This window comes from Lacerta agilis, chromosome 3, assembly GCF_009819535.1.
Source record: "Lacerta agilis isolate rLacAgi1 chromosome 3, rLacAgi1.pri, whole genome shotgun sequence".
Classification (NCBI taxonomy): domain Eukaryota; kingdom Metazoa; phylum Chordata; class Lepidosauria; order Squamata; family Lacertidae; genus Lacerta; species Lacerta agilis.
The window spans coordinates 89,588,236-89,876,593 of NC_046314.1; the positions used below are offsets into that span (position 1 = coordinate 89,588,236).

General features: G+C 42.3%; 7 protein-coding genes and 1 non-coding gene across 19 annotated transcripts; 3 read left to right on the forward strand and 5 right to left on the reverse strand.

The window, feature by feature from the left end:
* Positions 1-13,449: 13,449 nt before the first annotated feature.
* Positions 13,450-59,603, reverse strand: DISP1 (dispatched RND transporter family member 1). Its single transcript, XM_033144708.1, has 8 exons — positions 59,334-59,603; positions 51,334-51,875; positions 30,881-30,910; positions 28,503-28,626; positions 25,568-25,695; positions 24,620-24,717; positions 23,256-23,353; positions 13,450-16,778 (listed from the first exon to the last, which is right to left on the reverse strand). The coding sequence occupies exons 2-8, from the start codon at positions 51,843-51,845 to the stop codon at positions 13,869-13,871; spliced, it is 3,900 nt and encodes a 1,299-aa protein (XP_033000599.1). The 5' UTR covers positions 51,846-51,875; positions 59,334-59,603; the 3' UTR covers positions 13,450-13,868.
* Positions 59,604-105,139: 45,536 nt separating this feature from the next.
* Positions 105,140-110,949, reverse strand: FAM177B (family with sequence similarity 177 member B). 2 transcript variants are annotated; one of them, XM_033144710.1, is made up of 6 exons: positions 110,756-110,949; positions 110,462-110,515; positions 109,117-109,275; positions 108,102-108,168; positions 107,412-107,509; positions 105,140-105,414 (listed from the first exon to the last, which is right to left on the reverse strand). In XM_033144710.1, the coding sequence occupies exons 2-6, from the start codon at positions 110,486-110,488 to the stop codon at positions 105,217-105,219; spliced, it is 549 nt and encodes a 182-aa protein (XP_033000601.1). In that variant the 5' UTR covers positions 110,489-110,515; positions 110,756-110,949; the 3' UTR covers positions 105,140-105,216. The 2 variants fall into 2 exon arrangements, with proteins under 2 accessions (XP_033000601.1, XP_033000600.1); XM_033144709.1 differs by lacking the exon at positions 110,756-110,949 and having other exon boundaries at positions 110,462-110,720.
* A 5,172-nt stretch (positions 110,950-116,121) lies between these two features.
* Positions 116,122-138,646, reverse strand: BROX (BRO1 domain and CAAX motif containing). Of its 2 annotated transcripts, none has more exons than XM_033144712.1 (13): positions 138,427-138,646; positions 132,985-133,123; positions 132,742-132,848; positions 132,128-132,224; positions 130,821-130,916; positions 130,244-130,316; positions 128,467-128,572; positions 126,175-126,264; positions 125,682-125,767; positions 124,327-124,408; positions 119,668-119,818; positions 118,260-118,419; positions 116,122-117,128 (listed from the first exon to the last, which is right to left on the reverse strand). In XM_033144712.1, exons 2-13 carry the CDS (start codon positions 133,083-133,085, stop codon positions 117,042-117,044), a joined length of 1,236 nt encoding a protein of 411 aa, XP_033000603.1. In that variant the 5' UTR covers positions 133,086-133,123; positions 138,427-138,646; the 3' UTR covers positions 116,122-117,041. The 2 variants fall into 2 exon arrangements, with proteins under 2 accessions (XP_033000603.1, XP_033000602.1); XM_033144711.1 differs by lacking the exon at positions 138,427-138,646 and adding an exon at positions 135,977-136,143.
* A 13,688-nt stretch (positions 138,647-152,334) lies between these two features.
* Positions 152,335-174,297, forward strand: AIDA (axin interactor, dorsalization associated). 6 transcript variants are annotated; one of them, XM_033144713.1, is made up of 12 exons: positions 152,335-152,589; positions 159,602-159,671; positions 163,244-163,297; positions 165,894-165,914; positions 166,011-166,065; positions 168,673-168,736; positions 168,973-169,079; positions 169,871-169,930; positions 171,010-171,132; positions 172,829-172,951; positions 173,411-173,528; positions 173,845-174,297. In XM_033144713.1, exons 1-12 carry the CDS (start codon positions 152,480-152,482, stop codon positions 173,939-173,941), a joined length of 1,002 nt encoding a protein of 333 aa, XP_033000604.1. In that variant the 5' UTR covers positions 152,335-152,479; the 3' UTR covers positions 173,942-174,297. The 6 variants fall into 6 exon arrangements, with proteins under 6 accessions (XP_033000604.1, XP_033000606.1, XP_033000607.1 ...); XM_033144716.1 differs by having other exon boundaries at positions 152,336-152,589; positions 169,919-169,930; XM_033144715.1 differs by lacking the exon at positions 165,894-165,914.
* Positions 174,298-177,084: 2,787 nt separating this feature from the next.
* MIA3 (MIA SH3 domain ER export factor 3) lies at positions 177,085-214,531 on the reverse strand. Of its 5 annotated transcripts, XM_033144721.1 has the most exons (30): positions 214,409-214,531; positions 212,008-212,141; positions 211,408-211,419; positions 210,702-210,713; positions 206,318-206,404; positions 202,812-205,575; positions 200,584-200,859; positions 198,900-199,039; positions 195,543-195,674; positions 194,783-194,804; positions 193,808-193,896; positions 193,579-193,656; positions 193,385-193,495; positions 190,289-190,360; positions 189,617-189,721; positions 185,794-185,916; positions 185,578-185,680; positions 185,048-185,103; positions 184,491-184,581; positions 183,534-183,672; positions 182,604-182,705; positions 182,464-182,524; positions 182,333-182,368; positions 182,121-182,188; positions 181,156-181,253; positions 180,932-181,054; positions 179,846-179,922; positions 179,616-179,687; positions 178,562-178,703; positions 177,085-177,958 (listed from the first exon to the last, which is right to left on the reverse strand). In XM_033144721.1, coding segments are annotated over exons 1-30 (5,646 nt in total). In that variant the 5' UTR covers positions 214,410-214,531; the 3' UTR covers positions 177,085-177,638. The 5 variants fall into 5 exon arrangements, with proteins under 5 accessions (XP_033000612.1, XP_033000611.1, XP_033000613.1 ...); XM_033144720.1 differs by lacking the exon at positions 179,616-179,687 and having other exon boundaries at positions 214,409-214,508; XM_033144722.1 differs by lacking the exons at positions 210,702-210,713; positions 211,408-211,419 and having other exon boundaries at positions 214,409-214,530.
* Positions 214,532-218,336: 3,805 nt separating this feature from the next.
* TAF1A (TATA-box binding protein associated factor, RNA polymerase I subunit A) lies at positions 218,337-236,350 on the forward strand. The gene is made up of 11 exons (XM_033144725.1): positions 218,337-218,512; positions 220,676-220,825; positions 222,428-222,600; positions 223,926-224,039; positions 225,347-225,545; positions 227,334-227,464; positions 229,231-229,389; positions 231,663-231,729; positions 231,831-231,954; positions 234,367-234,527; positions 236,048-236,350. The coding sequence occupies exons 2-11, from the start codon at positions 220,678-220,680 to the stop codon at positions 236,161-236,163; spliced, it is 1,392 nt and encodes a 463-aa protein (XP_033000616.1). The 5' UTR covers positions 218,337-218,512; positions 220,676-220,677; the 3' UTR covers positions 236,164-236,350.
* Positions 236,351-241,117: 4,767 nt separating this feature from the next.
* On the forward strand, positions 241,118-258,428 carry HHIPL2 (HHIP like 2). Its single transcript, XM_033144726.1, has 9 exons — positions 241,118-241,597; positions 247,000-247,652; positions 250,167-250,310; positions 250,619-250,950; positions 252,229-252,355; positions 252,616-252,761; positions 253,058-253,139; positions 256,199-256,281; positions 257,301-258,428. The coding sequence occupies exons 1-9, from the start codon at positions 241,217-241,219 to the stop codon at positions 257,702-257,704; spliced, it is 2,352 nt and encodes a 783-aa protein (XP_033000617.1). The 5' UTR covers positions 241,118-241,216; the 3' UTR covers positions 257,705-258,428.
* Positions 258,429-260,351: 1,923 nt separating this feature from the next.
* Positions 260,352-260,424, reverse strand: TRNAT-UGU. Its single transcript has one exon. It is a non-coding gene; the product is annotated as a tRNA-Thr (tRNA).
* Between the last annotated feature and the right edge of the window lie 27,934 nt (positions 260,425-288,358).

A 288,358-nucleotide genomic window follows, 5' to 3' on the forward strand; every position in this document is an offset into this window, starting at 1 on the left:
GTTCCTCTGTGCCCAACCAGTTCTTGACACCTGGCGGTGCCAGGGATAGAACCTGGGACCGTCTGCATGCAAAGCTGATGGTCTGCCGCTGAACTATGATCTTTCCCCAAAGACCAAGGACGAGAATGGGAAAAGCTGCCTGTATATGGTAATCCCAGAACCATATGGACACAGTGTTATTCCTCTGTCCAATATTACATTTCATTGCAATTGTATTGCGATAACATTTTGTAAGCTGCTTGGAGAGCATCTAGGAGCTATATAGTGGGGATAGATAGTTGGATAGTTAACAACCCAATAGAAAGTCTTCAATGCCAATGTGTTCACTGGGACTGCTGACATTCATGTTGAGAGCTTCCCTCCACACAGTCAGAGCGAAGCATGGGTGAAGAGTTTTAAATGTTCTGGGCCCTGAACAGAAGCATTACTATGACAAAACCTCAAGCAAATTGGCAAGATATGATTCGTAAATTTTAGTGCCACACCAAAAAGGCATCTCCTGTATTAGGTACAAATTCTGTGCACACCAATCAAATTCTAGGACACTTGGACAATGCGTACATTGGAAAGTAAGCAGTATATGTTCTCACAAGATCTTCAGAACATCCATAATTTCCCAGGCAACAGTTTTTCACTGGCATATCCTAACACAATTCTTAAAGGGAGAAGGGTCAGTTCAAATACAGGTCACAGCACTCATCCTGTTACAGGCCAGCAAAAACAACACAGGCTTCCTTAAACTAGCCTACAAGTAACCCTTTCACCTTGGAGTTACCTATAGGTGATCAACAGTTCAGGACATCCTGTGTCCTGAACTTTGACAATCGTTCTCTTTTGGATTGAGGTTTTGTTCTTGACATCACTCCTTTCAAAGAATATTCTTGGATTTTAGACTAATGAACCAAAGTTGGCTGTTTCTGCCAAAGATGATTTAGAATTAATACTTAAAAACACATTTTCATTTGGAATGCAATGCTTGGGAATGCTGATAATGGGCCCCATTTTATTCTTTTTGTAAATTACTCCATTATTTTTGTAAAACATTTTGAGATTTTATTATAATCAAGTGGTATATAAATGTTGTGAAACAAATACATTAAAAAATTAAGCAAGTTTACTTTCTAGGCAATGCCTGTTTTGCCTTCAAAATTACAGATGCATCACTTGTGAGAATGACTTTAGTCAACATGACTGTTTTTTTAAATTTTCAGTTGATTCAGAATATGATTCTCTGTTTTCCCCACAGCCTGTATTCATTGCCTTCACTCAGACTAAACAGAGCTTAGCATTTTAATCACAGCCTTAATGTACTCAAAGAGTCGCCATCTACCTGTATATTAAGATCTTCATGGTAAGAGCTCCTGCAGGTGCCTTTGCCTTCTGAGGTCAAAAAGGTGGCTTCCAGAAAGAGGGCCTTTTCTGTGGTGGCATCCAAACTGCACATCCAAACTACATTTTCAGCACCAAAAAACCCCCACCCTTTTAGTTCATGATATTTTGCTTGTGTTTACATTTTAAGTAGTTTATTCTTTCTTTTAAACCATCCTAAGGTGCAAAAGCCTGCTACTGTTCTTTACCTCTGGATAAAAATTGCACATCATGAATGACCCTATTTAAGCCCCAAACTTCAAGTAAATATGTGTTACTTTAGAAAACATCATAAAACAATTTGGCAGTTATGTAGCAATTTAGAACATGCTGATGTTTCAAAAACAGTGAAGCCAAAGACACAAAGCACACACACTTGGCCAGTTTCCACCACTTCCAAGGCCACTTCCCATTTTGTAGGGGCAGCAGTGGAGAGGAGAACTCGCACACAGTACATGGCTTTTGGATTTCAACCATCACCTCAGTAATCCTCACAAGAGCATTGGTCAGCTGAAGTTAGTTTCAACTGAAACCAGTGGGTCTTCTCTTAGCTGTGACTACCTTTCCTCATTCATTTCAATGGGACCTAAACACAATCAACTTACATCTTAAAGGCAGGCAGCTGTTTTTCCCATATTGCAAAGGGGTGTGGGCTGAAGTAAAATGGCTGGCCTAAGGCTCAGAGCTCATATCTTGAGATGCTTTTTAAGAAAACTGGAATTGGAGGAATTAAAAAAAAGAATAGTGTTAAACTTCTCCAGTATATTTTGACAAGCACTTGGGCTCTGGGGCACAGCTCTTTTGCTTTTTATTGGTCTAATAATTGAAGGCTGTAGATCCGAGCTGTCCAGGTTTCCCACTGCGCTGTCTCAAATTCTGGCTTCGGGGCTTATATATCTTGCCATTAAAACATCCTACTTCAAACCCCATACCTCGATTTTTCTCTGCAAACAATGAGATCAACCAAGTAACACTTGAGAGATTGTCTTCATTAAGACGTTTTCCCCCTTCGGCAAGATACGCTTGTTCAAAACGACTGAATTTACCCCAAATCTTTCCTGATAACTTTTATGGATGCCAACGCTCGGCTTTTTGAATTTTCCAACTTTTATAGAGGATTTGTGATCTGTGCCTACACAGCTATTCCTAGAGTCAAGTCTCTTAAAATATAAATAATTAGTTCCCTCCCAAGAAAGGATAAGGAAACTGTTTATTATGTGCAGATGGCTTCCCTTCACCCAGAGGAGAAAGAAAGAAAGGAAAAAAAGGAGGGAGGAAAAAGAGAAGGGGGGGGGGAAGGTAAGGAGAAAAGCCACTCATTCGCTTTACCATCATTATTTGATTTAATGAAAAGCAGGTGATTGTAATGGCATGAATGGGCTACACTACACAGAAGAGGAATTGAAAGGAATCTTGGACTCCTTGGCAAGGCATCAGGAAAAGAGAGTAGGCAGGGACATCTGCTCACCAGCAGATGTGGGACCCTTGTAAGCCATTTCTGCAGTTCTTTGGCCTACTTTCACTGTGCACATGATTAATTATTATCACTATTTAATTGCCTTTGCTTTCCAGAAAGGAAAAATGACAGTGGATCATCATTCCCAATGTACAAAGGAAGTCATCTTGAGAGCATGCACAGGAAAGAAATTAGATTTTGCCTACAGCTGCTCGAGGCCAGCCCAGGACATTTTGCTCCCTGAGACAAAGGATACCCTTCCGCATACAAAAATCAGGCTATTTATTTTATTTTATTTACTTAGCATTGTATAATGGTTTTGGTTTTACAAATATTAGTTTTTAGCAATCCAAATTGCATATCCACATTTCGAGATTTCTCCAAATCTCAGGATTTCCCACCTTTCCCCTTCATGGTTCCTATTGTACAATATTTTATTTACTTAGAAAACGTACAAACCATTTGTTAAGAAAATGACAATAACTCTCCAAGCGGTTTACAGATAAAAACTATAGATAAAACATGGCTTAAAGCCATAAATCAATTCAAAGCAACTATACCCACAACCATCATCTTTAAAAACTAAAGATATAAGCAATAAAACTTAAAACAAAAGCAAGTAACTAAATCATGTGTCTGGATAGGCTTGATAATTTAGCAGCAGGTGTCTAAAATAATATATTGAGGGTACCTGCCTAATGTCAATAATGGCAAGATTAGGCTGGCTGTTGAATCTTACTTAGGGACCCCATCCTCCAGTCCAGCAGGCTATTTGAGAGGTGCAGGACAAGACTACATGGGACACAGTCTTCCAACAGAGGGGAAGAGCTGGAAGTCTCAGGAGTGGCGAGTGGAGTGCCACCATTGCCCTTCACATTTTCCAGCATCTACCACCTGAGCCAGCTGGTAGGGACGACCCGACAGTTGGTTTTCTACAACTCTCAGTCATGGTGACACGTGAAATGAGAACTTGAATGCTTGTTCCTGTATGCTAATGTAAAAGAAGATGCCACACGACCAACGTGGGGTGCAGTAAAGTGCCTGGGCAATGTTACTGCAGATCCCAGGATCAGGTCGATTTCTAAGCAAAAGGATAGAGCTACATAAGATCGAAGGTCTGAAGGGGGTAAAGCTCATCATCACAGAGATAAGTTATTAAATAGGTTCAGAAAGCACTTGCGTGGCACTATAAACCGACCATAAAAGAATACTTTTTGTATCCACTCTGCAATAAAATAGCAAGTGATATTTACAGTGACTGTTGAAATGCAGAGTATATTTGAAAGTAAGCAGATGTGAATAACAATCATAAGTCCTGTCCAAAACTGCCTAAACACATAAGATTCTCATTGTTTAAAGCAGCTGTCTTCAGACCCATGAGTCATTTTATGGTAAAAAAAAGAAGAGGAAGAGGAAGAAGTTAATGCATTTCTCTCCACCCGGTTTCAGGTTTTTTTTCTATGTATTTTCACCTCTGAATTTAAAATAAAGTGACATAAATTGTCACAGTGTGGCTAGTGATTCAGCAAGTGATTTCAGCTCTCTGACATAGGCAGGAGATAGCTTCTTCATGAAACACTCTTTATTCAGGCAAACAAGACTAGGGAACTGAGGAGAGGGATGCTACATTTATAGGGACAGAAAGACTGGCTAAAAAGGATACATTTTGGAGGGAACAATCTCAAGCAATCACAAAGCTGCCTTTTGGTGGGAACCAATAAGACTGAGGATCCAAATGCAGCAACTTGAATAAACCAATAGTAGCTGTTCCTTCTGGAACAGGAAGGCAGTTACTTTCCCCTAATCTGAATACAGACAATAGTAATACAGATATGATAACCCTTGAATCAATACACAACAGCTAGGTTGTAGGTCATGATCTGTCCAGTGAAAACATAAAATTACAATATTTATTCTAACACCAACTCAGAACCGACTTAATTTTGCGTTCATAGCAGGTAATTATCTTCTTGACAGTATTGTAGATAGGGAGGAATGTAACTTTCCAATTTTGAGCAAATAACATCAAGTTCCTTGTGGGTCCCTGTTCCCCATTGATAGGCAACATATGGTCCGCCAAATTAATAATGGATCTAAGGGTACTTCATATTTTATTACTATATGTTATTATGATGCTATTACCTTCCAGTACTTTTCGCATAACTACCGGGTACACGTCCACCAAATATGGTAATATTTTCCATTCTCCTTTTTGCATCTCCAGCACATTTTTTGACTGTGATGTATTTATTGCTCCAATAATTTATAGGAGTCAGATGCCACTATACCATAATGTTTAAGCAATTTTCTCTTTTATATTCAGATAAATTGGATGATCTTTTCACCACAATTTCTCCCACACCTTCAGGTTTACCGTGTTATTTTCTATGTCCTGAGCTCACCTTATCATATACTCTTTTATGTTTTCCTGTTCACAATAATACTTTAAGAGATATATTAGATCAGTGGCTCCCAATTAGCTAAAGGACGCCCTATTTTTCAAAAGGCAAGCCACGGACCCCCTACTTTTGAAAATTTTTATAACTCTATGGTAGTTACCTGTGCAAAGCATTTTTTTGAAGAAAATGTGAGGTAACCCCTAATAAGCGAAGGGTTTTAGGATCATGAAATTTGTGGTATTACTACGCAAAATGCAAAGAGGGGACAAATTAAATGTTATTAATGCATAGTACAAGTGAACAAATTATGACATGTCCAGCAGCTACTAAACCTAAATATATGCCACTCATCTGGCTGGGAGCCACTCTGGGCGGCTCACAACAAAATGTTAAAAGCACACTCAACCTAAATGTGATGGGAGAAACCATGCCTTTTTTTGTCCCTTCCACATCCGGTCCAATATTTCCTACTTTTATTCTCCAGTCTGGTTCAACAGTAAGTCATTTTCTATGCTTGTTCTTCATATAACAAAATGTTTAAAATGTTTGTTCACAATATTTGGAACAAAAGGGAACTAGGCGTTTCAAAGCTTTTTCAGCAAAAACCTTCGTGCAGAATTGGTCCAGTCTACATTCTTTGAAAAATGATTTCAATGAACCCTCACAAGTCACGTCAACAGGTACATCTTGCTTTTTCGCAGATAGTTGTTAGTTGTACATCACCACATTCAAAGGGATTCCTTACCCATGAGTTTTCAGGATTTGGTACAGGGAAGTAATCTCTGAAGCTAGTCGCTAAATCACACAGGTACTCAGTGATGTAATGTATTACTTCTGGTATCAATTCTTTGTCGGTGGCCCCCAGAAATGTCTGCAGTGTTGGGATGTTAGTGAGGCTGCCACCTTCTACTCAGTTTGCCCATAACCACCATTTTTTAAATCGCTGCCTCAATCTTATCTTCAACATAAAAAATATTCACATCACAGGCTTGTGTTGAGAGAGCTCAAGTATGTGAAAACGTCTGCTAAGTAGGTTACCATACACAACCATGCAAAGTTGTTCAACTGATCACATGAAATTTTGAATCTGTCAGAAAAAAATATTGAGTCAGACCACTGATCCATTTGGCTCAGCGTTGTCTCTACAGTGACTGGCAGTAAATAGTTCTCCAGGATTTCAGATAGGGATGCCAGGGCATGTGCAAAACAGATGCTCTACTGCTGAGCTCTACTTATCCCCAGACAGCAGGAAAAACTTGTCTTCATTGCTCCTCTACAACTGAATAAAAGAGGATGCTGTGTCCCTAGCTTGCAAGTGTTCTATGTGCAGAAGGCTTTTTATATGAGAGAGTATTCAAACATGTTATTCCTTACTTGTAATCTGAGATGGTACATTTTAGCAAAGCTTTGCAGCATATGGTTTTGCTAACTGAGGGATCTTGCACCTTCAAGATATAGGTGAAGGCTTGGTCAGGACTTGATAAAGTATTGGTAAAGACTGAATAGAAAACAGCTGGAATTATATAATTTTGGTAATAGTAGTAGCAACAGCAGCAGCAGCAGTAATTATTTATAATAATATAGTCCTTCTGTGCCCAAGTTTCATTCCTGGCTTAAATAGATTAATTAGTTAAATACAGTACTTATTTGGAGTGAGGTTTTTATTCTTGCTGATTACCCAATAGGAACTACAGTGGTACCTCTGGTTACGTACTTAATTCGTTCCGGAGGTCCGTTCTTAACCTGAAACTGTTCTTAACCTGAAGCACCACTTTTGCTAATGGGACCTCCTGCTGCCGATGCGCCACCAGAGCACGATTTCTGTTCTTATCCTGAAGCAAAGTTCTTAACCTGAAGCGTTATTTCTGGGTTAGCGGAGTCTGTAACCTGAAGCGTATGTAACCTGAAGTGTATGTAACCCGAGGTACCACTGTACCAACTTTTTAATTTATTAGGATTCTGCCGTACTTGTGTTTCCTCCCACCCCCAAATGCTTCACACAGAAAACAAGAAAACAAAATCTACACAGGCTGCCTTTTGCACTAAACTAAATCATCAGAGGGTGGCCATTTGCTTAGCTGTTTTCCCTGTTGGACTTCCAAGAAGACACATGAATCCCAGACTCATAAGGCAAACAAACAAACAAACAAAAAACAAACTCGTAAGGCAAGATTCACTGAAAAGCCTACTCACAAGCAGTGGGAGAGTACTCTAAACCTGGCAGTCCTTGGAAGCAATTAGAACTTCTTTGCAGTTAAGAAGTAGAGAGCAAGGGGAAGGGAACCCTTACTTTTTTAAAATATAGGCATGTGAACCCACCCTGTGGAGCAAGCCATTTGCTCCCCACCCCAAACGCAAGAGCCCTAAGAAACTGTGTCATATGTTTTTGCTCAATCCCAGCTCACTTGCCATCCAGCAACTCTTTCACAAGTTTTTTCCCTGGCCAGCAAGCAGGCGCTGGTCACAAGCAGAGGCTGGGTGATCCGTCAAAAGCTTTCACCGTACAATTAACAAGATAAGTGAGTCCCCTGGCAGGAGATGGTGCTGCAGACACCCAGAGTGTGTTGTGCACACCCCCAGACCCCCATTTGGGAACCACTGTCTTAAATCATTGAAATTTGCCTTTAAGTTTTCTGATTCAGTTTTCTCATTGCCACATTCTCAATTATAAATGTTAATATTATATTTCAGACTCATACCAGTGTATTTTAACATTTCGTACTGTTTCCTTGACCACTGAAAACGGAATCATTGTTCCATCTTTAATCAGCTCTCTGTAACTAAATAAATCCCTTCTCCCCCTCCAAATATTAAAGCCATAGTCCTGTTCAATTTCACACACAGATTTTTCTTGGACTAACTGCTCCATTTCCATCTGGCAGAAAGTGATGTGCTCCAAATGTATTTTCAAGGGAACATCCTCGTTCTAATTTAATCAAGTGCAAGTTAGAGTCTCTGCCAGATGTCCTGTGATGAGTTCAGAACTGGACTGGGGATGGAGAATACTGGAAAGAGAAGAAAGTAAACAAACATTTGGCTACAACCCCCCCTTTGTTTTATTTTAAGTTCTACATAGAATCACAGAACTAAATTTAGAATGCTTTTCTTTCAGCTGTGACAGGGTAATGAAGTGTTTAATAACGGGAGTGCAACTGACAGTTTTCTGTAGTTTGATGTCCATAAACTAAATGTTCTAGGTGGTGTATTAAGTCACTGGGATATGCTGAATATTTAATCGAAGGTGCTTAGTAGCTGGTACTATGAAACAAGTGTAAACCCCCCCCCCCATCAAGTACTGTGAACTTCATCCTATATACTGTCACCAGACTTAACTGTACTGGGTTCTCCTCTGAGCAGAACAAAAATCCTAATTCCTTTGTCATTTTGTTGTTGTTTTTAGCTCACACAATTCACTTTCTAGCCTGATCAGATTGGTCTGGAACTGGAGAGCCCCCATGTTAGTGCTCTCTGCAGTACTAGCTATAGGAGCTCAAATGGAAACACTCGAGATGGATTTTGGCTGCTACTTCACTTCTCTGTTCTGGTTTCAATCCTGAATGTGTTTAAATGGATATAAAAAGTTAATAAATTAAACTTTTCTTACTATTTTGATTATAGGTAGTAAATAGTGTTCTCCATAATCCTTTCTACCTTCTCATGCAGTTGTCTTTTATTTTAATTGATCAGCATTTAATTTTGTTCAGGTGTTTTTTTGTTTTGTTTTTTAAATCGCTGTTATCAGCTCTACTCAGTATGGCTGCTCACTACTAAAATGTTTTGTCTGTCAAAGGTTTGGCTATTTTATATTGCAAAATAGTGAAATCTGAACTCCAAAGGTGAGAAGGCCAGGCATGGTATGCCCATGAATAAGCTGGCTGCATTTTCAGTTTCTTTCTGTTTCAAAATAAATTAATAAAATGTGGCATTGCTTGCCTTACTTTATTTTGGAATAGGCAGAAACTATATGAAAAGGTAAGACGTAAGTGCTTCTATATAAGACACACTTTTGATGTTAATAAGATTGTGTCCATGTACTGTGCTTATTTATGATGGTGAATGGGTTTTGGTTTCCATATATTTTTCAAGAGTCATTTAAATAATCTTATGTAAGAAGTTTGAAAAACATTCTAGAGAAACATTCTGGCAGGAACACTATAAAGATTTCAACTTGCATATATATTGCTAAATTTCATAGAAGTAGATGCTTCTACTTCAATTAGCTGTGACCAAGAACACAGCTAATTGAATTTTTAACATATGCATTACAATCCCTTATCAAAATCCAGTGATTTTCTTTTTTTCTCTCCACTAAGAACATTATTGTAAAATAATCTATCAATCTTACAGTGCTTATACTTAACATTTAACTGGCATTAAGTGACTGAGAGGACACGGTCCGGAGTAAAGAGTACTTTGGGGGTAAAAAGCACTTTTCAGTGAAAAACAATAACAGTTTGAGATCAGTCGTGGATTGGGCCCTGAGGTTGCTTTTTCTCTGAAAGGTTAAGTTGTTACTAGAAAGAATTTTCGATTCTGAAAGGTTAAGTACACTTGTTTAAACACATGACTAATAACACATGTAATTTGGCCCTAACACAGCTACTCTTCTAAACTCTTCACTTACATTGCTTGGGGCTAGTCTTTAAAAGAAAAGAAAAAATAAACACTAGTGAGATATAAACCAGCAATGTGTGACTTGCCTTTTCCTTTGCAGAAAATGATTGTCAGTCACTTCACTAAGTGAGTTAAATTTGTGGCTATATGTGAGTCATATAGGACCCACTCAGTGCTTAAAAGTACCTGCTCTCTCTCTCTCTCTCTCTCTCTCTCTCTCTCTCTCTCTCTCTCACACACACACACACACACACACACACACACACACTGATCCAAGGCTGAAAAACACATTTTGTACTTCGAAGATAGATAAAAGGTAAAGGACAACTGGATGGTTAAGTCCGGTCAAAGGCTGGAGATAACTTCGGAGATAACTGGTTTACCACCATGTTGAATTAGGCAAATTTCATGCAACATGTTCAGTTAAGAGAAAGTTGTTCTTGAACACTGTGACACATGTCCAGGTGATCATTTAATTGCACTAATGTGCTCTATAGGGGGCTGCCCTAGAAGGTTGTTCATAAATTGCAATTAGTTCAGAATACAGCGGCAAAAGTAGTTTTTTTTTTTCGTGAGCCAAAGGAACGATGCGCACAGACTTCACTTGTCGCTGATTTGTTTCTGGGCTGTGGTGATGCTTACCTTTAAAGACCTTCATGGTCTGGGCCAGCGATGCCGTCCCACTCTTGAGAACCTTTCACTGGTCCCAGGCTGGAGAATACTGTTGAACCATCTTTTTCAGGACTGGCTCTAAGATTCTGGAACCACAAGTCTGCCCTTTTTAAACAGGTGGCCAAAAATGTTATTTAGGCAGCCTCTCCATGTTTTAGCATTTGTTTTTATTTGTGTCAACTCTCGTGGCTTTGATTTGGCCCTGATTTACTGTAGCATTTTAGCGCTTTCAGAATTACATCCCAAGAGAGTTATAAACCTATTAAATAAAGACTCCCTGGGCATTAAAGCAAGCAACAACAGGAAAGTCACATTTTTTTTTTTTTTTTAGGATGGCTATGGGTGATAAGGATCTCAAACAAGTGACAGGATTTAGTTTCCAATTGTGCCCGTCTACCTTGCTGACATACTGGAAGCAATCTGTATAACGGGAGAGTTGTATTTACGGCAACACATTAACAATTGTAATGGCATTCTATTTCAGGAACAATTCAATATATTGGTAGTCCTCTTTAAAGCCTTAAATGCTGTTGCGTGGAGTGCTCCTGTTCAGGGTACCTGCCAGTGGACCATGTCCCTTTCCAGGATACTCCATTCCATCCCATTCCAGTGAGTATGCTGTCATTATTGAGATATCTTTTGGGTGGAGGGTACCCCACTTAGGCTCCCCACACAATAACATATTTCTACAAATATTGGTTTCCCAGAGCCTGCTGATACCTCCCTCCTGTGTGTAGATTGATGCCAGTTTAACCACATAAAATAGTCAGATGGCCTGGGGGTTGGCGTGGGCAGGAGGAAGGTGAAAAAGAAGCAGCAGCACTTATCCTGTTTGGGATGTAGCCAAGTGGGACAAACATCCTACTCCTTGTCTTCCTTCCCCTTCCCCTATGGGAAAGCAGATATGGACTGTCATTGTGCTGGTGATGAAGCAGTATTGGAGGCACGCATGCGCTGTGCTCTCCACAAGAGAGCCATGATAATTATGAATTTAAATCCAATTTTGCATGGGAAAATAGCAAGACTGGAATGTAGCAAGTAATGAATTCTTCCCAAATTCTCCAGAAAAGAGTATAGGATATTTGCAACCTGGTAATTTCTCTATAATGTTTGGTATCATCTTGATTTTATGGAATAACTGGCCACAATATAGATTTGCACTATATGCTCAAAGCATCCAGCCCCAGAGAGCAACCTGGCCACTGAATTCTGCACCAGTTGGAGTTTCTGAACGGTCTTCAGAGGCAGCCCTACATATGTGTTGCAGTAATCTAACCTAGAGGTTACCAGAGCATAGACGACAGAACTTAGGCTACCTCTGTTCAGATAGGGGTGTAGCTGGGACATGAGCCGAAGCTGATACGAGGCACTTTGTGTCACACCAAAGCCACCTTAGCCTCAAGCAACAGCAATGAGTCCAGAAGTACCCTCAAGTTGCATACCTGCTCCTACAGAGGGAGTGTAACTCATGAAGAGCGGGCTATTTTTAATTGCTATTCAAATAGGTGCCCATGGCATTCATTTATGCCAAAAGAGCAGGAGGAAAGTGCTTTTTCTGTTGGAACTCTTGGGGAATGTAAAGTGAGAAGCACATAAAAATTCAAGCATTTGTTTGAACTAATTTACCCAACGGTACTATTCCATGAGTTGTGAAACAGATTGGTAACATTTAGAGTCCGTACAATTTGTGCTTCTGATTAGGTTCAGCCGTCTTTGTGAATGTTATACAAGCAATAAATTTAGACAGATTTCATTTATGACATCATGCCAATAGCTAATGTGTGTTGGTGCCATTTTAAACCTGTACAGTAATCTCTTTAGATCCAAGTCAACGTGCAACATGATACATATGGTAGAAGCAGATTATTTTTACAATGTTAAAAGCAGATGAGAGAATCTGTGTGAAGGGATTTTTGTTTTTGTTTTATTAGCCTCCCTGATCCTTTAATAGATGTCTCTAGCTGACCCAATGTAAATAGATAAGATAATAGAAGAGAATAGTAAGTGTAATGGCAGAATAATACAGCACATTGGCTCACAAACTCCACACCTACACCCACACCGCTTGCAAATTGCTGAGTCTTGGCAGACTAGGAAATGTTTTTTTTTCCACCTGTTGTTTAGGAACCATAATGCATTCTCTTAGCTTCTTCCCCTTTTTCTTGCGGCTTCCTTCATTCCCACACATTGATTATCTGCTCATTTCAAGTACCTTGTCTGTCTCTTTCCTCTGCTTAGGATCTTTCTGTTTCCCTGCCAGCTGCGACTTTATTCCTCTGGGGAAGGCGGAGCCTCCATCACTTAGGCAGACCACACTGCAAGAACCCCTCAGCAGCATAATTATAACCTCAATGACTAATCTTCTCTTGCCAAAAGGTGATTAGTAATGTTTTATTTTTCAGCTTGTGTGGATGCACTGCTGTTTTCCCACCAAGACGTAAATTAAACATAGCTTCATATTATTGAGAACAATACCTAATTAACTTGTATGAGTTAAGAGAACTAACACACATACACCTTTCTTTTTAAGTAAGCATTTAATTCGAGAGTGTTAACTTTAATGTCTTTTTGTTTGACAGCTTGGGCAGGTTGGAATATTCTAACTTTAAAAAAGAGAAAAGACCCCCCCCCCCAAAAAAAAAGACAGAACCAACAAGTTTAAGATTTATTATAGTTTTTTTATTAGCAAACTTTCATTGGAAAGTTCTGGGTGTGCTAACAACAGCAGGCACATGGGCTTCACTGTTTGGCATATGACACTCAACAGAATTGCACTTTATTGTTATGGTTCTGTTACAATACCAGGAATTTTCAGGTCCCGACTCAAAACCAACCTTTGTTGATTTACTGCTTTCTATATATTTCCATTTATTCCGGTTAGCCCTCACACCTGAAGCAGTTTGTCACAAGTTCTGGAGGCACGCAGTTTCAGTTTGAGCTTTGTTTTCGTTCCCATTTACTTCAGTGACTCTTACAACTCATTTGTCTCTGCAGTTATCACAAGAGTCCCTCCTGAATATTAGATACGTTTTTCTCCATTTCACAACAAGAGTGAACCAACACCCTTGAAGATAAACAGAGAAGAACTTGCTTCCTTTGGAGGAGTTCTCAAGTTCTCCTTGGCATTTGGAAGACTTCGGGATTGAAACCGTTGCTGTAAGTGGAGAAAAAAATATTTCGGGGGAGCAAATTCTTAACTGGGGGCTATTTTAACCTGCTTTGTAGACAGTTACAGTGCAGAACTCGCTGGGACGGTATTCACATAACTATTGAAAGAATGATGCAAAGCAGTTGCGCAAACTACAGAACTCTGGCTATGCACATTCCCAGACAAAGGAGAAGAGAGGTAGCATGAAGTTTCATTTGACCCCAAATTTTAACTGCTGACATGAGTGGGGGCTCCATTTCATGCTCACATGCTTATAATCAACTGAGCAACTACACTGCTGGTTTTGACATAAGAGCTGGCAAGTGGTGTCCTGCTCACCAGAAGACAACATGCCTATCCTGAATTCATTTCTACTGCTTACGTTCAGTTCGCTGTTATATGCTGACTGGGGAAGGACGTGCTCATTTGCAAGCCTACCATCTAAGAGCTCCGAGCACATGTGCGTTTCTTCATAGGTTCTCTTCTCTAATGCGCTGCAGTTGTTGGCATGGCATGCCAAAGGCTCTAATTCGTAATGCTCATGTTCCATGCCCGTTTTTTGACCTCTAGAGTCCAACTGATACTTACTGACAGGCTGAGCTTTGTTTTGTTCCCCGTCTCCTTTGTTCCCCGACAACGCCTGGGAAAAGGCACTGCACTGCAGCCTTTTCGGCAGAGGAATCTGACCAAAAGTACCTTGGGGCCCAAGGCAACGGCACATGCACTGGAAGAAGAAGGTCGCAAAGCCCCAACTAATGCACATTATAAGCATCATGAAGGTCCCGAGCTGAGTGTATGCCAGAACGGTGGAAGGCATCATCATGGCGCCGGCTACAAATGTGGTCAGCGCAGCCATAGCAATTGCCGAACCCATGCGGCTGAGGGAGAAGACTACTTTCCCTTCTCGGTCAGGATCGGGAGCTAAGCGATAAGCAACGCCATAATGGACCGCGAAGTCTACCGATAAGCCGACAGCAACAGAAATGGTGACAGACTCCAAAACGTTTAGCTCCCAACCAAGAAGGACCAACGATCCAACTGTGACAAAAATGGTTCCTGCTATCGAAACTATTGCATAAAGGCTTAGTATGATATTCCATGTTGTGAGCAGCATGACGCTGAACGCAACAGCCACTGAAAGACCCATGGCAATCAAAGTGCCATCAGAGAGACTGTCCTGGAGATCATAGAACTCTAGATTGCTCACAAACCAACCACTGCTTAGACCCTCAGGGGCAGTGCTCAGCTCATCCGCAATCCAGGTATCTACCTCTTTGTAGAACTGATGCATCTTCTCGTAAGCCAAGGTGAAGAGGTAGGTGCTCTGGAACTCCAGTACTACTGCTCTGATGGTATCGTTTATGTCAAAGCGAGGCCCCGGGGTTTTGCTGTCTAAATGGTACCCTGTGCTTCTTTCAAGTTCCATGATGGCCCTCTTGATGCATAACTCAAAAACCTCCTGTTTATAGGGGAAGCTCCAGTGACTGCAGCACGGATAGAGAGCTGGCTCGTCGCAGTCCTGATTTTCCATCCACTGCTTAAACGTCTCAATGAAGCAGCTCGTGAAGTCCTGCTCTTCTGTTTGGTAGAAAAAGGTCTGATTCCTCAGCCTCTGGCAAAACTTCAGAATCCAGAGCTGCGAATCTGGGCTTGCAATATTGAAAGTGCTGTCCAGTTTCAACTTCCCTTTGCTTTTGGGATTTAGGGGGTCCCCGTTATCCTCAGGAGAGACCCCCCAGATAATAGTGATTGGCATATGAAGCTCCTCTCCATGATGGACACGTTCAAACATGAACAGCTTTTTGTACTCGGCGTCATAGCGTTCAAAAGGATGAGAAGACCTGAACACTTGAAACTCGGAGAGCTCCAGGGACGGCAGCTTCATCTTTGGATTCACACAGACGATATATGCTCCCCCAACAGTTAAGGCCAGGAACCAGACCAACCAGATGTAGCGAAACCTGATAACTATGTGTGGCAACACTTTCTCGAAAAATATCCGGGATGCTTCCGAGGCTGCGAAAGCAACCTTGCGGAACATTTGGCACAGCACTGTCCAGCAGTTTTTGTTATTGTACACACTTGCCTGAGGCTTTCTGAAGCAACTAAATATATTGAGTAGATACCGTTCGTGTAACACGACAACTGCAGGTAACCACGTTACCATTAGTACATAGTTCACCAATATGGCGGTGCCAGCATAAACACCAAAACATCTGATTGCTGTAATATTGCTGACATAATTGGCATAGAAGGCAGCGGCGGTGGTAAAACTGGTGACAAACATGGAAAGGGCAGCATGTTGCAGGGTGATGCTCACCGTCTCCGAAGTGGCAGCATGAGACTTGTCAAATTTTGTGTAGTTCCACACATCGCACAATACGAAAGCATCATCCGCCCCAATACCGACAAGAATGATCAGTGCAGTGAGGTTCATAAAGGGGAAAAATTCAAAATTAAATACTACCCGATAAAGAAAATAAGAAACGATCAAGGAGCTAATTATTGCAAACATAGTCATCAGTGTGATAAACATGGACTTGGTATATATGCACATGACTAAGAGAACAATCACAATGGCTATAGCAGGATACACAGTATCCATTAAAAGGTAATCTTGGAATAAACTATGCTTTATTCCAAATTCAATCCCTGTGACGGTGGTTATTCCATCTGAAGAGTTCCAGTTCTCAAAGTTATCCAGATAGATATTCATCATGCTCTCCCCTTTCTCAGTAGGTGAAAAGAGCATGCTGTACTTTAAAGCTGGTAAGACATAGTCTGTAGTCTTTGGGCTTAGAAAATCTTTGTCTACTAGGTAGTGGAGAATCTGGTAAACAGCATTGTACTTTGTACATTTACGAGGCACATTTGTACACTTGAGTTGGTCCTTCCTTCTGGCTGCCATATCCCAGCAATCTGGTCCCAGGGTCCCATTATAGTAGTATTTGGCACATGTACGGAGCTGCTTCAGAGTGTGAGAAACATCTTTCTCCACAAGCTTTTGACAGGATGATCTGTTGTTTAAAATGGCAATGTAATTGCCTAGCGTCCAGCTGGGGCAGCACGAAGCAGCAGTGGTCCTCTGGCAGAGATCACCAAACTGAGCATGGGATCGTATCTGCGTCAAGAAAGACAGAAAGAATTATAATAAGAAGCAGAAGTTCAAAGCTCAAACACCATTTTAACATTTTCGTTGCCCACACACACAAAAAAAAAATCTTCTTACCATCTCTTAAAAAATTAGTTCCAACTGTGGGATTTCTCAAGAAGCATTTGAGTGATTTGGAACCAGTTCTTTATGATCACTAATTGCACACACTTTTGAGCTCTGTCCTTCCCTTATGCACATTTAGCAAGAGCAATTTAAATTAAGCAATCAGTGGTTTTGATGGCAAATGATGAGCAAATGTGATGTAATTTTAAAGGTAACGTACTTTGGAGACTAAATTTACTGCTCGTAGATTCATTTGAACACATACCAAAAAACTCAATATACTCCATCAGAAATATTTTTTTTTCTGTATACTGAAGGCAAAGGAAAATACAGGCACCAGGAATTCTCAACTGAGCACACTGCTGTAGCTCCATTTATACAAATGTGAGTGCAAATTGGTTAAAAGTGGTCACCTGGAAGTCTTGAGTGTATCTTTAACTACAGCCAAGAACAGAAAAAATCAACTGATATAAAACAGACTGACTTGTGTGGACAAAACTATAATTAAATTTTGCTTCTTTCCTCGGTTCTCAGTCAGGACTATGAATCCTTTCTTCACCAGATCAAGAAAAGGCAACAATGCAGGCAGGCAGGTAAGAGGCTTGGTTAAGCATTTATGTGGTACTTCAATTTCTCAATCACTTGACAAGGCTGCCATTTCAGAATGTTTCTAGGGTTATCACACATCTATTAAAGCTGCTGATGACCGCAGGAAAGTCATTTTCCTAGACACATTTAGAAGTTAACTGGCACAAACTGTAGCAAGGCTTCAATACGCATGTAAAAACCTTTTCAGAATAGTCTTTTGAACTGGTTCCCATGCTATCTTTTTGCATAGGGAATGTTGGAAGATACCTGAGAGAGTTCCTTGGACAAGTTTAACAACTGCAACATGATGTGACAAAGAGGGTATGTACATACTATATCCCACAAGAGCGACAAACTTGTAACGCCCCTCCCTGCACAACCCCCCCCCCCGTGTTACCTTTTTCTAACTGGTCAATGCTTTCAGAGAATATACTGCTATGTAGACTCCTTCCATCACTCCCAGAAAACAGAATATATATATTTATGGAAATACAGGAGGGATAGGCTCCTTAATTTGTGTTGGCACACCTACTGAGGTGTGGGGATCTTTGTGGCACTGCTATTCAGAGGGCCAGGATACTCATTAGTTAGGCCTGCAAAGCTTCAGAATTAAGTTGTGCCTAATGTACATCTGGACTCACTAGTCAAATTTCCTACTTGGAATGCATAACAAAGGACCAATCCTGGATACACTTATGTACTTTCCCAATATTATCAGAGGATTAGTCTTACTAAGTCACTTACACATGTGCTTAAGCTTTTTGAAAGCCAGGCACATTTCTGACATCCAAACATTCTGGTTTTGAGTCATATTGAAATTGCTTTGGCTGATTATGTGCAATTCTTTTATAGCAGAGGCAAAAAAAGAGCAGGATTTAGGAATTCTCCCGATTCCCGTTATAAAAGATTTAATATGGCCTTAATTTTGTCAAACAATTTCAGAACAATAATGACCTAGCATTCCATAAAAACAGGATAATTCACATTTGATTGTTTCCAGATAAAAACACTCACACATGCAAGTTCAGGAAAAAACGAACAACCTAATAAATAAAAAGAAGCACTGGAATGCCATCTCTTTATTTTTCATGGCCCATGTCCAGTTTTATCAGGGAGGATACAACATGAAAGCCCTTCAGGTCAGCCAGACAAGGCTGGGAGGAAAAAACTATCATCCACTTTACTTATTCAAGTTCAATCTGAAACTTTTGAGTTTGCTTGCTATTCCTCAACACATTGCAGACCTTACATATTTGCTGTTAAAGTAAGCCTCACAAAAGATAAAGATAAATTGGCTGTTGGAACTTGGAAAGAGAGACTTAGCCTGGAACTTATCAAAATACCTCATGAAAACATTGTTTTAGAAATACTGCTAACACATGCAAGGGTTAGGGTCTGTTTTGTTGCTACATCAAAAGGTGTTGCCAAGGCCACTTTGTGTATGCGAGATTAGATGTATCGTTGTGATGTTTTCCACTTGTTCTGCAACGTCTAAAGAAAATATTGTGCTTAAATTTTCTCTCCGTGGTTTTCAGATTTCTTACACTTCCAGTGTGACCATGTGCTCTAGAACCCATGCATTTCTTAGTAATACTATATTGTACAGCAGGAGGAACTTACTGTATTTTTCTGTGTATAAGACTAGGTTTTTTTCTAAAAACAATGTCCAAAATTAGAGGGGGTCTTATACATAGATAGATCTCCCCCTCATTTTCTTAAATCGGAGTTCCCCAAAATGTTGTTGTTGTTGTCGTGTCCGACTCTTCGTGACCCCATGGACCAGAGCACGCCCATGGGGTCATGAAGAGTCGGACACGACTAAATAATCTTATACATGGAAAAATACGGTACTACTTCTCCTCCAGATGTTGCTGAACTGCAACGTCCATCATCTTCAATTACTTATGGTGGCTAGGGCCGGTGGGAGTTGAAGCCCAATAACATCAGAAGCATAGCAGTTTACCCATCTCTGTTTTAAGGGAAGACTGGTAATGGCAGACGACCTGTCTCTTAGGGGGTTTTATCTACGTTCCACACTGGAGAATGAGGACACGTTTCCAAAAAAGCCCAGGTTCCTCAGAAAACAGTTTGAAAGCAGCTGCTACGTGTTTGTTTATTAATCTATGACTTGGCTTTCACATAAATTTCAAGGTGATTAACAATCATATAATAGAAAGATGCTGTGGGCAGTGGCAGTAAAAGCCCTGCTGTGGATGGGAGCTTCTGATATTTTCGAGACTTCACAGAGGGGTTCTTTTGCAGAACAAAGTGACTTCCTGGGTATATAAGAGGTAAGACCTCAAGCCACCTGGTCCCCAAACTGTTTCAAGCCATCTCCGTTAGTACCAAAACCCTGAACTTGACCTAGCAGCAATTAGCAAGCATTGTAGATCCTGCAGACAAGGTGTTGTGTGCTGGCTGCAGTTTGCCCCCAACAGGCAGCCTAGCTGCCATATTCTGCACCAGCTACAGCTTCCAGAACAATGTCAAGGGTTGCCCCCTCAGAGAGAACACTGCAGCAATTCAAACTTGAGGCTACCACTGCATGGTCAAGCTGTCCTAATTGAGAAACAACTTTGGTCGGCCCTCACACATGGTCACTTCATCAAATCTGGCCCTCTTTGAAAAAAGTTTGGGCACCCCTGATCTAGGTGAACCCCCAGACTGCACACCTGCTTCTTCAAGGATAGTGAAACATCATACAGGGCAGGCAACTGTCTGACTTCCCTAACCAGGGAACTGCACACTCACAGAGCTTCCAGCTTGCCAGGATTCACACGCAGGTTACTGGCCCTCACCCAGCCCACCAATGCATCCAGACATTGATTCAGCACCTGCTTAGCCAGTCCCAATTCTGTTATAGTGTCACAGAGTTGGGTATCAGCAATGAATGGATGACACCTCACTCCAAATCTCCCAATGACCAGTCCCAATAACTTCATATAGATGTTTAATAGCATTGGAAGCTAATACATTGCCCTGCAGCACTCTGTAACTCAAAAGCCAGGAAACCAAGAAGCACTCATCCAATACTATCTTCTAGAACCTTTCCTGGAGATAAGACCAGAACCATGGCAGAACAGTGCCCCCAGTGCCAATCTCCCAAGGTTGGCCCAAGAGAATACCAAAAGCCAATGAGAGATCAACCAGAAGCAGCAGGGTCACACTCCCCCTCTTCCTCTCCAGGCCAATTTAGTCCAAAACCCTGTTCTAAACCCAGACTGAAATCGTTCTAGACAAATCTATACATCTACTTGCAGCAGGATTTTCCTATACTGGAATCTCACTTTTGTGTCTGTTTTTAGGAAGCACCCTAGAGAAGATTTCTAGGTCAGTTAAAATCTAAAAGCATATGATCCATTTTAAAAAGGGCTTAAACGTTAGCAAAATACAAACTGCGGTCTGAATCTTGTAGCCATTCTGCATATGGCATTAACATTAAGATTATGTGGGTGCAATGTGTGAAGAATTATAGGATCTTTCCCCAAGCATAAGTAAACCAGATGGCTAAAGCTGATACAGCATGCCCAAGACAATTTGTGTATGACTGGTACACAGCTGGCAATACAATTTATAATATCCCGCCCCTTCTTATGGAAATGCTGGGAATTTAATCAAAGTTTCCATTAAAACACATAATGGCACAGAAAGGAAATATGGCAAACCTTAAACTTTCAAAACACCAAACCAGTTGGATTTGCTTCCACATGAGTTAATGGCATTGACTTGAGTACAGAAGGAGTCAGGCCTTTAAAGGAACATGAACTGGAAAGAGATACGGATAGCAGGCAACAAGAGAGAGACATTAATAAAGATGAAAGACCACAGAAGACATCAATGCCTCATTACTGGGCAAGACAGCCTCAGTTCAAAGATCCAGAGGTTTGCAATAGGGTAGAGCTGTTTTCTAAATACAACACACACTTAAACACGCCACCTATTTCCATATGGCTTGAACAGCCAATGAATCTTTAAAAAAATGATTCTGTTAGAATAACTAATGCATTTCCCATTCCCTTAGCTCATTCAGTATTGAAAGCTTTTCTAACAGGAAGCCATCATTTTAATATCTGGGTAATATTGCTACTTCTCCAAGTACTCATGATAAGAGTCTACAAAGATAGCAAAAAACTTGAGAAGCTATCATCTGGTTTAAAAGAAGCCCACGATTTCAACTCAGCCCCAGTTGGGATTATGCTGGACATTGTCCTCGTCATCATGATGATAATAAAAAGTAAACATCCATGAAAGTGTGCTGCAAAGCTGTCACGCTGCTTGAATAAAATTATGTTATAAAATAAATGGATCATTTGCTTTATTATAATCACCTAGAACGGGAAGGTTTTTAAAAGCACTATTTACAATCTCTTCGTCTTGAATTCAGTTTTCTTTTGTAATTTTGTGGCGCTTCAAAAGCAGGTTTTTCTTTCATTCTTTTTACAAAAGCAGATATTAGTATTAAGCCGTAACTAAACATTTCCCATTATATCTAGCGTGCGGGTTGAGTTGTGAAAGCCTTGCAACAATGAATGATTACGTGAACCAGTCCCTGAAGAAGTTATTACCCATTCATTCCTGCACACACATCCCACAACTGAGTGCTCATACTTCCACCTGCATGGTTTCTTGCATTGTTGGGCATAACAATCCGATAACCAACAAAAATCTAGTTTTCCATTTCCCCACCAGCCAGCTAAACAGCACTGCAAGGGGCAAACTACACGTGACACCAATCATGTGGTTTGTCTGTGGCTTTTCTTTTGGAAATAGCCAGCACAGGACACCAGGCCCTGATTGGGACCATGGTGTGAGGAGCAGGGGGACAACAGCCCTTTTTTTCTCCTGCTACAGTCCCAATCTGGACTGGACTGGACCCCAGCACACATGCAGTTTGCATGGTGACCCAATCAGGGCCAGGACAATGAACCAACTATATTTTGAGGCTCCAGCACCTGTCAGAGTATACCAACTACTGTAGATTCAGAGAGTGACAAGCTCACATATCATAGATATACAATATGAACATACTCTCTTCACTTTACCAAAGACCCTGCATCAGTTAAGGTCCATTAGTTAAAACCAGACTTCATTCTCAACTATATGCAATGTTAACTTCTAACACATGCAGGAGGAACTCACGAAGTCCCTGAGGCTGCCTGTTACTTTTTACATTTTGGTTCCTTGGGGGAATAAAAAAAGGCCCTAACTATTTTGATGATGGAAAACATTCTCTCCTGATCAGAGCAGTCAAGACCAAAGTGTCTTCTTTCATCCCCCTGTGTTCTGAAGAGGAAGCAAACTTTGCTTTCTCAGAACACCACGATCTGGATTGAATTATTTTGGGGGGCTGCAGGGGGGTATTTACACAAGTTAATGTATATATGTCTGAGTTCCCTATTGCCAACCTATTCCCTTTTGGACTTACAAACCTAAGCAACTCACAGAATCACACACAAGAAAAGTACTTTAAGGAGTATTGTAAATGGGCAAAAAAATGCTTCCTCCCCAAGATGACAAAACAACCAATGAGAAAAACAATGTCTTATTCTGAAAAAATGCATCCTAAATCCTGCTCCTCTCCTCAAAGTATTCAGAACAGGAATGTTAAGCTTGAGAAGCGGTCATAAAGAAATGTTGGGCAGCATTATCATCACTGTAAAAGGCAACGTTTCTTTTGTCCTAATGGTTGCCTGCCAATAAGTACCCTGTGACAAGCAAGACTATAGTAATTATCAAAGACAAGAACACGAAGTTTCACATTTAGTCATATGAAAATTTGATATCTGTACTTACTCTCATATTATCCACACTGCACATTGATTTTATTGCAGGTAAATTCCACAAGTTATTTCCATCTGCCGATGTAAATACCACTCGGGAATAGCGATCACCTGAAATAAGATTGACATATCAAGAAGGTTTCTGATGTTACAGACCTTGAGAGTTAAAGTGTAGGGTATATCCTCAGTTCAGTAGCACCCCGGGACACTCTGTCTTAGTCTAACCTACCTCAAAAGGTTGTTGTGGGAATAGAATGGGTGTGGAGAAGCATTTACGCAGTCTTGAACTTCATGGAGGAAAGGCGGAATTATAATGTAATGAATAAAATGTAGTTATACAACCTAGCTAAATTGGTGTGCCTAAAACATCTTCTGCACTATATTAACATATAGAAACTAATTGCCAAGAAAAGCAGCACATATAAACTGTGTTTTACAAAGTTAGCATTCATTTTCAGAACTGTTGAGTTTGTAATAATCAGTTGCTAGAGTCAAGTGTCTTATTTTAGTGCATACACGTTCAGTATCAATATACTTTGAAAAATAGCGCCAAAGTGACCAGTGTGTTATTGGTGTGAGTGGGTTGGGCTGAAAGGAGGAGGAGGAGGATTTACACCTCTCCCATTTGTTCTAGCAGCAAGGGGAAGCAAGCATTCAGCTATCCATTTACTTCCAGTGGTGAGAAAGGAGGACATGCAAAATGCCATTTCTTCCCACACCACAAACTTCACAAAGCTGCAGCTAGTAAGCAAGTAAAAAGTTGATTTCCTGGAAATATCGTGCAGGATTCATCTAATGAACCCCGATAGCAGAAGCCGTGTGCAGGACTTCTGTTTGTGTGACGTCTCCTTCCCCTTGTGCCCCCCACAATGGGCTTTGGGGGGGTGTATCTGGAGACTCCCCAGAAAGTGACCGCAGAGGGGAGAGAGGATTGTTCTGTCTGATATGCTTGTGTAGACCCACTGTTTCTAGTACCAGGACACTGAATTCCACCCATGCACATTTTCGTATCACTAGTGTGTGGGTGGGTGGGGGGGCCAAGTGCATGTTAAATGCCACTACTATGGTGACCATCTCTAAATGTAGTAAGAACTTGTAGCTTGGTAATCATCCCTTGCTTTTCACAAACTGAAAATAACATTTTCTAGGAAATTGAAAGGGTCAATAGATAGCACCAATTGAAGTAATTCTTCCTCACATGCTTTAGATCAGGCATAGGCAAACTCGGCCCTCCAGATGTTTTTGGACTACAACTCCCATCATCCCTAGCTAACAGCACCAGCTGTAATCCCAAAACATCTGGAGGGCCGAGTTTGCCTATGCCTGCTTTAGATTCATTTCCTAACATTTTTGCACACTTAACACTTATCAACTCACTTGGAATGTCGCAGAAAAAGCTGTCCTTGTGGAAATTCCAGTCTGCTTCCCTCTTCTCTCTTTCATAGTGATCATCTGAATATCGGTTATCTCGATGGCTAAGAGAGAACAATTTTTCATCTTAAAGAATATAGCATTCAAACAGCTTACACTTTTAATAGTTATCTTTGTTTCAATAGTAACTGCACAAAAAGGTGGCGGCGGGGGGGGGGGGGGAAGTGCCATGAAGATACATGTACTCCAGTTTTGTTGGGTGCTAAAGACATACCTCTTTACTCAGATGTCTGGGACTTCTTGAGGGGGTCACTGGTTAGGGCCAGGAAAATCTGGTTGGCAGAACAGTTTTTGGCAGCGGTGGGAAACTTATATCTCCCACTACCTGCAGGATAAATCTGACAGGTGGATGGAGCAACCCACCCATGAATCACTTAAAAATAAATAAATTAAAAGGGGGGGGGGTGAATACCTACCCACAACCAAACAAAGAACAAGCTGCTACCACCATAATTTTCAAGAACAGTTCTATCCTTAAAAGAACACTAACATAAAACAGGGTCAACAACATCATTACTCTGTGTTCTCTGCTTTTTATACTAATATGGGCATACTGCCCCATTACACATTTTCGGCTGTGACTGCTGGATAAAGTAAGAATTCCCTAAGAAAATAAATCAAGTTTCATATGACTTCCAGGGTTTAAGAATTCAAATATTCAAAATAGTTTTTTATATCACTGTAAATGTTTGTTCGCATGCCACCTTGTTATTAACACTGAACAGGGCTTATGATTAAGAAAGCCAAATGTTAAAAGTGCGCAGTGCTATTTTTGTTGTATGGTGTGTGGGGGGCGGGGGGAGGAGAGTTTTAAAATAAGTCCTCACATTTCGTTTCATACGATATGTAAGTGGAAAACAACAACAGAAGAGAACATGGTTGAAAAGCTCTTACCTCTTAGCCTGCTCATCTGCGTATTTGAAAGGATAGTTTGCTAAGGTTGCTTTGTAGCCTGTGTTTTTCACCATATTATTCCAGGTAACCAGCCGCTGTCCTATTGCAGTTCCTCTTGGCTCAAAACCCTATGGCCAATTGATGAGAAACCTTGATTAGAAAGCAGTCCTATGCAACAAATTCACTACCACCAAGTCTTGCTCTTCCATAGGCCAAGGTAGACACAGATAGAGCATTCTGGGGAACAGTGGATAGAAATGTTTAATTATCCTCCCCTCTTCCCCCTCCATCCCCACCATGGGCCTTGCAAAGGTCACCTTTGGGAAGCTGCTATTTGCATTGAAAGGGAAGCTCCCATAGGTGACAATGGAGATTTCACTTGAAACTACAGAGGGATTATTTTTGTTGGGATTGTGGCAGAGAGAGAGAGAGAGAGAGAGAGAGAGAGAGAGAGAGAGAGAGAGAGAGAGAGAGAATGAATATGAGAGTGAAACTTCTCCAGTCCAAGGTCCCTAGGCTGCTCGTTAACACCATTCATGCAATTAATGGTGTGCCTAGCGCGGTTCTTAGTTGTTTGAGTGTTTTCCTACAATGTATTCAATCCCTATGGTAGTCCAAGAGGGAAAATATAGCTGCTTAAGTAATAAGCCTACAAACTGTGATGTCTAGACCCTGACTGAAATATAGCTTTAGGTGTGCCTGCAATAAAATGAAACGGTCTAAAGCTTGCCAAATGTTGTTTCTTTAAAAAATAGATAAAATTAGAGGGCTTGGACTCATATCCTTGCCTTGCTTAACCATTTATGGATTCTTATGTCTATGCCAACAGTGGCACATTTAATGTCTAATGAGGAGCATGCTGCAGCCGACTTCACCTAAATAGTTGAAACAGATGGTTCCGCGACAACTTTTAATAGTGTAGTTATTCTCTCCCCCTGCCCCCAGCCCAGAAGACTCTCAGTATCTTTGATGGCTTGTTTTTTTATTGTTAGCAAAGCCGATTAAAAACCAAATATTCCTCTTTCATCTTCACGCTGCCATTGTTTGCATGCTCTGTTGTCTCTGTCTTGAGAGACCACACAATTCCCATATTGCTCACACTGGACTTTGAAATGTATGAAGCTGTTCTCCAATAACCTAAGCATGTGTAGATGTGCTCCACATGAAAAACAACAACCCCGAGACTGTGCAAATCCACCTCCATAATAGTTACTACATGCATAGATCCATCCGTAGGAAGTGCCCCACTACTGGCTGCCATCATCTGGTTTGTCTCCATGTGACTGTAAAAAGACCCTATCAAGAGTTTCATTGCAGTACAGAGAGAAACTGACAGCATTCAATACATGTGCAAAAATCTGCACGCAGTAGTTTGCTGCATGAGCAGCTAAGTGATACAGTCATGGCGGGGTGGGGTGAGGATTGTGTTAAGCAGGCTGTGATTTCCACAACCCCTTGATCATTGTTGTATTGCCGCTGTTGTCCCCTTTACTGTCTCCGATTACCAAAATGCCTGACCACTGAGGCTAAATGCTAGGCAAGAACGGAAGACTGCAACAATTTCTTCTTGCGTTTTTAAGATAGACTGAGAGTCTGTTCAGTGTGGTGTAGTAGTAGTAGAGGGTGTTGGACTTGGACCTGAGAGACACAGGGATCAAATCCCCACCCAGCCATGAAGCTCACTGGGTGATCTTGGGCCAGTTAGGCTGACCTACCTCACAGTGTTGTTGTGAAGAGAAAATGTGGGGGAAGAGACATTCTTGGAGGAAAAGTGTGATATAAATGTAACATAAAAAACTCCCACTGGGTGAAGACCCCAAGGGTCATGTAGTTCACCCCACTGCAATACAGGAATCTAAACTAAAGATGTTATTGGCCCAGAGTTGGAAAGATGACAAAGTCCCTACCAGAGAAGAATGGCAAGCCAAGTTGATGGACTATGCCGAGATGGCAAAGCTGACTGGAAAACTCAGAAACCAAGAGGATTAAAACTTTATAAAAGAATGGGAAAAATTTACAAGTTACTTAGGAGACCATTGCAAGCTGATGGAAACAAGAGCAGGATTTTGACACACTTGCAGTGTAAAAAAACATTGTGGATAATGTGGTTTGATATAAAAACTGGAGTACAGATTAACAAGCAGTTGTAGATGTTCAAAATAAGACTCCATGGACGGGATTGGGGGAAGTCGCAAGATTCAGAGAATCTCCACATACAGTATTGATGTGAGTTTGTTTGTACTTTTTATTTGTAAAATTAATAAATTGTCTTAAAAAAACCAAAAACTAAAGAAAGTCAGAAGTTCTTCACAAAGGCTCCCCACCCCCCGCTTAAACTGCATCCTCCCAAAATTGCCTCAGGAGTGGTCAGCAAGCAGGAGGAGGAGAAGAGGATAGTTCCATTGGGTGAGCTGTTATGCTTACACAGACAGAATGTTTCTAATAGTGTAATGTTGAACTCCAACCATTGACTTCAATGCGTCTACTCCAAATATGGTTACACAGTACTTTTGGTAAACTCATTTTAAAATTTAACAGGATAGATATTCCATGTACATTTCACAACACTGATGGTGTTATACTCTATAATCTAATCATTACCATTTAATAAACCCATAATCTTCCTTTTACTGGAGTTGCCTTCTTATACAGCACATTCAAAACTGAAATTATTTTCAGAGGTGCTGCTGGAAGAAATCTTTTCAATTTGTGTGTTATTGATTAAAAGGTTCAGCAGCTGCGCAGGCATATTTGAAGACATCTGGGCTCAACTACCAAACTTCATAAATATTCAGATTTGGCGTTTTGATTTGCGCACATCTGTATTTGAAAGCAATATAATACACTCGCTGAGAATTCTTACAGCTCTCTGCTTACCATTACTGCTGGAAATAACACAACGATTTGACAGCACAAGATGATAATGTTTACTTACCAATAATGGATCAGAGAAGTCTGGAAGATCTGGGACTAGTATTCCAACCAATGCACACACCACAATTAACACAGTACACATGCCTAAAACCACCACCGGCCAGTCAGCTATCAGAGCTGCATAGCTAGAAGAAAATGGAAAATAACTATTTAAAAGGGGAAGGTTCATGTGTGTGTGGGGGGGGGGGGACCAAAGAGAAGATAAATTTTACTTTAAATCTGCTTTTAATTCATGATGCTATTTAAAAAGTAAAACAATTACCACAATGTTTGTGGCAGTTTAGAAGTGGCACTTCCAAAATACATCAGGCTGATAACCAACGTTGCACGAATGCAACAGGACTACTGCTTCCTCTCATTCTACCTGCAGTTTCCCCTGTGTCCCCTAAATCTGCTCCAGGAGATCGTGAGATTTTTTAAAATTTCTTCCTCAAGTTCATGTTTTTGGTCTGGTCAGAATTATTTCCAAATTCAATACCAAAAGTAAACCCCATACAGTGTTAGAACATGGGCTAGGCTCCAGCTCCTCTGTAAAGGGTTTCAGGGATTTAAGGTAATTATATTGCAAAACATGGAAATGTAATTTTGGGCCCAGCTAACTCAAACATGGTGGCTCGGACATAAAAGAAAACAGTACTGTATTACTCTGTGCTTGAAGAGTTATATCCAGTTTTAAGGCTAGCACCAACAAACTGAAGAAGATTTATCTGGTATGCAAGAAACAATTAAAAGGTAGAAGACTGGCCATATTTACTTAAAGGAAAGAAGACTGAAGAGGGCCAAATAAGTAGACCATTGCCATGACAAAGAGGTCACATGCTTACCAGATGTACCAAGAAAAGGATGAAAAACATAAGATTCAAATTGCAGCAAAGCAAATTTAAGCTGGATATCAGAAAGGATTTTCCAACTGTAAGAATTTTAGGGCAGTTACCCAGAGACGTCGCAGCGAGTTCTTCCATAAAGATTATTGGAATACCGATCAGATGTTGGTCCTGTCTAAGGAATCTTGCATTTATTGGGACTGGTGTGGGTCCATGCTGAGAGTTAATTCCAACAATATGTTCTGACAATATTGGGTTGATGTGAGATTTCAACTGCTCTTTTGTAAACTGGAACATTCCAGCTTGCAAGGGGCAATCTTAGAAGAATTATCTGCTCTGTTGCACTGCTCACAAAAGTAGGCAACTCAGATGAACACAAAAAAATATGTCAACAGTGTATTGCTGGGCATCAATGTTTAGGAACGCCTACTCTGGTAAGTTTCTCTTTTCACTTAACAGATTTCTCTTTAACATAAGCTGTAAGGCAGAATGCTTTAACTGTCTTTGCAGGCAGTTATCCTCAACTAAGGAAATGTGAATTCAGCAAAAGGGGAAGAGATGCCAACTGCTACTACTCTCAGCAAAAGTTTGCTGCCTAAGGACATAAGCATGTGTTGTTTTGTGTCTGCTAGCAACTCTTATGGCTTCTTGTTTTTGTTTTTCTTATTAACAAACTGGGAACAAAAAGCGAATGTTTTGAACGGTCTTCATTAGTGAATGACTACAAAGATGCACAATCAATTTCACCAGAAAAAAGGAGATAAACTAGGAAGGATTAGAAACAGGGACATTACCCCCCCCCTTACAAATGAGCTGAATCTATTCAGCTTCTGATAATGTTTGCTACAAAAAATAAATATATAATAAAACAACATTTAAACAAAAACTGATAAAAGGTGGTGAAGTCAACCTTTCCCTAGCATGTGTGTGAGATGAGATTTGAGAAAATTAACAGTGTGAAAGGTAACAACAATAAAACACTCTTGTCAGAGGTCCCTACCTACACTGTTTGATACAAACTTTGTTTTAGATATATATATATATATATATGTATATATTTTAAAAAAGAACACTTTATTCAAAAGTTACAATATAGCTTTGTCCACTGCCATAATATCACAGAATAATCACTCCAAACTTTGTTTAGATGAGCATTGTAGGTTGAGAGATTGTTTGATAGAAATTTAGTCTTCAGCTTAATACAATGAAAGTGTTACTCCCCTCCCCACCCTCTGTCTCTTGGTTGTGGCTTGTTTTAGATTAATTTTGTATTCTTATGATCATTAGTCACCCTGCACACCAAATTTATATATAAATTAGTCACATCAGGTGGTGATGTGGTCAAGTCTACGAAGGTATCCTCTGGGATGCCCCTCAGCCCCTGCTGCCCGCAGGATTCTTGCCACACCAGATCACAGTTCTTAGATATATTTGGCTTCCTCACTACTTGAGTCCTGAGCTGGATTGGACTAGTACACAAAAGATGTTTCCATGAATAAAAACCACAGAAGAGAATATAAAGCATAGAAATAATTCACAGGAAACTCCATCTTACCTTTTTGGCCACGTTAATGTTCTGGCTGGCCTGAAAATCGAAAGAAAAATAATCTTAGATAGATAACATAAATACCAATGCCCAATAATTTCCCTCCCCTCAACATGTTTATGGAGATCAGCAAGAGATTAAACTAGTAAGTTTGCTTTTCAAGGATCTATACTGTGCTAGTATTTTGATGCAGATATATCAGATGTACCGTATATACCCGAATATAAGCCGACCCGAATATAAACCGAGGCACCTAATTTTCCCACAAAAACCTGGGAAAGCTTATTGACTCGAGTATAAGCCGGTTCACCTTTGCCGCTGTGGAGGAGGAGGAGGAACGAGCAGCCCGAAAGCAGCCCTTTGAGCTGCTCCTTCCTCTTCCTCCTTTGGCAAGTTTGCATTTATGCGAGCAGTTCAGGAATGGAACAAGCTGCCTGGGGAGAGTAAAGAACCGCTGTTCTTGTACGCTTCTTAAGGAATGGTTGACTGGGGAGAGTGGGTGGCAGCACAAGCGGAGAGAAAGGGCTTCTTTCTCGCCGCCCCCACCGCCCACCTCACTCAAGTATAAGCCGAGGGCAGCTTTTTCAGCACAAAAAATGTGCTGAAAAACTAGGCTTATACTCAAGTATATATGGTACTTTGTCATTAAGAGCTTGCAAAATCAAGGCAATTTTTACAAGTTAAATAGAAAATGGGGTTGGGGATGGATAATCCACAGCACTTCCTTTCCTTTCTACAGAATGTATTCTGGAAACATTTCCCAAGTCAATTTCCAAAGTCAAGATCATACCTAAGAGACTCTATACAACACTGATTTTCTTGGCTAACAGGAAAGAAAAAGATAGGAAATTAAAAACCTCTATTCTTAGATGTTTAAAAGCAAACTGCTATGCATTAAATATGAAAATATCTCACGTACACACCAAAATACAATACACATTATCTTTACTTGGATGCCTAAGTACAAATATGCTAATATTATTGTTGTAAGAGAACGTGGCCAAGAGTTCTGAGCTGCTTGCTCCCTTCAAAGAAACAAACAAGAGGTCATGTTCTGATTTAGAAAAAGCAAATCAAGTTTTGGTTTCCAAACTCTAATCAGATGACTAAAAAAGGGTCTCCTGGGAAAACTGAAAATCCTCTGAAAAATGCCAGATATATGGACATGACAAACATAACAAACAGATGTTCAGAAGTAACTTAAGCCATGGCTTCAGGTAAAAAAACGTTACTTCAAATTGAAGGTCAACTCCAAAAGGTGCTTCTGTTTGCTCCTAAGCTACTGAGTTGGTGGATAGTTTTTTTCAAGAAATGTTCATTTGAAGGAAGGTATTACGTTTCTAGTTTTGAAAGAAGACAGATTTCAAAATTGCTATATAATAATGCTATTTATGAAACCAAGAAAAGCAACTATGAATTCAGTTATGAATTCATAGCCGCATCTGTTCCAACTCTATAGACAGAGACTCTCACTTAAGAGATCTGCAGCAAACCTTTTTAGAACTAAAATATCCGCCTGATGAAGTTAAACAACAGATCAACAGAGCCAGACTGATACCCAGAGAGAACTTGCTGCATGACAGACCCAAAAAAGAAAACAACAAACCACTAGTAATCACATACAGCTCACAAGTTAAAACAGTACAACGCATCATCAGAGATCTACAACCTCTCCTAGACAATGACAGTTCTCTTTCTCAAGCTCTAGGAGGAAGACCTTTCATGGCCTACAGACAGCCACCCAATCTTAGACAACTCCTCACCCACAATAATACAACAACAGGGCTCAACATGGACACTGGTACCAGAGCCTGCAATAAACCCAGATGCCAACTTTGCTGCCACATATACCCGGACAACACCATTACTGGCCCCAACAACATCAAACATACCATCTCAGGACTATTTAATTGCTCATCTTTTAACATTGTGTATGCAATCAAATGCCAACAGTGCCCTTCAGCTCTCTATATTGGACAAACAGGCCAAACCCTACGCCAAAGGATAAATGGACATAGATCTGATATCAGGAATCACAAGACAGAGAAACCAGTAGAACACTTCAATCCCCCAGACATTCTATACAAGATCTCAAAGTAGCTGTCTTAATACAAAGGAATTTCAGAAATAGCCTGGAAAGAGAAGTTGCTGAATTGCAACTCATTACCAAAGACATTGGATTCTTATCTCATTATACATGACAAAGCTATCTTTAGCCATCTCACCCCTTTAGGACTAACTGCAGTCATTAACAGTCATCAACAGGTTTTCCACACCCATCAGCCAATCACCCATTCCCACCACCCTTCTGAGTAATACCCCTCCTCACTCTCTCACTATATATAAGGGTCTGGTGACTTCTATTTCAGTGTATCTTAAGAAGTGTGCATGCACACGAAAACTCATACCAAGAACAAACTTAGTTGGTCTCTAAGGTGCTACTGGAAGGGATTTTTTTTATTTTTTATGAATTCAAAGACCATCACAATAGACATAGTGGCCCACTTTTGACAATGCAACTAACAGCAGTGTGTTCTTAAACACATGAGCCTCAGTCCTATGCACTCTATCTTATCCAGTCCTTAATATACACATTTCTCCAATATGTAACAGAAAATGCCTACACTTGGATCTAGGGCAAAGCATGTGGGGACCTAGTCGTACTTTATCACTGCTTTAATTAGACATTCTATAGAATTAATTATACTGCTATGTTGTACCAAGCCCTGCTTGGAATGCACTTTTTGATAACATTTGGATAATGTGTGGATAAATTACATTAATCCACAATTCTCTCATAAGGAGTCAGGAGTGTTTCCCCTTCTTCACAAAGCAGTTTGGGTAAGATGTTCTGACAAACCAAACTGGAGCATAAAAAAACCTTTTAGAACTGTGCATATCATCCATTAACGCAGCGGGAAAATTCTATTTTGCTATGCCTTTCTACGTTTTAGCATAACAGAAAAGACTGTTGAAGTCAAAGATGGATAATGTTCCTAACCAACATAATAAAGTCGTCATAAAACAGCTGCAACGTATTGGTTACAGTGCAGGGCTCCATTTTGGTGCACAGCTTTTTTAATGCATACTTTTGCAAACAAAACAGTTTGATAGCAGGTGTGACCTTTAACATTTCAGACTTGAAGGACTTAATCATCGCTTTTGTGCAGCTCAAATATGCTTAAAGCTACTGAGTTGGTAGAAAAGGGAACATAGATGCAAGCTGGGATCTCTCCAGAACAATTTTGGGCATATCCATGGGCCTTTACAGTGTGTGTGTGTGTGTGTGTGTGTGTGTGTTAAACACTTTCAGCATGTCATGTCACCAAAAGCTTTTCAAACTCCTTAGACTTTTTTTTTTTAAAAAAAAGAGTGGCTTGCTTTGAAGTATTGCTGGGGAAGGTAAGGATGGTTCCTGTTTTTTGAAAACAAAATGCAGTGCTGCAATTATTAGGATTCATGTCTTTGTTTCCCAGAAAGATGTTGTGTGAATTACTTTTAAATGCTGTATCAAATAAAGTCATACTCAGCGTAGGCCCATTGAAATCAGTGGACTTAAGTCCATTCATTTCAGAGGGTCTCCTTCAAGTATGACATAAGAAATAAATACAGGGCATAGATATTCACCGATAGCTTATGGTCTCTGAAGAAATTCATTTAATTTGCTCAAGAACAGAATTAGTGTCTCTGGCTCTGCTTAATAAATTCATTCTCTAAATCATATGCTATGAAGAGAGTTCAAGGTTAAGTTAGTAAACCAACCCAACATTCAGAATGATGACAGAGAAGACTGCTTTGGCAAAACTACTGCCATCGTTTTCAAGATGAAGTAGAAAGGGAAATTGTATTATTTGCAGAGCAGCCATTTCCTGACCAACTTAGATGTTGGTGAAAATGAATTCAGGGTTTGTTTGTTTTTTGGGGGGGAAGAGAGAGGATTCATATTTAAACACTTGTACAGTATTCAGACAAATCTGCCCTGTAGCAGATGTAAGCAAACTGACTGATAAAAAACTCTTGGAAAAGGAAAGCAGGGCATGCCAACATAGAAAGGCACCATATCACAGATCTGAAAAGGATACAGAAAGAGATCACCCCCATAGAAGCATCAATCTGGGAGAACAATCCGCCAGAACAGATGCTAAAACTTCCCTTTCTACGGGAGCTTTACGCTTTTGACGTTGAACAGGAAGACACTCATCCTGGACGGTAAGCAACACAGCATTTTACAGAGAGTACTGTATTACTATTTTCAATTATTTACCATGTTGTATTCATCCTTTATAAATAACCTTACAGGGCATTTATGAAAACAGGAACAATCAGTATTTACTGTTCATATTTCCATTTGCAGATACTGAACTGACTTGCCCAGGACAGTTGGGGTTAAAAAAAAAAAGGTTGATGCCATTTTGGTACCACGCAAGATCCCAGGCTTTAAAATCCTGTTACATTGCTTTTGTACTGCTTGGTGTTTGCTTTTAATCTCGACTGCCTTTATACTGCTCTTTTGTATCATGGTGTTTTTAATCACGCTTTTGTTTTAAAATTGTTTTGTTGCAATGTTAACTTATTGAAAGCTGCTAAGAGAAGCTCATCAAATTTAATACACAAGAAAAAAAGTAAGATAAAGGTCTTTGTTGCAAACTGATGAACATTGCATTACTTTTTACTGTTGCATTACATTTTTTAAAATAATAACCCGCCACCACTCTGAGAACAATTATGGTTGAAAAGCAGTATACATATATTATAAATAAAGTGGACATGAAAGTGACTATACCTGGGATAGTATAAACATGATAATGTTTAATGAGCTTTCTTCCCTACAAACCCTTACCTTCCAACTTTTGAGAGTACACATTCACAGGTTCAAGTGTTATTTTATATGCCTCCACTACTATATATATATAATTTAAGTCATGAGTGCATATGAGAGCTGATCCATGAACTTTAAGTGCTTACAGTTCAATGCAGATGATGATTTCAGGATGCTGGCATTCTGACAAATGCAGAACAAATGTTCTCTCTAAATGTATACAGTGCCACAGTTAAAGCTTCATATGCCTGGCTAGTAGTTCTGAGAAAAAGCACCCAATTTTATTTCGTGCCTCGGCTCTGCCTAAAAGATGGACATGACTTTTCTTCTCACATTGTGTCTTGTCTTGTCACTCATAAATAGGTCTGTATTTCTTCAAGGTTCTACTGCTTGGGTTCAAGTATACATAGAGCACAAAATTGGTACAGGATGCTGTAGATAGCGAATAATGTAATGTAATGTAATGTAATGTAATGTAATGTAATGTAATGGGTGATTTGGGGTGCATATTAACAGAAGCTTTCCTGACAGTTATGTTGGCTTCAAATGATTTCTAACTTTGTCTTTTGCTCCAGTATGTTAAAGTCAGTTAAAGTAATGGAAATCCAAAATAAATTGTTAAAATTGAAGCTTTATATTTAGATGGGGAGCGGGGGATTTTCAGCCTATTTACGGTCTCATGTTGAAAAGACGTGGTTTGGGGAGTGCCATTCTGCAATAGCTTCAAGCTATTTTACATTTCCCTAAGCACAACACTGTGACTCACATTGCACCAGTGTTCATCAATATGATTAATTGGTTCAAAATGAGTTTCTAGCTAAGAGACAGCATATCTAGACAAACCCTTGAGTTCATGGAAGGTGAACAGGTAGCCTTCAAGATGTTATTGGGCTCCAACTCCCCATAAGACCCAGACAGCATGGCCAATGGAGAGGGAAAATGGGAGTTGTAGCCCAATAATATGCGGGGAGGGGGGAGGTACTTCATCCTTGTTTGAACAGAATGTGAAAAATCCCAGTATTTGCAGGTCCTTGGATATACACAGCATGGAAGAGGGAAATCTTGCTGTAATTAAAGAAAAGTAGCTCTCATTATGACAAACTTCTGGAGCAGAGGGAGCCTGACTCGCACCAAGTGGGCACTATAGAAAGTCAACTGCAGGAAAGTTACAGGGAAAAGCAATCTCATTTTCATTTTCACCCAATAAAAACAATCGAAAAACTCAAGACAAACGTGTGTCAAAGTTGTCATGCCACCACCAAGTGCCTTTCATTGTCAATTTGATCCTGCCACTCTGTCTTTCAATATCATTGCAAAGTCCCTGATTTTCATGTTATTTCTTAAATTTGCCTGCCACGCGGGTGGCGCAGTGGTTTCGCTTGGACTTGCTGATTGGAAGGTTGGCAGTTCGAGACCCCGTGATGGGGTGAGCTCCCGTTGTTCGTTCCCAGCTCCTGCCAACCTAGCAGTTCGAAAGCATGCAGTGCAAGTAGATAAATAGGTACCGCTCCGGCGGGAAGGTAAACGGCATTTCCATGTGCTGCTCTGGTTTTGCCAGAAGTGGCTTAGTCATGCTGGCTACGTGACCTGGAAAAACTGTCTGTGGACAAATGGCGGCTCCCTCGGCCTGTAAAGCGAGATGAGAGCCGCAACCCCAGAGTTGTTCGTGACTGGACTTAACAGTCAGGGGTACCTTTACCTTTGCTTATGCTAATAGAAAACCACCAAAGCAGTCAAATATATAGTGAAACATGTCTACAGTAGCCTAATCTAGAAACTGGTACATTGGTTGTGCTAGTAAAAATGCTGTACGCATATGCTGGCATTTGTATCTTAGACCAGCTTGCATTGCTTCTAGCCTTACCTAAGATTTTACTAATGTTCCCTTCCCTGTATCATATTTTGGTAATGGATCTGCATTCTTTACTCTCTTAGAGACTGATGGTTAAACCAGATCCCCTTTCCCTACCCCTTTCCCTAGCACTGAAGCTAAATGTTAGAGATCTATGCATTACTATATCATCCAAACAGACTGTTACAAAGTCCTGGCAGCCTTTGAACACTAGGGCTATTTGTCTCTGGCATGAAAATCAAAGGAACTGACTATAAATGGATGAGGTCTTGCTGGGATCCAAAATGGTGCTTAAGCTTTGGATTTTGGAACAAATGGAATTTACTAGAAATGATTTACAGATCGTCGTTTTTCCAGCTGTCACTACCTCTCATTTAAAAAAAGAGAGGAAAAAAATCAGATACTGCAACTGAAAGGATTGTGCATCTTTATTTTTCCTTGAGCACCACCCATTGCAATTATTTTTTATGACATTCTGGGTCTTCAGTTTTGGAACCAGCAGGACCATTTCAAACATTACATTTTCCTACACAAAGTGCATTACTTTGGCATGGATGCATAATGCCATGAATGCACAAGTCTATTTTATTTTTATTTATAAAAAATATATATGGTATTTCAAAATAGGTAACAACTATTTAAAATAATGTAAGGCAAGATAAAAGCAATTAGCATTTTTTGCTCCATAAGACGCATCTGACCATAAGAAAGCCCCCCTTTTTGAGGATCAGTTCAAAGTTGTGCATCTTCTTTTGGAAGAAGAAAAGCCCCATTTGCAAAAGGAGCAGCTCAAAGCCCTTTCTACAGTTTCCAGACAGATAATCTAATCAGCCAGTCACATGTCGCTGGGGAAACCAACAGCCTCCTCTGCAGAAAGGGAGCCAGCGACCATATCTCTCTCCCCAATCTCTTGCTGATCAGATGTAAAGCGGCAGCCTTTCAACACCCCCTTCTCTCTTTGTAAAAGAAAAAGCTCGATCTTCTTTTGGTCCCTGGGCAATCCAGCTCCAGGGACCATGCATTCGCTCCATAAGACGCACAGACATTTCCCCTTACTTTTTAGGAGGAAAAGGGTGCGTCTTATGGAGCGAAAAATACGGTAGAAGATAGATCTGCCAATATCCCTCACATCTATCCCAGCACAGGACTTAAATTTCAAATTCTTGGCAGAAGAGGAAAGTGTTCATCTTTTTACTTGCAACTTTTCCACCTCCTCAACAGCTTTTCCCTCTAGCAACTACAGGTGCACATTTGTGAGAGTAAATGCACACATCTGGAAGTCTGCAGGAGGGAAGCAGCCAGAGTAGAAAGAAAGGGCCCTCTTGGCTCTTCTCTCCTCCAAATCAACCCTGCCCAAATCTGCTTTACCCTAACAGACATGGCAGTAACACTTTTTGGTGCACACATTTCTGCATATAATGTTCTCCCCCAACCCCACTTTCAGGCCTCTCATGAAAAGATACAGTTTGCTGGGTTAGCTAAATAAAAGGTTCTGAAATATTCAAAGACAATAAAAGTTTAATATCACTGTGAGTCACAATTTGAGAACAGGCCAACATCTAATTTGGAGCAGGCATTTTACTACTAAATACTTCATAAGATGAAATTCTTTTGTGCTGCCTTCTCCACATCCCTTCCATAACCGAAATGAAATTGAATAATAGCCTAAATGATGACCAAGTGGCTTTCAGCAGCGTTTTTGGCACATAGTTGCTTCCATAACACACTTTATTTGTATACTTTCATTTTGTATACTATTTCAAGCAGCATCACAAGGTCAAGGTCACTAATATCTTTGAGAGGAAACTGAAACGATTCAGCAAAAATCACACTAGACATAAGACTCCTCCAAAACTGCACAAGAAGAGAGACATGAAGGGTGAATATTGACAGTTATATGCATGATTATAGTTGCTCGTTAAAAATACTAATTCTCTCTTTACTGTATCCAAACTACAGTTTTGAAAACTCAACGCAAGCTGCGTGTTTCCTAGTATCCCTTAAAAGTTTTCCTACGATGCAGAGACCTTCCAGAAGATAACACGTGCACTTACACAGAGACCCTCAAGGTATTTGTGAAAACATGCCAAATATTACAAATGTTTGTCATAGCATCTAAGGCTTTCAAAAGGCCACTCATGCATTATGGATCAGCCGGGGTGGTGGTGGTGATGTATTTATACACATATTTTTATCCCATTTTTTTTAGTGCTCATGCACCTAACAATTAAAAACACAATATAAAAACCGAGGCAATATAACAAAGCAGATAGGTACACAGCAGACAAACCAAAAGCATCAGATAAAAAAGGCACCGGGGGTGGGGGGGGGGAAAGCCTGCCTAAACAGAAAGATTTTGACCATACACTACCACAGAGGAGACTAACCGAGCCTTGCGGAGCAAAGAGTTCACATATTTTAGATGCAGCCACAAAGAAGGTCTTTCTTCCATCCCCACCAGTTAAGGTTCCATGGTTGGAACATATAGAAGGGAATGGAAAGGGTAGTGTTGGATGTGGTGATTTGCAAGGTCACCTGGATCTACGCCAGGGGTCGCCAGCCTTTTTGGATCATTTCAAGTTCTGAGAGAGTGCTTGGGGCACCAGTCACATAACAGCTGTTGGTGTGTGTGAGACAGAGTGTGTGTTATGTGCGTGGTACAACACAAAATCAGAGGGGCAGCCACCCCTGGCAACCTTATGTGAAACCATAGGAAGTCAGCTATGCCCTACTGGTCCCAGTTGTGGAGATCACGATCACACTCACTCACTGTTGTTATTCCTTTCTAATAGCAACAGGCCACATTCCTAAGTACCACTACTCACTCATTTCACAGAAATCGGTTAAATGATACCTGCACTTTTTGCCCTACAACTTTCTTTCTCCAAGGGCTAGAAAATTTTTCAAAAATAAAATTTAAAGCTTAAGAGTTTGCGGCATCTGCCCAGGGGCACCAGTAAAAGTCTTTGCAGCTGTCTATGGCACCAGGCTTGCAACCCCTGACATAAGCCATTTTATAGCTTGCTGTTTTGGTTCAGCTTTGGAACATTGCTATTTAAGAGATGGAATTTAGAAACAGCCTGAAGGGTGTTAGCTAAATCTGTAACTTGTACAAAGCAACTCCCCTACAAACACACACACACACATCTTCAAAAGAGTTTGCAATCCTAATTTTGGACGTTTTACTCTTCAGCCTAAGTCAACAAAATCATCGTAAATTAGTATTCCTGCTCTCCAAACTTCTTTGAATGACTTAGATGTCACCTAGGTCATTTGGAAAATTTGGGCTGTGCTGTATTTGCTCATATAATTATACATTCCTCCCTCTTTTTCTACTGCTAATTCTCTCTCAGTTTTCATAGGAACTGGGAGCCCAGCATCAACATTAAGGAGATCAAGATTCTACTAGTAGTTTTTACCAAGCAATGCTTAGCCACAAGCAGTTTAAAAAAGTCTGTTGCTTATAAATCCAGTAATGGGGGTTGACTCACTCCTGACACACCTAGTTATTTAGCTAGTTTAGACACCTACTTTCTTTGCTTAGGGGAAAAAACCCTCTATTTCCTTTAATCTGGTGTCTTCATTAAGAGAAAAATGAAAGAAAGATGTGAGGCTACGTCCAAAGAAAATGCCAATTAGTTCAGCATTTGATTTTATGTGTGGGGAAAGAACCAAAATAAAATAAAATAAAAATACAGAGAGTAACTGAACAGAATTGGAATAAAATTTAATAGCATTAGGAGCATTAAAGTGCATACAGTACTGAGCAGTGAAATGGAAGGGAGATTTGCGTACAGAATTGTTTTTAATCTTTTAAAGCAAAAGTTGAAGATTTAGAGAATTTAACTACCAGATACAAACACAGTAGTATTTATTTACATTTCTGTGCCATTCCAAAAGGCTTGGGACAAAGAGAACTAGAGTAGATTGGCATTATCATGTCATATAGCGCATATACTCTTGTGGGAAAGGAGTACCATGTTTTGGGGGTAGATACTAAGAACACTTCTCCACATGTACTTACAACCAAAATGTCGGCCTGCTTCTCAGATGATAAATCTGTCTAGACTGAATCACTTGAAAATAGAGGTGGGGGCACACATGACAGATAGATGTGACAAGTTCTTGCACACAGATGTCAGGGGAAATGGCGCTAGCCTGCCTCCCCACCTCCAATATGATTTCTACGTATAGCAAACTCAAGGTGGCACTGTGCAAATCTAACAACTGCTGCAGTGTGAGCAACAACCCAACCGCATGTTTGAGTAGCAAACACTAACATTTCAAACTGTGATGCTGCTGTAAAGTTTGTACTTGCTTGGTGCAATATACAGATTTGTCCACCTTATAGTACTCAAATGCTGTTGGCATCCATCTGTCTCGGGAGACAATGGAGGTGTGTCCCTTTGGGAGTGAGGTCAAGGTGTTGGAAGGTTGCAGCTGAGAAATTATTCTGTGACTCATAATGTCAGATAAGGCTGCACATATGTATAAGGTGTTCTTTTAGTAGAGTTGTTTATTTTCCTCCACAGAAAAGAACTAAGAAAATGCCCCCAAAGGACTTTTTAAAACTACTATAGGGACATGCTAGGGAAGCCCCCAAGTCAATAGGGCTGGGCGATATCAGTTTTTGAACATTGTGGTATATCACCAGCCAAACATCGTGGTCTGGCGATATACCATGAAGTTGCATTGGCCTCAGCTTGCGAGGCGCCAGGAGAAATTGCCGTAGCCGTAGTTTTGCCCCAACACCTAGTGGGAGCCTGAGACAAGGCAACTTGTTTGTACTGTTCAGCTGGGGCACGGGAGGGTGGAAAGAAAACAAGGCCATGTTGGACATGATAGAAAGGGAGTGAATGAGTTATGTTACAGATAAGAACGCATATTGGAGCCATCAGGAGATGGGAGAATCCAACAAATTGAAGCTACAGAAGCTTCAAAGAGAATTGGAAGATTGAGCACTTATGCAAAGCTGATGGTGTAAAACAGGGTAGTAACAAAGGGGACTAACAGCATATCTAATTAAGTCAGCATGGCTGAAATAATGCTTTAATTAGTCAGTGTTGCTGAAATGATGCTTTGAGACTGTGCTGAACTAACAGTAATGAAGGGGTGGTAGGTTTGGTGATTTTAGGTTGCTGTTACCTATGCTTGCATTGCGTTTGAATCCTTTGCAGCGGCTTCTGCATTGGAGCTGCCACCTTGCACGTGCAAAATGAATGTTTTTAATTTACTACTCTGTTATTATTGACCTCCAGTAAGGAAACCTAGTTATTTCCTTACAGTGGAACATTTGAATCATGTCAAATCCCTATAAAGTAGGGACTGTGGCTTAATGTGCAGTAGGGAGGGATGGAAAAGGTTCCTGAACCTTTCCCCACCAATGTTCCTTTGTCTCCCAACATCACTTCTCCCCAGTCATTTTTCTCCTGGTAGGAGTCCCAGAAGAGGAACAGTAGTTAGCGACTTGTGGAGTGAAATGTGGAGAGGAGTGGAGTGTTCAGCTTTCAACTCAACTGTCCCCCACAAACTTCAAATCTCCTACATACATATACATTTTATTTATTACATGTATATCCCACCTTTCGTCCAAGAATGCCTTCATTTTATCCTTGGAGTAACCCTTTGAGGTAGGTTAGTCTGGGAGACTGCAAATGGCGCAAAGTTGTCCCACAAGCTTCACAGATGAGTTGGGATTCAAACTCTGGCCTGCTGCCACCATGTCTATTGTCCTGAAGGCAGACCCTTGTATTTTTTTTAAACTACAAAAAGCCAACAACAGTGGCTGGGTCCTTGCATGTTCTACTCAAATTTATAGTGGAACATGATTATTTCAAGCATCATAGGAACAAATTTCATAGCGCCACTATGTTAGAAGTTCATTTGGTAAAATGCAATTGATTTATGATTAGTTGAGAAATTAACATGTAAACTTCTAAAATTATTTGCGGTCATACTAAGAGCCTTTAAGTAAAGGAGGGCAATCAGAGGAAGCTATAGTCTTGGAAGACTTGTAGCTAATCCATTAGAGACACAGAAATCCTAGATCTATAGTAAAGTAATGCCTCTATTAGAACCAACCAAAATGTCATGAAGTCATGAGTAACCTTTCTAATTCCAAATATACATCTGAAACTATGCAAATATTTGACATTCACATTCCATAAATAAACTTCAGAAAAATGAAAAGTCCAGCACTTGCACACATTCAAGAATGTTGAAAAGCAGACACCCTTGTTGAGTCTGGACTCCCCCTAATTATCCTGATTCTTTTAAAGAATCAGGGTCTTGCTGCTTAAGTGTTTTGAAAGCTATTCATCTATCGTCCCAAAATAACTCAGCCTTTTTGTCCATGAATTAAGATGCTCACAGTTCATTCAGTGTACATTTTGAGCACTATCAAGCATAGCTTGTTCATAACTTGCTACAAGCTTTAAAATGGACTGAAATAGTACTGTTCATAATTAACAGTGGGACTGCGGTAAATTCTTGTTACATTAATTATCTCATTTGCACGCTACAGTTCAAAGGACTAACAGATCACTAGGTTAAGTACTGAATATTCTTCTGTTTCTTAGAAGGTGAGGGATGAAGGGCATGGGAAATGAGTTTTCAAACACTTTGTTGCTACCATTTGCAAATGCCAGATTCTAAAGGTCAAAAGACGTAACTACTCTGGGATTGCGGAGCAGAGGCCAAAGCAAGAATTTACAAAACCCTTTTGGAAACTGCAAAGAACTCTGGTTCTAAAAAGACAGTAATTACAACAAGGCCCTAGGTTGACTATGTAATGTGCTATCTTATTAAACTAAGAAAATTTAGCATCTACAGACTGTATGTAGACATTAACTTGAAATGGTTTTCAATACAGTGTGTTTTATGTGCATAGAACCTAAGGCAATGGGGAATGCTTTAATGAAACTACAGCATATTGCTTTCATATGCACACTGAATAAGCAAAATGGGATCTGTGGAAAGATATTAATAAAGCCTGAACAAACTTTCTAAATTAATGTTGACTGCGACTAATTTATTTGAGCAAAGAGCTAGGCAGACCTAGCAAGTGTCGCTGATGCGCTGACATTCCAGAGAACCCATAGATCAGAAGTTTCTGGAGTATAAAATGTGTCATTTTGAAGGCATCTGAGATACTGGAAAACCTTTTCCAATTTTGTGTGGACAAGGGGAAACATAGGATTGTATCTAGCGTTGCCATTGCACCTGTGCAACGGAACTTCCCTCTCATCTCTCTGCTGAAACTCCTTGTGCAGCCTCAAAATCTGCTGCAGAGGGTTGAAGGATTCTCTGGAGTGGTTTTGGGGCACATGTGGAGAGGAGAGAGGAGGAGAAGTCCTCTTGTACAAGCAAAAACACTGCTTGCAGAGCACTGCATACAAACAACCCACAGCTTTTATGGGCCTTAGTTTCTTGGGCGGTCCTCTTTTTACTTTGTCGGTAGAGGGGGAGGGGATGGCAAGACAATGTTAAATGAGAGTGGGTGTAGAAACAAATTCTATTTTGCAGAACACTATGCTTCCATTCCAAAACAAGCAACTTTTGCACTTCTTTGAATAGCACTCATGCAGTGATGTACATACTACAACAGTGGTCAGGCTACCGCAGCCCTGAAACTGCCATAGCTGTCTCACCAGCCAAATATGGTAAAAGACACTCCTGGAAACGGAGGTCACCTGGGCCTCTAGCAACATAGATGCATCCAGGAGCCTCCCAGACTATCACCAGAAGGCAATGGACCAACTGAGTGGCCTTGAGAACCACTCACATACTCCAACTTGTCAGGATTCAGAATCTGTTTGGGTTTCTACAGCCTTTCCCTCTTCAAATGTTAGAATCATAGAGCTGGAAGAGACCACAAGGGCCATCCAGTCCAACCCCCTGCCAAGCAGGAAACACCATCAAAGCATTCCTGACAGATGGCTGTCAAGCCTCTGCTTAAAGACCTCCAAAGAAGGAGACTCCACCACACTCCTTGGCAGCAAATTCCACTGTCGAACAGCTCTTACTGTCAGGAAGTTCTTCCTAATGTTTACCGGTAGGTGGAATCTTCTTTCTTGTCGTTTGAATCCATTGCCCCCGTGTCCGTTTCTCTGGAGCAGCAGAAAACAACATTTCTCCCTCCTCTATATGACATCCTTTTATATATTTGAACATGGCTACTATATCACCCCTTAACCTTCTCTTCTCCAGGCTAAACATACCCAGCTCCCTAAGCCGTTCCTCATAAGGCATCGTTACAGAGAAATAGAAGTTCTGTTGATTACATCTCACCAGTATCTCCGAATGACCATTCCCAACACCTTCCCAACACTGCAAGCTGCGTGTCCAGTTAGTACAATTCTTTTATGACCAGAGTAGAAGCTGAGGCTATTTGGGAGTGTAGATGTGAGCTTTGAAATTTCGTTTGTTCCCGTTTGGGGGCCATTGTACCAAAGGGATTATAAGCAGACTTTTGGTAAAAAAAAATATGGCCAGCTTCAATGTCTTGCCAACAGATACAAAGGGACTCCCTTACCCCAATTCCCCTTGTGCCTCCCCACTCTGCTCTGGAGGGTCCTCCAACTATCTAGAGCAGTTTTGCGGGGCATGAGGGGAGGAGAGGAAGGAAAAGTTCCCTTGTGCAAGTGGAAGTCTGTTGCAGAAGTAGAATGCCACAATTGTTGCTAGAGCCATTGTTTTATTACAGGAACAAATAAATACAATTTAAAAGGGTCCCAAATCCATTACATCAATTGTTTAGCCCTTTTGTGAACTTATCAAGTTTGAGCTTCTGGTTAAACACAACTAAATTACATGGGGAGAACATATCCTCGGAGATGGCCTCGAGCAGTTGTGCTGGAAGTTCTGCAGCTGAGGCGAGAACCCTCAGGAACCTAAGACCCAATGTGGTGTGTGTGTGTGTGTGTTTTGCACACATGGGTAAGAAGCGGCTGCTTGAAGCAGAACGGCAGTCCCTTCTCCTTCCTTAAAAAAAAAACTCATCTGGGGGACTGGTTGGAAAGCCTGAAGTGCCTATAGGATGGAGAACAAAATCCCTGCGCTTCTCTCCTCTGAAGGCTAGCTTAACATCTCACTTTCTCCCCCCTCTCCTTCAGCTTCTCTGTGTTTGTTTGTTTTGAAAGCGTGGTGTTTTAATAAGGTATATTCCCAGCCCTGATCTGCCAGAACCTGAAGGATAAGTAACATGCAATAACCAACAACAACAACACGATCATTGAAAGCAAGATGAAGCAAAAGAGAGGAAGGGGGGTATTTTTATTTTTATATGTGGGGAAAAAATCCACCCTTCCACCAGGGGTTGCCTTTTTTCAAAAAACAAAGCAAAGTCAAAGTTTTTTTTTCTTTTGGCAAGCTGCTAGAACCTGGTAAATCAAGCTGGCATGGGAAATGTGACCTCTGGCTGGCGGGCTGTAGAAGCGACAGTAGATGCTTCACATGTTGGGAAGTCTGCCCCTCTCCGATCGGCCGCAGCTCTGGGAGCCCCTCTCCGCTGCTGAGATTGGCTGCAGGTTGTCCAGGGGCAGAGCTGCAGGTGATCGCAGCATCAGAGAGGGGTAACGCTGCCTCTCCAATGCTTCTGTCCCAGAACTGCGGTTAATCACAGCATCATCCACAGCATCACTGGAGAGGGGCACCGGCACCTTGGCTCCAGTGGGTGAGCCCACCCCACCCCATTCCCTGGCGCACATGCCCACCCAGAGCAGCAAACAGGGACACAAGTCCCTGCTGTCTACTACTCCATAATTTGTTGTTGTTCAGTCGTTCAGTCATGTCCGACTCTTCGTGACCCCATGGACCAGAGCATGCCAGGCACGCCTATCTTTCACTGCCTCCCGCAATTTGGTCAAACTCATGCTAGGCGCTTCGAGAACACTGTCCAACCATCTCATCCTCTGTCATCCCCTTCTCCTTGTGCCCTCCATCTTTCCCAACATCAGGGTCTTTTCTAGGGAGTCTTCTCTTCTCATGAGGTGGCCAAAGTACTGGAGCCTCAACTTCAGCATCTGTCCTTCCAGTGAGCACTCAGGGCTGATTTCTTTAAGGATGGATAAGTTTGATCTTTTTGCCGTCCATGGGACTCTCAAGAGTCTCCTCCAGCACCATAGTTCAAAAGCATCAATTCTTCGGCAATCAGTCTTCTTTATGGCCCAGCTCTCACTTCCATACATTACTACTGGGGAAAACATAGCTTTAACTATATGGACCTTTGTCGGCAAGGTGATGTCTTTGCTTTTTAAGATGCTGTCTAGGTTTTTCATTGCTTTCCTCCCAAGAAGCAGGCGTCTTCTAATTTCGTGACTGCTGTCACCATCTGCAGAGATCATGGAGCCCAAGAAAGTAAAATCTCTCACTGCCTCCATTTCTTCCCCTTCTATTTGCCAGGAGGTGATGGGACCAGTGGCCATGATCTTAGTTTTTTTGATGTTGAGCTTCAGACCATATTTTGCGCTCTCCTCTTTCATCCTCATTAAAAGGTTCTTTAATTCCTCCTCACTTTCTGCCATCAAGGTTGTGTCATCAGCATATCTGAGGTTGTTGATATTTCTTCCGGCAATCTTAATTCCGGTTTGGGATTCATCCAGTCCAGCCTTTTGCATGATGAATTCTGCATATAAGTTAAATAAGCAGGGAGACAATATACAGCCTTGTCGTACTCCTTTCCCAATTTTGAACCAATCCGTTGTTCCATATCCAGTTCTAACTGTAGCTTCTTGTCCCACAAAGAGATTTCTCAGGAGACAATCCATAATATAACAAAGCAAAAAAGTTAGCGAGTTATTGATATTAAGCTCTGTAGTGTCAGCTTTACTTTTAAAAACAAACCTGACTACATTTATTTGAAATGTTGAAACCAATCTGAGTGTACAGTTATTTCAAATTCATTACAGTTTCTGTAGTTCAAAGGTAAATACTATGCCAAATTCAATTCAGCTGAAAAACAGCAAAAGCAATTCTTCACTTTTTAAAAACTGACTTAGAACACGAAGAATCAACACTTCATTCTTTTAATGTTAGGTCACTGACAAATGCTGAGCTCTAGAAGGCTTGAAAAACCTGCTATGACCTGCTGTGCCAAACTGGTTACTTGCCAAGTCTCAATTTTTTTGTTAAATTTATAGAGAGATCTTTCCTCTGTAATCATATTGGTCGTCCCCCCTTTTCAATTCCCAATTAAAGTTAACAATGTGGAGATATACAGTAATGAAAGCTGCTTTCATTATACACTAAATTTAATTAATGTGTCATACAAAAATGGAAGGACACCTGCATTTAATATTACACTGTCAGAACATGCACACTGTAGTGCTGGATGAATTCCAACTAGGGCTGTTTTACACACATTTTTTTTTAAAATTGCCTTCTCAGCTTTTGTACCCAGGACAAAACCGAGGTCCGTATGCTCCGTGCAGGGCAATGTGCACATTTAAAAATAGCAATAAACAAAAAACCCGTAGATTATTACTATGTAAGAATATCATTGTTGTTTGTGGAATAGATCTAATGCAATGGGGGAAAGTCAATTTCATGTCCATTTTTGAAATATAGCACCATTTAATAAATTTGAGGTTTAAAAATAAGAGAAGATAAGGATATTTATAGAACAACACACAATGTTCAACTTCCAAACCAATGATGCTTAATTTAACTATAACTTACATGGGGGGGGGGGGACGACTACTAGAAAAGTAGATTTGATTCCATCTGCGTACTAAAAGAAAGCCAAGCAGGTTGGGTATAGAGTAGAAGAACAGAAATTGAGATATAGGAGAGCTTGCCAAAGTACCAGAGAAAGTTTGAAAAGGCTATGCCAGCACCCAATTATGAAATACCTAAGCAGGTGGCAGAGCCAGATGCCACAGTGTAATGTTGATTTGGGCTGGACCACTAAAAGAATTGGGCAGATGGGTCAGAGCCTGCTGCTCAGTCCTGATGCAACGTCTAAAGAGGAATCAAGTATTCTGCTCAAAGAACTTTCCAGTAATGTCCGCAATGGAGATAAAATTTTGACATCACGTATTTCGTGTGTATTTTCTTACAGAGTTCATTCCAAAAACACCCTATACCTAATGTATGTGGGGATCAATGTGCTGTCCATTTTGGTTATGAAAATGCCATTTCCTACCAATACCAAGTGTTTGGTTTGGGTTTTTTAAAACCTCTTTAGGATCGTCATACTGAAGACTACAAAGAATAAAAAAAGCCCAAGTTAAAATCCACAGATCACAATCCTTGTAAACACTGATCTAACTGCATTTAGTTTAGCTCAACTGTTGGGATTCGAAAAGGGTTTGACATGAAAGATGTTGCTGAAGAACAACAATTCTCATTACAATTTTATATTCTGTGTATTTTAACCAACACCAAGAGATTGTATGAGGCAACTGTCAACTAGTCAAGAGAAAAACCTCCACCTTGCAGTAATCTGAAAGATATATATATGCAGAGAGACACAGCTCGTCTACTGTCCTGGTCAGATGTTCAACTTGATTTCTCTTCAGACACACTGTAAGATATTACCTATATATGATTAACAATGAAATACTGTGTGTCTACTCAGAAGCAAGTCCCACTGAATTACCTAAATTGGTACAGAACTGCATCCTACCACTGTTTTTCTACCAAATAATGTACCCCCTGGGAAATGTGTGATAAAGATGAGTGCTTTCCAAGAACCAAGGTTTCGGGTACCTTGGTTCCCGAACGGCTTGTCTCCTGAACGAATTGGCTCCCGAACATCGCAAACCTGGAAGTAATTGTTCCAGTTTGTGAATGTTTTTTGGAAGCCGAACATCTATTTTGGCTGTTGGCATTGTTTCCAGGGCCAATCAGAAGCCGCGCCTTGATTTGCAAACGTTTTGGAATGGCATGTCTTAATGTGAAAATATTTAAGATGGAAATAGTTTTAGATCATGTGTAGCAGATGTTGGGGGGGGGGTAAGTAATAAAATACTATTTTGTAGTGAAAGAATACACTGTGTTGTCTTTATTACTACAAAATTTAGTATCTTCAGAATTGATGCACATTTTAAAACTGAAAATGGATTGCACTTGGATTATTCCAAGATGATTAAACTTGCCTTACTGCCACAAAATAAGGTTTCATACATAAATGAGAGACTGCACTTCACCCAGACAATTATGTAGTCTGTAGGGTTAAATAGTCTGATGGTTTTATTCTTTATTGTAAAATGCTTTGTTTTACTACAATCAAGAGTTGTGAGATAAACAAATAGTGATCCTTATTATCCCTGTTCAAGGGGGCACCAACAATCCCAACCAACTTGGGTCAATTTGGAATTCTGCTACCCCTAACATCCTGCTAATCAATCATTAAGACTTACAATTTTTGGATATGCCATGACTTATGTAAGGTATCTAAAATAACCAAACCTCCTTCATCTATCTTTAATTCAACATGGGCTATTGGAGCATAAGTTTGCACATACTTCTAGATGAAACATGTCTGATGCACTAGAGCTATAGTGGGAAGGATTTAGCTCACTATAGGCTTGCTTTAAAACCTCTTATCTACATTGTGAAACAAGTAAAGTAGAAAGCATATAAAAATAACAATTCAGACACTATAGGAAAGAACCACTGTCCTCCTAGTGGTGCAGCAATAAAACTGCTAGCACATTTGTAAAGCTTAAGTAGGGTGCAGTATGGTTTCAAATTGGATGGGGGACCATATGCTGAGATTCCTGCATTGCAGGGGGTTGGACTAGACAACCCTTGTAATCCCTTCCAACTCTACAATTCGAATATACTTACCGTATATTGGCTATATGTTGTTGCACAGGCTGATGCTGAAAATGTTCAGGCCACTGATGATGTAGGCAGAATGAGGGCGAGGACTGAAGACAGCAGGCAGTCTGATACAAGGGTGTATGTTTTTGGCAAGCAGATGCTGAATATTCTGTATGAAGGTTTGGGCAGCAGGAAGTTAATGGAGATGGCGCCGAATTGCCAGACAGTGAAAGGCATTCTTGCTGATTACAATGGTGATTTAGAGGCTGGTGATGGTATGGGCAAGGGCGACAACACTGTGATAATACCTGTGGAGTTCTTTGGTCATCTACAGGCAGAAACGAGGGTTTTAGCATGCCATTAAGTTGAAGGCACCCATTTGCACTCACTTTTCTTCTTGTGGTTTCCTTAGAGGGGAGGTTTTGGACGGCAACATTGCCATCACTGGTTGCAAGGAGATCAGGACTAGTTGCATTGGTCGGGATGTTACCATTGCTCAGAACTACAAAGTCATTGCTCCCATTGCTTGTAGCCATGCTCCAAAGTTCTGGTGGTCTGCAATGCTTCTAGAAGGGAGGAAAAGAAAGAAAAAGTTAAAAATGAAAACGGCACAATTCTATCAATGATATACTGGTCTCAGTGTTCTACATGATTTGCCAAATAAAAAGAAACCTGGATTAAGGATGCACCAAGTATCTGTACAGTTACAATTAGGGCTGGGCAATAGCTGGTTTTCACCATCACGATATATCGCCAGCTAAACATCGCGGTATACCGATATATCACAATGTCTAAAATAAGGATGGAGCTAAGTACGGCATAGGAACGTGGGTGGCGCTGTGGTCTAAACCACTGAGCCTAGGACTTGTCGATCCGAAGGTCGGCGGTTCGAATCCCCGCGACGGAGTGAGCTCCCGTTATTCGGTCCCAGCTCCTGCCAACCTAGCAGTTTGAAAGCACGTCAAAGTGCAAGTAGATAAATAGGTACCACTCTGGTGGGAAGGTAAACGGTGTTTCTGTGCGCTGCTCTGGTTTGCCAGAAGCTGTACACCGGTTCCCTCGGCCAGTAAAGCGAGATGAGCGCCACAACCCCAGAGTCGTCTGCGACTGGACCTAATGGTCAGGGGTCCTTTAACTTTTTAAATACAGTATAGACATTGTTTGGCTTCACGTTTCCCCCCTGCATCATGACTTCTGCATTGTCCTTGACCACTGACCAAGCTAACTACAAATGAATTTGAGTCCAACAACACTGGGGTGAGCGTGGGAGTAAAGGTTAGTTACCCTGATCTAGAAGAAGAGACTGCTATCACTGATTTAACATCTTTAGAATGTGCGTAACATTAAAGCTTTGTGATTGTTAATAGCTTGCTAAGATTCTGCTTGCTCTACAGGGACCCATAAACATTAATTTTCTCTTTCTTCTCTACTACTGAGCTGTTAAGAGTGCCTGAAACTGTACAGCCAGCCAAGCTATTTAATTGGCTCATCACTAATATCGAACAGAAGGTGCTATGCACAATGGAATGCTGCCCATAGCAACCCTGGGTGCTGATTCTCAGAGCCATTTGGGTTTGGAATCCTCAATGCCTAAAGCTAAAGGGGGGGGGAGGAGAGAAAGAGTCCTGAATAATGTAACTTAAAACTATTTGTTCTGTTATACTCAGACACTCTGCAAAGTTAATACCAAACAGCAACCAGTCAAAACTTGACAGCATTTTCTAGACAGGAATATTTTCTTTCAGAATCCAATTCCTTGCATTCCTATGTTTAATATTCTTTCCCGACCCACTGTCCCTAAACCAGTAGACCCCATTAAAAAGTTACTGAACACACACTGCCAAGTTTAAATTTAAGCAGCTGAATGAAGTTGGTTTCTGTCTGAAAACATTTAATTTTTAAAATACTGTATGGCTGAAGTAGAGTAGTTTTCTCATGGATTGCATGGCAATTTCAGAATGCCTAGAAAAAGGGATGTAACAATAAGCACACAATTAAAAAGATTTTTCCCCCTCTTAAAGAGACATCTGTACACTTTTCCTTTTGTGCAATAGATTCAGAAGCATGTTGACATGCTGGAGAATCACTATCTTCTGAACAGGAAATTCAAGCACCCAAAGTCAACCAACAGCTTCTTCCATATTTTCATTAGGATTTCTAAAGCAGTAGGTATAAACATTTATTGATCTGAACTCTGGGCAACCCAAAAAGGTCATGACTGGGACAAGACAGACCAATTCCTTTCCTGTTAGGATGCAAATACACAAAAAGGCAGCTGAAAAATGACTTTATGACCTACCAAGTCTACAGAGAACATTTTGTGGTTTCTTTGTTCTCTATGATGAGAGGGCAAAGATGAGCAGGTTCCCGGCTGCTCATGATAAGAGACAAGAGCCACAGCAGACACACACAAATCAGCAATAAAAGAGCAGCAAGCACAGGGAAACAAAAAGCACAGGGAAACCCATGTGTTTTAACCTGCTTGCAAAATGCTGAAAGGGAAGGTGCCAAACTGTGGAATGCTATTCCATAGAACCTGGTGGCAAAAGAGATCCTGCTTCTCATGGGGCTCCTTCAGCAAGGTGTTGTCCCAAAGAGAAGTACAGACAGCAGGGAAGGTTGAAAACTGTAGTTCTGATGTTAAGAATGGAGAGGGGGCTGCCAGGGTATCATTTGGAGAACTGGTTTACCAGGCTTCAGCAGGCTTGTCTGAATTTGTTCTGAGTCTGGCACTATGACCAAAATAAAAGAAGCAAAGGTGTATAGAAAGCTAAGTGTAAAGCTAAGGTAGCAGTTTATTACAGAACTCCAGAAGGAAAAAGCTCTGTTCCTTCTCTTTTTAATCCTACAACCAATCCTCCATTCTGGGGGGTTCTCTTTCTGCTAAGACAACCACTCAAGTTCAGAATTTACCTTGGTACGGGATGGTTAGCACATCAGCCATGGCAATATCTTTCTCTTTTCTCCCCCCCTTTTGGGTTTTCCTTTGGTGTCCTCTGCTCAGGGTCAATTTTGGGGTCCAAGGATAACACACATATGAAAGCGGTAGATGAATGGAAGGACCCTGTGTGAGTGGTAGGGAAAGGAAGACCTCCCAGGATGAGAGATTGGGAGAAGAAAGGAAAGTTCCCAGTTGAGAGCTGGGAGGGTCCACCACTTTCTTTGGGAGACAAGGGTTACCTTTGAGACAGGACTCTAGTTTTCTTCTCTCTGTGTTTTTATTTATACCAATTTTTATTATCTTATTGTATTATGAAAAAGCTTTAATAATTTTTAAAAAAGAATTTTTTGTCTGAAAAAATGATTCTGATATTATGTCAAGGTACAAGAATATCTTTCATCTGAGTTTTGAGACTACAGACAGAAAACCATCAGGTTTGATTTCAAAGGCACCAGTAATGTACTTTGGACTCAGTATTAAATATAAAACTGCAAAAAACAAACAACTCCAATCTCTATCCACAGTTGCATTGAAGGCAAGGCTACTCCCAAAAGTTCCTCCAGATAAAGTCAGAACCCATGCCCATATCCTCAGGCCGAACCAACTGAAAGCGATCCTGCAAACCTGGACCAGACAGTACTTGAGGAGCCTCCCTGAGATCTGCTTCAAAAGTAGCATCAAATTAGGAATGGAAATGAATGACTTTGCCCTCAAAGTGCTTCACAAAACTAGTACAGTGGGCTACTCAGTGATCTGCTGCTACATCTGCTGGGCTGATACTAACCAGACCCTTCAGCTTTAGGAAAAGGTCCCCTAGGTAGTTCACAGAGTATGCAATTGTGGCTATAAAGTGAGCCGTCTCTGATGCCATCACCTCCACATAGGCTCTCACGTGTGTTTGGTCCAAGACTTTGAGGGAGAACTGTAATGCTGTACTGCACTCAGACATGTGTGCAGGATTTTGTGTTCACTCAAGTAAATATTAATTTTAGATGTGGGTAAACCTCTCCCACTCCTTCAGGCAAAGATGACGTATTTCATTACTCTGAAGAGGTTTTTTAATGTTATTATTAAGAAAGGGTGCAGGGGTGGGAGAAGGAGGTTTAAAAAAAACATCGGTTCAAGAAAAGCCATCTGGACTAACACCACTTACTATTGAAAAAGACAAGTGCAAAATCAGGTGGGAATGAAGTACTGGAAATGTGGTTTCATTTGCTATTTAATGCAGAGCATTATAAATCTTTAGATGGCCTTAGGAACCAGCTAATTAGCTCTACTGAACCATTCCTCCCCAGCCTCTCCTAAATCCAACAAAAACTCAACTTAAAAAAACGACGACAACAGTTCTGTAACATTTAGCCTAGATTCAACTTGCACATGAAATTATTCCATATATAAGCTGAAAAAGAAAGCTCCCAAGCAATCAATCCTGGTTTAGGGGGGGGGTTGTGCTGTTTAAATCAGGCATAGGCAAACTCAGCCCTCCAGATGTTTTGGGACTACAACTCCCATCATGCCTGACCACTAGCTAGGGATGATGGGAGTTGTAGTCCCAAAACATCTAGAGGGCCGAGTTTGCCTATGCCTGGTTTAAATCACTGAATTCCTGCCAGATAAAGAGATTGCAGTATGCTAGTTGATGAAAATATGTCTTCTCATTCTAAAGTTTTCATTAAGGTGTTTTCCTTAAATAGTGCAAGACAAACTGAGCAATATGCAACAGAGTGATATGCAAGAACCTGTATAATTATTAAAATAAATCCTATGATTTTCTACAGAATGTTTATACAGCAAGCCTGCACCTTTCTCAGTCATGACACATTCACATCCAATATCATACCAAGAGTTTCTTTTGTAAAAAAAAGAATCGGTAGGAGATGAGCCTTTCCAACATGAGATAAAAGTGAGCTGTGGAAGCTACTTTCGTTTTACAACAAAATTATGTGGGGTGTGTGTGTGTGTGTGTGTGTGTGTGTGTGAGAGAGAGAGAGAGAGAGAGAGAGAGAGAGAGAGAGAGAGAGAGAGAAGTGACAGGTGGCACTTGATATTTGGATTTTCCATCTATCTCTCAACCCAGTGTTCCTAAGGCAATTAAGGAGATTTTAAAATGCTTAATGTCATTCATCTTAGCCAGTGCTTTTTTTCTTTAAAAAATGTTTAAGTGTACTCTCCTTTTCCTACTCATATTGAAATACAGCCCCTCAACGAGGTCAAACTTAGATTCACAAAATGTTTAGGGGTATGTGTCCCCCTGCGTCCCCCCAGAAAAAAAGCACTGATCTTAGCTTCCGGCTCTCAGCTAGACATTTTTGAAATTCCCTAGTACCTTTGCTATGCACAGGCCAAGGGAGTCTCCCACAGTTTCCTGGCACTTGCTTTTTATTTTGTTTATAGGCCGCTAGCTATACACTGAACATTCGTCTTTAACTATGATAACTTACTCCTCGAGGAAGCTCTGTTTTTGCAGAACGCCATGCCCTAAGCAAAGTAGTTTAGGTCTACTTTAATGTGTACAAAGAAAATGTGTGTGTTTGTGTTAAATCCATCAAGCTTGCTGTAATGGTATTCATAAGTAAAGTTCAACGTATTTTAACTCCTTTCCTTCAAACAAGGATGGAGGCATATGCTTGTAAAGCCCTTTTCCCTCAGATCGCCACCTGAGCAGAGCCCTTTTCTGTCTCCCCCTAATAGGAGCTTGGGGCTGAGAGCACTCATTATGTGTTAAGTAGGATGCCCATTATCTGATTCTTCACTCCTGAAGCTTGGATGGGGATGCTGCCTTTCATCATTCTTGACCCCAGGGTGTGTTATAAACATATAAAGCAGATAAAACCAATTCTCAAATCAATTAATTTTTATTTATTTATTTTGAAAAATGCTATGGATGTCTTATATAATCTCAACACCTATGAAGGCTGGGGAAGTATGTAATCCACCCAAAGAATGGCTGGGGAAACCCAGCCAGCCAGATGGCGGGGTATAAATATTATTTATTATTATTATTACTACTACTACTACTACTACTATTATTACTATTACTACTACTACTACACTGTAGGTGCCACTAGCCAAACATCCAAGGGAAGGGTGTTTCACATTTGGACCTCTACTGTCCTATTCTTCTTTGGCGATCACTTGTAGCAGAGTAAGATTGTCTTCCATGAACACAGTCTTAAAGAGAAAGCTGGTTCTTGTGTCACAATATAATCTGCTAAATTGATCCATCACATTATTCAACACCTTCCAAGTCACGAAACATTTTAAAGATTAATCTTCTTCTCTCGTATTTAAGTGTTTTGTTGCATTACTGCCAATCCACATCCCAAAAGACATGATGTGTCTGCCCTGTCCTTGAGAAATTATTTCATTTCCTGGGCTGAAGGCTGGGCTAGGAATTGCAATTCCACTGACAGGGATTTTCCAGATATCACCACGCCAAGGTAATAAAAACTGCTTTACAGATAGGCACAATGAATGCACATTAATTCAGCACTGGCAGCAATGGAATGAAGGAATGACTGCCGGGAATAGCAGTAAGGATGGAGAGATGAAATTAAAAGCCTTATTTTTTAAAATCTACCAACAGGTTAACTTACCTAGAAGGAACTAAAGGTAAAGATTAAATGCAAGTGTAAGAACAATCCACGTAATGGGTTCTCGCCTTCATTGGGATGATGCCAAACAAACTAGAAGGGACTTTAATATACAATTGTAGTTTCTTTTTAGATTACAACATATTGTACAACTTAAAGTAAATTGGGATGAAATAATTACCGGTAAATGCATTGGGTAACTTGAGGAACTGGCAGAACTCTTAGTTAAATATGTCAATAGCTTCTTCGCCTCACCAAACAGCAAAAGAGCCATTTTAAAGAGTTAGGGAAATTTACAAATAACATTTTAGACTAGAAATTATATGCTTGCAAGACATCTCTGTTATCAAGCAAAGAAAGCTGTGCACACTTAGCACAATGCAAAAGGATTCTAAGAATCATAATGCAAGAAGTTTAAATCATACACCCTACAATTTTAAGCACCGTCATTACACTAAATCTTATATACACAGCTTAACGACTTTTCATTGCTATGTAAAGGCTAGTTTTCATTCTGATAAATCCTTTATGCTTACAATAATGCTACACACACACACACACACACAAACACAAACACACACAGCGTGATATGCTATTTTTCAGCTGAAAAAGGAAGTAACTTGAACTGAAAGTTGTACAGGAACTCACAATAAATTATGTAAACAGGGAATGTCAATATTTATAGTAACCCACAGCAGTAGAAAATCTTGTTAAGATAACGCACAACTGTAAAAGAATTGTTCTGCTACATGCATTTGAAAGGCACATAATACAGTAAGTTTGAAACCATCTAGAACCATCCAGTGTGCTGTGCTAACAAAAGTTGCAAAGCTGAATTAAATTAAACTGGCCTTGACACACAGGAATCATTAAGAACAGCTGAGTATAATTTTAGCATATAACAGGTTAAAAGTTTTTATCTAAACATGCGCACACTTTTCAAAGTGACAATATATTTAGAATACAGTACCTTTAGACTTCTGCACTTAATAGCTGTGTTTTGTCTTTAAAAAGTCATAAAGCCATACAATATTTTGGTATGCTAAATAGACAAGTGATGAACATGTTTTAAATGAGTTCAGTGCAGGTTTCCTAATCTCAGTTTATCAGATGAGAAAATTGCTTGTTGTACATGCATTCCCCCAAGTATATTTAAGATACCAATCAAGTTTAATTGTTAAATGCCTTCTGCCAGTTTTGCAGGCACATTCTGCTTCCTTAAAAACAATACCTACTTGCATTTGTTCTCTTCAATCACTATAAAAGCATTTTGCCTCCTGTTGGGTCAGAACAAAACCAGGAAATCTCTTACTTTAGACACGTTCCCTGGCAGCCCCTTAAGTTTTGCCACACTTATTTTCAGGCTTCTTAAATCTCCCTCTTCACTGTAGTCTCATTGTAAGTCAACAATCATATGCATACTTAACACAGCTTTGCAAAAACAAACAAACAAACAAACCCATAAGTTCTTAATACTTGCATTAACTCACCCAATTATTCTGAAATTCCTGGCTTAAGCTGCATCAAAAAATGTAGTGCAGAAACTAAGAGATAAATATTTGGGGGGGGGGAATCTCTCCTTGATTGCCAAATAAAAACAGTGTTGATGAATTAAAATCGCTATCTTGAAATGAACTAAAGAAAACTCAAAGCTATATGCACAATCTTTTATGAAGTCTTCACGGCAAAAGCTGTTGGTTAACTGCTCAGAACAGCAGAGACAAAATAGCTGGTTGAAGCTGCTCTGCAATACAAGTACTGCAGAGAGGAGTCTATATGACACGCACATGCAAATTGCCTTAAATCAGGCTTGTTGGGGGCTGGAATTTCTAGCTCTCTTTCTCCTATTGGACAGTCAAATTTCTCTTCTAATGAGCCTCAAGGGGCAAGGGCTCAGTGGTAACAGCTGGTATGGCAAAGGCTTGATTTCCATGCAAGGTTAGAAAGGCAAGATATTACCATTAACATGGCTCCCCCCCCCCCGTTTCTGCAGGAGACGCTCAAATATTGCTGCTAAACATATCTGTGTTTTTGCTTTTAAAGTGAACTAGTTGCTAGATTAAGACCCTTTCAGATGGCCTTATTTGGTTTGCTATTTTAGAGAAACTTTAAACTCCAGCATCCAGGTACTGTACCTCATTTGTAAGATCTATCACATATATGGAGTTTTCACTACACTTTGCAAACATAGGCCCACTCTACACTAAGAACAGCAGAGAAGCATGGCTCGGTCAGTCCAAAAAAGTCTACCAACTCCAACATTCAGCTACCAACAGAGGCCAGGCCAGTCAAATGCATCTGGGAAGTTCACAAGCAGGGAATAAAGGCAATAATCCTCTCCCATTGTTCTCCAGATCCTGGCAACTGGTATGCAGAGACATTCCGTCTCTGAACCTGGAAAGTTCTATTTAGGTATCATGTCGAATCTATCCTCCACAAACTTGTCTACCCTTTTAAAAGGCATTTAAGTCTGGAGATGCCACTGCAGTGGGTTTAATAAATGAATCACCTTCTTTTATGTCTCCTGAATTTGTGGTCAAACAATTTATGTGTTCGGAATATGAGGTCAAAAGGTGTGCAAAAGGAGGAAATCATAGAATTGTAGTGTTGGAATGGATCCGTAGGATCATCTAGTCCACACCCCTGCAACGCAGGAATATGCAGCTGTCCCATACGGGGATCGAACCTGCAACCTTGGTGTTATCAGCACTAAGCTGAGGTACCAACAAAAGCTGAATGAATTTGTTGCATCTTTACTGGAGAAGATGCAGGTCAGATCCCAGTCCCTGAACTAACTTTCTCAGGAAGGAAGTCTGAGAAACTGAGGTAAACAGTTGTGACAAGAGATGAAAATCTAGGCCTCGCTAACAAAATAAAAAACAATACATCATCAGATCCAGATGGCATCCACCCAAGAGATTTCAAATGTGAAATTGCTTATCTTCAAACAAAAATTTGTAACTTGTAAGATCAGCCTCCATTACGGAAGGCTGAAAATTGGACAGTGTAACAGCTATTTTTATAAAGGGATAGAGGGCAGGAAGATCTAGAAAATCACATGTCCGTTCTGGGAAAACTGAAAGAAAGCAATACTGATGATAAAGCTAGAATTACCAAGCACTTAGAAGAATAAGTCTTTGCGAAAAGAAACCCTGCCTGTATGACCTTTTTAGAGTTTATTTATTTGGATTATTTTTATAGACCACTTATATTTAAACAAATCCACTTGAAGCTATTTTGTTCTTCAAGTGTCAAAAAGCATGTGGATGGGGCAATCTAGATGACACTGCATACTCTGATTTCAAAAAGCTCTGGGAGAAGTCCCACATCAAAGAGGAAGCTAAGCCAAGCCTTCTCATGAGGTAAGAGGGCAGGCCCTCTTATGGATCAGTAGAGCAATGTTTTTCAACCTTTTTTGGGCAAGGGCACACTTGTTTTATGAAAAAAATCACGAGGCACACCACCATTAGAAAATGTTAAAAAATTTAACTCTGTGCCTATATTGACTATATATAAAGTAATTCTCTTGAATAGGAATCAAATAAACACAATTTTTCCCACGGCACACCAGGCAACATCTCGCGGCACACTAGTGTGCCGCGGAACAGTGGTTGAAAAACACTGCAGTAGAGGGTTAAAGAAGAGGAAGCAAACGGTAAAAAATGAAACAAAGACAGTTCTCACAATGTTAAGGATGTAAGAAGTAGGGTCTCTCAGGATCTATATTGGGACCCAAGCTTTTAAACTTGTTCATAAGTGATCTAGAGTTAGGAGTGAATAGTGAGAGAGCAAAGTTTGCTGGTGACAACAAAGGCACTGAGAGGAGTTTGAAAAGGATCTACCCAAACCTGGTAAATGGGCAGTAAAATTGCAAAGGCAAAACAAAAAAGCGGAAAGTGATGCACATTGGGGCAAAAATTAAAAATAAATAAAAATCTATCCTCACATATATGGTGCCTGAACTGGCAGTGACTGTGGTTGTAGTGGATGGTTGGTTGAAGATGCTGACCCAGCTTTGGCAAAAGCACATTGCATGTCAGGGAGCACAAATAGGGAGAATCATAGGATTGCAGAGTTGGAAGGGACCCTGACGATCATCTAGTATTCTAGTCCAATCCCTCGCAATGCAGAAATATGCAGCTGTCCCATATGGGGATCGAACCTGCAACCTGCAACCTTGGTGCTATCAGCACCATGCTCTGATCAACTATCAACTGAGCTATCCATCTGCATGTTGTGCTAATGCAGACTTCCAATAGCATCACTGTGAGAACATGATGCTAGACTAGATGGCCAGTTGGTCTGATCCAGAAGGCTCTTCTTATGTCCTTAAATCAGCCTTTTAACTTGTTGATTTAAACCACTGAAATAAAATATCTCTCCACTGCAATTCAGAGCACTGCAGTAATTAATCCAGAAAGGAACATACCACAGTGCCCAAATCACTGTGAAGGCATTTTACATATTACAGTACTTTACTTTTTATTACACTATATCAGAAGAGGTGAATGACACTTCTGGGTACAACTGTCAACTAAGCGTCTGGGAGCAAAGGTGAGACAGGATAATAAATAATAATAATAATAATAATAATAATAATAATAATAATAATAATAATAATAATATCCTTCCCATCTGGCTGGGTTTCCCCAGCCACTCTGGGTGGCTTCCAACAAAAGATTAAAAATACATTAAAACATCCGTCATTAAAAACTTCCCTAAACAGGGAAGCAAGAATTCCCAAGTTATGCAATTGCTCCTTTAAAGGTAACTGGAACCATACTCTTCCACAAATGACATGCACCACTGTCCTGGGAAAGCTACAATCAGGGCCGTCTCATCCATTGGGACTGGTGGCGCGGCGCACCAGGGCGCCGGGCCCCCCAGGGGCGCCCCCGCCGGCATACCGGGCTCCCCCTCCCCAACCCGCCCCCGCCCCCACAGGCGGGAGGGCAGGCACTCGCGCGCCGGCGGGCGGGCAGGCTGCAAGCCAGCTGCCCTCGCTTCCCGGAGCCCCAGCTGGAGCGCTGGAGCGGCGCGGGGCTTTGCGCGCCCTTCCAGCACTCCAGCTGAGGCTCCGGGAGGCGAGGGCGGCCGGCTTGCAGCCCGCCCGCCCGCCGGCTTGCAGCCCGTCCGCCCACCGGTGTGCGAGCGCCCGTCCGCCCCTCATCCCCCGCCTGCCCCCCCTCCCGAGGAGCGGCCAGCGCGGGAGGAAGGTGGGCGGAGAGGCGGCAGGCCGGGGGCGCCGAGGGATCGCTGCACCACGGCGGCCGATCCCTCTAAGACGGCCCTGGCTACAATAGTCAAGGGTTGCAAAAAAGATTCTATGCACCTCAGTGGAACATCATTCCTTACGTTTTATATGTAATACTCTGGCCTTGGAGGCGTTATTAGTGAGCAAGAGCTCATGCAAAAGTATAATTCTAGCCCTAGGACTACTGTCTGGAGACTAGAGCGGCCCTTGACAATACAGACCCAGACATGAATTACTGTCATATCAGAGACTTGCACATATTACTCAGCTTAGCATTATGCAGCATCCTAGTAGCCATAGAAATGTTGAAGAAAGACGTAGCCGAACTCTCAAAAATAAGAACAAGCATTTTGTTAACACGTGAAGGCAGGCTGAAAGCCAATGGAAGATTACAGAAATGCAACTGGCCTCTATGGCAGCCACTTCTTATTAAACACGTATGAAAAGCAGTAAGATGCCTAGTTCAGCTGTGAAGTCACAATTCATGAACAGTAGAAATCTGTCTGTTTTGTTTCTATGGCTAGTGATGACCATTTCCACAAGCATGATTTTACTGGCCAATGTTTTGCCACCTACTGCTTTTCAGACACAAGAATCTTCTCTTTCTATAAATAAATAGGCATGGTTGTGATAGAGACATGTAGTGAAGACAGGCATTTAAGTAAAGAAACCAAAAGGGTTTCATACAATAGAGGCCGACTAATAACCTCAGCAGGCATGCTTTAATTTCAATTCTTTATGGATAAGCTAACCAACAATATAAGCTCTTGAGTTCAAAAGGAACACTACACACACCTGTGGAGTTTCAATCAAACCACAAAATCGGTTAAACAGGCTGATCTCTGCTACACACAGTCAGCTGGTTATAAGCAAAGGAATGTGTGACATTGGTGGAGTTGGGTCATATGTATCTTACCTTAGCAGCTTTAAAGCTCTGGTGGCGTATTATGAGGTATGATAGCTGGCCCTATGCCAACCTTAATAGCACTTATGGACCTATAAACATAAGAATGCATACATGCATATTATATTCTGCAAATATGCAGGAATAAGTCCAAAGAAATTAAATAAGTACAGTCTGACTTGCTTTTCCCCTGCTGGCTAATTCAATAATTTGTTTCGTAATGTACCCCAAGGTAAGGTTCCCAGACGTCCCCGTTTACCAGGGACAGTCCTCGGATTCACAAATCAGTCCCCATACAAAATCCATTGAAGTTGAAAAGTGTCCCCAGATTCATTGGAAAAAAAATCTGGTAACCTTACCCCAAGGTCCAGTTATTCTGACAACTAAGAGACAACCTCATCTGATCTTGGAATAACAGCATGCACTATGGTGTGTACTATTACTTAAGTTGTTGCTTTGAGACAGCTGACGGTATGGTATCTTTCAAGACCACATTGTCCTATGTACGGTGAAAAATTACTACTAGCAACTACTATTACTACATCACTGTGCCCATTTTCCTTCCCCCAGATGAGGAAACCCTTGGACAGACATGGACACACACGCACACACTCCTTTCTGCTAGCTGCTCCCATGCACACATCCAGAAGTGTGCCACTGCCACATGATCCTGTACCACGTCATTTTTTACACCAAGCAAGATCCACGAGAGGAGGGAGATGGCTGGGGGATTGCATTATTCTGTTAAAAATAAGAAAACATCTATGGTACCCAGACATTAAGCAGGTAGTGGACACTATGCTTATCCCTTCTCACATGTGCAGCAGTGCACACATGGCGAGGAATAATGCCTTCAACCATTTCTAGTTGTTTGTGAATATGTTCTTATTTTGACACATTTCCTGTGTATTTGGCTACTCATAACAGCAACTTGCCATGCATTTGCAGTTCCACATAGGGTAACTGCAAGTGATCTCAGAATAATTATAAAAATGTAAATATTAAAATTTATGTTACGATTTTAAAAGTCACAACACAAACAAATCATGCAGATCAGTTCAGTTCCCCCCGCCCCCATCATACATAATAAAGGCTTGTTCAACAACTGGTGTAAACCAAAATTGTTGAAAGAAATCAAACAAGTACAGCGTATGGTTTAAAATACAAAACGGTGCAAAAATTTGCATGTTTCAAACAACATTCAAAATGTGTACCTTTCTCAAAATGTATAAAATTGGATGAGGAAATTAAATTATTTCAACAGTCATAGAAGCTTGACTTTCTAAAGTAGAGTTTAACGCGCCTGTTTGTAACTTCAAGTAAGTTTCCTGATCTGACAAACATGCACCAATAATAAATGACTTACACTGGAGTGCAGCTGTACTAACATTTATACAAAGTTACACAGTCATATGCATTCCATTATCACAGGTGTTGGCTTTCCACTATGAGTTACAACTAATAGGAAACTTGAACAAGTATACGCAAACCCCCAGACTGGGCTATTTTTACAAGCAGCCAAGGCGGGAGATGATATGAGTCCATCACCCGTAAACATAATAAATGATGCAAAAAGCCACATGCAGCACTTCATAAATTGGACAAGGTTGGTACTTCAGAAATCCCACCATCTTGATGTTATACACTGATTACATTGCTTGGCAGGCATCTAGAGAAGACACACCACCTGTCCATTTATGTACAATGCTGTTAGAACAAAAGTATTCTCAATTCTACCTTGTGAGAATTGAGACAAGGTGAAAAGCACAACCACCATATTGGAGCTAGCTGTCTAACTGTTTGGAAGCTGCACTGTATTCAAGGGAAACCATTCAAGGGAAACCCAGCCAGATGGGTGGGGTATGTATTCATCATCATCATCATCATCATCATCATGAAGAGTCCTGGCAATCTCTATTCTTACTAGTTTCAGGAGATCTAGTAACAAAAGATCTCTCAGCAGCTTTCAGTATCATCAGTCATGGAATTCTGGAGCAGTGGTCCAAGCTGGGTGGAGACAACACTGGATTGTAATGGTTCTGCTTACATGTGGGTAGCTGGTTCCAGGTGACGCTGAAGCACATAGCATTTACGTCTCAGGGTCTTGCAGCAGTGTTCAAAATTCCCCCAGTGCCAGGCGTGTTTTGCTACTGGTGCGGGTCCAGTTATTGTTATTATTCATTTCATGTCTATAACGCTTTACATTTTAAAGGAAAAAAACCCTCAAAAGCGGTTTACAACACATTTAAACATCAAATACCGGTACATCAAATACAACAACGCAGAATAAAACAAATTCAAGCTTCAAGGAAAATATTTCAGATCCTTCTCTAAGTGACATTTTGCTTTCCTCATATTTATTTACCAACTTAATTTATATGGCTGCCCCATAGCAGAAGTACTCTAGGAAGCCAGAGTGGTGTAGTGGTTAGACTAGGCTCTGGGAAGTCAGGGTTCAAATCCCCACTCAGTCATGAAGCTCACTGGGTGACCTTGTGCCAGTCGCTGCCTCTCAACCTAGCCTACCTCACAAGGGTGTTATGTGGATTAACTGAGGAGTGGAAGAACCATCTACTCCTTGTAGAAAAAGGTGGGATGTAAATACAGTAAATAAGCTCTTCTGCTTGCCTGCTTAAGAAAGCTAGAGGGGCCAGCTAGATGGAGACCCCCATTGCCAACCTGGCATCCAGAGATTTCCACATGGTTGCCAGTCGCAAAACTCACCCGGCTAATTTAGAACACTACCTTTCATTATTAACTAGCATTATGCAAGACTGTTATTGATATTTTATGTCTGTTTTCATCATGGCTATGTTTTTATGAGATGATATCAACTCTTCACATGGCTAGATGAATCGGAGTGGAGACAATAATTTTTTTAAAAAAAAATCTGTGCTGATTTGCATCTTATGATGGCTCGTTTGGTTTACTTGATTTGTGTTTTTTTGGCATTTAACAAATGAATATTCTATAACACTGCATTACATTCTCTGCAGGCTTCTGGAATCTGCCTGTGCTAAAGTTTTTCCATACACAAAGGGGGAGGCTGTGAATGTTCAATTAGGGACCACTTAAGCAATGTATATGGTTCTCATAAATGTTTCTTTTATCAAATGAACAGTTATGGCATCAACCTGGGAGGTTGATGCTTAAGTCAGAGAACTGTAACACCATGGACTCTAATAGCGGCCTTTATGCAGCACCTACACTTTTTCCTGCTTAGGGTAATGAAATAAGTATTAGACTGCAGGGGTTTTTTCTTTACAAAAGAGGTCCAAGTGATTTGAGTAAACGGACAATGCAACAGCTCATACAGAAGGTTTTATCTGATCTGAGATTTGCTGACACACTAATGAAGGCTGAAGCAGACAAGGCAAGAGAAAATGTTGTTTGAGCACAAATTTAAATGTTTATTCACCAGGCTGCTTGGGTTTGAGAGCACTGCCCAAACACAGCTCTTCCAATGCGGAGACAATATTTTCTAGTTGTCTCTTGGCAAAGAGATGGGAGCCTGGGAATTCCTCTTGCATGCAGATAAATCAATGGCCGGGCTTTGAGAGAGAGCTAACCTTCAGTGCCTTCAGAAGCATGTGTTAAATGCCTCTGGGATGCTCCAGTTTTGCATAGCTCACACTAAATGAAAACCACCAGCTCTAATTATAAGCTGGTAACTTTTAAAAATGGATTAGTTCAACAAATATATGAGATACTTTTTATTATTGTTTGAAAACAATGCATAAATTCAACTATTTTCTTCAAACCAGAGGCCGAAATTCAACATTTTTTTGACTGTCAGTGCAAGGGCTGTTGCAGTAGCATTAAGCACAAGAATAATGGCTGCACAGTAAGAAATCCATTGCAACACTAGTGGAAACTTGTAATGTAACAAGTATCAGGGATACCATAATCTGTTGTACAACCAGCAACAATAACTGTGCTGCCTTCCTGCCCGTCTGCTGTGCAAGCCATTCCACTAGCACAGGGGTCAGCAAACGTCTTCAGCAGGGGGCCGGTCCACTGTCCCTCAGACCTTGTGGGGGGCCGGACTATATTTTGAAAAAAAATATGAACGAATTCCTATGCCCCACAAATAACCCAGAGATGCATTTTAAATAAAAGGACACATCCTACTCATGTAAAAACATGCTGATGGATAGTCCGTGGGCCGGACTGAGAAGGTGTTTGGGCCGCATCCAGCCCCCGGGCCTTAGTTTGGGGACCCCTGCACTAGCACAACCACTTTAACGTACTGTGACTTATTTAATAAAGTCCTCGGTTAGTTGCTCATGAGTAAGCAGGCAAAACTCCAAGTTTCCTTTAATAGTTTTATTGTGCAAACTATGTACAGTGCGGAGCTAATAAGTTTGTGTCTGTATCAAGCGTCATCAGAATCCGGGAATAGCCCCTTCCGGTTCTGACCCCAACAAAAGAGTTTCGGTATACGGAAACCCTGCCTCCCATCCTTTCGTTTCACCCTCAACGCCTTTGGGGCACCAGAAGCTGCGTGTCTCCTACATCGCCCCTTGAGCTAGGGGAGTGCCGGGTCTCTCCAGCATCCTCAGAGCCTCTTCCCTCCATACCTTGAAATGCATGCCCCTCCCCGCGGGAAGCCTCGCTGCTTCCTCTGCTGCCAGAGGAGGTGCTGCTGGTCAGGTGGGGCCTGGGCTCTCTGTAGCATCCCGATAGTCCTTCCACCACCTTGCGCTGCACTGGGGACAGTTCCCTGACAGTTATTAATTTCAGGGCAATAAGTCATAGAAATCACTAATCATCATGTGCATTTAAGATTATTTGCACATGTGTTGGCTCACTCTCGCAAGTACACCATTTTGGGTGTAGTGGGAAACCCAGCCAGATGGGTGGGGTATGTATATATGTATGTATGTATGTATAAATAAATAATATTTAAATAAGTACTCTCATGCCTTCTTTTTATAAAGAAGTACTGACATTACATCGATTTGACAGTTACTGAAGAGACAGAAGGAAATAATCCATTGTGCCTCCTTGCCACAAATTTATCAGGGCTCCTTTCCAAAAACACCAAGGCTATGGGAAAGGTTCAACCCACTTACACAGTTGCACCAGCTTAACATTCAAAAAACCTAAACCTTGAGCAATGAAGGAGGTATTTGCTCCCACTGCAAAGCTTTCTGTAGCCATTAAACTAATGCTCTCAGTTTCCTTTCAAAAACTTTTTCAGCATCTGTAATACCAGTGAAAAGGGAAGCTGCCCCCCAAAAATACTGGTGATGGGGACAAATTCCACACAACATATGAGCCTGCCAATTAATTCCATGCCAACCACAGCACAGAGACAGACAGACATACAGTGCAAGCCTCAGACTCCGTCTTCAACAGTCTAAAACAACCTTCTTTCTTCTCACATTCCCAAGTCCCTAAAACCTGTAGCCAGGCCAGAAAGTTATGAGGACAGAGCCCACAAGTTTGGGCAAGTTGGAACTGTTGTAAAACTTTGAAAGTACACTGATATTCCAATAGTGCTCGTATTAATTTGTGTATAGTTTCATGGTAAGGAACAGAAAGTTAAGAAGCAAAGGTTATTATATAACTGATTTATACCAAGAGTCTTCTTAAAAAGAGAACACTTTTAGAGCTTAGAGAAAGCTTAACTCCTCTTCAAAGTACAAAATCTCCTAACCCCTGTTTAAATACACTACACATGTACCATGACCCTTCAAAAATGGTTTTTTTTTAAATCTTCCCTGGGGGGAAAGAGGCCTAGCTCATAATTTCTGTATTAAACTCTGTATTATTAGCTAAGGAATGGAATTATTAGTGACAGGTTCACTGAATTACTTGAGAGGTCACTAGAGCTTCCTCAAAATCTAAAACTGCCACCATAAATTTAACTAATGACAAATGATTTTGTAAGCTACCAGAAGGAGATGTACACAGGATAAGAACTCTTCCAAACACCAAGTTAGGGACTGCACAACAGTCTTCTACAGCAATGACAGAGGCATACGAACTGACATGCATCAATGCTAGTTTAGATGCTGCTTTCACAATTGTGCTATAAGTATAACTTTTACAATCCACACAGTAAAAATGGGAAGCCAAGGAGGAAAATATAATTGATGATGGCAATCCCATGCACTTAAACATGAACTTCCCCAATCAATCAAGAACATTTGCGGGGAAGGGTCTGATTTTGAAGCAAAAAAGAGTTCACAGATGCAAAGTACAAAACTATCCCATCACCTACAGCTTTTCTCCCCAAAGTGTTTTGCCAATGCACAGCAGAAGAGTGGGGGCCGCAGGGAAGGAGGCTTTGAATTTCATCTGTATGAAATTTTATAAAACTTATGCCCCTTTTTGTCTTAAAACTTGGACCTTGCTCTAAGTTCCTGGGGCAATTCTTGTTTAAGCACATGGAAGTGCCATAATCAAATCTAGTTTGGAATCAAATCAGAAGCTGATTCCTGATCAATACACTTGAGGGCAATTTCATTTTCCCATAAGTCAACCTGTGTAAAGTAATTGACCATGAAACAGTCATAAATTTTGAGAAAACAGAAAGCCCATTCTCCTCGTGTTGATAAACAACATATCAAAGATGAAATGAAGGTGCTGCTCTCAAACAGAAAGTTTTGTCATGAACTAAACATTTGTTTAGCACCAATTAGGTGCTGGTCTGATCTCACACACAAAGAAAATTAGCCTACTAGGGGCACCTCTGCCTTGAAGTGAAAATTATCTGAAAGCTACAGGGATGAGCGTGCATTACAAAGAAGCAGCCAACTTCTAAAGTGGGTAAGAGATCCATCCCAATTTTGAAACAACCCATCTGCAAAACCAAACTTCTCCCCTGAGCCTTCCCCAATGGTAGAGAAACACAGGCCGATATAATGATTCTACAGTTGTTGTTGCTGTTGTTCAGTCGTTTAGTCGTGTCCGACTCTTCGTGACCCCATGGACCAGAGCACGCCAGGCATGCCTACAGTAGGACCCTGAAAACTGATTCTACAGTAGGACCCTGAAAACTGTCAAAATGAAAAAACCCAGAGTGTAATCCTACAATATCTGGAAGGGCATTCCAGGGGCTGCAAGTTAGGTCAAATCTACCCCTCCAATGTCAGAGATCTGATGTCACAGACTCCCTCCCTATGGCTGGTTCCATCGAAGCCAACAGATGTTAAGAGTTCCATAATCTGAAGAAGCAGAAGGGTGCTATCTTGAGATGTGGCTTGGGTCCAAAGTCCTCCTGGCACTCTGACAGGCCACAAACCAGAGAGAAATTTAAATAAACATCTGAGCATGTCTAAATCTCTCCTTCCCCTTTCCTCTATCTCATGGTAGACCACATGTTTTGTATGGAAAAGGTCCCAGGATCAATCTTTGGTATCTCCAGGTATGAGAAAGACTCCTGTCTGAAAAGCCACTGCCAGTCAAAGGGCAAGGGAAAGCGTTAAGAGTACAGTTGTTGTTGGAAGATTGCATATAGGCCCAGCCAGGTGCAGGTTAAAGCAGTTCAAATGCCTTCAGTTCCCCTCCCTTGCAACCTTAGGAATGCAGCCTTAATATTAAAATAAATGCATGTTTGATTTGTATGATCTTAATCAAAGTGATCTCAAATAACCTTAGTAAAATTGGAGTAACTATATATAAAAAGTAACCAACCAACGGTACATAAAATGCAAAATAACAAGTTTCACATTTTCCTTTAGACAGACCCTTCCTTTTCCCTCTCTCCAAGATATACTTGTTAAAGTGTCATCATGTCCACTCTCAGGGCTGAATTGCACAAGGCTTTTTTTGTACATTTGCCCCCCTTGTAAAAGGAACATGTGCAATGATCATGACATCACTCTCCAAAACCAAAGGTTTCTGACAAGCATTCTCAGTAATCTGAAGGCTAATGAAAACAGTGTTTGGATTGGCTCCACCCCTATAATTTCTCAGAAGGGTTGATGTGCTGTATCACACTTCTACCCAACAATACAGGCTACAGTTCAGGTCAGGGAAAATTATGCACAATACACTGAGAGTACCATCAATGCTCGTTCACTCTCCGCTCATCATCAGTTGCTTGTGAAGACCAGAAACAAAAGCACTTTAAAGTAGGAAAGTGCAGAAAAAGATAAAGAAGGCAAGCAGATACTGACATTGCTAGCTACCAAATTGTTCTGACAAAAACCAACAACTTTCATTTGGTCTAATTGAATGAAAGGATTTAAGCAATTTAGAATGTGACAAACCAATGGACCAGTAATTTTAATGTGATTTTTAATGTGATTGTTCTTTTAACATTCACAGGTATGTTAAATAAGCAGCCAGCCATACAACAGGCTCTGCTAAAATCTACTAAGAGCAGAACCATGATTTTGTACTGCTTCTCATCATTAAATAATCTGGCTAAACCCTATAGCAAATTTGTGCTTTTCCAAGTACAGTAATGAGAAGGAAATAAAATATAAAACTAGCCAGCTCAAAACTAAACAAATCAAAACTAAACAAAACAGTGGGTCTTCATAGAGCTATAGTAGAAACAAAATATTTTTGTTATGGCAGAGAAATTGTGTGGCTGCTTGCCTGGCTGGAAGGTAGGAGTTGAAAGAGATTTAGTATATGAGGACTGACTTGGACTTCAAACTATTTGCTCAAGAGGCATTTTCCTAAATTCAAGTACTGTACATAAAAGATCTCAGGCTTCCTATTTCCGGCGGTGAGAAATGGCTGACTCCCACACGATCAGACCTCAGCCGTGCCAGTAATTCAGAGTTGATATGGGGGTAATTAGCCCTGGCAGACTCCCCAGGGTTGGGGAGGACTGTCTCATGGACCGTCCGAGATTGTCAGCTTGCATCAAGGTGCAAGCGGCAGGACACTGGGTCCCAGAGCACGACACGGCTGGCACTCTCCAAATTCACTCTCATAAGCTGGAAATATCTCTTTGATAAAATAATTAGATTTGGACAATAAACAGACATAGTCTGGACCGAAGAAGACTGAGAAAAAACCTGAAGAACTGCACAGTCCCTGGTGTTTAAGCTCGGACTTCAAAGAGATTCTCATCATGGTGTTTGGACTATGGAGGTGATTGGTACGTTCTTTTTTCTTCTTCTTAATACCTACAACTGTTTTTCTATGCCAAGCCTCATTAAGAAACCTTTTTTTTAAATGTACAGATGGACTTCTATTTATAATTAAGTATTCAATTGTGCAGCTTTATTTAGACTTGAAAGACTTGATAAAGATAAAAAAAGAAACAAGATGGCGCTTGTTAATATGACGCAGCATATTTTCGAGGGAAGTGGGAAATACTTGCTAGCTGACTTTATAATGACTTGAGACAACAATTTGACTTTATAATGACTTGAGACAACAATTTGGGATAACATACACACAGTGCATCTGTTTGCAGAATTTCTTCATTATGAACGAGAGATCCTAAAAGATCTCAGGTTCAATCCCTTGCACTTAACCGATTTTGTGTGTTTAACGTGTCCCAACCACCATTATCAGAGTGACAAGAATAAAGCAGAATCGAGTCCAGAGAGAAAATGAAATGTTGATAATACTTTAATGCTAACCAACTGAACAAGAACAGTATATAGTATGATGAGAAATGAACAGGGGAGAGGGTGTCTTCGTTACATCAAGCCTACGAAGGGAGGGAACTGCCTTCAGGACCACTTTTCCCTCCAACTCCTCCATTACTCAAATCTCAATCTTCCTCCTCACTCACAGCAGAAACCCAACAGACTAAAACCTCCAGCCAATTAAGTCTGCTGTCAGCTGCATCAATAACAGAATTAAACTCTTAAGATCCAGATAGCTTGGTTGGTCAAGCACAGGGGTCAGCAAACGTTTTCAGCAGGGGGCCGGTCCACTGTCCCTCAGACCTTGTGGGGGGCCCGGACTATAATTTCAAGGGGGTTGGGGAGAACAAATTCCTATGCCCCACAACTAACCCAGAAGTGCATTTTAAATAAAAGCACACATTCTGCTCATGTAAAAACATGCTGATTCTCAGACCGCCCGCGGGCCAGATTTAGAAGGCAATTGGGCCAGATCCAGCACCTGGGCCTTAGTTTGCCTACCCATGGTCAAGCATGAGACTCTTAATCTCAGGGTTGTGGGTTTGAGCCCCGTGTTGGGCAAAAAGATTCCTGCATTGCAAGGGGTTGGACCAGATGACCCTTGTAATCCCTTCTAACTCTACAATTCTATGATTCTATAATTCACACACTGAATGTTCTCTGCAGCTGTAGTTCCAACAAAGACTACTAAACAAAAATCAGTTTTTCGCTTGCTACAGCTGGAGATTTGAGCTACAAGGAACTAGAAATATTTGGATGCTGGAGCCTAAAATCAGCAGGCAGAAGGTCCTGCTGTATTTCCTCTGCTTGATCAAAAGGTCAGGCTCTTAGTATTTAAACCAGGCATGGCAAATCTAGTTGTTTCACTTTCCACTTGTTGGCATCCATCTGTCTCAGGATCCACTGACTTCATAAAGTCTGCCTTTTACAAAGAACAATCTTTCACAACTCCATTTTTCTTTTGTGCCTGAAGTAGGCTCTAAAACCTTCAGAGAACCAAGTGAGGTCACTCACTATTTAATAATTTTATATCACCCCTCTCAACAACAACTATAAACCAGCTGGGCAGCCTCAAGCCTCAGAGTCCCCAGTTCAGATACTGGGCGGAACGACAGGGCCTCAGAGTTTTCACTTCATTATGGTGTGTTTTTTACTGCACTTTTAATTATTTTATTCTGAAGCATATTTACCAGTATGTCAGGTGGAGCAGGCTTCTGATCATGTGCAGAATATACACAAATACTCCACAATATTCCACTGCTGTAATATTATACTGAGAGTTTTATTTGCTAATTCCTAATTTTACATGTTCACCGTGATCTCTAAAGCTCAACAGAGGATAAATGTTCTGAGTACATTAAATAAAGGTGCAACAGCCAAGACAAATAAAACCATTTCTCAACTGATCTGAATTATAAAATAAAGCTTGTGCTACACCTATTTTTAAAAAATTCAATTAAAAAGTTGAGACACTATTTTAAAAACAACAAAGCAAATGCTTATTTTTTTATTTATTGGGATGCTCTAGTTCCTCCTCCCATTTCAAAAGCTAAACCAAAGAAGGCATTTTTCTCCTTCCTGAACTTCAAGTGAAATACAATTTAGGACAAGATCCCAGCACACTTTAATTTACTTCTCCTTTTGCTATTGTTACACAGCGCTTTCTAAATATTTGTCCTTCCCAGATTACCAAAATGGACTGAGATGTGATTCCTTTGTAGTGCAGATGATTTGCACAGACCTCAAGCAGTAGAGAAATTCTCACGCCTTCAAGGCACAAACCGGATTTAGGAGGTGCTCTGCTCACATGGCAGGGTAAACTAATAATTAAAGCCAAAGAGAGCTTTCTAACTAACTTGCCCAAAGAAAAGGGTCGTAATATTGTTGTTACTGCACCAGGGCTCTGGTTTCTATTTCCCCCCCCCCCACAAAAGCCAGAGGCCATTGCAAAACAGAGCTATCGCAAGTCAGTGTCTCATAATGAATCTCTAGTTTTACAACAGGATCTCCATGAGAAGTGAAGCTTACATATTCTCTGACACCCCTACACAAAACCAGAATTAATTATAACCTTCCTTGAATATTATGCATAACTTAAAAAGGTAAAGGGACTCTCTGCCTGTGTGCGTGTATGCAAAATGCAGGTAAGGTAAAGGTAAAGGGACCCCTGACCATCAGGTCCAGTCGTGTCCGACTCTGGGGTTGCGGCGCTCATCTCGCGTTACTGGCCGAGGGAGCCAGCGTACAGTTTCCGGGTCATGTGGCCAGCATGACTAAACCGCTTCTGGCGAACCAGAGCAGCGCACGGAAACGCCGTTTACCTTTCCACCAGAGTGGTACCTATTTATCTACTTGCACTTTGACGTGCTTTTGAACTGCTAGGTTGGCAGGAGCTGGGACCGAACAATGGGAGCTCACCCCAGCGCCACCCATGTCTTACTAACTTACTAAAAGAGATACATGCATATAATACAAGCAGGGGCAAAACTAGCCTTTCTTTCACCAGGGTCAAAGATCCAGTTTGGCACCTTCTACCTGCATTTGCATGGGATGTGGATGGCACTGTGGGTTAAACACAGAGCCTAGGGCTTGCTGATCAGAAGGTTGGCGGTTCGAATCCCCGCAACGGGGTGAGCTCCTGTTGCTCAGTCCCAGCTCCTGCCAACCTAGCAGTTCAAAAGCACGTCAAAGTGCAAGTAGATAAATAGGTACTGCTCCAACGGGAAGGTAAACGGCATTTCCGTGCACTGCTCTGGTTCGCCAGAAGTGGCTTTGTCATGCTGGCCACATGACCCGGAAGCTGTACGCCAGCTCCTTTGGCCATTAACGCAAGATGAGCGTTGCAACCCCAGAGTTGGACACAACTGGACCTAATGGTCAGGGGTCCCTTTACCTTTACCTTACCTGCATTTTGCATACACGCACACAGGCAGAGAGCCTCAAGCAAAGAAATGCCACCACACAAGGGAAGTTCAGCAGGGTCCACTGACAAGCACACAGGTGGGCTCTCCCTCCTCCAAGGCAGACTACCCATTGCCACCAGAGGTGGCACCTCAAAAATCACTGGTGCAACCAGCCTTGCTACTCTTGTCATCACCATTTGGGGGCGACCACCTATGGGAACCCCAATTGAAGGAAGCAGGGCAGGGAGAGGGAGGGGACAGGTGGATAGCTGCAAATGTTTTATCTTTATTTAGCACTTTTAAACATGGTTCCCTCCCTCATAAGGGGCGGGGGAGTGGTGGGGTCTTGGTTACAGGGCTTTCTTTCCACTAGATCCTAACCTCCTCACCCTGGAAGATCTTGCTGCAGGATTTGTGCCTAGGACTTTCCCGCCCAAAATTAAACATAGTTTGTACTGGCTAATCAGTATCAAGTTTAAAGCATGCATTAAAATTCCTTTAGAAGATGTTACAACAATGTGAAAAATATATTTAAGGGAGATGACAGGGTATGCCATAAATCCTTCATGACGCTTAATTAGTTTCAGACTAACCACTTAATAACTGCCAAAAGACCAAAGTTGCTGTATATACATGCATTAATTTCCAAAGTTACTGTCTGTTTATGCAACTAAAATAGTTCAGATCCATGTGCAAATCTCTGTATATTCCTGATTCAGCAAAGCCCCCGTGATGCAAATAACTGGATGCTCAAAGTTTAGCATACCCTTCACTCTTCACATGTGCAGTGTTTTTAAGTGATGAGCACAATTATCACCTGAAGTATGGAGCCACACCAGTTATAACATGTGATTTTTGTGCAAAAGAGAGTAATACATTGTTACTCAACATTTATGGCAAAGTCTTTCCTAGAGAAGGGCCAACTGCAACATTATTTTTTCCTAGGTAAAGGAACCCCTGACCATTAGGTCCAGTCGTGAATGACTCTGGGGTTGCAGCGCTCATCTCGCGTTATTGGCCGAGGGAGCCGGCATACAGCTTCCGGGTCATGTGGCCAGCATGACTAAGCCGCTTCTAGTGAACCAGAGCAGCGCACGGAAATGCCGTTTACCTTCCCGCCGGAGCAGTACCTATTTATCTACTTGCACTTTGATGTGCTTTCGAACTGCTAGGTGGGCAGGAGCAGGGACCGAGCAACGGGAGCTCACCCCGCCGCAGGGATTCGAACCGCCGACCTTCTGATCGACAAGTCCTAGGCTCTGTGGTTTAACCCACAGCGCTACTCAGTCTTAAAGCAGATAGAAAAGGCTCAAGGAGACATCATCATCATCATCATCATTTATTTATTTATACCCTGCCCATCTAGCTGGGTTTCCCCAGCCACTCTGGGTGGCTCCCAACAGAACGCCAATAACAATAATAAAAAGCAACAACATCAAACATTAAAAACTTCCCTAAACATATATTTCAAAGAGGTTGGATATAACTAATACTAAATGAGCAGATCAGTTATAAGGTGTAGGTGAAGCTGCCCAAAAGTGTAACAACATACCCCAACAAAGGTCCAGGAAAATATAAATAAAAGTTAACTTCTACATCAACTGGGGAAAGGCGATAAGCAGAGTATGGCTATCATATTCAAGTGCAAAACATCTATAAAGACCTGTGTGCATCCTCCTCGGAAGACTGGACCAATCAGGGGTTCCAGTTCCACATATGTGGGCATTTTAAGTTATGTACATGTATGCATACTGCTTTTGAAAGAGACTTGTGTAACACCACACTAAAAAAAATCACGTTTGCCATGTCCTTTGATTATTAATCTGCCAAAACAGGAAATCTCTTACCACCCTGTTCATTATCATAATACAGCTATGTCAAGAAAGTAAATATCCACACAGGAATATAGTTAAACATGATAAAATCCTACACCTGCCCTGCCCCACACAGTCTGTAGCATAGTAATAGTTGGTAAAAACAAAAACATTGATTTAATCCCGTTAAAGAATGAACTCTCATGTAATCTTTTTACAAAGCCATCTCTAGAGATGATGACCAGAACTTCAAAGCATTTTTTAAAAAATTACTACCTCAAAAAATAAACACTGCTTTAAAGTCAAGTAGCTACGTGTACATACTATTGTGGTTCTTCAAAGTTCTTCAGCTGCTGCATTTTACAATGGAAATTGATGAAAGGGAAACATTAACTGAACCTCTATTTTACTAGCACACATCAATCTGTTTGATGCAACAGTTAACCCAGCTGTTAACTTGATGTAGAACATTAAAAATAGGGTTTAAACAAAAATATTCTAAACAAAGAAACACAAAAATCTAAGATGCATTTTACTGTGTCTTTATGACATAATAAATAGCCAACATTTCTTACTGGAAGTGAAAACTGATTCAGCCTTCCACAAAACGTTTGATCTACCTGAAGACAAGATCTGCTTGTCAGAACTTCAAACTTAGTGCTTCAGCAGCTAGCAGATCTGAGGCAAACATTGTGAATTAAAGCAGCACACTGAAATACATTTACAATATAAAATGGCAGGTTTATGAAAATACAATCCATATCTACCAAGCACTGCTTGCTTTTGTAGGGATCAATCAACATTACCAAAGATAGTCATGATGTTATTTTTTCTGTATGACTGCTTACTGAAAGCACTGAAATTTCTGAATCAGAACGAGTACACCCACCCTATCGTCTTTAAGATACAATTATTCCAATATCTCCAAATACTGCACCAACATACATGCATGTATGGCAATTATGTCCTTGGCTTACAATGGCTAAGATGGTCAAGGATCGCTTTAACTCAGTGTCTATAATTTATCATCACTACTATCAGTTTTATGGAAGATGGTTTTGGCAAGTAACAAACACATCTAAGTTGCACTGGAGAAAACTCCCTTAGGTATCCCATGTATTCAAAAGTAGGCCCTAGAAAAGTGATCCATAATGTGATGGTTTCACAAACTGTGCTGAGATGTGAGGCTGTTGCCGATTTGATCATACTGGACCACCTTGTTTGCTGGGTATATCTGGTTTATAGAAGAACTTGCCAATGTTCAGTGCACTATTTGAATATATAACAACTGTAAAATTGAGTTTCATTTATCTAAAATATCTGGAACTGACATTATTTAGGCATTATGTATGCATCATTCTTCATGATTCCTGGACTAGAGTGGAGGTGGATTTTCTACTATCTCCTTTCTTAGGGTTATTTCCAATGCTATGCAAGCAGTGATTCATTTCTCGTCCCCAGCTCTGGAGGGTCCCCCAATGCCCTCCCTATAGTGTCCATGGTTGGCAAAGCAGTCTAGATTGCTGCAACACGACCCTTGCTACTTGGGGGAAAGTGTCTCAATTCTGCCCACTGCTGGTCTACCCTCTAGATCAGGCTTCTTCAAACTCAGCCCTCCAGATGTTTTTGGCCTACAACCCCCATGATCCCTAGCTAACAGGACCAGTGGTCAGGGATGATAGGAATTGTAGTCCCAAAACAGCTGGAGGGCCAAGTTTAGCCATCACTGCTCTAGATGGAATGTGTCTCCCACCAGGCATGTTCTACTCAGGGAGCCCACTTAGTTTGAGAACCACTGATCCAAAATCAAAATATGGCTAAAGTTAAAGATGGTCATGAAGAAAGAATATGGGTCTGACACCAAGGTGGACACGCATGACAAGGGAAGGCTAGAAGCAAAGCTGATCAGGGGTTGCAGGACCACAGCTAGGTCTGAGTGAGCAACTTGAACCAACAAAGACTGAGAGCATACCAAACCTTTTTAAGCTCCTGCTCTCAAGACTACCTCTCTCATGCTCCATTCCCTTGCAACCAGATGTAGATTCTTAAAGAGCCAGCCTCCTGAACTGGAGTCAGGCACTCCATTTCCTTAATATTCTGGCTGGTGGACAGGCGAGGTCCTCTTAAAGAGCCATGCTGCTGGGTTGAAGACAGGCACTCCATTCCCTGGTCTCCTGACTGGTGCATTCCTTGCACTGGTGAGGTCCTGGAAAGGCATTTATTTTGCATCTCAGACTCAAAGGATGGTATCCAGAAGGTTTCAGGTTCTGGCCCCACATATATAGGAGGCTCTTCTGGGGCTCATGGCCAACGATTCTTAATTCACATCAGAAATATTCCATCCTTCCCATTCATGGCCCGGTACCACCCCAAAGACCAACTATTTAAGCAGTGGCAACTAGTTGATTTGTGGGAAACAATTCATTGCATGCACAGCAAATTTCTCCCAGAATTTCCTCCACATGTGCTATAGTGGAACCTCAGTTGTCAAACGTAATCCATGCTGGAAGACCGTTTGACTTTCAAAATTTACGACAACCGAGGAGCAATTGCCGGTCGGCAAAATCAATTGAAAAAATGGAGAAACGCGCCTCGGAAGCCGTTCGACTTCCGAAGTGATCGACAACAGAGTTTCCACTGTATATACAATGCACTTTGAGTAAATGAGAAAACAAAACTTCTTTACTGCATACCTGACACTTTTCTAGCAAAAAGGACACAGTGAATCTGGGTAATACTGAGAGAGTTGTGCTTTCTGATGCAGTGAAAGCTAACAGGAAGCACTTCCTTGGGTTTTAAAAAAATGCATTTCAAGAGCTATTACAACAATAACAATTCCTGGTTGTAAAAATATGTGGAGTGTAAGAGCAAAGAAACTCCACTGCTCCCCCCCCCCCCCCCCCGTGGATTATGCATAGTTTTAATAGGATCAATTGGACTAAGCCATGAGGTTATCAGAAATTTCTAGCCATATGCCAATAACTTTCTCTGCAACAGCTTAACAATCTGGAACAGTGAAGCAGAAATAATTCTGCCCGCTAATAGGAAAGTTGAGACAGAAGGCAGTAACAGCCCACTTTAATCTTTTCAGATAAAAAATAACATTAACAGGCTCTTGGAAACTTTATTTGAATTCAAAATGTACACAATATCCCTAGTCCAAAAGATTATTTCTTATCAAAACTGAATATTCGACTACAGTAGAATTAAATTCTGTGTCCTTAAATGTGTTCTTTGGCTAAACCACTTCCTTCTATAGAGACATGGAAAGGGAATCCAGTTTCAAGAAAAATACCATCTATTAGGATTTAGTCACAAGACTGTAGATGCTTGCAGAAGGATTTAACTCACTATGAGTACTGTATTCCGTCCTACTGTGCTGAGGTTTAAACCATGCAAGTATAATGTGGTCTCCATAGTATTTTCCATTCTGCCTGATACAGAGTTCAAACTACCATTTAGTAGCCCAAACTGGACCAGAAAGTATTTATTGCACCAAACAAAATCAGCAATAAGAAAAAAGAAAATACACCACCTGAACAATTCACTCATATTGCAGTCCATAGATTTACATTCAGGTAGGTAGCCGTGTTGGTTTGATGCAGTCGAAATAAATAAAAAAAATTAAAAAATTGTCCAGTAGCATCTTAGAGACCAACTAAGTTTGTTCTGGGTATAAGCTTTGCTGTGCATGCACACTTCCTTCAGATACACTGAAGCAGAAGTCACCAGACCCTTATGTATAGGTGGGTTGGGGTTTTTCTCAAAAGAGTAGTAGGAGATGGGTGATTGATTCAATGGGTATGGTAAACCTGTTGATGACTGTTAACAACTGCAGTTAGTCCTACTATCACAGGGGTCAGCAACCTTTTTCAGCCATGTGCTGGTCCACTGTCCCTCAGACCATGTGGTGGGCCTGACTATATTGGGGGGGGGGGGATGAACAAATTCCTATGCCCCACAAATAGCCCTGAGATGCATTTTAAATAAAAGCACACATTCTACTCATGTAAAAACACGCTGACTCCCGGACTGTCCGTGGGCCGGATTTAGAAGGCGAATGGGCCGCATCCGGCCCACGGGCCTTAGGTTGCCTACTCCTGTACTATCCCTTGCTTTTTCCTGTAGGACTAATTGCAGTCATTAACAGTTGTCAACAGGTTTACCATACAAAAGGAAATATATAACTGTACACTATATTAATATAATAATATAAAATACAGTGAGAATAATTGGAAGTTGTTATTAAGTACCGTATTTTTTGCTCCATAAGACACACTTTTTTCCTCCTAAAAAGCAAGGGGAAATGTCTGTGCGTCTTATGGAGCGACTGCATGGTCCCTGGAGCCAAATTGCCCAGGGGGGAAAGGCAGATCCTGCTTTTTCTGTTTTAGAAAGAGCTAAAGGCTAACAAGAGGGAAAGAGAGTGTTGAAAGGAACCCCCTCAACAGCTGATTGCAGGAGATCGGGGAGGGAGATAAGGGAGCTAGCTCCCTTCCTGCCCCGCCCAGGCCCCTTGCACAGTAGGATCCTGGGAAAATGAGGATCCTGGGAAATTGAGTTTTTCAGCCATTTGGGGCTGTTACTTTTCCTCTTGCTTTCTATTACTTGCTGGTGCTTACTGGTTTGCTTTCTTCTTGCTTCCTATTACCTACTGGTGCTTACTGGTTTGCTTTCCTTTTGCTTTCTATTACTTGCTGGTGCTTACTGGTCTGTACTGGTGCTTACTGGTTTGTACTGGTTCGCTTTCCTCTTGCTTCCTATTACTTGCTGGTGTGTACTGGTTTGTACTGGTGCTTACTGGTCTGTACTGGTTTGTACTGGTGCTTACTGGTTTGTACTGGTTCGCTTTCCTCTTGCTTCCTATTACTTGCTGGTGCGTACTGGTTTGTACTGGTGCTTACTGGTCTGTACTGGTTTGTACTGGTGCTTACTGGTTTGTACTGGTTTGCTTTCCTCTTGCTTCCTATTATCTGCTGGTGCGTACTGGTCTGTACTGGTTTGTACTGGTGCTTGCTGGTCTGTACTGGTTTGTACTGGTGCTTACTGGTTTGTACTGGTTTGCTTTCCTCTTGCTTCCTATTACCTGCTGGTGCTTACTGGTCTGTACTGGTTTGTACTGGTGCTTACTGGTTTGTAAGCAATGCTTTTCCCCCTTTACAAAAGCTGCACAAATCTGAACTGATCCTCAAAAAGCAGGGCTTTTCCCTTTGCAAAAAAAGCTGCAAAACTTTGAGCTGATTCTCAAAAACAAAAAAACAAAAAACAACAACAACCATGGGTTTTAGAGGAGGAAAACCAGAAAAATATTTTTTTTCTGGTTTCCTCCTCTAAAAACGAGGTGTGCCCTATGGTCCAGAGCGTCCTATGGAGCGAAAAATATGGTAAATTGAAATGTTTTCATTTATTTAATTTATTAGTTTTGCATGTATTAATTTCTATTATAAGTAGTATAATGTATGTGATGTATATGTTTTTGTATTTTTTAAATAATAAAGAATTTAAGGGGGGGAGAGAAGGCGATTGGGCCACATCCGGCCCATGGGCCTTAGGTTGCCTACTCCTGTACCTGTACTATCCCTTGCTTTTTCCTGTAGGACTAATTGCAGTCATTAACAGTTGTCAACAGGTTTACCATACAAAAGGAAGTGCAAATAAGGTGCATAACAGAAAGAGCCACAAGAAATTCAGAAATGTATATGAACAAATCAAAAGATCTGCAATGTACTGAACTATCAAATGACCCCCCAAAAAGAGGAATGGTGCATTGACATCAGAAGTCTTTCCTGCAGTAAAAGAGAACAGTATCAGAAGCAGAGCCTGAGGGACTTGAAAGTGTGAAGATTTTCATAGGCAGCTCTTCAGCAAAGGTACTCTGACCACTTTTACATTAGGTTTGGAAGCACATTTGCCCTATTTTAGCTGGCAAACTCGCATTAGAAGCAAAACTGGATTATTTCCATCTTGAGCATCCTTAATCTGACTTCTTAAAAGAAAAAGAAAAAGCTTCAAGTTAATATTACAACCTTTTAAAGGTTGTCAGTTCCAATTTGCTACCTTAAAGAGACACCAATATACATCTTTTAAATTCTTCAGGCTTTCACATTCCTAAAAATTATTAAGCACATTACAGTTCAAAGGAAATGGAGTAAGCAAGTGGAAATCAAAGGATGGTTCAAGCATGCATGAAAATAATGAAACGACATGGAGAACAGATGGCTGTTTCTGCCGAGCAGTTACGGTCAGAACTTTGCCATTAAGGCCCAATTATTTGAAGACATTTTGACATATATTGTACTTTTAAACATCAAACTGGTATGTTCACCATGAACTTTCCAATCCTAACCTTAAATTTACAAACAGTTTTGAAAGGATCTTGGCCCTTTTCCTGAATGTTAAAGAAACACCTCCACCGCACCCCCCCCCCAACATAACTCTTGTTCAAGTCAAGATAGCCAATGAGCCGCTATAAAGAACAGGGGGTAGCTGATGCTTTGCCCTTTGCGGATAGAAGGCATTAGTCAGGTGAAAGAGGATGGAGATTTTCTCTCTTCTCTGAAATTTGTTCTGGGCTCCACAACCCTCCAGAGCAAATTTAGGGAAGTTCAGGGACTGCTGGGGGGCAGTCACTAAAAATTGCATCCCTCTCTGTTCTGCTCACAGCTTCATCAGCAAAGCGACAGCACTGGATACTACACAATATATAAGACAGGTCCGTGTTAAAATTATCCTCCTCCTCCACCTCTTTTAAAAATCAGGATAAACTATTCCCTCCAAGGCATAAAAGACAATTCTGTAAGCATCCACTTACATAGCAGTTCATGTGACACCAAAATAACTTAGGGTATGTGATTTGAAGAGAAGAATTTGAAACCTTTGCAACAAAGCAAAGGGGTCTCTGACTCTTAAGATGTTTAAAAAATGTGCTGTGTTTCTTGCCTTCAGGCAGGAGGGGGGATTTTACTGTTTTATCTCCTATTGCAGTATTTTAGTTTCATTGTTTGTACACACACACACACACACACACAAACTATATTCTTTTTGTAAACTGCTTAGACTGTTGTCCTGGTATTAAGCGATATATAAATTTATTCAATTAAACAAACAAACAAACAAATAATCAGGGTAAGGAAATATGAATAATTCAATTAGGATAGTACCTCAAAAATCAGTTATGTAAAACTGCACATTGTGCAGTCACTCTATACTTTTCTATCAGTAACATATACTATCCCTTAAGCAAAATAAGAAACTGGGTAGAAAACATTAATACAGTATATTCTGGCGTATAAGACTACTTTTTAATCCAGGAAAATGTTCTCAAAAGTCGGGGGTCGTCTTATACGCCGGGTGGAAAATCTGTGGTTGAGTATATCTCAAACTCTATATTTTAACTGGAAAAGTTGGGGGTCGTCTTATATGCCCAGTCGTCTTATACGCCGCAATATACGGTAATAATGCCGAGGTTGCAGGTTTGATCCTCGTATGGGACAAATGCATATTCCTCCATTCCAGGGGATTGGGTGAGATGTTTCCCAGGGCCCCTTTCAGCTCTAACATTTTACGATTCGATAATGATGATGATGATGATGTCATAATTTACACTGAGAGCAGTTCTCAGATGAATAGTTGGCAGGCTCTATAAGCTCTTAGAAACCATTTTGGCATATAAGAAGTATATAAATGAGTAACAATAAATAGTATTTTACATGATAATTGCCCACAACAGCATGCTCCTTCAATCCAAACATCCTGTATCAGCACATTGTGTTCTCCTGTCTATACATTTTTCCATTTCTTTGGTCATATGTCGCATCCTGTCCTGGGATCTCTCATCCTCATCACTTCTCCATTATGCCCTCTTTTCCTGTTGCTGTTCCACAACTAAGTCCCATCACCCCCAACCATTCCATGTGCAGCTTTGTCCACAATGGTTCTTTGTAGATCTGCAGGGCTGGGTAGATTGGTTGTCAAGGTCCTTTTTTGGAATTTTAAGAACGTTTCCCAGATTTTTTCAAAAGAAAAAATTATCTTTAACACAGGTATTTATGAAAATTGCAGGAGGCGGGCACCATCTTGGAAAATGCATTATCTTTCCCTCCCCCTGACACTGTTATATAGGAGGCCTCTTCTAAGAGGCTGCCTGCTATAACACACAAATCCATCGCCTTAACAAAAAACCCTTCCCCCACAAATAAGGTATATTTTCCCTTCAAACTATTATTTTTAATTCATTTGCCAATTCTTGCAGATTTAATTAAAACCTTTTATTTAATTAAAACCTTTAGTGAGATGACAGTCCTAGTTCCTTTCATTTCAAACTAAATACTCCAAGTCGAATAGCAAGGACAAATTTGTCCTGAGCACATCCAGTCATCGTCATCGTCGTCGTCCCCACCAAGGAGGACATGCAATTGGAAGTTTAGTTCTTTATTGGCAAAGCACTTGAATACATCAGCTCCCAAGTGCATGAATCTCAAGCACCACTACTGCTAAATAGCTAGCTGGACATCTCCTGCCTCTGACCTGTGCTCCATCCCAGCAGTTGGAACAACAGCGCACCACACCTCCTCCAAACCATTTAAACCAGTGATGGCCAAACTTGGCCCTCCAGCTGTTTTGGGACTACAGCTAGATAACAGGACCAGTGGTCAGGGCTGATGGGAATTGTAGTCCCAAAACAGCTGGAGGGCCAAGTTTGGCCATCACTGATTTAAACCCTTCCCCTGTGAGGCATCTCCACCTGCTCCTGTCGCTTTAAGCCCCTCCTTGACCTTGGAGACCGTGGGGAGGGGATGGAGGAGATTCTAAGGATCCAACTCTCTCCCTGAAAATGTCTCTGCAAGGTCACCCAGCAGCTGCATGTAGAGGAGCCAGTGTGGTGTAGTGGTTAAGAGCGGTGGACTCGTAATCTGGTGAACCGGGTTCGCGTCTCCGCTCCTCCACATGCAGCTGCTGGGTGACCTTGGGCTAGTCACACTTCTTTGAAGTCTCTCAGCCCCACTCACCTCACAGAGTGTTTGTTGTGGGGGAGGAAGGGAAAGGAGAATGTTAGCCGCTTTGAGACTCCTTCAGGTAGTGATAAAGCGGGATATCAAATCCAAACTCTTCTTCTTCTTCTCTTCCACCTCTGCGCCTCCCTGCAGCTCTCCCTCTGCCTGCTTTTCTTCTGTCTCTGTCTGCCCAGCTTCTTTCTCTCCCCCTGCCTCACAGGTAGCACTGAACCCCACAAATCACCAGCTCCTTCCCCTGGGTTATCCTCCTGCCCTCCTCTGCCCACCCTTCAGACTCCTGCCTGTCTCTGACAAAATTGCACAATGGCCACAAAAAAGTCATCATTGCAGAAACAACTGCAAGGGTTGGTTTTGCATTTCAATATCAGTTGCTTTTTTTCACCAGTTGCTTTTGTTCTCAAGCCTCCCTTGCACCTCACCCAAATCTCTTCATACCACTACACCACACAAATGTAATCTTGTGCACGTTAAAAGTAATTTAACATCTTGCTCAGTGACAGTTTTGAGACATTGGCATGTGGCCGACTTGCAACTGATACCATGGTTTAAATACCTTCCCAGCAAAGTTGCACATTAACTTCAAAATACTCTGGGATTAAATATGTTTTTGTTTCAGTTACAAAGCTAATGAAAACCAAATGTCTGAATTTGTTTTAGCTCATGTAATGCACCAGGGATTTCACTTAAAAGAGAAAGGTTTGAATAAACTTCCATTTGCTCAGATGAACACATAGAGCCAGCACTACACTATGCACAGATACGGGTCATTATCGACCAAGTTTAACACAGGGAGAAATATTTGATGTTTAAGTTCCTGACTGAAATTGCTTCAGACACACAATATTTGAATATAAGATTTACTGAATTGTACATGTATTTCAAAACTGCAAGTTACACACTGCAAAAAGATTCACAGTGCAATCCTATATACATGTATCATCCGAGGCGAAACCCACTGAGTTCATTGGGTCTTACTCCAGTGTAAATATGTACAGTATAGACAAGTCAGTCTATTAACATCCTAGAGAAAACACTCCTCATCATGCTGAGACAACTTTATTAATTCCGGTTTTAAGATGTTTAATTTTAAAATGTTTTGAGTGCGTTCCACTTGTTTTTAAGAAGTCAGCAAGAGCTGTTGAGAACCATAAAATCAAAGTACATGCAACTGGACATTTCAAAAGTCTTGTTCAAAGGAAGATACGTGAGGAATCTTTTATTTCAACATTTGTATCCCACTTTTCCACATCAAAGGATCTACAAAGCAGCCTATAACAAAATTGAAACATACCATTAGAGAGAGAAAATCAAATACAGCAGCATAACCAGTGAAACTCAAACAAAATTAAACCATTTAGTCAGAAACAGTAAGGAAGCAGAGCTGTTAAGACAGCAAATCCTGAAGTAACCACATATTGATCAAAGTAAGTTTTAACTCTGTGCCGAACAGTAAAATCCTATACATCATTCTACTAAAAAAAAAAAAAAAGTTTTCAATGGGGTTTACTCTTAAGTAAGTAGGTACAGTCACTGTTACCTTAGTCAATGATAAGTGCCCTCCCCTCTTGTCTAAGGAAGGCATTTCACAGACATGATGCTATGAATGAAGAGGCCTTCACTGGCTATGTACTACCGGTACTTCCAGAAACAGAGGCTGCATACTTCTCAATATCAGTTGCTGGGAAACACATGTTCTCTCTCAGGTACCTAGAGAAGTACCTCTGCTGTCTAAGATTTTTTTATTTAAAAAAAACCTCATCACATATTCATATGGGAAACAGCAGTCCTTCAAATAACCAGGTCTCAAATGATTTGGGGTTTTAACATCAGAACTTTGAAATGTGTCCAGGAACAATTTGGTGCATTGCAGATCTTTCAAGAGTGACAAGATATGCTCAAACTGGCAAATTTAAACTCAGGAACCCCGGCAGAATATCATAATATATAGCACAATGGCTCGGCAGGGGAGGAAATCAATAAAAAATCTTTAGCTAGCCAAATAACTTGCTCTGAAGTTCGCTTGGAATCTCAAGGCTGAAATAGATTAACTATAGGACATGTCACTGAAAAACTCACGCAAAACAGTTTTGCCAGGTTTAGTTCCTGCAATAAAATTCTGCCTTCTACAACGTTTTAGGATTGGCACAGCATTCCAGGCAGCTGTTGAAGATATGGAGCAGTACATATTTGGCTCATGATCTAAGGTGATGAAGAAACACATTACGGGTTTTATCCAATTCTGATGTGTTTCCAGCCTAAGTTTCTTTCAGAGCTATGGCCAACATTGGTTGTGAAGGATGATTTATAATTTTACACATGCTCTTCCACAGCAATGCTTTTATCAGTTTATACAGCATTTCACAATTAACCACTTGTTGTCTTGAGGTTTTGGAGCTAAGCAGCGCTCCGATGACTGAAGCAGATGGGATTTTCATCTGCTGCTTGAAATATTTACATGCATAAAAGTAATCTGTGCAGACTTGACTTTACCTCTGAGTAGACAGATTGTTCTAATTTTCTTCCTGTACATTAAAGATATATATATATCCACCCCCATCATTCAGCCCGGACACTGAGATCCAGCGCCGAGGGCCTTCTGGCGGTTCCCTCACTGCGAGAAGCAAAGCTACAGGGAACCAGGCAGAGGGCCTTCTCGGTAGTGGCGCCCGCCCTGTGGAACGCCCTCCCATCACAGGTCAAGAAAATAAACAACTACCTGACATTCAGAAAATACCTGAAGGCAGCCCTTTTTAGGGAAGTTTTTAATGTATGATATTTTTGTATTTGATTTCTGTTGGAAGCCGCCCAGAGTGGCTGGGGAAATCCAGCCAGATGGGAGGGGTACAAATAATAAATATTATTATTATAATATATATATATGTGTGTGTGTGTGTGTGTGTGTGTGTGTAATACTGAACAACAGCAAGCACTGGTTTTCAAATGGGTAAAAAGCAGCAGAATACAAGTACCTTATTAAGATCAGTATTGATGAAATTTCAAAATATTTTTTAAAAAAATTGGGGATATTTTATTATTGACTTTTAGCTGGTACGGGTAGAGAGGCTGAGACACCATCCCACAGTTAACCACTGAAGAAATAAAGCTTGTAGCTCTATTCTGGAGTGCATGAAAACAGGTATGACTTTCCAACTTTCGATAAGAAGCCACCACCTCCAGAGCCAACACAAAACTGAAATAAAGAAGACTGGGGTAAGGGTGAATACTGCTGAAAAGGGAAAGGGAAATGCAAGCACCACATGTGTTTTCTTCAGAACTGATCCGAAATAGTTTTCTTTACATCTTGCTAGTCACTTTCTAGAAGGACATAAATAAATCACAGACATTTTTAAAGTAGTGCTTGAAGCCAGCTATTGGAAGGGGGGGCAGCTTTCAAGCCATAAAAAGCACTAGAGGCAAAACAATATTCAGATGTGAATGTATGCCAAAATGAAAACCTATATTTTAAGAACCCTTTTGGACAAAGAAGCATGCATGATGTGCAGGCATGTCTGAAGCCAATGTGACACATTAGAAAGCAAGCAGGAACAAGTTTTTCAGACACAGCAGTCTACTTCATCAGTGGCTGCTTCCAAAAACTGTAAAGCTGCACTCTTAGGGATATTTACTAGCAAGCAACCCCCACTGAACTTGGGGAGGCTTACTTCCAAGTAGTGCAAGGCTCTAAACACCCACATAAAACTATAAATGGGACATTACATTCAATTGCAACAGAATACAGTGGTACCTCAGGTTAAGAACTTACCGGTTATTCGTTCTGGAGGTCCGTTCTTAACCTGAAACTGTTCTTAACCTGAGGTACCACTTTAGCTAATGGGGCCTCCCGCTGCCGCACGATTTCTGTTCTCATCCTGAAGCAAAGTTCTTAACCCAAGGTACTATTTCTGGGTTAGCAGAGTTTGTAACCTGAAGCGTCTGTAACCTGAGGTACAACTGTATTTGCATTCATTTTGTTGCATTCAGTCTTTTAGTTAACAATACTAAAATTTCAGAAGACCATTGTTTATGATAATGACAAACCTTGGGACAAATCTTCTTATGTAATTAAAGCATTGCGTAATCTAGCTAAATCTTTACCCCTGCAATTAAACTCCAACAATAGGAATTTTTAAATTCCGGGCGGTCTCGAGCAAAGCTTACCTAGCTAGTCATTAAGATACTATGGTGATGCTGAGCTTTAGATGTGTAGATATTAATTCAACCTTTCCATCTCCTAGGCTGCAATCCTAGATGTACACTTATCTGAATATATATACATGCTTCCAAATAAACTAACCTGCTGACGATGGTGTGTGTGTGTGTGTGTGTGTGTGTGTGTGTGTGTGTTTACTCTCTTTTTCTTCTCATTTCCTCTGAAAGAAGCTACAAATTATGAGAACTTATTATACCATACCATATCATGAAAAAATGGGCTGTTGCTATGTTGCTTGCTAATACCACAATTCTTGATTAAATATGCAGCTATCTGAAGTCACACATAAAAGGTAAAGGTAAAGGTAAAGGACCCCTGACAGTTACCAGTAAGTCCAGTCACGAATGACTCTGGGGTTGCGGCGCTCATCTTGCTTTGCTGGCCGAGGGAGCCGGCGTTTGTCCGCAGACAGTTTTTCCGGGTCATGTGACCAGCTTGACTAAGCCGCTTCTGGTGAAACCAGAGCAGTGCATGGAAACGCCGTTTTCCTTCTCACCGGAGCTGTACCTATTAATCTACTTGCACTTTGATGTGCTTTCGAACTGCTAGGTTGGCAGAAGAAGAGTTGGGATTTGATATCCCGCTTTTCACTACCCGAAGGCGTCTCAAAGCGGCTAACATTCTCCTTTCGCTTCCTCCCCCACAACAAACACTCTGTGAGGTGAGTGGGGCTGAGAGACTTCAAAGAAATGTGACTAGCCCAAGGTCACCCAGCAGCTGCATGTGGAGGAGCGGAGACACAAACCCGGCTCCCCAGATTACAAGTCTACCACTCTTAACCACTACACCACACTGGCTCTCACTGGAGCTGGGACCAAACAACGGGAGCTCACCCCGTCGCAGGGATTCGAACGATCGACCTTCCGATCGGCAAGCCCAAGGCTCAGTGGTTTAGACCACAGCACCACCCGCATCCCACATAAAACCCACTAAATGAGGTGTGGGGTAAAAGATGTGGCTGGCTGCTGGGCTCCCCCACCCTGTGTGTCGTTTTGACAGGTGAGCAGGCCCACCCATCACTCAACCACCTCATCTCACCTTTTAACAAAACAACAACCCAACCCTCTTATAATTCTAGTATAGTTAGCAAAAAAGGAACCCAGAATAATCCCTCACCGGAGCAAGCTCACTCATACTGTATATACCAGGCGTCGGCAAGGTTATCCAGTCATGGGCCGGATCAAGCCCATGGAGAACGCCCGTGGGCCGGACATGCGCAGTGCAATGCTGTAAATCGTGCGCCGCGCTGGTTTAGCACAGCGCACGGGGGGCTTGCTCAGCAGGCAGCTCATGGGCTGGTAAAACGGTACGGGCCGGAGGTTGCCGACCTCTGGTATATACTCTAACCTAGATAGACAAATTTGTATGGTATTATTTTTAGGCCACTTTTCCAAAAAATAAACCCTAAAAAACCCTGAATGTCCCAACATAATTTCTTCCTCTCTCCCATCTATAATTGATTATGCTGTTTTGCCACAGGAGTAGAAGGAACACACAGTTCAGTCCTGAGAGTCACAGAATTTCTTTAAAATCCATTACCCAATTAATATGGGGCACTCTTTAAAAATTGATTGACCTAACCCATCAATCAATACACTGCAGGATATAACTGATAGTGGTGAAGAAGACGAAGAAATGGCAAGATTTTTGTAAAGATGTTTACCAGTAAATGGCCTTTTTGATGTATGGAACGGCACACAGAGAACAAACAAGGATTAAGAAGTGCTGTATTTTAATTTTGAGACAGTAGAGAGTTCTGAGACAATGTAGGCCACAGTGAGGAGCATCTTCTGCCAGAAGAATGGGATATCTAACATGCGATTTTGCAGCCTATGGCAAAGTCTTAACTAGCAACTTTGTTTGAATAGACTAGTAAGCATTTTCTCTGTTCATACTTAAAGACACACACCCATGGAGTGAACAGTAATTTATGGTTTAGAAATAAAAGGCTTCCAATGAAGCATTCTTAGTTCACACCTTTAAATCAGCCATTAACCCTGAAGCACAACTGTAATGTGAGAAATATCATTCTTTAGCATTCCAGCTAAAACGGAGGTATGTGAATTGTTCCCACAGTTAATCCTTTTTATTTTTTTAGCCCCCAACAGAGCCTTGAATTTTAAAGTAAGTTTACTCTAGAACTAAATACACCTAACTTAAAAAGGAACACTTCTCCTGTTTCTCAAGGCACAAATATTTTACCATTTTAAGTGGTTACGGTTTTAAAATTGTGGATTTGTAACTACAATGTGCAATGCAATACAGTAAGCTTACAACTTGCATGCATTTAACTTGTGCGCATTTACACATGTGGCAAAAAATAATAAATAAATAAAAAGGGGGCGGAAAGAGGATGAGGTTCTGGGAAAAATTACCAGTACTTTGGCAATCCCACCCGCCATTGAACCCAATGTGTTTTGACTATGCACAATTTTGGCTTTAGGTGTGTAAGTTGCAGGCTAACTGTACTGCTTAACATTTTCACAATGTTCAAACAGTTTTCTATATTTCTTTTATTTAAAGCAATTTATGTCCCATTCTTCACCCCGTGGTCACAAAACAGGTTGTAATTTGTACAAATATACATACAATACAAAGCCAAATTACACAAAAACAGAATCTTAGTTAAAATTAGGAGTACAGAATTCAATCAGAATTCAATCCTAAGTCACTAATGTTGTTCAAAGTCAGCGTGAAACAGAAATGCCTTAACCTGTCAGAATCCACCCAATGTAGGAGTCTGCCTGTTATTGGGAGAGAGAGAGCAGGGAAGAAGAATGTTTCAGAGCCAGGGTGCCACAGTCAAGAAGACCCTGTTCCAGGTTCCCGCCAAGTGTAATGATAGTACAACAAACTGGGTCTTCTCAGCAGATCTCAACTCACAATATCAGGAGAGGCAGTCTTTCAGCTAGCTGGTCCCAAACAGCCCAGAGCTTAACATCAAAGTTAACACCTTGAATTGGACTCAGTGATGAACAGGTAGCCGGTGCAAATGTTTCCAAATTGTGTATGTCACTGAATATGTCAGTACCCACACAGCATTCTGCTCAAGCTGCAGCCTCCAAACCACCTTCAAGGGCATCTCCACAAAGAGCATCTTACAAGCTGGGAAGCTACTAGGGCATGGATTACTGTGACTAAGCCAGGGGTCAGCAACCTTTTTCAGCCTTGGGCCAGTCCACTGTCCCTCAGACCATGTGGTGGGCCGGACTATACTTTTTTTGGGGGGGGGGGAATGAACGAACTCCTATGCCCCACAAATAACCCAGAGATGCATTTTAAATAAAAGCACACATTCTACTCATGTAAAAACATGCTGATTCCAGGACCGTCCGTGGGCTGGATTGAGAAGGCGATTGGGCCGAATCCGGCCCACGGGCCTTAGGTTGTCTACCCCTGGACTAAGCTATCTCTGTCCAGGAACCCAGAGCATGACAATTCCCATCGGCCCCAGCCACAATAACCTATGGTCAGGGATGATGAAAGGTGTAGTCCAACAGCATCTGGAGGGCCACACATTCCCTATTCGTGCTTTAGGGAGAGTGCAACCTCACCCAAAACAACCTGTGAACCCAATTCCTAAACCCGGGAACTCCAGTCGCAGCAATTCCATCTTGTCAAGGTTTAACTTCAGCTTATATAGAAATACTAAATGTTTGCAACACATTTTCAGAGGGGGGAAAATTCTGTACTATAGTGAAAAAAATTACATTGATTTAAAGCAGGCATAGGCAAACTCGGCCCTCCAGATGTTTTGGGACTACAACTCCCATCATCCCTAGCTAACAGGACCAGTGGTCAGGGATGATGGGAATTGTAGTCCCAAAACATCTGGAGGGCCAAGTTTGCCTATGCCTAATTTAAAGGATCTCATAACAACAGTCGTAGGTTTTTCAGACACAAAATTTTAAATAAGCCTTCATCTGATGAAAGTAACTTATTCTGTGTAGGAAGGCCTTACTGGGCAAGACACTAGCAAGTTTAAAATGTAAATGCAGCTCAACTACATACGCTTACTATGGTCCACTTTCAATACTGATTTCAGATACAGAACAGATTCAAGCCACTAGTTCTGAGAAGTAATACAAACTTGGGTGAAATAACTTCTAAAAAGAAGCTCAGCAGTCAGTCAGCACAAAAAGAAAAGAAGTCACAGTCAGAAAATGTGAGAGAAGCTTCTTCAATACTGTACAATACATGCAAATAAGTGCTTAGCATTAATTAAAAACACATACACATAATGGAGAAGGGAGAATTTCTAATACTACTTATATTGCAAAAAGTAACTAACCCACTTTTAAGAGCACAAGAGCACATTAAGTCACTGTCCATCAGTTCTGCTCCTCAATTTCTCCCTCTCCAGGGATTCCTCCAAAGTACCATGTGAGCATCTTCTGGAAATGCTATTAAGGCTTTAAAAAAATTAGTCTGGCTTTTGGTGTCTGGTATGGTGGAAGAGTTTTAATAGTAGGTTTTATTTTCACTGATTATGCTTTTTAATTCTTTTAAAACACTGTTAAGCTGCCACAAATCTTCAGGATAGAGTTTCATGTACAAACCATTAAAATCTGAAGAGGATTCCAGAGAGATGAAAAATGTTTATTGAAATTTTATGAACTGAGCAGTTGGGGAGGGGGCGGTTCAAAACTTAGTTGTGCTTAGGCTTTTTTCTCATTGATTTTACAACTCTAGCCCTATTTGGGTGGTTGCTGATAAAAAATGAACAGTCAGATGATCCCAGTCATGCGGGCTTGACAACAGATTTGAAATATTCCAAGATGTTGTCACCTGACATCTCTCTCTCTCTTATACACACACAAACACACACATGTTCATTCATACACTGCTTGGCTAACACCTAGTGGAATTATCTGAAATGTTCCAAAATGTGGCTAAAAATTCAGTGAAACTCATTAGACATTGCATGTGAGTGACAAACGGTATCCTTCCATAATACCTACCTCCACCTGTTTCCCATCACTTTGTGACTTTAGGATTTAAGCTACCAGCAAAAAGAACAAAAAACCTTAACTCTAGTCTGTTAGCCAACTTTAAGAGGGTGACTAATGTCAAAGAAGAATACTGTACATAGTGTTTGAAAAGAGATGCTTTATGTGGGAAACTGACACATACTGCTGTAAAATATGAAGATTTAGGAGTCAGCATTGTAAGAATTCTTATTTCTTTCCTGGAAAACCCTTTAAAACATATTCCAAGTTCCAACGTTTGACACAGTCTACATCTCCAGTGCAGAAGCAGGGGGTGTGGGGGGAAGAAGAAATGTTCATACTTATTCTGGGATGATCACCGCCTGTCTTTTGCCACAGATAACCCAATATCTGAAATAGTAACAGGACAATACTATGGCTGAAGGCCACTTCCATTTCACTAACAAAAAATCCATGGGGCACAACAGGAAAGTTAAAGCATCTTTCTCCAAGCTTGTGCTTTCCAAATATTTTTGGACTACAACTCAACTAATGGTCAGTAATGATGGGACCTGCAGTTCAAAGCATCTGAAAGGTACTAGGCTGTGGAAGGCTGAGTTTAAAGAGTTGATTCTTTCACCTCTTCCTCCACCAGATGCGCTGGAAAGTATCCAGAATTCTACATCCCATTCCAAACAGGAAACCTAAGCAACTACTAAAATCAGCTGGGTAGCTGATGAGGTGCAAAGGTTTACATTACTACTGAATAATTGTTTTGTTTCTAAATTTAGGCATGCTGTACCTTAAAAATTCATCAACTCAGGAAATTCACATGATTGTAGGTTTGCTGAGGAGCACGGATGTGTAAAAAGGTTCACCTTACAACATTTTTATGATGGTCCTACTACACTGTTGACATACATGTAATGAAATCCTATACAAGTTTACTCAGACCTAAATCCCTCTTACGTTCAGTGGGACTTACTCCCAAGTAAGTGTGCAAAGGATTGCAACTCTAGGTTCACCTCCGTTTAAGGGAAGACCAGCCAAGGTTCTTCTGACATGTGGAACAATGTTTTATTCATGTAATTAAGTGACCTTTATTTATTTCTCTTGTATTCATTTGTATCAATGGGCTATGTCTGAGTTCTTTTATGGTGGGTGGGGAGTGAAAGGGGAAATTAAGGGGGAAATGAAATGTTGTCAATGTATTTTTTAAAAAAAAAACCTACACACACACACAAACATGTTCTAACCCACCTCAATGATAAAAAAAATACTGTCAAGCCTTGATATATTTGGAAGAGGGGAGATGAACATAAGCCTTAGCTTCCAGTACTTTAAAAAAGCAATCCCTGTTGCAAACCCCAACTAAATTCTGCCCCATCTGTAGCCTCTATTCAGAATAATAAAACAACCAGAGCCTTTATTAATTCTGAACAATCCAAGACAAGCTGCAGTCGTTTTATAAATGTTATGGCTAAAGTTAAAAGAGCTTTCTTTGCTTTGAATATGTGCTTAGCACAGGAATGTAAATATTCTGATGTAGCAGATTCTTGTACACCAGATAATTAACCAAAGGATTATTGGGACTGTGGCTCACTGAACCGGCACTGAAGGTCCCATGTACACTCTCAGACACCTCCAATTAAAGGCTCTCAGATGCCAGGGTTGAGAAATACATGAGACCTTGAGTCTACTGCTAGGTGAAGTAAACAATACTTAACTAAATGGATGAATGGTCTGAGCCAGCATACAGAAACTTTATATGATAATGCATTCAAATATAATTTCAATTAACCCGAAAAGGCGGTGAAATTCCCTACTGTCTCTGACTTAAGTGTCAGAGATGGCTTTGGAATAGGATCCAATTTTAGGGCAGGCAGGCAACACAAGGTTAAAATGGCCAACTGTCATAACTGAAGTCCAACAAGAACTGGAGAGCACCATATTGTCTATCCTTGGACTAGACAAACCATGTGGTCCTTTCCCTCAAATTCCACCTTCCATGCTGGCCAGTCGGTCAACATGTATCTTTTATCAGTAAAAGCCCCTTTAGAAAGATACTGTATGTGTGTATAAACATCCTCTTAATACCCAATTCAAACATGTAAGAATAAAAATCCTGCATCACAGAAAATAACTAATTAAAGGAGTCTTGTTTGAATCAAAGAATGAGCCATCAGTGGAACATTTCCCATCTCCCTGCGAAGTAGAACAGGGTTCTAATAATGACATGACCAGACAGCTCTTTTTGTGGAGATCACGAAGCACCTTCTCAGCAATTCTGATCCCCAGAGTCCAGAACACAAACAGCAACATAGGAAGTGGCCTTATGCTGAGACCATTGGTCCATTTAGCTCTATGATGACTGGCAACATCTCTGCAGGCTCACAAGACAGTGGCCTTTTCCAATCCTTCCTACAGATGCAAGGGAGAGAACCTTGGACCTTTTCTGTGCAAGGTATGTGTGCTTTACAACTGAGCTATATGAAAATCCCCATACAGTTGACACAAATGGAGAACAGCACAGACCGTGTTGCCTTCCTAGCTCTTTTCACATATTTAGCTAAATAAAATATTTCTAAAATTCCCCACGTCACCTCCAGTGTTCCTTGTTGTGCAATTCACAATCCAAATGGGAGCACATCATACTCAACACAGGGATAGCCAGGGTAGTGCCTTCCAGATGTTCCAGATGTTCCCATCAGCCTCAACCAGAAAGTGATCAAGTGTGATAGCTAAATCAATATCACCACCTTGACGTGGGTGGCGCTGTGGGTTAAACCACAGAGACTAGGGCTTGCTGATCAGAAGGTTGGTGGTTCGAATCCCCGCAGCGGGGTGAGCTCCCGTTGCTTGGTCCCTGCTCCTGCTAACCTAGCAACTCAAAAGCACATCAAAGTGCAAGTAGATAAATAGGTACCGCTCTGGCGGGAAGGTAAACCGTGTTTCCGTGCGCTGCTCTGGTTCGCCATAAGTGGCTTAGTCATGCTAGTCACATGACCTGGAAGCTGTATGTCGCTCCCTCAGCTAGTAAAGCGAGATGAGCGCCGCAACCCCAGAGTCGTCCGGACTGGACCTAATGGTCAGGGGTCCCTTTACTATGCTTGCCAGAACATGAGTCAAGTTTCCTCCCCAAAATATGCAGAACAACACATACATAGGGCATGTTTGCATGTGAAGAATGCAGGAAAACAAAGCCGTTCTGTTGATGAAACCTACCGGTAAATGTGGGGTGAAAACTGAGGAAAGCTACAGTATACCTAAGGAAATACCCCTCCGTTCCAGAAGATGGATACTAACAAAGAGTCGGATGTAAAGCTAAAACACAGTTCATTTTGGGTATGCTGGACCTTATGCACCATTGCATTGTTAAAGGGTTTGTGAGGAGGGTAAGAGACAGGAAAATTCTACACACTTTGCAAACGACTGCATACACAGAGTTGTCACTAAGACCCGAGAGAGAAGATGCTTAAGCTCTGCAAGAGGGAGGCGATTGCAAGTAAAAACCGCAACTCTTCACTTTTAGCGTTATTCAGGAGGAAGGGTACTGCAGCCAACCGTAGAACCAGGCTTGGAGAGATTGAAGCCCTTCGTTCGTCCCACAGTTTGCTGGGCCAAATGCGGCTTCACGAGCAGCGGGGTGGGGGGGGGCTCCTCCTTTCATCAGCGGGACCTCGCGGCTCCCCCCGCAGTCGCGCGCTCACCTACCCAGTCCGCCCAGGGCAACACTGGGCCTCCTCTGCAACCGAGGCGCTCGCTACCTGCGCAAATCCCCGGGGCAGAAGCCCCCTGCCCGTCCCCCACCCCGCCGCTTCCCCGCGGAGCGCAGGACCAATTCCTACCTGGGTCCCTGCGAGGGAGGCGGGCGGGCGAGGGGGCGGTCCCTGCCCGGCTTGCTGCTGAGGGGGCGCGTGTGCAGCTTGTCGCCCTCGTCCTCCTCGTCCTCGTCCTCTCCCTTTCTCTCCGCGCCGCGTCTCTCTGCGGGGCAGGAAGTGAGCAGCCCCTCTGGCGTCCCCCGCCGTGGCCCTGTTACCATGGGACGGAATCCCTCTCGCTCCGGAAATCACTGCCGGGAAGAGGTCTGGGCCAGGGAGAGGGGGGGGGGGAGCAGCCGCCCATCTTGAGCGTTGCGCGCAGGCGGCCCCGCCATGTTGAGCGTGGCGCCTCCCCGATGCGGTCTAGTCTCGCTGCAGCCGCGGCTGGTCATAGGGCAGCTCCGAAGCGGCTTTTCCAGGAGCAGGGAAAGGTGGAAAAGCTTGGAGGGTGGTATGCGTGCCCTTGCTCCTTTCTAATACGTTTACCCCTTTGAGGAGGGGAGGGATATACAGTACTACCATTTTTTGACTCAGGGTCTCATAAAAACCTAGATCGAACAGCGAAATGCAGCTTGGGACTGTTAGATTATATACTGTACTTGAAATGCATGCTTTGAATGTGGTTTGAATGAATGCTGGATTCCGGGGGTGGGATAGGCATTTAGTCTTGCCTCCGTTTCTCTTTCTCCTGTCGTCGCCCATGTGTTGAATTTTAGATTGGAAGCCCCTCGGGGCAGGGATCTGCTCCTTTTGTACCCTGTAAAGCGCCATGTAAACTGATGGTGTCGTATGAATAACAGCGCAGGGAGCTCTCGCCCTTCTTGTAATCTTCCCAGCGCCTCTCCCCATGTGAACCAACCCTGGACCCTGCAGTCACCAGGTGAAGCCCTTTTCTGGGTGTCCTCTCCACAGGAGATCCACCAGAAGATGGAAACAAAAGAAGGGGTCTCTTCAGTGGGGGCTCCCCGCTTGTGGAATGCTCTCCCCAGGGAGGCTCCCTGCTGGTGCCAACTTTTTTCCATTTCAAGCACCAGGCAAAAGAAATTCCTTATCACATGGGGTTTTTGAATGGCTTAAAGTACTTGTTGCCTCTCTTGTGCTGCAGGATCTGCAAGTCCTGTCTTTTATTGGTATAGATGTGTTGTTTAAATTTTTTTGGGTGGTTTGCTATAATTTGTTCTAGACTAGAGTTTATATTGTGTTTGCTTTGAGTCACTGTGAAGAAAGTGAATGATGATGATGTACAGCAAAGACAACAAATAATGGGGTGGTGGTGGGACAAAATGGAATATGGATGAAAGGAAAGAAGGAAGGAAACACACACACACACACACACACACACACACACATAATTTTTAAAGTTGACCATAGGGAGTATGCTTGATGCTACTGCAAATGAATTTCTCCTAACTCCTAGCATCTAATTGGAGTCTGGGAGAAGTTCCATGAAAATATGGATTCACATGCCTGTGGAAGAATGATAAAGCAGCATTGCCATTTGGATTACATACTGTTCACATGTCTGTCATGCTAGGAGGTGATCCTGCTTGTAGAAAGGGATAGGGGGAATAAGGGTCAAATGCCTTTGTTTCATGCAGTACTCTGCAATTTAAGCACTTCTTGTTTTTTAAAGTCTGCTTCCCATATTGGAGTCACATTAACAAAAGTGTCCCCCCCCATTGATTAGCCTTATCGGTTGGTTAATGAATTAAGGATTTAAGCCCTAATTTTCATCCATTACATAAATGCTGAAAAGGTGAAATGCTCAAGGAAAGAATATAGCTGGGGCACCTGCATGTACTTGAAGAAAAGCATGCTGTTTTCAACCACAGGCAGTCAGACCTGGGGAGCAATTTGGTATATAATTGCTACCACCTCCTAAGGCACAGGACGTCTAACTTTGTTCCCTTTAGCAATGAATTATGGAAAAAAAGATACTGAAGTATTTTCAATTGTGTAACTTTTAAATTATGAAACTTCTGAATGGTTTTTTATAATAAAAAATAGGAAGGTGCCATTAATAACAATGTACTGTTGATATACATTATTTTCATGCTGCGCTGTGAATCTCTCTGAGTATCCAGAGATGAGATATGCCCACGAAGCGATTATGACTAATAGCTGAGGACTGTAAAACTGAAGTATAAACAAAGCAGGAAATAAACACAGCTAGACTGCTTTTTCACCATTTAAGTGAAGTATTCAAGAGTGGGGCTTAGACCTTGCTGGCTCTGGAAATCTGAAACGGTGGCCCTGACATAAAGCTCTTTTCATGGTACAGATAATCCTTCCCATGGACACCAGGTTGTTTCTGTACTCTCACGCCTTCTCAGAGAAGGGGAAAGAGTTGAAAGGGATGATAAGAATATTTCTGACTCAATCCTTAACACTGTTAAAAATTCACCCTCTTGCTCTGCATAACAAACATAATCCCCTCAGGAACTGGATAACCTGTCAGTTGCCAGATTCACATACTTACGTAAATATATTCTTATCTATCGGGTTTTATGCTCAGGGAGGCTCCAATCCCCTATAACCTTTGAGTCCCAAAAACATTTTCTTTGCAGACAGCTGTGCCTTACACTAGAGCTGACATCTTTTTCTCTCTCTTTTTGGCAAGGTTCCTATGGGTTTGGTGGGGAGGGGGCTAACACGTGAGCTTCCAAATGGTATTGGAAATACAATTCCCATCACCCCTGACCATAGCCCTTGCTGCCTTGGGCTGCCAGAAGTTTGAATCCAACATCCGGGGGGGGGGGCGCACATATTAGCTACCCCTGCTTTCATAACTGCTGTAATAGGAGAAAGCTGCACCCGTTGAATTTAAATTAGCAGGCAGCTTTTAAGGCCATAGAGTCTCCAGCACAAAGGCAGCAGTCTAATTGGAGACCTTTATTCCATCTGAAATAGCAAATGTTTTCCCTGTGATAATATTCAGCTATGTTCGATCACACATCATACTTAGCTGAATAAAAAAGGCTCTGGCAACTGATGCTTTTCTCACCTTTACAGTGGGAACTTGGGCAATAAACTGGTGTTCATCTCTGTAGGATGCATTCAAACTTATTGCCTCTGAGCATTTGTGAAGTCTGCTCCTTTAGTATTGTATCTCCAGATGGAGATTATGGGAAGATTTGAGGCCCAGTGTGTAACTTTTTAAAAAAAACAGCAACAACTTTTTCATCCTAGCGTCAAATATATCTGAAAGTGACCTTAAGAGAATCGCACTAATTCTGGTTGATCAAATAATCTCCTGAGACAACCAGGAAATTGTGTAGAATGTACGATATATATTGAATGATGCAAGCAAGAGTCATACAGTGAGATCAATTTCATGTAAGTGTAACTTTAAATATGCTATCCGATTCTGTTTGACTGGTTTAGCATGATGACCTCATCTTTGATTGGAGATGGAAGAAGGCACTGGTGTCTCATTTTGTCCAGTTGATAAAAACACTTGGCCTGGAAACCAACTATAGCAGTGGTGGAATACCTATGGTCCTCTAGATATTGCTGGACTGCAACCCAGCATTCGTACTGCTTATGCTGGCTGGGGCAGATGAAAGCTGGAGTCCACATCTGCAGGGCTAAGAGTTGTCCCACCACTATTTTAGAGCCTCCCCACTTCTCTCTTTGCCACCTATTCCCATAGAAAATGATATGACTACAGTTCAAGACTAGGTGCAATTTTATTTTGGACGTCTGGTCGTTTTGGGGAGACCTGGAGGTGCTTTGAAAAGCCACCATTGTACTTTGCATGCTGTGCCACAATCTTTGGTAAAACAAGGTGTACAAGTTTCATAGCTGCACACTGAAAAAAACAGAAATAGGCGATGGAACCAAAACCAACACAGCTGCACAACAAAACTGTGCATGGTTTGGGGTAAGTGTTGTAGGCACTTAGGAAAGAATGACCAGTAACACATTTTGCTCTCCTACCCTCAGGATAGTTTTGACCCCCCCCCCCCAACTGTTTTTGGTATATGAAAAGGATAGCTACTCATCACTGCCAGAGAGCATCCCTAAACAAGCTGGTCCAAAAAACCTTTGGACCAGATGGCAGCGGTAGGGACCAAGGCATTTCCCTTTTAAGGGGTATACTCCCTCTTTCTCCCAATTTCCCCCTTATACTTTCTCTTGAATAAACTTAATTGAATTCTTCGGCTGTCCTGGATTCTTGTAACATTCAAAGGGCAGATTGTCCCTCCATGCTGCTTAATTAAAACCCCTCACCAAAAGCATCCAAATGCAGGCCTTCCCCTTGGGAACAGTCATGCTGAGTTGGGCAGTGATATTCTCAGAGCCATCAAAATGGATGCAGGTTGGAACCATCATGCCAAAACCAGGTGAACTCACACCAAAGTCATGTTTTGCTCTGCCACCTTGATTCAAAATGATGCCCAGCAGCTGCGTGATGAAGATGACTGCCTCCACCTTGGGAACCCTTGAGTCACATTTGGCAATGATACCTCACGGGGCATCCCATAGAGAACAGACAGACAGCCAAACAAACAAACACAAGCCACTTTCCAAAATATATAGTAGGTTCTTCCCTGAATAAAACATTTTGTGTAAATAAACCAAATAATTACTCCCCAACAAGGTGGGCTGCTAAAGTGCCAATTCAAACCCAGATTAGAACCACCAAATTAACAGGAACCATTTTCAAGCTGAATGAATTTGTTGTGAAAACAAAAGCAGCCAAGTCTCTTTTTACTAGCAGTCTGTTGTCTTGGGACAACTTGAAAAGTCAACCTCAAAATTGGAGATTGTCGTGCAGTGCCACCTTGTGGTGAAATATAACGAGACTACCTCCCAATTAAAATTGACGAGTTTATATTCTGGGCATGAAGTTCCAGTAACAGAAGGCAAAGCTGTGTGTGTGTTTTTTTTATTCAAAGCATTCCATCTTTAGATGTGCATCAAGTGCTTATTTACAAACTTTACAGTGGCTAAAGTTCATTTTTTTGGACTGGGGAGGCTACCTTCAAGTTCATTGACCATTGCAACAGTGTTTTCCGGAGAATAGGCAGGTGTCTCTTTAGAATCAATGGACCCATATCCAAAGCTCTGCCTCTCCAGGTGCTCTTTTTCATTTGATGCAACCGTCCTCTCCATCTCCTGCATCTCTTCACCATCTTCATCACTTTCACTTTCCTGAAACAAACCCCCAGACAATAGCAAATTCAGGGCACAAAACCAAAACAATTTGGATGTCTCAAGGGAGGCATGTGACAACAGCTAGACAAATGTTTTCTTATTTTACATAAGAAGAGCCTACTGGATCAGGACAGTGGTCCACAATGTCCACAGGAATCTCACATTCTCCTGTCCTGCAGTTTCCAGCTGACAAGCCAAGTGTCCCCATCTTATATTGGTGCAGCTTGTACTTCCTGCCCAAATTTATAACCTTACATTTGTCCCTACTGAAATTCATTTTGTTAGCTTGCGCCCAGTTCTCCAATCTGTCCTTAACTTTAGCTACCCCTCCCAGTTTGGTGTCATCTGCAAATTTGAAGAGCATCCCGTCAATTCATTCATCCTAGTCATTTATAAAGATGTTGAACAACAACAGGCCCAGGACAGAACCCTGAGGCACCCCACTTTTCATTTTATTTTCCAGGATGATGAGGAACCTTTACTGACCACTCTGGGTTCAGTCACAACCAGCGTTCAACAGTGGAACAGACTCTGAAGATGATTGACCCTCCTTCACTGGAGATTTCAAAGCAGGTTGGATGGCCATCTGTCATGGATGCTTTAGCTGAGAATTGTGCATGACAGGAGTTTGGACTAGATGACCCCAGGGTCTCTTCCAGCTCTACAGTTCTATGATTCTATGACCATGGAGGCAGAGCACGGCCATCATGGCTAATAGCCATTAACAGCCTTTACCATTTTTTTATAATCAAGTGGTACATAAGTACTAGTGGAAGCTGAAACGTAGCAGAATGGAAACAGCACTGATTGTGATAAACGCAGAACAGGACAGCCTGCCCATATTCCTAAGCCACAGCCCACCCTATTCAGCCAAAGGAAAAGCTTTTGGGAGCCCTCAGGAAGACACCAAGGGGGAGAAGGAAAGAGTGAAAAAGTCACCTTTCCTCTCATCTCCTTTGCTGGTGTTTCTCTGGATCCAACAACATTAGAATTTATTTTAGGTATATCATCAGATGTAAAAGCAGACCTGACATTTTGAAGAAAAATAAGTGTTGTTGCTTCCAGCCTCAGCACAGTTGGAAACCACTTTTAGGTTTCTACATCACAGGCCAACTTCTCACAAAACAGCAGGTGAAATGGTAAATCTGTACCTAGTTCACATGCTGTTTTGAGGAAAAAATGGCCTATGATGCAAAGTCTATAAGCAGTTTCCAGCTGTGCTGTGGCTGACCCTTGCGGGGGCAGGGGAAGAATAAGTCTTCCATATCACTCAAAATTGCATAAATTCAGGCTGGAGCTGTGAGAGAGTGCTATCTTAAGAAATGCCCCCCATCCCATCCCCCCATCCCACACTAAACTAGGTGTCAGGGGAAAGGAATGCAAGTTTTCTAGAAAAAGATGAAAGTCTTGTGGAATCCCACCTGCTACAAGTAATTCTTCCCTTATCAGCTGTTTTGGAGACTTGCTTGCAGAAACACTTAAAAGGGACCAGCAGGAACACAAGGTGTTTGTTTTGGGAAGCAAGTGCTAACATGCCTTTTATATTCCCATGTAACCCAATTTCAAAAGGACCCTCCTTTGTTATTTCCTGCCAAACTTCACAGCCAGGCCCATTTCTCTTTGCTTTTCAGAGATCCCCACATCCAAAGCTGATTGCATTCCAGCCTCATCCTTATTGTCGCTCAGCAGACTCACAAGAAAACAGGAGGGCTTATCCCTGAGCAGCTTCTTAGCCTCCAATGAAACAGCCAGATAACCGGGCAATCGGTAAACAGATTTGCTCTGAATTCTCTGAAGAGTTGCCAGAGAAAAGGAAGTCATTCCCTGGAGATAAATTCAATAGGATCGGTGCTGTAGGCCTGAGCCATAATCGTTCGAAGATTGAGTAGAATTGCAAACAGTCTGCAAAGCAACCCTAATTAACCAAACATAAACAATCCCAATGATATTAATTCCTGTTGCTTTTGCTCCACTTGGAGCTATACTACACTTACCTTGCTCTGTGTCCTGTAGTATTCGTCTATTGCATATTGATATTTGGATTCATTGAGTCCAAACAGCGCGGCAAACTTCCCACCAAGGAATTCGCAAGCTGTAAGGATATTGAAGAAAAACAGCAATTGGGACCTTCATCTTAAAGAGAGAGAATAGGAAATGGATAGAAGAGAAGTGGGAATCACCAGTGGATCCTAACAGGTACAATAAGCCACATCCTACCTGAGTTGAGCTCATGTCGATCTCTAGCTTGTGAGCAGAGTATATGGAGATCAAAAGATGGGCCATAGTGCAACTTGGTTTATGCGGACTATGGATGCACATTAATCCTCCCACACCACATGCACATTTTAAGTTACATTAAAATGGCCTTCTCCAACCTGGTGCCCCTCCAGATGTCGTTGGACTACAACTCCCATCAACCTCAGTCAGCATGGTTACTGGTCAGGGAAGATGGGAGTTGTAGTCCAATAACATCTGGAGGGCCCTAAGCTGGCGGTGGCTATAGTAAGGCTTTGTTCCTGGTTTGCTGGATGAAGATGAAGATAGACAGACCTTCGCACCCAGGAGCAGAAGACTTAACCAATGTCCACCCAACACGGGCATTTTTTTAAAGCAATTGTGAATTGATATGGTGACTGTTCTCACCCCATCAATTTGACAACCATATTGTAAAGAAAAACGCTTACTAAAAAAAGTTGTCGCTGCTATTCGAAGGACCCAAAATCGCAGGTAACTAGCCCAGGAGAGGCCAACCTATGAAACAAAAGCAACGTTTTACCAATGATAGTACAGAAACTCATTTACCACTCCATTAACAGCAGGATTATATATTTGAGATTGGGGCTGTGGATGTCTCTTTTGACCTCAGAAGACAAAATGTCTTCCTTACAACTCAAAAACCTCTTTCTTGCCCTTATAAGTGAAACTATAGAGAGCTTTCTTTTTTCATGGGTGTTTAAAATTTGGTAGGGCCTTCACATCCAATTATATGTCTCCTCCAATATTTGTAATTTCTTGTAGAAAACACCTCCTCTCATTCAAAAAATAAAGATGCAGATTTGGCAGGAGTTGAGATGCAGATTTGGCAGGAGGTTGGACTGGATGGCCCTTGTGGTTTCTTCCAACTCTATGATTCTATGAGATGGGGAGAGGAACACTTGGACCTCTGCTGTTTAGGTGACTCTCCATGACTAGAATGAAATAATCTTGTCCTTGTTCCTCCCCCTCATTATAAACTACTATAATCCAAACCAAATGAAGTGGCAGGAGTTGAGATGGGGAGAGGAACACTTAGACCTCTGCTGTTTAGGTGACTCTCCATGACTAGAATTAAATAATACAGCCAGGCCTCCGGAATGGATCCTGTCCATAACTAGAGGTAGCACTGTACTGAGATTTTAAATTACCTGATTTATGCTGTGCAGGCATATTGCTTTTCAAGCACATTCAAAGCACATTATTTTTGTCAAAGAATTCTGGGCACTGTCATTACAATTCCCAGCCACCTTGAACAAACTACAGTGCCCAGAATTCTTTGTGGGGTGTGTGTGGATTGTGCTTTAAAGGTATAGTGTGTATGCAGTGGGAAATTAGATACATTTACTGTAATTGCTTTTTGTTTTGTGTTATTAGCTGCCCTGGGAGTATATTTTTTAAATTTAAGGTTATATACAAATTTGCTGTTTTTAAAAATATTCTCACAGTGTTGGGAAGTGGATTATGGTCGCTTTCCTCCACATCTTCTTCCTCTGTGCTGTATTCTTCCATCGTTTCACCACTTGTAAAATGAATAATCCTCCTTGGAAGTTTCCCCCCCTTTGAACCTTCATCTCCTGGCTGTTTGCCACCATTTTCTTCATCCTGCTCATCAGAAAGATGGTGATCAGCTGAGACAATTTTAGGAAAATTGTGGGAGCATCCATATGCATCAATATTTTTATTTCACTCATGGTGTGTTGGTAATAAGGTTGTGCGCTGAACATATCCTCTATGTATATATCACATATGCATATGGAAGCTACTTAACATTCCATTGCACTCTTTGCTACTTTTGGCCACACTTTTAAGAGTGACCAAGAAACTAAAAACCAAGCAGAGCTATGAAGACAAGAGCAGGCTTGATTCTAGCGTATGAGTCCTCCAGTTGTTGAAGTACAGCTGCCATCATCCCTGACTACCAGCTATACTGGGTGAGGATGATGGGAGTTGGGGACCAACAATATCTAGAGGACACTCATGTTGGCTACCCCTATTCTAGGATAACAGGGAAGAGGTTCAGGACACACAAACACACCCCATGACATGCCCAAATTGTTTTAAATTTGTGCTTAGCTAGAGAGAAAGTGTTTGTCTTCTCAGGCCGATAAAGTATAAAATATTAGAGTCTATATGTGTTGATTGGGATGCGGGTGGCGCTGTGGGTTAAACCACAGAGCCTAGGGCTTGCTGATCAGAAGGTCGGCGGTTCGAATCCCCACGATGGGGTGAGCTCCCGTTGTTCAGTCCCAGCTCCTGCCCACCTAGCAGTTCGAAAGCACATCAAAGTGCAAGTAGATCAATAGGTACCGCTCTGGTGGGAAGGTAAATGGCATTTCCGTGCGCTGCTCTGGTTCGCCAGAAGTGGCTTTGTCATGCTGGCCACATGACCCGGAAGCTGTACACCAGCTCCCTCGGCCAGTAACGCGAGATGAGCGCCACAACCCCAGAGTCGGACACGACTGGACCTAATGGTCAGGGGTCCCTTTACCTTTACGTGTTGATTATGGATCGCTCAGGGCTTCAGCACAGTACATAGAATCGTATTGTGCACTTAAAATATTTTGCACACATACTTTACAATGCATTGGGGGATCCTGCTGAAAACACATCTAGCTCTGGAGCAGAAAATTTTGTTTACTGCTCCATTATCTCCCAGCTACTGTGACAAACAGCAGGGGAGTTAAAAGCGTTCAAAAGGTTCAAAGGATTTTCTCCTCCGCAGTGTGTGAGGAATTATAATAGGCAGCTATTCCTAAAGATCTATTAAAAACCCACAGTAGTCACTCACCTTCAGAATCCCTTGGCTATCTTCCATCACAGAAATGAAAATCTGACTAAATTGCTGAAGAAGTTGGGAGGAAAACAAGAAAACATAACTGGACCTCCTCCTCTTTTGAGGAAATTAGCAGCTCCTAACTGAAGACACTAGCCAGGAAAAGCAGAACTGTTTCAGGAGGGTATTGTGCTCATAAAAAGGGCTGGCTGTATTTGAATTGTGGGCTGGGCTTTTTTCTTCTTTTTTTCTGTTATGCAGATCTAAATGATTGCAACAGAGAGGTGGAGAGCCAAGAGGAACAAGTACCTGCAAAAATGATAGTTTAGGAGGCTGCAAAATGTGTAATTTCTTTTTTCCAAATCTAGTTTTAGGGATTCATTTTCAGCACCTCCTTTTTAAAAAATGTTTAACAAGGTTAAAAGTCACAGTCGTATTTGCTCTTTCCCAGCAGCTAACCAGCCAGAATCAACGCCACACCTTTGTTGAATTGAGAGAAGCTGCTTGTGACCAGGGATGCCGCGCCACCTACTGCTTATTTTGTGAAAGTGCCACGTGTTAGGAAGTTACACGTAGCAATCGCAGGTCTTCTAGCTATGCTGCAGATTCCCGACAGAACCGACTTGAACAAGCCATTATCTCATTTTTTAATCAGAAGCTTTTGTCGTATGCATAGCAAAGAATAAGGCATAATCTGACCTGGTATGGGGATATTTATTTTGAGTTTAACTGCTCCAAAGCTTGAATGATTCTTTTCGGATCTGATTCAGTCTGGTAATAGGTTTAAATTTATAGTGTATCAAAGTATTCAAAATTATTCATAGTCTCTCACTGTCAGGAGTCCAAACAACAGTCCTATAAGGTAGGCCAGCCTTTCTAAACTTTGGGTACCCAAATGCTATTGGACTACAACTCCCATCATCCCTAGAGAGAAGGCTCAGCAGTCAGGGATGATGGTCCATCAAAATCTGGTTGGGGCAAGGCTGAGAAAAGCAGAGCTAGGCGATTCTTTGCATATCGCAAAGGGGCAGAGGTTAAGAGATGGGGCAGCCGTGAAGGCACATTATGGGATGTGGGGGGGGGGGGACAAGTTGCTGCTGCTGATATTCCAGTTTCCACACAATTGCTTTGCCTCTGACCCACCCTACTGAAATATACTGGCTTGCCTAAGTCATGTAGGGAGTTCATAGGTGAGACGAATTTAACCTGGGAGATGTCCCCAGCTCATGACATCACGACACCCCGCCCCCAGAGGGTGCCTCCGTTCGCCACCCCGGGTAGCGAGGAGGCTTCCTCCGCGCCTGGTCAAACTTCTCTTTATAGTATCTTGTCCACTACAAGTAGCATGTGATAATTCACAAAATTATCAGCAGCATCACAATTCTTAAGTGCAGAGTTGTCTTTGCAACAATATATTAATATCCAGCTGTGTGTAAGGCTGTATCACAGGACTCATCAGGACACAAGCAGATTTATTTGAATTAAAGGAATCAAGTACCTTTGGCCTCAGTACAGGTTCTCACATGCTTAGACAAAGATGCTTAGCTATGATACATACTAATCTTTTGAGCTCGAGCACTGCATGCTCAGTGAAAACTTGGGTGTAACACATGCTGCTTTAGTGTTTCTTCGTTGAAAACCAATAATCCTACTGATTTGTCCAAGATATCCAAAGGGGAAATTAAGCTTTTAGGGTGGAGTGTCTCTAACAAAGCTAGCTATTTCCTGTGTGCTAAAATAAAACATAAAACAGCCCAGAGAGATTTCAGGCATACTGTTTATCATAGCATATTGTTTGCTGAAACTGCAGCTTATGAAGTTCTTTTTTTATTAAAGGCCATATCATGCCGACAAATTTATATATCTGGTTTAATAAAAATTGTTTAACACTAGTATCCCAAGCTCTGTTAAGTCTCTTAAACCTTGCATTACTCTCAGTTCATGTAAATATATATTATTATTTATATATTATTTATATATAATAAATATGTATATATATTTATTTATTATTTATATATATTTATTATTATTATATATTATTTATATATATAAATAATTTGTACAGTCCACTTTAACGTGTGGTTTACAAGAAAATAGTGTCACTTTCAAAATCTGGTACAGCAAGAGAAGTTACACAGCGTAGTGGATAGTGTTGGACTAAGACATGGAAGACTGCGGTACAATTCCCACTCACCTGGGTCACATTGGGCCGCTTACTGACTCTCAGCCTATCCTACCTCACAGGGATGTTGCAAGGATAAAATGGGGAGGGGAGAGCTACGTACACCACCTTAAACTCCCTGGAGGAAAGGTGGGATGGAAATGTCAGAACAATAAGGAAAACCAATTATCCAGGCTGTATTTCCTGCCATAATAATAATAATTTATTACTTATACCCCACCCATCTGACCGGGTTGCCCCAACCGCTCTGGGTGGCTTCCAAGAAAATATAAAATATCAAACATTAAAAGCTTCTCCATACAGGGCTGCCTTCAGAAGGTTGTAAAGTTGTTTATCTGTTTGTCATCTGCAGGGCGGGTGCCACTACTAAGAAGGCCCTCTGCCTGGTTCCCTGTAACTTCGCTTCTCATAGTGAGGGAACTGACAGAAGGCCCTTGGAGCTGGACCTGAACGATGGGGGTGGAGAAGCTTCTTCAGCTATAGTGGGTCCCTGTTGTCATACCAGGCAGCAGTTCCCACCAAAATTTCCTTGAGGCTGGGGAGCCTTCCCAGTGCATCAGCAACATCAGAGCAGCTAAGCCAAGAGGTATTCAGAGGGGTTACATCATGGGTAGGCAAACTTAAGGCCTTCTAAATCCGGCCTGTGGACAGTCTGGGAATCAGCGTGTTTTCACTTGAGTAGAGTGTATCCTTTTATTTAAAATGCATCTATGGGTTATTTGTGGGGCATAGGAATTCATTCATCCCCCCTCCAAATATAGTCTGGCCCCCCACAAGGTCTGAACTGGCCCCCTGCTGAAAAGGTTTGCTGACCTCTGGGGGTTACATGGTCCCACTGCGACATCAGGGATCTGCTGAAGAATTAACACTCGCAGCCTACAAGCTGTCAACATGCTAGGCATTTTATTATTCATACAGCTCCATCAACATACATGGTGCTTTACAGAGCAGTGTTTTAAAATCAATTGCTACATTTCCCATCAGATACATTTTAATTATGAGTGCATAAGGAAAAGCAGCCCAACAATCAAAAAATAATATGAAAATGTTCAGCTTGCATGTTAAGCAATTCATTCGTCCATAAAGTCCCAACCAGCTTCTCTTAAGAATGTTATGGCAAGCAGGTGAGCAAACCAAAGAGGCAAATCAGAAGTATTAAATGTAGGGAATGCATACTCATACCGAATAGCTTATCCTTCATGAGAAAAATGTCACAATTACAAAAGAGAAATCTATATACACTGGAGTGTAAAAAGATCATGCCCTGTCTTCATTAATTATATACATAATTATATATACTACATGACATCCGAGTCAAAATAATGGTAAAAGGCAAACTGAGAAATCCAAGAGTATGCTGATTCATTTCCATTCATAGCATATTCTTGATATGCAGGTCAAAGACAACCCAAGCTTGGGAAAGGAACCAGGAAGATCTGTTAATTCCCTCTTGATACAGATCTCAACCAGCATTCCAGTAATGGCAAGGCTTAAAGAGTAAGCAATCAGGAACTTTCAGTATGTGTTTTTGTATGCGAATGTGCAAACATGTACACTAGGAAACCTTAAATACATAAACACAGCTGTTCTAAAAATAAACGGAATTTTTTTTTACTGCCAAGGATAATTTTGGAATCCCAAATCTGCAAATACGCTCGCTAACATTCTGCCTCATTAGTGACCAGTACAAAAATCAGTACATTCTTCAAAGCATCTTGCAGTGCCAGCTAACATTTCCATAGATTTGATGCAGTGCCTTTTCACCATCAGAAAGGCACCAACAAGTCAAAGGGTTTAACCAACCTTACCTTCGGCTCTGCTCTTTCCAAGCAGGAATGCACTTAAAAGCCCCATGTCTAAGCATTGGTTGTTGGGAGCTTTTTGCCCTGGGGATTTCCCCACCAGAACATCAGTTCAGGTTTTCTGTGGATTGCTGTTTGCTCCAACTGAGCTTTAAAGAACAGATTTTCACAGAGGAAACCCTGGAGGCACAAGAAAGGATGCTCAGACACAGAGCCTTAAAGCGTGGGCTGTGCCTGGAAAGAGCAAAAGAAAGGGAAGTGCCGATAAGCCCACTGGAACCATACATTTATATTTAATGTAAAACTGGCTTGTGTACTGAAGACTTTTAACCCGTCATGTCACACCTATTCCTCCAATAGCTTCAGGAAGATCTTACCAGTTGGGAATGTGCGATCAGAAAGGGAGCGAGGGCAGCAGGAAAGAAGCGGAGTTGAAAGAAAAACTCAAGAGATGAAAAAGTGGTGTACATACTAATGGATGTAACATACAAGGGCATCCACTACAAGCTGGAGTACTGGGCTGGGAATCACAACCCTGACCACACAAAGCGCTTTGTGCAGTAGTTAGTGGCAGCTTCAGAGCAACCAAAGATAAGGGGCTGAACAAGAATAAGAACATGCAGCCAAAACTTCTTACACTGCTGGTTGAGAACTACCGGTACAGGTGACTGAACCTTCAGGCATGTGGTGGTGGTGGGGAGACCCACCTGATGCAACAGAGAGGAAAAGAAGGTTATGGAATAAATAAGAGCATGAGAAGTATGGATGGTAAGTGAAAGCACGCAAAGGCAGCACTTATATGTGAGTTAAGCTCCATTGAAATAACTGGCTGTTTACCTCTGAATACATACAACCAGGACTGAACTATGAAAGTTATTTTCTATGCTAAGCCTGGGGGCAGGTTGTTTGCCAACTCCTAACTGTTTATTAACTACATTTTACAAACTGGTTAATTTAAGGTTACTGACCAGAACCCCTAATAAGAACATAATCTACAGTTCCTTAGCACAATACATTCCAAAGATTAGTTAAGCCGTTCAGGCTTATCTGATTCCTACTAATCCCTGGGCTGGACATCCTCCCAGTCTTTTACATATGTCATGAGCTTCTCAGTGCATGGAGCATATTCATATATGTTTCCATACATCAGAACACTATTATTTCATCCAGTGTGATGTAAGGCAGCAGCAGGAAGACATTTGATATTTGTTGGAGGCCGCCCAGAGTGGCTGGGGAGACCCGGCCAGATGGGCGGGGTATAAATAATAAATTATTATTATTATTATTATTATCCTAAATCACTGATTTTAAATTTTGATGGAAACGAAGGGTCTGGACCTGTACTGGCATGGCTGGCACAAATAATAAAAGAAGCCCTGCTGGATCCAGAAAAAAAGTCCATTCAGTCTAGTGTTCCGTCCTTAGCAGGTGAATATGCGAAGCCCACAAGGAGAGCATGAGCACAGTAGCATGTCGCATCTTAAAGGTGTTTTTAGGCTTTGGTGAGTCCAGCCAAGCTGATACCACACTGCATTAAATAACCTTACTTTCTCCAAATACAGGTAGTGAGCCAGAGTAATCTACTGAGGACGCTGTTTATACAAATATATACAAATTCAATTGCAGGCTGGAGCAGCAATTTTTCCAATTGTTGTTTTTGCAGGACATTTTTATTTCAAAGCAATGTTCTACAAACCAGATTCTGCTAGTTTCCCATAGCATAATCCAAATAGCTCACATACAGCAACATTATTTTGCCTTGGCTCTCAAGAGTCAACATTTCTTTGTTTTTCAGGTCACCATTCTAGATCTTTGAAATCTGCTGGTTATCCACAACCAGGGACTTAGTTAGATTGGTAACGAAAAGGCGATTTATATGAGTTGTATATGCGAAATAACATTGTGCCACCAGATGGCGCTGTGGAGTCTCATTTTTCTCTACATGTTTTCCCTGTTTAAATTTACAACTCATTTAACTGAAACACTTTTTTGATGTGCCTAGACGCAGCCCAGGTCTCTGAATGGAATCAGTACAGCCACTCTAGTCCACAAACACCATCCCCATCTTCCATGACACATTTTGATTCTGCTTTTCCATTATATTAGTCTTATCTCGTTGCAACTCCCATAACTCCACAATTTTGTTTCTCCTTCATCCTTTCTCTACACTTACAATAACCTTTTAAATTGATTTTACCCCATTTCTGATAACAGCAGTTGGCACAAATATCAAATACTTAACATGAATCTTTCCCACGCCACCTTAAAGCTTCTACAAAATTTCCTCCTGTTCAGTCTGCCTCCTTCGCAAAATACTGCCTCTCCCAAGACTCACCTGCTTCTGTTTCATCTCTTGTATTCGCCATCATTTATTCCACATTCCAGTGCAAATTCATCTAAACAAACACTTTCTATGCTGAGAAGGGTACATTGATGACAATTCCAATTTTAATCGCTTAATTCTTCTGAAAGAGAGCTTAAAAGAAATGTATCTATAAAAACTCGAAAAGCAGTGAATTCCTTTGTAGGATGAGAAAGTCCAGAAAACAAGGTAGATGATAAAAAACCCAGAGTTCACAAAATGCAGCTCACAAGGGCTATTTCAAAGCATTTAAGAGATCTGGCACCCAGTGTCTTTTTGAGGTTTTATATCTGGTTCTTTCACAGGTTTCACTTCCTCCTCTGGTTTTGGTTTAGCCTACAAATAAAAAGGAGAAAATGGTGTTACTGGAGAGCAAATGTTTTTTGCTTTTCTTTTAAATACTTAAATATTTTCTTTTAAATTCTTTTAAGCAATGTAGCTTTCAGAATCAAGAGACAAATAAGCCCCATTTGTGCATTTATATTAACCACATGAAAACAGCCACAAGATGGAGATCTTTTTTTTTGGGGGGGGGGTGTGCTATCAACGTCTGTTGCCTCCAGTGAGTCAGCTTCAGTCTATAAGTTTTAGGGTAAAGGTTTGAAGTGGGGAGCCTCCACTTCTTGTGGATCTTCATTCTCCAGTTTGGTGTAGTGGTTAGGAGCGGCAGACTCGTAATCTGGGGAACCGGGTTCGTGTCTGCACTCCTCCACATGCAGCTGCTGGGTGACCTTGGGCTAGTCACACTTCTCTGAAGTCTCTCAGCCCCACTCACCTCACAGAGTGTTTGTTGTGGGGGAGGAAGGGAAAGGAGAATGTTAGCCGCTTTGAGACTCCTTCGGGTAGTGAAAAGCGGGATATCAAATCCAAACTCTTCTTCTCCAACTTGTGGAGGGCTGTAAACAGACAACAGGACTTGATAGAGCCCCAACCTTTCCCCTGCTCTTTTCACATGAGCAACACAAATGCCAAAACAGGGCTAGATTACTCAAGTTTTTGTTTTTTGAATTTGGTACACAAGAATGCATAATACAGGTAGTAACGCCGTGTTGGTCTGCCATAGTCAAAACAAATTAAAAAATTCCTTCCAGTAGCACCTTAGAGACCAACGAAGCTTATACCAAGAACAAACTTAGTTGGTCTCTAAGGTGCTACTGGAAGGAATTTATCATTATTATTATTATGCTTTAAGAAGGCACTCTAAATTTAGGCCAGTTCTTCAGGTAGTATAAAACTGCAGCTGCATATTATCCAATAGTGGTCTCAACCGAGACATATTTTAAAAGCTTTTTAAGGAACTAACATTTCATGCAGGGAGCCCTTGGAACAATGCAAAGATATCCAAGACACCAAAATCCAACACTTTCACGGCACTAATCTCTATCAACACCATTCTTCCTCTACAAAGCAAGGTGATGCTGATGCAAAAGATAAGTCAAGTTGGAAAAAGCAGCAAGAATTGCTTACACTGTCCTCCTTTGGCCTTTTGGTGAGATCGAACGCAGAAAGGGCTTCTGAAGTCCAGTGTGCATGCAAAGCAGGGAACTCAAAAGCAATTGGCTCAACCAGACCATAGTTTGCCTTCAGCTCCAGCTGAGGAGCCTCTGGGGGAATCTTCTGGAAGTAACTGGAAGAAAACACCAGGTTGGATCTTAGCAACCTCCTCGTTCTTCTCATTACAGACTCGGGATTCGTGCCACAAGGCAGTGGGCACAATTTAAACAAACACACCTCACAGTCTGCACATTCATTCCTATATCGGGGTGGAGAACCTCTGGCCCATGGGAATAATTAGGCCTGTACAGCACCCTTGGGCCCACCAGGGCATTTCTGCCAAGCTATGCCTACTGACCTACACCTGACACCATAAATGTCAGGTGTGGGGCAAGTATAAATCTGGCTCAGCTGAAGGGTTTGCAGGCACTGCCAATCAGCTATGCTGTAAAAAACTATGCAAAGCACCGAGTGAGGCAGCACTCTGAAAGAGGCTCTTGAAGATCCAATCATCAGCTGGATGTCAGATCTTTACAAGTCTCTTTCAAAGCACTGGGCAAGGCAGTACAGTGGTACCTCGGGTTACGAACTTATCATTCCGGAGGTCCGTTCTTAACCCGAAACTGTTCTTAACCTGAGGCGCGCTTTCACTAATGGAGCCTCCCGCTGCCACTGGTGCGCAATTTCCGTTCTCATCCTGGGGCAAAGTTCTCAACCCGAGGTACTACTTCCAGGTTAGCGGAGTTTGTAACCCCAAGTGTTTGTAACCCAAAGCGTTTGTAACACGAGGTACCACTGAACTTTGAAAAGGGGCTTCTGAACACTCCTGTGGGTCAAAAAGGTCAACTGGCACCACTGTGACATCAAGTGATTGACAGGTGGGCCGCTCTGCCTACTTGCCAAATGTGGCCTGTGAGGAGCAGGGGAGATAATGATCTCAACCCACTCACCCAGATCCAGTTTTTCACTGGCTGTCCTGTATTTAAGGTCTTCAACACAGGAGCACAACCCAAAAAGAATGCTGGAATGAAGATTTCACAAGCACTTCAGGCTGCTCATTTTATTGCTGAAGTTTTGTTATAATTGAGAAATGGATAAAGTGCATGCCCTGCCAATTCCTTCTTTAACCAGAGAAGAGGTATGAAAGAATATCATCTGCTAGGAGCAATAACATCGTTACTCTCAGCCATACAAAATGGCTGCCAATCTTCACACGTTCATGTGCACCTATTAGTACTAAACAACTTAGCAAGATCTACTTCTTAGTTAATACATTTATGGCTTATTTGGCTGTTACTGTATTTCGAAAAACAACAAGCAAGATCATTTAAAAACCATGCAAGTATCTGATGAAAGCACAGAAGAGACACAACAAACTTACATGAATCCATTCTCTCGCTGGCATTTTTCTAAGGTATTTTTCACCAGAGTTCCCAGTTTCCGAAAGAAGAGGTGGCCAGAAGGCTTAGCTGTAGTGCCAGGACCTTTGGTTTCACCATATTCTTTGCACAAAGCTTCAGCCTTGGCAAAAACTGAACAAGAAAACAACAAGTGAGACCATGCTCTTTAATTATTCCTCTTTGTAAAAGCTGGACAATCTACTGTTTTCACTTGAAAGGTGATTTGAAATACTGAGAACACAATCATGGAAACATCTGTTACACTTTATAGAACAATGACATGTACTTGGTAAAATGACAACAAGCTGAACAGTCACAAAGTGAGACTGTTGCTTTTTTACTTTTGCTGATTGTTCTACATTGGCAAAAACCAGACTACAACAACCATTGCATTTCCCCCTATGTAAATTGTTCTAGGCTTCTTTAAAGCAGAATCTCACATATACGATTAGCAGATACAAAATCTGACTATCATATCTTTATGGAAAATACTTTCAGCAAACACTTGTGTTACAATTTTGCCCAGGTACAGTGTAGTTTCCCCCCATATCTTTCCTAGACTGATTTCTCCACTCCTGTCAGTTTGGCACAGGAATATTTACCATAGCAAGTCCTGGACCTATTAAGAATGTTCTGAGGGAGATTTAGATGACACTCTGATTCTCTGCATTTTTGAGCAAGACTTTGGATGTTTTCATGTGTGATGGACAGGTCATAGTGGAGAGTTTTGACTAAACGTGATCCACCTGGAGCAGGAACTGGCAAGCCACTCCAGTACGCCTGCCAAGAAAACTCCATGGACAAAGACAACAGGCATATAATAGTTATGACACTGGAAGATGAGCCCCTGAGGTCGGAAGGCGTCCAACATGCTACTAAGGAAGAGCAGAGGACAAGTACAAGTAGATTCAGAGCTGATGAAGCAGCTGGGCCAAAGCCAAAAGGTCGCTCAGTTGTGGATATGCCTTGAAGCGAAAGGAAAGTCCAATGCTGTAAAGAAAAATATTGCATAGGAACCTGGAATGTAAGAACCATGAACCTTGGTAAGATGGATGTGGTCAAAAATGAGATGGCAAGAATAAATATTGACATCCTGGGCATCAGTGAACTAAAATGGATGGGAATGGGCGAATTCAGTTCGGATGACCATCATATCTATTACTGTGGGCAAGAATCCCGTAAAAGAAATGGAGTGGCCCTCATAGTCAACAAAAGAGTGGCGAAAGCTGTACTGGGATGCAATCTCAAAAATGATAGAATGATCTCGATATGAATCCAAGGCAGACCTTTTAACATCACAGTAATCCAAGTTTATGCACCAACTACTGGTGCTGGAGAAACTGAAATTGACCAATTCTATGAAGACTTACAACACCTTTTAGAAATGACACCAAAGGAGGATGATCTTCTCATTATAGGGGACTGGAATGCTAAAGTAGGGAATCAAGAGATAAAAGGAACAACTGGCAAATTTGGCCTTGGGAGTTCAAAATGAAGCAGGGCAAAGGCTTATAGAGTTCTGTCAAGAGAACAAGCTGGTCATCACAAACACTCTTTTCCAACAACACAAGAGACAACTCTACACATGGACATCACCAAATGGGCAGCATCTCTGCAGCCAAAGATGGAGAAGCTCTATACAGTCAGCAAAAGCAAGACCTGGAGCTGACTGTGGCTCAGACCATCAGCTTCTTTTAGCAAAAAGTTTAAAGGTTTAAAGATTTAGATTTGGTGGACAGAGTGCCTGAAGAACTATGGATGGAGTCTTGTAACATTATACAGGAGGCAGCAACGAAAACCATACCAATGAAAAAGAAATGAAAAAGAAATGCAAGAAAGCAAAGTGGCTGTCCAATGAGGCCTTACAAATAGTGGGGGAGAAGGCAAGCAAAATGCGAGGGAGATAGTGAAAGATACAGGAAATTGAATGCAGATTAAAAAAAAAAAAAAATAGCAAGGAGACAAGAGGGCCTTTCTAAACGAGCAATGCAAAGAAATAGAGGAAAACAACAGAATGGGATAAAACCAAAGATCTGTTCAAGAAAATTGGAGATATGAAAGGAACAATTCGTACCAAGATTACCACAATTAAGGACAAAAGTGGAAAGGACCTAACAGAAGCAGAAGACATCAAGAAGAGGTGGTAAGAATACACAGAGGAATTATACCAGAATGATATGGAGGTCTCGTACACCCCAGGTAGTATGGTTGCTGACCTTGAGCCAGACATCCTGGAGAGTGAAGTCAAATGGGCCTTAGAAAGCACTGCTAATAACAAGGCCAGTGGAAGTGATGATGTTCCAGCTGAACTATTTAAAATTTTAAAAGATAATGCTGTTAAGGTGCTACACTCAATATGTCAGCAAGTTTGGAAAACTCAGCAGTGGCCAGAGGATGGAGAAGATCAGTCTACATCCCAATCCCAAAGAAGGGCAGTGCCAAAGAATGCTTCAACTACCGCACAATTGCGCTCATTTCACACGCTAGCAAGGTTATGCTTAAAATTCTACAAGGCAGCCTTAAGCAGTATGTGGACCGAAAACTCCCAGAAGTGCAAGCTGAATTTCAAAGGGGCAGAGGAACCAGAAACCAAATTGCAAACATGCGCTGGATTATGGAGAAAGCTAGAGTGTTCCAGAAAAACATCTACTTCTGCTTCATTGACTACGCAAAAGCATTTGACTGTGTTGACCACAGCACTATGGCAAGTTCTTAAAGAAATGGGAGTGCCTAATCACCTCATCTGTCTCCTGAGAAATCTCTATGTGGGACAAGAAGCTACAGTTAGAACTGGATATGGAATAACTGATTGGTTCAAAATTGGGAAAGGAGTATGACAAGGCTGTATATTGTCTCCCTGCTTATTTAACTTATATGCAGAATTCATCATGCGAAAGGCTGGACTGGATGAATCCCAAACCGGAATTAAGATTGCCGGAAGAAATATCAACAACCTCAGATATGCTGATGACACAACCTTGATGGCAGAAAGTGAGGAGGAATTACCGGTAAAGAACCTTTTAATGAGGGTGAAAGAAGAGAGCGCAAAATATGGTCTGAAGCTCAACATAAAAAAAACTAAGATCATGGCCACTGGTCCCATCACCTCCTGGTAAATAGAAGGGAAAGAAATGGAGGCAGCGAGAGATTTTACTTTCTTGGGCTCCATGATCACTGCAGATGGTGACAGCAGTCACGAAATTAGAAGACGCCTGCTTTTTGGGAGAAAAGCAATGACAAACCTAGACAGCATCTTAAAAAGCAGAGACATCACCTTGCCGACAAAGATCCGTATAGTTAAAGCTATGTTTTTCCCAGTAGTGATGTATGGAAGTGAGAGCTGGACCATAAAGAAGGCTGACTGCCGAAGAATTAATGCTTTTGAATTATGGTGCTGGAGGAGACTCTTGAGAGTCCCATGGACTGCAAGAAAATCAAACCTATCCATTCTTAAGAAAATCAGCCCTGAGTGCTCACTGGAAGGACAGATCCTGAAGCTGAGGCTCCAGTACTTTGGCCACCTCATGAGAAGAGAAGACTCCTTAGCAAAGACCCTGATGTTGGGAAAGATTGAGGGCACAAGGAGAAGGGAACGACAGAGGACGAGATGGTTGGACAGTGTTTTCGAAGCTACTAATATGAGTTTGGCCAAACTGCGGGAGGCAGTGAAAGACAGGCGTGCTCTGGTCCATGGGTTTGGACACGACTGAACAACAACAACAAATAGAAGGTAAAAGCCCATCTTTTTCAGAAGGGAGGAACAAGGTAGAAAAGAATGTAAGAGCAGACCTACTTGATCTGATCCAAGGCTATACTTTGTCTAACATTCCGTTTCTCAGTGGCCAAGCAGATGCCAGGAGGACAATAGCTCTCTCCAATTGTCACCAGTAGCCATTTCCTCCATTTCCAATGTGTCTAAACTTATTTTAATGTCATCAGAAGTGGTGACCATCACATGTTGTAGAAACAGATGCCATAGTTTAACTGTGTGCTATATAAAATAGTAATTTCTTTAGTCCTGAAATCTTCAATATTGAGCATCATCGAATGGCTCCCAGCTTTAGTATTACAACAGAAGAACATCATCTCTCTATCAGCTTTCTCCTCACTATGCATAACCTTATAACCTCTATTGTGTCACCTCATGTTAGACACTTTCTTGAACCAGCAGCTCCAAACATTGTAATCTTTGGTCCTGCTGCCTAATCTTTTTGGTTACCCTGTTTGGGACCTTTCCCACCTCTAACATGTTCTTTTAGAGGTGAATGATCAGAATGGGAAACAATATTCCAAGTGTAGTCACACCAAACATTTGTATGCAGGCATTATGATGTTCACAGCTTTGGTTTTTTTATCCCTTTCCTAATAATCCGCAACAGGGAATCTGTATTTCTCACAGATGCCAAACTCTGTGCTGACACTTTCATGGAGCTAAATGCTAATAATGCATTTTACCATTTTTATGTCCATTCACCCAGCTTGGAAATAACTTTTTGGAGCTCTTCACAATATTTGTTTTTACCACCTGAATCATTTGGCATCATCTGTGAAAGCCTGGCCACCTCATTATTGTTCACCCTCAACTCCAGATTATTTATGAACAAGTTTAAATGATTTTTTTTAAAAACCACCATACATACATTTTTCTGATTCTTGCAAAGACCTAATAGCTTCTCCACATTTATCACCGGCCAGGAGAGTTTGACCATGGTAGCAGTAGGCCTGGGGAAAGAATACATTTGTTAAGCAATCACGACATGCTGTGGAGCAGGCTTCCTCAACCTCGGCCCTCCAGATGTTTTTGGCCCATGATCCCTGGCTAGCAGGACCAGTGGTCAGGGATGGTGGGAATTGTAGTCTCAAAACATCTGGAAGGCTGAGGTTGAGGAAGCCTGCTGTAGAGCAACATTAAAATGTCACTTGCTTCAAGGGTTGAGGCAGAAGAGCAGCAGCATCATGACCTGGGAAGCACCACAAACAATCCAACCAGGGAGCAAAAAAGGAGGATATGTATGAAGTGCATTTCTGCTCTCGTTTACAATGCACATCTGCATTTGAGACAGTACGCAATTGCCACTGTCCACTGCAGCAGAATCATACAGGTAATGGATTACTGCTGTGGGGACAAGATGCTGGCCATGATATATTATAGGAAATTAATCAAAAATACCCCCTTCATGGATCACTGCCTTGTCGTGGCGAAGGGGCTTGAATTACTCAGGGAAGCTATGGACAGGTCATAGTGGAGAGTTTGGACCAAACGTGATCCACCTGGAGGAGGAACTGGCAAGCCACTCCAGTATCCCTGCCAAGAAAAATCCATGGACAAAGACAACAGTCACGAAATTAGAAGACGCCTGCTTCTTGGGAGAAAAGCAATGACAAACCTAGACAGCATCTTAAAAAGCAAAGACATCACCTTGCCGACAAAGGTCCGTATAGTTAAAGCTATGGTTTTCCCAGTAGTAATGTATGGAAGTGAGAGCTGGATCATAAAGAAGGCTGATCGCCGAAGAATTGCTGTTTTTGAATTATGGTGCTGGAGGAGACTCTTGAGAGTCCCATGGACTGCAAGAAGATCAAACCTATCCATCCTTAAAGAAATCAGCCCTGAGTGCTCACTAGAAGGACAGATCCTGAAGTTGAGGCTCCAGTACTTTGGCCACCTCATGAGAAGAGAAGACTCCCTAGAAAAGACCCTGATGTTGGGAAAGATGGAGATGGTTGGATAGTGTTCTCGAAGCTACTAACATGAGTTTGGCCAAACTGCGAGAGGCAGTGAAGGATAGGCGTGCTTGGTGTGCTCTGGTCCATGGGGTCACGAAGAGTCGGACATGACTGAACGACTGAACAACAACAACAAATCAAAAATACACTCTTCCTGAAAAGTACTGCTTTAAATAGAACACAAAGCTTTGGTTGCATTCTATAATAGTATGTTATGGCCCTTTGGAAATCTTATTGAAATATTTATAAACAATGACAGAGCACTCACATAGGCCATATAGAAACATGACTTCAGTTGAAGGTATTTTCGCCACTTGGTTGTATATGCTGGGTCCAGACTGGATAACATTTGATCTGGAAGGAGAAGACAGCATTACATTTACAGCAGTCTATTCACAAAGCCATTCTCTTGCTGTCACTGCTGAGACACTAATTTGGTATGAAAGTTCTAGTTACTCAGTGAATGGCTTTAATATGCATGGTTGCAAGATACACCTCACTTATTTGGAGAAAACTACAGCAAGCCAATTAAGTTCTCAACCTAAGTTTGTTTCTTGCCCCAATTAGCTATAAAGAGGGAAAGGTAAATATTATCAAGCCAGTCTACTTTCTGGAATCATGGTTAACCCAAACCAAGACCCTTCTTAGCTAAATCAGAGAGCCATGGAAACCATTTATTGTCCATAACGCTTAGGAGTCTGTACTTTAGGACTTGTTTAAGAAGGTATCAAGAATTCATACAGCAATGCTTTTTGACATACCTGCTCTTTGATAGAAATTAGCTGTTTCATAGGCCAGAGCAGCTATTAGACCAGGATTGTGTTTCAGTTCAATAGCTCGGGCAATAGTCACTGAAACAAAAAATAGATATACTGAAGCTATTTCCTGTAGTTGATGGTGATTAAAAGTGTAAGTGAAAAATTGGCCACAGAAGTCCTGTTCAGAAATAAATAGCCTAGGGCTTGCCGATCAGAAGGTCGGCGGTTCAAATCCCCGCAATGGGGTGAGCTCCCATTGTTCGGTCCCAGCTATGCCCACCTAGCAGTTCTAAAGCATGTCAAAGTGCAAGTAGATAAATAGGTACCGCTCCGGCGGGAAGGTAAACGGTGTTTCTGTGTGCTGCTCTGGTTTGCCAGAAGCGGCTTAGTCATGCTGGCCACATGACCCAGAAGCTGTCTGCGGAGAAACGCCAGCTCCCTCGGCCTATAGAGTGAGATGAGCACGCAACCCCAGAGTCGTCCGCAACTGGACCTAATGGTCAGGGGTACCTTTACCTTTACCATGTTTCTAACAGTTGAGCCGCACTGAATGAACAACACAGACGCGCCCTTCAGGAACAGACTAAAAGGCCCGTCTAGTCCAGCATCTTGTGCTCATAGTGGCCAACCAGATGCCTCCGGGAAGCCCACAAGCAACAGCACTCTCCACATTTGCAATTCCCAGCATATGGTATACAGAGATACACTGCCTTTGATAAAGGAGAGAGAACACATCCGTTGTGGCTACTAGCCATTGAGAGCCTTACCCTCTTTTTTTAAAACCACCAAAATTGGTGGTGATCACTACATCTTGTAGGAGCAAATCCCAGTTTGACCATACAATTTGTAAATAATTTGAGACCCTGAGACCCCTGCCCCAATTATTGAAGGAAATCGCTCAAATACCAGGCTCTGCTATCTTAAAGTTAAACTGAATTATTCATAGCTTCTGGTAGAAGCAGGAAAGGTCAGATTTCACAATGAAAAAGGCTGGATGTAGCTAATTAAATTAGCAAGAAGTGATATCATGAGTAATAGAACTGGACAGATGCCCCAAAGCTAATAACGCAGGCATTATACTAAAGATCACAATAATGTTCTAGTACAGTTGTGCATATATGTCAGAATGAAAAGGATGGGGACACAGATGTTCAAGCCAGAATAGAAAATTGAAATTACCATGTCAAGAGCAATGTCATAACATGAGGATGTCAGCAGTAAACCTGTCTACCTCTCCTCTTACCCTATTACTGCTCAGCTTACTCAGGAGCATTTGGCAAGGTACTTTATCAAAGGCTCTTGAAGGTCTTAAGTACATGACGCTGACTGGCTCACCTCTATCTATATGCTTGTTGACACTCTCAAAAGACTGCAAAGGACAGAATTTACCCTCACAGAAGCCATGCTGACTACTTCAGCAAGACTTGTTCTTCTATATGCTTGGTAGTCCTATATTTCCAAAAGTTTTTCCAGAACAGACATTAAACTAACCAGATCCCCTCTGGGTCCTGTTTTTTAAAATATTCCAGCAATTGAGTATTTCCATTTCCAAGGAACAGAAATAGAAATATTATTTAATTAACTTGATACAAAGGGAGAAAATCAGTTAAATAAATAATCTACTGAGTTTCATACCCAATGTTTTCAAATCCATTATGAGGAAGGACCTCATGGAGGTTACAGGTTTGATTGTCAGTGTCTCCAATTAATGGGATCAGGTAGCAGGTGATAAGAAACATTTCTGTCTAAATCACTGGGAGCTGCTACCAGTCAGAGTAGACTACAGTGGACACTCGGGTTGTGAACGCAATCTGTGCGGGAAGCGTGTCCGCAAACCACAGCGCCACGTCTGCGCACGTGTGGGTCGCAATTCGGCGCTTCTGCGCAAAGAGCAATTTAGTGGTTCTGTGCATGTGCGAGCGCCGAAACCCAGAAGTAACCCGTTTTGGTACTTCCGGGTTCGGTGTGGAGCACAACCCGAAAAAGCGTAACCCGCAGCGTTCACAACATGAAGTATGACTGTACATTCAGCTAGGTGGACAAACACCGGCCAGGGGCATCTTCCTATGCCCCTAAAATATCTGGATTTTGCATTAATACTATATAAAAGCAGCCCCGCTGAATCAGGCCAAAGGCCCATCTAGTCTAGCATCCTGTCCTCACAGCGGCCAACTTAATGCTTACAGGCAGCCCACAAGTATGAGGTAAAATGCCAAACCACATTCCACCCCAGAGTTCTCCAGGAGAGAAAATATAAAGAAATCCAGAGAGAGCCCTTAAAAATTGAAAGAGTACCTTCTTGTGCTTCAGCTTGGCACTGGATAACGTAGGAATCTATCAGTCGAGCTTCTAAATCTCTTCCCTTTTCTACAGGAGTGATCAGCTTAGGGATGTGGCTTTCCTAAAGGGGAAAAAATGTAAATTAAGGTATGTTTGAAGTGCTATAACCAAACACAGGTAACATCTGAAGGAAATGACCAAGGAGTAATGAGATCACAGATCAACCATGGTATGGTATAACCCTAGACTGGCTCTGGGATGGGAGTTGGTGGCGCTGTAGTTCAGTGCTTCTGTTCCTACCTTCTGTATTATTAACAGAGTGGCTTTCAGATACTATTTGGTTGGCCCCTGGCACTTCTGCTATGGGGTTCCTCAAGGTACCATCTCCCCCCCCCCCCAATTCTTTTAACAAACCACTGAGTAGTCATTAGGAGACTTTGAGCAAGACGAAACCAGGGACCTGATGACACTCGGCTCTACTCTGTTACATCTAAATCAGAAGAGGCTTTGCAAGTCCTGGATCAGTGTCTGGAGTTAGTGATGGGATGGATGCGGGCAAATAAATAGAAGCTGAATCCTGAAAAGATTCCTAAAGGAGCAGGCACACGACTGCTACATATTATTATTTTTATTTATTAAACCCAGTTTCTAAGCAAACTAGACATTTAGCATAGTGGCACCACTATTTTAGAACACATTTCTATTGAAATCATACAGGCACTTACAGTTTTTATATTTCATTACCTGTTGTTGAAAACATTGTTTTGACACAGCTTTTGATAGAATTAATTTGATCCAGTGCTGGGTCAACTGTTCTGTACTTAATACGTTTATAATATTATGATGTTTTAATGAATTCATTGCACACTGCCATATTTTTCACATGTATTGTGGGTTTATAAATAGTCTTGCAAATAAATAAAAGTATTGTGCCATTCTACTTCCAGGTATAGGACCGAATTCTCCGACTTTGTGAAGCACTTATGGCTACCATGGAATTCCAGAGGTATGTGGATCAACAAAAGACAGTTGCTATTAGACCATGCCCCACTAGTCAATAAGTCATTCCAAAATTAAGAACAGCATGTGGTATAGTCTCCCTAGGGCTTGATTGCTTGCTTGAATGCACCCTCACATCAAAATCTCCTTGCGTTAAGATTTGCCCTATAAGCTACAAAAAGAAAAAGAAAAAAAGACAAGCTTCCAAGAGATCTGGAGTGCATTTTTGAAAGTCCACTCAAGAGTAATATCTAAACAACTAGAAGAAGTGGGAAGCACAATGCAGGGATGAAACCTTCTCCAGTTTAACAGTTTTTAATTTGGGATTCAATCAGAGCAGTGGCACTCATATATCCTAACCTTTTTTTGAGCATGTGAGCCTGAACAATGAAATGAGGGCAGGCTGGGGAAAACTGGGCAGGGGTGGTTGTGGGAGGGAATAAGAGACTTCTGTTTTACTGTAATAAGGTCAAAACCCAGTAACCATCTCCTCCCCACTCCCCATTGTTTAGCTACCTTTCCATGCATACAAATATGGTGATACTGGAATGCCTTCAAGCAATTCCCCCATATAAATCCTGATGTGCAACTATCCACAGACTTTTCATAAACATCTGAAGTTGTTCTTCGTTCTCTAAATTACGTTACTGTATAAAAGGAGGGTAATCAGAACATCCCCCAAAACAAGAGTTATAGTGACCAAAAACAAAGCAAGAATGAAAACAGGATCTTCATAAGTGGATATATATATATTTATTTTTGTTTTTGTTATTTAAATAAAATGGGTTTGTACCTTTAAGTGTTTGAAAATCCCAGCTGCTATTTTCATACTCCTGTGGACATCTTTTGCTTCATCTTCAGTTATGCTAAAGGAGGAGCGACAAATTAGTACTGCAGCTCTCCAAGGATATTAAACATCACACAAATTGACTCTCACTTAAACTCATCAAATTTTCCAGAATTCTCATTGGGCAGGTTTATCTCTAATTTCTATTGTTGACCGGCCAGATGTTTAGGGAAAACCTACAAACAGGACATGGGCACAACAGCACTCTTTCATTGTCTATGGGAGGAAAAGAACAAAGGGCCTATATCAGGTCACCAAGTACCAAAAACTCTGAAGGCAGGGAAACCTGGAGTAGGGGCTCTGATGAGAATATCAGAGAAGGGCAGGCTCAGATAACAACAGGCAGTCCTTCAGATATGCCGGTCCAAAGCCATATATGTGCTTTATATAACTACTATATATGCTACTTCACAATTTTGTCTGTTGGCTTAATTGATGTTTCAATGGACTTAAGCACAACTAATGCTGCACAGGAAAAGAGGTAGATAGTTTAGAAGCCTATTACTAAAGTGAGAATACTTACTCTTCTTTCCCTGCCAACCTCGATGCATATTTAGTGTACCACAAAGCCACATTAAATCCCATGGAAATTAATTCAAACACAGCATCTTGTTGGGCACTAAGGGACAAGGGAAGAGAAAGAAAGAAAAAAATATCTAAACTCAAATGGTTTTTTGCATCAACTACAACACACTGTTAAGTACTCCACCTCTCTTTTAGAGACTTCTAAGGCAAACAAACAATCTTATGTTTAGTTCCTTCCTCACCCTCCCATCCCAAATCATGTGAGCAAACCCCAGGGTATTCAAATGTATGCTTGCTCCTCACATAGATTTCAGACAACTTGAAAAGGATAATTGTTTAGTCAGAAACAATTCATGCTTTGTTTTAAACTGGATTAAGAATGGTTGAAGCATAACTCTTGTGCAAAATCCAAGTCTCCATTAACCCCTCCAAACAAAGCACAAAATAGCAGTCAGAATTTTTACAGTTCCCTATCAAGAGCAACTGAGAATATCCTAGTCAATGTTTTAAATGGAACATTTATCTTAAGCAGAATTATTCACATGCCCTGTAAAGATAAATTTCATATGAACTAATATTCTTCTCTCTGGGGTACTATGATAATAATTTAAAATAATAATCTATTATTTATAGCCTGCACATCTGGCTGGGTTTCTCCATCTACTCTGGGCAGCTATGATACAGAAGGATTTGCAATTCGGGGGCAGGGGGGCTGCAATTATCCATACAAATCCCCCAAATGTGCAGGTATTATGGAAGACTGAATCATAGGAGATATATATATGTGTGTGTGTGTGTGTGTATATATATATGTTTCCAGGCACCAACAACTTGCCTAATCATAATGGCCTGGTTTAATGTGAATGAGCACTGTGCTCCAGCATTCTGCTGAAAACGCAAGTGCTTTGCTTGCCCCTCATTCCTGCCAAGCCAGAGAGGAAGCAAGTCACTGTGTGGCTTGCCATTAGTATTCATTTATAAAAATATTTATATACCACTAATTCATAAAGAAAATATCTAAGCAGTATACAACAACTGTACAATCCAGCCTCTTAGTTACCAAAATATGGACTACTTGAGAAACCAGGCTCACAGGTTTTTTCTCTTGGAACAAAGGATAAGCCAATCAGCTGATAAAGGATAAAGCCAATCAGCTGATATTATGTACCTGTAATTGTGTTTTATAATTTATACAATGTTTTAAATGATATTTTTACCACTGGGCTTGAAAGGGCATGATATAAACAAAAGTAATAAAAATAGTTACAGTAGGCACTGAAAACCATACTACATGTATGTAAGTACCTTGGTACTTGTCCTTGCAAGGTGTCTGTCCACTTAAAATTCTGAATATATCTCAGCTTGCTGTCCTGTGAAGAGTCATCCAATGAAACTATAAAGCCTGTTAAAACAAACAAACTCCTCTAAAATTCAAAGTAATTTTCAAAATGATGATCTTGATGTTCAGCAATTGTTCCTGAGTCTACTATTCAGCCTTGTATATGTAATTGTTTATATGTGCACTTTCACTATTTAATAGCCCCCAAGATCTACTCCACTGGGCTACTTGGGGGCCAGTTTTAATGCTTCATGTTGTACTGTACATCTTCTATAGGCTCATTGCATAAACAGACTAATAAATATATTAAATAAAATTGTTTCATTATTAGTGGAAAAGCAGAATTAAGAAAGCTATAGAAGTAAAGCATTTTCCTACTGGTTTCAAATATGTCAAGTATATCCAGTAGACATATGAATCTCTGGGCAACTGATATACATATCATGCCCATTGGGCTAGTGTCACATTTCTATCCTTTATTAGCACAGCTGAGAATTTGTGCTCTCTAGTGCCAAGCACAGAGATTTACTGAAACTACTAGTAACCCAGAACAACTATGCCAGCTGCACTGATATCTTACCTTTCAAGAGTGAAAAATAGGAATCAGTTGCATTTTTCATCATATCTGGATTACAACTAAGATCTGTAAAAAGCTCCAAGAGTCGGCTTCGTGATAATCTTAGATCACTGTATTAAGAAACAAACCAAAAAATAAGTTCAAAGACAGATACTTTGGAGAGATTCAGTGGTATTGTCTCATATCAGTACTTGTAAATGCATGCTGTATGTTGAGAAGCCCCACTGAGTTTTTAGAACCACTTACTTGCAAATCTTTGTTGCAGCTGGAGTGGTGGCTACCCCATAGTAATTGAATGAGACAGGAGCTGTAGCCTTTAAAGGGTTTCGATGAAACCAATGAGTCATTTCTGAGTGTCTCCTGCAGGTTTAGAACTACAGCAAGCCTGAAACAGCGAAGGGAAGAAACTGGAGATTATACACATAAATACCAATCTTCAGCAAAAAATAATGATAAAGTATCTAATTACTTAGAAATAATTCTTCATTGCAGGAGAGACTTAAGGGTACAATCTTTGACACATTACTACAGCGCAAATCTCCCTTACAATTTATTTAATGTATTAAAATTATTTGTATATTGTCTTGCATTTCCAAACACAATAAAGTGGTGTACAGGGCAATAAAAACAGCAACATTTAACAAAATGTCACAATAAAAGCTGTATCACAATTACAGTGGCCAGATATGCCAGGAGTTACGGTAGTATTAACAGTCAAAAAGAGCTTGGGTAAAAGGAATGTTTTTAGTGGCTGGGGGAAGCTTCTAATAGTTGGTGCCTCTCTGGTATCCAGAGCATTTACTTCTGAGAAAAGACTGCACTATATGAAACACCTGCATTTTTTAAGAGTCAGTATTAGCTAAGGTGGCAGCACAGAAATGCTTAATCCTTTAACACCCAGTTTAATATGACTAGTGCAGCAGAGATATACTACATAGCAATCATTCATTTATCACATGATATACTTTTGCAGAAGGATAAATCTCTTTTATGTTATCTTTTCCAGTTTTCATAAGCTAGGCATTGTTCTGGAATAAACACAATAACACAATAACCACAGCTTCAAGAATATTTTAAGAGGCAAGAAGTACAGAGCACTCATACAACTGCATCAAACAGATTTGCTACTCAGAATTTCTATCAATGGGGCCATTATTAACTTGTCTTTTGTATCTGAGTTGACGCTAGTCCATAGAATGCCTTTGCTTTAGTCTCAGAAATATTTGCTAGAACTAGTTAAACTTGATTGTTCAGAGCAGATATCTGTTTGGCTTTTGTTGTAAGCCCACTCCTGCATTAGTAGATTGGTTCAACTTGTGACGCTTACATGCATTTAAAAAAGCATCCAACCCTTTCACAAGCTTAGCCTACACTAAAGCAGAAGAAAGTCTGCAGCAGCTGCTTTTGGAACAAACCAATATTTCCTAGCAGAATGGACTCATAGTACAATTAAATATTAAAAGCAAGTAGATTGTGATTAGGATAGATAAAGTAGCACTTTGAACAATCTAATTACTGTAATTTCACCCCCATCATGTTTTTCAAGAACTTAAGAATGGGATACCTTTTATAACAGTTGCCCCAGACAAACTATATTTACAGAAAGCACTTCTATATAATTTGAAGTTGCTTGTGCTCTCTTGACTAATGACTATCTCTTTAGAGCATTAAGAAACTTCTGTTTGAGTCTATTGACGGAGATGCTGCGCAAGCACTAAACTTATACTGTACAACATAAATGCTGATGTTCATCTGATATTTCTTAGCAAGCTTCTTTAGAGCAAAACCCTCAGTGCAGGCTTCCTTTGCAAATAACATTATCGAATCTTTTCCCATTTGTAAATGGCATAAACAAGGGCTGTGATCCAATGTGCATGTGAAGCTATGTACATGCATAGTGAGAACACATGCAGCTGGAATTATCTTTGAAAGTTCTATTGTAGGTACTTGCACAGCTCAAGCAGCAAACTGATTTTAAATTGAAAAGCACCTTGTCTGATCCGTCATGCAAGAGGCTCCAGCAAAAAATATAAAAGACACCTCCAATTGTGTATGTAGTTTTCTACCGTAACAGCACAAAGGTTTTAAACCACAGCCCAGGTTCTACTCTAACACCATTTTGCATCTAACATCTACTGGTATTTTATTAAAACAGTTTTTAAAAATAACTATTGTCCTTCTCAAATTGGTTATTTCAGTCCACCATTACAGCTTAATACATATGTGGATGTTTAGACAAGAAGTCACACTTATAAGGTCAGGGCTGGTTAACTGAACTATTAACCGATAGTCATAAAAACACCCAAATAACAGCCTAACAAGGCCTAAGCCACTACACTGACCTGTGTTTCATGCCGGATAATCATGCAAGGGATGAGCAGTCCTCAGTCTGTTGGGTGTATATGTGTTCCTGATAGCACATATACCCCTCAAGGATCTTTTAAACTGTTAGATGTCTACCCCTTCACAATGCAGTATAAAGAATCCATTGGGATACTTAATTTGGAGCCTCTGACCTAAATCAATCACTTCACAGAACTATTTTAAGCCATGAACAGGAAAGAGCCTCCACCAGGTTAAGAGGGTAGATCATTAATGGAAGAGGAATATGTATCATCAGATGTTTTCCCCGAAATCTCCTGTTTACCACACACGCACTTTCCATGCAATGTCTCGGAGGATTCAAGGATGGCCATCATCCGCCCCAGCTTCACACCAGAGCACTATAGTGACCAAGCAGATTTCCCCCATCGCTTATCCCCACCTCACCCCCATACAAACGTTTGCACTGAATGAAGACTTTTCTACCTCAGGGCAGCAATCCTTTACCTCCCTACTGGGCAGCAGGCCCCAGTAAACTCAATGTGACTTCTGAGTAGACATACGGCATGTAGGATTGCACATACCTCCCTCAAATCCCTGTCAAAACTTAGCAGAGATTGAGAAAGGCAAAGCAGTGCTTCCCTACAGAGCGTGGTCGTCTTTTGCTTATAAACAAGCGCTTATAAACATTACTTCACTCATCGCAGGCCCTGCCAAGGGGAATCTCTTCCCAGTCTGGCCTCACCAACACACAACCGGGCCAAACACCTCACTCTGGCACCGGAGTATTAAAAAGGGCACGAAGTCGCGCCCCGCCAACCCTTCAGCCCACCCTCCCGCGCGTGTGTTTGTGTGTCCCCCACCACCGGCCGCCTTTCTCGGCCTTTCCTCCCCAGGGCGGGGCTGCTCTGTTTACCTTCTCTCCGCCAAGCTCTTCCTGCTGCGCGGCTGCTACGGCAACCACTTCCTGCTTGTGGGTGCGGGAGGAAAAGAAACCGAGATATAATAAGAAGGATCCCGGGCGGAGCGGCTCCTCCACTTCCGGCGCCGGCTTCTCCTCCCGCCGGTCTCTATGGTGCCGCGCGGATCCGGGAAGCAGGCGCGAAATGGCCGCTCCGCGAAAGCCGAAGAAGTCGCTCGCGGAGCTGCCTCCCGGCAGTAGCCCGAGCCCATCGATAACTCTCAAGCCTGCGAAGGAGGAAGGGGGAAAGCGGATCCCCACGCCTCGCCCCTATTGCTCCCAGTTGGAAAGAGACGGGAGTCGGGACTACGAGAGAATACAGCCCACGAAGCCCAATGGGATTTTGAGCCAGCCTGCACCCGTTGGTGTTGCCAGTCTGTTCCTCAGACAGGTTGCCATGGGCTCAATGCAAGACACATAGGTTCAGTTTTGCTTGGATGCAAACCCTGCCGATTAATGGGTGATCTACAGTACTTCCCACAAAGTGTACAGGCTTAATCAGTTTCCTGCTTTGGTATCTGCCACCAGCGTGCATTCCTAGGGACTCATCCTGCACAGTTTTTCCCTCTCCTTTCAACCCCTGATAAGGAGCCAAGACCCTAACAGCGGGGAAAGGTTATCCATGGCCTGCTCATCGGTTTACTCCTGCTAACTCTTTGGTTTGCTCCAGGACACTTCTTATATTAACTCACTGCGTTGTAAACTATGGATGTCAAAGTTGCTCAGTGTTAGAGACCGCAATCGGGGGTGGGTGAGAGGCTTTGCACAACTGCGATATCTGGCGCGGTTCTGGCAATCCATAATAAACTGCTTCCTCCGAAGTAGTCCCGTTGACTACAGCAAGACCACTTTGATCTGGTGACTTCTGTTTCAGTGTATCTGAAGAAGTGTGCATGCACACGAAAGCTCATACCAGGAACAAACTCAGTTGGTCTCTAAGGTGCTACTGGAAAGAACTTTTGATTTTGTTTTGACTATGGCAGACCAACACGGCTACCCACCTGTAACTGGAATAAGAAGTTGTAGATTGTGATCTCTCTCACTTGAGCTAATGGCCACCAAGAGCTATCAATTGCAAGAGAAAGTAGGAGGACCTTATTGTTCCATCCTTCCCTTTTGTTAGTGTAACTGCCTTAGGCAGACATAACAGGGAATAAAGGGGAGTCTAATTTTTCGTGTGATTTAGGCTACAATCCTATGCCAATTTACTGGGACGCAGGTGGCGCTGTGGTCTAAACTACAGAACCTAGGGCTTGCTGATCAGAAGGTCGGTGGTTTGAATCCCTGCAACGGGGTGAGCTCCTGTTGTTCAGTCCCTGCTCCTGCCCACCTAGCAGTTCGAAAGCACATCAAGTGCAAGTAGATAAATAGGTACCGCTCCGGCGGGAAGGTAAACAGTGTTTCTGTGCGCTGCTCTGGTTCGCCAGAAGTGGCTTAGTCATGGCTGGCCACAAGACCCGGAAGCTGTCTGTGGACAAACGCCGGCTCCCTCGGCCTATAGAGCGAGATGAACATCGCAACCCCCAAGTTGTCCGCGACTGGACCTAATGGTCAGGGGTACCTTTTCCTAAGCACCACTGAACGTAGTGGGGTTTGCTTCTAAATAATCATGCATTGCATCAGGCTGCGGACTACCATGTTACTATGAATCTTTGTCCACGAGCTTTGTTCCCAACTGTCTTCAGCTGCGGTCATAAGTGAATTTACTTTTAAGGTTACCTTTACCTGAAACCAATGGGATTCACTTCCTAGGTAACTAAGTTGCTAAAACTCTTAGAATTATCACATGGAAGGTAGGAACTTGGGTTTAAGTGGAGATGCAATCCATGCCCATTGAAATCAGTTCAGTTTGCTTTGAGACAGCGCTGAGATTGTACTTCCTATCAAAAGGATTGTAATAGCAAAGCAGGAAATGGATTGTTTAGTGAGGGGAGAAGGGGGGGAAATGCAGCCTGAAAAATAGAACAAGCCTTCGAGAAGTGAGGTCTATGCTTAGCTAGGCAATGATATACATACCTGTACTGTACAAGAGTAGGCAAAATAAAGCCAAGGAGGTGGCATTAGAAAGAACTTCCCCAGTGTACAGAAGTTCTTCTCCTATGTCCACATCCACAAATATCCCCTACACAATATAAGAATGAAAACATGCCTTCTTAGCGCCCTGTGTCTAATTCTGCATGAAAGCATCGGGTTGTCGCGCTGTTTTGAGCCATACCTGAACGCAATGGCACTTCCGTGTAAACATTTTAAAGGATTGAGCTGTTGAAACACCACGTTCGGCAAAGATAGGAAGGAGACGGGGTACATAATTGTCTTTTAGTTAGGATGCTGGAGTGGAGGGGTTGAAACGCAAGATAAACATACATTTTTAGATAACATAAATAAAGTCTGTCTGTGGTACTCGCCTCTACCCACGACGGATTCGTTAGCCACTTATGTAGATCCAGATGTGGTGGTAAGCAGGAGAGTGATGGCAGGTTGGTCCAAGACCTTGGCAATAAATGCGCTAAGAGATACCCTAAACTCCCGAGATAGATCTACTAGCCGAAGATCACGTGTCATCCCTTGCCCTGGCAAGAATCAGGTAACGAGGCGGAAGTGCTTCGGCTGGTGCCGTCGTAGAAATGGGGCGGGGCGGCTGCTTCAGTAGCGACGACGCCTGGAGAGCCATACGCAGGGTTAGGTGCCCCTTGGGGAGGTAACGGCTGAGTAAGATCGGGAAGCAGAGAGAGCATGTAGGCTTTTTATTAGGGGAGCTCGCTTCCCGATTCCCTCTGAATGCCGCAGGGCAGAGCCGTAGTGCAGAAACGGGACAGTCAGTCTAAGACATCCGTGTCTCTATGTTGTCCTGGCCTTTTTTCTTTGCATTGGTTACCCGGCACGTTGCCCACAGGAGGAGGTAGCCACGCCCACGCGCCCCTCCTCTGCCTCCGGGTTTGAATTTGAGTTTTCATGCGCGCTGTGGAGGGATGCAAGCACCGAAGTGGGTGTAAGGCAAGACGGCTGAGGTTAGCGCTGCGTATTAGTGGAGAGGACAACTCGATTACATTTTCCCCATAATAATCCTATGGATTTTGTATGTTTGCGAATATCTATACAGTATAGCCCTAAATATAAAGTGACATGTAGGGAGCATATAACTTCTATTGTGCCGCCTACCTTTAAACTCCGCTAGCAATATAATCCCGGGGAGAATTCCGTCGGGCTACTACTGCCTATTGTTCTACAAAAGGAGGGCGACGGTGCATTGGATGCGCAATTAGGCCGGATGCTAAGCCTGCACTACACTGCTGGGTTATGGTCTCATGGGTCCAGGGTAAAAGGCGGATCTAGACGGATCCTCATGAATTCATATGATTTTTTCATTCAAATGAAAAAAACCCACCATGATACTGTAGACCACATCTCAGTCTATATGTAGCATCAAAAAAATCATGCATCCACTGTTTTGTGGGGCCACAATGGTGCAAAAACTTGTTTAAAAAACACGGATCCTCATGGATCCTCATGATTTCTGCATTGGGACACCCCAAACTCACCGTCAAATCACATATCATGTCCAGGGGCACAGCCTCCACCACAAAAATCTGGGATCCATGGCTTCCTCGCGACAATAGGGCGCAAAAACTTGGTTTTGAAGCATGGATCCTCACGGATCCGCACCCTTTTTGCATTGGGCCACCCCTAACTCACCGTCAAATCACACATAATGTCCAGGGGCACAGCCTGCACCACAAAAACACGGGTCCACAGCATCCTGGCAACACCGTGGATCAAAAACGTGGTTCTGAAGCGTGGATCCTCACGGATCCTCACCCTTTTTGCACTGGGCCACACCAAATTCACCGGCAAATCACACATCATAGCAAGGGGTACAGCCTGCACCACAAAAAACACGGGTCCACCGCTTCCTGGCGACACCACGGCCAAAAAACAGGGTTCTGCACCACAAAAAACATAGATCCGAGGCATGGATCCACATGAATTCATATGATTTTTATATTGAAACAAAACAAAACCACCATGATACTCTAGACCAAATATGAATCTATAGGCAGCACCAAAAAAATCACGTTTCCACTATTCCGTGAGGCCGCAATGGCGCAAAAACATGGTTCTGAAGCGCGGATCCTCACGGATCCTCACCCTTTTTGCACTGCGCCACATCAAACTCACCGTCAAGTCACACATCATAGCCAGGGGCACAGCCTGCACCACAAAAAACACGGGTCCACCGCTTCCTGGAGACACCACGGCCCAAAAACAGGGTTCTGAAGCGCGGATCCTCACGAATCCGCACCCTTTTGCACTGCGCCACATCAAACTCAACGGCAAGTCACACATCATAGCCAGGGGCACAGCCTGCACCACAAAAAACACGGGTCCACCGCTTCCTGGCCGCACCACGGCCCAAAAACGGGGTTCTGAAGAGCGGATCCTCACGAATCCGCACCCTTTTGGCACTGCGCCACATCAAACTCACAGGCAAATCACACATCATAGCCAGGGGCACAGCCTGCACCACAAAAAACACGGGTCCACCGCTTCCTGGCGACACCACGGCCCAAAAACGGGGTTCTGAAGCGCGGATCCTCACGAATCTGCACCCTTTTGCACTGCGCCACATCAAACTCACCGGAAAGTCACACATCATAGCCAGGGGCACAGCCTGCACCACAAAAAACACGGGTCCACCGCTTCCTGGCGACACCACGGCCCAAAAACGGGGTTCTGAAGCGCGGATCCTCACGAATCCGCACCCTTTTGCACTGCGCCACATCAAACTCACAGGCAAATCACACATCATAGCCAGGGGCACAGCCTGCACCACAAAAAACACGGGTCCACCGCTTCCTGGCGACACCACGGCCCAAAAACGGGGTTCTGAAGCGCGGATCCTCACGAATCTGCACCCTTTTGCACTGCGCCACATCAAACTCACCGGAAAGTCACACATCATAGCCAGGGGCACAGCCTGCACCACAAAAAACACGGGTCCACCGCTTCCTGGCGACACCACGGCCCAAAAACGGGGTTCTGAAGCGCGGATCCTCACGAATCTGCACCCTTTTTGCACTGCGCCACATCAAACTCACCGGCAAATCACACATCAAAGCCAGGGGCACAGCCTGCACCACAAAAAACACGGGTCCACCGCTTCGTGGTGATACCACGGCCCCAAAACCTGGTTCTGAAGCACGGATCCTCATGGATCCTCACCCTTTTTGTTTTGGGCCACCCAGAAGTCACCGGAAAATCACACATCATAGCCCGGGGCACAACCTGCACCACAAAAATCATGTTGCACCACATTAATCACAAAAATACCCTCTCCTGCACTGTTAATGTGACCACTGGAACGTTTTTATTAGAGCCAAGAGGAGAATGTACGACTATATATTGTACCAAGACATGGTTCGTCTTCAAGAACAGATCAAATTCATGCTGAAGTATTAAAGAAGAAGAGAAATATGAATCTGCTTGTTGTTGTTGTTGTTGTTGTTGTTCAGTCGTTCAGTCGTGTCCGACTCTTCGTGACCCCATGGACCAGACCACGCCACGCACGCCTATCCTTCACTGCCTCTCGCAGTTTGGCCAAACTCATGCCAGTCGCTTTGAGAACACTGTCCAACCATCTCATCCTCTGCCGTCCCCTTCTCCTTGTGCCCTCCATCTTTCCCAACATCAGGGTCTTTTCTAGGGAGTCTTCTCTTCTCATAAGGTGGCCCAAGTACTGGAGCCTCAACTTCAGGATCTGTCCTTCTAGTGAGCACTCAGGGCTGATTTCTTTAAGAATGGATAGGTTTTATCTTCTTGCAGTCCATGGGACTCTCAAGAGTCTCCTCCAGCACCATAATTCAAAAGCATCAATTCTTCGGCGATCAGCCTTCTTGATGGTCCAGCTCTCACTTCCGTACATTACTACTGGGAAAACCATAGCTTTAACTATACGGACCTTTGTCGGCAAGGTGATGTCTCTGCTTTTTAAGATGCTGTCTATGTTTGTCATTGCTTTTCTCCCAAGAAGCAGGCGTCTTCTAATTTCGTGACTGCTGTCACCATCTGCAGTGATCATGGAACCCAAGAAAGTGAAATCTCTCACTGCCTCCATTTCTTCCCCTTCTATTTGCCAGGAGGTGATGGGACCAGTGGCCATGATCTTAGTTTTTTTGATGTTGAGCTTCAGACCATATTTTGCGCTCTCTTCTTTCACCCTCATTAAAAGGTTCTTTAATTCCTCCTCACTTTCTGCCATCAAGGTAGTATCATCAGCATATCTGAGGTTGTTGATATTTTTTCCGGCAATCTTAATTCCGGTTTGGGATTCATCCAGCCCAGCCTTTCGCATGATGAAATCTGCATATAAGTTAAATAAGCAGGGAGACAATATACAGCCTTGTCGTACTCCTTTCCCAATTTTGAACCAATCAGTTATTCCATATCCAGTTCTAACTGTAGCTTCTTGTCCCAAATAGAGATTTCTCAGGAGACAGATGAGGTGATCCGGCACTCCCATTTCTTTAAGAACTTTCCATAGTTTGCTGTGGTCGACACAGTCAAATGCTTTTGCGTAGTCAATGAAGCAGAAGTAGATGTTTTTCTGGAACTCTCTAGCTTTCTCCATAATCCAGCGCATGTTTGCAATTTGGTCTCTGGTTCCTCTGCCCCTTCGAAATCCAGCTTGCACTTCTGGGAGTTCTCGGTCCACGTACTGCTTAAGCCTGCCTTGTAGAATTTTAAGCATAACCTTGCTAGCGTGTGAAATGAGTGCAATTGTGCGGTTGTTAGAGCATTCTTTGGCACTGCCCTTCTTTGGGATTGGGATGTAAACTGATCTTCTCCAATCCTCTGGCCACTGCTGAGTTTTCCAAACTTGTTGGCATATTGAGTGTAGCACCTTAACAGCATCATCTTTTAGGATTTTAAATAGTTCAGCTGGAATATCATCACTTCCACTGGCCTTGTTGTTAGCAAGGCTTTCTAAGGCCCATTTGACTTCACTCTCCAGGATGTCTGGCTCAAGGTCAGCAACCACACTACCTGGGGTGTATGAGACCTCTATATCTTTCTGGTATAGTTCCTCTGTGTATTCTTGCCACCTCTTCTTGATGTCTTCTGCTTCTGTTAGGTCCTTTCCACTTTTGTCCTTAATTGTGGTAATCTTTGTACGAAATGTTCCTTTCATATCTCCAATTTTCTTGAACAGATCTCTGGTTTTTCCCATTCTGTTATTTTCCTCTATTTCTTTGCATTGTTCGTTTAGAAAGGCCCTCTTGTCTCTCCTTGCTATTCTTTGGAAATCTGCATTCAATTTCCTGTATCTTTCACTATCTCCCTCGCATTTTGCTTGCCTTCTCTCCCCCGCTATTTTTAAGGCCTCATTGGACAGCCACTTTGCTTTCTTGCATTTCTTTTTCATTGGGATGGTTTTCGTTGCTGCCTCCTGTATAATGTTACGAGCCTCCATCCACAGTTCTTCAGGCACTCTATCCACCAAATCTAAGTCCTTAAACCTGTTTTTCACTTCAACTGTGTATTCATAAGGAATTTGATTTAGATTGTATCTTACTGGCCCAGTGGTTTTTCCTACTTTCTTCAGTTTAAGCTGGAATTTTGCTATAAGAAGCTGATGATCAGAGCCACAGTCAGCTCCAGGTCTTGTTTTTGCTGAGTGTATAGAGCTTCTCCATCTTTGGCTGCAGAGAATATAATCAATCTGATTTCGATGTCGCCCATCTGGTGAAGTCCATGTGTAGAGTCGTCTCTTGTGTTGTTGGAAAAGAGTGTTTGTGATGACCAGCTTGTTCTCCTGACAGAACTCTATTAGCCTTTGCCCTGCTTCATTTTGAACTCCAAGGCCAAACTTGCCAGTTGTTCCTTTTATCTCTTGACTCCCTACTTTAGCATTCCAATCCCCTATAATGAGAAGAACATCCTTCTTTGGTGTCATTTCTATAAGGTGTTGTAAGTCTTCATAGAATTGGTCAATTTCAGTTTCTTCAGCACTGGAAGTTGGTGCATAAACTTGGATTACTGTGATGTTAAAAGGACTGCCTTGGATTCGTATCGAGATCAATCTATCATTTTTGAAATTGCATCCCAGTACAGCTTTCGCCACTCTTTTGTTGACTATGAGGGCCACTCCATTTCTTTTACGGGATTCCTGCCCGCAGTAGTAGATATGATAGTCATCTGAACTGAATTCGCCCATTCCCGTCCATTTTAGTTCACTGATGCCTAGGATGTCAATGTTTATTCTTGCCATCTCATTTTTGACCACATCCAGCTTACCAAGGTTCATGGTTCTTACATTCCAGGTTCCTATGCAATACTTTTCTTTACAGCATTGGACTTTCCTTTCGCTTCCAGGCATATCCGCAACTGAGTGTCCTTTCGGCTTTGGCCCAGCCGCTTCATCTGCTTTGGATCTACTTGTACTTGTCCTCCGCTCTTCCCCAGTAGCATGTTGGACGCCTTCCGACCTGAGGGGCTCATCTTCCAGCGTCATATCTTTTATATGCCTGTTGTCTTTGTCCATGGAGTTTTCTTGGCAGGGATACTGGAGTGGGTTGCCAGTTCCTCCTCCAGGTGGATCACGTTTGGTCCAAACTCTCCACTATGACCTGTCCATCTTGGGTGGCCCTGCACGGCATAGCTCATAGCTTCCCTGAGTAATTCAAGCCCCTTCACCACGACAAGGCAGTGATCCATGAAGGGGAGGGAAGTAATAGTACCATTGTATTCTGCTCTGGTCAGACCTCACCTGGAGTACTGTGTCCAGTTCTGGGCACCACAGTTCAAGAAGGATACTGACAAGCTGGAACGTGTTCAGATGAGGGCAACCAAAATGGTCAAAGGCTTGGAAACGATGCCTTATGAGGAACGGCTTAGGGAGCTGGCCTAGAGAAGAGAAGGTTAAGGGGTGATGTGATAGCCATGTTCAAATATATAAAAGGATGTCACATAGAGGAGGGTGAAAGGCTGTTTTCTGCTGCTCCAGAGAAGCGGACACGGGGCAATGGATTCAAAGTGCAAGAAAGAAGATTCCACCTAAACATTAGGAATAACTTCCTGACATTAAGAGCTGTTCGACAGTGGAATTCGCTGCCAAGGAGTGTGGTGGAGTCTCCTTCTTTGGAGGTCTTTAAGCAGAGGCTTGACAGCCATCTGTCAGGAATGCTTTGATGGTGTATCCTGCTTGGCAGGGGGTTGGACTGGATGGCCCTTGTCGTCTCTTCCAACCAGGGGCATAGAGACGGGCGGCGGGGGGCGGTCTGCCCCATATTCCAGGGGAGGGCAGGGGTGACACTTGGGCCAGCCCCGCCCCGCCGGTGGCCCAGAGAAAGCCGCAGAGTGAAGCCACTCTGCCCTGCGGCCCATCCGGGGTCCACCCGTCACTGCCGCTATGGGGCTGCCCTGCGAGATCGGCGGCTTGTGGGGCTCCCCCACCCGTGTTGCTACAGCACGGACGGGGGAGCTCCAGGAGCCAGCACTCGCTTAGCGGGTTGCCCCTGGAGCAGCAGCGCCGGCTGAGATGGACTGCGCATGCCCGGATTTTTAAAGCAGCATAGACAGGGAAGCCCCAGGAGCCAGCGTTCGCTCGGCGGGTCCTGACGCATGCATCATGATGTCATGACGTCATGGCGTCATGATGTCCCGCCCCCAGGGGGTGCCTCCACGGCAATGCCGCCCCTGGATGCTACGCCTCTGCTTCCAACCTCTGCTTTTTGTACCATTGTGATTCAATGTTATATTTGTGCTCAACAAGGGAAACCCACACGACCTGAAGGTGCTGCTGTGCAATGCTAGGACAATGATTCATAAGACCACTGCCATCCCTGACTTGATTGTGGATGGAGGACTTCACCTGGCATGTGTAACAGAGATTTGGTTGGATGAAGCAGATGGGCCTGTCTTAGCATCTGGTTGTCCACCAGGTTTCTGTTATGCACAGCAACCCAGGTCATGTGGGTGGGGAGGGGGGGTATGCAGTGATTTTTAGGAAGTCACTAGCTTGCATCAGGTGTCCTACCTGAAATACCCAGTTCTCTGAGTGCATGTTCTGGAAGTTGGGCAATAGGGGCAGTACAGGATTCCTTTTGGTGTACCGACCTCCCCGCTGCACCAAGGATTCCCTGCCCGAGCTGCTTCAGGTCAGGTCGTGGCGGATGTTCTCCTGGAGACACCTAGTTTGGTGGTCCTAGGGGATTTTAACATCCATGCCGACACGACCTTACAAGGGGCTGCTCGGGACTTCGTGGAAAGCATGGCCTCCATGGAGCTGTCCCTGAATAAGTTTGGCCCAACTCATAGTCACGGACATGCCTTAGATCTGGTGCTCACCTCTATGGATGCTGGTGATCTGACATTAAGTAAAAGCAAAACAAAAGAAGTGCCATGGTCGGATCACTTCCTGGTGCAACTGGACTTCTCCGCAACCCTTCCCCTCTGCAGGGAGGTGGGACCGATTTGGATGGTCCGCCCCTGTCACTTAATGGGTCCAAATGGTTTCCAGAGAGTGGTAGGGGATGCTTTATCCCATGTTGAGGGCTTTTCATCTGATTTCCTGGTGGCTCGCTGGAATGCGGAGTTAACCAGGGCTGTCTGGTTCTGAGGCGCCCTCTCCAATTGCATGGAGCCCAGACAGCCCAATGGTGTTCTCCAGAGCTGAGGGTGAGGAAACGGTCGCTGAGACAGCTAGAGCGCCGGTGGCAGAAAACTCATTCTGAATTGGACCGGACACTGGTTAGAGCTCAACATCAAGCCTACCAAGTGGCGATAGCGACGGTGAAGAAGACTTTCATGCCTCCATGAAGTTTTAAATTTATTTTTCTGTCGAAAGAGTGTGTTGGTAATAACAAGGTTGTGCGCTGCACATATCATCAAAAGTAAAATTCCGTTCTGGTTGCTGTTGCCAACTCCTTCTTTCCCAATAGTCCCAGGCCACAGATCGAAATCTCGCCCAACTCTTGCATTAAAATCACCCAGGAGGATAATTTTATCTTCCTTAGGTGTCTCTGATAGGATGGTATCCAGCTGAGAGTAAAAAAATTTATTTCATGTCTTCATCAGCATCCAGTGTTGGTGCATGAGCGCTTATAATAGTAGCCTGTTGGTTTTTGGTGAGCTTTATTTGAAGGGTTGAGAGTCGCTCATTAATACCGGTAGGGACTTCTGACAGGAGCTTCACAAGGTCGTTTTTGATAGCGAAGCCTATCCCATGTATTCAATGTTTTTGTTCAGATAGACCTTTCCAGAAGAATGTGTAGCCTCCTTTTTCTTCCTTCAGCTGTTTCTCGCCTGCTCTTCGAATCTCTTGAAGCGCTGCAATATTGATGTTAAAACGCTGCAGCTCTCTTGCAATGATGGCAGTTCTGTATTCAGGACGCTCGTTATTTGTATTATCTGACAAAGTCCGTATGTTCCATGTTCCAAAGTTGGATTGTCTTTTACGACCACTGGGTGGTGACCTCACTGGGTGCAGTAATCCAGACAGGGAAAAGGGGAAGCAGACTATGTTTAGGCCACCTTTCCTAGCCCCTCCCCCTTTTCGGGGTGAGCAGAGTGGATCCTAAAAGGGCTGCTCAGTCATGGATACAGCTGCAGAGCTGCTCAACTGCCTCGTTCCTTGAGTCAGAACAACTGAATCTGTATCTACCACCCATGTGCCAGTTCATGACTAGGGGCTTCCAGATTTCATGATCCTGCCCCCGTTACCATTTGCCAATCACCATGGGACTTTGGGGGTTTGGGTTGGGTTTTTGGAAGATGCCTGTGCGTGAATTTGTTTTAGGTGTGTAGATCAGTGCACAATGACCAACGCAGTGTCTTTGCAGTAGGGCTCTGTTCCAATGGCATGAGTAGTCATGACAAACTGGTAGATCTTATCTGCTGCAGCCTTCATCTGCCTTCACAGCCATTGTAACATACCGCTTGTTTACACCCGCCTATTCTGCCGTTGAGGACTTCTTGGATCATTCTTTGTCTAGCTCCTTCCCTTTGACCTTACCGCCTTGGGAGGCCCTGCTTCGCTCACAAGGGCCATAGGAATGTGCAAGCCCACTCACCACTGTAAGGTGATGACCCAGCGAGTGAGATAACTGAGATACATTGCGCTGAGCCCTGGTCTCATTAGACAAAGTGTTCCACCAAAAAGGCTCTGGCTCTGGTTGGGACAGCTGGATATGTTTTGGGCCAGGGACCACCAGTAGGTTGCTGTTAGATAAGCATCACCCTCTTTGGGGGATGTATTGGAAGATAATTCCCACAGATAAGAAAGGTGACAGACTGTTTAGGCTTTAAAGGTTAGCACCAAAACCTTGAACCTGATTTGATACTCCACCTGGAGCCAATCCAGCTGATGAACCACCAACTGAATGTGGGCTCTCCACAAAGTCCGAGTAAGAACTCATGCACCTGCATTTTAGACCATTTGGAGTTTCTAGAGTAGTCTCAAGAGTAGCCCTGCGTATCTATCTATCTATCTGTCTGTCTGTCTATCATCTGTCTATCTATCTATCTATCTATCTATCTATCTATCTATCTATCTATCACATTTATACTCCGCCCACCCCAGCTCAGGTGTAGAGCAAGTTAAAGTAGTCTAGACTGCAGGTGACTGCTTCATGGACCACCATGGCTAGGTTGGAAAGAGACAGGTACAGTACCAATTGCCTAACCTGTAAAGATTTTAAAATGCCAGTTTGGCTACATTTGTGACCAGTGCCTCCATAGAGACAAAAGCATCCAGGATCACACCCAGACTCCTGATGGCGGGTACAGGTGACTATTGTGCATCATCAAGAGCTGGGAGCTGGCAAACCGAACCAAAATCATTCCGGCCAAGCCATTGGACCCCCATCTTTAATGGATTGAGATTCAGCCGACTCCATTTCCTGCATCCCAGCACACAGACCTAAATATTGGCCATTATATCCAGGGCAGCATCTGGCCAGGACCACGAAGCAGTAGATCCATGCTTTTTGTGGTCAGATCTGTGGTTATGTACAAGATATTTGAATTAAGGGTGAATCTGGGGTCCCAGAATGCAAAAACCATGAGGATTCGCGCTTGAAAAAAACATTTTTGGTCCACGGTGTCGCCAGGATGTTGTGGATCCGTGTTTTCTGTGGTGCAGGCTGTGCCCCTGGATATGATATGTGATGTGACAATGAGTTAGGGGTGGCCCAATACAAAAAGGGTGCGGATCCATAAGGACCCGCGCTTCAGAACCCGGTTTTTGGGCCATGGTGTCACCAGGAAGCGGTGGATCCATGATGTTTGTGGTGCAGGCTGTGCCCCTGGCTATGATGTGTGATTTGCCGGTGAGTTTGATGTGGCGCAGTGCAAAAAGGGTGCGGATCCATGGGGATCCGTGCTTCAGAACCACGTTTTTGGGCCCTAGTGTTGCCAGGAAGCGGTGAATCCATGATGTTTGTGGTGCAGGCTGTGCCCCTGGCTTTGATGTGTGATTTGCCGGTGAGTTTGATGTGGCGCAGTGCAAAAGGGTGCGGATTCGTGAGGATCCGCGCTTCAGAACCCCGTTTTTGGGCCGTGGTGCGGCCAGGAAGCGGTGGACCCGTGTTTTTTGTGGTGCAGGCTGTGCCCCTGGCTATGATGTGTGATTTGCCGGTGAGTTTGATGTGGCGCAGTGCAAAAGGGTGCGGATTCGTGAGGATCCGCACTTCAGAACCATGTTTTTGCGCCATTGCAGCCTCACGGAATAGTGGAAACGTGATTTTTTTGGTCCTGCCTATAGATTAGTATTTGGTGTAGAGTATCATGGTGGTTTTATTTTGTTTCAATATAAAAATCATATGAATTCATGTGGATCCATGCCTCGGATCTATATTTTTGTGGTGCAGAACCCCGTTTTTGGGCCGTGGTGTCGCCAGGAAGCGTTGGATCCGTGTTTTTTGTGGTGCAGGCTGTGCCCCTGGCTATGTTGTGTCATTTGCCGTTGAGTTTGATGTGGCGCAGTGCAAAAAGGGTGCGGATCCATGAGGATCCGTGCTTCAGAACCCCGTTTTTGGGCCGTGGTGTCGCCAGGAAGCGGTGGATCCATGATGTTTGTGGTGCAGGCTGTGCCCCTGGCTATGATGTGTGATTTGCCGGTGAGTTTGATGTGGCGCAGTGCAAAAAGGGTGCGGATCCATGAGGATCCGTGCTTCAGAACCACGTTTTTGGGCCCTAGTGTTGCCAGGAAGCGGTGAATCCATGATGTTTGTGGTGCAGGCTGTGCCCCTGGCTATGTTGTGTGACTTGCCGGTGAGTTTGATGTGGCGCAGTGCAAAAGGGGTGCGGATTCGTGAGGATCCGCGCTTCAGAACCCCGTTTTTGGGCCGTGGTGTCGCCAGGAAGCGGTGGACCCGTGTTTTTTGTGGTGCAGGCTGTGCCTCTGGCTATGATGTGTGATTTGCCGGTGAGTTTGATGTGGCGCAGTGCAAAAGGGTGCGGATTCGTTAGGATCCGCACTTCAGAACCATGTTTTTGCGCCATTGCAGCCTCACGGAATAGTGGAAACGTGATTTTTTTGGTCCTGCCTATAGATTAGTATTTGGTGTAGAGTATCATGGTGGTTTTATTTTGTTTCAATATAAAAATCATATGAATTCCTGTGGATCCATGCCTCGGATCTATATTTTTGTGGTGCAGAACCCCGTTTTTGGGCCGTGGTGTCGCCAGGAAGCGTTGGATCCGTGTTTTTTGTGGTGCAAGCTGTGCCCCTGGCTATGATGTGTGATTTGCCGGTGAGTTTGATGTGGCGCAGTGCAAAAAGGGTGCGGATCCATGAGGATCCGTGCTTCAGAACCCCGTTTTTGGGCCGTGGTGTCGCCAGGAAGCGGTGGATCCGTGTTTTTTGTGGTGCAGGCTGTGCCCCTGGCTATGTTGTGTCATTTGCCGTTGAGTTTGATGTGGCCCAGTGCAAAAAGGGTGAGGATCCGTGAGGATCCGCGCTTCAGAACCATGTTTTTGCGCCATTGCGGCCTCACGGAATAGTGGAAACGTGATTTTTTTGGTCCTGCCTATAGATTAGTATTTGGTGTAGAGTATCATGGTGGTTTTATTTTGTTTCAATATAAAAATCATATGAATTCATGTGGATCCATGCCTCGGATCTATGTTTTTGTGGTGCAGAACCCCGTTTTTGGGCCGTGGTGTCGCCAGGAAGCGTTGGATCCGTGTTTTTTGTGGTGCAAGCTGTGCCCCTGGCTATGATGCGTGATTTGCCGGTGAGTTTGATGTGGCGCAGTGCAAAAAGGGTGCGGATCCGTGAGGATCCGTGCTTCAGAACCCCGTTTTTGGGCCGTGGTGTCGCCAGGAAGCGGTGGACCCGTGTTTTTTGTGGTGCAGGCTGTGCCCCTGGACATTATGTGTGATTTGACGGTTAGTTAGGGGTGGCCCAATGCAAAAAGGGTGCGGATCCGTGAGGATCCGTGCTTCAAAACCAAGTTTTTGCGCCATATTGTCGCGAGGAAGCCATGGATCCCAGATTTTTGTGGTGCAGGCTGTGCCCCTGGACATGATATGTGATTTGACGGTGAGTTTGGGGTGTCCCAATGCAGAAATCATGAGGATCCATGAGGATCCGTGTTTTTTAAACAAGTTTTTGCACCATTGTGGCCCCACAAAACAGTGGGTGCATGATTTTTTTGATGCTACATATAGACTGAGATGTGGTCTACAGTATCATTGTGTTTTTTTTTCATTTGAATGAAAAAATCATATGAATTCATGAGGATCCGTCTAGATCCGCCTTTTACCCTTTTCCGGTCTCATGCGCTTACTCAACTGCTCCCCTGCCAGTATGGGAAAAGGGACACAAGACTACATTGGAGGGCTGTCCTAAGAGCCACCCTCTCCCAATTTTTAATATGGAATAACAATGATCGTTTGCGTGCGCACATACAAATGAATAAATATTTCCCGCAAGAAAGAAGGCTCGAGCTCCATCACGAGCCCGGTCTTTGCTTCTGCTGTTCGATCGCAGCCTCCGGGGAATGAATTTCTCTGCTGTCTTCCTCGGGAAAGCCCAGCGAGCATGTAAACCCAGCAGCCCCCTTCTTTAGATTGCCTTCTTTATATGCTCACTGACCAGGGACTTAAGCCCCATTGAACTCAAGGCGGCTTTACTCCCGAGTAGGAACAACGGACTGGCGGGAGGCCCCGGCCCATCCAAAGCCGACACTCGCTCGCCAGTGTCACCGCGGCTCTAAATGCGCCCTAGAGCAGAGCAAGGAAGGAGGGTCGGCCACAACCGAGCATGATGGCGGGGAGGCGGAGCCGGCCCAGAGGCGGCCGCCAGGTTTGGTTGTGGTGGCAGATGGGCTTGGTCGGTGACTGAGTAGCGGTGCTGCAGGCTTTGGACGGAGCAGCCGTTGCCCGGCGCGAGTCCTCCTCCCCCTCCCCCCCGCGCGGCCCCGGGGGTGAAAATGGTGCCCTAGCAGCGCTGGGACCATGTCGGAAGCGGCCCGGAGCCTCCTGCAGCGCTGGGGCGCCAGTTTCAGGAAAGGCACCGACTTCGACTCCTGGGGGCAGCTCGTGGAGGCGATAGACGAGTATCAGATGTGAGTGCGGGGTGGGCGGCGGCGGCGGCGCCTGGGGCTGCTGTCTGCTGAGGCGAGGCAGCTCCGAAGGGCTGGGCAGCCCGGCGGCGGCGGGTGAGAGAGGCGACGTGCGGCACTGGGTGGGGCAAAGAAGTTGAGGCTGGGGCGAAGGCACTTGGAGGGCTGCGGGCGCCTGGGTGGGTCTGGCGCTTCTGGGCGGAGGCCGAGGGTGGTGACCCGAAGGGCACAAGCATCGAAAAAGCTCTGGGTGGAGCTGAGAGGCTCCGGTTCCTCAGGAGACGAGGGCGGCGGCGGCGGGGGGAGGGGGGGTTTGAAGGCTACAAGAGGTTCTGCTTGGAGCCCATGTGTCGATGCTTCACTTCAGGGTTTTTTGGTGGGGAGGGGGGTTTAGGGCCACGAAGGTCCCAGGGGGGTTGCCTGTGGGTGAAGATGAGTCCGTCTTCAGTTGAGGCGTTGGGGAGCCGTGGGAAGGGCTGCTGAACTAGATCACTCCTATCTCTATTTCTAAATATTTGCTTCCAACATTGAGCTTTGAAGCCTTAGGGAAGGATGGGGAGATATCTCCTCCTCAGTGTCCTCGCCCTGGGTCTCTCTCTCTCTGTTTGTGTGTGTGTGTGTGTTCTGCGCTGAAACCCAAGGTTACCATTAGAAATAAGACCAAACGATTTTGTTAACGTTGTCTTGCTTCCCCAGGCACAGAACTATCTATGTGTTTGCCTGTTGTGTGGTGTCTGGCGAAAGTTTTGCCTTTGGGGGCCACCTGTTGTTGTCCACATTGTTAATCTGGGTGCTGCGACTATCTCTCAGCCCTCCCTAGAGCTGCCAGATGTGCTGTGGCACAGGGCTTCTTGCAACTCTAGAAAGTGTCGGTGGAAGAAGGGTTTCTGCAGGTGCAGGTGCTTTGGATGCTGTGCTGTGGAGATCCGTGCTTGCCAGTTAGATACCTACCCTCCATAAAAATCGGATAGACCCACCTTTTCTTTCATGCCAAGCTTTCATGTTTTGCCGATGGGCACCCAGCTGGCACTTGGGGACTGCTGCATAATATTAATAGCTTGCTGGGAAGCAATTATGACTGCTGTTCTTGACTTGAATCAAATCTACAAAAAGCCAGAAGACAGGCTGAGATCCAAGAGAGCTACTTAAGGCTTAAACTCATGCAAGGGGCTTCCTGTTAAATTTGTTCCTATTCAAACAGCTGACATCCTCCTTGCCATACCTCAAACAGCTTTTAAAGCACCTTGGTGACTTCTAATCAGTATGGCATGGGGAGGGCTCCAGTTCAAGAAAAAGAAGTCTAAAAACCCATTGACCTCACAGAATGAGATTAATAATTCTTTGGCGTCTTGTCCTAGAGCATGTGCCCTTCATCTTTCAAATAGTTATTCGCTGTGCGTTACAAGTTACTTCAGAATCTTTTTCTCTCCCTCCTACAATAGAAATAGAAATATATATACTTTATTGTCACTGTACCACATGTTTACAGTGAGATTAAACGAGTCCCCCTCTTCCCCACAATCTCTCAGTCCTTGATACACTCTATGTGCTGTCGTACAACCTCCAACCCCGAACCTCAGCTGCAATTTTGCTGTCTTCCATTCAGCAGCCACACAACATAGGAGTATCCCTTTGTGAGTGCCATGTAGGTGTGAAGTATAGAATCAGTTATATGGCCTCTGTTGACATACGCTGAAGCTGTTTCTAGGCCTCCCCTGGTTAGTATATGCCATGTCACCACATCATTGTTAATCAGAGTACAGTGAACCCAGTTATTATTTATTAAATTTCTATACCACCCTTTCAGCTACCTTTGGCTGCCACTGGTTTGCAGTTGGCGTTACTGATGAATTTATGAGTACATATCACTTTTTGTGTATCATGCAGGTTGTCAAGTAAGGAAACACTTAAATACCTGCTGTTGACATTTGCTGGAGCTGTTCTAGGTCTCCACTGGAATTGTCTGTAAAATGTTAATACAGAGGACAATTCACTCAAGGAAATGCCAAGCACAGTACTGCATCAGATGGTCTGTGCGAATAAAGGTTCATTTCTATGTTTGCGATGGAACTTAATATAGATTTTACATGGAAAATGCTGTACGGGTTCATGGTAGGCTTGTGGAACACCAGTAATTTTTTCTTGTTAAACTGCTTTAGTTTGTGCAGTATGCATTAGTTTCAGACTTTCCTGGAAAACCATGCAAATGGTTCTGTGATAGGAATTTAGCCATTTTGTCTTGCCTCTTAAAACTTTCACAGGTTTTTGAAGGAGGGGATAAACCAGGCAGCAGAAGTGATGAACCTCATCACTAATGTCTCATCAGAAAGCAGTAGTAACAGTGTGACCATCAGCAGCTCTCTTTCCCCCGCCAGCTGCTTAAGTGGTGGAGCATAACATCCCTTTTCATTGAACTGTATTTCAGGGCTGTCCACTGCACTACTTTCACTCGATATGAGTGTGCAAACCTGCCCTAAGAGATGTAATGGTGAAATCTAGAAATGGTAAATGTGGTCCTGTATTTCTAGGACAAAAATAGGGCAGAGTAATCCTGTGGGCGGATTTGGATTTGCATCCAAATCTCATGCACTCAGAGTTGCAGTTTTGCCAGTTTGACTCATGGTGTGCCTATGGATAATTTGCCAACTCCCAACTTAGCTTCCCATCTTTAAAATATTGAAAATGGTGCCTCAGTAACTGTTATTGAGGGACAAAACTTTTTTCCTGTTTTCAGCCCTACATGGGAAAATTTTAGGTAAATGGGGAAAACATTAAGTACTTATCTCTTTTAGAATAATGGATGGGATGCTTTTAAAGGCACTGTTTTAAAATATTGGTGTTCGCTGAACTTCATTCCCTTAAAATGGTTTCTAAGAGCAATCAACTTTGCTAGATTTTATTTTATTTTGTTTTATTTTTACATTTACATCTGCACTTCATCATAAAAAGTTCTCAGGGTGTGTCACAAAACATACAAACACATAACATCAAAGATGAAAATAAGACACGCTTAAAACCCACTTTGAGAATTGTTTCTTTGCTATCCCTCCTAAAAATGTCAGGTTTCACCTCTTCATATTATATATATTTTTTGTAGCTTTATAGATGGGTAGGGACGGTCTTTGCTGTTCTGGCTTAACTTATCATTTAGGTTTAAGATGAGCAAATTCAATCTTAGAAATAAAATCACAAATCTAGTACTTCAGAAAGGAAAAAGAGGGTGTGCCGGACAGAAATCATTGTATGCTTGTATAGAAATATTGCAGAATTGACAGTTTATAGTACATGTACAGAATTAGCAAGTTATATATATATTGTTCAGACTGTTCCACTTAGATTTGTGGAGTTGTTTGGCAACATCAGCTGGGTGCAGCTTTCTTTGTATCTTTTCAAGTAGGTAAGTACAGTGGTACTTCGGGTTACAGACGCTTCAGGTTACATACGCTTCAGGTTACAGACTCCGCTAACCCAGAAATAACACTTCAGGTTAAGAACTTTGCTTCAGGATAAGAAAAGAAATCGTGCTCTGGCGGCGCAACGGCAGCAGGAGGTCCCATTAGCTAAAGTGGTGCTTCAGGTTAAGAACAGTTTCAGGTTAAGAACGGACCTCCAGAATGAATTAAGCACGTAACCAGAGGTACCACTGTATGAGTTTCCATTTGCAAGTTTAGATCATTTCACTGTTTTTCTTGCTGTTAAATTGATAGTCCTTGTCACTTTGCAGGGTTGTATAACCCTGCAAAGGGATTTTTTGTCTCTTTCAAATGTATGCTGTATGCTATGCATTTAATGATGTCATCTTTTTCCATGTACCTAAGATCAGACTTCCTCAACCTTGGTCCTCCAGATGTTTTTTGGCCTACAACTCCCATGATCCCTAGCTAGCTGGACCAGTGGTCAGGGATGATGGGAACTGTAGTATCAACACACATGGAGGCCCAAGGTTGAGGAAGCCTGCCTAAGATCTTCAAACACGTTTTTGCCTTCTCAACTACATACCTCCAAAATCTCTAGCATTTCCCCACCTTGCTTTTTTTTTTTGGTCTCCCATCTCTTATTCCATTACACAAGAGGTTTAGAAGCTTGACATTCAGATGGAACATGAGCCTATAGCTCCTGGCAGAATTAGTACCACAACTCGGGCCATGAGGAAAAGTGGACTGAACTCTTGGTCCATCTACTTCTCCAAGCCATAGCTGTCAACTTTTCCCTTTTTCTAAGGGAAATTCCCTTATTCCAAATAGGATTCCTCGCAAGAAAAGGGAAATGTTGACAGCTATGCTCCAAGCACCTGAGAAAAGAGGTGCTTCCACTGCAGCAATTACATCTCTTGGCTTTGTGCATTGCTGGAAGCAGCATATAGGTAACATAAATACCAAATGGTCTGATGGTTGATCTGGAAAAACCCTACTAGCTGAAATCATGTGTTACAAGCCGTGTGCTGTGTAGGCTTACATTTCCCCCTATAATTTGAAGGATTTCTCATGGAGGGGTATGCAGTTGTTAGGAGAGAGGCTAGCCTTTTCTGATCTTTTTTTCACACCACCTTTTTGGTTGGCCTGCATAATGGGTATAAAAGCTTTCCCCTGTCCTATGTTTGTTAATTTTTTTTAAGTGGAAAATTGATGCCCTGTTTCCATTTACCGCAGGGCTAGGGAAACTTTTTCAGTCTGAGGTCCACATCCCCTTTCAGGTGACCTGGAGGCCAGATGCCAGTGATGAGCAGGCCAGAGGGAAGAGTGGGCAGAGCAGTAATTGTAAATTTTACCTTAATGCACCAGCCTAGTTTCTACCCAATTCTATACACATCCCTCATCCAGGCAAGCAAGAATCTCTATCAGAGTTCAAGGGCACATTCCTGCCGGGCAAAGGCACTCAAGGAGGGTGGGGAAGCAAGGCTGTTATGGTGTGTGACTTTGGGTACACGGTATGTAATTGGAGAGAGTCAGATTAAGAGGCCCAGAGTGGTACATTTGGCCCCTGGGCCTGAGTATTCCTACCCTTAACTTAGTGTGTTGAATAAATCTGCGGGTGACCAGTCAGAACAACCTGTTTTCTGCATTTTCTTGGGCTTCTTTGCTGGGGGATTTGGGGCATGCCACTGCCACATACTCTGCTGTTTGCCACTTACCTGCATGGCCTATTCCCTGAGGCAAGCATTAGCTCTGTCTTTGTTGCCACACAGGCAGAGGTGCAATCTTATTTATTTTAGATTTGGGAGAATATTGGTACATTAACTTTCAGAATCCCTGTAAGCTGTGGCAACCATTTTCAAGCTTTCTGTCTTCAACTAGCCCTGTGCACATTGGTTTACCTGCTGGGGGGCTGCTGTGTGTTGCAAAGGTTTCTAGGGTACACAGTTCACAAAGGCGGTTAGCCAGATATATAATAATTGCTTTTCTACCCTAGAACACAGCCAATGAGGTCATGTAAGGAAAGATCAGTAAAAATAAGAGGGGTTTCTGATGGCTCCTGCTCCTAGGTAGATTCCTGCTAAATGAATTTTATCTCATCTTGACCCTTTCTCAATAATAATAATGAACTTTTTCAGTGACGTTTTACATGTTACCGGCTTACTGATTACTAAACAGAATTGCCAACAGCCTGCTTCTGTATGAGTATTTTTTGGAAGCAAGTATAAATTGTTTAGCTTTGATTGAAATAGTGGTAGGAATGGATCATATAAGTTCAGTGTCTAGATTGGGATGAACTTACTGCTGTTGATCATTATTCAAAGGAATCTCCAGTAACCTGATGTTCAGCAGGCTCCAGCAAGACCTTTAGGCACGCCTCCAACAGGTCGTCATCGCCTGCTGCTCTACTACACTAGTACCTTAGCTGTCAGAATGTTGTGAAGCTTCCCAGTTCCGAGTGCAGCTTTTGGGGCATTGCCAATAAGGGTGGGTAGCTGCTGTTGGGAGGCAGAGATTCGGAAGCACTATTGGGCGTACTTCTGTTTATATCCTAGCCCTAATTCCTGCCACTTGTGTGAACTTGGATTAAGTTGCCTGGAGTCTGCATTATCTGTTATATGAGACAGCATAACTTCAGTTCCCTGTATGTTACGTAACTCCTTCGTTTGATTGCATCTGCTTAGAAAGTGCATTGGAAGTTGCATATCTGCTTCAAACTCAACTTTCCTGCAAGTCAGATTATAGATTTTAAAAAAATGATAGGAACAGGGATCTCGTTTTGAGAGTGTTTTGGTGCCCTTGATCACATAAATGCTTCCTCAAATATAAAGCAATTTCTGTCATTTTCTGATAAGGACTTGACCTACAGAGATGCTAAATGGTATGGATATACTATGGCTTTTTATAGAGAATAGTAACAGGTGTTGTTATGGGCTTGGTTGAGATGTACAGTAGTAGTTTGACTATTTCTTATTTACTCAGAACTTACATCATAGGTGGGAGCTGCGTTAATGACAGTAAGAATTTCCATGCAGAATGTAAAATCGAAAATTCTTTCTAGTAGCACCTTAGAGACCAACTGAGTTTGTTCCTGGTATGAGCTTTCGTGTGCATGCACACTTCTTCAGATAAGTGCATGCACACGAAAGCTCATACCAGGAACAAACTCAGTTGGTCTCTAAGGTGCTACTAGAAAGAATTTTCGATTTTGTTTTGACTATGGCAGACCAACACGGCTACCCACCTGTACATGCAGAATGTAATGATGGAGGCAACATAGACCAACATAATTGTGTATTCCAAGCATAAAGATAAGAAAAATTGGGTGGCTAATTAATGTATGTCTCAATTATTTCTGGGTGAAAATGTTTGAAGAAGTGCATGTTTTTAAATCTTGGTTTGATTGTCCTTATTTTAATTATTGTATACCTTCCTAACACTACATGTACAATATACATGCTGTTTCATTACTGAAGAGGACACTGTCTGCCTCTTAACATAAAACATACAGGTTCCTGTTTAAACCTGTTTTTAAGAATTTTAAAGAGCACAGTTACCCTTTTATCACCCTAAATTTCACAAAGTGTCTCCCCTCTTTCCAGATTAGCAAGGCATCTACAGAAAGAGGCCCAGTCTCAACCCAACAACTCAGAATTCACAGAAGATCAAAAGGTACATGATGGTGTATGTTCATTGGTGGTGGAATATTCTTTAAAATAGTTTTTAACCCTTTCTCTGCAGTCTTTGGGTGGAAGTAAAGAGAAAAGAGGAAGTACTATCTGGGCAGCCATTTAAAAATAATTGGGTTTTGTGTGGCAGTGAATGTCTGAAAACTGCCTTGTCATGATTTGGGCATTCAGCTTGGAGGGGAAGAAATTTTGTTCAAAGAAACTTAACACAGATTACCATAGATAGAAAGTAATCTCACCTCTAAGTAGGAGATCTCTGCTTCACCATGCACCAACAAGTTAGCCAGGCCATTGAAAATTCGTTCATTTTATTATACAGGTGACATTTTGGCTTTAAACAAAATATCTCCATTCACAATATGTTAATGAGAATGCCAACCTGGCTGCCTCTATTGCATCATTCAGCAGAGCTTTTATGTCTAGTACAGGGTGTTTTATACTCTAGCCGGATGGAGGTGGTAAAACTAATGGTGACTTGTTTGTGTAGCATTTTGAGGATAAAATTACTTGCATCTGCTGGACCTTGACTCCATTATTATAGCAGGTGAATCTCAAAAAGGATCCAGAACACTGCTTTGTCTTGTTTTGTTGGATGAACTTCAGTTGGTATGGTTTGAGGATGTGAACAAGGTGCTTGGATTGGTGTGGGTGATCATGTGTGCTCTGGACCTTTGCTCTTCATTGCTGATAAAAACTAATAAAGAGGGGGAGGCTAGTTGGGCCAGATGTGATTAATGCCTCTTTACTAGAAAGAACAGTCCCTGTCTGCTTAAAGGACGCAGTGGTAAAACCACTCCTTAAGCCTTCCCTGGATCCAGAAAATTTAAACAGCTGCCAGCCAGCCATAATGTCCCCTCCTTGTACATAGTTCTTGAGCAAGTGGTTGCTAACCAAATCCAGGCTCTCTTGGATGAAACAGATTTTCTAAATCAATACCAATCAGGGTTTATCATAGCCCTGGGGCTATGATGTGTGATAGAAGTGAATGTGTATGGGTAACTTGTCCACTGCGATCTGGAGCTTGAATCACTTAATAGGTAAATGCTTCCAGACCTAAATTAGGAAAAAAATGTATGCTAAAATACCGTAGTTTTGATTGAGTCTCCGTATTGCTTAACTGACTCTGCCTGGCCTTAAGTACAGCAGACAGAATTTTGCTCTTGAACAGAGCTCCTCTCTTCTTCCTATTGCAGTCCCCCCCTGCAAAAAAAATAATTTAAAAATTGCTTCTCAGAACACCATGAAATATGAGGACTATAGCTGGAGGAAGGATCAGCAGATTGGCGGTCTCCCCTTGCATGAATGGAAATGTCTTCTACTCTGGGGTTCTGTTGAATCCCTGCCAATGTGTAGTAGAGCCTTCAAATGGATCTTCAATAAGAGTATGCATGGTGAGGATTGGGAGATTAATTCCCTGCCTTTCGAGGCACATTCTAGGATAGCATGGAAGTGCACTCTGAAAAGGTTTGGTTAGATCTGTGGTCCATCTTAATCAAAAGAGTGATGGGTGGATAAAGGCAGAACAAGCAGGTGTTAATGCCAATGACATTTTTTCATTGTTATAACTGCTATATGTTTATATCTGCTGTGACGATTATACAACTATCACTGCAAAATGATGAGATTTAATGGATCTTGCTTTAAATGTCAAGATACAATCTCTGGAAGAATAACCAGCTTTGTTTTGGACTATTTTTAATGTAAAGAGAGTCTTCTTCCTATCTAGAGTAGCAAATTGTTACAAGGCAATTAGAAAGCGGGGGTCTTCCCTGGACACTACCATCTCAGTGCATAAATTTCTGATGTTTGGGGGCGGGGGGAACAGGAGCAAAGAAAGCATTCAGGTTCTGATGTTCTAAGAAGGAAGGGCCAGGAATAAATGAGTGGTGTGTTTCTTTAGGGAGAAGTGGATAGGTGACTAAATGAAATGCAGTTGGGTTTGGAATTAGACTGAGAACTTTTCAGCCACATCTCTCGTTGTTGTTTTTTAAATATGTAAGTGCCAAAAACATTTGGAGAGAGATTCTGTGTTCAGACATTAATACAGTACTAGAATCCTCCAAAACAAGATGGGTGAGTTGGAGTGCTTGGTCTTAGAGGCAAGCATAGATAGAATCAGCATAACAGAAACCTGGTGGAATGGAGAGAACCAGTGTGACATGGTTATCTCTAGGTACAAACTCTATAGGAAGGACAGGTGTGGGCATAATGGACATTGTGTCATTCTGTGCATCATAGAGGACATAAAGTCAAATGATCTGGAAATTTCACTAGTTGAATCCCTTTCTTGTTTAATTTCTTCTTACTGCTCACACCTCTCTTCTCATGGTGAGTTCTTGGCTATTGTAAAAGGGGGGGGGGTGTCTTGATTTTTCTGTAACATTTAGCAGTATCAGGTCATGAAAATCCTGTTTTGTTGCAAACTATCACTATCATATACTTATAGCTGATTACTAGCAAATAGACTTAAAGCTCTGACAAAGCAAAATTCAGTTTGGACGAAAAACGTGTGCAGTAACACGAACATTACTTACACAGCAGAGCTAATGGTTAACATACCCAATAGTGCACTCTTAAGATTCAGTTTTAACATAAATTGTGGACAAAGATTCTCACTTGCAAGGTCATTAGAACTTTAATGCTTTTAATGTGATAAAGTGTTTTCCCTGCTGAATAATGAAGCATCTTGTTGGGGAAAGCAACACTTGGAAAAACATTAGCTGTATCTAGCTGTAGTGTTTTGGATTTGGGTTTTTTTTAAAGTTAGTGTTGGGTGTGGTTCCTGAGAAATAGCTATGAATAATGCTTGCTGGTATCTTGCCACCATTCAATAGATCTCTGTTTCTTTCTTTAAAAAATAACAAACCAGACCTATTCCTTGTGGCTCTAAATCTCTCCCAAGCAAATCTGAGTGCATTATCATTCTTCAACTCTCAAGTGCCTTCTAACACATCTCAAAGCTTTCTGCTCCACAACAAAGTGCAGATGGCAAGTTCAAGCAGCTGTAATACTCTAATTTGGGGAGAAGAAATAGGGCTGTAAGCCTAGCTGTTAAGCCAGGAAAGGAAAGCAGACTGATACCTCACTTGCCTCTGGCTCAGTGCAGGGGGTGAGTGGGAAGGAATGTGGGTGGAGGAAAAAGAAGAGAACATCTTTAGCCCTCTTGTTTACAACACTGTATTCAGGAAGAATCTCATATTAGAATTTAATATATTCTGATTTGTGTTCATCTATGAAGATGTGGTCTCTTGTAGCTCAGTCTGGAAGTTGATTGTCATTCTGCTTTCAAACTACATGTGTTGCACAGCTGAACTTGCATAATAAAATGTACAGTATATTTTTGTGCAGGAGTGTGGCTGCATATGGGAAGCAGCTCCTAGGAACACAGAGCAATATCCTTGCCCACTATTTCTGCCTCTACACTTAGATAGGCACTTTGCTGTCTCTTCCATCTTTTACACACACAACTGAATTGCTGCTGCTTTAGTACATGAGCTTGAAAAGAAATATTATGTTAGTAAAAAAAAAAAGTAAACTTTCTCCTCTCACTTACAGAAAACTTTAGCAAAGATCGCAACATGTTTGGAACTCAGGAGTGCAGCTTTGCAGGTACAGTTAATTCAGTTTCCACCTTGTGACTTCCAGTTTCTTTGTGCGACTCATGAATGTTAAATAAAAGGCACTATCTATGGAAATATCGCTTGTTACATATATTGTATTCTATTCCTCTGTTAGCCACTTATTATAGGGAATCAGAAGCAGAAGGAGAGATAAAATTGAGCAGTGGTTGAGCTCCCCAAATGAGAATAGAATCATAGAATTGTAGAGACTGTTTGAGGTCTTCTGAGCCAACCTACTGCTCAATTCAGAATGAAGCTACAGCATTCCTGACAATCCTATGCTTAAATACCTCCAGTAGAGATGCCATTCCTAGGGCAGTCTGTTCCACTGACAAACTGCTTTTTGTTATCAAGTTTCTCCTAATGCTTAGCTGAAGTCTTCTTTGCAATTTCCATTCTTTGTCTCTAGCCCTCTGGAACATCATTGCTCTTTAGATATTTGAAGATTGCTATCACATATTTCCTTAATATTATCTTCTCTAGGCTCAACACACTCAGCTCTCTTTCTGTCAGTCTTCATAAAACCCCTCACTGTTCTGACTACCCTCCTCTGGTTGGTCAATGTTCTTCTTAAAACAACTTCTGAATATTGAAGGTGGTGGCTTTCTGCGTGTATTTTCAAGCCTTCCATGTTAATATCACCGAAGTTTTCCTAAATATCACCCAAGTGCTTAGGGGGCTACTCACAAAGGTGCTCTTGTCCCATGAACAACAAAGTAAAGTAGACTGATCCCTTCACTAGCAGTGATGTATTTTGGAGTTGGTCCAGGATGAGAATGACATCTAGTTTTATTTGTTGCTTTTCTTCACCTTTTAAATTTTCTCCTATAGATTATTGTGCAGGAAAAAGTAACATCACCACTCATATATATACTTCAGAGAAACTTAGTTAGTTTCCTACTGACATGTTAGATCACAATAGAAAGTAGCGCAAACTGAAACCTGTTTCATAATCATTTTACTACAACAAGCACAGGAATGAAGCCCTTTGGGCTTATGCTGAAATTCTTGATGTGAAACTGCCCTATACTGAACCAGACCATGCAACTGTCTGTAGTCTACTTTTCTGTGACTGGTTGAAGTTCTCCAAGCAGAGGTCTCAATCCTGGTATCTGAGATCCTCTTAACTAGAGACAACAGGGACTGAACTTTGGACCTTCTGCATGCAAAGCATATGTATGCTTTACTGCTGGAGCACAAAAAAATAGAACTGAGAAGTGTGATACATGGCAGCATGTTTCCTTTGCCATAAGAAAAGCAGCCAGGTTCTAGTCGTTGAGATTTCTGAAGACTTCCGCCCAGTAGTCAAGAGCAGCTGGAGGTGCTTGCCTTGATATCACACTGAGAGGTGAAGAAATGCTGCTGGCCAACAGGCAGACTTCTATCTCTGGTTATCTTGCTCAGTTAATCTCTCATAGCTGTTAAAAAGAAAAGTAGAGATGATAAGCCTGCTGCCTGTGGATTTCTCTCCCTTCAGTTTGACATCAGGACAAGCTTCTTCAGCTTTCCTATTGAGGGAGCCTTTAGAACGTGGTTTATATTTTTCTCACAGTGAGTATAATGTTTCGCTAGGCTCTGACTTTAGACAAATCAGCTCAATGTCTACAGTGCCATTTCTTTCTTTTAAGCACATATTACTAAATTGCATGCTGTTTCAACATGCCAATACTTCAGTCTTAAGCAAATGTGTCATTATCTGCCTTCAACACCAGCATAATTACTTCTTGATATCTGTATGTATTGCCAACAGGTCTCCATGCAATATAAGATGTGAGCCTCACCGGGATGTTTAATTAATTAAATGCAGTGACTAGTAAGCTGGTAGTTGCCACTGTTCTGTGTTCGCTGCAGCCTTTATTTCTTCCTGATCTGTAACTTGCTTTGCCCTCCAGTCTTGATCTATGCTATCTTCTCCTTCTAAAGTTATTTTAGCACAAGGCCCCACCTTAGTTCTGCCCGATCAGTCATCTTATCACTGGTTTCTTCACCTCTGGCCTGGTCTGACCACATGAGCAATTAAAACACATTCATAATCCTTAATGTTTTTTGTCCTGGTTCTAGTCCTGTAACCTGCAGTTCTCCATATCATGTTTGAATCCAACTCCCATCATCCCCAGCATGACCACTTGCCAGGGATGATAGGATTTGGGAGTCAAACAACATCTGAAAGGCCTGTTTATCCTGCAAACCCTGCCCTGAATTTTGGTGGTCTTCACACAAAAATTCCCGCCCTATGGTTTAATTAAAATATATAAGGGACCAGTGTGTGTGTGATAAAGTGGATCTAATATGGAAAATGATTGGACATTATTACCATATTCAATTTTTGAAAAGAGAGCAGATATTGCTTAAGACAAACAAGGGAAATTATTTTCTCTATTTCTAATGCCTTAATGAATCTTCAAGAAGTTGGAGAGAATGCTGCTTTTTTGATGCATTAAAGACATGCTGATAATTCAACATGTGTTCCAGTCAGTTTTTTACATCAGCAGGATTTTGTGTCTCAATAACTTTTTCCCTTTAGGTAAACAATGAAGTTCAAAGGTACCCAAAGAACTAACAGTTAGTTTCTCTTTGAAATACAGGGCCCTTTCAGGAAACAAGAGGTAGAACAAAATGCAAAACCAGCACTACTTTTACCATTGTAACTGGCTGTAGCAATGGATAGTAGATACAGATATGTAATACTACTTTCCTTTTAGTCTACACAGTCCCAGGAAGAATTTAAGCTAGAGGATCTGAAGAAACTAGAACCAAGTAAGTATCTTTTAATTTCAAGAATAATTTAAAAGCAGCGTCAGTGTGGGATGGTGTTCAGTCAGCTGTGCTATTGTGATATTCTGGTTTCTCTTACTGTGCACCACAAATAACAACTTGGAGGGCCCACATGTTGGTCTTGGTTTTCATATCTAGGTGCTTGGGCTCCTGATTGCTATAAATGTATTCCGAACAGTTCTATAAAGTTTCTATTGGTAAGCAGCTAGGAGCTGATTGGTTTTCTCCAGGAAAAAAATCTTCCAAGCATGCTGTTCCATCAGGCAAGTGATGAAGCAACTCTCTAGACCAGAATTTCCTTAAATGAATGCTGTGAAAAAGATGTTAATGCATCATGAGAAATTAATTAAACAAGAAGTTACCTTTGAACTGAAAATATCGGCACAGATTTCTGCTGCATCTGTGCATGATTCACTGGCTGTTTACCCTTCCAGCGCAATCGGCTTCTGCTTGGAGGAGGGGGATGTGTATGGATCATTCAATCACTGTTGATGTAAAGATAGATTATCCCTCCTCTGAGACAGCTGCCCATTATGTGCCTACATGAGCCACTCACAAAGCATGTCCAGAACAGTGACTATTGCAGACATATAATGGGTTTTAGTCCAGAAATGTCTACGCGGTATAGACTCATTGAAATGAATGACCATGATTAACCTAGGTCCATTAATTTAATATTTCTACTCTGAGTAGAAGTAAGTTAAATACAAACCAGTGTGCAGGTTCCACTTTGGCAGGTAGCTTTCTTTGATTCAAAGGGTTTATTTTAATGAAAGGTATTGACTGATCTGGTCAATGGTCCGTCTAGTCCAGGGATAGGCAAACTCGGCCCTCCAGATGTTTTGGGACTACAACTCCCATCATCCCTGACCACTGGTCCTGTTAGCTAGGGATGATGGGAGTTGTAGTCCCAAAACATCTGGAGGGCTGAGTTTGCCAATGCCTGGTCTAGTCCAACATCTTGTTCTCAAAATTGCCAACCAGATGCCTGTGGGAAACCTGCAAGCACTCTACCCTCCAGTGGTTTCTGGCGATTGGTATTTAGAGGCCTGCTGCCTCTGACCATGTGTAGCCATCATGCCTAGTAGCCTTTTGATAACCACCAACTTGGATGGCTTTAAAAGGAAGTTACGCAATTCATGGAGGGTAGGGCTATAACAGCCTCCTATGTGAGTGAACTACCCTGGAACTTTTTTAAATAAAGGATGGCATGTGAGTATTTTACATAAATCAATATAAGCAAACTTCATGAGTGAAACATTCCATTTTACTTTTAACCTTCTTGTGAACTTTTGACCCTCCTATGCAGGAGAGAGCTGCGAGAGCAAGTATTTTACAACCCAAATTTTCTAACCAGTACCCAAATGCAGCATGATTGAAAATCCTATTTCTTCACACATGGAAAGCTTGAAAACAGTAGTGTCATATTTTGATTTGGGCAAAGGGGACTGAATTGATGTTGCTCTGAACCTGGTACTTATTTTTTTTCTCCACTCGTAACTCTTAAGGACATGATCCTATGCAAGTCCGAACCCCTCTTTGCTCGTTGTGGCTTATTCCCAGGAACGTGTGCATAACACTGCAGCCTTAGTCTCTAGTGTGCTCTTTTGCAAAAGAGAGAGGTGCCCTGAATTTTTCTGTTCTTGAGCAGGAGAGCAGTGAAATAGGATTCTTCTGTAGTAAAGCATTGAAAGCAAAGTTCTTTCCTTAACTTCTCAGTGTGTTGGGTGAATCACAGTTAAACCACTAAAAACAAACAACCTGTATGTGTAAACAGTGTAGTTGTAAATCCAAAACCACAATATGAAATATTACTTTTTATTGTGTTTTTTATTAAAGATTTTCTTGATATGAAATATTACTTTGAAATGAAAGGTCTTGTCCATCTGTAACCAGGGCTACGATTAATTGTACTCCATGAAGTTCAGCAACCTTATAGAACTTCCTCATATTATCAGGACTGGATATTCCATCTTATTCTGGAGAAGAGTCCTATGTATACAATGCCTTATTCTCTCTCTCTCTCCCCCCCCCCCCACTTTAATTTACATGATGGTAGTGGATATTGTTCTATTAAAAAAATACATACTGTGTGTGGTTGTGTGGGACCAAATGATAAAAGTGCCATCACCAATTGTTCATACTATTTCAGAGAGATTATTGTCTGAGCTTTACTAGGAATGAAAGGAAACACTATTGGTTCTCAGTGTTTGCAAGTTGCTATTTTTTCTGAGAAGAGAGCAAGCTATTTCAACATGAAAAGACAAAAAGTATGGCTCTCACGTTGACATTGATTTAAAATACGATTGGATGTAATTTTTCTCAACATGCATTTGACCATTTTTCTTTCATTTTTTTGCATGAATTAGGTTGTAGAAAATGCTACTTACTTAAAATTCATAATTTTAATTTTAATTATCTGTGAAAATGATAATTACAGTGACCCTGTTGTTATGTTGTAAGCAGCCACTGTTTCTTTCAGGTGTCTTCTGGGAGGGCACAAGAATGAAACCCTCTGCCTGTTTATTTCATTTATACACTAATTAGGCTTTTTGATAGTTAATGGTGACTGTCTGTCTTCCCTTACAGTCTTAAAGAATATTCTTTCCTATAATAAAGAATTTCCCTTTGATGTTCAGCCTGTTCCGCCAAGGTAAGCAGCCATTAAATTAGAAGTATGCATGGAGAGGGCTTTAGGAAGATATACCAGAGATTGAAGTATAGTGTCTAACATGGAAATGTTATAGGTCAATTCTAACTTCCTACCCTCTGGAAGGCTACGGATATTTCCTCAAGCCATACTGTTCATTGCAGGCACATTGGTCTGAAAATAATTGAGTGATGAAGGTGCATAATCACCCCTCAGTTGTGGTGTGTGTGTTTTTAAAGGAAGATCTTAGCACCTGGTGAAGAGGAAGATTTGGAATTTGAAGAAGATGAGGAGGAGGGTGGAGCTGGAGCAGGATCTCCAGACGCGTTTCCTGCCAGAATTCCAGGTAGTAGGGGCACCATTTTCTTCAAATGTCATTTACTAGGATGAGGGTGATGATGTGGGAGTGAAGATTTGTTGCAAAAGTGTTTGGGTGCACACTTGGATGGTCATTAGCTAATGGATGGATACCAGTTGGTGCATCTTCTGTACCAGTCTATGCATAGAAACTTTGCTAAAGTTCTTTTCACATAGTTTACATATAGTAATAAACTACCTAGTGGCAGCAAAGGCAGTAAAGAGGGCATACTTTGCTGCCTCCATTGCATCCTCATTGTGCTGTCCAGTAGTGCGGGCCTTTTATAGTCTGTTCTAAAAGAGATGATAGAACCAACAGTAGCTCGCTGCGACTTATTTGCAAAGCATTTTGACTATAAAATCACTTGCATTCATTGGGATCTTGACTCCTCTCTTATAGCTGATGAATCTCTAGAGGTGTCCAGGGCACCTGAAAGTTGCGCTTCCTGTTCCCCGGCAAATTGCCATGTCTGAAATGGCTCTTAGACCACCAGCACTCGCTTTCATTTTTGTCTTCTATGTCTGGACAAAATTTGTAGGAAGATAAGTGTAAACATAGTGTTGAAATGCTTTTTACAGAAGGTCTTAAATGTGAAAGGCTTAAGGTGACTCATGCAACCTAGATTTTGGGAGGCATTATATACTGCTATTCTCAATCAGCTGCTTTGCTGAATTTGTACTGTTCATTGTACTTGCTTTGCCTGTACAATCTGCTTGTTTCCATGGATCCCCTATTGCATTATTGTGCTGCCTAACTGTACGTGATCTTGTCTTCTACATGCATGGCTCCATCGTGTAACCATATACTACATAATTCATCTAACGCAGGAGCCAATGAAGGTATGATAATAACTTAATGTGAGCAGCTATTAATTGTGAATGTGTTCATATTGGCCAGAGCACTGGCCTTGTGCTTTCACTTGGATGTGAAAACTCTTGTTTGTAAAATCATCCTCCCTACAGCAACAAATGCTAGATGTTGCAGAGCTCTTTGCCCATGCCACCACACAATTAAACCCAAAGTCAGAACATCTCCAAGTGTCTGTATTGCTTTATATGACCAAGGTCACATGAAGGAAGTAATTCCACTTGGGGGTGGTGGCAACGGGGAGGTTGTAATTTGAAGAGTAGATCCTGCAAATTAATACCTTGTACTATCACTTTCAAAAGGAGGAAATTTATGCTGATATTTATTTCTGAACTCTAACATATAATAATATTCATTGGTTACCTTTGATCAGACCTTTGTGAAACTCTGCATGCCAGTTGCTATTTTGTTAGTATCCTTTATCTAAGGTGACTCAAATGTAGATTTGTACTTATATATACACAGGTTTATCACCGTATAGAGCTGCGAGTGCAGTAGTTAATTGGCCCTGAGCCACCATTTTGCATCTGGCTCTGCCATTTCTCTGATCCACTATTTTACACCTGGTTCCAATTACTGGACCTCAGAGTTCCAGTTAAACAGCAATGAAGTTGACCTCAGAGCTGACCTCAACCCCCAGAAGTCTGCCCACCTCAATTGAATCGAGGTCTTTGGGTACAGAGGTGAATCTTTTGTCTTCCCACAATGGGTGTATCTGCTTATTTGGGGGATTAGATGTACTAATACAATATATCTGATCCTTGTAATCCAAGTGTACTGGATTACTGGTGGCTGGTACCCTGCTTCCCCACATGGTGAAAAGGACCTGCAGACTTCTAACTCTTGAGACTTGCTGCCAGATCCAAATGAATAGCTGTTTGTTTGTGGCTCAAGGTAGTCCTTGAACATTAGGCAGCCCCGTTTTTCCTTGAATACACTCAGTGGATTGAATCCTCCAGGTTCAGAATGCAGATAAAAACAGTGGTAGAAGCTGTGCTGAAGGGCTATAATTCTGTTTCTTTAACACCCCCTTGTCTTATTTTCTTGCCAGGTACATTATTACCAAGATTGCCATCTGAACCCGGGATGACGTTGCTTACTATCAAAATAGAGAAAATTGGTCTTAAAGATGCTGGGCAGTGCATTGATCCCTATATCACAGTTAGTGTGAAAGGTAGTTGTTTTGTTAGTTGCGTTGGCAAGGCAATTAAGTCATGCTTTGTTCCTTTGACACTTCAGATCTACTCCCAGCTGCCAGCAGACTTGGTAGTAATTGCTTAAGACTCCCACAGCAAGTATGCAGTTTCCCCCCTCAACATGTACACATTTTCTGACTCAATCAGTGTTTAGGAAGGGTTGAAAAATGACACATTTGTGTCATGCCAGTATCCCAAGATACTGGTTTTGAGAGGCATCCTGCATCTGTTAGGAGTTGTGCATTATCCAGACTTTTTCCAGGTCTTCAACATCGTAGCTCCTCTTTTCACTTTGAAATTTGAATAAGGTGCTACTGGAAAGAATTTTTGATTTTGTTTTGAAATCAATGTTCTGTTTCATGTCATAAGTGTTTGAATCTTACTTGACTTTTAATATTCAGCAAGTCATGACAGATTTCTATTAGATTAACTTCTGATGATGAAATTGTGTTCAAATATATAAAAGCCATGTCTACCTTTGTATCATTCTGTTTCTTTAAAAATGCTAATGACAAAGTGTTCCTAAAAGAATAAATAGAGCAACATATTTTGTGGATTTCTTGAAAATCTTCAAGTTATGTTTGAGGTGTGAAAGTATTGAGCCTTATTTAAAAAAAAGGTGGATGATGTGTTTGGAAAGTGCCCTTCACAGAATTGAATTTATGTTATGCCTACTGTTACTGTTACTGCTGGGTGATAGTTTACTGGACAATATCCTGCAATATGCACTGCAAATACATTCAGATCTAACATGTCAGATTTTCTGTAGCAAAATCACCCCTGGGTAGGAAATAGCATATACCTTGAGCGTACTACTAGGGAGGGTGGTATTCTAGTTATGCAATGGCCTCACCTGGAACCGCCTCATGGTATTTTCAGTGCCTGCCAGATGAAAATATTTGTATTTATCCAGGCCTTTTAAGCTACTTGAGTTTTTTTAAGCATGAAATTCCAGTCTTAATCTGCAAGAAAGGAAATGATTAGTGCTGTTTTAATTTTGTGAGCTTCCAAGAACGTACACTAGAAGAAAATATATTTTACTGAGTAGCCATACAAACATAATGAACAGCACTGCAGTTCTACTTACAGAATTTTTTTTGATCCCGTGGAGATGTCTGCTAATGTTAGAAAAGAGGCATTCTTTAACCAATTTCCCTTCAGTCTAGACCACCCTCCATGCTGTACTGGAGGGTCCCTCAGCTATCTGGAGCACAAGGCAGGGTGCAGGACACTGCAACATGGAGTAGGAAAAATTGTCTTCCTTTTTTTTTAATGTTAGTCAATGCTTCTGCTGAATTAAAAGGATTCCTTAAGCAGAATGGCAACATTGGATTTCACCCTCAATAAATACGTTGTCATATGCATGTGTCTCTCTTGCAACAAGTGATGCACAATGAGAATTCTTAATATGTGTGATACGTCAGTTCCCTGTGGTATTATGTACACAATTTTGGATTGGACGTGATAGTCATGTAAGATACTTGCCTTGTCTAAAGGTGATTCTTGTGCTGTTCCCCAAAACAAATGCCTTTTTCACTAGTAACATGTATAATTCTGTTGTTACATTTTCAGGAATGGAGGCTTCCAAAATTTAATGCAGTGGTCCTTGTATTTTTCTAAGAATTGAAACAGCTCTTTCTTCTGATAAAAACATCATGTTTTGCCTCCTAACAGATTTGAATGGGATAGACTTGACCCCTGTGCAGGACACACCAGTTGCTTCAAGGAAGGAGGACACATATGTTCATTTTAATGTGGACATCGAGATTCAGAAACATGTTGAAAAATTAACAAAAGGTTTGTTACATCAAAATATGACCAAACTGATCAAAGCTGAATTTAGAACCACTGCAGAAGTCAAAAATCTAGGGTGGGGAGGAAGAACATTTACATGTTTTGCTTTCGTGACAGATTGACAACAGTTTTCTAATAACTGCTCGGTACCTTTTATAACGTAAAGCAAAAAGTGTTGCTTAATGGGAGGCAGCTTTGTGCCAAGCCTATAAAAAGAAGCACTCTGCCATGTAACATGCACTGTGTTGCTACAGCTCTACATCATTTCTACATGGCTCAGTTGGGTTGTGGGTTCAAGCCCCACGTTGGGCAAAAGATTCCTGCATTGCAGGGGGTTGGATGAGATGACCCTCATGGTCCCTTCCAACTCTACAATTCTATGAGTCTATGTGGTTGGGGGTCTTCACCCTCTGTATCCTAGATGCCTCCTATCAAAGAATGATTCTTTTCCCCTCTGTTCAGGTGCAGCTATTTTCTTTGAATTTAAACACTATAAGCCTAAGAAAAGGTTCACCAGCACCAAGTGCTTTGCCTTCATGGAGATGGATGAAATTAAACCTGGACCAATTGTTATAGAACTGTAAGTGACCTTGGGCACACGCTGTACACTCAGATCCTACCAATTGCTTGCATGTTGAAGAACATAACTACTTGTGCTATGCTGGATTGGCAATTGCTGCTCAAAGTCTGCTAGACTTGATAAAGATGTTGAGCATCCTCTGCCAAAATTATTAAAACTTTTAGTAGGTAAGATAGCAGGGGAGTGAATCAAAACCTAATACATCTTGACATGGGATGCTGCAGCGCACAGAGGCAGGTTCATTGTAACTGTGTGCATGCACATGTCCTAAGGATCATTAAACTAAAGAGTCTGACAGTTCTTTATGTAATTATAGGTACAAAAAACCCACTGACTTCAAGAGGAAGAAACTCCAGTTGTTGACCAAGAAGCCACTTTATCTTCACCTCCATCAAACACTGCACAAAGAGTGACTTTTGTGAACTGAACCACTTGCCACAAAACCATAGCAGCTGCCTTATGTAGCACTCATCCTTCAGGACGCAGGGGAAATGGCCAACTAGTCAAATGGGACCATCACCTGCTGCACATCGAGTGGATCAGCAGCCAAGCCCTGCCACCTAGGTGCAGTTTTCTTTGGAATGTATATTTTTTATCACAGATGTTCCAAAGCGTGTTGTGAATTTTCCTAATTGGACTGGTTGTAAGAGTTAAGTTTTGTAATTTGGTTTCTACACCCATTTAAGAACACCCCAACTAAGGCGGTTGGGAAGTCCTCATCCGCCAGACCTGATACAGCAATAAAGATGTGCCAGTATCAACAAAATTATTATCGTGATGGTTGCTGCAACTCTTCAAGTATGCATCTCTCTCTAGTCAATGGATTGGTTTTATGAAGGTAACCCCCCCCCAAAAAAAAGCACTTGAATTTACTTGATACAAAAAGATCCTTGGTCATGAGTAAGACTCCAGAGTAGGATGCTGCACCCTTGATTGCCTTCATCTTTTCATATGCCTGTTTTTCTTCAGTTTGGGGAGAAAAGTAGCTACAAATGAATCACAGTGCTTCTGAATTCCTGAAAATAAATACCGTAGGTAAATCACAAGAAAGGCTGCGCATATATATATATATATATATATATATATAATCAGCTGGTTTGCCTAATGACTTGAATTTTCTACATTGATCATTAAAGGAAATTAAGCCACCCTAATTACCTTGTTATAAGAAAAACAAATTGTGTAACAACCTTAAAGGAGGAAACAGCTGCTGTTACCAGAGGAACTGAGCTCTTTGCCAGCCTCCATACAAAATTCCTTGTGAAATTTACCTTATATTTGGGAGAATGGAAATATGCAAAATAATTTTGAGATCATGGACTTGCATGGATACTTAACTAAGGGTGTGTGCATCAACTCTGTGGAGAGGCCAAATAATGAGACCAACTGGGGTGATAGCTATATGCTGTATAATCTCCATTTCTTACAGCCCTAGGCTCTGCAAGAAGTAGGGCTGTCCAAATGTTGCCTGAAGAGCTCTGGGCTGATCAGCAGAGGGTTTTTTTAAAAAACATTAAAAGCTTCATTTAATTTTTTTTTTTGAAAGAACCTATATTGCTCTGCTTTAACAGAAACAAACGGGGAGCTCTTCAGAAATCCACAGGCACCATTCATGTTATAAGGCCTTTTGGAGATCACAACCAACCATGGTGTTAGAGTGCAAAGGTTTTTAAAAAAACAAAAAACAAAAAATAGATGAGCAACACCACACCACTTAATGTAAAAAAAGAGTACTCCCCACCCCAGATTGTGGAATAAAATATATCCCTTTACTTCCCCTCCCCCTGCCTTATATTTATAATTTGGCAGGCCTAATCCTCTCTGGATTAATTACAGATCAAAGATGAGAATGCACAAAATGCTTTTTTAAAAGTGCAGATATATAGCAATACATCACTAAACTAGGTCACATGAGAGTCACAGCAGTCCTAACCGTATCTACTCTGAAGGAAATCCTACTGAATTAAGTGTTTGTTCCCAGTGAAGTGTTTTCACTTACCAGTACCTATTACTTGCTGCGCATTAACGAGTTACTGATCCATAAGAGGAACTATTTTCTTACAAGTTTACTCAAGAGCCTTGGTAAGCAAGGACCAGTTCTTTATTTGAGATGGCAAAGTCACATGCCCAGAGCTTGCTTATATATCTCCAAATCCTGCTACCGCCGGCTAGTTTACTTTCTAATGTAAAACTTGTTTTACCCAGCAGTAGTGGGGAAAGAAAAGCCACAGCTGGATTGTTTCTTCTTGTAGGCAGGCACATGACTTAAGTCTTAACACCAAGAACCATTCTGAAAATATTCTTAGTCAAGATGAGTAGTTCCTACTACAGTATGCTACCCAGCAAAAGTATTTTATTCGCCCCCAGAATGCCTTAAGTGATTATCACAAATGGAACTGTTCTTTGAAGTGTGAATTGTCTCTTTACATAATACTCAAGCATATTCTGATCCTTTAGAAAGCTTCCAAAAGACCAACATTAAATGATAAGAAAACATTGAAGCCTACTTTTAATGATGGGGATAATTCTCCTAGAAATGCCCTTTCATACATACCAGCACATTCATAGAAAGTTGTGTGTTGTACTCCAAAAAGGAAAGTTTGTATTTGTTTTAGAAGGGATTGAAGATTCTCCCTCAAGGGAAAGCAGCAGCCTATGGAAGCCTCTTTCCATGTGCTTCAAGTCTGGATTAAGTTTTGTTCACTCTTAAACCAATTGCACATTAAGATTACCATTCTAAACATCTGCATATTCAGCAGTAAGCCCCACTGAAGTCACTTCTGAGTAGACGTGTTTAGGGCTGGGTTGTATGGTAATCTTATCTGAGCTATCTTCTTGACTGATGTAGTTTTGAAACAAGATCTGGCCTACTACAGAGCCAAACATGACATGCAAAAAGTAGTGATCAAAATGAGCACAAGGGAAGGGTGAGCTTCCGAGCCCCACTTCAGCAGCCCTCTGTGCTAGCATCGCTAGAGAATCCTCAACAGTACTGCTCATGGAAGCTGCATCTGCCCAAAGACCCCACTGCAGCTCCACAGCCCATACTGCTCAGGAGAGTCAAATGACTCCAATGAAGCCAGCTGGGGCGGGGTAATGGAAGAAGTCCTAGGCAAGGAGCCACCAGCTCACATCCCCCTCAGATTCAACTCAAATGTGCTGTTTTATAACAATTGCCAAGTGATTTGATGTAAAATGGCACCATTTCAACTCATAATTTTTTGAGCCTGTGATTTAAGGAATCTGCACTCGACATGGGAAATTTGCTCCTTACCTGAATTTTCCCGGGCCGCAAGGGCTCTAAATTGCATTTTTTTGGTGTGCTTTATGTAGGCATGACACTGGGTGGTCGTCAACTAAGCTTTACTCGGCGTACGCCCACTGAAATCCATGGCTAAGTTAGGCCTATTAATTGCAATGGGTCTAAAACTTAGCTGAGTATCACCCACTAGCTGGAAGAGTTTGTTCTATCCTTTCATCTTAAGCTGTCTCATGACAAGTACTATTCATTACTGCAAAGGAAAATGGATTTGTACAAAATTCATTCTTTTAAATGTAGCAAAAAAAGAGAAAGATCTTGCTCACTTTATTAGTAGATTTGTCCTTCCAGTACAGAGTAGTTTGTTTCTGGTCTTTCATACCAGATAGTTTAAAAATATCTGCATTAGAATCCTTATGTAAACCACTTGTCTACAGTCACTGTAGGCTATATGTGAAGGGGTAGCATTTCTTACCAAAGGTATTTCCACAGGAAATGTTCAAATTATCATTTTGAAATCATTCACCAACTTATCACATAGGCTACATTAATTAAAAACTAACTGCACAGGTACTTTCATATATTGCACGTTGAGAGCTGCAGGTCAGCCACAGCTGTAGAAGCAGGCTTCAGGTTCATCACAGAAAAATTATATGTGCATCCCAAGAGGATGAACAAGTCCTCATTTAAAGGTGATCGAATGCGCGTTGCTAGAGAAATTATTTCTGCAAAGGAGGGGGGAAAAAAGCTACATAGAAACCAAGTCCAGAGGAGGAAAGAAGTGTTGGTTCTGAAGCCACTGAAATCTTCCCCACATGAAACGTGATGGAGATCAGTCCAGAAAACCAAAGTCATGGTTTCTCTTCAGCATGATGTGCAGAGTCCCGTGAGCTAGCTGGGGATGGGGGACCAGAAGGACCTCCTTGGTAGTTATTGGGTCCTGAAGGTGGCAAGTCTCTGGCAGGAGCAGGGGGGTAGTCCCTTAATCCTTGCGGAGGTAGCCGTGGAGGGCCTGAAGGATAATCTCTTGGGTATGGAGGCCGGAAAGGAGGAGGTCCGCGCTGATATACTCTCTGATCAGGAGGTGGTAGTGGACCATGTGGAAAGTCTCTCATTCCAAATGGAGGGGCAGGTGGATAGTCTCTTGGAAGAGGTGGAGGGGCTCCACGTACTGGAAGGAAAAGCAGTACAGTGAATTATTCACTGGCAGGAAGTACATACAGGCAATCTCCCCCCAGAAATTTGGCAGAAACTAAACAGCAGGCACAGAATCCCAAGTTTACCAACTTCCATTTTAAAGAAGCATATTTGAAGCCTTTATGCATGGCAGATAATGTGTGAACAGAAAACAAAATGTTCCACTTCTCAGAAGAGGAACCATCTGTATTTTGCATGCCTCTCTTGTCACTTCCAGTCCTTTTCCCACCTAGTTGCAACTGTGCTTTGCTATCAATAGAATCACCAAATCTATCAAGGCAATATTCAGATGAAATACTTCAGCCAAATATTCAAAGCAGGTTATGGCTCTCAAAATAGTATTGCTAACATTGCTCAGCTCTCACAAATTCACCATGAGGCACCCCTGCCCACTCACTCCTTGCTGCAAAGATAACTTTGTTCTGCAACAGGTTGTGAGAAAGATTCTTGAACCTGTAATGCCAATTCAATTTTACATCTATATATCTATATCTATATCTATATCTATATATCTATATATATATATATAGATATATATATATATATATAAAATAGCACAATGCAAAAACAACCATACCTAAGGGAAGAGGCCGAGGTCCATAGGGTAGCCGGGGTGGAAGTCCAACGCGAATTGGAGGTGGTGGTAAATGTCCAGCTGCTGGCGGTCCCATTACGGGGGGCCCTGGGTAAGGTGGTGGGACTTTAGGACCCATGTTAACCTGTGTAAGATAGAAAAGTTAGTCTTCTACTATATACACCAGTGAAATATAAAACTGATTTTCCACCCAAAATGTTAGTGTTTGAAAGCTATGTATTTTCAAACTCGTTTTCACTGCATACTACCAAACAGGGGTGAGGAATCTCAAGCCAGGAGACCAATTGCTGCCCTCCAGACCTCTCTAAATGAGCCTCAGACTAAACTCCTCCTTGCACAGCCTTTTCAGTGCCCATCAAGTGCTTTTGGCTGGTTAAGACTATGCCTGTTCCTTGCCTGAAAGGAGAATGTAGAGTCTTGTGTGTGTAGCAATCTTCAAATTTTGACTGGAATGTAGCCTGCTGTACAAAGGCAAGACTCTCATCCATTGCCCAACCTACTTTTGCCTCTGACTCCACCCATGATTGGGATGCAGACTGCACAAGGCAATGCTGCTCCTGAACTGAAAAAGGTTCCCCACCCCTGCTATGGAGATTTTCCTTTTCCTGAATATTCTGGCTATACAAAAAACAGGTTTTTCAACTAAGTTACAATCCTGAATATTTAGCCACCTAAAACCACCACCCCATGTAGTTAGTATTTCTTAAAGCATCAGCAAACCCAAACAAACAGTTAATAATTTAAACACAAAGAAATCCAGAAAGTACCCAAAGGATTTTAAAAAGCCTCCAATATCTACTATATTAGATTTCTAGAAAATAACTCAGGACCAAAGCATAGCTTTTACAAATGTTGTATATGTTAGCTGCCCCCAACAATGTATGCAACCTTAGGAAGTCAAGAAACCCCAGAAGAGTTGTAGCCTAAAATGAGTCTTGTGGGGCTCATTTTGTCATGCCGAGATATGAAGCATCATGCTCCTCTCCATCAAACCAGGGGAAAGCAAAAGCACCATTCCCAGCATCTTGGTACTCACTGCAGTTGCTTCAACAGATGAAGGTGGGGCAGTAGAAACACAGGGGGCTTCAGGCTCTTTGGGAGGGCTTGGCTTTATTCCCCCCCAGCAACATAAAGACAGTAAGATGATAGACAAAATAAGAACATGATATGTAAGAGGTGATGTGACCCACAGTGGGGTAACACACATGGTTCTTCCTAAAATGCCATCTCAGAATTTTTTTTTTAACCTCCCTGTCCCTTGCTTACCATTCCATCCACTACTGCAGCAGGAGATGATGTCCTTGGCCCACAGGTCATTAGGGATGCTACAGCAGGGCCAAGCTCTAAAGAGAAAGACCACATATTTTATACCGTTTTGAAAAGAAACACACTTTCTTAGTTGACCTGCCATCAGTATAGCTGCAGTCTCTGGTCTTAACCTGGAACAGAAATTCTTCTAGATAGTTCAGAATGTCTTCAGAAAGTCATAGCTTGGTGAGTTATTTCTGCAGCATTGTTTGGAGCAATGATGAGGAATCTGTGGACACCCACTTGTTGCTTGTCTACAACGTAGAGATCTTTTGTTCTTCTAAGTGGTATGTATGTTTTGTTATAAATTATTATTTCTCAATTTATATACCACTTACATGCCCTAATGGCTTCTAAGCACCAGCCAGCACAGCCAATGGTCAGACAGAATGAGAGTTGTAGCTCAGCAACATCTGGAGGAGCACATATTCCCTACTTCTGGTTTAGAGACCTGGACTATGCACTCCCTTCCTCCCTGAACAGTAACGTGTACAGTGGTTCGAGCAATGGACTAGGAACAGGGAGAACCAGTTTCAAACACTCACTCAAGCAGGAAGCTCATTGAGCAGCCTTAGCCAATGACTTTCAGCCTAAACTACCTCTCAGGTTTGAGAGGGTAAAAAGGGGGAGGGAGAAAACCTTGCACATCATTCTGAACTCCTTGGAGAAAGGGCAGAATGAAATTAGCATAGTACTGTGGCATTAAGGATTACTCCATTTACAAGTTATGCACATATGCTAGCAAAAAATAAGGTGCTTTATTTTCCTATTAAGGTCAACAGGACAGAAAGGGCTTAAAATTAACTGGATTATAACCCAACATCTTTAAACACAGTGTGCCATCCTGGCTAATTTAGGACTGCTTTGTTATTTCTACTATTTTCATTCTTAAACCAAAGAAGGAAAAGTGAGAGAATTTCGTAAAAATAAAAAATTGGCCCTTTATAAAAGTTTAAAGTGTTCAATGATAATAAAGTAGGCTTCTATAGCAAGACAACCCAAGGAAGGAAGAAAGAAAAAGGATTGATTTATTGTCATCTTCACCTCTTGAACCTTCTCTCGGATTGGCAGAAAGGGGCCGCCCAAGGGGTTCCATCATCAGCGGTGGGGAAGGAGCTCCCCCGCTCACAGGTGAGGGCCCAAAGGATCCATCTCGACTTAATGGACCTGTAATAAAGCATGGTCACTGGTGTCAACTTTTTATTTCCTTTCTGAAAGGTTAGGCTTGACATTTCAGATCCCTAGCAAAAGGTGAACAGAGCATTTACCTCTGCGAGGGGCTGCTTGATGGTCTGGTCGGCCTGCAGTTGGTTTCACAATTAGTGGTCTCTGAAGCGCAGCTATTTTCTGATCCATCTCTATTAATCTATTAAGAAAAGAAAATCGAAAGTTAATCTCAAAGTGCATTCATGCTTGTATGATATAGCAAAGAAGGAGGTGCGCCAGGTGGTTGGGGGAATTTTTTTTCAAGGAGGGGGCTGGGCTCCCCCAAAATCCTGTAGCCCCTGCTCCACTTCCTAATCCATGCTGATGTCATGTGGGGAAGAGGAGGTTGAGCACGGAGCCCTGCTCTGCACTCCCCATTCTCCACCTGGCACATGAGCGCCGGCATCACAGCAGCAGGATGCTTAAGCGTCTTAGTGTGGCGCGCGAGCGCTAGGTGGGGCAGGACATGTCACATGATGTGTAACATAACACATCACATGATGCACCCCCACAATGTGGGGGGCAAGTTGGCGCCTTTGCGCTGAAGGAATTTGCCATTAAATAATATGCACTTTCACCAAGAAACCTGCAGTTGTGAATAGCTTAGTATTAGTGGCAGTCTGGAGGAGACTATTGAGAGTCCCATGGACTGCAAGAAGATCAAACCTATCCATTCTCAAAGAAATCAGCCCTGAGTGCTCACTAGAAGGACAGATCCTGAAGTTGAGGATCCAGTACTTTGGCCACCTCATGAGAAGAGAAGACTCCCTGGAAAAGACCTTGATGTTGGGAAAGATGGAGGGCACAAAGAGAAGGGGACGACAGAGGATGAGATGGTTGGACAGTGTTCTTGAAGCTACTAACATGAGTTTGGCCAAACTGCAAGAGGCAGTGAAGGATAGGCGTGCCTGGCGTGCTCTGGTCCATGGGGTCATGAAGAGTCGGACACGACTGAACGACTGAACAACAAGTGGCAGTCTATAAAACCAAGCACCTTTTGCAGTTACCAAGTAGAGAACATACTTACTTGAGCCTTAAGTTGGAATTTTCCCTTTTTTCTTCAGCTAATGCCCTTTCTGCAGAACGTGCTATGAGCTGCAATATAAAAAAATAGTGAAAGTCACGTTCTGCTAGGAAAATACACATTAAAGGCTAATTACTAATGCTCTGCGAAAAGCATTAACTGCCCTGCTCAACCATATGAAAAGGTTTTTTTATATGCTTTAATAAAATCCTTACCCAATTCTCATGGGCCTTCTTCTCATGGATGTCAATCTTAAAACATTAAGGAAGAAAGGAAGAAAAGTTTATTTATTGGCTTATAACCTACACCTACTGCTTCAGAAAGATTTATTGGAATAGTATCACACCTGATTCTTGTACGATCGCTCTGTTTGTTGCAGTTCTTCAACAATTTCATCAATTCTCTTTCTGTCAAAGAATTTGAGAGATTACTTCTGCTCACTGTCTGAAAATATGAGACAATACATTCATCAATTGATCTATTTACTTGTATTTTTTCACGTCTTCAACTGCCAGGACTGCTTTTTCATCTGCAGCAGAGAGCTTCTGTTCCTTCTCTTGACGCTCGTACTCTTCTTGTGTCAACTTCCTAAAGCAGAATATTAGGTATATTTAACCCTCTGTGGCCAGACACATCCTGACAGCATTGGAAAAAGTTCTAAAGCTTTTGTATCACTCTTACACAACTCAATGTTTCAGGTAGTCCTCAACCATGACAAAATTGTCAATTAGCGTTTCAGTCTCTCCTTGATTCAATGGTGGGGTAAAAAAAAAAGTAAAAAATTATTTGAAGCCATGGGGATCAATTCTAGCCCTATTGGAATGGCTGAAAAAAACAGAAGCTGGGTATGTTTAGCCTGGAAAAGAGGAGATATGATAGCCATCTTCAAATATCTTAAGGGCTATCAAATGGCGGAGGGAACATGCTTGTTTTCTCAAGGCTATGGCTTCAAGTTACAAGAAAGGATATTCCAACTAAGCATTTTGAAAAACTTTCTGACGGCAAGAGCTGTTCAGCAGTGGAACAAACTCCCATGAGAGGTGGTGAACTCTCCTTCCTTGGAGTTTTTAAAGCAGACGTTGGATAGCCATCTGTCATGGATGCTGTAGCTGAGATTCCTGCATTGCAGGGGGTTGGACTAGATGACCCTTGGGTCCCTTCCAACCCTAAGATTCTATGGTTCTATGAAAGGTAAACAGAAAAAGAGCAAAATGTTATAGCTTACACAAGCTTTCCAGAACCTTATTCCTTCTAAATACTGCTGGACTACAATTCCTATCATCTCTTGACAACTGGCCATGCTGGCTGGGTTGATGAGAGGTCATCCAAAACATCTGAAGAGTGCCAGATTGGGGTAAACTGGTTTATACCATGTTTTGGCGTATTTTTGTCACCTTCAAAAAGCCCAGTACTTACTTCTGAAGTGCCATTTCCTTCTGCTGATAAAGCTCATTGAGAATCTCCACTTTCTGTTGTAGAGTTTTACATTCACTTTCTAGCTGAGATTTTGCTCTCTGCAAGGAACAAGAATCATGTTCCAGCTTCTTGATTTGCTCTGCAATAAGACAAACCTATTTAGTACAACATTTGTAAGAGCGAAGATAGGGTGACACAGAACATTCAATTGCTCAGGAAACAAGACAGTTTTCACTCCATGCTCTATGACAGAAGGAAAAACTGCAAATTTGGGTGGAAATAAGCTTCACACAGAGGCAGGCCAGTGACTTGGAAGAGGTCCCAACATAAAGAGGAGGACCGAAAGATAGGACCCTGAAGTAAGGAGGGTAGGTGGAAAGGGGCAGAAATAAGACCATGAATTAAGCAAAATGCAGTCTATCAAAGAAAGGGCTGTAAAGAAATTCCCCAGAGCTTAAGATAAGGAGACGCTGTAAGCACTAGGGGAGATAAGATAGCTTAAAGTAGTAGTCAGCAGCCAAAAAGCAGCAATCTGCAAACACAACAGGGAGTGGAAAAAGTGAAACTGGGCTAGACTATGCACAACTGTTCCCTTTTTCTAGGCCCTATGTTCTCTTGGCCTGAAGGAAATGAGCAGAGAAAGAATGTCTAGAAGGCTGATGAATACCAGGCAATGGGAAATGCAGTTGCTGGATCTAGAGCTGAGACTGTGAGAGGTCTAAGCGGTTGACTGTAGTCTCTACCGTCACCACATCATTACACACTGGCAAGGGAAGTATTAGGGACAAAAAGCAGGGTGAAGCAGATGGATTCATTGGCTGATTTGAACTAACCAAATAGCCCCAAGGTTTCTAGTCTATCAACGAATGGAAATGGGAACCCCCTTAACTGATGAGTTACTGCAGTGGTTTCTTTTAAAGAACTTGTCATTTCAAATTATATATTTGCTGAACACACCTTCCAACTCATGCCTTGCTGCTACTTCATCATTAAGTTTGGACCGCATGTGATCTCTTTCTTCTTCAATGATAGATAATGTTGTTTTTACCTGCAAAAAGGCAACAAATGGCCAGTGAAACAGTCTCCTGGAATACAAACTTGGGCCATATTGATTACACAAATCAATGTTTTCATGGGGTTACTTCATGTACCAAACTGCCCCAGATTCTCTCACAGCACCTTTGAGACCCACTATAACTAGTGGAATATAACTGGAGGTGTTTCAGATTTTTGTGAGCTTCTACACTATGGTGGGTAAGGGGAAGGGACATGGGTTCAATAGAATTTTGTATTTTGGGGCTCTGCTTGGACTCAGGTCTGAGGGAGAGTTATCTTTCAGCCTACCCAGTTTGTGTTATGTGAAATGGGTGTTTTGTGCTTGGGCATGTCCACACAGTATCCATTTTATGAATGTACATGCCCCCATGGCAGCAATTTTGTGAAACTGCTATGACACTTCAAGAATCCCAAATGTGCCCACTGGCCCAAAAAGATTGGAAGCATCTGTGTTATACCCTTGAAACATCCATCATCTGTTTAATCTGATTCTTCATCTTTTCATTCCTGGTATCTAGAAGGGAGAAAAATTATTTTCATTGTGTCTGTTTAAACAAAATTTTCAAAACCTGGCAAGAGGAAATCTCCATAGATAATTTTTTACAGGTGTACAGTTGAAAGCAACGCATTTCAACATGAAGCAGGAAAAGATTTCAATTATAGGAATTAAAAGCTACTGGTGTTCACGATTGACTCAAGAAAGGGCAGATCACAATGGCAATCCAATCCAGTTATTTATCTGATGAATTGCTCACATTATAGATATAATTCAGAGTTGAGAAATTTACTTCTCAGTGACAAAGCCAGTATATTAGATGAACATCACCTTAATTTCTGGTCTTTTGTATTAGGAGTATTTGTTCCTATTTGACACATAACAGATGTTAATTATTCACTGTTGTGTACATTGCCCCTAGGAGACTTCAGCTATTGCTTCCTCAAGATTAGCTGCTTGAATGGTCTAACAGGTTATCTAAGATTTTAGTACCTGAGAGCTCTCCATTGGCCAGATCATTTCCATCATCCCTCTTGCCTTCTGACTCAGATTCTGCATCAAGCTGTTTCAGCTGCATAATGCAGTTAGTCAAAACCTAAAGCAGCAGCAAAAAGCCAAATTTTAAGCTATAGGACCACAACATTAGGTGTAGTAGTTCAATCACAGAGTCATGAACACAGAAGAAAGTTGTTCTTCAAGAGAGCTTACTTCAATTTCATTTTCTTTATAGGCAAGTGCTTCTTCCATATCATTCTGTGATTTCTGATACAACTTGATCTGTTCGCTGAGCTCACTGTGCCTCTCACTCCAGCCTTCTGCTTGTTGCAGCAGCTGAAAGAACACAAGTACAATATTAACAATATTACTGGGATGACATACATCATGTAACTCAGGCCACCAGGTTTTAAAACTACACCAGAGTGGCTAGATATGTCCAAGTTAAAGTTGTGCCAAAACAAAAAAGAGCATGCCACCCATTAAAAAATAATGCTGGCTCATAATGAGGGGAGGTACAGGCAAAAGAATGATCATCTGCAGCCATCTGCACATGCACAAAATCCTTTAAAATGAAAGCACAGCTTTAACTGATATATTTAGATATCATCTTATAATAAAAGCAGAAAACAAGAGGGGTGGGTGGATTGCACAGAGGATCAGCATTTTAATATTCTCCCTGGAGCAATAACATTTCTAAAGCTGCCATAAGGCACCCACCAGATACATAAAGGCATCCAGGATGGGATTCATCTAACCATAACATGCATCTTCAGCATCTGTCTAACCATCTATATTTCCTTTAGAATTCATTGTTGAACATTTCCACCTTCTCCAATTTTTCATTATACTGAGGAAGTATATTATAAGTATATTGTATATTGTATATAGTATATTCCCTTGCCTCAAATGACCTCAGTACTGCCACTGCTGCCCATCAGTGTCACCAAGGGGAGACTTGCCTTCATCATAGGCTGAGCACAATCTAGCTGTTCATTCCCACTCCACTGTGTCAGAGAACCATAGAGAGTTCCCCAAACCAGATGGGGACATCATTTTGGGTGAGAATTTTTTTCTGTAAGCTACTCTTGAGAGCTTCTCAGGAATATAAATGAAGATGTAGGAATTCTATACGAGTTAAATATTATAGCTGGCAGCTCCTATGGTGGGGTTTCCTAACCACTTATTTCCCCACAATTGTGCATTCATGTTTCACTTCTACCAAGGTTCCATCTTCTCTAGCTCCAATATCATCAATGTAACAAACGTTAACAGAACATGGCTGTTGCCAGAAGTCATGGGAAGAGAAGGTCTGATAACTATACAGCTATGGTAATTTCTTCAACAGTCTATGAATCATCAACTAAGGAAGTTTGACCTGGACTTCTCATCAGCTTTCCTTTTTTCTCTCTCAAGGTCAAAAAGTATTACTTGTTCAATGTCCTTTCACCATGTCACTTATGTTCTGGCATCATATGGATGTAACTTTAAGTTAGGAAGACACTGAAGAGCATGGCCAGAAATGACCTTCCGGACACTACGAATCTGCACAGGAAGAACATTGAGCATGGCTGCGGGGGTGGGGTGGGCAGCTGTTCTTGCCAGTCTCAGGAACTAGAGGCACCATCATCAGGTTTCATTCTCTCACAGAGCAATGAAAATCAGCCTCCTAGCATTAGGGTTCCAGACTGTCTTTGCAATGACCAGCTTTAAACAGGACACCAAGTATAATTCACTGTAAAGAACTGTACTTGTGATATAAGCAAAGGATTTAATAAAAGAAAGTGTGGAGTTCGATATGATCAAATACAGTGCTTTTTTCTTTAAAAAATGTTTAGGGATACTCTCATTTTGACTCAAGAAAATCACCATTTTATAGTTCAAATCGGGGGAAATAAATACAATAAATGGACAAAGGTTCAAAGATTCACAAAATGTTTAGGGGTATGCGTACCCCAGAAAAAAAGCACTGGTCAAATATATCTAGGGTCAAATACATCTACAAAGACTGCTGCTGCTCCTTAGCTTCTGTGCACAGATGGGGACGTAAAACAATACCATCTCAGCTAACGGATAAGCATGGCACTTGCATTACAGATATAAAGTATTCTTTTTGCTGAGAATCTCCAAAGAAATTCACCATCCCTGATTGCAACAATCCATTAGCTTAGGGTTGGACAATGTGTATTCCAGAGGCCGGATGAAACCTTCAGCCAGTTTTATGTGCCCAGAGTTATCAGACTCTTGTTCCTTCCCTTCCCTATTCTTGCATTCCTCCCACATTGTTCTGCTAAAGGAGGAAAATATTAAGCAATGCCTTTATGATGGCAACAGAACTGGCAAAAGATGTTCCCAATATTGCTTTTCCAAGGAAAAATATTAAAAATGGCTTTTACTAAATAAGGAACCATCCCTTGAAATGAGTTACACAAGCCTGGCCTGCCCACCATTTATTTTGGTTTTGCCCAATGCCGTCAGGAAGCACTCAATAGAAAAAAGGTTCCCCCATCCCTGCTTTAGCTCCAGGGGGTCAACTGCTTCCCCTAGAGTTTGCTACACTCACAGCAGCATCTAGCTATCTTCATTGTCCTTGGTCTCCTTCCCCAGTGCTGCCCAGCTACTGCCCAATCCCTGACTGCACGAGACCAATAGTGGATCCAACAGTCAAGAAGGTGGTTTCTGCATATGCTGTAGAGGGAAGTGAGGGCCAGATGGGGCTTATTAAGCTGAGAAGGTAGCCCATCTAGGAGAAGGAAAACCCTGAGCCTAAACTTCTGTTGTCTTGTGGGATATCTTCAGAAGAAAATGCTAAGGAGTAAACCCTACACAAATCCTGAGCAGAGTCACTAAGATGGTTGGATTGCTGACCTTTAAAGCCGTAAACGGCCTCAGTCCTGTATACCTGAAGGAGCGTCTCCACCCCCATCATTCAGCCCGGACACTGAGATCCAGTGCCGAGGGCCTTCTGGCGGTTCCCTCACTGCGAGAAGCAAAGCTACAGGGAACCAGGCAGAGGGCCTTCTCGGTAGTGGCGCCCGCCCTGTGGAACGCCCTCCCATCACAGGTCAAGGAAATAAACAACTACCTGACATTCAGAAAATACCTGAAGGCAGCCCTTTTTATGGAAGTTTTTAATGTGTGATATTTTTGTATTTGATTTCTGTTGGAAGCCGCCCAGAGTGGCTGGGGAAATCCAGCCAGATGGGTGGGATACAAATAATAAATATTATTATTATTATTATTATTATTATTATTATTATTATTACGCCTTGTACGCCTCCTTCTGGCATCTCCAGCCAAGCTGGTGCCAAACATATTGCTCTGCTCTCCTTTGGACCACATCAGTGAGGCAGAAAGGGGGGTCTTGTTGTCTAGATCAGGGGTGGCCAACTTCCAAGAGACTGTGATCTACTCACAGAGTTAAAAACTGGCTGTGATCTACCCCCTTTTGGGGGGGGGGGTTCTGGTCAAAGTTGTTGAGTGAGCTTTTTTTTTAGGAAGGAAAGCCCTGTTTTGGGGGGTTCACGTAAAAGTTGTTGAGCTTCTTTAGGGAAGAGGAATATGACGTTGAGGGTTTATTTTTAAGGAAGGAAAGCCCTGTTTTTGGTGGTTCAGGTCATTTTAGGGGTGCAGGGCAAAGATGTTGAGATTTTTTTAGGGGAGCCAACGTTTTTTAGCTTCTTTGGGGGGAGCCACTGATCTACTGGTGATCTACCACAGACGTCCAGTGATCTACCGGTAGATCACGATCTACCTGTTGGACATGCCTGGTCTAGATGGTCCAGGACCTCCATATACACTGCCCAGGCTTAGATCCCAGAGAGGTCACTTCGGTGCTGCTAACACAGCGTTTAGACTTCACCTGTGGAGGTGCACTCCATTGTCTCTCAAGGCAGATGGGTGCCAACAACCACTCATGCCCCTCAGTGTTTTAAAATGAGCAAAGTTTTCAAGCAGAATTAACTTGGTCTGGTATGTTAACAAAGCAAAGCCTAATTTATGAAGAATAGCAGTTTAACAAAAAATGCACACTCACTTGCTCCTTACTCTTCTTAAGTCTCATATTCTCTTCTTGAATACGACTCAATTCAGACTTCACTTTTTCTTCACTTAGTTTAGCTTCATTAAGAGCTATCTGTACCTAAAAATTTCAATAATTTCAAGTTTAATATGCAAATCGCATAAAAATGCCAGTTTACACCAAAAAAGCACAGAATAATTTAATAACCCGCAACATTTAGAATTTAAATTCTTCTATTATCTTGGGAGACCATACCTCCCATTAAACCATGGTTAAAAACAAATTATGGTTTAATGCAAATGCACAAGCTATATGGGCATGCAGCTAAAAAATTCCTGCAGCATTCCTCCCCCCACTTCTGTTGCAACACCTTGAAACATGACAGATTCTCGCCTGTTCAAACCCAGGCTCATGCTATTAACCCTGCACAAACTGCAAGCAGTAAGCCAAGACCAAACTTTTGTTTATTGCTCATAGATTTGTTTATTTGAATATCACGACTAGCCAGACACTTAATTGGTCCTGGTAGTACAGCAGGAGTGCAAAGAGCAGAATAAGAACTTTTCATCAGCATGCACCAGCGAGTTGTGCATTCACATTGAACAGTAATTTGTTTTTAACTGTGGTTTAAAGTGATGCAGATATCAGGTCAAAGATTTACTTGAATTCAAAATCCAGATGTGTTACCTCAGAGAGCTCTATAGAATGCAATGTGATGACTTCTTGGAAGTTCTCCAAAGACTTCTGCGCTTCTGTGAGCTGTGAATAGAAACAAAAAAGCATACCTATTGGGCTTGAAAATGAAAGAGTTATACTGACATTACATTTAATGAGATGTATAAGTACGTAAACTACTGGGTAGTTAAGCTGGCCTTCAGGTTACCAGCAACCTAATATAATTTATTTCAAGTTCTGTAATGAAACCCAGTTACAAAGACCCATCTGTGTTGAGAAATAGGTTCCTTATCCCCTCAAAGGAAGGAGGAGCATACCATAGCTACCTAAACACATTTACTAATCTCAGTATAAGAAAAGATAGCATAGTAACTACATATTGAGCTGGAATACTGGCTCATATTGCATCAGGAGCAGATTTATAAATAGCCTTAGACAAACAAGTCACTATTTCTCAGTCTCACCAACACAATATGTGGATACTACCTTACAGCACTGTTGCAAGGACTGAAATAAGCTCCATGAGGTACTCTGAATACTGCAATGTGCTAAATAAATGTTAAGCATTTGTTGTTGTTGTTCAGTCGTTCAGTCGTGTCCGAATCTTCGTGACCCCATGGACCAGAGCACGCCAGGCACGCCTATCCTTCACTGCCTCTCGCAGTTCGGCCAAACTAATGTTAGTAGCTTCGAGAACACTGTCCAACCATCTCATCCTCTGTCGTCCCCTTCTCCTTGTGCCCTCCATCTTTCCCAACATCAGGGTCTTTTCCAGGGAGTCTTCTCTTCTCATGAGGTGGCCAAAGTACTGGAGCCTCAACTTCAGGATCTGTCCTTCTAGTGAGCACTCAGGGCTGATTTCTTTGAGAATGGATAGGTTTGATCTTCTTGCAGTCCATGGGACTCTCAAGAGTCTCCTCCAGCACCATAATTCAAAAGCATCAATTCTTCGGCGATCAGCCTTCTTTATGGTCCAGCTCTCACTTCCGTACATTACTACTGGGAAAACCATAGCTTTAACTATACGGACCTTTGTCGGCAAGGTGATGTCTTTGCTTTTTAAGATGCTGTCTAGGTTTGTCATTGCTTTTCTCCCAAGAAGCAGGCGTCTTCTAATTTCGTGACTGCTGTCACCATCTGCAGTGATCGTGGAACCCAAAAAAGTGAAATCTCTCACTGCCTCCATTTCTTCCCCTTCTATTTGCCAGGAGGTGATGGGACCAGTGGCCATGATCTTAGTTTTTTTGATGTTGAGCTTCAGACCATATTTTGCGCTCTCCTCTTTCACCCTCATTAAAAGGTTCTTTAATTCCTCCTCACTTTCTGCCATCAAGGTAGTGTCATCAGCATATCTGAGGTTGTTGATATTTTTTCCGGCAATCTTAATTCCGGTTTGGGATTCATCCAGTCCAGCCTTTCGCATGATGAATTCTGCATATAAATTAAATAAGCAGGGAGACAATATACAGCCTTGTCGTACTCCTTTCCCAATTTTGAACCAATCAGTTGTTCCATATCCAGTTCTAACTGTAGCTTCTTGTCCCACATAGAGATTTCTCAGGAGACAAATGAGGTGATCCGGCACTCCCATTTCTTTAAGAACTTGCCATAGTTTGTTGTGGTCGACACAGTCAAATGCTTTTGTGTAGTCAATGAAGCAGAAGTAGATGTTTTTCTGGAACTCTCTAGCTTTCTCCATAATCCAGCGCATGTTTGCAATTTGGTCTCTGGTTCCTCTGCCCCTTCAAAATCCAGCTTGCACTTCTGGGAGTTCTCGGTCCACATACTGCTTAAGCCTGCCTTGTAGAATTTTAAGCATAACCTTGCTTAAGGTCAGAGATCAGGCACATTGTTGGACTCCAACTTCCATCAACCACATCCGCCTACATAAAAGATTATGGGTATTGTAGTTCAGCAACATTTGGAGAGCCACAAGGTTTGCTTTAGGTCCCAAGGAAGGGACACCTGCCCCTGGCCCACACCGGTCCTTCCCTAGGGCCTCCTTCCTGTTGTGTGTCCTTGGGCAAGATGCATGCCCTGAGGTGGGAATGCAGAGAGAACCACCCACTTGCTTGGGATCCACCAGCACCCACCTTCATACTTTGCGGCCAAGGAGAGGTGGCCAGGGAAGGGTTGTGCTTGGCTGTTTGGCCTGCTCTCTGCCACCCTCCTGCTAGGCATGCTGCAGCTGTGGCTCCAGCACTGCTGGGATGCTGCCAAGTCCGCCAAGTAGTGCCAGCCGCAGCTCCCACTGGGAGTTCACTGAGCTGAGAGGGCAAACAGAGTAACCAGCAGGCAACCTCTGTAAGAAGCAGCCACTGCAAGGGTGCAGTGAAGGCCACCTGTTGCCTCTTGCACAACACCCACAAGGTGGGTAGCAGGCGCAATTCTTGCCTTGCCCCAGGTGCACTGTCTAAAGAGCTGTCACATGAAAGATGGAGCAAGCTCGTTTTCTCCTTTTGTAGAGGGTAGGACCCAAACAAATGGATTCAAGCTATAAGAAAGGAGATTCTGACAGTAAACACTGTTTGACAGTGTAAAGGACTTCTTCAGAAGGTGGTGGACTTTCCTTCTTGGGAGGTTTTTAAGCAGAGCTTGGATGGCTATCTCACATTGATTCTTTAGCTGAGATTCCTACATTGCAGGGGGTCCCATCCAACTCTACAATTCTATAAATGTTGTATGATTATTAACTTAAAAGTTACCATTAACTCTCCTGACTATTTTACCTTCAGAACATAGGAGAAATACTGAAAATAAAGCTTGGAGGCATGAGTGTAGATAGAACATTCCAGGGAAAATTCTAAGGATGTGTGACTGATGAGAGCCATTTTTGTGGATTCCAAAGCAGTGAAGGCCCACATCACACAAAAATGGTCAGGTTTCCAAAACCCAATGGAAAATATGAGTTACTGGACTTTTCAATCGTAAGTGCTGACATTTAAATATTAAACAGATTACAGAATTTAATGTGAAACTGAAGTAAAAAAAAAAAGTTCATCTCTTCAAGTGTTCATGAAGTTCTCAACCACCACCACCTTTCCAAGGAGCTTAACCACACTCTCAAACATGCCAACAGCCAGTAGCAAAGTAGGAAAATTTGCTTACTTGTTTCTGTTTCTCTGAGTAGTGCTCTTTCTCAGTTTCTAGCATGGTGTGCAATTTTTTCACTCGATTGTCTAACAGATTGTTTGTTTCTTTAAGCCCCCTGATTGTGTCCTGTTAACAGCAATGGAAAGATATGTTTATTTTGTTTAAATATTTTAAACACCTGTCATAAGAATAAAATCCTTGTTTCATACCTTAAGCCCTGTGGTCTCATCTGAGAGATTTGTGTTTTGTTTCTGGGCCTCGTTCACAGCTTCTTTTGCTGCTTTTATCTTTTAAGAAAAATAAACAAACAAACAAACATGGAATGTAGAAACTTAACATTAATTTCATTTTTGATATCCCAAATTATGATGAGAGTGGTATAATTTTAATTATCCAAACACTGGTATTAATAATAAAGGCATGCAGACAGCACAATACCTTTTGATCATATTCCGACATCTTTTCTAAGATTTCTGTCTTTTCTTTTAAGAGAGTTTTAATCTTTTCTACAAGTTGTTTTTCTGTCACTAGAAAAAAGAAAATTAGGGACAAACATGGAGCATTTTTCTGTAGAACTGCGCTACTCTGCTAACCCTTACACATCACATGTACCTCAACAATTATAAATAAAAAATGCCCCAGCATGGCCCCCACCCCACAACACTGATGTCAACTGCTGAAAATGGTGAGCTTAGACATCACAATATATCATGGATCTATCATTAGACTTAGGTTCAGTTTCCCTGAACTGGGGCTGTCAACTCCAATGTGCATGCAGTTCACTGGAAAAAAGTGCTCTTTTCCCACCCTGGAGATCTTCTACTGTATTAGGCTTCAGTGTGAAGCTCCTGCATTTTATGCTAACAGACACATCACACTATTACCCTTCTTGGGGACTCAAGGGGAAGGTATTCTTCATACTGAAACCTATTATGTCAAAGCTCCAGTGGGGTAGTGTGGAAAGACACGTTCGATGCATTGGAAAGAGTTAGGCAGACAGTACCAAGGGGGCTATTGGAAACAGGCAGGATTCAAAGGCTGTATACGCACCAAAGCTTCTCAGGCCTTCCTTTCTCACTGCTTTCCCCACCCTCTCAAAACAAAAACAAAACCACCCTTGGAAGATTCTCCTAAGTAGAATCGAGCACAGCACAAAGGTGTAGAGAAAGACATGGTAGTTCCCATGAATCCAGGAAAATACCTCAGGGACAGGTACATACAATCTTTGGATTGCAACCTGGTCTGCCCAGACAAACAGAGTAAAGAGCAGCCAGAATACTGAAGCGTCTAAATGGCTCTTTATACACGTGGTATTAAATAATAAATTCTGATACTAAGTGCTCAAAGTTATATTAAGCAATAAAGCAATCCTGCTATACAATTTGCAATATCTCAAGGACAAAATATTCCTACCTTGATACATTCTACTCTTTACCTACAAAAGGAATGGACAAAAGACAGCATTATGAGAAAGATTATGCCATTTTATTAATGCCATCAACAATGAAAAGTAAATGTTTGTCAATAACCGCTTCAAGAAATATCAACACAAGTACTGTATGTTTTCCATTGCAAGTATCAATTTACATTATGCAAGCAAGCTTCTAATAAAAGCTTTTAGGTTCTGCTTCAAAGTCAGGCCAAGGTTCTGGTTACTCAACTACTATGTTGGTATAATTAAAAACATTTGATTTTGAAACTAAAATAAAAGAGCAACAGTTTGAAGCTTGCCTGTCAAGCCATTCTATCATTGATGATGCAATTTAAGGCAATAATAAACTTGCCACACAAATTATTATAGAAACTTCTCCCTTTATTTTAAGAATGTAGACTGTTGTCCATATTATCAGTACTGAAACTGTCTAGCAAGGATCCATCTTTCCCATTGCTATTTATAGTCCAATTTTAACATTGGGTTTAGCAACTGCAGAACAATACGTTTCCAGTAAGTGTCAATGTGGCACCTTTGACACAAATGTTCAGCATTGATTTGTTTTCTGTTAAAACACTTCATTAAAAAGTATTTAAAATAAATTTATGTGCTTTACTGTTGAAGGTAGAAAAATTTGACGCCAAATACTGACGCTTGAAAGACTTCATAATCATAACTGTCAAAGCTTGGCCAGATAACTAAACATCAGTATACTGTATCTGATCTTGAAAATATACTTACGGATAGACAAGTTCTCCACAAAAAAATGGCAAGTGTAGCAAATCCCACAAAGGCAGTAATAATAATGGGCTCCCAAGGAAGACCATGGAAGTCAGGACCAGGCTGCATGTCTTCAGGCAGTGTTGAAACCAACTAAGAAAAAAGTTGGCAAACTTTTATTTTTCTGAAAAGCTGTCAAGTGAGTACATATTTAGTAAATGCAACAAACTCCTAGGAAAGTTTACACAGAAGAATGTCCACTAATTTCAATGGGGTCCACTCCCAATTGTGTCTCATATGCCTGGAAAGCTTCATCCTTACAACCAAAAATTATAGCCTAACAATATGCACACAGACCAGAACAGAAAGGACTTAATGTAAAGTATAACAAAATCTAAGGGGTTCTCTCACCAAAGATAAGGCAGCTTGAGCTGGGATGGGAAAGGAATTCACAAGCAGTTCCCTCTGTTCTGAATTTGCTTAAAGAAATTCTAATTTTTAATTCTTCCAACAACAACAAAATCAATATTCCCTGTTACTGTTAGCTTTTGGATTTATTCTTCAACAACAACAACAACATCCTACACATTTAAATTTAGCAAAGTTAAACCTGACATAATCTTAAGTCTAAACCCCTAATGACTTTTAAGTTGTTAGTTTTCTTAAATTATTCCTCATTAGAATTTCAAAATATATATATATAAATACAGAAAGTACATTTCAGAAGCCATACTTTACTAAGTTTTGAAGTTGTATAAATTATTATTTTATCTGCACCATCAATACACTAACACAAAAATGTGGAAATTCTATCAGAAATCTTATATTTCAACATACTTCACCATGGCGAAGTGGGTTGAATCAAAGGTATGTATGTTGAATTAAAGCTGTTGAATCCTTGATAGCTTGGTATTACACCACACATTTACAACATCTTGTTATTGACAGTTACACAAGCTTTCAGTTTCATTCCCAGAAACCTTTGCATCACTAGGTGTACTGATACACAGAAAACAGGGAGTGGGTTGGAGAAACTAGGACACTGTTCACACAGAACTCAAAACACAATTATTCCAGGTTCCTATGTCACTATAGATCTTTCCACACAAGAATTAGGTATTCGTCATACTGAAACTTATGACACATATAGCAGTACAGGATCTATGAGACCTCTCTCCCAAAACATATAGGCACAAACAAGAAAACTTTACTGAAATGTGCATGATTCGAATTTATGTTTTCTAGAGTCATTTGCAAAGTGGAAGGGAAGGATGCCCTATTTATTTCCGGGAAGAGTCTGAGGTTACATGATACAGGAGCGTGAGGCTTCAGAGCCACAAACATTTACAAGCAACTCACTGTAAAAAGGGGGTTTGGGAGGAGAGAAAGCAGTCAAGATGCGACTTCAGGGCCATTTACTGAACCCTCGAAAATTGTCTGATCTCCTCTACACTCCTAGCGTTGTGAGTCCAAGTACTTGGAAGAACTACGAAAGCTGATCTAAACAGGTTTATCCCCACTGGAACTCTGTATTCTGCAAAAGTCATTAAAGGGCACAGCTTGTTTGTGGGCTGTGCATGCGCTTTAAAAACAGCATTACATTCCCCACCCCCAGCAGCAGCGCCGGACCTGCGTTTGTTAAATGTTTCTGCCGATCCACAACTGCCCTGCAAAAGGGGGTGGAGAGAGAGGTAAGGAGTAAACATATCATCCTTTGTCCTTCCCTGTAGTTTCCTCAGTCGGATGGAAACCCACGTTTCCCCTTCTCCATGTGTCATCTCACGCACTAGTTTCACCTAGCAATGTCTCTAAAGGCCCATCGGGTTACTTTCACCTCCACCCAACCCCCGACTAGCATCCCTCCGCCGCTGTTGCCGCCGCCGCCGCCGCCGCCACGGTCCTTTCCCCCAGGTGTGATGGAAGCCCCCAACGCGCGCTTGGAGCAGTTAAAATATGAAGAGCCCTGCGAGAAGGGGGCGACAAGAACCCCTGAGACTACAACTCCCCCGCCCCCTCCTGGGACCCTGCCGAGATTCGCCCCTTGCCTCGCCGCCAGCACCCGGCTCACCTCCAGAAGGCGGCCCGTGAGGGAAGCGTAGCCCCGGGACAGCGGCCCCAGGAGAAGCGTCGCGCCGCCACCGGGGGCGCCAGGAGGACTGACGGACTCCATACGGGGAGAGGTGGGCGGAGAGAGACGCTTGCTACTATCTGAACGGGGAGGAGGCGGAGGAGGCGGCGGCAGCGGCAGCGGCGGCAAACTTGGCCCGTTTCTCCCCGACCGTTGATACGGCGCCTGCGTTCCCCGCAGGGACACGTCACCTCGCGCTGACCCTTGATCGACCCCGTGACGTCATTGGCCCGTGCCGACAGGTCAGGGGGAAGGAGATTCCGGAAGGGAAGGTGGCCGCGCCGGGTCCTTGCCGGAAGTTGGTGAGGGCGGGCAGGGCGGGAGCAGCAGTGACAGACCGGGACGGGTGCTCTTTGCTTGGCAAGGGGGTGGCACGTTCCCGCAGACTCTCTTTTGACTCCCGAAGAAATGCACTGTAGCCGTTCACTTGATACGGGGAGCGGGAGTAACAGCGAGAGCACGGCTGGAGGCGACCACAGGCCTCAGCTCCTCAAATGGCACTGGTTTAAGTTACTATGGAGGCAAAACTGTTTGGCTGTAAGAGCAAACGTGTACCTTTTACATTCAGGTGTGCAAATGGGGGGGGGGAACCACCCATTTGTATATAAGGAGAAGTCTAGAAAAGCAGGCAATGAAGGCTCTTTTTTGAGCAGGAGAGCAGCACGTGTGTTCCTACTGCTGGTTTTCAACAACTAAAAATCACCACCCTGCATGCTGCTTTTCTCATAGAGGGTTCCAGGTGTGTGTTTCCTGAAATCTTTTAAACATGCTTGCACAGCAGTCAACTGTCACTGCAATTACAGTGGTACCAAGGTTTTTGAACGTAATTCATTCGACTTCTGAAACGTTTGAAAGCTGACGCCTCAATATGGAAAACTCAGTACAGAAGCTGCGTGACATGTTTGACTTCTGAGGCGTGTTTGAAAACTGAAGCATTTACTTCCGGGTTTACGGCGTTTGAAAACCGAAATGTTCGTCAATGGAGACGTTCAAAAACCAAGGTACCACTGTCTTTGAACATCCTTCTGTGTAAAGGTGGTTCAGACTCTTTGCAAGCACACTTGGGTGCATAAGGCTGCAATCCTGTGTATTTCCACATGGGAGGGATCCCAACCGAACCACAGTGGGACTCACATATAGGCAGCTGCATAGCCTTCGATTTGCTTAAATTTCTTTACAAATTTTAAATTATACATGTATTTAGACATTAACACCACACTGATTGTATACACCATTAAGTAGGTACTCACAATCTCTGTGAAGGGGCGCATATTTTCCTTTGCTGATAAGATAGCACCATCCAAGGCAGCTGTAATATGTGGAGCAGTAGAGTCTGCATCTGGTGGATTACTACTCTCTTCTATGGCATCATCCTTAGCATTAATTATACCTTAGGTTAAAAAAAGTTCCATATATTATTTTCACTAAATGTTTTCAGCAAAAAAAGCATCTTAAATACAAATACATTTCTTTTGGCATAATTATTAACACATTTATCTCCTGTTGTACATCACCCACATCCCTTCAGATGAAGGGATAGTCATAAATATATAAATAAAAGCAATAAAAACTGGTCAAAATTCAGACTAGTTTCTTAAATTTCACAAGGATATGACCTCACTGTTTACATTTCTTCTACAGTACATTGAGTGTGCATTACACATTGAGGAAGACACTTCATGCAAGTAGGCTCTAGTCCAAAAATATGCAGGAAGAGGCAATCAAAATTTATCAATCACTGTATATTTGTTCAGAGGCCCTACTTAAGTCTTAATTTACCGGTAAGTATATCCCAGGACACAGCTACATTAGTAAAGAAAAAGTGGTTTATATGTGTTCTAACACGGTGACACCAGATGGCACTGTGGAGTTCCGTATTTCGCCAACGTGATTTCCCACTGAGGTTTACAACGCATTTTCCTGAAACATTTTTTTAATGTGTCTAGATCGAGCCCCAGACCTGTACATCTCAATATTGCAGCTTGTTTAATCATTAGTCAATCTGAGTAAGTCTTGAACTCCATGGGACTTACTTTTGAGTAAATATGTGCTGGCTTGTGCTGTAAGTGCACATACTATTGCAACCTAACATGCATGTTCACTAATTAGTAATTCTTATTCCCAGTAAATGTCTTTAGAATTGCACCCTAGTTTAAATACACTACTGATTCACTCATAATGCAATACCGTTATCATACCACAATTTAGAGAAAAACTTTCTAAATCTAAAGAGATTTGTCTGTAGAACCTTACTTATATGCAGATACATTTTCTCTGTTGATGACCATAATTTTAGAAGATCTTGTCTGCTGAATTGTTGACTTGAAAATGGTGAAAAAATCACCACTAATTATATTACACTAGCATATCAAGGTAGGATTTCTATAACACTGGTTCAAATTCTGAGCCCTCTGTGCATCTCTCATTTAAATGGAGAAAACTCCATATGTTCAGAGGGATCTGTCATTTCTACAGAAATGAGCAGGAGCTCAGCTGGATGGGAGAACTCCACATGCACCAGAAGCTCTGGAATCATAGTAAGTTGCTTAATTAGGGTGTTGACTTTAATTTCATAAGTAATTTCATTCATGGCTGAGTCGTAAGAACATGAGACTCTTAATCTCAGGGTTGTAGGTTTGAGTCCCATGTTGGACAAAATATTCTTGCATTGCAGTGGGTTGGACTAGATGACCCTTGTGGTCCCTTTCCAACTCTACAATTCTATGAGAAGTTTTTATATTTTTCTTTGTAAATATGCCTTTGGGCATTGGAAATCTTTAAAAACCTAGACAATAATGTTATCAGAAAAAATATACCATTTTGAATAAAAATATGCCTACTTTATAGACTTAATTTGGTATGCTTGCTTTAAAAACTACATTGCTTTTTGTTAAGAGAAAGAAGTTAAATAACAATAGTTATCAAAAAGGTTACCTGGAACGACGTCCCTCTCCAGTCCTGAATCAATTGATGTAAGAGTCGTATCCTCAATTGGCAATATTTTGTCACTGTCAAGGACACCCTTGATTTCTGTTTCATCCGAAGTTCTAGTCTTTTCCAAAATATTCCTATGTTCTTTTGGTTGATCTGGATGAATAATTTCTTCCTTTGCTGCTGACATCTGTTCTACATCTCGTGGTAACTCTTGATCTGGGTTCTCTACGGGGCTTTCTGTAGAATGTCTGTCATGCTCAGTTTCCTTTGCATTAGCTACAGTGAACAGAAGTATATATTTTAGTTAGGTTATACACCTGCCAGCACCTTGCCTACTTCTTAAATTAAAATTCACTTTTTTCTTTGTTTGGAAATACATTACTTTCATTTCAGTAACTCTGAATTAGGAATTTCTATAGACATTTTTCAGAATACAGTACAAATATTAGTAATATAAAACACTCTTTTTTGTAAGAATGGCTACTATCCCTTGCAGGACTTGTGAACTTTTGTAAATTTATTCTGTTTTTTATCCTACCTTTCTTAAATCCTAGAACTCAAGGGACACATACAATTTCTTCCGTGCAGGCCAACTGACCAGCTTAGCTTCAGCAACATTGCTGGATATTGTTGTTTCAGATCGACCACTTTGAAGAATTCTAGCTTCCATTTTAAATAAATAAATTTTCAACTAGAGAGATAAGTTTAAATTTTAAGAACTGACCAACAAACAAACAACATATATTCAGCCTCAGGATTTTTACAGGCCATTGTCCGGACTTGCCAACTCAAAATATTTCCGCTTTTTAACATTTGTTCCTGAAAAGGAACAAGTGAAACATTTCCAATGGTTATGGATTAGCAACCAAAACTCCAACATGGATATGTAGATTATATGAAGCTGGAAATGCAGCCCATTTTCAGTGGGGCTTTCAAGACTGATCAAACTTTCAATCTTTATTTTCTTAGTAGCACAGAATACAAATTACGATTGTCTATCCCAAGGTTGGTAAACTAATGGTGAAACAAATGTATGGTCAAACTTTTGTCATCAAGTTCATTCTTAACGGTTTGAAATTTTAATAAATCATGATATTCCACAAATTAATGCTTCATCTCTCATGTTCATTTTGAATGTAGCAAATATATAATAATCAAACATTATAAGAACATATGTTCTATAATTATGAAGTTCTTACTGCCAGATAGTGCCAGCTGAGCAACTGAAAAGGTAGTCAATTTGTGTGGCAAAATATGCATGCAGGCCCCAGACCCTAGGTAAAAATGAAGTTCTCACACTTGGCCTTCACAAGCCTCAAGCCAAAACAAAAAACAGGCTACAGCTAGTTCTTTATGTGGCATTTATTTATTTATTTATGTCCCACTTGTCACCCTAAAGTCCTTGAGAGTGGTATTCAGCTAAGTTTTGCTCAGAGTAGACTTATTAAAATTAATCGACCTAACTTTGTCATGTTCATTAATTTCAGTGGGTCTTCTCTAAGTAAAGCTTAGTTGCGTACTACCATGGTACCCCGTGTTACACACGTGATCCGTTCCGGATCGCGCTATGTAACACGGGCGTGCTTAACACGAACACCCCAGGGGAAAAAAAAACCCTCGAAAGTTTGCGCGTTTTTGCGCTTCTGCGCATGCGCAAAGTGCACAGAATACTTCTGTGCACCTGCGCATCACACACGCTCCTGGGAGGACTTCCGGGCCGTGGAGGTCCGTAAGTCGAACATACGTAACATGGAGCGTACGCAACTCAAGGTATGACTGTATTCTGTATCCCTTCAGACTGCAGGTGGGGTGTCACATTTGAATGCAAAATAAGCTCCCCCTGCATAGGTACGCAGGGTATTTCCATCGAGGCTTTCAACATAAAGCACATTCAATTCCATTCTGAGTAAAACACCATGATTTAAATCTGGAAATAGTTAATTTGTTAAATTCACTGAGCAATTAATCATTTTGATTCAGAGTTCATCAGCTGTCTTAAAAAGTTTCCTCAGCAATTATCCTAGACCAAGGGTTGGAGAAACGCTTTAAATAAGTTCAGCATCAAGTTTGCAGGTGCCTATGTGTCAAGGGTTTCTGGCATATTTTTTAGCCTTGTCAATAACTCAAAATACAGCACAATCTTACATAAATCTTCTCATAAGTGAGTTCCACCGAGTCCAGTGGGTCTTATTCCTAGAAATGCATAGGACTGCAGACTCAAGACTCACCTGTAATGGATTCACTCGAGTCCATCCCAGATTCCCGAAGGGAGGCAAGTGGAGCACTCTCGCTAACTGGAGAGTATTTTTGCCTTAATGAATACATTAGTTCCTGGATGTCATCCATTAAGGCAGCTTCGTCATCATACAAATCAATTTCCTTGATCACTTCTTCTTTATTTTCTACCTCCCTGGAATCTAAAACTTTGTTCAGAACATCCAGAATATTAGACTCTGAAGATTCAAGGATCCGGTCCAATGCCTCTTCAGTGTCTGCATGGTTATCAGTGAGTTTCTGAGCAAACATCAGCTCCAACTCCATGTCATGAAACAAAGATTCTATCCTGAAAATATGTTGCTGTCCAAGATACTTTTGGATACGTGCAATGCGTTTTTCATCAAGAAATTCTTTCATTATATTGAGCTGCCTCACAGACTCACTGTACTCTGGCTCTGCAGCTTCATTTGTTTTTTCTGAGACACCTTGAGGCCCAAAGTCATCGCTGGAATGCTGGTGCTCTGTTGAGGTCTGTAACTCTTCATGAAAGTCATTCTCGTTTTCTAACTCAGAAGTATTTATTTTATTTGACATTATTTTATCATGTATATACTGGGTTTTTTCCTGAAGCAGAGAATTTTTCACTTGAGGCTCCACTTCCTCCTGTTTTTCCTCTTTGATTTCCTTTCTCTCACTCAGCTGAGAATCTTTATTTATTTGTATTCCTTCCTGTGCCTCATTCCAGTCTTCCATGCCATCTTTCTTGGCCTGCTCAAGTGTTGTTATTGCATCTTCTCCTATTGCATCAACAGGATTAGCAGCTCTTGAAATAGCACCATTTGGCATTTGCAACTGAATGATACCACTTTCAGCCTCTAACGTGAAACTTTGTTCATCTGCAAGTCTCTCTTTAGACAGTTTTGCGCTCGCTGCATTTTCATCCTGTAGTAACTCCTCTTCTAGTATTTCAAGGAAATCAACTTCTTCGGCATCTAACTCCACAGGCTTAAGTTCTTCTGTGTTTTGCTGAGTAAGGTTTCTATGTTGTGTAACTTGCGTGGATTTTTCTATAATCAATTTCTTCTCTTCTTCCTCCTTTTTTAAATCCTGGGCTATAGTTTCTTGTTCAGATTGTACAATAGGCACTTCAGTATCTTCCTCTGTGGGAATGCTTTCCACAGCAGAGTCATTTGACGGCTTCGTATTACTGAGCACCTTCCCAAGTTCAAGATCTTCTCCGTCTTGCTTTGTTTTGCCTTCCAAAAGATCAGAAGTGCCCAGTTCAGGTTGAGATTCATTTGTTAGTTCTTCCACCAAGTGTGGTACAATGTTCATTGGCTGTTTACCTTCTCCATCTTTCTTGCCTATTTTTTCCCATAAAGTTTTGTGTTTTGTATCATTTTCTAAGCTATCTTCAATGTTACCATCTCTTGTTTCCTTGTCTTTTATTATTTTATGAAGAGAAAGGCCTTCTGGGTCATCTTTGATATCACCCAGGGGTGGTTTTAAATGTTTTTCCTTAGCTCCCATGGATGCTTTAGGTTGCCGACCACCTCCATAATTAGAAAAGGCACCAAAATCATGTGTAGAAGTGCTTTGCAGTTCTTCTATGGTGGGTTCAACTTCAGCTTTTGCAAACTCTTCTTTGTAGTCCTGAGTTTCATATTTTCCCCCCTTAGGGTCCCCAAACTCTACATTATGTATCTTCTTTGTAATCAGATCATTTTCTGGTGTGATGCTATCATCTTCTGCTGAAGATTCTGAATGAGCTAACACATCTGTATTTTCCTTCTTGCTGATTAGGACCACTTCATTGTTATCTTCATCATCATCATCTTCCTCCTCCTCCTCCTCCTCCAGATCAACCTTGTCCCCATCAGTTTCACCAACTGTTCTTTCACCTCCACTGACAATTGCAAAAAATTTATCGCCTAAATTTGTTAGTAAACTAGAGTCATCTTTTTTCTCACGAACAAATCTTCCTGCAGCTTCCGCAGTGCCATCCTCATAGTCACTAGTTTCTGATTCAAAAACCCCATCAGATGGCATCTCTTCAGCTTCTGGGTCTTCTGATGATTTTGTTTCTTCTGTAAAAGACAGCAAAGGGATTTCTTCTGACTGCTCCTTAGGTTCTTCAAGCTTCTCTGTATCATAAGAGTCAATGGCCAGATCTTCGCTGAAATCATCATCTAGTGGTGTAACAAGGCTAGTTGTCTCATCATCAGACACAAGGGCATCTGCAGTTGAGCCAAGTGTTGTTTTCAAGTCTTCCAATACTTCGTGTTGGCGTAGATGTGTGTCAGTGCCATCATCTTCACCTCCATTATCTGATTGTTTAGCTTTGCCCTGAGATACACTAGAGTTTTTGGCACTTTCATATTTTGGCACTTTTAATGTTTCTTGCAGCATTTCTTCTGAAGGCTGATGTGCACTTTGGTCTCCCTGAGGATTGTCTGTGTTACTATTTACAGCGAGGTTCTCGCTCTTGGAATCAAGAGCTCCCTCTACATTCTCGTTATTTTCAAAAATAAAATTGTCTTTTTGACCCATTTTCACATGGTCTTCACTGTCGACTTCTGAGCCCACTTCAGAACCATCAGTCTCTGGTTCTACTGACTCTGTATGCTCAGCACCTTCTGTTTCCTCTTCCTTTTCAGTTTCTAGCTGAGCTTCAGCATCACTAGCCACCATGTCCTCTGATAATTTTAAAAGCTCTTCTGCATTATAATTGTCAAAATCATCCTTGCCTCCATTAAAGCAAACAAAGTCTGTTTCCTGAAAGAAAATAAATAATCTTAGTTACTTAAGGAAATAGTTTATCTTCTAAAATTTACTACTATATTGGCATCTTGCTTTAACCTAACTGAAATTTATATTTTAATTTTTCCCATTAAGATCCACAAGGGATTCATCTAATTAAAATAGACAGTAAGAACTCCTTTAGATTTTGAACAAGTCTGGTGCTACAATCCTGTGCCTGCTTACTTGGAAGTTAGGCTTTATGGACACAGGCATAGGATCAGGTTGCACAGAACAAAAACCCTGATAAATTGTGATGTACCAATTGCACAATGGATGTTGCTTATGCAAACAGGACTTCCCCTTCCTCTGCTCCCCACCCCACAGCCTCCCACAAAATCTGCTCCAGAAGACTGGGGGCCCTCCAGAGCAGGGGTTGTTGTTGTTGTTGTTGTTGTTGTTGTTGTTTTAGTGTGTGGGTGGCTGCAGAGGGGAAGGGGGGAGTTTTGTCACTTGTGCTGGTGTGATCCTGGATCTCAAACAGAGGAATTTATTGGTCTAAGATACAGAGAATTTTGTTGTTGGAGAAAACATTTTAAAGAACAGCTTTTCTTCTTTTCCCATCTCAATCTGCCCTTTCCCCTTCTTCTCCTGGGTTCATTTATATGGTCTGTTTTTTAAAGTGAACCTTTTAAAAGACATGGATTTATCCATGCATATTCCTTAGCCTTGAGAACTGAATAGTGTGTAAATCAAAAGAAACTCGCAAATAACTTACATCTGTTGGCAATTCTAGTTCTTCATAGGTATAAATGTGATTTATCTCAAGTAAATCCTTTGGAAAATATCCAAATTCATTTCCAACCTGAGAGGAAAACAAGGAAATAGAAGGGTCAGTATAAGAAATGGTTTTGTTTTGTTGTAAGTATTTCTGCCTGTTTAGAGGCAACTTTGCTGCGAATGCATAGGAGTGGCACTTGCAGTGCATCAGAAGAACTGGTCATGATACTTGGCACGCCAGTTTCCTATTTAGTACAATTTTTGGCCCCCTTAAACCAGTTAAAGAATAATTGGTGTCAGGAATACAGAATAAAACAATTTTTTATGTATTTGAAAAAAAGTTTAAATGGCAGCTACCGCTAAAAAGGAACTATTTGAAATTCCTCCAAATAGGCACAGTCAAAGGCCACATACCCTAAAGATTGAAACCATCAAGCATGCTTGCACATGTCATTCCATTAGGGGTCAATTGAGGCATCTGGTATATGCAAATGCTTTGCCTCAGCCTCACTGAGAATGTAAAGGAAATATATGGAAAGTTAGAAAAGCAGTGAAACATCAATGCCTAGATTCAGAATTTGGCCACTTCAGCTTAGAGCACTGCAGAAAGGTATACAGTGGTACCTTGGTTTACGAACTTAATCGGTTCTGGAAGTCCGTTCTTAAACCAAAGCGTTCTTAAACCAAGGCGTGCTTTCCCATAGCAGCGGGAGACTCAACTTACACTCAACAGGAAGCGGAACATGTTCTGCTTCCAAGGCAAAGTTCACAAACCAAAACACCTACTTCCGGGTTTGCAGCATTCTTAATCCAAGTTGTTCATAAACTAAGCTGTTCTTAAACCAAGGTACCACTGTATTAGGTTATTAGTCAAACACCGGAAAAAAAGAGTTCTAAGTCTTGCTGAAATATGGGAGTGGCACTCTGACTAGTGCATATTTATTTGGAGGTTCCTTTAATGAAACTTGCTTTCAACTTTTTGCCTGGGTCGAAAGCTGATGTTTGTCTTTGTTTCTTGTACTTGATTATTCTGTATTTAACAGTGTATATTCAGCACCATACTCTTCAGAAATTAATTGTAAAAACCAACAGGCATTGTGGTACTTAGGATCAAACTAGGTGTGATGTTTCAAGCATCTTTGCATTTTTACATTTGATAGCAGCCAATGGAAAATAATTGGGATCACAATCACAGGTGGAAAATGGGGTTAAATCTTCCTTCCCCTGCTGCAGTCTTCTGCTCCTCTGAAGCTGCAATTTACACTGGCAGGAAAGCTCTAATTTGGTTCTGAGAGACAGGGCTCAGAGGTAGAAGCCATTCTTACGTTGTCTAAAACTGGGAGAGCATCAATTGGGAGAGTATGGCTGGAATTTCCAGCTTCTATACAAGCAAAGAGAAAATATGAATTTTGCATATACAAAACAGGTTTTTCCCTCCCATCCTACTGTGCTCTCCTTGAAATCCATTTTTCTACCATTGAATATAACAATAATGAGATGTTTTCGTTGTTCTTAAACCTAGCATGAGATAAGTTACTTCCTAACAAACAGCATATTTGCAGAGTAAGTAATGGTTTGTAGGCCAACATCACATTCAAAATGCCCTTGTGGTATTCTCTTATTTTCAAATATGCCACCACCACTCTGCAAACATTTCCCAGTATATTAAAGTCTATTTTAAATTTGATTCCTTGCTATAGTTTAAATTATTCACACTCAACGCAAGACCACCCTTCTTTTGTCAACGTGTATTTCAGTAAGAATCATTAATTCCACACAAGAGGCAAGATGCTACTCTAGTAAAATGCAAACTATGGAAGGAAGCTAAATCTCTCATCCTAAACGTGGTGACTAGAGAGTAAGTCCCACTGAACACAGAGATGCTTATTTCTGAGTAAATATGCATAGGCATGCACTGTCTGATTTCATCTCAGCTTACTGCTTTCTAGAAAAGATTCACACTTCTGCTCTCATTCAGTTCTTACAACTGTTATCAGGAAGCCAATATTAACAGCCAAGAATTGCTACAGAGATTAGATAACAGGCATTTAGAAACTGGCAGAACGCATTAAGTAAACAAACACTAAAGATAATGTGCTCAGTTAGAATGCACTCCGTGAGTGTTGCCCCTTTCCTAAATATCCTGGTGGTTTTATTGCCAGGGAAACATTCCAGATATTTACTAATAATTCAATGGACCACTTCCTGGCTTCAAATAAGTTAGTAAAAGTTGAGAGCAGGTTATTCAGATGTCTTCATAGGGCTTGAGAAATATATTTCCAATTTCTCAATGCCAGATTCATATGTTTTTATTATTATTAAGGAGTCTGCATCAAACTCTTAGATGCCAGTCCTATGAAGAGATGGGAAAAACAATGCCACACAGTTCTTGGCTGCAAAGCATCAGCATCATTTTTGTGTGCAATTAAACCAGAGATTTATCTGGCTCATATGATGGTACAGTAAAATGAACATCTGTCTAGTCTATAATAATCTTCTATGAACAAACAGAACTAATGCTAGCTGGATGTGTTATTCCCTTTGTTCAATATTTATTCTTAAATATTAGTGCAAACTAGTAACATCCAAAGTCAAGGTTGCACAATAGGTGTTCTTGACATGGACTGCATCTTTTTTGTAGCCGGAATGGACAATTTTTCTGTATTAATTTTGTAATCAGTTACAAAGGATTTAAGATAGTTGTACTGTACTCTCACCTTGACCTCTGCTGAGTTACCTTAAACTTATTATACAGCTGTTTGTATGCACATTAATTTGGCTAATGCGGGTGTGAAATGTTTAATTATTTCTTTTGTTTAAAAACTTGAAGCTCTAATTATCCAGCCTTTTGTTTCAGAGCCAGCCCTCTCAAGTCTTCATATTTTGTGTTTATAAAGAGCTGTCAACCCTGGAAACAGATGCCTCCTAATTATCCAGGTTATTTGTGGCACAGTAATGTCAGAGGGGAATTACTGGAAGGACACAATGATTCCATTCTGCCACTTTCACTGCATGCAGTGCTTTTCCTGTTTCAACTGTGCAACTTTAATTGGACTGTATTGCCAGCTGGGAGTCTGCTGTGCCATAATCCCATTTGTGTATTCCAGTGAAAGCAGCACCTCCTGGTAGCTCATGGTGTTATAATGGCTCATAGTGGCAGACTTTCCTTTACAAAGGCAAAAAATATGCTCAGCATGCTACAAGGAATTCTATCAACCAGACAGGTCTATGTAAGGGGTGGGGGACAGCCAGGTACACTTTTCCTTGGCCTCGGAGGGCTAAGTTGCCTGCGGGATCCCACCAGGGCCCTGCCAGACTTACACTGTCCTGCCAAGAACATCCCAGGCCTCTGACAAGCTCTGCACAGGCCTGCAGTCAGAATACCCAACTTTAAGGGACTGTTCATTTGTTATTTAGCAGTGACAAATTATAGCCTAGTCGGAATCTATAAGTCTACCTTACCTCTCCTCTGACATCTCATTGCAAAGAGGAAGTAACATTGCAAAGAGGAAGTAAGGTCTATCATGTTTACTGAAAACCACCATTACCTTAACAGAGGCCCCAATCTAGTGAGTAGTACTTAAGAACCATTGATTATGTTAGTTGCTGCTAATCTGTCCCATTCATTTCAATAGGAATCTAGGAAGCAGCCTTATACCGAGTCAGGCTGTTAGAGTTGTATTTCAGTATTGTCTACACCAGGCATAGGCAAACTCGGCCCTCCAGATGTTTTGGGACTACAATTCCCATCATCCCTGACCACTGGTCCTGTTAGCTAGGGATCATGGGAGTTGTAGTCCCAAAACATCTGGAGGGCCGAGTTTACCTATGCCTGGTCTATACTAATTGCTCTCCAGGACTTCAAATACCGGTAGCAAGCCTTTATCATTCCATTTCTAGTAGTGCAAAAAACAAAAACAAAACTCTGCTGGGTTACCTCCTCTGTTCAGCTAAGAGATTTATGGTTCCTCAATGGAAGCTACTGACATTACCGGTAAATGTTCTCCTGAAAGGGAAATTTACCCACAATAATGGGATTCAAGACCAGTGCTCCTCATGGTATAGGAGTAGGAAAGAAAGTAACTAGCACTTACGGTACTAAATTGGGGGAAGGACAGAGAGAGCTGTGAGTTTAGCTGAACTGGAAGCAGCTTGGTGATTGTGGTATGTGTCTACACTGTTGCTATCTAATGCAAGTAGTTTTGTTGCCTCACTTGTTTCCAATAGACTTTGCTTGTAGAATTAGAAAATAACAAATCTCTGATGCTCTCTCATGCAGAGGAAACTTAAGGGCTGTAGGAGTAACCTTTGAATTGTCAGCCAAGTGTGGAGTACTTAATGAATATGTTTTAAATAGCACAGAGCAATGTCAAGGAAAATACCTTTAAACGTCTCTGCAGGAAGCAGTGAAAGAAAGAAAGAAAGAAAGAAAGAAAGAAAGAAAGAGTAATTAAAAGGTTAGTTGAATACCACCACATATCTCTTCTGGTAAGTTTTACTCAGAGTAGACCCTCTGAAAATAATGGACATAACTTAGTAATGTTCATTAATCTCAGTGGGCCTTTTTATGAGTAAATCTTAGTTGAATGCCACCCATACAGTTTTTCCCATTTGTGTTAGATGTGGAGATGGTGGGGATTGAACCAGGGCTAGGGCCCTTAAATAGGATTAAAGTGTGTATGTCTCTGTATCCAAGCCATTGTTGGGTTTTTTGTGTTGTTAGTGTACCACATTTTTAGAAAGCACAATTTATGCTCCAAATATGAAACAGATGAGATTGCTCCAGAATGCAATTAAAACATTTCTCTTGTGCAATACTGCTTTTGTGGTATATCCTTCCAAATTTTTCAGGAAAAATGCAGAGGTGTGAGTTTAGCTAGATTGGAAGCAGCTTGGTGATTGTGTTGCATCTTTTTAAGCATTCATTTACTTCCAATAGGCTTTGCTTGTAGAATTCAAAGTTAACAAGTCTCTTATGCTCTCTCATGCAGAGGAAACTAAAAGGCTGTAGAGGTATCCCTTGACTTCTTGGCAAAGTGGGGATTATTTAATGAATATGTAAGATAACATAGGACAATGTGAAAATACCTGTGAACATCTCTGGGGAAAGCAGCAAAAGAAAGAAAGAAAAATTAAAATGTTAGTTGAATACCACCCCATGTCACTTCTAATAAGTTTTACTCAGAGTACTGTAGACCCACTGAAATTAATGGACCTAACTTAAAGGTAAAGGTACCCCTGACCGTTAGGTCCAGTCGCGGATGACTCTGGGGTTGCGGCACTCATCTCACTCTATAGGCCGAGGGAGCCGCCGTTTGTCCGCAGACAGCTTCCGGGTCATGTGGCCAGCATGACTAAGAGCAGCGCACAGAAACACCGTTTACCTTCCCGCCAGAGCGGTACCTATTTATCTACTTGCACTTTGAGGTGCTTTTGAACTGCTAGGTTGGCAGGAGCAGGGACCGAACAATGGGAGCTCACCCTGTCATAGGGATTCAAACCACCAACCTTCTGATCGGCAAGCCCTAGGCTCTGTGGTTTGGACCACAGCGCCACCCATGTCCCGGACCTAACTTAGTTGTGTTCATTAATTTCAGTGCGCCTTCTCTGAGCAAAGCTTCGTTGAATACCACCCATACTGTTTTTTCCCAATCTGTGTTAAACCATATAAAGTACTTAAAAACTTACACTTCCAGCCCAAAGCTCATGTGTTCTCCCGGTTAATTTATAATACACGTACACCGATTCACCTTCTTTAAAATCTACAAAACGACAATCTGGGCCTTTAAAATCCTTCACTGCTTTCCCTCGACACATTAGCACTGTTGAAAGAAAATGAGAAAAAAATGGCAAAGTAAATAAAGAGCCGTTTTCTCAACAGAAAAGGAAGCCAGTCTATAACTTGCAGTCTGTGTGTATGAAACAATGTAGCCCAGGAATGAGAAGTTATGGCTGGTGAAAATCTGGTATTAAAGTTACTTTGTGTCTTAAAATGTTTGTTAAGGCAATGAAAGGACATAATGAGGTTTCAATGTACTGTACATATTATTGAAGATGTTTCTCCTGGAAAAATGTAATGGGCTCCACAAATATATCCCAGTATCACAATCCTTTACTATATCCCAAAGGCATGTAGTCATATGCATTATGCACCAGGGTGCTATTTGTTTCTTTATTTAATATGTTTCTTATTCGCTTTATGCAAAAAAAAAATCTTAAAAGTCCATCCAGTAATACAATAAGAGGAACAAGTCCTATACCAGCCACCCCACTAAAATAGATGTTAATACTAGATGTTACTTTAACCACAAAAACTGAGTGTTTGCCAAATATTGACAATGAGGGTACTAAGTGTGTTGCCCTGTGAAGAGCATGCTGAACTGGGTTGATATTGTTTTAAAAAAAACACCTCGATATTGTCCATTTGTTTCTATTTAAATTAAATTTATTTATTTGGGAAAGAAAGGCAGAACAAGTATATTTTAATAAATAAACAAAATCAATGAAAAGGGTTCCAAATTCTATTTTATAATTCCCAAAAGCTTATCTTTGACTTAGTTTAACTGAATATTAAAGTCTACATTTTTAGTCTAAGAATGTCAAACTAACAGCATAAATCTACGCATGCTTACTTGAAAGTAAGTGCCACTAAGTTTAATGGGGGATAGGATCACAGTTTATAGCTGCAATCTTATTTTCAGAAGTCATCCCATTGAACTCAGTGGGACTAACTACCAAGGTACAGGTGCAATCCCTGTGCACATTTAACAGGACATAAGGAAGTCATCCTTCCAGATAAACAAGCTGAGGAGTGGGCTGTCAGTAACAAAAATTAAATGCACAGAATCTGAACCTACAAATCTGAAATGTCTGAGATATTCTTACAGTGAGTTCTGGATCAGAACAATATATTTTAAACAAACAAATGCAGTCATCTAATTAGCTACGAACCACTCAAACAGATGAATATTTCCAAGAAAGTGAATTTCATATATCAGGTTTCTTTGAGTAATTTGATACAGGACAATGAAATGAGAAGAGGAGAATGAAGTGAAGAATTTGCTTCTCCTAAAAAACAGCTTCTAAAGGATGCAGGTTTGTTTACAAGCAGAAAGGAAGACAAATACTTTATGCTTATTAAAATCAAATCATCCTGGTGACAACAGTAGTAGTACAGAGACAGCAGTAAGAGGTCCAGCAATAAGTTTTTACTGGGTGCCTGCATCAGACCCTCCCCAGGGTTAGCCCAGCCAAACAAAACCAGCCCATGAAATCACTTGGGGCAACAATTTTTTGGGGTGACCACAACAACCAAAGTCATGGGCAAAGTAAAAGATGCAGTCTAAGACCCTTCGACACTGTGACATCTCAGACTGCGTGGTGGAGCTGTTTCGGTGGGTGGGAGGGATGAAATGTAAAAGGATCGGCCCCCGGCTTCCAGCAATATATAAGAAAGAGTAATAATGGTGATCGGGATGATAATTATCGCCGTCTCTACATAGGGAAGGAATAAAGCACGCGCAGCTTTACAAAGTGGAAGATGACAGGTAGCAACCTGCAAGAGCACATTTGACGGGGGGGGTGAGAGACTGAGGCAACATTTCCCAGTTTTAGCTCCGATCCTAAACATCTCATTCACACACCCCCAAAACCCCCTCAAAAATAAATCCCACTGTGTTCAGTTAAGCTCGGGTGGTGTTTTTGTTGTTGCAAGTTTTGCTCTGGCACAAGCTAAGAAATCGTGGCAAGTGGGGGCCACCCTGCCAGGAGCAGCGGGCCCAAGGCAACGTGGACGGATATTTAAAATGACAAGGGGTAAAATGATAGGGGGAGAGATGAAGATACCCGCCGTCCCTCTAGGGACGTGGGAAGAGCTGTGGGGCAGAAGCACCCTCGCGGCTCTTCCCCCCACCCACCAACCCACCCCAACCCACCCTGCGAGGCAGGAGGCGGCCCCCATCCAGAGCCTCTTCTCTGACGCGGCCTCAGAGACGCCGCCACCGCCAGCTCCTGCTCCTTTGCAAGGGCAGACAGTCGCAGGGACCCGGCGGATACCCGGTCGCCTGCCTTTTTCCTCCCCGCCACTTACTGCTGCACTCGGGGTCGGCGCACCGCTTCCACTCGGCGAAACGGCGGTCCGGGGCCCCGCCGGGCTGGGCGCAGGGGAGCAGCTGGGCGCACAGCAAGAGCAGCAGTAGAGGCGGCGGCGGCAGCAGCAGCAGCATCCGCCGAGGCTGCAGGGCGAGGGGCCGCCGCCGCGCCGCAGCCATGTTGGGAGTTCGCGAGGCTGCCGGGCTGGCGCCGAAAAAAAAGAAGCGGCGCGTGGGGCGGCCGGGCGGGGGGAGGCCAGAGCAAGACACGTCAGCAGCAGCAGCAGCCGCTGCAAGCAGAGCCCGGCTGAAGGAGGATATGGGGAGGAGGAAGAAGAGGAGGAGGAGGAGACTCGCCTGCTGCCCCAAAGGAGCAGCAGGAGGCGGAGGAGGAGGAAAGGATGGAGGAGAACCACACCCTGCGCGGCGGTGCTTGTCCACAGGGAGGAGGACCAAGAATAGGCGCGCGCTCCCCACTCCTGAGGCAAATGCACCTCAGGCGCTCTCTCTTCCTTGGCTCGCATCTCCCTCCACCCTCTACTGTATTTTTGTGTGTATGTGCGTGTTCACTTTGCACCCCCGGTTCTGTATCAATCTGGCAGCACTGTCCCCCGTCTGTCCCGAATAACTGCCTGGCGGACAGGCGGAGAAAGACAACGACAGGTCGGACTTTCCCCTGTCAGTGGGGAAACACAACTTCGCTTCCGGCCTTCCTTCAGCGGCTCGCGAGGCCGCCCCGTATGTTTTCACTAGAGCAGGGTGGGCGGGTGGAGCGAGAGAGCTCCCGTCAGGCCCAGCCTGCCCGCCCGCGTGGCCGGTGACGAGGGGCCGACGGGAGTTGTAGTCCGAGGTCCGCGGGGTTTTGACTCGTTTTGCAGCAGAGGCGCTCTTCTCCTGCGCGCGATATAAATAGTTGGGATTTGTTTACTCTTCCCGCCCTCACTCCGCAGTAAGGGTCGTTAGAGTTGCAGTTTTAAAGGCCCAGGAAAATTTAAATTGAAGAAAGGGGGTACGGGGATATGGCGAGTCCTGAGCGTGGACGTAGCCAAGGGGGGCACTTGCCCCCCCAAATCAAGTAAATCAATAAAAATATTTAACTGAGGTTCTGCTGCCCCCCCACATGAAGCCTACCTCCCCCAGGCCCAAACGGGGGGTCATATGGGCCACTTGGCCCGGGGCCTCCCATTCCAAAGGGGGCCTTGGTCAGCAAGTGTGCATGCACACGAATGCTCATACCAAGAACAAATTTAGTTGGTCTCTAAGGTGCTACTGGAAGGATTTTTTTATTTTGTTATGCAAATCCTAAATTTGCTCCAGATCTCACCCTGAGTACAATCCCAGTAGCAAAGTAAAAAAAGAAAGAAACCAATTTAAATTGAATGGATGCCATGAGCAGAGTTCTAGAGCTTTAATCAGCAGGGGGTTGTTGTTGTTTTGCACACTTAATGTCAAGAGATGATAAAACTTGCCTGATCCCACTTCCAACTCTCTCCTCCAAACTGCAGTTGCCTGCATTCTTGGAAGACAGGTCAGCTACAGTCTTGGATGACATGGATTAATTAGATCTATTCCAGTCTGGGTTCAGTCCTGGCTACAGGACTTGAGTCATCCTAATGGATGACCTTTACAGAGAGTCGGACAAGATGAGTATGACTTTGCACCTAACTCTGCAGCTTTTGGTACCATTGACCATGGTATGTATCTTCCTGCACCGGCATTTAACTGGAATTGGAGGCACTGTGTTACAGCAGTTTGGGTCCTACCTATGAATGTAAAGAGTAGCATTGGGAGGGTATTTTTTTGGCCCCCTGGAAGCTATGCTATTTTATCCGCAAAGCTACTTACTATCTATATGAAGCCACTGGAAGTGGTCATTAGGAGTTTTTCAGCAAGGTGCCACCAGTAAACTGCCGACACTCAGCTCTATTTCTCCATGATAATGTTATTCAGGAGGGCCATGCAGGCCCTAGGATGATGCCTGGATAGAGGGGTGGGCTGGATGAGGAAAAATAAGCCGAGCCTGAATTCTGACAAGATGGAGACATTGTGAGTGAGTGGTTCCCATGTCCAAAAAATTGGTCAGTTGCATGCCCTAGAAATTGGTTGCACTACCCCCAAAGGAACAAGTATACATTCTGGGAGTGATTCTGTATCCAGCTTTGTCACTAGAGTCCCAGGTAGCCTCAGTGGCTTTCCTTGTGCTTGATCCAGAAACAGTAGCTTGTGCAGAATGCTGCAGCACACTTGCTGACAGGAGCAAAACCTTGTTAGCATATAACTCCTCTGCACAGAGATTTGCACTACCTGCCAATCGTTCAGTGTGGCAGCACCTACACTCTCTGCCTACTAACATCAGCTAAGTGCCTTCTTCTCAGCACCCTGAGATGGAGAAGGGAGGTCCTCCTTGTGATTTTAAATGAAAGCTAGGGGAAGCAGATCTGCTCTCTCTCTCTCTCCTCTGTCCCTCCAGTGCAGGAGAGGAATGAACATGAAGTGGTGGTGGAGCTGGAGGCAGAGGGGGAGGATATAGTCTTGTTGCCAAGATCCAGGTGCTGCCTTTGTTGCAGGGATCAGACACACTCATCTAAACAGAGCACATATGTCCATGCGGAGCAGACTCACAGGTTGAGTCTCATGACTGAAATATGTAAAATGAAATAAAAAACAAACTTGCAACTATTTGTGCATTTAGGAAAAATAGACCCTAGTAAGCCAACAGTTTAACTCTAGGTATGAATATTTAGGATTTGCAGCTATGCTGCTGCAGCACAATCCCAAGTATGTTTACACAGAGCCAAGTGCCATGGTGGTTACCCGCTTCCTTGCAGAAATGCAGCTGTTGGGATTTAGCTTGGCCCTGTGTATGGCTCACTGGTTTAAGTGGGTCTTAATTCCAAGTCAGCATGTAAGATTGTAATCACTCTTTTTGTACTGCAGGTCAAATAGAAGGCTATGACAGGGAGCAGTATTTTCTATGGCATAATCGCTACTATGAGAAAGCTTTGACTTCCAAATAGATATTTCCAGGGCTTTATATGGTAAAGAGATGAGGTGCCAGTACTTGTATCTTGAGAAAATTGCCATGGATGCCAGCACAAAACAGCTACCTACGGCAGCAAAGAGAGGAAGAAAGAGAGAAGTGTGCTGGTACTCATTACAAAAGAAGGGGTGGGAAGCACTGGATTATTTCCCTTTGTTGTTGTTCAGTTGTTCAGTCGTGTCCGACTCTTCGTGACTCCATGGACCAGAGCTGTTATGTATTGAAGTTCTCACCCTAGGCCACTAGGGGTGTGTGTATATACTTCATTCTGCTGCAGTTCTCACTCAGGTCCGCACATGCAAATGAGGGCTTGAAAGTGACGTTCGGGGATTGGGTAACTACAGAAAGTTGTTACTGTTGCTTGTAGCTGAGTTCTATATAAGCAGGCTGCTGAGCCCTTCAGTTCTGTCCTGTTCCAGCCTGAGAATAAACAGAGCTGCTTGGAGAATCACTGTGTCGTCTGCTATGTCCATCCACTATTTAATAAGAGCAATAAACAGCACTTGACATTCTGATTGAAATTGTGCGGGTTTTTTCTTGGTGGGGCTCAGAGGACAAGTTTTTGTTCGCTCTCAGGGGTTTGGGAACTTCTGTGCTAAGCTTCGAAAAACGAAGACGTTCTGCATCTTTTAAATTATATCCCGCTCTTCATTAGAGATGATCAGCAAAGTTCAGGCACCTCGCGAGCAAAAGGAGCGCCTACCCTGCGCGACGACAATCGCAAAGCCTCAAAAGCTTTTGCGCATGCGCATATAACCGCAAAGTCCTTTACGGCCTCCACCCCCGCCCCTAACTAAAAAGAAGAAACAAAATAAAAAAATAAAAAATTCCTTCCAGTAGACCAACTAAGAAGACCGGCTGTTACGTAGTACGAACAGGAAGTCGGGTTAATGCCATGGTCAAAGATGGCGGCGAGGAACGCGTCGGCGTGCTGGAAGTAACTCAAAAAGACCTTTTAGACATTCCATACCCTCGCAGGGAGCGCGCTTCTCCTGCCGTTAAGAGCGAGACCGGGCCCTATCAGGAGAGATTACCGAGAGACACAAGGAAGCTCCGCATCCAGGTAGGTTGGCCGGCGAAGTCTCCTCTCGGAGCTCACGTCGCTTGTATCTGGGAGCCAGTAGATTCCCGTGGGAGACAACACGTGGTAGCCAACCGATATCTATAGAGATAGGAAAAGTATAGATTGACACATCACTTTTCTCAAGTTAAGGAAGAGAATTCTGGCAGCCTCTTGTTGCAGGAAAAACAGCTAAGGCACCTGTGACGCTTAATACGTTCATTACGGCATAAGCTTTCGTGGGCTACGGAATCAGATGCATTTGGAGTTTAGAGTTTCCTGGCTCCTTTTGAGGAGACACGCAGGTTGGACTAGATTGCGCTTGGGTCCTTTTGGAGTTCTGCGGATAAGTGCTGTCCATAGTAATCAGTGGAGGAACTGGGAATTTGAGTGTAGTTGTGATTAGGAGGCGGCACTTTCGTCCTGGAACAAAATGTAATAGAAAGCAGTTCCTAGCTTTAGTAACTCTAGCACTTCCAGGCCACTTGTTTGTTGAACATTCATCCTGATTTGTTAGGAAGCGATGCGAGCTGTCAACCTTCCTTTTTTTTGCATTGGGAAACTAGGGGGCATCACGTCTAAACAAGCGTTAGCTGTATTTCCCAGTTCATTTTCTTGTCACTTTCCTCATTGCAAAAAGCCCAAACTTCAGGGGGGAAATGGGTTTGTTGAGCAGGAGTTCCAAAGCAGTTTTAACTGTGCACCCTGAATTTGTCAGTATATGATTGTATCCCACCTGGAAGTAGTGAAAGTCTGGAAGCCTGCTGATTATATTTTGCCACAGCTCCACTAAAATATTGGATTTCTCACTTCTGATGAATAGGAAGGGAAAGGAAGAAAAGAGAGAGAGAGAGAGAAAGCATTTAGCACCAACCTATAATTTGGGCTCTTTGTCTAATTGTTATAAGTTTATGCCACTGTTACTTTTGCAGACCAGGATAGGAAGTGTCAGTTATCTGATGCCACCTAGTGGCTTCATGGAGTATAGAAACCTCAAGAGATCGCTGCACTGGCCCATTAGAAAGAAATGACACAAAAGTTGCAGTCCATTTCAGGCACTAAACTCCAGGGGTTGCTGTTGAATGGGGTGCTAGTGCCTCCTCTGCAGGGGCTGGGGGGGGGGACAGAAGACTCCAGGGTCTAGGTTATGTATCCTCACCAGGAGTTGGCTGACTACGTTGCCTATTCATGGTGTGAGTCTGTGTATGTTTCTTCCGAAGTAAGGCCCATTGAGTACATGACTCCCATGTAAGTGTGTGTAGGATTACAGCCTAATAACTTAATTAATATGTGGGGTTAACAAATTAATTAAAAACGAGTCCCCTGCTCTTCTACAGTGCAGTGTAATGTTTATTTGTGACGCTTGCTGTAAGATTCTCTCAGCTGCTTACAATAACTAAGTAGGAAAGTAACTTCAATACAGCCTAAAACATAAAATGAAAAGCAACATGAATGCAAGAATAAAGCACAACTCCAAGGTTAAAACCAATCTGAAACACTGAGAGGACCAAGACTACGTGAGTTGTTGTCATGCCCCACTTCTGAAAAATGGGTGACCTAGGAGCCAACTCCTAGGGGCTGTGGGGGCTTTGGCTCCACAATAATATATTTGAGGGGGCTGGGCCCCCACAAAGTTGATGGGCATTCCCATTCAAATGGTATCTGCGCACTGTGTCATGTGATTGATTATGTGGGACGGAGCTTACAAGGGCCCCAATAATGTTTTATTCAAGTTGGCATCCCTGATGGGTGATATGTCATCCTTTACAATTCTGATTCTGCACAAGGCAAGGAATAAAAATGGTGTGGGGAGCAATGCTGAAGGCTTTTCCAGCCCTGCGGTGGCCTGCTCTGTCTGTCTGTCTCTCCCTCCACCTTCTTCTAAGATGCACACTTTAACCTTCCCATCACTGTAGCTTCAGCAATGTTGGCTGAAATTTCAGCAAGGCGCTCTATTCCCCACTTGTATTGGGCACCCTGCTTCCACTTCATGTCTGTAAAGGGGCAATATTTAATGGAAAATAGTAATAAAAAAACTAAACTTATGCTTCCCTGTACAGCTGTTTTAAAAGACATTGAAAGTGTCTCTTTCCCCCTGCTTCATTTCTTATTTTGATTTGCCTGACCTGCAAGCATATATATATTTCCCCATCTTTCCTTTCACAGAAATGGATACTTTTGTTGTAAAACTGAGAAGAAAAAGAAGGCGGGTAAATTTGGAAGGAAAAACGCAGGGTGTGCATGCAGCCACAACAACGACAGCTCCCATTCCAGGAATTTATTTACCTTTACTCCCGAGATATTTTCAATACACAAGTAAGTTCTTGATTGCTGGTTGGTAAGATTCCTTATTGCTTTGCGTGGTATGATAGGACTGTCAACACTGGAAGCAAGGAGCAAAAGTGGTGGAAGACCTTTTGCTCATTTATGCCCTCATCAGCCTACAGTAGGTGGCAGCAGCATGTTTTAAAGTAGATCTCTGACAACTATTCTGTACGTTCCAGAGAATTGCATGCTGTATCCCTTCCACTTCCAAATGTAGCTTGTGGATGGCATCCTTGAACCTCTCTCACATTAAAAAAAAACCAGAAAATGCTTCTTTGTGTGTGGAAAAGCTAGTGTGTCAGGGAGATGGGTTCTAGTCCAGCTTTTGCCCTGACATGCTAGTTCTCCCCTACAAACCAAATTCAGTTATGCAGTCCTTAGCCTCCATGTTCTGATGCAGTTACAGCCCTAGGGTCACTCCATCCCATGACATTTCTGGACATTCAGACTGGCAGCTGAAGGTTGGCATTCTAGCATCTTGCAGTCGCCCACTAAAACTAACTCAGTGTGCAGAGTCATGACATTGTAATGCACCAAGCAGAGCAGCAGCTGTTGCATCTCATGTCCTGTTTCTCCATCAGTCCTCTTGCTCACTTTCTCCCTTGCCTGCTCTGGGGCAAAATGTGGGCTCCTGTTGGCAACAGCAGGCAGAAAAAAATATAGATAAACCAGCAAAATACAAAGTATGAAGTACGTACTAAAATACATGTTAACTTTATATAGCTGGGTAAAAGGTAAAGGGACCCCTGACCATTAGGTCCAGTCATGTCTGACTCTGGGGTTGCGGTGCTCATCTCGCATTACTGGCCGAGGGAACCGGCGTACAGCTTCCGGGTCATGTGGCCAGCATGACAAAGCCGCTTCTGGTGAACCAGAGCAGCACACGGAAACGCCGTTTACCTTCCCGCTGGAGTGGTACCTATTTATTTACTTGCACTTTGAACTGCTATTTATTTACTTGCACTTTGAACTGCTTTCGAGCTGCTAGGTGGGCAGGAGCTGGGACCGAGCAACGGGAGCTCACCCCATCGCTGGGATTAAAACCGCCAACCTTCTGATCAGCAAGCCCTAGGCTCTGTGGTTTAACCCACAGTGCCACCTGGGTCCATATAGCTGGGTAGATTCGCCTAAACTTTTGGGGGGTGTTTGCGTGTGGTGCCAAAAGCAGGATGTACAGTAAAGGTACTTGCCTATTGTTGGTGGAAAGAGAGTTCCAGCGTGTAGATGTTAACACACTGAAAGATTGGTTCCTTACAAATGTGGAATGAACATCATGCAGAGTATTCAGTGAAGAGGGCTTATACGGCAGAATAGACCAGCATATTGCAAAAAAAAAAAAATAGTTGAGAAACAGATCCTGCAGTATGTTTGCATGAAGCTATGAAGGAAGTTGGACAATTTAATAGTATGGTATTTGATTTTATGTTCCAAAGATGAAATGCAGGATTGATTCCTATATTTACTTGCCAGATGCAACCAAGAATGTATGGGCTTTTGTGTTTTCCTCTGAATTGCAATTTAAGTCTATAACCGCATTAGAAACACATCAAAATTATTCTCATGCCTGTCACCAAAATTATTCTTGTGTTGCAGCGTCTGATGTTCGAAGGCACTCTGAACTTCTGAAGGCAAAAGAAGGTTGTTTAAACTGCATCCAGGATTCCCTTTTGCAAGGCCAGTTGCAGAGGGCTGCAGAATTAATCATAAGCTACATAGAAATGTTGGAGTATTACAGCAGTAAAGAGAAACTGCGGGCTGCTCCTGAAGTAAGCAGACAAGCTAATCCCCTGATTCTGAGCAGGAAAGATGGAAAAGGATCTCTGTGATTCCTGTGTCCTATGCTTCCATCATGTAATATGTTTAGGAATAAGGTAGAACAATTTTTGGACCGGGGGGCGGGGGCTGCCTTTCTTCTATTGATGGCTGTATTCTCTTGGGCATAGCCTGTTGTTTAAGTATGTGCCGGTGGCGGAAAGGGCAAAACCTCAAGGGGTTTCTCCTTTCTGCCATCTCATAGATTTATCATAATTATAATTATAAAATTTGTATACCACGAGGGCAGTGCACAACATAAAATTGCAATTATAGGATTGTAGAGTTGGAACAGACTACGGGAGTCATCTATTGTTGGTTTGTTGGTTTGTTTTGTATACTGCCCCTCTTCCGAAGATCCCAGGGCACTTCACAACAGAAAAATGCAAAATGAGAATAAAAGACAAACAACACAACAAAAACAAGCCGCAAAAAGCCCCTCCCACAAACACATTTTAAAAGCCATAGACTGTCCACCAGCCAAACACCTGATTGAAGAGGAACATTGAGTTTCATCCAGTCCATTAGTGAGGCAAGACAACAGTCCAGCACCTCCTCTGCATTACCTGCAGATGTAAAGGTGAAGTAGAGCTGTTTGTCATCAGCATATTGCTGACCACGTGCTCCAAAACGCTGGATGACCCCACTCAGTAGTATCATGTAGATGTTAAACAGCATAAGGGGTAACACTGAACCCTCAGGAGCCCCACGTTGAAGGCTCTATGGGGCCAAAGGACTCTGCCTCTGGGAACAACCAGCCAAGTAGGTCTCTCCAGAAGGATACCATGGTCGATGGTTATGGAAAGTTATCGAGAGTTGGGGTTCAGCCCCCTGCACTACTGGAATCTTTCGCCCTACATGGGACTTGAACCCACAACCGTGAGGTAAAGAGTCTCATGCTCCACCAACTGAGCTTATCAGACTGAGCTATACTCCTCCTCTCTGTCTTTCCCTCTCCAGCCAGTGGGGCTGCTGGGATAGGGATAGATTGCTCTTGCCAGAGATATAAGCTGATTGCTTGCAGAAGGCTTTTGAAACAGTGTTGAGGGCCACATGAGATTAGACCAAGGGCCACAGGTTCCCTATCCCCAATTTAGGCTGTTTTGTTGCGCGTTTAATTCTGTATCATGATGGCTGCAAATTTTTGCATTACGCAATTAGAAGGACTCTTTGTGCCTGTTGTAAGTGACCGTACACTTCAAAGATATGCTTATGTTCACTTTTTGTAGCTGTTGTTTGATTTTGCTTCTGTGTTCTGAATGTGTGTTCTCCATGCTAGGAGATCTGGAGAATAGGAACTGAGATCTTGCAGCGGCACCCACGGAGCAATATTCACGAGACCAACCACTTTGCAGATCAGATGAAAAATTTAGGAGTAAAAAAATATTTAAAGGTGAGGAGAGTTTCGAAGGATCCTTAAGATCATAATACTTATTTTCATATAAAACATTATTAACATTATTATTGCTATTATTAAGAGTGCTGCTCATTCTTCCACAAATAGCAGGGATGGGGAACTTTTTAGCTCACCATAGCAATTTTGGGTGGCAGCTCCTTTGAAATACGTTTCAAAGTGGTTTATTTTGAACAAAATTCAGTGTGCAGGCTGTGCTTTTGCCTTCCTCTCACCTGATATCTCATGTGACTTTAGGGGTGTGGCTGGTGGGCATGGTTTGAGGAAGATGGTCTCACAAACATAATTAGGACCTCTGCAGGATTAGGCCCATGAGCCGGAGGTTCCCCACCCTTTCTATTTCTTCTTGTGGGGATTTGTAGCAATGTCCATTACTCCTAGTAGAAGTTTCTTTGGTAAAACATATCCTTAATTACAGAATAGTTATTGTTCTGCTAATTTTCTTTTAATTATTTATTTGTTTTTATCCTGCATTTTATTTTGTGAATTGCCCTTTTGCTGAAGGGCAGTATATAAATATAATAATAATAATAATAATAATAATAATAATAATAATAATAATAATAAAGCAATGAATGCTGATGTAGTTAATGTGACTTTGGATTGTATCCAATGCTCTTGGAATGTGTGATTTCCACTTCCTCTCCTCCTCCCACACTTTGCCTAAATCTGGTCACCTTGATCTGCAGTAAATTGGCCCCATGTACATGCAAAAAAGTGTACCATTTGTATACTTGTACAGTTCACAGTGGGAGTCCCTAAAATTTTTACCTGATTTTGTATTAATTCCTTTATATTCAGTTTTCAACTCATTTATAACTCTATTTCATATCATTTGCATTTTTTTTTTTAAAAAAGAATTATGTTAAGCTTTGTATACCAGTAAACGGAGTAATTCCATTTTGGTTTACATTCAGAAGTCTATTTCTTTTTCTTTCTTTTGTGGTGTATGGAAGCTTTAGTCCCCGTTCCACTGGGTTGCTACTGAGCCAGTTTGAACCTTGACTGGGATCCAGTGAGCGTTAGTGCATTTGCCAAGATTTGAATGGCGTGTGCTGATATTAATTGCATCGCCAGTTTGTCAGTGGTCCCCCATTTATTTCCAAGTCCAGCATCATTCAAACGGTATGTCCCTGTTGCTCTTGCAAAGCTGCCAAATTTTTCACTGAAAGTAGTGGGGAAACCTCCAGGTGCAGGAGGTCTCTGAGCCCATTGGGTTTGCATTGTAGCATTTTATTCAGAGCCGCCGCTGCTGAGGATTGTAAGATAGGTTGAAATTGTTGTAGGTTTCTTTAGAGCACGCCTTCCACCTCCTGTGCAACGGGTTTGAGGACGAGGCTTATCAGAACCTGGTCCTGGCAGAAAGCTGGAAGTATGGAGAACAAACAGTCCTTCAGAACAAAGAACTGAAACTCATTCAAGGTTACAGGGGGCTGCTGGACTATTCTAAGTGGTTGAAAAAGAAGACGGACATGTTGGGGCTTGGTGAGTATGCGCCTTAGGGAAAATCGGTGCAGGACATAGATGGCCATGGTTATTGCGCAGTCAGGCGAATCCCCCCCGTACCCCGGGGCAGCCCCTGAGGGCAATAAAGACTCATGACAACGTTCTATGGGATTAAATTGGCCACAACTTTATTAATATTTCAGATGTAGGAAGACCTTGGCTCAGGCATTGGGCGTTTATCCTTCCCAGCCCCCCAGCCGGGGTTCTGGGTACCTTCAGGGTTATCCAGCATGATTGGGAAGTGGGCTAGTCTGGAGAACATATGTTCAAGCAGATAGCCCACCCCCCTATGTTCGCTGCCGCTGGAAGGGGAGGGCAATGACGACCCTGGGCGTTTGGTCAATGCCTCCCCTTGAGGCCCCTTTAACGGGAACCCTGTTATCGCCCCCCAATCCTGTAAATGACTAAAGGATTCCGCCTGAATCCAACGCCCGCTTCCCAGGTATGACTCGAGTTCTATTGTGTGTACTTTCTAATCCCTCCCTCTACCTGGCCAATCCTGGCAACACCTCCCCAGCCAGGATTGGGCAGCTGCTAGTGTAGGTGGAGTCCACAGGTATCTCAACCTGGGAAGGTGAAGCCAGGCCAACTGCCAGGAGCTGCCACCGTGATTCAAAGGGGGCCCCTTCGCAACCTCGCAACATGCGCACCCCGTTTGATGTGGGGGAACGCTCATTATGCTCAGCTCTTGAAACTGGAAGCATAGAATGAGACTCTAATGCTGGACTTTGAGTATGCACCTAAGTCCTAATAATGTGTTTATTGTCTGTCTGTTTTGTATCTTACCCACGGCAAGGATTAATGAATAGAGGAATAGTCTGTGTGAAACAATAATTAAGAACAACACACACAAAAACACTATACAGTGCAGCAGTCAGTGGTAATTGGACTACTAAACTGTCCTGAGGTCACAGTTAAATCAGAAGTCACATGGTGGTCCATGCGTTTTAAGGATTTCAGCATTAAGCAATTGTTAGGGAGCACAGGACCGGTGCTAAGGCTTCTTGCGCCCTAGGCGAGACCACCTTCTGGCACCCCCCACCCCGCCGCACCACAGCCTGCTTTAGCGGGATCTGGGGGGTGGTGTAGGGGGCAAGCAGCACCTCTCCGCTACAGCGGAGAAGCTGCTGCTAGCCCGTCCCCCCCCCCCGCCCAAGCCTGGCCAGCGCCCCCTCCATTTTGGTGCCCTAGGTAATTGCCTGGTTCGCCTTAATGGACGCACCGGCCCTGAGGGAGCAAGTCCAGTGAACTTGATGGAACTTATGAACAAACTTGCTTAGGATTGTATTGTTAAGTCTGCCTTCCTCATCAAGTGAAGGTTAGTTTTTTTGAATAGGTTGTTGAGAGTTTTTTGCTCTTATCATCATGGCATCTGTACTGCAGGAACTCAAACTGAGTGGCTTTCTCGGTAAAGCAGACTGACAGATGCTTTCGTTTCAGTCTGTTTTGCCATTAAGTTTAATCAGATTCATTGGCTTGCGGTAAACATAAAGCTTAATCACCATGTGTTGCCTTAACAGGTGAGTGGGGTTGCTCACCTGTCAACGTGGCCTCTGCTTGAAAGAGGTTCCCTGCTTCATAGTCCTCTGTTTGACTCTTTTGGGACCAGAAAGATATGCTGTGAATTTCTTTGGATCTTCTCTTTCAAAAAAGCTTTTTATTTTTATTTTTAGGGCGCTCGGAAAGTGAGATTAGTGTCATGATTTACCTGAGTTGCAGATCACTGTGCTTAATATAAGGGGTTATATCATGCCTTGTCTTTCGCAGATGAGGACAGCTACGCAATGTCTTCTATTCAGCAGGAAATGCGCATCTTGTACCGGCAGGCTAAAGTCAGCCTCAAGGAGATCATTAAAATTCCTGGAGTTTGGGATCCTTTTGTGACGAGTTATGTGGATGTAAGAGCATGTTTTATAACCAGCTTACCTCCCCCCCCCCAAAAAAAAAACTTGATCTAAGTAATTGCTGGCTGTTCAAGATTTTGTAGCTCGGGGAATACTCGAAAAACATCTTTCATAGCAATTAGTCTTGGGAATTCTCTGCCATAAAATATGATGATGTTCATTGGATTATGTGGCTTTAAAAAAAAAATTATTTTTGTTGGAAGCCGCCCAGAGTGGCTGGGGAAATCCAGCCAGATGGGCGGGGTACAAATAATAAATATTATTATTATTATTATTATTACTAGATAGGTTGCCAGTTCAAATGTAATGGCTAATTGGGGTTTGCTTGGATCAGGAAGCGAGGTAATCATAGGAGGAGAAAGCCTGTCAGCACCAAGTTTTGAATCCAATGACCGAGTCATGGTTTGGCAATTTGATCCAAATGTTTCTCTCTCTCTCTCTCTCTCTCTCTCTCTCTCTCTCTCTCTCTCTCTCTGTGTGTGTGTGTGTGTACCAAACCAATCACATTTAGTGATGTATTATATTATCCAGCCATGAGTTCCCACCTGGATTTTGCTTTTTATTCTAAAGCTCTTATTTCTGATCCATTAGACTGGATTATTGCAGTTTATTCTATGTGGGGCTTCCCTTGTGCTTGACCCAGAAGCTGCAGTTCCTGCAGAGCGTTGCAGCACAGTTGCTGATAGGAATGAGACCTTGCCTGCAAATAACACCTCGGCTCAGAGGTCTGCACCCGGCTGCCAGGCCAAGTTCAAGAGGTTACAATTAGTATATGAAGCCCTTAACAGCTTGGGACCAGTTTACTTGCACGATCACCCTACCCCTATAACAGACGTACCTTGGAAGTCGAACAGAATCCGTTCCGGAAGTTTGGCTTCCAAAAGAAAGTTCTAAAACTGGAACAATTGCTTCTGGTTTTTGATCATTTGGGAGCCAAAACATTCGGCAACTAAGCCATTCGGATTCCAAGGTACAGTGGTACCGCGGGTTAAGAACTTAATTCCTTCTGGAGGTCCGTTCTTAACCTGAAACTGTTCTTAACTTGAGGTACCATTTTAGCTAATGGGGTCTCCCGCTGCCGCCACACTGTGACTGCACGATTTCTGTTCTCATCCTGAAGCAAAGTTCTTAACCTGAGGTACTATTTCTGGGTTAGCGGAGTCTGTAACCTGAAGCGTCTGTAACCCGAGGTACCACTTTACGACTGTATACCCACTTAGCCTCTTCAGTCTGTGGAACTGATACTGTTACAGTTGCCACAAAATACTCATTCCACACTTGTAAGAAATGAATAGTTTCGTGTGGCAGCACCTAAACTTTGGAACTCCTTGTGTATTGACATCAGGCAGGCACCTTCATTGTACTCTTTCCAGTGTCAGCTTAAAACATTTTTGTTTAGGTAAGACTATCCAGACATGTTGAAGTTAAACATGCTTTATTTCTTTTTAGCTACTTGCTGTTGATTTTAATCTTTTGAATATTTTTAAATACCTCATTTTAACTGTGTTTTATCAATAATTTAAATGGGTTTTTTTTGTAAACTGCTTAGAGGTGGTTTTTTTTTTTTACAATCAAGTGGTATACAAATTTTGTTTTAAAAAAATCATTTCAGTCACCTGATTGTTGACTGTATTGTGTTAACTTGAGAAGATTTTTCTTTCAAAAAATTTTACTTGTTGCAAAACACTCTTGGGTACCTCAAGGTGAAAATGTGCCCCGCAACTTTAAATAATCAGCTGTACATTTGTGTATTTCCTCAGATTCTGGAACATTATGAGGAGTATGAAGAAGCAAGAGAAGTGTTGAGCGAATATGCATATAATTCCAAATTTCCTCCAAACCCTAATGCACATGTCTTCTTATATCAGTTCCTAAAGAGAAGGGGTGAATCAAGGAAAACTCAGAGGTCTGCACTCCAGGTATTATATTTGGGCCTTATTTAATTGTCACCATTTAATTGTGTAGCGGTTAGACTGTCGGACTAGGAGCTGGGAGACCAGAGTTCAATTTCCTGCTCAGTCATGAAGCTCACTGAGTGACTTTTAGCCAGTCACTGTCTCTCAGTCCGGCCCTCCACACAGGGATTGTTGTGAGGAGAAATTGGAGAGGTGGAAAACCATGTATGCCACCTTGAGCTCTTGGAGGGAAAGTGAGATATAAAAATAATTAAATTTTGAAATATCACAGTAATCCATTAACTGTGGCTCATTATGACATGAGGTTGAGGTACACTGTGTCCGGAAAGCCTATGAACAATGTTAATAAAATAATAATAATAACAACAATAATAATAATAATGTTGTTGTTGTTCAGTCATATCCGACTCTTCGTGACTCCATGGACCAGAGCACGCCAGGCATGCCTATCCTTCACTACCTCTCGCAGTTTGGCCAAACTCATGTTAGTAGCTTCGAGAACACTGTCCAACCATCTCATCCTCTGTCATCCCCTTCTCCTTGTGCCCTCCATCTTTCCCAACATCAGGGTCTTTTCCAGGGAGTCTTCTCTTCTCATGAGGTGGCCAAAGTACTGGAGCCTCAACTTCAGGATCTGTCCTTCTAGTGAGCACTCAGGGCTAATTTCTTTGAGAATGGATAGGTTTGATCTTCTTGCAGTCCATGGGACTCTCAAGAGTCTCCTCCAGCACAATAATTTCAAAGCATCAATTCTTCGGCGATCAGCCTTCTTGATGGTCCAGCTCTCACTTCCGTACATTACTACTGGGAAAACCATAGCTTTAATTATACGGACCTTTGTCAGCAAGGTGATGTCTTTGCTTTTTAAGATGCTGTCTAGGTTTGTCATTGCTTTTCTCCCAAGAAGCAGGCGTCTTCTAATTTCGTGACTGCTGTCACCATCTGCAGTGATCATGGAACCCAAGAAAGTGAAATCTCTCACTGCCTCCATTTCTTCCCCTTCTATTTGCCAGGAGGTGATGGGACCAGTGGCCATGATCTTAGTTTTTTTTATGTTGAGTTTCAGACCATATTTTGCGCTCTCCTCTTTCACCCTCATTAAAAGGTTCTTTAATTCCTCCTCACTTTCTGCCATCAAGGTAGTATCATCAGCATATCTGAGGTTGTTGATATTTTTCCGGCAATCTTAATTCCGGTTTGGGATTCATCCAGTCCAGCCTTTCGCATGATGAATTCTGCATATAAGTTAAATAAGCAGGGAGACAATATACAGCCTTGTCGTACTCCTTTCCCAATTTTGAACCAATCAGTTGTTCCATATCCAGTTCTAACTGTAGCTTCTTGTCCCACATAGAGATTTCTCAGGAGACAAATGAGGTGATCCGGCACTCCCATTTCTTTAAGAACTTGCCATAGTTTGCTGTGGTCGACACAGTCAAATGCTTTTGCATAGTCAATGAAGCAGAAGTAGATGTTTTTCTGGAACTCTCTAGCTTTCTCCATAATCCAGCGCATGTTTGCAATTTGGTCTCTGGTTCCTCTGCCCCTTCGAAATCCAGCTTGCACTTCTGGGAGTTCTCGATCCACATACTGCTTAAGCCTGCCTTGTAGAATTTTAAGCATAACCTTGCTGGCATGTGAAATGAGCGCAATTGTGCGGTAGTTGGAGCATTCTTTGGCACTGCCCTTCTTTGGGATTGGGATGTAGACTGATCTTCTCCAATCCTCTGGCCACTGCTGAGTTTTCCAAACTTGCTGGCATATTGAGTGTAGCACCTTAACAGCATCATCTTTTAAAATTTTAAATAGTTCAGCTGGAATATCATCACTTCCACTGGCCTTGTTGTTAGCGAGGCTTTCTAAGGCCCATTTGACTTCACTCTCCAGGATGTCTGGCTCAAGGTCAGCAACCACATTACCTGGGGTGTATGAGACCTCCATATCTCCATTATTATTATTATTATTATTATTATTATTATTATTATTAATAATAATAATTATACACACATACATGGAGATTTGTTTTCCTGTAAGCACGCTGTAAATTCAATTTTCGCACCCCCTCAGACTTGATGTTGCAGAATTGCAGAATAAATTCTTTGTTCCTGTGTATACTTAGGCTATAAAGTGAAATTATTGGACCAATCCAGTCCCCTGTTACAGTGAACTTTGACACAAGCCTCTGCTCATAATTTGTCCATTGAAACTGGTGGGATAGGGAAGTGCATAACTTTGTCTCAAGATGGATGTTTAGTGTCTTGTCTGTTTCTTCTTAGATCTTGCATGAGCTTGTCCCTTCTCACGAACTGATGCTGGAATATTACGCCATGCTGAAAAAGTCAAGTAAGGCGTTTTAATTATTGTGCTGCTTTAAGATACACAGAATTAGGATCAGATTGCCCCCCTGCCCCTCCCCCCTTAATGTAATTCGCTATTAATTTCAGAAAAAAGAAAAAACCAGCAGCTACGTCTGGAAGTTATTTTTGCAGCCTTGGACTCTGCTGGGTGGAAGAAGAACGTCAAAGCCTGGAGCTGCTTGGCGAAGGAGATCGTAGAAATATTGCAGAAGTGGGTGAATGGTGAAATCAGCTGCCCCATGTGATTTATCTCTTGGTTGACTGCACCTCTGCAGACTGCAGATGGTGCATTGCGGATATTTGACTGCCCCCCCCCATTCAAAAACTTCCCAACATATTTGAAAATATGTCAGGGGAAGGTTTTAGACACTTTTACCTGTATTCAAAACTGCACCAGTTTTCTAATGGGATATAATTCGTTAATTTTTTTAAGCTGTTTTCATTTCATAATACCTATTTAGTTCATTCAGCTTGGCGGATTTCTGGATGAAACATCAGCTTTGGATCCATTCCAGTCCGGTTTTCGCTCTGGTCATGGGACCGAGAAGGCTCTGGTCGCCCTAACAGATGATCTCCGTAGGCAGCTGGATCGAGGCTGTTGATTCTTTTAGATCTCTCAGCAGCCTTCGACACGGTCGACCACAAACTTCTAGACCACCGCCTTGCTGATGTGGGGATTCGGGGCGCAGTCCTTCAATGGCTGCGCTCGTTCCCCTCTGGTTGGGGGCAGAGGGTGGCGTGGGGGGCGGGGAGTTGTCGTTGCGCTACTCCTTGGTGTGTGGAGTACTGCAGGGCGCAATTCTCTCCCCCATGCTTTTTAACATCTATATGCGCCCCCTTGCCCAGCTTGTCCAGATTTTTGGTTTGGGCTGTCATCAGTATGCTGATGACACCCAGCTTTATCTGTTGATGGACGGCCACCCTGACTCGGCCCCAGACACACTGTTCAGGTGTCTGGAAGCCGTGGCTGCATGGCTATGTGGGAGGCGGTTCAAGTTAAATCCTTTGAAGACAGAGGTCTTTTGGCTCGGGCGAGATGATATGGGGTTGGAGGGCCAACTCCCATCCCTTGCGGGGCACAACAAGTGCCAGCGCCTTCCGTCAAGAGTTTGGGTGTAATCTTTGACGCCTCCCTTTCTATGGGGGCGTAGGTTGCAGCTACAACAAAGGCGGCATTTTTTCATCTCCGCCGAGCTAAGCAGTTGATCCCTTACTCTCTCGCCCTGACCTCGCCACTGTGGTCCATGCGACGGTCACCTCCAGGCTTGATTATTGTAACTCACTCTACGTGGGGCTGCCCTTGAAACTGACCCAGAAACTCCAGCGGGTGTAGAATGCCACGGCAAGACTGCTTACGGGGCTTCGCCACGGGATCACATTCATTCAGTGCTATACCAGCTGCTGCACTGGCTCCTAGTGGAGTACAGGATCAGGTTTAAGGTGCTGGTTTTAATCTTTAAAGCCCTATACAGCCTAGGACCCTCGTACCTGCGGGACCGCCTCTCCTGGTATGCCCCACGGAGGACCTTACGGTCTACAAATAACAACACTCTGAAGATCCCGAGCCCCAGGGAGATTAGACTGGCCTCAACCAGAGCCAGGGCCTTTTTGGTCGTGGCCCCAGCCTGGTGGAACGCTCTCACAAGAGACCAGGGCCCTGCCATATTTGACATTTTTTTGCAGGGCCTGCAAGACAGAACTGTTCCGTCAGGCCTTTGGCCAGGGTTCAGTCTGACTCATTTTTTCTTTGTATGAACAAGTACGAAGGAGGTTTCCCAGCCTGCTCAAGGGTCTTTATAATATCAGTGGAAATCGTTGGTCCTGGCGAGTATTAACCACTTTCAGTTTTAACTTGAGGATGGCCATTTATCCAGTCTAATTTTAATTTTGGGATGCATTTTAATTGATCGTTTGTTTATTTTTATGTATATTGTGTTTATATGATGTTAGCCGCTCTGAGCCCAGCAGGGGAGGGCGGGATACAAATAAAAGTTGTTGTTGTTGTTATTATTATTGTTATTGTTATTATTATTATTATTATACAGCCCTGCATTCATGAAATTGAAAGTTACTAGCCTACAAAAAAGTAGCCTATCTGTTTTTTGGTTTTTTTACTCCATGCGGCACCAATTTATATCAAAAACGTGCAGAGCAGGTTGCATGTTTTTCCTCTTGAATTTAGTACATTAACTGGAAACTGAACATGTTTTCACTGCAAGGGCTCAGCCAAAAACAAGAGATTGCATCTGAATGTTAGTAAAGCGCCCTTTTAAATCACTGAGTTAAATAACCACAAGTAATCTTCCATGCCCCTGAAATAGGGGTAGCCAACGTGGCAGACTACAGTAGTCGGAGTCAATGGGAGCAGGCGTCCTCAACATCTGGAGAGTACTACATTGGCTACTTCTAGCCTAAAACTCCAAACGAAAAAGGGAAGTTTGGACCATGATGAGATTGCCTGTGCACACAGCTTGGTAGAGCCAAGCATAAGTAATACACACACCCTAGCCTAGCTTAGTTGTGTTCTGGTGTAGTACAGAAATCTATCGGCATTCAGCATGGATCTAACTGAGACACACCCTCTTCTCTCTCTCTCTGTCCCCCTCCCTCTCCCCACCCCCAGCTCTGACAAACAGCTTCCCTGGCTCAAAAATGAGTGGGCATCTCGAAAGGACTGGTGGCCAGCCTTGCATTTCAGCCTTTATTTGGCAAAAAGAGACTGGCAGGAAGATGAATGTCTCGCTTGTGAAAAAGTGCTGGTGGCTGGAATGCTGATGGGAAAAGGTAACTGCCTCCCCCCAATATATGTTCTGTCTCCTGTATACATACAAGAATTAGAATCCTGGCAAAGTGTATATTGCATAAAGCTTTATCTTGTATCTTCTGCCTTTTCTCTCAACTGCAACCACCTTTATCCTTGCACCAGCCCTGTGAGATGGGTCAGACTGAGAAATATGGCTGGCCCAAGGTTGCCCACTGGGCTTCATGGCTGAGGGAGGATTTGAACTCTGGCCTCCCAGCTTCTAGGTTTAACACTAAATCTATCGCTCCACACTGCCACATGGTGCATAGAACTGTATCAAGTAACCTAAGCAAAAGTGATTGGTTTTCGCACCAAGGCAGTTAGCATCTAAATTTCACCAGAGCGGCAAGCAGAAACGACAAGAGGAAGAAGCAACTGTTGTTAGAAGTTTTTAGGCTTTCTTTCAGGATGGACTGTGGAGTTAAGCCAAAAACTTCAAAGAAGAGATGGATTTTGAGGAGCGATGCGAAGGAAGAAAGAGTGAGTGGTGGAACTCTGTAGATGCCCCAAGAGAGCATTCCACCTTTACCTTAGTTGAAGCATCAGTTATTACAGTGGGATTTCCTTCCTCCCTTTTGTAGGAAGGAAATTTGAAGTGCTGAGAGACCATACAAAATGTGGGAAGTTAATGAACCTCGTATTGCTTCTTACATGTGTTATTTTCATGGCCTTCAATGGAGAGGAGAGGCAATTCTAGCTGCTGATGGGAATATCATGCATACTGCTGGTTACTCATCACAGCATTAGTTGAGCCCAAACAAAGCAACATGATGCATTTTCTTTTGCATGTTTAAAACCCAGCACCCATCAGACCCCCTAATGAAAACATCTAACATGACAGATGAGCACATTGTCTGTAGATTAATAGTGCTGTTTGTCAGTATCTTAAACTCTATACAGTGGTACCTCGAGTTACAAACACCCCAGGTTAGAAACACTTCGGGTTACAGACTCCGCTGACCTGGAAGTAGTACCTTGGGTTAAGAACTTTACCTCAGGGTGAGAACAGAAATCGTGTTGCGCAGCAGCAGTGGGAGGCCCCGTTAGCTAAAGTGATACCTCAGGTTAAGAACAGTTTGAGGTTAAGAATGGTTAAGTTTGTAACCAGAGGTACCACTATACCTTCAAAGCTCTTGTAATAATGGTCTAGATAATTTTTTTTTTTAAAGAAAATGGCTGTCAAACCTCATCAGGCATTAGGACCTTGCCATTAAGCAAAGTGACTTCCAAGTGTAGGCTAACGTCGCTGGATTATTTGCTCCACATTATAACGATACTGAAGAGATAATTTATCCATAATTTTTCTACACATTGAGATTTTCACACTTGTGGAGTACTGAGGTTTGGGGATGTTCAGTGGGATTTTTATTATTATTATTATTCTCGCTCTCCGTCCTTTCAGAAGCTCCATGCCATAATCACATGTTCTTAAGGGTCTGGTTGTGCCCAGTTAGTCTTACCCCATTCATTCTAACGCCATTTCACTTTTGTGTGTGTTTAGATTGCAAATATTTCAGATACGTCATGCGACAAGGTTGTGAAGCCAATAAGAAAAAGTTCAAACCATTGAAGACATTTGTGAAAAAACACAGCTTGGTCAGTTTGAAGACTGTCTGATACTTGATTACTTTTAGAGGTGAAATCCCTTTTCTTTTCTTTTTGGAACTAAATTGTTTTTTTCAGATTGTACATGTTTTGCTCTGCATACAGATCTCCCCTGCGATGAAAAAGCCTTGTAGATAACTGACAACCTTTTTTTAAAAAAAATGAAGTTCCAGTTTTATAATAAATCTTTCCAAAGGAATTCTACGTTGAGTCGTTGCTAAAATAAAACTTCACAGGAAACACATTTTATCATTAATATTTCAAAGTCTCCATATAAAAACCTTTGAAATATGTTCTTGAATTGATTGTGCTTGTGTGTGTGTATCTGTAGCAGACAATATATAATACAGACATGCTGCGACTACAGCTTGCCCTGCATCCTATAACAATAGTGTAGAATTGTTTGCCCTTATAAATTCTTCCAGTCACCAATAATGCAGTTAAAAGAGGCCCATACCAGCCTCCAAGTCTGTTGTTAACACATGTCTCTGTGTGCATGCACATTGCACATTTAAACACATATTTGAGAGAGGTGGAGGCTTTCTGGTGCTAATTGACTTGGAGGTATTTCCGCCCTCCTTGGGTAACAAAAATGGAGACAGCAGCAGGTACACTGGAGCGTGTGTCTGCTAACTGTGCTTAACTTGGTAGGTAGCAAGATGTTCAGACCTGAAGTCAGTATGCATGGTTGGGCTACACGTACATTAGCCGAGGCAGGGAAACCCAGAGTAACCCCAAGAAACTCTGCTGTGTCCATTTAGTAACTTTTATGTACAATATGAACATTTAGCAAATATGCACAACTGATTTGGGTAATCCAACGCATTGCCGCCTGCCTATTAGACATTGCATTCTGCAAGACTAAAATCCAAGGCTTCTTGGATTTCACGAGGCATCCTTTCAGTCCAGTCGTTCATACCAGAAGGTCTAGAAACATGTTCTTTTTCAAAAGAAAAGAAAACTTAAGAATCACAGGAATCTGAATGTTGTACCCAGTAGAACTATTTATTTGCTTGTGCTGCACTGCGGCATTCAAACATATGAAATGCTTTCTTTTGGATGGAGCTCGTGAATGGATTAATTAATCTCCCCCCACCCCCGCCCGCCACCTTCCTGCTGGTCATGGTCATCACTTTGGCACAGCCTTGAATTGTGACTTCATCAGAAGTCTGACTTGGGAGAGTGGCTTGCAGAGACACCCTGCAGAGAATGTCTAGACTCAGGTTGCCTTCAGACTGTCACTACTTTGCAGGAAGGATTCGATCACAAACTGGGAATTCAGGTTTGTGCATTTAAAGTGGATTAAAGTACCCCGGTGCAACAAATCCGCTTCAAAAACGCAGTTTTGTGGTTAGCAAAGTGACAGGGAAATACACTATAAAAAGTATGGGATAAAGAACAATTGACAGAATGATGTACAACTACTGCTTCACAAAAACCAATCAGGATGAATGTCCAGGGGTGAAACTAGGCTTTCTTTTCCCTGGGTCAAAGACGCAGTTTGGCACATTTGTGTACACACACGTTGGGAGCCTCAATGGCACAGCTCTGGAGGTTTCACCCAGGGCCAAAACACCAGCTAGCCACTCCCCTCCCATGGCTACGGCTGTGTGAATGTCCCTTGTATAATTTCCCTGAAAACACATGGAAACAAATGCTTAATAAAGAGCTGGTGCCGTATAACCTCCCTGTAAGATTTGTGTAAGCAAATTTGGAAGAATACTCAGCAAACATCTTGTGGAGCCCTTGGAAACAGCAGCCTTAGGATTTTAAGCAGATGAACAGTAACATGAGAGTGAGAGAACTGCTACAAGTGGTGCAAAGTGTGTTTTGTATTGGTGGAATACAGCAACAACACCATGCAAAAAAGCATTGGAGGAGGTCCAAGAAGCAGCGTGGAACTAGAATGTGCTTTTAAATGGTATCACTTTAATGACAAATGCAGTATATTATTGACTTCATCAAGTTACAACAATGGGAACTGAATTACATAACATTACTATTATCATTTGTGCATATCCTATTCTTCATCTAAATCAGCGATGGAGAAACTGCAGATATGGCTGGGGGTGTCCACTGTCTGAAGCCCTGAAGATCCGTTGTCGGTCAGCATAGATAATACTGATCTAGATGGACCAATGGTCTGAGTTGGTATAAGGAAACATTCTGTGTTCTAGATAGACCCCTGGCATCTCATGTTAAAAGGTGCTCAGGTAACAAGGGGTGTGAAACCTGTTGTTGTCGTTCAGTCATGGCCGACTCTTCATGACCCCATGGACCAGAGCACGTCAGGCACTCCTATCCTCCACTGCCTCCCGCAGTTTGGCCAAACTCATGCCAGTCGCTTCGAGAACACTGTCCAACCATCTCATCCTCTGCCATCCCCTTCTCCTTGTGCCCTCCATCTTTCCCAACATCAGGGTCTTTTCCAGGGAGTCTTCTCTTCTCATGAGGTGGCCAAAGTACTGGAGCCTCAACTTCAGGATCTGCCCTTCCAGTGAGCACTCAGGGCTGATTTCTTTAAGGATGGATAAGTTTGATCTTTTTGCAGTCCATGGGACTCTCAAGAGTCTCCTCCAGCACCATAATTCAAAAGCATCAATTCTTCGGCGATCAGCCTTCTTTATGGTCCAGCTCTCACTTCCATACATTACTACTGGGAAAACCATAGCTTTAACTATGGTTTAATGTGAAACCTACCCACCCACATTTCAAAGGCTGTAACATGGAAGATGGAGCAAGCTTGTTTTCTCCTGCTCTGGAGGGTAAGACCTGAACCAATGGATTCAATTTACAAGAAAGGAGATTCTCCCTAAATACCGGAACTTTCTGGCAGTAAGAGCTGTTCAACAGTGGAACGAACTCCCTAAGAAGGTGGTGGACTTTCATTCATTTGATGTTTCTAAGCAGAGGTTGGGTAGCCACCTGTCATGGATGCTTACTTGAGATTCCTGCATTACGGGCGGTTAGACTAGATGACCCTTGGGATCCATTCTGGTGCCAATCAGATAGAGTATAGTGGACCAGATGGACAAAATTGGTATAAGTCAGCATCCTGTGTTCATTTGGGTAGAATAAAAGACAGTATTTTCTCATCTGCAGCACTGGATGAACCTGCATTGTAAAAAGTTGTTTCCCCAGGCTTCCTAGGCGAAGTTTTCACTAATCTCAGATCTTTTGCAAGTCTGCCACCTGTTGATATGCTTTTTGTTTCTGAAATAGCATTCGTCACATTTTTACAGGGGTCACAGTGGCCTTTTGCAATTTGGCAGCCAAAGCAAGCATTCTTAAAGGTGCATGCCATCAGCCTATGAAGGAAGCACTGTACCTGTATGTGGAATTGTAACCAAAAGTACTAGTTTTAAATTTGAAAGCCTCTGAGCAGAGAAGCAAATTTTACTTTTGTTCATATTTACTAGAGCTTTCCAGCATTAATCCTTATATCTGCACGGATGCCAATGCTCACCTTGGTTAGCCTTTTGGGTGGGGCTCAGAGTAGGTAAAGGGGTACAACCAGGAGCCAAAGCTCAGATCCGACACTGGAGCCCAACACAAACAATGTTCTCCTAAAATGTACAGGTTTTTTTTTTAAAAAAAAGGTCAGGAAGGGAAGGTAGGTGGGTAGAAGCAACTCAAGCTATATTGCCCCTGAAGCAACAAACCTGGCCATGTTTTTTCTGGCAACTGGTCATTTTTGATTATCAGCAGCTTCATGTTCAGAATCTTAAAAGTCTTGTTGGTCAAAAGGAACAAAACCAGTAAGAGCAAATATTTCCAGGACCAACCTATGTTAAATATAGGGCTATGAGCTGGGATAGCTCAGTTGGTAGAGCATGAGACTCATAATCTCAGGGTTGTGGGTTTGAGCCCCATGTTAGGCAAAAAAAAGATTCCTGCATTGCAGGGGGTTGGACTAGATGATCCTCATGGTCCCTTCCAACTCTACAGTTCTATGAGTTCTATGATTCATTTCTGAACACTGAATGTAATTAGGGTAAAAAGTAGTGCTTTGGGAGGGTACAAAAATTCTCTCTCTCTCTCTCTCTCTCTCTCTCTGTGTGTGTGTGTGTGTGTACATATGTGCCAAGGTGGCAAAAATTAAATACAGTGGTACCTCGGGTTAAGAACTTAATTCATTCTGGAGGTCCGTTCTTAACCTGAAACTGTTCTTAACCTGAAGCACCACTTTAGCTAATGGGGCCTCCTGCTGCCGCTGCGCCGCCAGAGCACGATTTCTGTTCTTATCCTGAAGTGTTATTTCTGGGTTAGTGGAGTCTGTAACCTGAAGCGTCTGTAACCCGAGGTACCACTGTAAGTCAAAATGTAGGATTTACTAAGTAGCATCAAATAAATCACTTAATATGCTCGTTTCCAGTTTGTAAAAAGGATGTCTATTGTATTATTGTCATTGAAAAATATCATTGCCAGGATGAACGTATTCAACAACTGAGAGCCTAAGGCTTTTGTGGAGGGAGGCATATTAACAAAACCCTTATAAAAAAAATCTACATGCTTGTAATTCGGCAAAGGGAAAATCCTATATAATTTCTTTAGAATGTGATCTCAGTTTGATTAATTTCAAGTAAATGAGAGTGGGAATGTAATGGACAGAAATGATTCATCTTCTTTCCCAGCTACAGTATTTGCTGAGCTTTGGATTCCGGAGCTTTGTGAATAGGAAAAAATGATTATTTTGTATAACTGTCGACGAGATAGTATAGAATTCTTGCAGCAGCTGTAATTTATGCTTTAAGTTTGCTCTCTCTCTCTCTCTCTCTCTCTCTCTCTCTCTCTCTCTCTCTCACACACACACACACACACACACACACACAGTGTATGTTACTGTGTGGCATCTGCCTCCTTCTGTCAGAGGGGTCAGAGAAAATTGCAAAAAAAGGAAGGAGGGAAGTATTCTCCAGTGTGAGGCGTGGAATTGCCAAGAGGCGGTCTGAAGGCTTTGCTTCTCAGCACAACCAACTTAATGGGAGACAGAGAGAGGGGTGTGTAAGCAAACTTGAGCAAACACTGAGCTCTCTTCTGGTTGGGATGCTTCAAAGCTCAAAAGATGAATAACCCTAATCTTCAAGGTGCTCACATCTTGGAGACATCTAGCAACAGGAAAACTTCCGTGAGGAAAGCTACTGTGAGCTCCTACAAGAGCAACAGAGCCGGGATTTCCTTCCATTCTTCCAATTTTCTCACCGGCCTCTTCTTTATGCTCCTGGGCCAAAGTGGGCTGCTCCTGGGACACCCGCAGTGCCTCGATTATGGTCCTCCTTTCCAGCCTCCGTTCCACCTGGAGTTCTGCTCTGCCTATGAAACTTTTGGTTGTTGTGATCAGGACAAAGACAATATGATTGCAGCCAAATACTGGGAGGTGATGGATTATATCGATCCGCAGGCTCACAAATTGTGTGGAGGATATATCAAAGATATTTTATGCCAGGTAAGGCAATGGGTGGGTCGTCACCTTCATTATGCATCATTGACATCTACTTGATTGCAAATTCAACTGTTGGTTTTGTTTTGTTTTTTAAGGAGGGAAGACAGAACAGAAATTTAATAAAAGTAAGTTAGCAGCTTCAGGGCAATATATCTAAGTGGCATCTTTCCTGCAGACAAATTGTGATCTATGTAAAAAGATAATGTAATATTGTTCAGCGGGGGGGGGGGGGTGAGGATAATATTCCATTGATTCATTCTACATATCTGCTTAGCATTCAGGTATTAAGCTGTATAACCTTAGGGTTGTTTTTTATAATTTTTTTCAAACCAATATGACACAGTGGTGAAATTCTCACATCCTCACTCTCACATGAAGGTTGGAGAGCAAGGAATGATTGTCTTCCCCTCGGAAATTTGAAGATATCTTGGAAGAGCAATCACAGCTTGAGACTTGTTCCCTCATGCTGCTTTAACCCTTGCTAAACAGATTTTGTGGATTTCATATCAGAAACCTGCAAAACCTGTTTGAACGGTGGCAAAAGTGTGACAAAAGAAATACGAATACACACCCCGACAAGCAAAATCTCTTTGGACTGCTGTCTTCTTCCTGGGTAACTGGCCAGGCCTCCCTTTGGTGAGCCACTTGAGCTTTCTCGCAAAGTTGTTGTGAGGCTCAACACACTTTCAAGCTAATATTCTAGATCAAATGAAGCAGCAGCGGTGCTCTCCGTTGCTGGAAAGGTGGCAAAGCTAATCATTTTGTGTCTGAGGTTCGGAACAAAAAGATAAGTGTTTCTTCCATTTGCTTTGCAAATAAATGCAGACCGAGACTGGGCAGCGCTCGGCGGCTTATGCAGGGCTGAGCAAAGTGGACCTTGGTGTTTTGATTCCCAGATGCCATGAAGCGCTGTGTTTAGATTGTGCTCCTGCCTGGTGCCCTGGAAAGCTGCAGTTCTGAAAGCAGCCTCAGATCAAACAGCTGGCACCCATGCCTTTTTGGAAAGGGCTCCCTCCAGTCTCAGTAGCTCAGTCCCCCCGCTCCCCCTGCTTTCTAGTGAAGGCTGCCCATCTGGCTGAAGGCAGAAGCTGGCCAGTGTGTGTGTGTGTGTGTGTGTGTGTGTGTGTGTGTGTGTGTAGCAGGAGAAAATGAGCAAAGGGTGCAGCTCCCATTGACATCCTGCCTATCCGGTGATTTATGAACAGAAAGGGTTCCCCTTTTAAAGTGAGTCATGGAGGTCAACGATTCACTCCTTGCCAGCACAAAGGAGCCAAAACACACACCCCGCAAACACTTAACACTCTTCCATCTAAGCTTCCTCAGCGCTAAAATATTATCTGCATGTACTGAATACGCTCTCTTCAAGGGGCAACACTGCTCAGATTGTGAAGTCAAAATGAAGCTGCTTATTTTTAAAAAATAATTTCACAGCCACAGGAACCCATATTTTTCCCCAGTGTGGGACACTGTGTGTGTGTGGCAGGGGCAGGGATGGAATTGGTCTAAAGTAAAGCAAAGACAACCTGGATGGAAAATGAAGCCAGTGGTTCAGTTAAGTAATTTTACTTAGGACTTAAAGATCTTACCCCTCTTCAGATGGCAATGAATTTGTTGCCTCGCTTAATCTGAAATGTATTTTGGTCTGTTAGCAAAAGTGAGCCCTTCTGCTCCTTTTGCAGAATGGGCCCCTCAGACCTCTGCTGCCAAATCTTGCTGTGATGGCACACCACTGCTGGAAATAGTGAATAAACGTGATAGTTCCTGGCACCGATTGATTAATTAATTAATGTCAGTCTTAGGGCCAAAGAGGAAGGTGACCTCAAATGTGTCTTTGCATCCAATATGCAGATCTTTTAAAATGCGGTGGTGCCAGAGAGGGCAGGGAATTCCTGCCTATGCAAATACTAAAAGGATTTCCTTTCGGACTGCAGCAGTGGAGGAAAGGGTTAAACTCTCTCTCCTCCTGTTAATTATCAGCTCCTCTACCCAAGCTGATGCAAAAAGTTTCACTTCAAAAACCCTGCTCATTAAATGCAGAAAAACACATTTAACACACTGTGCCTTTAAAGCATATTTGAAGCACATTTTCCACACCTCAAAAAAATCCTGGGGTCTTTAGTTGATCCCTCACAGAAGTTATGGTTCCCACCATCCCTTAACAACTGGGACAATAGTTAATTCTGCATAGCTCCACTTACTATTATATGGAAACAACTTTTCAGACAGGGAAACAGGGAGAGGAAATCCTTATAAAATGGCAGACATAATAGAGGGACCTAAAGACTTAATATTTCATCAGCCCCTCTGAGATAGAGGATGGAACAATGAGCAGAACACCCGCTCCATCTCACATAGATGAGGGAAAAGGAACAGATGGGCCAGCCTTTTACCGGAGGCTTAATCCTAGCAACTGTTATGTAGACCCTGAGGAATGTCTTTACCTCAGACATTTTTAGCCGCAAATGGGGGTTGCTTGCATTCTCTGAAAGAGAGCCCCTGGAGGGGCAAAGTTTGGACTTGAGATGGGGAGAGGCTGTAGGATCCAAAGCAAATGGTGGGACAAAGGCTTGTCAGAGGGGACATTTTGTTGAACTGCACTTCAGCATACTATACTGAGTTCTGAAGATTTAGGCCCCAGCTGCCCTTTACATTTAAAGCAGCACCACACCACTTTAAACAGTCATCATAGCATCCCTCAAAGAATTATGGGAACTGCAGTTTTTCTTTTTTTTTTTATAAAGATTTTATTATTTTCCATATGCAAATATAAAAAAGGAAACAAAACATACAACAATACACTGAAAATACAAGATACAATAAACAATAAACAAATCAAACAACAACACAATAAACATAAAAAAGCACATACAAACCTGTCTAATCACTTATCTTTATCACATTCTTATTCTATCTTCTACGCATAAGGGACTTCCCCCACACCCTCCACTGCATTGTTAATTCAAATATACTTTGGGTAGCTATATATCTACTTTCATAACTATTAACCATCTTATTTATCCTCAGATTCCTTTGCTTAAAACATAGCTCTTTATCTATTCTCAAAATCTTCAGACATTCTTATTTGTATCTTATACTATAAAATTCTTACCAAAACTTTAATTTAAATTTATCTAGCTAAAGCCTATTTGACAGCTAATTCTGCTCAGATATTCAGTTTTACACCATTAACTAAGTAATCCTTAAATTTCTTCCAGTCCTTCGACACCTTCTCCTCCCCCTGGTCTCGGATTCTCGCGGTCAGTTCAGCAAGCTCCATAAAGTCCATTAGCTTCATCAGCCATTCTTCCACCGTTGGGATCTCTTCACCCTTCCAATTTCTTGCCAATAAAATTCTAGCTGCTGTTGTGGCATACATAAAAAATACTCTGTCTTGACTGGGTATCTGTTCATTGGTCATGCTCAAAAGGAAAGCCTCTGGTTTCTTACTAAAGGTAATTTTCATTACCTTTTTGAGTTCATTGTAAATCTTATCCCAGAAGACTTTAACCCTTGGGCATGTCCACCACATATGATAAAAGTGGGAACTGCAGTTTTTCAAGGATGCTGATACTTGTTTGGACACTCTTATTCCCTTCACAAAGCTACCATTCCCAGAGCTCCCCGCAAAGGATTGATTGCCAAATCACTTTGAGATTCCCAGTTACAGTTGTACCTTGGTTGATGAATGCCTTAGCAGTCGAAACTCCCGAACGCCGCAAACTCGGAAGTGAGTGTTCCAGTTTGTGAACGCTCTTTTGGAAACCAAATGTCTGGCAGCCAATTGGAAGCTGCATCTTGGAAGTCGAACGTTTTGGAAGTTGAACGGACTTCTGGAATGGATTCCATTTGGCTTCCAAGGTACGGCTGTATAGTCAATAGTCAAACAAGAGCTTTGGATCTAACAGGTAAGTTTTGGACTGGAATAACGAAACGCTATGTAAGCAAGAAGAACAGCAAGCAAGTAGTAGTAGGTTCTCTGTGTGGATAAGATGGAGAAATGCTATTGTGTGATGGCAAGAATGGCACACTTCTTTGGACTTAGCTATGGAGTCTGCCTCCACAAGATGTGGTTGTGGCCATCAAGTGCCATCACAACATAGATAGCTTTTAAAGGGGGAATAGACAACTCATGGAAGTTACGGCTATCACTGGCTGCTTATAACAATGGTTATCATACACAACTGACTCAATAAAATGGGAACATCCCATTTTTGAGGTGCTTTCACGCGAGATCACATTTTTCTCTCATATATGTTGTGTGGATGCCTGATTATCGTCTTCCAAAGCAACTACTCTATTCCAAACTTAACAATGAAAAGCGTAATGCTGGTGGTCAACAAAAGTGGTTTAAAGACTGTCTCAAGGCAAATCTAAAAAAATGTAGTATAAACACTGACAACTGGGAAACACTGGCCTGCGAGCGCTCCAGTTGGAGAACAGCCTTTATCAAAGGTGTCATGGACTTTGAAGACACTCGAACTCAGAACGCAAGGGAGAAACATGCTAAGAGGAAGGCACGCTTGGCAAATCCACACCGTGATCAACTCCCGCCCAGGAACCAATGTCCCCACTGTGGAAGGACGTGTGGGTCCAGAATTGGCTTCCACAGTCACTTACAGACTCATTGTTAAAACCGTGTTTATGGAAGACAATTTTACACAGCTACGAGTGATCGCCAAAGAAGAAATATATATATAATTTTTATTAAATTTTCTGTTTTACAATTTAGAACACTCATTTAAACATCCTTAAAATATCAATTACCTTCCTCCTCTATCCATGGTTGATTTTGCATATCATAAATCCCTGCATTTTACATAAAATAAACCATTCAGTATTCCATTATTACATCCATCAAAATTTATTTACACTGTTGAATTTATCTTAATGCTGCCAACGTTTTCAAGTGTACACAATTCCCCCATATATTCAATAAACCTTTTCCAATCTTCTGTAAACATATGTTCTTCTTGTTCTCTTAGTCTATATATGTTAAGTCTGCGAGCTGCGCATATTCCATCAGCTTAAGTTACCATTCTTCTTTAATTGGGACCTCGCTTGTTTTCCATTTTGGGGCTAACAAAACACAGGCCGCAGTAGTGGCATACATAAATAACCTTTTTTGATACCTGGGAATTTCCGTCTGAATTATCCCCAACAAAAAGGACTCTGGTTTTTATTTTTTTTGAAAAGTACTTCTAAACAATTCTAGCCAGTTCTAGCGATATTGCTTCTTTCAGGGTCTTGCTCTCATGTGAGCCATGTGACTTGCACAGAAGCATGACCCCGAAAGCCGCGCATCCTGGTTTTCTGCTGGGGCATGTTAGAGGGTATGGGTTATATGCCACCTTCGGCATCAGAGGCACCATGCTCTGAATACTGGTTGTTGTTTCGCCCTTTAACAGGAATGCTCACCCTACGCAGCTCATCTTTACGATGCCGAGAATCCTCAGACGCCCCTGCGGAACCTGCCTGGCCTTTGCACGGACTACTGTTCAGAGTTCCACCTCTACTGCCGTTCTGCCATCACGTTGCTTACCGACGACAAACACATCCAGGAATGCTGCGAGAGGAACAAGACCCGCTTCTGCAACCTGCTTAACATCCAGGATGAAGACTATTGCTTCCCCGACGTGCTGAAAAACACAGACCTGAACCGTAACCTGGGCTCTGTGGTGGAGGACAAGAAAGGCTGCCTTCAGCTGTGCCTAAAAGAGGTGGCCAACGGGCTGAGGAACCCTGTGCTGATGGCGCATGCGAACGACAACACTCATCGCATGTTTGTGGCTGAACAGGTGGGCATCATCTGGGTCTTTCTTCCAGACGGAAGTCGCCTGGAAGAGCCTTTCCTGGATATTAAGAACATGGTGCTGACTACCCCCTGGTTAGGAGATGAAAGAGGTTTCCTCGGGATGGCCTTCCACCCCAAATACAGGGACAATGGGAAATTCTACATTTATTACTCCTACCAGGACAAGGAAAAGGTAGAGAAAATCAGGATCAGTGAATTAAGAGTTTCCATGTCAGATGTCAACAAGGCTGATGCAAGCACAGAAAGGTAATGTTTTCCCCAAGCTTCCTTCCTTCTTCCTTCTTCTTAGGATCTCTGCTTCCTCGCAAGGACTTAGGGTGAAGTTGTCACCTTTAGTCCTCATATCGACCCTGTGGGATAAGTAGTAACCAAGCACACTCTGTGCTAAAGCAAATCCCAATGAATTCCGTGATCTGTAATTTATTTTCTCTGGCCAAGGAAAAGGACAATTTTATAGGTATGTGGGTGGAGGTGGACTCAGGTGCTAAGCACTACTGTGCTATCCAAGACAAAAGAGTGCATTCAGATGTGGGATTTGAACCTAGGTCGCTAGTAAGGGTGGGGAACCTTCGGCTCACAGACTAATGCTGGCCAACAGAGGTTCCAGTTTGATCCATGAGGCCGTTTCACCCAACCACGTCCCCCTGTCAATCAGCTGATGTCACTCATGATGTCAACTGATGGGCAGAGTCCACATTGTTCATTGGCTGCGTGGGCCTGTTCCCAGCAGGCAACAGGTGTGTGCAGGCAAAGCAAAGGTGTGTGCTTTCCTTTGTAGCCACAGGCTACAAGAGAGACTTCTCTGACTTGAAGCTGATGCTTGCAAAATGTGATGGGAAGGGGAGAAAGGAGGTTTTGCCAGCCCTAGACTCGGCACTTTGGAAAGAATCTAGACAAATCTTCAACCTGGAGAGTAGTTTCAGTTTCAACCTGTAACATGGGGGTTACTTGTGCATCCTGATCCCACTGTCTTCAATGGCAATCACTCCCAGGTTCATTGGCTTTATTTTTCCACCTATATATGACAATCTGTAGTCTTCTAGGTGAGTGTTTTACTCCCTATCTATCTCAGATAATGGCATAACCAGTTTTGGGTTCCTGACCCACCAGTTGCATCAACCGATGCTCTAGAGCAGAGACAGAGAACAGGACCCAGATTCTGACAAGCTGGATCCCGAGCTCTCTTGACATTGGAGGGAAGGGCTACCCACTTTTCAATCATAATTGAAGCCAGTGATGAAAAGGAACCCCCCCCCCTTGTAGGTATGACTTGATACATGTCAACAGAGGAAGAATGCTTGTTGGCTTGAATCGAAGATGGTCATTCAAAGGAAGAATCGGAAACACCCTCTGCATCCAAATATTGGCTCTTCTGGGAATCTGGTGACTTTTCCAGTTGCTGTGCAGGGCCTAATGTCCAGCGCAGAACCCAATCCAACCTGTCATCTCCCAGACCACAGTGTCTCCTAAAAAAAGAAGCATATTGAGGGTCCTAGTTTGAATATTCTTCCACCCACGTTCAATTGCTGCCACCTCAAGATGTGCCTGGAAGCAGGATAGAGGTATTGAGAAGTATATTGCCAAATAGGAATGGCTGGATGCAGAAAGACCTTGCACAGTTAATACTCCTGCACAGGGCTTTTCTTTTCAGCCAGAGTTCACTGGAGCTCAGCTCCGGCAGCTCTCAGGTGGGCGCCACTGCCATTCTAAGAGGACAAGGGAGAAATTCATGGTGAGCTCTGGCACCTCTCCTTCTAGAAAAATAGCACTGCTCCTGCATCCAGGAGTTGCGTGTCGAGGTCCTCAAGCCACCTCCCAAGAATTAGACACTGAGACAATAATTTTTGTTTGGGTTTTTGGTAATAATTTAGGCCACAACTTTATTGAAATACAAATTCGGTGAGTGGTTGCGTAGGCATTGGTTCAGACTATCTGTCCAACCGGGACAGCTGCTGACCTCCAGTCAGCGTCGGGGGAATGCCAGCTGGGGAGAGTTAAGGAGGCTGGGGACAAAACCTCCCTCTCCCCAGCGGTCCTGGGGGCTCTGGCTACGGCCCCATCCCCTACCGGGGGTTCGGACAAAGCATAAGAGCTGCCGGATTCCTTTAACGGAATTCCCTGTACCATCATCATCATGATTGCGGAGGTGGGCATCACCCTTCCAGCAATCCAGACCATAACCAATGCCTAACCGCCAACCTTACAAGTTGTGACAAGTTGCTACTGCAGTAGGCGAAAACCAAATGGCAACAGCCAATCAACACGTGCTCTTACTCAAGGTAGTGCTGATCTGCCGTCAGGATATCCTGCTTTGACTACAGCTTAGAACTGCAACATGTCGTGCAGTCAACCACGGGTGATTGCCCATTGGCATAAGAGTTATCATAGATCAAAACAAAGCAATTAATTGACTTCCTTTCCATAAGCATTGATGGATGCATGCTGATGGATGCAACACATTCTGACCCAGCTTATCTCCTGGGAGGGCAAGTGGGAGTGCCAGATGTGCACTTAATACGTTACTCTCCAGCAGACACATTTCATCAGAAGGATAGAACTATCCCAGGAATTTTAAGGTCATCTTTTGCTTTGTCTAGGAAAAGGGAAAGATTGAGCACTATGCAGATAAGATGTTCTGCTTAGTGACTGAATAACTAAAATACGTCTTTGAACTTAGTAAGGCTCTGAAGGTTAACCAGCCTTCCCCCCTTGCTCTTTTTCCTAGTTTCTGATCTCTGTTCTCTCTCTCTCTTTCTTCAGGAGTCTCTTAGAAATCGAAGAACCAGCCGCAAACCATAACGGGGGACAGATCCTCTTTGGCCTGGATGGCTACATGTACCTGTTTACAGGGGATGGAGGGAAAGCCGGGGACCCTTTTGGTAAATTTGGGAATGCTCAGAACAGGTAAGGTCCATCTCCAATAAGTGCTGATTACATATGAGACAGCTTACTTTACCTTTAAAGGTAAATTATACTTTTTAAAATAATTCTGCTTTTCTGTTCAAGGGTGCTTTTTAAAGATTATCTTATCATTTATGGCTCCCCCCCCCAAAATCATTTATGTAAGTTCCTTTGTGTATCATTTGACAGAAGGTGATGATATCCCAATCTAGTCAAGCAGCCAGCATATATGGAAACTGCTACAACACTCTCCCTTCTGTTTCTTTGTCACATTTCGTTAATCCTTGTTTTATGCCTTGATTTCCTCTCAGGAGTAGTTTACTAGGAAAGGTTTTGCGGATTGATGTGGATGGAAGAAGCTCTGACAGGAAGCCTTATCGCATCCCCTCTGACAACCCTTTTGCCTCTGACCCTCAAGCTCTCCCAGAAGTCTATGCCTATGGGGTGAGGAACATGTGGCGCTGTTCTGTGGACAGAGGTGACCCGCTCAGTCGCAAAGGAAGGGGGAGAATTTTCTGTGGAGATGTCGGCCAGAACAAGTTTGAAGAAGTGGACATAATTGTTAAAGGCGGGAACTACGGCTGGAGAGCTAAGGAAGGCTTTGAGTGCTATGATATCAAGCTTTGTCAAAATTCCTCCTTAGGTAAAGAATGTTACCTGTCATTTTTAGTGTGTCTGTGGGAAGGCCTCATCTTACCTGTATTTGGTTTAACTGCTATTCTGCAGCTATCATTCTTGTCATTCCTTTGTGAAAGGATAGGAAGTGCACATGCACTTCATTAGGATAAGATCCTTGGGGGCAAAGTAACAACATTTAGAATGCTTTAGTTTCAGGAAAAGGCAAGTACAAGGAGACATGACAGAGGCGTATAAAATCACACAGGGGGTGGGAAAAGTGAATAGAGAAACATTTTCTCTCTCCATTTCTCACAGAGACTGGGGGCATTCAGTGAAGCTGAACAGTGGGACAGACAAAAGAAAGTACTTCACACAGCGCACATGAACTATGGAATTTGCTCCCACAGGAAATAGTCATGACTGGCTTTAAAAGAGGATTCGGCAAATACATGGCAGAAAAGGCTATTCATGGCCACTAGTCCCATAGCTGTCAACTTTCCCTTTTTTGGCGGGAAATTCCCTTATTCCAGCACCATTTCCCATTGCAAAAAAAGGGAAGGTTGACAGCTGTGACTAGTCATGATAGTGATGATCTACCTCCACTGCTGGAGGCCTCTGAATATGTGTAATTTCAAGACCCCTCCTCTCCATTTTAATGGTTTGTTATTTTTAAACCAGTCTTGGGCCCATCAGCCATTCAGTCAGAGGACACCTTCAAACAGAGGCCTGTCTGCTGCAAAGCTGGATGCATGGTGCTCCTATAAACCAGTGTTTCCATATAAACCAGGATATTCCAAGGGGGCCACAGGTGGAAAATGCGTAAATGGGGGAACCACAGCATGAGGCTAGGGGGCCACAGAAGGAAATGAGAAGTGAAGGGGGGGGGGAATCTGATTGGCTAGCTATCTACTTGGCCCATCACAAGCGGACCTAGCGCGCTCTCTCTCTCGCTCTCTCTCTCTCTCGCCATGGATTGGTGTAGCCAGGATTTTTGTTAGGGGGACAGGTTTTTTTGGGGGGGGGCAGCACCTCTGATTTGTATTGATTTTTACTTACGGTATTTGGGGGCAGTTGTCTCCCGTGCCTATGCCCATGGGGGGCAACAGGAAGTAAACTAGGTCGGATGGGGGCCACAGTCAGAAAAAGGTTGCACAACACTGCTATAAACCACACTAATTTTACTTTAAATGCCCAATTTGTTTTAGAAAAAAATTGCTCGTGCATTGAAGGAGGACAACTATTTCCTTTTTAGATAATCAAACAGTTTTAATTGACTAAAGTGCATTTTCTCTGTTTTTAACAGATGATATACTTCCAATATTTGCCTACAGCCATTCAGTGGGAAAATCAGTCACTGGAGGTTATGTGTATAGAGGATGTGAGTCTCCAAACCTGAATGGCCTATACATTTTTGGCGATTTTATGAATGGGTAAGGAACAAACTTCTTTCCATTAACTTTTAAGTACAGTAGGTAGGTTTCCTATAGAGCATCTCAGAATATTAGTTTTTGGTTCATCTCTAGTCATGGGCTCAAACAGTTCATGGCAATGGGGAATAGCAAAAAGGTTTTTTTTTTAATGGCCCAAGAGAAACCCTTGGATCTATTTTGGGATATACCAGAAAGAATTTTTCTAAGTTACAGTGGAACTGTGAAACCATAAAACATATGTTTTTGTTTTTTTCATCCAGTCGGCTTATGGCTTTGCAGGAAGATGAGAGAGCAAATAAATGGAAGAAGCAAGACATTTGCATTGGTAGCACTAAAGCCTGTGCCTTCCCAGGGATGGTCAGCTCTTACAGCAAATACATCATTTCTTTCGCTGAGGATGAAGCAGGTAATGTTGGTTGCTGTGTCTGTTTTCTTAGGAAAGCATTTTTTTTTGGGAGGCCACCGACTCTGAGTTGCTCAACAACTTTTGGGGTGTCCTGGTTTACTTTTTGAAATATGGCAACCCTGGAATAGTCAGGAACCTGGGAGGCGACATGGTTGCTTTAGGCTGGTGGTAGGTTACAACTTGCGCAGGCCTGGCTTACGTAGAGAAGAAAAAAAATGCACTATTATCAACTTGTTGCATCTTTGTCTGACGCATTTCACATTTCTGGCTTTCTCCTCTCTTCCTGTTGTCTCCAGCTGAGCTCTATTTTATGGCTACGTCCTACCCCAGTGCCTTTGCGCCACATGGATCGATATACAAAGTTGTGGACCCTGCAAGGTGGGTACTTTTTCAAGTCCTTGAATGTCCCTGCGACCTGCTAATTTTCTGAACAGCATCGGCATCACACACAAACATTCGTCAGTTTTCTTCCAGGGCAATAGATACAACAGAAACACTCCATTCACATGACTGGATTTCAGTTTCATGCATTAAACCTGCAGAACAACTATGTTCCTGGGAAGCCACAGTTTCCTGCTCTGGCACTTGCAGGCCAATCCACTAATTTAATTCAAATGAAGTACATTGATTTAGAGCAATTGGGCTCCAGTTAAATCACTGGGAGTCCACAGGCTTAAACTCCTTTTAGGGGATTTGAGGATTAGGAAGCCAAGAGCCCCAAAAGCCCCACAATTGTTTCCCCCCACTTTCTTTCCTTCAGAGAATTCTGGGCACTGTAGTTTGTTAAAAGTTGCTGGGAGTGGTAACTCTGTAAGGTGTGTGTGTGTAGTGCACAGAATAACAAAATACTGTGAAGCATGGGAGCATGTTCCATCAGTAACAGGAATTAAATATTGCACAAGCTACTACACTTGATATCCAGAAACCTGACCCAAAACCCTAGGGCATTCTTCCCTTGGTGGTTCAGATGGTGCCAACTCTCAAGGAGTAAAAAACCAACCATGTTTGGTAGAAGAGCTACCACCACTCCTGCTTTGTTTACCCAACTTGCGCAGGAGATCTCAGGCTGTACCCTAGGGACTCAGCTACAATAGTAAAAACAAAAACAAAAAACACGACATCCAGTGATTTGAACGTGTTATAAACATGAAACACCAGATGGCGCCAGAGAGCACAAAACTTTTCTCTAGCATTATTTACAAAGGGTTCCCCCCTCCTTTTGGCTATAACGATTTAATTTCTGACTTATTTATAGTATGTTTTCCTGTGTGTAAATCCTCACTAGCTGTCCCCAAGATACCAAGCAGCAAGAGCTAAAGTACCGCTCTCTGCTTTTGAGGCCTCAGGCAAAAGAAGCCCAATTATAGCAGTTGTTAACTTGAGAGGTCCAAGGAATTGGTTTAGAACCAAGGCTTAACTAAAATAAGCACACCAAAAATGAAGAGGTGGATGTTTTATTAGTAATAATTGAAATAGCAGCATAACATGAGACCCATTTACCAAATAGGAGAAATTGGAAAGAAATCTAGAGCTAGGCCTGGCCAGTAGGCCTATTCAGTCTGCTGCTGCACACAGATCAGTTACTTGTTTTGTATTGTGTCTGTTTTCACCCCCACTGTAGGGAACTCTGTCCCCATTTGTGCTCAAGGAGAGCTGGCTTGCAGGCAACCCACAGTACAGAAAGCAGACAAAAATACATCTCTTTGTAGTTTGTATTTATTTTGAAGCTGAGACCAACCATAGAATTCGTCTGAGACTCAGGAACCAGCCTAGCAAAACATGAGAGTTGTTGACAGAAGTTCTGTCCACGTAATGGCAGGGCACATCGACAACAGTAATAAATATTCACTGTTTGTCTATCTCCTTTTATCCAAAGGATATCCAAAAGATTAATGTACCATGTAAGCATCGCTTTTGCTCCCAAGTAGGGAAGACATCCAGACCTACCAACATTTGGGATGCTTTTCTGGGCAGATAGTAATTTTCATGTTCTTTTCACCTTGTTATGAAGCTGCCAAGCTGTTGTGGGAAGCTTTAATCTCTTTGATATACACTTTCTAGATTTTATTTTTATTTTTCTGAGCTATGGGTGCTTTCAGATGTGGGATGGGTGTTTCTTATGTGTGCAGGGTTTGTTTTGTTTTTTGTTTTTTTCAGCATCCACACGATGACTTTATTTATTTATTTATTTATTTAATTTCTATACCGCCCTATACCCGAAGGTCTCAGGGCGTTTCACATAAAATATCAAATACATAAAATAAAAACAAAACCAACAACCCATTGGCATCAAACTACCAGCCTGTATTTCCCACCCATTTAATCTCTTCTTTTGGGGGGGGGGAGAGAGAAGAATGTAAGGTTTTTTTTGTTTTTGTTTTTTGTTTAAAAAAAACCTTAAAACAAACAAACATAACACAACAAAATTTACCAACCTGTTGTTCATGCTATCTGAGAACGGGTATTACTTCACCTTCAGTGGAAAAAAGTGTCCATCAAGAACTTCCAGGAAGATCCGTGGACCTTTCTGCATGTTTTCAGAAGTCTATATTCCTCATTCATTTTTTTAGCATGTTTGTGAATTACACTCAAGAGAGAAAGTGAGAACTGTCTCAACTTCTGTAGCATAAAAAGGCCATGGGGTTTTCAAGGCAGAAATGTGAGAACTCGAACTCACCAAAGCCAAACGACATGTTACATTATTTAACACTTAATTAAAAAAGTGTGGTTAAACAGGCCACTCCTGTTTTGTAAAAAATAAAATAAAAATGTAAGTATAGGGTCCAATCTAGATTGGGGCACCTGCTGTGAGTTTCCTGCTGAAAATCAGTCACTTGCTCATATTTACCCTTGAAGTTATTTCTTTTTACTACAAATGAATTGCTCCCACTAAATGCTGAGATCCTAGAGAACTTGCTTCCTCCAAAGAATCATGGGAAATGTAGTTTGTTTAAGAGTGGTGCGAACTGTAGCTCTAGGAGGGGTAAACAACAGTTCCCAGGATTCTTTGGGCGGGCATGTATTTTAAAAGTATTGTGCGCATGTGACCCCTTGGGCATGATAAACGTACAGTTCCAACTAATTTAGCAGAGCAGTGGAAAGACTTAAAACCAAAGATATAGTAGGCAAATATCATCCACAGGAAACCTAAATCAGGAAGAGAGTTCTTTTCAAGTACAAAATGCTTGAGATTTTCCTTAACTGAAAATTCACTTCTTCACAAGGAGAGAAACTAATGGAAGGAATCAGGCAGGATATAGCTCTTGTTCTGTTAGCATGAGAGCGCTGTCAAGGCCTTTCGCTGGCAAGCTCATGATTTAACAGAAAGACTGAAGTTGGCCATCTGCCTCTTAGAAAACCACCACAAACACAGGCTCCTTATCCATTCTCAAGATGTCCACACATAATTTTTGTGACCGAATCTGTTTGTTTTTTAGGAGAGCTCCACCAGGGAAATGTAAACAGAAGCCTATTCCAGTGAAAACAAAGAGTAAGCGAATCCCATTCATTCCGCGTGCAAGTAAGTCAACAAGGATATGTGGTGTTTTTCTGTTTCGTTTGCTATGTAGCGAAAATGCTAAGACACATCGAAAGGAACTGTTGATGTGTGTGCCAACCATTAAAGGCTTCAAACTAAGTAAATACTACAATCAATCAATAATAAACAATTTAGTCCTCTCCCCCCCTCCCTTTATTGTGCACTTGTGATTATTTTGCTCATTGGGGTGGTTATAAACAATCACATTTTTGATACTGTTTGCACCTGCAATAGCTTTTGCAATGGACATACTGCAACTTTTTGTACAACAAATGTTCCAGGTTTTGTGGGGGTTAGGGTTTGGGGTGGGGAGGCAGGAATTGGCTCGCTTTTGTTGTGCTGTAGTTCAACAGTGCTCTTCCAGGTGGCACTAATACCATATCACTGGGAAAACATTGCAAACAACAAATAAAGCTGTGTGATGTGTGGACACTCCAGTATAAATCCACCATCACTAATGCTATAGTACTGTATCAGTGACATGTTGCAGAATACAAGACTTCCCCACCATCCCCTCCATGGGTTCGATTGTCAACATTTTCAACTGCATATTATTTCAAAATCTATTATTTTATATAGAACTCAGCCAGATGGGCGGGGTACAAATAACAAATTATTATAGCTATTATTATCTATCCATATTGTCCATAGTATTTGTTACATTACAAGTGAGATTAAAATCCTGCTAATGTTTTCATCTGCTTACAGTGGTCTCCTCAATAAATTATAATTTTTTTCCCATTCTTTCTTGAAGTTTTTGTCTTTTTGGTCCCTGAGCTTTCCGGTCAGTTTTGCCATTCTGGCATAGTTTAACAGCTTGGTTTGCCATTCCTCTCTGGTAGGGACTCTTTTCTTCTTTCCATCTCTGGACTTGTAGCATCCGCGCCGCTTTTGTCGCTTACATAAAATAATATTTTCTGTTCCTTTCCCACCCACCATCTTAAGTTGCTCTGTATCTCTGCTAATTCAACCTGCTAACCTCCTGAAATGTCTTTTCACAGAAACCGTCCCTGAACTGCTTAAAGAGCGTCTTGCAACGCATCTCCCCAAAACAGCCTTCAATGCTACTGAACCGCCCCCAAATTCTTCCACTCGAAGATCCAGGAAGCCTGCTTCCCACAAAGACCCTACTAAACGTAAGGCAGCGAAGCCTCCCAGGTCTGGCAGAAAGCAGCAGACACAAACCCCCAAGGCCCGGGGATCCAAGACAAAGTCGGATGGAACGGCGCAAAAGGCGAGGACTCCACGGGTCTCGAAAGCGACGATGGCCACCTCTCCGCCAAAGAAAAAAGGCTCCCGGTTAACCAGAGCCCAAAAGAAACAGGTTCCAAAGCTGAGGTCAGCGGCTAAGGAGAAAACGCAGAAGAAGAAAGGAAAGAGGGCCAGCTTAACAAGTGCTGCTTGAACTTCCAGTATACACCAGAGAACCAAGTTATGTGAATGTAGATGAAGTTGCTGGGCAACTTGCTTCCGTTCCGCTCTTAGTAAGAGAGTGAGATCAGTGTGTAGTTTACACGCCAAATAAATATATATATGTATGTATATGAATGAAAGCATTCCGCTCCAGGAAAAGTAAGCAGCTGCTAGGCCACTGTGACAGATGCAGCACATTCGCTTAATTAGGAGTTTAAATGCCCCCAGATGGATTGCAGGCTGTTGCTTTGCAGAAATCTTACTCCGATGACCCTCTGATCAGTTTAAGGAGGCGACACGGTGGCCATTTACAGCAGTATAGCTCTACAGGAATGTCAGTGGGATTGCTTTGGCTTGTGTGAAGCAGCAACTGATTTGCCCCCTCGTTCTCCCATCGACTTGCATGGCAAAGAGCACCACTGAAAAGATGGCGAGGTTAATCACTCTGTGGTACTTTTGTCTCGGGGAAAGTAAGGCTGTTATCTCAAGAGGTTAGTAAGCAAGGAACATTGGCTGCATTTCAATGGCTGAACAGTCTAATAAAATGCAAACCTTCTAAGGAATTAACTACAGGGAGCAGAATTAACCAAATTGCCCAGTCTGATATTTCGATGATACTGGGCAGTTGATTTTCTTTTTATCAGCTGCAACATGCATTCTAAAGCACACGTGTTTTCTCTCTCCCTATAATAAAATACTGGATGAGAACAAATAAATCAAAGTGCGTCTATTAGTGTGATTCTCTTGCAAGGCAAAAAAATTTAATAATGTTTCAACAAAAGCACTTAATGCTGCAACCTTTTGTTGCAGGTCTCACCTGGTCACTTTATTAGACAACATCCTATCAACACCCAGTGCAGGTGCACAATATTCTTGGACATCTGGGATTCAGATTGTACCATCACAGATACAAATTACAAATGCACCAGTAATGGGGTCTGGGAATTCACCTGTGTTTGGATATGGGTAGGATAGGAACAATTAGGATAATAAGCTGTGCTTTGCAGTAAACCTTATGTCTAGTGGTGGGTGAGGACTTAAGAATGTCTTTAGGCCATCCCTAAATCAAGCAAGAAGGCATCTTTGCTGGCTCCTTCATTTTTTCACGTATATTTCCAATGCATTTACAGCCTGTTCCACCACACCAATGTATGACTTGCAGGCCTGGATGCATCTCTCATTTAGCACTATACAACTAGATAATGTATCTTTATTTAGAAAAATATATATACAAATCACGTAATAAAAACTACCTAAGCGGGTTACATAACTGTGTAAAACAACTAGCCATGAAACACAGATAAAACCTGCAAATGTTAAAGACCATTATACATAACTAAACAATGTCTGGAAGAATCATGCTGCTATAAAAAAAAATGCTTTTAGCTGCCATCTACATCTAACACAGAAAAAACGTCAAAACAAATTCAATATCTTTACTACTGAGAATCATTCATGTATGTGCCTGTTATACATACTGACGATCTAATGTCAGCTGAGGAAGGGAGATATCTGGAAACCTTGTTAAATTAGCACTTTGCACCTACACCAGCCAGTTTGTGCCAGCAGTCTACATGGTGTTCTCCTTACCTTGAGGACCTCTCCATTTTTACCTAAGGATTGTGTTATACGGGAACTTACAATAAGAAACAATAAGGAAAAGATAAGAAGAAATGTATTAAAACTGGAATTAGTCTCATAGGTTATATACCGTACATATAAACTGTGTATGTTGCACATACTGGGCTAGACCTTTACGTTAGGAAATAACCAATACAACGTTTACAGTTATTATTATTCAGCCTGTTGTGCTTTGTGTATCTAACACAGAAAAGCAAGGCGCCTGTGCAATATTACTAAATTAAGAAAATATTAATTACCTCCCCCCCCCCGTGAAACCTGTCCCAGGTGTTCCAGGCTGCCTGGAGTCCTGATCACCATTCTTAATGGGTGGGGAATATACAATACTTCTTCGTGAGTTTATTAGGCTACATAATAAAGAATACAGTAGCAATATAACACATTTTTTTCTCTTTGGGTCTCTGAAGCGGAGATTCACTTAGATTGTGCCACGTGGTTGAAGTACCACTTTGGGGAGACCTCAGATGCTCGCAATAAGGCTGCGTACACAACCTTCCATTGGAAGCACATGGCAGCTTGCCCCCAGCGCAACACCCCCCCAAGCATAAATCCAGCCCTTCTTCCAGTGAACTTTCCCCACTTCGGAGACCCGCGCAGATTCCTTGTCCTTTAGCGCCATCTGCTGGCTTTAGCCTGGAAAGACATTTGAAACTGCAAGCCTTTGCAACCAGCGACGCCTCCCCGCTGTCCTTTCGAACCTTCAAATCTCTTAAGAGTAATTTTCATTTTTGAAGCAGGCGTTCAGAACGTAAATACGATTTATTTATTTTTTAAAATAATAACAATAATAAAAATAAAATTATTTTTTCCTGCTGTAGAGGGGGGGGGGAGCCATAATGGTCCCTCCCCACTTTTTCTTCTACGTTTATCGAAGGGCAGCAGTCTTGACTTCCACAGAGCTCTATCAACGAGCTTCAAATCTTGCACTAAACGTTTTGCATTAAATTCTAAGTTCTTAAAGAAAAAAAAAAAGAGGAAAAGCAGAAAAAAAACCGCCCAGGCCCCAGCGAGGATCGAACTCGCGACCCCTGGTTTACAAGACCAGTGCTCTAACCACTGAGCTATGGAGCCACCTATCAGTTCTGCTGATACAAATGAATGGTACTGTTCTATGCTACCCGGATGCTTCTACCATTTTATTGACTTTTTAGATCGATGTTGTCGCGAAGACCCAAAAGCAACCTTTTAATTAAAAAATCCCCCCAAGCGCTGTGTTCATAACGCCGGGGAGGAAAAAAAAAAACACCTACAGCCCCGAAGCAGAGACACAGCCGGATCGTGCGTTCCCGGTAAGTTTTCCAAAGCAATTCTCTTCCTTCTCTGGACCTTAAGAGAGAGTCCCCCCCCCCCCCCATGATTATATGATGTCCCGCTAAAAAGGCAAATCCAAGGACGTCTTATTGTTGCAATGCATTCGCCCCCATCCGGCCGTCTCTAAAAAGGGTTTTTAAAATCACAAAATCCAGCTCAGATTCAACTATACGCTTTTCAAGGTTTGGGTTTGTGCAGATTTCTACTTCGCTTCTCACTGCAAAAGACCCCGAGCGATTTCTACAGTAAGCGACCAGATAGTATGAAAACCATCAAAACGTACAAATAAATTCATTCTGATCCAAGCAGCGCCGCTTCAAGTTTCCCGTTCCCAGTTTTGCAGAAAGAGCTCCTTATTCTGTCTTAGGCTCGAATTCCTATTAACAACAATTAAGGTAAGACCCGATCGACTTACACGAGGACTTACTTCTGCGTAGACATGGTGGATCGGACTGCAAAAAACAAAACAAAAAACCCCTGCAGATCCTATAGGCGGGGGGGGGGGAGGTGGGTGGATCGGGGTATAACAATGAAAATCACAGCCTGGTCTAAATTTCTTTCCCCCAGGAAATTTGGAAGCTGCAAGGGATGAGGGACACACACACGTTTCTGGGCTTGGGACTTTTGGAGGAAACGGGCTGACACCCTATTAGAAAACAATGGGGAGAAGCTGCCATTGGGAAACAGTAAATTCTCTCTCCCCCCCCCACCCCCACCCTTGTGTTATTACTATGAATTTTACCAACTCTTTGGGCTATCCAAGTTTGAAACCTCAGAAATGTGAGAGACTGCACTCAAACATAACTGTTCACTGCGGCTAGTTAGTGCATGAATGGGTAAAGGGACACAAGAGTTGTATTGCTGCAAAGACACAGTTAGGTCACACACCCTCTCTGGAGAAGGAGGAAGTGAAACATTTCGACCTCCTCTCTCTCTCTCTCTCTCTCTCTGCATCTGGAGGCATGTGTATGCTTGCTTCCAAACTTAAGAGCACGGGTCTGGGACTATATTCTGTATTTTCTATCCAAGAGTATTTGCCTGCATTTCTCCATGCAGCTGCACGGAACAACACATGTATCAGACCTGTGAATCTGTAAGTAAAGCACTGAGTGGTCTGTGTCATGCAAAAGGAGTCGAAAGAGGGGAGCATTGTAAACAGGGTAAGAAAACTCTTCCAACCCACATGCCTAATGCTTCATTGTGCTGCCTATTTTTGTGGATTTAATACTCTGCTATTAGGCTCTCCGTGTGCTAACATTGTTGTTCGCTCACACAAGTGGGCCCACATGGATCCGTATATATTTTCCTCTCACAAGAAATTGAAAGAAGACCCAGTTGTGGATCAGTTATGATTTATTAGAACACTCATTTCTGCAAGAACCAACTCCCAGAACGTTTTCACTTGTGGGCAGAGCCGACCCAAGACATTTTGTAACCTGAGACAAACCACAAAATCCACTCCTCGCTGCAATGCACGCACACACACACACACACTGCCTAAACCTTAAAATTGCCTTGGCACAATCCCTCTTTCTTGAAGCATTTCTGATTTAATTATTGTATATTTAACCTGCTATACAATTTGATAAAACCAATGAACTAAGCTGAAACTCTAAGTAATAATCAGAGTGATGCATTGGTGAAACTCTTAATTCCTTGTTAAACATCAGGATCAGTAATGAGCAATGTAAATGAGAACTGCTAGGTGGAGCCAAAGTATCATACAAAAACCCAGGAGGAGGGAATTCTGGAGGCAATGTCAGATTCAAAAAGTTTAGAAGAATTTACCACGTGTTTCAAAAATAACATGGTAGAGCAAATTAGTGCTTTAAATCTACTAGACAGCCTGACGTTCAATACCCTATCAACATTTTATCTGATTTAGTGGAAGTTTTAATTTTCTTTTATTGCTTTACTACATTTGGTCATTTAGTGTATGGACATCTGTTCACTCACCAAATTATGGTTAATCACACCTGGTTTTTATTATTATTAGTAATTTCTTTATTACCTGCCCTTCACCCTAAAGTCTCAGGCCGGGTTACAGAATTGAAATCAATATTAAAAACAAATTGAAACAACTTACGACCATGAAAATAAATGGGTCCTAAAAACTTACACCTCAAGGGTCAAAGGCCAGGATAAAGAGCTGCATCTTCAGCATTTCCAGAAGCTGTATAATGAAGGTACCAGATTCACCTTTGGGGAGAATAAATTCACCTGAGCTGCCGTCACCCCCCTCAGCCTCTGAGGAAGTAATGTACCAAGAGGGCACCTTCTGCCGATCTCAGCAGCCAATAGAGTTGCAGGGAAGGAGGCAATCTTTCAGATATTTTGCGGCTGAGTTGTTTAACACATTAAACACCAACATGAGAACTTTGAATTGGGCACTGAAATGAACCGGCAACCAGTGCAGCTGTTTTAAAACAGGGATTATATGAGATATCATATAAATGGAACCCCAGACAGCCAGTAATCTGGCTGCTGCAGTTTGGACCCACTGAAGTTTGTGAGTTGTCTTCAAGGGCACCCCCACATAAAGCACATTGCAATAACCCATTGCATTTGCATCCCATCTTTTTCTCCAAGGAGCTCAAGGTGATGTATATGGCTTTCATTTAATCCCCACAGCAACCAATCCTGTGAGGTAGGTTGAGAGGTAGTGACTGGTTCAATTTCGAGGGGGGGGGGGTCATGTGGGATGGAGAGGGGGAAGGGTCCCATTGTGTGAGCAGAAGTCCTTGTGCAGGGCTTCTGCTGATGGGACTCATTAGTCGAATCCCACCCTAAACAATAATGATAACAGATTGTATCTAATAAACACAGACCATCAGCCATAGGTTGCCGACTGGTGACAATCCCCTCTGCTCCAGTGGGAATCTCAGCGAGGCAGCCAAGAGAGGAGGTTTATAAAGGAGACATGAGCTGTCAAACATGGGTGGTGTGGCTGTGTTTGGCTTGGTGGGTCACAAAAGTTGTATAGTCATGGGAAGGGGGTCATCAGACTTGGACCCACCAGTCAAGATACGTACAGCCATTCATATCATTTTGCACACACCAATCCAACTGATTTTGGAAAGAATTTGAAGCGGCGCTCTGATCGTTGGGCTGAAAATAGAGGAGCTTTCTTTGTGGTTGGGAAAGGCCACTAGATCTGTTTGCAAGTGTCAGGCTAGAGCCGGTTTCAGATTCGGTGTTTATTTCGTGCAAATTAGGTCATGGCTCATTTATGGAGTGGGTGACCAGCAGAAAATCCAGGTGGAAAGAGCAGATGGGTGACACTATCAAGTACTTGGTTTATTTCAAGCCTCATCTTTGGCAACTCAAGCAAATCCCCAGAAGCGGAATGAGCATGTTAACTCTGGAATCAAATTCACCAGTGGACTTTTGCACCATCGAGAATATCAGAAGAGAGCACCAAGATCACGACGAAGGAAAGGGGGGACGAATTCTTCTCTAATCTGATTCACAAATCGGAATGTTAGTTTCTATGGGTCTCTGTGTAAAATAAATACATATTAATAGCTGCTTTTCACACATGATGGGTCTTTTGAAGAGCTTAGACTTGCATATATTCACTAATTCCCGTTTAAATTAAATGAAAATATATTTGCTTTCCAAACTGCGAGAGGAAGTGAAGGATAGGCGTGCCTGGCATGCTCTGGTCCATGGGGTCACGAAGAGTCGGACACGACTGAACGACTGAACAACAACAATAACAACATATTTGCTTAATGGATATGCAAGAGTTGAAGGCTAATGCAGAACTATGGGCGTTTTAATATATTTGGATTATTGATTAATTTAGTGATATTAAGGTGATAATTTCAGTTTACCATGAAGGGAAAAACAAAACCCAAGACTGAATTAGTACATAATTAGATTAAAGACAGTAGATGCTTTGAGTTAATGAGCTCAGCTTTCCAGAAACTGGGCATGATACTACTTGTTGGCTTAGTTAATGTTTCCATAGGAACCAAGTAAGTTGTCCGGCCACTGGTTCATCTAGTTTGTATTGTCTAACCAGGTGTAGGGTGGTTCCTTTGGCACTCCAGATGTTTCTGAACTGCCCCTGTTCATTCTCCTCAACCTCTCAGTGGCGTTTGATACCATCAACCCTGGTATCATTCTGGAGTGGGGTGGGTGGCACCGCTTTACAGTACCACTGTATTCCGCTCTGGTCAGACCTCACCTGGAATACTGTGTCCAGTTCTGGGCACCACAGTTCAAGAAGGATAGTGACAAGCTGGAACGTATCCAGAGGAGGGCAACCAAAATGGTCAAAGGCCTGGAAACGATGCCTTATGAGCAATGGCTTAAGGAGCTGGGTATGTTTAGCCTGGAGAAGAGAAGGTTAAGGGGTGATATGATAGCTATGTTCAAATATATAAAAGGATGTCATATAGAGGAGGGAGAAAGGTTGTTTTCTGCTGCTCCAGAGAAGCGGACACGGAGCAATGGATTCAAACTACAAGAAAGAAGATTCCACCTAAACATTAGGAAGAGGGTTATGCTTGGAGTCCCATGGAGTCTTCAATGTGGGTTTGACTGAATTCCCTATGCTGTTTAACATCTACATGAAACCACTGAGTGGGGTTATTCAGCGTTCTGGAGTATGTTTTCAGCAATATGCACCCAGATCTACTCTTTTACACCTGCAGATGTGGCAGTGGATGTCCTGGGCCATAGATGAGAGCCAACAAACCGAAGCTCAATCCAGATAAGACAGAGGCACTGTTCCTGGGCAGTTCACTCGACTGGATGGATGGAAAGTTGCCTGCTCTTGATGGGCTTGCATTCCTTCTGAAGGAGCAGGTATATAGCATGAGAGTGCTTCTGGATCTGTTGCTGTCACTCGAGACTCAGGTGGCCCCAGTGGTGTGCAGTGCCTTCCATCAGCTTGGGCTGGTGGCCCAGCTGCACTCCTATCTGGAGAAGAATAGCCTAGCTTCTCTTGTCTATGCTCTGGTAACCTCTAGGGTAGATTACTGCAACAGGTTATACTTAGGGCTGTCTCTGAAGCCAGCTCAGAAACTTCAGCTGGTGAAGAAGAAGAAGAAGAGTCTGGATTTGATATCCTGCTTTATCACTACCCGAAGGAGTCTCAAAGCGGCTAACATTCTCCTTTCCCTCCTTCCCCCACAACAAACACTCTGTGAGGTGAGAGAGGCAGAGAGACTTCAAAGAAGTGTGACTAGCTCAAGGTCACCCAGCAGCTGCATGTGGAGGAGCAGAGTCACAAACCCAGTTCACCAGATTACGAGTCTACTGCTCTTAACCACTACACCACACTGGCTCTACTGGTGTAGAACTTGGCGGCCAGGCTGCCAAGAGCATATAACACAAATCCTGGCTGCCTATCAGTTTCTGAGCCCAATTCAAAACAGCTGGTTTTGACCTATAAAGCATTAAATGGCTCAGGACCACAATACGTCAAGAACTGCCTCTTCATATGAATTGACCTGGGCCCTGCACTCATCATTAGAAGCCCTTCTTTATGTGCCTCCTCCACGAAAGGTCTGGAGGGTGGCAACACAAGAATGGGCCTTTTCTGAGGCGGCTCCCCATTTGCGGAATGCTCTCCCCATGGAGGCTCGCCTAGCACTTTCGTTACATATCGTTCAGTGCCAGGTGAAAGCATTCTTCTTCTTCCAGGCCTTTTGCTAATTAAACAATTTGTGGCCTTTTAAAGGAAGTGTGTCTGAGAGAGGTGTTACTGTTTTATTTATTACGTTATGTAGTTTTGTCTTTCAATACTGTATACCACCCTGAAGGGCAGTATATAAATGTAACAAACAAATAAATAGTCCAACCCTCTGCAATGCAGGAATCACAAATAACTAATTATTAAGGCAGGGGTAGGCAACCTAAGGCCCGGGGACTGGATGCCGCCCAACCGCCTTCTCAATCCGGCCTGCGGACAGCCTGGGAATCAGCGTGTTTTTACATGAGTAGAATGTGTCCTTTTATTTAAAATGCATCTCTAGGTTATTTGTGGGGCATAGGAATTTGTTCATTTTTCTTTCTCTTCAAAATATAGTCTGGCCCACCACATGGTCTGAGGGACGGTGGACCAGCCCACGGCTGAAAAAGGTTGCTGACCCCTGTATTAAGGCATCCTCAGATTATTTAGTTTGCTTATTCATTTATTCAATCTAATGTTACTTCGCCTTCCAATAAATATAAATAAATCTATGACATCTTTTGAAAATAAAGCCAACGTTAATAATGAAAACAGAAAATATATTGGGTGGAATACACATTACCATTTACTGCAGCTCCAGTGTTTGAAGCCAAGTAGCCTATACATGATGTTAGCTGCAATCTGTAGGTATCCTGTAGCTTCTTGGGAAAGACTCCTATTGTATGTACTTTCCCTCAAACTAGCTTCCATTCAATTAGAAAACACAAGCTGTGGTCAAACTGAGGGTTTTTTTTTTGGGGGGGGGACTGCTTCCCAGCCCTATCTGAGGACACCAGATACTAAACATGGGATATTTTGCATGCAAACACCATGCTCTGCCACTGAACTATTTCCCTTCTCACCAGTTTTTAAATTTCATGTGATTGACAATCAGTATTTGGCTTTTATTTTTTGCTATATATATATATTTTCCCTCTTTCTGCTTGTTCTTCCTTTACGTTTGCTGCGTTACATCTGTCAAGTATCTCTTTACAATCTCATGTTTTGATTAACCCCCATCCCTTAAAAATATCCATTATCTCATAGGGGAACTAAGCCCCTTTCTGACCTCAGTCAAATAGTGAGCAAAGTTTTAAATTAAGCCCTGAAAAACAACTATAAATATTATTCCTGTTACATTTACGCAAGCGTGGTCCAACATGGTTCACAGGAGAATATCAACATTCTGTGCGCCATAACCTGTACAAACTGCTATCTAAAAAGAAAAGAAAAGAAAAGAAAAAGAAGGGAAGATCTAAGTCCGTGCAGAACGTCACACCTCACTTATTTAGAACACAATGAAGTCATTTGCTGGCCTCTGTTATTCGCAGGGGACATAAACAGAGCGTAATTCCTCTCCCCAAGCCTTCTTTTTGATGTTCCAGCCAAAGTGAAGCAGCTGCTCACGTATTACTCCTACAGTCCTTTGGGTAATAGTACAGAGCTCAGCGTTTCCCAAAATGCTGCAGAGTGCTAAAAGTCAGTCCTTGGGAGAATGTGTGAGTACGTTTGTGGGCTCTGTCCTATTTATCACTGTCAGTCCGGTGGTTCTGATCAATAGTGCTGAATAACAACAGTAAAAAAGAAAAAAGGGTTATGGAAGCGCGTTCTGGGATTATGACTCAGAGGTACGGTGTCTAATGGATTCATACTTTTGCAGAGTTTTTAATCAATGGCCAGCTTTCCCGAGTGCTGGCTTCAGGGCTGAACTTGATGGCTTACATGTAGACCTGGGGGAATATTTCTCCAATGAGCTTCTGAAAATCAAAATCAAAAGCAGGTTTAGAAGGTGGAGAGGAGACAGAGGGAAGGAGTGTTTGCACTGTAGCTGTAGTTCTCACCCTAGGCCACTAGGGGTGTGTGTATATAGTTCATTCTGCTGCAGTTTTCACTCAGGTCCGCACATGCAAATGAAGGATTGAAAAGTGACGTTCAGGGATTGGGTAACTACAGAAAGTTGTTACTGTTGCATTGTAGCTGAGTTCTATATAAGCAGGCTGCTGAGCCCTTCAGCTCACTTCTGTTCCAGCCTGAGAATAAACAAGAGCTGCTTGGAAATCACTTTGTCGCCTGCTGTGTCCACCCACTACTTAACAATAACATTGGGGAAGCATCCAAAAAACAAAACAAAAACAAAACTAAAGCAGAATCTGTTCACCGCTAATGCACTATTATTGTGTCCACTAGGGTTGCCATATTTCAAACAGTGAAAATCCGGACAGAAAAGTTGTTTGCCAAACTGCTCTCTGAATCTCCTCCCCTCCTCCATTAAACCTTGCTGCCTCCGTATTTAACGGAGTGCTCCAGAAAGGGGTTTGCTGAACTGCTTGCCTGCCTGCCATTCTGCATTCATGCTTGTGTTGGTGTAGGCTACCTGCTGGTGATCAGAAAAAGTGCAACATGGCGGCAGCCTAATATTTATATGTATATAGGAAGACATATAGGCACAATTTAGAATTATACAGGGATTAGTAGTTGGGCATACACTTGATAGCAAACAACAAATTTGCTGCTGCCTAATGTGTGAAATAGGTGCTAGAAGACCCACTGGTGTGGGGCCTAACACAACCGAAGAATGTTCATTATAGGGTTGCCATATTTCAGAAAGTGAAAATCTGGACAAAAAGGGGGCAAAGTTGTTGAGTTTTTTGTCCAAGTCGTTGGGCCCTTTCCCCCCCCAAAACTGCCAGAAAAAAATAAGTTTTTTGGCTGTTTTTAAGAAAATTGGCAAAAAACAACCCCCACATTGCCATAAGCCTGGGTTTCCCAGGTCATTTAGAATGGACACAACAAATTCTGCCTGGGTGCCATTTTAGGGATCAAGAGCCTGGCAATGTCTGGGATTTTCCAGACATATGGCAGCCCTAAGTAACAGGACTGAAAGAGTTAATCAAGAAGAATTATTAAATGGTTCACTTAGAAAGAACTGCTGAAATTTCCTGCTGTTGGCATAGAAATCATTAGTAAGCTCATGCAAAAAGGAAAAAAAAAGGAGTGGTGGTTGGCTATGCAGATTTCTTTTTGAAAGCATTACAGAAATCAGTGGACAAAATGTCTGGGCCTGGGGCATTTACACATTGCATATCCTTAATTGTATTAAACACTTCAGAGCCATCTGACTGTCTCACAGCTCCACCATCTGCTCTAGAAATTTATGCAAGCTGTACTTGACGAGAGTTGCAAGCACAGGCCCTTCGGCTGTTCTGGAATGGGAAGGGCTTTGCTGAAGATGGGATGTGGTCGAGAGAAACAGATGGCTTTTGGAACTCGTTGTTGTTGTTTAGTCGTTCAGTCGTGTCCGACTCTTTGTGACCCCATGTACCAGAGCACGCCAGGCATGCATATCCTTCACTGCCTCTCGCAGTTTGGCCAAACTCATGTTGGTAGCTTCGAGAACACTGTCCAACCATCTCGTCCTCTGTCATCCCCTTCTCCTTGTGCCCTCCATCTTTCCCAACATCAGGGTCTTTTCCAGGGAGTCTTCTCTTCTCATGAGGTGGCCAAAGTATTGGAGCCTCAGCTTCAAGATCTGTCCTTCCAGTGAGCACTCAGGGCTGATTTCCTTCAGAATGGATAGGTTTTGATCTTCTTGCAGTCCATGGGACTCTCAAGAGTCTCCTCCAGCACCATAATTCAAAAGCATCCATTCTTCGGCGATCAGCCTTCTTTATGGTCCAGCTCTCACTTCCATACATCACTACTGGGAAAACCATAGCTTTAACTATACGGACCTTTGTCAGCAAGGTGATGTCTCTGCTTTTTAAGATGCTGTCTAGGTTTGTCATTGCTTTTCTCCCAAGAAGCAGGCGTCTTCTAATTTCGTGACTGCTGTCACCATCTGCAGTGATCATGGAACCCAAGAAAGTGAAATCTCTCACTGCCTCCATTTCTTCCCCTTCTATTTGCCAGGAGGTGATGGGACCAGTGGCCATGATGTTAGTTTTTCTTGATGTTGAGCTTCTGACCATATTTTGCACTCTCCTCTTCCAGACGAGGGCGGAGGAAGGGGGGTGAGGTCCACCTCAGGTGTCACCACTGAGGGGGGTGACAAAATGCTGGGCGACACTCACCGTGGGGCCCGTAGCGCGCCTGAGCCACGCATTTCTCCTGGGAGAGACTCGGTGGCTTGGGCGCCTGCAGGCTCCACACTACCCAAACAGTCCACCCGCTGCCTCCCCCCCCAAGCTGTACGGCGGCTGAGTGGGAGGAGGCAGTCAGACTCCGAAGGCCCCATGGTGTGCCCTGCCCCTGTGGGCGGCTTGCACTGCCCCAGGTGCCTGAGCGGCTTCCTCCACCGCTGCTTCCAGATACCCACAGCCAAGTAGCAAGTCTGTCTGCATTTTTGTCCTACAGCAGATGCACCATCAAGAACCAGTGTGGTGTAGTGGTTAGAGTGTCGGACTAGGACCTGGGAGACCAGGGTTCAAATCCCCACTTGACCATGAAGCTCACTGTGTGATTTTGGCCTAGTCACTGTCTTCTCTCAGCCTAGCCTACCTCACAGGGTTGTTGTGGAGATCAAATGAGATGAGGGGAACCATGTATGCCACCTTGAGCTCCTCGGACAAAAACGTGGGATATATAAATGCAATAAGTAATAATAAAATAATACATTCCCAGCAAGTGATATTCAGAGGCAGAACACAGCCATTTTGGCTCGTTCTGTCTCCAATTTAGGTGCGATTTATATCTGCAATATAGGTATTGCATTAAATAATCTTTAGTGACCTAACCAGATGACTTTTAAGTGATTCACTTTCTATCATATTTAATAAAACATGCATCTCACTAATACCTTCATATAGTAGATTGATACTGAAAAATGTGCAAGGAATTGATTTTATTAAACCAACAGCTATTCACTGTATATTTTATATTGTTCTGGTGGTAAACCAGAACTAAAATATTCTCAAAAATTATAAAAGTAGTGCCCTTTCACTTTCAGGTTCAACAGTTAAAATGTGCTCTCATTAATCAAGTAAAGCATTGGTTCATATGTCTACCTATTAAAACAGTGAAAGCTAGCAACCTGGGAATATGGTATGCATTTATTTATTTTAAAATGTATTAATCGCCTTTCTGTTGAAACGGCAATAAAAGCCCAGAACAGTATTAAAACAAACACATTAAATAATAGGGAGAGAGTACTTCCACAGAGTTGGTATTGGAGAAATGAGAGGAATGGGATCTCTTGCAAACATGACTTTTCTGTTTTAGATAAAAGTTTAACGTGCACAAAATGCTATGTTTGTATGCACTGCATTTGAAAACTTATATAGATGTTTTCATTTTGGAAAGAGAGGTTTGCATTAGGCAGGAGGTTTAACTACAGCTGATGTGGCAGGAGAGGGTGGAGGTTTCCATTTGAGTGTTTTGGCTAATTGGTGACTCTTCCTCAGAAACCTGATCAGCAATCTCTCTCAGTAGGAGATGAAGCCAGTGACAGCCAGGGATTCAGCTCAGCGTTGTTGGAACAAGCAAGTTGCTTGCACAGAGCTCTCTCTGGGATCAGAGAGAGAATAGTTCTTATACTGTATTAAGGACTTAAAGAAGACTGGATCACATTGTTAGTTTGTTTAAGAGCAATGTATTAATTTGTAATTTGCAACATTCATTTTGTAAATAGTTTAAGGCAGTTTGCAGGTTTTTTTTTTTAAAAGGAGCTCTTTCTTGTGGTGGAGATTTTATTCATTTCTACTCTGCACAAGGTCTAGACTCCACTTGCAACAAGTCAAACACCCCCCCCCCCCAGCCTAACTGTAGCATGGGAGGGATTTTTGTTGCAATTGTGATGGTTGTGGGGGAAGCTGTAAACTGCCTTCTCCATACACTGCATTCCCACTGAACACCACCCCACACCTTTAATTAACAAAGGGGAAAAAAACACACAACACAAATACAAGCTACACAATGAGTGCCACGTATACTTAGGCCAGAGCTTTCCAAACTTTTCATGTCGGTGACACACTTTTAGACATGCATCATTTCACTACACAGTTTTACTAGCAAACCGGATGTTAATCTGATCCCTTTCCAGCCCCAGGAGGAGCACAGGGAACATTGGCATGACATACTTACACAGTGCAGCCAACACACTGATGTGTCGCGACACACAGTTTGGAAAGCTTTGACTTAGGCCATGGGTAGGCAAACTAAGGCCTGGAGGATGGATCCGGCCTAATCGCCTTCTAAATCCGGTGGACAGTCTGGGAATTAGCGTGTTTTTACATGAGAAGAGTGTGTCCTTTTATTTAAAATGCATCTCTGGGTTATTTGTGGGGCATAGGAATTTGTTCTTTTTTCTTTCTTTTTCAAAATATAGTCCGGCCCACCACATGATCTGAGGGATGGTGGACCGGCCCATGGCTGAAAAAGTCCTCAAAGGAAGTATTTCTTCACACAGCCCACAGCTCAAGTATGACACTCGCTCCCACAGAAGGCAGTGATGGCCAGCAACTTGCAATAATTTAATAGAGGAATAGACAAATTCATGGAGGAGTTGACAAAGCTATCGGGAACTTCTACCTGTTATGACTATGTTCTACTGCCACTGTCGGAGTTATTATGTCTCCAAACACCAGTTGCTGGAAACTGTAGGAGAGGAAAGTGCTCTTGTGCTCGGGTCCTGCTTGCAAGTTTCCCGCAGGCATCTGGTTGGTTGTTGTGAGAACAGGATGCTGGACTAGATGGGCCCTTGGCCTTAAGTTCCTATGCTCTTAGGAAGGCCAAGCCAAATTGCTGGGTTCAGACAGGGTGCACAAACTGCCTCTTGTTTAAGTGTGTGCCTATGAGTGGAGGTTGTGACTGGCCTCTGTGACAATGGGTCCAGATGAGGCATCCGCCAACAAGAAAACTCACCCATGTGCTATCATGGAACTCTTCCCATCTTTTCCAGTGAGAAAATTAGAGTCACAAATGATGCTCCTTCATGTGTGCAGCAAACCTGGCCCAGTTATCTTCTCTTACCCTTGTGCAGAGGAGAGCCAATGTGGTGTAGTGGTTAAGAGTGGTAGACTTGTAATCTGGTGAACCGGATTCGTGTCTCTGCTCCTCCACCTGCAGCTGCTGGGTGACCTTGAGCTAGTCACACTTCTTTGAAGTCTCTCAGCCCCATTCACCTCACAGAGTGTTTGTTGTGGGGGAGGAAGGGAAAGGAGAATGTTAGCCGCTTTGAGACTCCTTTGGGTAGTGAGAAAGCGGGATATCAAATCCAGACTCCTCCTCCTCCTCCTCCTCCTCCTCCTCCTCCTCCTCCTCCTCCTCCTCCTCCTCCTCCTCTTCCATGTGCATTGGTACACATGCAGGAGCCCTTTCAAGGGGCACTCAAACATACAAATGGCTGGAGAATGTTCTTTGAACGTTTGTGGGGGTGGGAATTCAGGAACTAAACCCCCTCTAGTGACACCCGCCTGCCCAGGACAGGAGCAGAAACACTCCAAAGGCATGTTTTTATTGGCTGGACCAATCAGCTGTCAAGCTGTCCTGTATTCTGCAAGCTGCTTTGTGGACGCTTTCTCAGCAGATGGCTGGGCCGGGTGACTGATCGGGGTAGTAAAGTCTTGAAGACATTTACAGGTTTATATTAAGCTGCATTAAAACAGATTGCCCTCTAAAAAATGACACCGCAAACATAAATAAAATGCAATCCCTACGCCTCTTGGCACGGCAAACTGAAACGTGCCTAATATGCAACATGGAGAAAACAGGCTTGGATATGCAGGTTCCAAGCTGGTAGTGTGAAGTTTTAAGGGAGAAGTCCAGAGACTAGGGACAAAGGATAGGTGTTCTCATTATTGCATTACCACCCTCTGTTTATGTATCAGGAAAGCGGCAGTTATCCCACCCCCAGCATACCTGGAGACACTGGTATAAATTTATGCACTCAGTCATAGGAAAAGAGAAAGCTGCTTTATACTAAACAAGTTGGTCCATCTATAATTTTATTGGCCCATCTATAAATTTATTAATTAATCCTTGAATCAACCAATCAATTAAATGTATGTATTAATTAAATATATATACTGCCCTTAATCCGAGGACCACAGGAATGGTTTCCAATATAAAAACACAAAAAATTCACCACAGACAAAACAATACCCTTCCTCACAGTACGATCTACCTTGATGGGCAACTGAGATGCCGAGCTCTTCCTGTAACCCACCTGGCTCTTATTCTGCCTTCTCCTGACAAGCTGATTTTGCTGGTTAATCAGGTTGTGCACTTCCTCAGGACTCTGCAAGCAAATAAACCAAATTCACTTCTGTTTAATTTCTTAGCATAATTTCTTGCAGAGGGTGGGAGGGAAAACAAGCCACCTTCTCTGCTGTGTTAATTTTGTGCTATGTTCTGCCTCTACCATAACTTTCTTTGCTTTGCTTTCTGGGATCTTTCCCCCTCTTTTGTTTGAGCTGATTAACCAAGAAGGGTTGTACGCACAACACCAATATCATAACATCAGCTTCTCACTGGGTTGCAACAAGACCTGCATTTAACATTTCAGATTTAATTGGCTGCAAAACTGGTCATCCAGTCATTACTGAGGATACTGAAGTACTAGGGAGTTAGTCCCATTGAACACAGTGGTTTTTACTTAAACACATAAAAGACTGTGCTTTTGGTGCTTATACAAGTATGTACCAGCAGTTAATGTTTAAGAAGGCGACTGCTTTCCTAGTTTTTCAAATCACTAGTTGCAGATCTTGAGAGTCCCATGGACTGCAAGAAGATCAAACCTATCCATTCTCAAAGAAATCAGCCCTGAGTGCTCACTAGAAGGACAGATCCTGAAGTTGAGGCTCCAGTACTTTGGCCACCTCATGAGAAGAGAAGACTCCCTAGAAAAGTCCCTGATGTTGGGAAAGATGGAGGGCACAAGGAGAAGGGGACGACAGAGGATGAGATGGTTGGACAGTGTTCTCAAAGCTACTAACATGAGTTTGGACAAACTACGAGAGGCAGTGAAGGATAGGCGTGCCTGGCGTGCTCTGGTCCATGGGGTCACGAAGAGTCGGACACGACTGAACGACTGAACAACAACAATGAGACCACCAGGTGTATAGCAATGAAAAGAGCAATAAGCAATAATAGTGTGTGTGTGTGTGTGTGTGTACACACACACACACACACACACACACACACAGACCCTACCTACCTACCTTTAGGTGGCCTGCAGGCCAGATTTGGCATCCAAATGAATTTTATTTGGTCCCTGTAGCCTTATCAGAATTTAATCAAGGTTTGGCCAAAGATCTGGCAGCAATTTTAGTTGGAAAAGCAAGAGAAAGGAAATAGTCGATAGCTGACTTAGGATTTTTCCTCAGAACTAAATTTCTCCTGCAAATGTTGTTGTCGTTCAGTCGTGTCCACTTCTTCATGACCCCATGGACCAGAGCACGCCAGGCATGCCTGCAAATGTGCTCAGTTCCAAAAATGTATGCAGCTTCACAAATTGCGACATTGTATTAGTGCTCAAAGCAGATATACTGACCCAGGTGTTTAGCATGAGGATGGATGCTGATCTGTAAAATAGGTGAGTCAGATGTTGCTCCATACTGATTGGCTTCGAAAGAATTGCTCTATGTGGTTATATATCACGGGTGGTGGTCACTTCCTCCTAAGGAACCCACTACTTCTCCTTATTGATCAGTTCTTCCCTGTTGGTAAGGATCAGTAAGTTGGGCTAGAGACATTTTGGCACCTAAGGTGAACCACAAAGTGGCGACCCTTCCTGGCCAGGTAAGAAGGGATGAATGAAGATCTACATGAGGAACAAAGGGGTAATAAAGATCTGCATCAGGATCTTCTTCCACTGTGGATCCTGCTGCCTGAGGCAGTCACTTCACTTTGCCTTATGGGTGGGCCAGCCTGGAGGATAGTTGATCCAACTGAAGTTTACTCAGAATAGGACAGTTAAAATCATTAGTAGGATTGGAATACAGAAGACCAGGCATAGGCAAACTCCGGCCCTCCAGATATTTGGGACTACAATTCCCATCATCCCTGACCACTGGTCCTGTTAGCTAGGGATGATGGGAATTGTAGTCCCAAAACATCTGGAGGGTCGAGTTTGCCCATGCCTGCAGTAGACCCTTGGGTTACGTTACTCTTGAGTAATGTAAACTTTGGGTTGCGAAAGTGGCAAACCCGGAAGTATTTTTCCGGGTTTCGCCGCTTGTGCATGCACAGAAGCAGTGCCTCTGGATATGAATTTTTCGGGGTGCGCACGGACCCCCGGAATGAATTAAATTCGTATCCAGAGGGTCCACTGTATCATTTGTAGTTTAAGGGTGGATTCTAGATACAATGGAGATGTAAAAGATTTGGACTATCATAAAAGATGCAGAAGGAAATGATAAAGAATAGGACCCACAAAGGGGAGGATGGAAGTCCAGGAGATTCCTTGGAATCTTGTTTTTATGATTTATGTTAAATCTTTGCTTTTATGATTTATGTTATGTATATCTCTGTAAAATTTTAATTTGAAAAACCAAATAAAGAAATTTATATTAAAAACAAAGCATAACAGGCCTATCAAAATTAATGACCCTAACGTAGGCAGGGCTGGACGGAGCCAGTACCCAGAGAGACTGAAGAGCAGGGGCGTTCCGAGGGGGCAGGCGAGAGGAGTGGTCTGCTCTGGGTGCCATTCCAAACGGGGGGTGACAAAATGCCGACCCTCGATCGGCAGCACCCCCCAGGGTGCACGCCACTTGCTGTGTACCCCCCCGGGCAGTGCGCCTCCCCCCCAGGATGTGTGCCGCTCTGGGTACTGGAGCAGGTTGCTTCGCCTCTGCTTCTTAGAACCTATTCCCACATTGTCCTGAAATAGGTGCCTTCTCTTTTAGGAACAGAAACTGAAAACTGCCTGTAGGAGACTGAAGGCCCCCCCAAAAAAGTTCTGGGGTGAGGGCAGCTTCAGGGAGTAAGTGTTGCAGAAATGCAAAGGGAAGAAAGGGGATGTTAAACCCCTCAGGTGAGTCTTTTCTGTGCTTCTGCGACATGTCCTTGGAGAACCCTTACTCATGCACTCATCCATAGTAGGTAAAAGAAGACTTTGTCAGGGTGATTATAATGACTTTGAAAAATCCGCCCTGAAGCAAAGGACTCTTAATTGGGTAGAGCCACGCCAGATGGGTAGAGTGTGGGGACTACCAATTGTGAGAGGGACTGGAAGCTCCTTCTTCTGGGGGTGGTCTTCTCTGCAATCACTGTCCACTGAATTTCAGAGGGTGGAGGCACTCACTGATGGGCCTCCAAGGATGCCCTCTGTGAACAGGCAGATCCATGCAGAAACAGGCCCTTTAATCTGCGCAGTGTTTAAGAGCAAAAAATTCCACCCTGCCTACTGCATATAACCATTTTTAAAATATTGCATACAACCCAATTATTCCCACTAGCAAAAGTTATGAAAAAATGCCTTCCATTATAAAGGCATTAGAGCAGACAATCATATGGCAGAATCTGGAAACAGAAAGCATTCTCGTTTTCTTACCATTACTCTGTTGGCAACAGTTGCAGCATTAAAACAAAGCACAAAGGAATACTTAGGGATGCAAACTATAATTCAGAAGGACAGGTTTGCGAAAGTTGGCAGTAGCTGTGTAGAACATCTGAGTGGCACGTAATTCAATATATGTGTGTGTATACAAATCTGAGTGAGGACTTGAACTCGGCTCTTGCTGATCCTAGGTAGCCACACTGCTGGCCACCATATGATGCTAGCATTCAGTATCACAGAATCAAAAGGTATATTGTCAGCCCCTCCCTTTTAAGCCTAACTGGCCTGCAAATCTGCAAAGTGGTGTCAGGAGGGAGCAATTTGCAGTGGGAGAAATGCTGCAAAAATAAGAGTTCCTTTCTTTCTGCAGCTCTCCCTCACAACAATCCCCACCCCCAACAAGAGTTCTGGACCCATGTTTCTCAAAGAAGAACTTGCATACCCTCCAACAATCCTCCAATGAAAATAGGGACATCCCATTCCATAATGATAATTTTACTATTTATACCTCACACATCTTACTGATTGGGTTGCTCCAGTCACTGTGGGCAGCTTCCAACATATATAAAAACATAATACAACATTAAATATTTAAAAAAACCTCCCCAATACAGAATTGCCTTCGGATGGCTTGGGGGGTCTGATAACTCCATATCCTCCAATATTTCTCCGATGAAAACAGGGATTTCCTATGGAAAAGCGGGACATTTGGAATCAAATCAGAAACTGGGACAGCTTCTCTAAATTAGCGACACCCCTGGAAAACAGGGACACTTGGAGGGTCTGAACTTGGTTGCTTGATGTTAATTCCCAGGTCTCCGTTCTTATCTCTGTTGCAGCTCTGAGCTGTTTCTGCTGCGGTACCCTCTCACAGCCCAACCAACTGCCTCTTAAAGCTCTTTTGTATATTACGTCAGACACACCTGAATGTCAGCCTTCAGTACTGTGAAAAACGGCCCAATTCTGTCCGGAGAGCTGAGCAAAAATGGTCTCCCATAAATCGCCATCCTATTGGTGAGCGGTGAAATTGGGCAGCTGGCATTTCCTCAGATATTCTCCGTACCTGTGTATGGGCAGCTGTGGTGGCCAATGGGATGGGGTGCTGCCACAGAATTGGCCTTCTGGATGCGGTGGTGTCACTGCCACTTGCTAGGATGGTGTGGGACAAGTACTTTGGTGGAACCAACCTGACACTCTCACTGGTGGCCCTAAGCCACCCCAACTTTGCTCCCATCCTGCCCTGCCCCTGTCTTGTCCCCATAAGTAACAGCAATGTCACGTCAGTGACATCACACTGTGCCAATTCCTCCTGGGGTGTGAATTCTTCAACAGACCCCCCCCAAAAAGAACAATTCCAAGGAACTTCTCTACTGAGAAATTTTGGCTCAGTTTAATACCAGATGAAACCATGGGCTTGGAGGAGGACTGGAATGTGTAGGAGCCAAGCCCTGATGCTTCCTTCAGCAATATTCAAATATATTGCTGTGCACCCACCTTATTGGCAGGTGGCAAAATTGGCACTGTGCATGTGTGTTATGTACTGAGTTAAATAGGATCCAAAATGCAGCAGTCTGATTGGTCCTAGAACAATAGGATTGAGGTTGCAGCAGTCTGACTGGTCCCAGAACAATAGGATTGAGATTGCAGCAGTCTGATTGGTCCGCAGGAACCACCCAATCCAGCTCCAGGTGGAAGTGAATCCGCACTCCGATTGGCATACAGGAGTATCCCGGAATTAGCCAATCACGTGGGGGCCATTGTGTAAATAGTGTATATAAAGCAAACGTTTTGGGGGAACTGTATTCCTCACTACTATGAGCTGAATAAAGAGCATGAAATTCACACTTGACTCCGAGTATATTTCAACGTGCATTGCTAAATATTCTCCAAGCCCGCCTCTGCAAATTCTCTTAACAGTTCAGGGGGTACACAAGAAATAAAATTCTTGGTTAACTTCTCGGAAATATTTTTTTCTGATTTATTTATTTATTTTTGGCTCAGCTCTAGTTTAAGAGCAAATGTCTCCCGAAACAGCCTTAGAAAACAGCCTATAGAGACAACCTGCTTTGTGTGCACTGACCTTTACTCCTGTTGATTTCCTTCCTGCTACAAGTGACATTTTCCCTTATGTTGTCTTTGGCTCTTTCATGTGGAGAAAAACCAGTGATGCAGACTGAGAAACCCATAAAATAGATTTCCATGAGGACGAATGGCATGGTCGCAGCTTACTTTTCTTTCTTTTCTGAGCTGTCGCCAAAATCCCAGTTGACCTCTACACTTCCATACAACCACTCAAAGTACGTGTGGGGTTGGGGGAAGAGGTAGTTGGCCAAGGGGTGTAAGAGACTGGGCATCGAAAACAGCAACAACTGATAAGGTGAAACGGGTTTTCATCTTCTTCTAGAGCAAAGGTGGGGAACCTCTGTCCTGGGGGTCCAGTTGATGGGCAGTGGGTCAATCCTTCCAGGTGCTGCTTTTCCAGTGCATTCCCTGTGGGAAAGAGCAAGATATCGGGTCAACTGATAAAAAATATATTGAGAAATATGAGTTAAGGCTTTCCTAATAGAAAAGGGTCCTCAAGCTAAGGTGGCGCAGTGGGTCTGACTGCTAACCAGAAGGTTGGTGGTTTGAGCCCACCCGGGGACAGCTGTGGACAGGATCCCTGCATTGCAGGGGGTTGGACTAGATGACCCTCAGGGTCCCTTCCAACTCTTTGGTTCTATGTGGTAGTTTTGCCACCTGCTGCAGGCATTTTCATGGCTGGCCAGAAGAGGGAGCACATGTTCCATCCTGTCCTTTTCTTTGATTATTGATACTGCCACTGTCTGAGCACTTCTGCAATCATTAGGCCTACCAGTGCTTTTTTTCTAGAAAAACGGTGCCGGTACTCACCATGAAGTTGTTATCAGTAAGTGCCACATTTTTTAACCCCTCCCCCAAGGGGTGCTGGTACTGCGTATCCTTGAGTACCCCCTGAAAAAAAGAGCACTGATCTTTAGCATGCCGATCGTACAAAAGGTATTTCAGGGCTACATCATTCCCAGTTTAGAGGTGGGAAATAAAGGGAAAGGTTGCTGTTACTACCTTTGTCTTGTCCTTAAATTATGCTGTTGGGTTAGACTTGCTGGCTCCCAATGGAAGTTCTTGGAAGGGCTGTAGCTCAGTGTTAGAATACATGCCTTGCATGCAAAAGGTTCCAGACTCAATCCCTGGCATCTCCAGGCAAGACACCTTTCTGAAACTTCAAGGAGCAGCTGCCAGTCAGAGTAGACAATATTGAGCTAGATGGATCAATGGTCTGACTTGGCATAAGGAAACTTCTTCTGTTCCTACCAATATGGATCCATTTGCATTCATCAGCCTGCTGGCTGCTCAGGAACCACGAGAGAAACCAAACTCATCAAATTGTTGCAGGCTTTTAGTGATGCTGGGGTGTGAGATGAGCATTATTCTGTTGACTGACGGTGTCTGTAGAATCTTGAGATTTCCTGCTAATATATATTTTTAAACACCCCCCCCAATATTACCATCAAAAAGCCCAAAGCAAAACAAAAGACTTAATTAAAGAAAATATGAAAACTGATTTTTTGTAGCTTCAGGTAACAAGATCAGGATCAAGCAATGCAAACCCCAAAATATAATACAGCGCTGTAACACAGAGGAAGAGTGAAGGTTTGCTATTGTTTGAAAGGAAAGTCAGATTGTGTCCCACCAAGTGATTTACAGTGAAAACATTACTTGAGGTGGCAATCAGTACTTGAGATTCAGATATCTGATAAAGCCAACAAATTCCAGTTGTCAGCATGTGAAGTGTTGGAAAGTTAGACTTCACGTTTGTCCACATCAAAAATTTATCTCACCGTACAGAGGGATTGGCATTTGTTGGAGGGCAACCGCTGGTCACTGCAATGTTGCCAAAATTTGCATTTGCCTTGCTTGGGAAAAAAAGTTTGTAATTCTCTGCTGCCTTTATGGATGGAGCAACATGTTCCTAGGAGTGCTCCAGCCTGGAAAATAAACAGAGGTTCTGGCAATGGTGGTGGGTGTCCATTGGAATTGGTAGGGTGTAATGCAGGAGGTCAACAGTAGGTGGAGCCAGGGCCAATGATAAGCAAATCCCTTTCAAGTTTTGTCTCCATCCTCTTCCCTGCTGAGTTCTTCAAGAGTTCCTCTGAGACCAGGGAGGAGGAAGCTGCCAGTCAGGGACAGCCTCTGGAGTTAGGCAGGTGGTGGTTGGCTGAGGGCAGACTGAGATTGGTGGGACAGTGACCCATCACCCTGATAGATTGGGCTGTCCTGGGTTCTGGGAATGCACAGATCAGCAAAGAGTTATGGAACATGTCATTTCCTGGGGGTCTGATTTCCCTACTGAATACTGAGGAACCCTTGAAAACTACAGTGACCCTGGTACACAGGAGGCTGCTTTTGGTTTTCTAGGGACCAGGAAGGGATGGGTGCCTTGCAGAGGGGAATCCTGGTCAGTCACCACTGCAACATTGCAGTATGTAACATTTGGGCAAAGAGAAGCCAGTGGCAGAGTCAGCCTCGAAAACTGATGCTTCGAAAGGGAGATATTGGCCCAGAAGTAACCTGGTTCCCATCACACTCCCAAGGAAGGTGTCAAGAGCATGGTGGGTTTCCAAGAATTAGGCTCAGAATTTCTTTTGGATGTATTTTCTGATTTTTTAAAAAATTAACGTTGTGTGGGAATTATGGAAAGCCCAATTCTAGTTTGAGTAGAGGAAGTGTTACCCATGATTACTGACTAAAGGCAAAGGGACCCCTGACCATTAGGTCCAGTCGCGAACGACTCTGAGGTTGCGGCGCTCATCTCGCTTTACTGGCTGAGGGAGCCGGTGTACAGCTTCTGGGTCATGTGGCCAGCATGACTAAGCTGCTTCTGGCGAAGCAAAGCAGCACACGGAAACACCGTTTACCTACCCGGAGCAGTACCTATTTATCTACTTGCACTTTGACATGCTTTCGAACTGCTAGGTGGGCAGGAGCTGGGACCGAGCTCACCCCGTCGCGGGGATTCGAACTGCTGACCTTCTGATCGGCAAGCCCTAGGCTCAGTGGTTTAGACCACAGCGCCACCCGCATCCTTGATTACTGACTAGCCAATCTTAAAAGAAAGAATTTGGTCAAGTGATCTCCAGAGAACTAGAATAAATGTAAGTATTGCAGGCCTAAAGGTATGTCCAGACAGCTCTAATTGCAAACTGCATAGTATTGTTTCGAGTGCTCCCAGTCTCCTACAGCTGCCTTTGCCTGTGTTCATTCCTGCCAGTCCACCAAACTGATGGGGCCCAGGGCTATGCCTTTGGTTCTCATTGCAGTTTTGTAGGGGTGACTGCAAGGACATCCCACATGCACCACATTCCTGGTGGTTTCTTCTTCCAGTGGGAAACCAATGTCTGGACCGATTGTCTGTTTGAAATCATTCCTCTGTAGTACCAAGGAAAGCACAGAAGTTAAAAGGAATGGCAGACTGGAACTAAATGCAAGTCCACAAACACAAATATCAGATATGATGTCATTAGAGGGCCGGGATAGCTCAGTCGGTAGAGCGAGATTCTTAATCTCAGGGTTGTGGGTTCAAGCCCTATGTTGGGCAAAAGATTCTTGCATTGCAGTGGGTTGGACTAGATGACCCTTGTGGTCCCTTCCAACTCTATTCCAGAGCATTATTATTTATTATCTCCTTGATCTTACAGAGAACAATTCATGAGAATCTGGGCCATTGTTATTATTATTATTAATTAAATTTCTATTCTGCCCTTCACCCATAGATTACAGGGCAGTTTACAACATAAAAAGTTAAAGGGACCCCTGACCATTAGGTCCAGTCATGTCCGACTCTGGGGTTGCGGCGCTCATCTTGCTTTACTGGCCGAGAGAGCCGGCGTACAGCTTCCGGGTCATGACAAAGCCGCTTCTGGTGAACCAGAGCAGTGCACGGAAACGCTGTTTACCTTACCTTTACCTATTTACCTATTCAAACTGCTAGGTGGGCAGGAGCTGGGACCGAGCAACGGCAACATAAAACCACACAAATACCAGCACAACAAACAAAAACAATACCCCCCACCAACACATAAAGGCCATAGATTGTTTTGTAAAACCTTTTTATTAACAAAATTTCAATACATACAAATCAATCAATACCATCATATAAATTTCCCCCTCCCCTTCCCCCCTGGGACTTCTCCCAGATTCCTTAACTGTTTTCTTAATTCACATTCATATTATTTCTGCATATTGTACATTTGTAAATATTGCCCTTCTATTGTTCAAATTCATATTCTGCCAATAAAGTTTGTGTATGTTTATTCAAATTGTTTAATTGGCCAAAGGCATGGGATAAGAGGAATTTTTTTGCCTGGCGCCTAAATATAGGTAACTAAGATGCCAGATTTTCCCAGTAGTAATGTACGGAAGTGAGAGCTGGACCATAAAGAAGGCTGATCGCCGTAGAATTGATGCTTTTGAATTATGGTGCTGGAGGAGACTCTTGAGAGTTCCATGGACTGCAAGAAGATCAAACCTATCCATTCTCAAAGAAATAAGCCCTGAGTACTCACTAGAAGGACAGATCCTGAAGTTGAGGCTCCAGTACTTTGGCCACCTCATGAGAAGAGAAGAATCCCTAGAAAAGACCCTCATGTCGGGAAAGATGGAGGGCACAAGGAGAAGGGGACGACAGAGGATGAGATGGTTGGACAGTATTCTCGAAGCTACTAACATGAGTTTGGCCAAACTGCGAGAGGCAGTGAAGGATAGGCGTGCCTGGCGTGCTCTGGTTCATGGGGTCACGAAGAGTCGGACACGACTGAACAACAACAAAGATGTCAGATGAGCTTGACGTTACAGTGGTACCTCGGGTTAAGTACGCTTCAGGTTAAGAAATCCGATTAAGAACAGAAATCGTGCTCTGGCGGCGCAGTGGCAGCAGGAGGTCCCATTAGCTAAAGTGGTGCTTCAGGTTAAGTACGCTTCAGGTTAAGAACGGACCTCCGGAACGAATTAAGTACTTAACCCCAGGTACCACTGTACTTTTTTTCAGATACAGAACAGCTGATTCATATGTCTTTTGGACCACATTCTAAGGGATTTCTTTGTGGTGGCCCCGAGGTTGTAGAATGCTCTCCCTTCCAAGGCGTGTCTTGTGTTATCATTGTATGCTTTTCAATCATAGGTCAAAATGTACTTCTTTGCCTTTGGCTGAGTGGGTTCCCTCTTGATGCATTGCTCTTTTGTTTTGTCAGCTTCGTTATTGGTTTAATTTTGTGGTTTAATATTACAATTTTATCAGAATTTGCATTTGTTTTAACTGTGATATTTTTGTAACACATCCTGGTACCATTTGCTGAAGGGCAGCTTATTCCTACGAGTACATAAGTAACAAGGAAAGGTGCACGGGCTGATTTTTGATGTGCAAATATGTCTATTTAATTGAGTTTTATTATGCAGCTAATTCAAATATATATTTAGAAGGAAACACAGTCCTTTTTAGGTGTGTGGTAAGAATTTACGTCTACACCACTTGTTCTTACCCAGGTGAGGGAACACCTTTAAATAAAACACAGAACCAAGAGAGTAACAACAATCTCAGCGTGCTTCTACGAGATGTAACATTGCTAATCTAACAAAATGAGTATCTTTGATGCCCTGGCCTTTGTTTGAGGTCACAATCAATGAGCTGGCTCAGCAGACGATTAATGTTGTTGTAATAGTAACACACAACATATTCAATGTTTTCTCCTGTCCGTAGGTTTGATACATATGTTAGCGATCCTCAAAACTATTTCATTCATTTGTTGAGAATTTTCATCGCAGTCAGCAGCTATTTCTTATGTACCAACCTTGATTACTCCTTTGTTTTCGTTTAATTCTCTTTCTGTTCAACACAACACAAGCACATTAACACATGCTATTACAATGTCTCAATGTCTCATATACAATGTCCCATATACAATGTCCCATATACTTGATTCAATGTCTCAATGAAGAACAGGACTGTAACTCATCGGTTAGGCATAAGTGTGAAAGTCAACAAGATCTTTATTGTTCTTTTTTTTTTTTTTTTTTTTTTTTTTTGAATATAATTTTTATTGATTAATATAAAGCAAACATATAATAACATTGTAGATGATAGAAACAATAGACAAATAATAAAAATAGTAAAAAATATAATACAATTCATATCATTCTTAACATTCACTATTTCCAAGCTTGGACTTCCCTTCTTTCATATTATGTCTTCCTTATGTCTTACATCTGTATTCCGCACGTGGATTTCCTTCCCATATTACCTTCATACCATGCTTCCTATTCCTTAATTTTCCATATTCACTGTTAAAGTCAATATCTCCTCACATCTTATAGTAATTCCACTTATTTAGCCAAAGTTTACCAATACATTTCCCATATCTCTATGCGCCATGAGATATACATCAATATTTCACAGTTTACATATCTTGTCTAAATACTCCATATATTTTTCCCATTCTTTTCTAAACGTTTCCTCCCCTTGTTGCCTGACTCTCGTTGTCATCCTTGCTATTTCCATATATTCAGTCGTTTTCTGTTGCCATTGCTGGACAGTTGGTATTTGCTTTGTTTTCCAGACCTGGGCCAACAGAAGTCTCGCCGCCGTAGTCGCATATAAAAAAAACTTATGATCCAATTTTTTTATTTCTATTCCTACCATTCCTAGAAGGAATGCCTCAGGTACTTTCTTAAAAGTATATTTCAGTATTTTCTTGAGTTCATTATATATTTCTTCCCAGTATTGCTTTACTGGGTCACATGTCCACCATAAATGAAAAAATTCCCCTTCATGGATCTCACATTTCCAACAACAGTTAGTTCCAATTTTATAGATTTTCCTTAGTTTAATCGGGGTAAGGTACCAGCGGTACATCATTTTGTACATGTTCTCCTTCAATGATGAACATGCTGTGAATTTCCAACTACTATTCCATAGATTGATCCATTTGTCAAAATCTATGTTATGACCGATGTCGATAGCCCACCTGGTCATCACTATCTTGACCTCCTCGTCTTTCAGGTTCCATTCAAGCAGATACTCATAGGCCTTTGATAATATTTTTTTATTGTTTTGAATAACCTCTCTTTCTAGCCATGACTTCTCTTGTTTGAAACCTTTGACTTTCTTATCTTTTAGAAAAACACTAAACAGTTGGTGATATTCTAACCAAGTTGTTACCTTTCCTTTTATTTTTTCATATGCCTTCATCACCGGAGTGTTGTTCTCCATCTCCAGTAATTCATTATATGTTAGCCAACTCACTTCCATGTTGGGTTTTTTTATAGCAAAGGCTTCTTGTGGTGACACCCAACCAGGCGTTTTCGCCTCAAACCAATCTTTGTACCTACTCCATACTTGATATAATGGTTTCCTGATGGTATGATTTAAAAAGCTTTTGTGAACATCAACCTTGTTATACCATAAGTAGGCGTGCCACCCAAACCTATTTCCTACCCCCTCCAGGTCAAGTAAGTCGTTGTTTTTGAGTCTAAACCATTCTCCCAACCAATCGATACAAGCTGCCTCGTAATAAATCTTGAGGTCAGGTAGTGAGAAGCCTCCTCTTGACTTTTTGTCTGTTAATAGTCTAAATGCGATTCTCGGCTTCTTCCCTTGCCAAACATATTTCGAAACGATCTTCTGCCACTCTCTAAAATATTTTTGGTTGGTTATAATTGGTAAGTTTTGATAAAGGAAAAGAATCTTAGGTAAAATCGACATCTTGATGGCGGCTATCCTCCCTAGAAATGACAAATTCAATCTTCCCCATATTTCCAACTTATTTCTGATTTCCTTCCAGAGCACCTCATAATTATCTTTGAATAAATTTGCGTTTTTTGTACTTAACCAAATACCTAGATACTTGATCTTCTTAACCGTCTCTATTTCCGTTTCCCTTTGAATTTGTTCTAAGTCTTGCCCATTTACATTTTTAACCATCATTTTTGTTTTACGTTTGTTGATTTTTAATCCAGCTAAAGCCCCGAACTCGTTGATTAACTTCAAGGTCTCTCCAATGCATTGCTGCGGCTCTTCAATTGTGATGACAATGTCATCAGCAAAAGCTTTGACTTTATATTCTCTAATTCCATATCTAATACCTTTTATTTGCTCAGCTGTTCTTATCCTTTGTAGTAGAACCTCTAAAGTCAATATAAATAATAAGGGAGAAAGTGGACAACCCTGTCTTGTACCTTTAGAAATATTAAAATTTGGGGTCAAATCATTGTTTACAATTAAACTCGCTTTTTGTTCTTTATATATCGCGTCTATGCCTCTTCTAAATTTAGTACCAAATCCTAATACTTCCAGATTTATTTTCATAAAGGCCCAAGACAGGTTGTCAAACGCTTTCTCAGCGTCCAAAAAAATTAGCGCTGCAGGTTTATTAATCTTCAACTCTAGGTAGTCTATAATATTCAACATTGTTCGTATATTTATTTTTACTTGTCGCTCTGGG

Bases quoted from the DNA above. Each gene is read 5' to 3' on its own strand.
- FAM177B (XM_033144710.1), bottom strand. From the start codon at position 110,488: ATGGAAGATAGCCAAGGGATTCTGAAG. The intron at 108,169-109,116 runs GTGAGAATATTT...TTTGTTTCATAG, and splicing joins ATAATCCACTTCCCAACACT to GTTGGCCTCTCCTGGGCTAG. The intron at 107,510-108,101 runs GTAAGCGTTTTT...ATATCCTTACAG, and splicing joins AGCAGCGACAACTTTTTTTA to CTTGCGAATTCCTTGGTGGG.
- MIA3 (XM_033144721.1), bottom strand. The intron at 190,361-193,384 runs GTAAGCAAATTT...TTCTATTCACAG, and splicing joins ACTCAGAGAAACAGAAACAA to CTCACAGAAGCGCAGAAGTC. The intron at 185,681-185,793 runs GTAAGCTCTCTT...CTGCTGCTTTAG, and splicing joins ATAAAGAAAATGAAATTGAA to GTTTTGACTAACTGCATTAT.
- AIDA (XM_033144713.1), top strand. From the start codon at position 152,480: ATGTCGGAAGCGGCCCGGAGCCTCCTGCAGCGCTGGGGCGCCAGTTTC. The intron at 152,590-159,601 runs GTGAGTGCGGGG...CCCTCTTTCCAG, and splicing joins GCGATAGACGAGTATCAGAT to ATTAGCAAGGCATCTACAGA. The intron at 168,737-168,972 runs GTAAGCAGCCAT...GTGTTTTTAAAG, and splicing joins GTTCAGCCTGTTCCGCCAAG to GAAGATCTTAGCACCTGGTG.
- TAF1A (XM_033144725.1), top strand. From the start codon at position 220,678: ATGGATACTTTTGTTGTAAAACTGAGAAGAAAAAGAAGGCGGGTAAAT. The intron at 229,390-231,662 runs GTATTATATTTG...GTTTCTTCTTAG, and splicing joins CTCAGAGGTCTGCACTCCAG to ATCTTGCATGAGCTTGTCCC. The intron at 231,730-231,830 runs GTAAGGCGTTTT...TATTAATTTCAG, and splicing joins CGCCATGCTGAAAAAGTCAA to AAAAAAGAAAAAACCAGCAG.
- HHIPL2 (XM_033144726.1), top strand. From the start codon at position 241,217: ATGAATAACCCTAATCTTCAAGGTGCTCACATCTTGGAGACATCTAGC. The intron at 250,311-250,618 runs GTAAGGTCCATC...ATTTCCTCTCAG, and splicing joins TTTGGGAATGCTCAGAACAG to GAGTAGTTTACTAGGAAAGG. The intron at 252,762-253,057 runs GTAATGTTGGTT...TGTTGTCTCCAG, and splicing joins TTTCGCTGAGGATGAAGCAG to CTGAGCTCTATTTTATGGCT.
- BROX (XM_033144712.1), bottom strand. From the start codon at position 133,085: ATGACTCATTGGTTTCATCGAAACCCTTTAAAGGCTACAGCTCCTGTC. The intron at 130,917-132,127 runs GTACTTACATAC...CTTGTCCCTTAG, and splicing joins TTGCAAGGACAAGTACCAAG to TGCCCAACAAGATGCTGTGT. The intron at 119,819-124,326 runs GTATGTATGGTG...TTTCTTGTTCAG, and splicing joins TTTGCAAGAATCAGAAAAAT to TTTTTGCCAAGGCTGAAGCT.
- DISP1 (XM_033144708.1), bottom strand. From the start codon at position 51,845: ATGGCTACAAGCAATGGGAGCAATGACTTTGTAGTTCTGAGCAATGGT. The intron at 28,627-30,880 runs GTAAGATGGAGT...ATTTTCTTCTAG, and splicing joins ACATTAACGTGGCCAAAAAG to CTATGCAGCTCTGATAGCTG. The intron at 25,696-28,502 runs GTAAGTAAACAT...AATTGGCCATAG, and splicing joins ACTTCTCTGATCCATTATTG to GGTTTTGAGCCAAGAGGAAC.